The 241,656-nt window shown below is 43.3% G+C and overlaps 4 protein-coding genes, 1 long non-coding RNA gene and 2 pseudogenes across 19 annotated transcripts; 1 reads left to right on the top strand and 6 right to left on the bottom strand.

Moving 5' to 3' along the window:
- Positions 1-5,208: 5,208 nt before the first annotated feature.
- PDCD2L (programmed cell death 2 like) lies at positions 5,209-24,221 on the bottom strand. Of its 2 annotated transcripts, XM_086351785.1 has the most exons (7): positions 23,342-24,221; positions 23,061-23,227; positions 22,854-22,914; positions 21,620-21,993; positions 20,626-20,736; positions 14,634-14,782; positions 5,209-5,382 (listed from the first exon to the last, which is right to left on the bottom strand). In XM_086351785.1, exons 1-7 carry the CDS (start codon positions 23,447-23,449, stop codon positions 5,252-5,254), a joined length of 1,101 nt encoding a protein of 366 aa, XP_086207911.1. In that variant the 5' UTR covers positions 23,450-24,221; the 3' UTR covers positions 5,209-5,251. The 2 variants fall into 2 exon arrangements, 1 of the variants encoding a protein (XP_086207911.1); XR_015145760.1 differs by lacking the exon at positions 22,854-22,914.
- A 4,295-nt stretch (positions 24,222-28,516) lies between these two features.
- On the bottom strand, positions 28,517-56,823 carry GPI (glucose-6-phosphate isomerase). Its single transcript, XM_086351784.1, has 18 exons — positions 56,630-56,823; positions 55,550-55,640; positions 55,146-55,214; positions 53,597-53,716; positions 47,078-47,161; positions 46,806-46,952; positions 45,990-46,061; positions 45,484-45,528; positions 44,079-44,132; positions 33,667-33,727; positions 32,956-32,999; positions 32,689-32,841; positions 31,729-31,858; positions 31,499-31,575; positions 29,493-29,621; positions 29,202-29,277; positions 29,042-29,108; positions 28,517-28,925 (listed from the first exon to the last, which is right to left on the bottom strand). The coding sequence occupies exons 1-18, from the start codon at positions 56,749-56,751 to the stop codon at positions 28,793-28,795; spliced, it is 1,674 nt and encodes a 557-aa protein (XP_086207910.1). The 5' UTR covers positions 56,752-56,823; the 3' UTR covers positions 28,517-28,792.
- A 79-nt stretch (positions 56,824-56,902) lies between these two features.
- Positions 56,903-69,279, top strand: LOC147353608 (uncharacterized). 2 transcript variants are annotated; one of them, XR_015145761.1, is made up of 3 exons: positions 56,913-57,418; positions 60,259-60,427; positions 67,481-68,374. It is a non-coding gene; the product is annotated as an uncharacterized LOC147353608 (long non-coding RNA). The 2 variants fall into 2 exon arrangements; XR_015145762.1 differs by lacking the exon at positions 60,259-60,427 and having other exon boundaries at positions 56,903-57,418; positions 67,481-69,279.
- GARRE1 (granule associated Rac and RHOG effector 1) lies at positions 64,833-150,221 on the bottom strand. Of its 5 annotated transcripts, none has more exons than XM_086351777.1 (14): positions 149,820-150,221; positions 116,710-117,995; positions 91,806-92,015; positions 87,488-87,628; positions 87,176-87,271; positions 86,890-87,051; positions 84,106-84,264; positions 81,276-81,373; positions 77,476-77,601; positions 75,322-76,355; positions 71,235-71,400; positions 70,357-70,494; positions 67,900-67,978; positions 64,833-67,412 (listed from the first exon to the last, which is right to left on the bottom strand). In XM_086351777.1, the coding sequence occupies exons 2-14, from the start codon at positions 117,202-117,204 to the stop codon at positions 67,101-67,103; spliced, it is 3,216 nt and encodes a 1,071-aa protein (XP_086207903.1). In that variant the 5' UTR covers positions 117,205-117,995; positions 149,820-150,221; the 3' UTR covers positions 64,833-67,100. The 5 variants fall into 5 exon arrangements, with proteins under 5 accessions (XP_086207903.1, XP_086207904.1, XP_086207906.1 ...); XM_086351778.1 differs by lacking the exon at positions 149,820-150,221 and adding an exon at positions 142,104-142,191; XM_086351780.1 differs by lacking the exons at positions 116,710-117,995; positions 149,820-150,221 and adding an exon at positions 94,476-96,818.
- Positions 150,222-166,047: 15,826 nt separating this feature from the next.
- Positions 166,048-177,265, bottom strand: LOC147353606 (T-box transcription factor T pseudogene; annotated as a pseudogene). Its single transcript, XR_015144963.1, has 2 exons — positions 177,260-177,265; positions 166,048-168,977 (listed from the first exon to the last, which is right to left on the bottom strand). The product of XR_015144963.1 is annotated as a T-box transcription factor T pseudogene (transcript).
- A 2,353-nt stretch (positions 177,266-179,618) lies between these two features.
- On the bottom strand, positions 179,619-233,615 carry LSM14A (LSM14A mRNA processing body assembly factor). Of its 8 annotated transcripts, XR_015145757.1 has the most exons (12): positions 233,325-233,615; positions 209,094-209,257; positions 206,734-206,863; positions 197,820-197,942; positions 193,164-193,340; positions 192,822-192,887; positions 188,505-188,687; positions 188,224-188,395; positions 186,882-187,113; positions 182,728-182,764; positions 181,710-181,766; positions 179,619-180,710 (listed from the first exon to the last, which is right to left on the bottom strand). XR_015145757.1 is itself a non-coding variant. In XM_086351771.1 (11 exons), the coding sequence occupies exons 1-10, from the start codon at positions 233,443-233,445 to the stop codon at positions 182,738-182,740; spliced, it is 1,395 nt and encodes a 464-aa protein (XP_086207897.1). In that variant the 5' UTR covers positions 233,446-233,615; the 3' UTR covers positions 179,619-180,710; positions 182,728-182,737. The 8 variants fall into 8 exon arrangements, 6 of the variants coding, with proteins under 6 accessions (XP_086207897.1, XP_086207899.1, XP_086207898.1 ...); XR_015145758.1 differs by lacking the exon at positions 193,164-193,340; XM_086351771.1 differs by lacking the exon at positions 181,710-181,766.
- LOC147353605 (U6 spliceosomal RNA) lies at positions 191,291-191,386 on the bottom strand (annotated as a pseudogene).
- Positions 233,616-241,656: the final 8,041 nt, after the last annotated feature.

The raw sequence follows: 241,656 nt of genomic DNA, 5'->3' as shown, positions 1-241,656 counted from the left end.
TTTTCTTTTTTTGAAAAATACTTTGCAGCATATGTGTAATGAAGTAAAGGCCTCTTGTGCCCCAAGCAAAAAAAGCCAAACTCTGACAGTGTAAATTTGTAGACTAGCCACCCCACGCCCGAGGAGCGGAGGCTGGGCCGAGAGGAGCTACTCCACGTTCAAGGTCAGGAGGGGCCGCCATGAGGAGATACCCCTCGTCCAAGGTAAGGAGCAGCAGCTGTGCTTTTCTGGAGCAGCTGTGAAGAGATACCCCATGTCTAAGGTAAGAGAAACCCAAGTAAGACGGTAGGTGTTGCAAGAGGGCATCAGAGGGCAGATACACTGAAACCATAATCACAGAAAGCTAGTCAATCTGATCACACTGACCACAGCCTTGTCTAACTCAATGAGACTAAGCCATGCACAGTATGAAAAGGCAAAATGATAGGATACTGAAAGAGGAATTCCCCAGGTCGGTAGGTGCCCAATATGCTACTGGAGATCAGTGGAGAAATAACTCCAGAAAGAATGAAGGGATGGAGCCAAAAGAGGGGACGACAGAGGATGAGATGGCTGGATGGTATCACTGACTTGATGGACATGAGTGGGTAAACTCCAGGAGTTGGTGATGGACAGGGAGGCCTGGTGTGCTGTGATTCATGGGGTCGCAGAATCGGACACGACTGAGCGACTGAACTGAACTGAACTGAAAGACTTATTGCAGGGTGTCAAGCAAGGAAGTGGGAGGCAAGCCTCAGGTCCCTTCAACTTGGTCTTTGAGTTAGGGGATTTTTTTAAGGGGAAGAACAAAGAGGGATTAATCATCACCTTGTGACATTTTTAAATAGTAGTTTGGGGAGTTAGGATATGTCTGCTAAGTCACTTCAGTCGTTTCCGACTCTGTGTGACCCCATAGATGGCAGCCCACCAGCCTCCCCCGTCCCTGGGATTCTCCAGGCAAGAACACTGGAGTGGGTTGCCATTTCCTTCTCCAATGTATGAAAGTGAAAATTGAACGTGAAGTCGCTCAGTCGTGTCCGATTCTTAGCGACCCCATGGACTGCAGCCCACCAGGCTCCTCTGTCCATGGGATTTTCCAGGCAAGAGTATTGGAGTGGGGTGCCATTGCCTTCTCTGTAGGATATGTCTCTGGTTTACAATTCTCTGGCCACGTGGTCCATGCCTCAGGGATCTGTTAGCTCACCTTCCTCTGGAGAAACAACCTGAGTTTGTACCTTAACAATTGAGAGAGTTATTTCCTAGGCAGGTTGATAAGAAGTCTAGGGGTCCCCAAGGAGAGAGGGGTCTGGAATTCTCAAGGAGGAAGGAAGGACAAACTTTTTTTTCCTTCTCTACATTCCTTAGGATTATATAATAATAATGCATCCTGCCTGAGGACAGTCTCTGGATTAAACCTTCTGGCTAATTCTGTTATCTTAAAATGTAAATTATGGGAGTAGACCTGGTCTTCACAAGGATTATATAACAATAATGTATCCTGCCTGAGGACAGTCTCTGGATTAAAACTTCTGGCTAATTCTGTTATCTTAAAATGTAAATTATGGCAGTAGGTCTGGTGAGGTCTTTACAACCTCCAGACATTCTTTGGATTCACTGGAGTATATAACTTCATTGCTAACACTAGGGGGTACTCTTTCTGCCCCCTTCTGATGCCTATGTCAGAAGCTTTCTCTATCTCCTTTATACTTTAATAAAACTTTATTACACAAAAGCTCTGAGCAATCAAGCGTCGTCTCTGGCCCCAGATTGAATTCTTCTCCTCCAGGGGCCAAGAATCCCGGAGTCTTCACGTGATTCAACAACAACCTTTCACAATGACACCTATAATAGCAAGTTTACTACATTAATGAGGTTATCAACAACAGCAATTTTAGTCATCTGACTCTGGTTGATTAGTGTTCCGTTAGCATAGGACTGAGATCAGAGGAGGTTAAGAAAGGGAGTAAAGTTGTGGAGAGATTTATCATAAACTCAGTAAGGGAACTTGGTTTCAGGAGGCGGGGAGACTCGGTTTCAATTACAAGGTATGTCCTGGGAGAATACTGATGGGGGAAACACAACATAATGTTAAATGAAAGAGATATAAAGCCATGTAAGTGATTCAATTTTGTTAAAAAATTTTCTCAAATGGCAAGAAAATAACCATGGTTAGTATTTTTGTGTATTTATGTATGCTGGAATTGTGGACAATTTTTATTTCTTCTCTAAACTTTCCTGTATTTCCCAGATGCTCATGCTCCTCAAAGAAAATGTGAACTTTAAAATCAGAAAAAATTATTAAAAGAAAAAAGGAAAAGATGGTATAAAAGGAAAATCCAAATACAGTCATTATTGCTAAGAGAGCTCTCTAAAATGGAGCTGGAAGGCCACTGATAAAGTGTAACTTATGCAAGGCTTCCATAAGATCCCCTTATCTGTCTGTAGTGTCTATATCTTCTGGACTCCAAGGGCTTCCCTAGTGGCTCGGACAGTAAAGACTCCTTCTGCAATGTGGGAGACCGGGGCTCAATCCCTGGGTTGGGAAGATCCCCTGGAGAAGGAAATGGCAACCCACTCCAGTGTTCTTGCCTAGAGAATCCCCATGGACAGAGGAGCCTGGCAGGCTGTAGTCCATGGGGTCACAGACAATCAGACACCACTGAGTGACTAAGCACAGCATGGCAGTGAAGTCTGACCTTCTGACCACTCACTGTCCTAATGAAGGCATTCAAAACATCTGCCAGAAACTCAATGCTTATTACCCTTACCCAAATATAACTCATGACAGCCTATCTATCAGACCCTTACCCTAAAACAACTCGCGACCATCATCCCTAAAGGACAACTATTTCCTTTCTTGTGTCAGAATACAGCCTCATGGCATTTGTCTTCATAAGCTCCTGATTCTCTTCCCTGGAACACTCTTTCCATTATACTCAAATCTGTGTCTTCTGAACTGTAACTTCTTTAAGATTTATTTATTTATTTATTTTGGGGGGCTGCACTGGGTCTTTATTGCTGCACATGGGCTTTCTCTAGTTGCGGTGGGGTGAGTGGGAGCTACTCTTTGTTGTAATGCATGGGCTTCGCATTGTGGTGGCTTCTCTTGTGGGAGGGCATGGGCTCTAGGGTGTGTGTGGACTTCAGGAGTTGCAGAATGTGGGCTCAGTAGTTGTGGCACATGGGCGTCCTTGCTCTGAAACGTGTGGGATATTCTTGGTCCAGGGGTCAAACACGTGTCCCTTGTATTGCAAGGCAGATTCTTAACCACTGGACCATGACTAAAGCTCCAAATTGCAATTCTTATAATGCCAAATACACTCTTTTCTTCGTTTTGTTGGTTGACAATGGAAAACAGAAGAAAATTGCTTTTGACTTCTCTGCTCTTTTTCATCAGTGATTGGTTCACCAAGCACCCACCAAGCTTGGTCTGTGAGGAGCACTCAGGCTGTGGTTCTGAACCATAAGGTAAAGGAAGGGCCAGGGAACCCAACCATGGCTTGGGTTGGTCGAGGGGCCGGGGGCACACCCTTGCATAGTACACTGCTGACGTCCCTTCCCTACCATTGGCCTGCCTCTTGTAAACAGACATTCTGCACAGGATGTTCACCTTCCTTCTCCCTCAAGACACGCAGTGGATAGAGCCACCTTCCTTTGCTTCTCTCCTGCCCACAGAACTGCACAGCTAATCCTACTCCTCAGGGCCTTGCTGGTATTTCTATTTTCAGATCTAGATCTTTGACACAGCATTTAAGTGGGTTCACACTGGACTTGTTTTCTCATGTCTTGCTTCCTTAACAATTATGTTACAAACATTATTTCTATTGGATGATGGGGATGCCTCTGCGATCTGTACTCTATTTAGATAAGATCTGATACAAACATGTATAACTAGATTCAAGAATGCATTTGGTTGGAAGCACAAATTGTCTCCACCTAAAAGAAACATGACACCTAAGTCATATCTGAAAATGGCTGTATCAACTGTTTAAAGCAACAATTATACCCCATCGTCTCATCAAAGGAGGGTACTCTCTGGCCATTTAAATAAATCCAAAGTGATGTACCTGCAGTCTGATGTACCTGATATGAGCAGTCTGTATTCTGCTCCAGTTGGAGTGAGTGGTCTGAAGTCTGAGGGATTATCTGCCCACAACAGAAGTGCCACAAGGGAACTGGTGATGGTTTCTCCAACATGACAGAGAGGAAGAATCAAAACCTCTCTCTGCAGGGCTTCCCTGGTGGCTCAGTGGTAAAAAAACAAAAAACAAAAAACCCGCCTGCCATTGCAGGATACATGGGTTCAATCCCTGATCCGGCAAGATCCACATCTTAGTTGCCATGGAGCAACCAAGCCCATGCACCACAACTACTGAGCCTGTGCTCTAGAGCCCGGGAGATGCAACTCCTGAAGCCCACACGTGCCCCAGAGCCTGTGCTCTACAAGAAAAGCCAGCACAACGAGAAGCCCGTGCACCACAACCACAGAGCAGCCCCTGCTTGGTGCGACCAGAGACAGTCCTTGAAGCAATGAATCCAGCACAGCCATAAATAAATAAATAAAAACAAACAAAAAACCTCTCTCTGCAGGTCCACACCCAGCCTCAACCCTACAAACCCAGTGTTCCTGAAATATCTATAACCAACACCCTTGCTTTCTTCTACACGGCCAGCCACTTTCCCCACGTACCTCTCCCCACCTTGGGAAGCAGGGAGAGGGCAAGGAAGCAGTCAAAAACATAAAATGTAAATGGAGAAAGGGGAGATGAGTGGTGGATAGCTGGGTGGAGGGACAATGTCCAGAAGAGACAAAGGGGCAAGAGGTGGAAGTAGATGAGGATGGAAAGTGTGGTAGGCTTCAACAGTTCATGTCACAGGGCAGAAGCCTCAAGCAGCTGGAACAGTCCCAGCAGTATGCTCTGTCAGCATTCAGGGACAGCAAAAATGCAGAGGCTGCAGGGGTAATACATGGCTAGCTGCTGCTCACAGCGCTACAGCTGCCTCTCCCTCCAAGAACCCGTCAGGGTCTTCCATAAGATCACCTGCCCGTGGGCTACAGAGGAGCCACGTTCTGAGCTGCCTCTGTGGACGCAGGCCACTGACCCTGAAGGGCTAACCAGCCCATAAACGAGAGGTTCTAAATCCTGGCTCCAGACCCATCACAGGTGCCAAAAAGCAAACAGAAACAAGAGCTAATAAACTCTGAGTCAAAATGAGGTAAAAAGACAATTTAAACATTAAAGTTTAATTTATATAAATAAAAGGAAATGCACTACTTAAATAATAATTCATCTGGGTCCTCTTGGATAATACAAAACTCTTCCATGGGCGCCTGATCATTTTGAGGCCAGCAACTCTTCTCACATGTGTAAATTAGAATGGTTCCGAATTCCACAGAAAGATCTGAAAAATACAACATAATCAGGATTCCAATAAAGAAAAAGTGTTAGGAGATACACTCAATATTCAGTTTGCTTAGTGAATATAGCCCAGACACTGGAACAAGACTGCTTGGGTTCAAACCCAGCTCTACCACCTAGTGATTTCACCTCTATGATATTATTATGTATTTATCATGATGATAAGATTGCTGTGTGGAGTAAATAAGCTAGTACATACAAGATACTTGGAACAGAGCCTGGCACATCTTGAGTGTTATCTGTAAAGCAGAAAGGTTAAGCAGAAGACGCTAATAGGAAGGAGAAGGATTGCTCAATATCAGGATAACTGATGTTGCCACAGGCAGTGGTTTTACCTTACAAGCTGAAAAAATAATTACTTAAGGCAAAAACAGTGCTCATTAGCACTCAGTCACAATACAGTCACAGTATTCCTATAGAAAGTGACTGCTGATTAAAAAAAAAAAAAAAAAAAACAGATAAGCAAAATATACTTTAAAAATATGGTACTTCCCAGGTGGTCCAGTGGTTAAAACTCTGTGCTTCCACTGCAGGGGGCACAGGTTCAATCCCTGGTCGAGGAACTAAGATCTTGCATCCTGTGTGGTGTGGCCAAATCCAGACTATTTGACGTTGAAGATCATTTTAAAATGTCATACTAACAGAACACTACGTCCAAGAAAGGATACAGGCAAAAAGCAGAAAATAGATAAGAATTTATAGAAATGTATCAATGGATGGAGCCAGGAAAAATGGCATCAAGAGAACATGAGTAATAAGAAAGCCTGTTGATATCAGAATAGGAAAACAGGAGTCAACAGGATGAGTTGAGCAACTGGTTTGGAGCAGCAAAGGAAAAATGTAGGCAGGGCCTCCCTGGTGGCTCAGTGGTAACGAATCTGCCTGCCAATGCAGGGGACATGGGTTCAATCCCCAGGTCAGGAAGATCCCACATGCTGCAGAGCAACTAAGCTGGTGAGGCAACTAAGCCTGTGCTCTAGAGTGTGGGAGCCACAGCTACTGAAGCCCACGTGCTGCAGCTCCTGATGCCCAAGCACCCTAGAGCCCATGCTGCGCAACTGGAGAAGCCACTGCCAAAGAAGCCCTGTATACTGCAACTAGAGAGGAGCCCCCACTTGGCACAACTAGAGAAAAGCCCATGCAGTGACAAAGACCCAGCAAAGCCAAAAATAAATAAATAAAAATTAAAAAAAAAAATGTAGGCAGTTGGGCCTTCCCTGATGGTCCAGTGCTAAGACTCCATGCTCCCAGTGCAAAGGGCCTGGGTTCGATTTCTGGTTGGGGAACTAGATCCCACATGTTACAACTAAAGAGATAGCATGCTGCATACCACAACAAAGATAGAAGATTCTTCATGCTGCAACTAAGACCTGGAGCAGCCAAATAAATAAATACATAAATAAATATATATATATATTAAATGTAGGTGGTGATAATGGAAAGAAAGTCAAAGACAGTCCCAAAAAAGGGTAAAATAGAGCTGATTTTGAAGAAATAACCTGGTGAATTTGAGAAAATTCCCAACTAAAATGCATAACAGGCAGTTTGTAGAGGGCATGAGAAGGCTACAGCCTCAGTAATAGTAACCACCAGGAGAGGAAAGAAGGAGATGCAAAGAATCAGAATAAAATATGAAATAGCTGAGTATTATACATGAACCCAGAGACCTCCCACAGTGGGGACTGAAGGGTAGGGAGGAGAAAGAGGCATATGGAGATCAAAACAGTCCTGTTATACATGTAATGAAAAAACATCAGCAACCACAAGAAACAGAAAAGACAGGTGAAATCTAGTTACAGGTAGAAAGGAAAGGCTTCCAAGAAGTTCAATGAATGCAGAGGGAAAGAGAAAAGATGTTATCATGGAGTTGAGAAGAGAAAGGTGACCCAACCAACTGGTGTTGCTTCTACAGAAAAGCTACAAACTCAACAGAAAAGACATTCAGGGGAATTCTCTGGCAGGCTGGTGGTTAGAACTCCTCACTTTCACTGCCGAGGGTGTGGGTTCAACCCCTGGCTGGGGAACTGAGATCCTGCAAGCCGCACGGCATGGCCAACTTAAAAAGAAAGAAAGAAAACAAGAAAAACTAAATATGCAAGTCCGAAGACCCATCCGATCCCATGATAAACAAAACTGCAAGGGACTTCCCTCGTGGTTCAATGGCTAAGACTCTGCCCTCTCAACAGGAGGCCAGGGTTCAATCCCTGGTCAGGGAACTAGATCCCACATGCCTCAACTAAAAGTTCTCATGATGCAGCTAATGGTCCTGCATGCCACAACAAAAATCGAAGATCTCTCATGCCATACCTAAGACCTAGTGCAGCTAAAATAAGTAAATAAGAATTACAGAACAATGGGACTGTAAGACCTGTTAGTTCACTGACTGGACTTCATGGATAAAGAAAGTTCTATGGTGTCAGTGTTAGTTACAAAGGGTGGAGGGGCATCAGTCCACCCTTAGACTTCCACAAAGCAACATTCAATGCCAAAAGATATCTATATGATCGTGAAAGATCTCAGGGATTTTCAGAAAAATGTACTTCCAGTGAGGCCCAGCCATGGGAGATGACAGGAGGTACCAGATAAAAGGGCTGGTGGGGCCCTCACTATTAGAAGCTGACAGCATGGGGTTCACCAAGTTTTGAAGAAAGAAAGTGGGGCTTAATAACTTTACATATAAGTTGTCCTTCAACTAGAAAGGCAGACTAGTTAGGGCTCACACCTGCGAGCCCTCTTTGAGGCAATTACATGGTGGAATCCAACTAGGAGAGAACAGCATAAAGAATTCACAGGCTAAACAGCTATGAGAATTATGTTTCCAAAATACAGACTGATAACTTTAATAAAGCAAAACTGATACTAAAATATGTGGAGATGGAGTAGGGTAAACATTTCCTTACCTATTAAAGGGTCAAATACAAACTATTTAAAATGGAAATATGAAATGAATATAATTTTCTTAATTTCAGAAGATCTTTTAGAAACTAGGGCCTCTTTTAATAAAGAACCCATTACCTAAAAAGTCCAGCGGCTCCTTCACTTACACTTAATTTTTCTTATGTTAAATTTTCATGAATTTATTCTAGTACTTTAGTATTACTAAATCTTTTCCTTTTTAGAAAAAAAATTTCTAGTCATACATATATTTTAACTTTCTGTCTGCATTTATGTCAAGAATGATGACTGGAATGATCCTACACATGGGCAAATAATGGTGATTTCCAAGGTTTACCAGATATTTACAGAAAATCTTCAATAGAAAACTCAGGGATCAAAACAAGCAGAGAAAAAAAGGTAAACTGCAGGAAATAGAAAATGCAGGAAACAAGTAAAAATTTAAAAAATAGAACACATCCCAAAGATATGAAAGAAGATACTAAACTCATAAAAACAAACCAAAAAAGGGGACCTTATAAAAAGGTTTATATCCTATGAGTCAATGAGATTTATCCCAAGAATGAAAAGATGTTTAAACATACCAAAATCAGTGTAATATGCCACATTAATAGAATCAATAGAATTACATGATATCTCAACTGATGCAGAAAAAAGCATTTGATAAAATTCAAAACCCTGTAGTGATAAAAATCACTCAGTAAATGAGGAATAGAAGGTAAATTCCTCAAACTGAAAAAGGCCATATACATGAAAAACTCACAGTTAACATAATACTCAATGGTGAAAAACTAAAAGCTATTCCCCTAAGACCACGAACAAGACAAGGATCCCCACTTTTGCAACTTATATTCAATGAAGAAGTTCTATACAAAGCGATGGGACAAGAAAAAGAAATAAAAGGCATCCAAATCAGAAAGGAGGAAGTAAAATTATCTCTATTGATCTGATCTTTTTTCCAAGAATGCTTGTTTTTGTCTCTGTACTTACATTTCCACACTAACAGAACAAAATCAAATTATCTGCAACTCAAATATTCTTATTAGAATGATGATAACAGAATCTGACCACAAACATTCAGTTTTTCATCTTGATGTTTTCAAATAAGAATTGTTTAAAACATACGTAGAACTCATCAGTTCCTAGGATAGTTACTAGAAAGTGATGATTTTTCTTTTCTTTTTTTTTTGGTGGCACCTCACGACTAGTGGAACTTCCTTAACTAAGGACTGAACTTGCACTCCCTGCAATGGAAGTGGGGAGTTTTAACCAATGGACCAGGAGGGAAGCCCCTGAAAGTAACAAATTTAAAGAAACTGAAATAGTAGTCTCCCAAATTATTTTAGCTGTTGCTATATTTTGTCCTAGAAATAAGTTACCCCTTTGAAAAATTATACTAAGATCAAACCCTGAAATGCTTTTCAATGAAGTAAAACTTACATGTTATTATAATGTCCATATAGCTAGTGATGTAGATAAAGATAAACAGTGATCTCTTCCTGTGTGTTTTTAGGGCTTCCCTGGTAGCTCAGCTGGTAAAGAATCCGCCTGCAATGCAGGAGACCTGAGTTCAATTCCTGGGTTGAGAAGATCCCCTGGAGAAGGTAAGGGCTACCCACTCCAATGTTCTGACCTGGAGAATTTCAAGGACTGTATAGTCCCTGGGGTTGCAAAGAGTCGGACACGACTAAGCGACTTTCAGTTTCACTTTCTTATGGGTTTAATGCAATTCAAAGAATATGTAAAATGGTCCTGAGAAATCAGGTTAAATTGAAATATAAATTTAAGTTGGGAATATAAAAAGCAAACAATTTTCCTTGCTTTTGATGGTGTACAAGAAGTAGCCCATGTGACAGTGACGTCACATGACAAAGCGTGTTCGTGTTAAGAACACGTTCATCACCACAGAGGAAAGATTTACTGATTATATTGAAATAAAAGAAAAAATGTACATGATGCATCTTAGGTAATTATTGATAAACTGGAAAAAGATAATGTTGACATAAGAAAGCCCATCATCATGAGTGACTCACTCATTATACATGAGTGACTCACTCATTATACATGAGTGAGTCACTCATTATACATGAGTGACTATGGCAGCTGTGCAAAGAGGTAGAAGCCATTATTCCTCAACTGTGTATGATTTTGCCAAATGTGTGCCTTGGTTAGCTTATAATCTTAACAGAGAAAATTTCTGCTCCTAAAATCAAACCACAATAACTTTTAAAATACTGTACAATGGATAAACATGTTTTGTGAATTCAGTATTTTCATGTCTGTTCTAAAAAGTACTTTAAATACACATATGAATACTCAGTGGTTATAAAGATCAAATGTAATCAGTCCCTAGTCCATGTAAAATACTTATATTTAGCAAACAGCAATATGTATGTGTGTATATATATGTACATATATGTACATATATATATATATATATATATATGAAGCTCTAAGTCATCTCAGTGGTGTCCGACTCTTTGCAACTAAGCAAGGATACTGGAGTGGGTTGCCATGCCCTCCTCCAGGGGATCTTCTCAACCCAGGGACTGAACCCAAGTCTCTAGGTCTCCTGCATTGGCAGGTGGGTTCTTAACCATTAGCGCCACCTGGGAAGCCCCATAAAATATATATTAGGAAATACAGATGATCTGATATTATATGTAGAAAATCCTAACGAATCCACAGCAAAAAACTTGGTTCTGAACAGTTTTCTGTTGTTTTTATATTATCCTTAAAGGCTCTGCCCTAGCCTTTATTCTTTCCTTTCTTCTGTGAGTTTTGGTTGGTTGGTCTTCTTTTTCTAGTTCCTTAAGGTAAACAATTAGGTCACTGATTTGTCTTTGTTTTCCACATATGTGTTGACAGCTCTTAAGATGACATGGTTGGGGACTTCCCTGGTAGTCCAGTGGTCAGGATTCCATGTTTCCGCTGCAAGGGGCATAGGTTCCATCCCTGGGCGGGGAACTAAGATCCCACATGCTGCACAGTGCAGCCAAAAAAATAAAGAAATTAAGACCCAGGGATGCCATTCAGAGGATATACCCAAAAACACTAAAAACAGTGACTCAAATGTATCTGTATCCAATGTTACTAGCAGCATTACTCATAGTAGCCAAAAGATGGAAAGTCCCACCACCAAGTTAAAGAATTTAAAAAATCTGTATTATACAGTGAACTCTGTATATCATGAATGAACTATAAAAAGGAAAGAAATTTTGATACATGCTACAACATGAGCCCTGAAGATATTATGATAAATGAAATGAGCCAGACACAAAAGGACAAATATCATATGATTCCACTTATGTCAGGTGTCTAGAATAGGCAAATTCAAAGAGACAGAAATGGACAGAATAGAGGTTACCAGCAACTAGGGGAAGAGAAAATGAGCTGGGGTGGGGGGTGGGGCTCATTCTTTTACGGGAGGGGCAGAGTAGTTAATGAGTACAGACTGATTTTTTTGTTTGGGATAACAAAAAAGTTCTGGGAATAAAATAGTGGTGACAGTTACATAACACTGTGAATATATTTAATATCACTAAATTATACACTTAAAGAAATGGCTAAAATGGTCAATTTTTAAGTACGTGTATTTTATAATACATTTTTCAAAAAATCAGTTATATTTAAACATATTAATACTAGCAGCAAACATCAGAAACTGAAATTTTTTAAATGCCATTTATCATAGCATAAAAAAACATTTAACACATAGACACAAAACTGAAAAAAGATATGCAAGACTCTACACCGAAAAGTATAAGACTCTATTGCAAGAAATTAAAGAGAACCTAAATAAATGGAGAGATATACTAGTTACATGGACTGGAAGACTCAACATTGTTAAGATGTCAATTCTCCTCGATCTGATCCAGAGAACCAACGCAATACCAAACAAAATCCCAGAAAGTCTTTTACTTTTTTAAGAAGTTGAGGAAATAGCAACCCACTCCAGTATTCTTGGCTGCAGAATCCCAAGGACACAGGAGCCTGGCAGGCTGCAATCCATGGGGTCGCAAACAGTCAGACATGACTGAGTGACTGAGCATGCACATATAGAATGGCTAACTTATCGGACAGCTCAGTTAAAGAATTAAGAAATAAAATGCAATTTTTAAAAAACCCACAGAAATGCAAATGATCTGGAAGAGTCAAAATATTTTTGAAAAGGAAGAATAAAGCTGAAAGACTGATACAACCAAGTTACAAATCCAATATTTTGGCCACGTGATAAGAAAAAGTGACTCACTGGAAAAGACCCTGATGCTGGGAAAGACTGAAGGCAAAAGGAGAAGGGAGCGGCAGAGGATGAGATGGTTAGATAACATCATGGACTCAATGGACATGAATCTGAGCAAACTCTGGGAGACAGTGAAGGACATGGGAGCCTGTCATGCTGCAGTCCATGGGGTCGCAAAGGGTCAAACATGACGTAGTGACTAAACAACAACAACAAATCTTACAGAGCTACAGTGGTCAAGATAGTGTGGCACTGGTGTCAAAACAGAAAAACAGATTAATGGAACAGAATGCAGAATAAAGAGTACAGAAACAAATTAACACATATATGGACAACCAATATTCAACAAAGGTAAAAGATACTTGAGCAGAGAAGAAGAGTCTTATCAATAAGTGGTGCTGAAACAACTGGATATTCACATGGAAAAGAAGGAACTTGAACCATACCTTATACCATATATAAAATTTAACTCAAAATGGACATAAATCTAAATGTAAAACTAGAAACAAAACTTGTGTCCTTGGGCTAAGCAATCATTTCTTAGACAAGATATCACAAACATAATTCATATAAGAAAAGATTAATAAATTGTGCTTCAAAATTAAAAACTGTTTTTAAAAGGACAGTTTAGAGAATAAAAAGACAAGTCAGTACTTTATGGAAGGGGGAGAAAAAGGCACTGTTTTCAAGTGGACAAACCTAAAATACCAGCCAACATCAACAATCAATGTTTAAAGAGGCACCCTTGATAAGATGAGTGACAGGAAGAAAATGGCACTTTACCCCACACCCCATGATTTTCTTCTCAATAATCTGTAGTCTCATTCTAATTATGAGAAAAAAAATCAGATGAATCCAAAAGAGGGGCATCTTACAAAATAAGTGACCAGTACCCCCACAAATTGTCAAAGTCATCAAAAACGAGGCAGTCCTGGGATGTCTCTGGTGGTCCAGTGGCTAAGACTCCACACTCACAATGCAGGGGGTCAGGTCTGATCCCTGGTCAGGGAACTAGATCCCACATTCTACAGCTAAAAATCCCACATGCTGCAACAAAGACCTGGTGCAGCCAAATAAATAAATAAATATTTCTTTTAAAAAAATCTTGCTTAAGAAAAATGAGGAAGTCTGAATTTTCATCACAGGCAAGAGACACACTAAGTGATATCCTGGATGGGCTCTTGGATATTAGGTAAAAACTAAGGAAATCTAAATAAACTATGGACTTTAGTTAATAATGTATTAATATTGGCTCATTAATTATAATAAAAGTACTGTATTAGTATAAATTTATTTTAATAAAGGGGAAACGACGTGAGGTATATGGGAATTCTAGGTCCTTATTTCGCAATTTCTCTGTAAATTGAAAGCTTCTAAAGAATAAAGTCTACACTAAAAAAAAAAGAAAAAAAACCCAAAAATAAAAATTGGCAAGCTAGACTTACAGAAAATATTTGTACATTATATACCAGATGAAGGACTTGTATCCAGAATACATACAAAACTCTCAGAATTCAATAAGAAGACAAACTACCCAAATTTTAGAAAGAGAAAATGATTAGAACAGACACTTCACCAGAGAAAATATATAGTGATAAATCAGCACATGAAAATGATGCTCAAAATCATTAGTTATTAGAGAAACGCAAATGAAAACCATGCGATGTCGCTACACACTCATGAGACTGAAATGAACAAGACAGACCGTGTCGAGTATTGCCAAGGAGGTGCAACTCTCATGTACTGTCAGTTGTGATGTAAGTGGCACAGGCTCTTTAGAAAACAAGGTGGCAGTGTCTTAAAAAGTCAAACACACACCTACCACACGATTCAACTGCTTTTCTCCTAGATACTTAATCCAAAAGCCTATGTCCATACAAAGGCCTGTACACAAATGTTCAAAGCAACTTTATTTATACTAGCCCCGAACGGAAGCAACAAATATGTCTCCTAAAAATTATTCTAAGTTCCCAAATTTTCTGTAATGCTTATATTTTATAAGGAAACAAAGATGAAACACTAGGTTTTCATTTTAAAAACTAATCCCAAATTAGTGCCAGAAACCCACAAACTCAAATAAATAAAGGGCCCTTTACCTAAATTAGCACTTCTGAGCATGCTGACCAGTGCTGGCATAAGCTGAAACTCAAATATCCTTCGGGCTCCACAGTAGCTGCAGGCTGGGAGTTCAGTGACTTCTGATGTAGGGCAGGTCAAAAAAAGTGGTTCTCCACTCCAGGAGTACCTAGAATAAGGAGAAAAAGAACGCTGAATTAAGGCCACATACAAGTCACATGTTAACATCCAAGACTACACTTAATCGATTTTGTTTCTTTCTTGGAGAATATCCGGAGCAAAACCAGATAGCAAAGAAAATCAAAGGCCCAGAAAACTAGCTGCAAGGCTGGAAATGATAGCAAGACATCTGAATTCTTATCAATGCTTGATTTAAAGTCTAGATGAAGGCACTAAAGCTAATATTGAACTAAATTTAACTAAAACTGCAACAAAGCCCAGACTCTGCTCAATTGCAGATTGAGACTCAGCTCCCCACAGTTCTGGCCTTACAGAAGAAGGGGTGTGCACCCCTAAGGGATGAGTATCAACTTCAGTATCTATTTTCCTCCAACATACAGTTTCCAGTAAATATTTTTTTAAGTTACTAGATATGCAAAGAAGCAGAAAAAACTAACCCATAAAGAAAATAAATACATGGAGAGCCATAGCCAAAATGATGAACTTTTCAGACACACTTTATGCTTTTAAAAATTTCATTGAAGTATAGTTGATTTACAATGTGTGTTTAACTTCTGCTGTACAGCGAAGTGACTCTTTTTCTTTCTTTTCCATTATGGTTTATCACAGGATACTGATTACAGTTCCCTGTGCCATACAATAGGACCCTCATGGACAATATTTTTAAAACAACCACCAGATTAAATCTCTCACTTCTATCACTCTTGTCATCAATGTACTTTAATATCCGCAGATTTAGTTCTTATTTCATTTTGGAGAAAATATCCTATTTTATCTTTGAGTATTGTTTTGGATCCATTTGTTGAGTTCTCTTCTTTGGACACCTGTTATCTTTATAGCAATTATATTTATCCACCTTCCAAGATGCTGCTGCTGCTGCTAAGTCGCTTCAGTCGTGTCCGACTCTGTGCGACCCCATAGACAGCAGCCCACCAGGCTCCCCCGTCCCTGGGATTCTCCAGGCAAGAACACTGGAGTGGGTTGCCATTTCCTTCTCTAATGCATGAATGTGAAAAGTGAAAGTGAAGTCGCTCAGTTGTGTCCGACTCTCAGCAACCCCATGGACCTCGGCCCACCAGGGTCCTCCGTCCATGGGATTTTCCAGGCAAGAGTACTGGAGTAGGGTGCCATTGCCTTCTCCGACCTTCCAAGATAGCGCCTTCTAATTACTTTGTCTTTTTGTTCAGCATTCATGAGATTTTTGAAACTCTCTTCACATCAGTACTTTGATTTTCAGCCAAGTCGACTACTTCTAAATTTATTAGATACGCAATGTGTGGCTTGATTTCTTTAGCAATTCAACTTCCCTTGGCATCTTATTTTCTCAACTTTGAGCTCTTGGTTTTACTGAACACATTGTCTTACAAAGTTCATCTGTATCTTGAAAACTCTGCTGGGAATTATGTGTTCCTCAGATTATCTTTTCTTCCAGATATGGTTCTTGGCGCATTTTTGTATGCACTATTCACTTCTCTAATTTTACTACCAACAGTATGATTACATGGGTGGCCTGCCACTTTTCAGCTAGTTCAGGCCTCAAGAGGGCAACTCTGTTTAGACCACCAGTTTGCTCCAAAACGTGTGGGTTTTCTTACTGACTTCCTGCCAATCTCACATCAGAGGTCTGTTCTTTTCCCCTTCTCCAAACACATTTTTCATTTCTTGTACTCTTCTGTAGGTGAATCGGGGTGGGGGTAGAGTTCTGTAAGACTCAGTGCAATCTACTAGAACACCTGGGCTTCCTTTTTACTGAGATAGTGTAAAATGTCTTACATGTTGGGGGATTCCACTCTAATGGGCAAGAAATTGCCCTTGACTTCTTTATCATTTCTGTATCGTATCATGGAACCCAACTTTTGCTTCTGAGAGGCAGTTCCTAATTCCCTGTATCTTCACCCGCACCACACCCAGTTGTGTGGCCAAAAGCGCTACAGCAGAAGATACAGATTCTTCTCCTGTTTGCTTCTTTCCAGATTCAACATTATTACCACAATTCTCAGGATGCTGTGGACTTATCAGTGTATCTTCAAGAAGTGAGAGAAGAAGGTTGAATGGCTAGAACTCACACTGAAGGTACAGAAATGTACCTTCCTCTGTGAAAAGAAAGTTAACTATATAAATAAATACATGTGAGGCATCCAGAACTGTATTAGACTTTTAGTGATATCACATCCTGGATTGCCACTTTGAGTTTTATGGTATTAAGTTTCTTTCCTTATTTCAATGCAGATGGAAGGGATTTTCTTTTTAAAGTTTGTTTTTTTCTACTTTATTTTTGGTTGATTTTTACTTTTTATATTCACTGTAACCAGGTATTAGGATAGAGAGACCAAGTGATTTTACTCTGACCACTGTATCTAGACCCATTTTTCCACGTTTTCCCTGTGTTGTCATTTTTATATACTATAACCTGCTGGATATGTCATTTCCTCTGAGAGCCTCTGTGACATCCTATTTAGAATAGTTACGTTTTATTTTCCTCATTTATCACTTGTGGAAATCACACAATGTATCTTTTTATTTTTAAACTCTCTCACTAGAAGGTAAAATCTATAAAAACAAGGACTTTGTGTCATTTTCTGTTGTACCTGCAGCATCTATAACAGCACCTAACATCTGGCGTAGACTCTGTAAATATTAGCTGAATGAATGAACGTGCTCACTGAATCCTTCCAAACATCCTACAAAGTAGGCATTAGGCCCATTTTACAGAAGAGTAAATAGTCATCTGCCCCAAGGCCAAGTCTTCTAAGACCAAAACCAAGGTTCTTTTCATCCCTACCATGTTTGAAAATGTACCGGTATCACAAATACCTACTATATGTAGGTACTATGCTTTGCATGAGAATAACATACTGTCCTCACTGCCAAAGATCATGAATACATAAGTACACCAATACCATTAAGAGATCCTTATAGATCTCTGCTTCCCCAAAACAGCATAGTGGGTTTCAAACAACAGTCAGTATTTATGGATGTTGTACAGAGTATTTTCATCATCACCTCATTTAGTTCCCAGAGGGATCCTAAGAAATAGGTAGTTGTATTATCATCCTCATTTTGGAGACGAGGCACTGAGGATAAGAAAGGTTAAGTGAATTGCCCATGGACCTTCAACTAGAAATGGAAAACCCAGGCCCTGAACTTCCAAGACCTCTTATTCAATATCCTCTGGGCAGTTGTTACTTATTACAAAGTATTATGGCTTCGGTATAAGAAACTTGTAAAGTAGAATGTGCAAGGGAAATAAAACCAAAACTACTATAACAAAGATTTAGTTTCAAAGATGTAAATCAAACTGACAAAGACACACTCTGTAGTCTAAGAACAATCAAGACTCCACCCCCCAAATAACACCCTCCGAAATCCCCATCTCCAGCACTGCATCAACACTCATCCAATTTCACAAGCCAGAAGCTCAAAACCACTTTGTTGCCTTCCAATCTTTTACTCTCATATCCAAGGGTCACCAAGAACTGCCATTATACAAACATCTCCCAAACTCATTCCCTGTTTCCCACATCCTCTGCCTTGATCCAAAACCTTATACCATCTCTCACCTGGATTCCTTGAATCTCGAGTGATCATATCACTCCCCTGGCATCCACTGGCTACAGAATAAAATACAAATTCTTTAGTAAGAAATGGATTGAAAACATACCTAATCCATCCATCTAGACACCAAGTCTGGGGAGTACCCAGTCTGTCAAGGAGGACAACAAGGGTGTGTGTCCTAAAGGAGGTCAAGGTTTGGAGCTGTGGGAGGCAAGAACCAAGCTGTTCTCACTTCAGACACCATGGTGTCCAGCCCACTGGCTTGCCCCTATCCCGCCATGATGCACTTGGCTATCTTTTTCCTTCATCAGTTACTTCTGTGACACAAAGCATCCTTGGCCTTTATCCTACAGGGTATGGGCTAGGGGCTCCAAGTGTGTCTCCCGCATGGTGCCTTTCCTGATGAAACAGGCAAAGGCCCCTGGTCCCTCCTCTGGGTTGCTGGCACACTTGTTCACATCTCCGTTGGGCACCTATCATAGCATATAGTGTCCTGTCTCCTCTGACCAGACCAGGTACTTTTGTGGCCAGCACCAAGAGCGGTTGTTATTGGACCAACTCCAAGCCCAGCACACAATAACTCAGCCCTGGAGGAGGACAGGATCAGTGTGAGCATTGAGTCTCATCAGTGAAGAGGCCCCTCCCAAAGGGTGGTCTCCAACTAAGAATTACTGTCACTACTGAGGGGCTTGAAGGTTTCATAATTTGGGCATGTTTTCAACACAGCATCTCTAGTTGTCATGCCTAATTAAGGAGAAATAAAGTGAATTATCATCAATAAAATTAGGATGCCAAGAATCAAGAGTAAAGTCTGACTTTGTACTCTGGAGTAAAAACTACAGTCGAACAATATGTATCAAGAACCTTTAAACTTCAAAATTTCAATCCTCAATTTCGCTCCTAGAACTAGCTTAGACAGAAATCACTACGACATTCCAGGAGTTGTAAACAGGATGCATACTGCAGAACTAAACTATGCAAAACTGAAACAATCCAGATGGAAACAATCAAACACCCAACAATACTGCCACAAGCAAAGTCAAAAAACAAACAGGCCCAGAAAATAAATCATGATGATTTTAATCATATAAAATTAATCATCATAATCTCGCTAATATATAAAAAGTTCCTAAAAATCAAAAGGAACAAGAACTTATGGAAAAATGGGTAAAGGTTATGAATAGACAATAGGGAGGCCAAAAAGGTTTCTGTAAGATCTTACAGAAAAACCTGAACAAACTTTTGGCCCACCCAACAGAAGTAATTCCACAACACAGAAGAAGATATTCATAAGAAAAAAATCAGGTAATATTATACCAAGATGCCCTTTTTCACCGTGAATTGACAGAAATACAAAAGCATGAACCTCACCCTGCTGGCAAGGCCATCGGAAAACAGGCACTTATAGGTTGCCAGTAGGAATTAAAGATCATATATTGCCAGCAGGAATTAAAAGTCCAATGGGAGAAAACTGGGTGCTAGCAATTAAAACCACAATTGCATAAACCCTTCTGCTAAACTATGCCACTTCAGAAAATGCATCCTAGAGAAATACTTGCTCACTAAAAGTCCATCAACAAGTAAAATGGACATGGGACTACAGTAACTTTTTTTTTTTAATATAGTTCTTAATGTTCTGAAAAGATACAATAATAGATAATAGCACAGTTGAAAAAGCAGGAAACAGAATGTTTCTTGAATGCTTTCTTGTGATTAAAAAAAAAAAGGAAGGTAACATGTGACATTTGCTTTGACATGCATAAAGAAATTACATAAGCACACACAGGAACTACCAACAGTGATGACCTGATAGATATGAATAGTAGGAAAGGAATTATTCCGTTATATTTATACATATATGCACATGTACATACTTCTATGTTTTTGAGTCTTAAAAATGTGTTTTAAATTTAAATTTAAAACAGAAGAGGGGGGCGGGGAGGGAGGCAAAAAATAAAATAAAACAGAAGAAAATCACTTGGAAGAATTTTTAATACATAGGGAAACCCTCAATACCAATGAATGTTTATGAAAAGAGAATAGCTATATTCCATGACCCCAATTCACAACAATAAAAGAATACACACAATACCTACTTACACATATACATCCAGATACGTAAAAAATAACTAAACTTAATACACTAAAATCTTAGCTTCTTGGTTTGGGGAATATTGTAGATTTTGGTTTTCTTGTTCTGTTTTTCTGTGTTTTCCTAACTAACACACATTACTTTTGCATCACCAAGAAAAACAATAAAAGGAAATGTGCATTTACCTTAAAATCTGCTCCTGACAAGCAGCAATTCTCTTCATGAATTTGTAAAACATCTTATCTCCACTTTTAATTACAGTCTTCTCATATTTTTCATCACCATCACTAGACAGACTAAAAAGAAAAGCAGAAAACACTTTTGTATGTCTACATTCAGAGAATTACTGTATTTAGAAGAGTACACAGGGAATTTCCGGGTAATCCACTAGTTAGGACTCCACATTCTCACTGCTGAGGGCCCAGATTGAATCCCTGGTTGCAGAACTAAAATCCTACAAGCTGCTCTGGGCGGCCTAAATAAATAAATAAGTTTTTAAAAAAGAAACAGAGTACACAATTTTAAAAACTTTACCACAGTAAAATATACATACATAACTTAAAAATCATAAGTTTAACACTTTATAACGAATAACAGTAACCCCCTGCCCAACTTTCTCCCAAGCCCTGCTTCTTAGCCATTTTCAACACTGGATAATTATCTGCAATGTAAAAAGTCATCATGGGGCTTCCCTGGTGGTCCCGTGGTTAAGAATCCGCCCTGCAGTGCAGGGGATGCTGGTTCAATCCACGGTCCAGGAAGATTCCCCCATATCTCATGACAACTAAGCCCATGCACCACAACTACTGAGCCCAGACTCTAGAGTCCCAGCTCTGCAATAAGAGAAGCCACTGCAATGCGAAGCCTGCACGTTACAAATAGAGAGTAGCCCCGACTCGTCGCAACTAGAGAAAGCCTGTGCACAGCAACAAAGACTCAGGGCAGCCAAAAATAAAACAAATAAATAAACAAAATAAAAAGTCATATACCCACCGGCTCTTGTCATGTCTTTCTCCATTATGGAGTATTTTCAAACACCAACACGCCTGTAGGTGTGTCAGACCTGAAAAAGTTCTGCCTGAAAAAGTATCCCCAGTTTTGAGGATAAAACCAAAGAGTACCAACTCTGGAAGCCTCCTGATCAAACCACCTCTCAAACTCAACAGCACACACACTCACCTTTGGGAAAGCAGCTGTTCCATATCAACTCCTTCTCTCTGCTGATACTCCCTCAGAAGGCTCTGAGCATGGTCCAGACTGATGAAGTCCGTGTAGTCATCCTCATCGACGACACAGATGTAATAGGGCAGGAACTGCGGCACCGCAGGAGGCAAGGCCGGCCCTCCCCCAGGAGGTGCAGGAGGAGCAACACCTGGGACAGTATCCTGCAGGCGGAGGTCCTGGAGCTGGGAGGTCCAGTCTCTGTCCCTGGCATTGCTCGAATCATTTCCAAACTCCGAGACAGGCTGCAGTGGAGACGCTTCCTCACTGTCACTTCCCCAGTCATCTGCACCTTCACACCAATCCTCAGCTGTGAGGCCATTTTCCTGTTTCTGGAAATATACCCAGCGAATGAGGTTCAAGCACACTGTTCCCTTGGCTTCCTGAGCCACCTAATCCTTCACCTTCCTGAAGGAACCTTACATCTGCCCCTCCCACTCCAGCACCTCATGGTTTACTCAAAAGCATGTTGGAGGTGAGGAATGTTGTGTTTCCTTTTCAGGGGCACTGTGGCAGATATACTATGGTGGTTTCTTCAACACCGCTTTCAGTTGTGCTTCATATACTACAGAAGCTGGTAAGAAAGAACTACATTTCCCAGACTCCTAAGCAGCTAGGGTTCTAGATATGGTCAGGGGGTCCGCTCGTAAGGAACACTAGAGAGACAAACTTGACAGAATGAAGTAGAAAGAGTGACCATGAAGCAAAAGGCAGCTGGTATGTAGATGGAGACAGAGCAAGGCTCTGGAGTCAACAGTTCTGACAAGGGCAACTTCATCAGAATACATCTGGGCTTCCAGACTGCATGAGGGGTGTCATGGCAGCTCCCTGACAGGACAGTTCTGAGGTGTAGTTCTGCTGGTCACTCCTGGAGTAATTTCCTCCAGCCTATCTAGTAAGATAAGGAAAAACTTAACTTTAAATCAGTCTCAGCTATAAAAAGTCAAAACGCTTTTCTATTATCTGCAATTGAACCCCAAGAAATATAGGCAAACACCACCTTTTTATTCCTATTATTGCTAGCACAATGCTTCGCACACATTAAGAACTCAGTGAATATATAAAGCAACATTTATTGGGAAAGAAAAGCTGGATTTTGTTCTGCAGTCCTATCTTTGCAGGCAGTCCATGGGGTCGCAAAGAGACACGATTTAGCGACTAAACAACAATATGATAGTCACAACTGCGTTACCTGAGCGTCCTGAGTCTCTTTCTCTCTCATCTGCAGGCACTGGGAGCGGAACACCTTCCAACTTCATAGTAAAGAAAAACCGCGGTGAGGACTGCATCGCCAACTGCCGGAGGGCTGGCCAGTCCCCTCCCGGTGCAGCTGGCGCGGCCGCCGCTCCCGCCCACTCGACATAAATCCTGTGGGCAGCTCAGCTACTTCCCCGCCTACCTGCGCGCCCCGCCGCTACCGCACTCAGGGCGAGGGCAAGCGAACACGTGCAGGAGTCGATGAAAAGGAGAGCCTTCCAGCGGGCAGTACACCTGCACCACGAGGGCAAGCGGTTGCCGGCACAGTTCACACACCGGCCTCGGAGCTGCCACGGCGGGCAGGGCGTCCTGAGGACAAGGAAGGCGCTCAGACCCTGACTTTGTCCAGGGACCTCGCCCACTCCCTCACCCCGTAGCCCAACACCAGCTCCAGCCGACCCCGGCTCCCGCGCCCCACCTCACCGGAACGCCGCCCAGCTTGCTTGCGGTCCAGGCGCTCGGCCCCGTGGGACGGCCGTGCACTGCAGCATCTCGAAGCCCGAGCAGCACGGGTTTCCGAACAGCCGCCATGACGACCGGGAGAACAAGTGAAGAGGCGGGCTACGGCAGCCGAGAGGGTGCGCCTCTCTGCGCATGCGCTTCGCTGACGCCTGTGGGACAGCCCCGCCCCTCCTAGACCTTCTGGGAGATGTAATTTGGAGTTCTAATATGACCAACCTAGATAGCATATTCAAAAGTAGAGACATTATTCTGCCAACAAAGGTTCGTCTAGTCAAGGCTATGGTTTTTCCAGTGGTCATGTATGGATGTGAGAGTTGGACTGTGAGCGCCGAAGAATTGATGCTTTTGAACTGTGGTGCTGGAGAAGACTCTTTGAGAGTCCCTTGGACTGCAAGGAAATCGGTCCTGGGTGTTCTTTGGAAGGAATGATGCTAAAGCTGAAACTCCAATACTTTGGCACCTCATGCGAAGAGTTGACTCATTGGAAAAGACTGATACTGGGAGGAATTGGGGGCAGGAGGAGAAGGGGATGACAGAGGATGAGATGGCTGGATGGCATCACCGACTCGATGGACGTGAGTTTGAGTGAAGTCTGGGAGTTGGTGATGGACAGGGAGGCCTGGCGTGCTGTGATTCATGGGGCCGCAAAGAGTCGGATACGACTGAGCGACTGAACTGAAATTTAATATCCTGGATTCCAGATGTTTTTTTTTCCCCTGGTAATGCGCCGCGAAAGGAAGTAGGTACCATCTACTGTGAGGTATCTTGCCGAGAAGTTTTATCTAAAATCAGGGGGGACTTCCCTGGCGGTCCGGTGGCTCTGACTCCGAGCTTCCAATGTAGTGGGCGGGGTTCGATCCCTGGTAGATTCCACTTGCCCAAGGGGCAGCCCCCCCAAAAATTGGAGGGGAATAGCACTCTCCTAAACAACCCCCCACCCCACCCCACCCCCGGAAAAAATAAAAAAAGAGGGTCCTAAATTTTTAGAGAAAAAATGTATAAAGTATTAGTCGTTCAGTCGTGTCTCTTTGCGACCCATGAACTGTAGCCCACCAGGCTCCTCTGTCCATGGAACACTCCAGGCAAGAATATTGCAATGGGTTGCCATTTCCTTCTCCAGGGGATCTTCCTGACCCAGGGATCAAAGCCCGGTCTCCTGCATTGCAGGCAGATTCTTTATCATCTGAGCCACCAGAGAAGCCCACATTTTTTAGACACATTGAAATGCCTATACTGTAGATGAAATGATGTATCTGAGGGTTGGTAGTGATGGGAGGGGTCCGTAGATGAAATAAAATTGGCCCTGGATTGATAATTGTTCGAGTTTGGTGTGAGGCACAGGGTGGTCTGTTATGCTATTTGAATTTTATATGTTCGAGTTTTTCCGTAATAAAAATTTTAAGATGCCTGTAGCACACCCAGGGGAATTTTAAAAAGGTAGTGCTAAGTGAAAGAAGCTAGATACAAAAGGCCACATTCTGGAAAAGGTACCTTTGTAGTCAAATCGATGCTTGCCAGAGAGTCTGGGTTTAGGGGGCAGAGATTGACCACAAAAGGATGCCAGAACTTGAGGTGATGAAAATGCTATAGATCTCACTTGTGCTGGCTACATGACTGGATAGAATTGTCAGAACTGTACACCAAAGATGAATTTTACTATATGTAAATTACACCTCAATAAATTGGACTTAAAAAAAGCATGTTGCAGAAGTACTATTTCAGGCTTTGTACTGTGGTGTGTAAAAAAATAAAAAAGACACAGGTGCCTCCTTTTGTTTGACTCCAGCCCCAGCAAGGACTTGGAGCTGAAACCTGGTTTACTCCTGGTTTATTACTGCCAATCTGATGGCTTTACAGGTACTATGAAGTCCAATCTTGCTGTTCTCATCATGTCTATCCAAAATGGTTGGATGACTTGGTAGATACTTGTTATTTCAGCTAAATGTTTCCCAGGATACATTTCTAAATTACTGCAATAAGAAACAAACTTCAAAATTCTTCCTGGGGATTTCTGTGGTGGTCCAGTGTTTAAGACTCTGTGCTTCCACTGCAGGAGGCACGAGTCCAGTCCCTGGTCAGGGAACTAAGATCCATATGCCCCCCCCGCCAAAAAAAATTTTTTTAAGTCTTCTTATTCTTGCTAACATAGCAAGATCTCCTCCAGCAAAAGGCCACAGTCTGGAAAAGGTAAACTTTTGTCATCAAATTGATGGTTGCCAGTTACTGAGCTCTCTCCAATGTCATCTGATTATATCATAACACTACCTATTACAGCCTCTCCATCAACGTGTGATCACAGCATGAAGGCTTATTACTTAAGAGGAATTTTTAATATGTGAATTACTACTGCATTCCAGAATTCCAGAAGCAGTTTAAAAGCAATCTGACACTGGCATTATTGTGAAGTCCTTGGGAAGAGTCCTTGCATGTGTGAGACTTGGAAGTGTCTGACTTAATTCATGATTTTGTAGGGTTTGGGCCTCCTGACAAACTCACAGCAATCATCAAATGATGATACAGTTGGTATTTGAGGAAATACAGAATGAAGATGTTGAACACTGTTTCAGTCTCACCCAAAGAGCTGTTTGTGATGGTTAATTTTACATGTCAACTTAACCGGGCTAAAGAATGGCCAGATAGCTGGTAAAAACATATTTTCTCTGTCTGTGAGGGTGCTTCAGAAGAGAATAGCACTTGAATTGGTAGACTGAATAAAGATCTGCCCTCTATAATGTGAGTGGGCATTCTCCAGTCTACTGGGAGCTCAAAGAGAGCAAAACGAAGGAGAAAAGATGAATTTTCTCTCCTTCTTGAGCCAGGACAACCGTCTTCTTCTGCCCTTGCACATCAGAGCTCCTGGCTCTCAAGCCTTCAGACTCTGGACCTTAACATCAGTGGCCTCTTCGTTTTCATGCCTTCAGGGTCAAACTGAATTATGCCCCTGGCTTTCCTGAGTCTCCAGCTTGTAGACAGCATATTGTGGGATTTCTCAGCCTCCATAATCATGTAAGCCTCCTCCCATAAGAAATCTCCTTGTTCACCTATATAGAAATATACAGACACATCCTATTGGTTCTGCTCCTCTGGAGAACTCATATACTATTCAAGACTCGCAACAACTGGCAGCCACAGAGTGGACGCTGTAAGAGATTACAGTGGCAGTGATGAGCAAAACCAGGTAGGGCCAAGGGACATGTGGCCAACTGGTGTTTTCCAGGTCCTCTTCCTCCTGACACGAGACGGCAGCTGGCCTAGAACTCAGGGGTCTCACTGCTACAAGATCCTTTGTGTGAAACCAAGTCGGCCTGAGACAGTCTGCCACCAGAATTTTCCTCTCTGCAAGTTTTTTGTGTGTGCTTGCTCTTTTGTAACAGAGGAAGTGCCTTTGCTGGGACTGTAGCTCACTTTTCATCAGCTGTATTAAGAAAGGAGGTGGGTTAGCAGGGGTTTCAACAGAGCTTGAGTGTTGAAGAGCCTCTATCACTTCTGCAAAAGTGGGAAGAGAAGTGGACATTCACTCTGGGAATAAAAAAAGAATCTCATTTCACCAATAGGAAGATGAGAAGTGGTGACAATTTCTATTATTTTAGGTGGACATTTGCACCTACATGGTCACTCTACAATCAGGGTATTCCTTCCTTCCATGGGTGCAGTTTGTCCTGACTTCTCCCTATTTGGAGGAAGGAATATGACCAAGCCAGTTCAGTTCAGTCACTCAGTCGTGTCAGACTCTTTACGACCCCATGAATTGCAGCACGCCAGGCCTCCCTGTCCATCACCAACTCCCAGAGTTCACTCAAACTCACGTCCATCGAGTCGGTGATGTCATCCAGCCATCTCATCCTCTGTCATCCCCTTCTCCTCCTGCCCCCAATTCCTCCCAGCATCAGTCTTTTCCAATGAGTCAGCTCTTCACAGGACAACTCAAATCCAGGCAGCCCAGAAGATGGGGTCAAGGCCACCCTGATGACAGGGTCGAGGGCAGCAGGGCCTTATGAGGGGCAGTAGTTTTCCTGGTTGAGATCATTCTGTGTCATAGTCTAGGGTGTACATCTGGAAAGCTCAGCCTCTAGCCTGCCCATTGGTTCTGCTCATCATTTTTTTAAAAACCTTAACTTATTTTTGGCTAATTTATTTTGGGCTTCCCTTGTGGCTCAGCTGGTGAAGAATCTGCCTGCAATGCAGGCACCTGGGTTCAATCCCTGGGTTGGAAAGATCCCCTGGAGAAGGGAAAGGCTACTCACTCCAGTATTCTGGCCTGGAGAATTCCATGGACTGTATAGTCCATGGGGTCACAAAAAGTCGGACATGACTGAGCGACTTGCACTTTACTTCACTTCATTTTTGGCTCTGCTGGATCTTCGTTGCCACTCCAAGTCTTTCTCCAGTTGCAGTGAGCTGGGGCTACTCTTTAGTGATGCACGGGCTTCTTCTTGAGGTGGTTTCTGCTGTTGGGCACAGGCTCTAGGGCGCTCAGGCTCAGTAGTTGTGGCTCCTGGGCTCTAGAGTTTAGACTCAGTAGTTGTGGTGCATGGGCTTAGTTGCCCCGTGGCATGTGGAATCTTTCTGGACCAGGGACTGAACCCATGTCCCCTGCATTGGCAGGCAGATTTTTAACCACTGGACAACATGGAAAGTCCCATCAATTCTTTAAATGAAATTCCTTTTCAGCTAAGTTGGCCAGAAGTATTATTTAATCTTGAATAGAAGTACCTTAAATAGAAGATAAAAGAGCAGTTTGTTCAAAATTCCTTTTTTTTCAATGTCTACCTTATCAAAGGAAAGAATTACTTGAGCACCTGGCCAGGAGTTAGCAGTCACTCTTGATCTGGGCCAGGAATCCACCCAAAAGAGACAAAATCTCACTGTGGTTTTAAAAACCGTTCAGCAAATACTGTAAGCCTCACCCTGAGCAGTGTAAGAAGACAGAGGAGAGATCCAGCTGCAGAGGCCAAGCTGCCCTCGAGACATGGACAGTGCTCCGCTGCACCCACTCTCTTCTCAAGGGACCATCTTCCAGTGTGGATCTGCTCACCAATTACAGTCAAGCCTCAGTCAAGGCAACCACTCTTCCTACTGGGCACCTTGACTTCTGCAGAGAGCCCATCTCACGACAAAGAGGCTAAGCCCATGACCTCCCTTGTGACATCTTTATTTTTCTTCCTGGTACATGAACAATAAACATAGATGAGAAAAATCAGTTGCACTGAAACACTTCAGCCAACTGTAGAACAGAGAGGGTGTGGACACTGAGAGGGCAGGGGTGGCAATTCCAGACCAGCTTCCCTCAAAGGGCTCATGGTCCAAGCCCAAAACCAGAGGGTGCTCTGGGCAGGACCGTGCAGTGCAGACTCTGGGCAGGCAGACAAGAAGGACCAGTCACAACAGGGACTGCTGCTGGGCACGAGTTTATTAGCTTCTGGCCTCTCGCTCCTGCTTGATGAAGTTGATCAGCCCATTGGTGGAAGAATCGTGAGAAGTCACTGGGCTGCTCCCGTCAAGCTCAGGTTCAATTTTCTTAGCCAGCTGCTTTCCCAGCTCCACTCTGCAGGGAGAGGAGAAAGAAGGGTATGAGGAGGCTTCCAGCATTACTAGGGAAATCCACAAGCCAACTAACCTTTGGTAGGCATTCCCTACCCTCCTCTTGAGCCAGCAACTCACCCCCACTGGTCAAAGCTGTTGATGTCCCAGATGATGCCCTGAACGAAGATCTTGTGCTCATACATGGCTGTGGAAGGGGGTACATGTTGAGGGAAGCACGTTAGGGTTCCCCCAGCCCACTCAGACCTACCCCAAGCTGAGACCATCCCCGCTTACTCACCAATCAAGGCTCCAAGAATGAATGGCGTGAGTTTGGTGAACACTATAGAGTTGGTCGGGCGATTTCCTTCAAAGACCTTCAGAAAACACCCACGAATGTCCCCCAGTTAGTCATGGTCCCCAGCTCTTCAGAAGGGAAGCACACCCTGCCCAAGGCTGGGGTGGGCAGGTCCGTGAGGACAGCGCCCCCTACTGTGCAGGACAGGACAGTGCTCCCCGGCCACGGCCACACGACTTTATCCTTCCAACTCCAGGATGCCACCCCAAAGCCCACTCCAAGAGAAGCACTGACCTTGTGAGGCAACAGCTTCTCAAAGTCCTCTGGACTCCTTCCAGCAGCCTGTAGCTCCTTCCGGGCCTCCTCTGTCGACTTCCCCCTCATCAGGGCCTCAGTCTGGGCCAAGAAGTTGGCCAGGAGGATCTGATGAGACATCAAGTACCATCGTGATGAGAGAGACATCAAGTACCACCGTGAAGCACGTGTGAGCTTCAGGCAGACAGATGAGACTGCCTGGCACTGCCCAGTCAGGGTTAGTCTCAACAGTTGGGGTTAGCCCGACTGCCTCCGACTCTAGAGCTTATTTGGAACAAGCGGGGACAATAGAGCACATCCAAGGACACCAGAAACTAGCTAATGACAATAAGTACCCTTCAGGGACTATACTACTTGCTGAGGGCCCTTTTAAGAACTTTACCAATGTCTACCTTTTAAGACCATGACGGGCAGAGGCATCATCTCTCTTTTCTAGCTGAGCCTCAGTTTCTTCAAGTCAACAGCACTGAATCCCAGCCAGAGGGACAGAGGGGAAGAATCAGAATTCAAACCCAGGACACCGAATCCAAAGCTTGTGTCCACAGTAACCTGTGCTACTCTGCACACCCGAGATAAGGCAGGAGCAGTCCTCTTCAAGGACCCTTGTCTGGAGTGGGGTGGTTTTCCCCTTGCTGTCATGGCAGACAAGATCTTAAATCCCTGATCTTTGTCCCCTGCTGTTAATGCCTGTGTACACAGCATGGCAAAAGGGATTTGGTAGAGAGAGGGATTTGGAGCTAAGGTTACAGACCTTAAGATAAGGAGATTATCTGGGTGGGCCCAATGTAATCACATGGCCCTTAAAAATAACAGAAGGGGAAGGCAAGTGAGTCATCCTCTGACATGCAACTAAAGAGGCAGGACAGAACTGAAGCATCAGAGGGACTCAGCCCACCCCTGCTGGTTCTGAGACCAAGAGCCAAAAGGGTTTCTAGAAGTTGAGCATGGCTCCCAGCTGTCAACAAAGAAACCGGACCTTGGTCCTACAACCATAGGGAAATGGTAAAACTCAACATTCCAAAAACAAAGATCATGGCATCTGGTCCTGTCACTTCATGGCAAATAGATGGGGAAACCGTGGAAACAGTGAGAATTTTATTTTGGGGGGCTCCACAATCACTGCAGATGGTGACTGCAGCCATGAAATTAAAAGACGCTTGCTCCTTGGAAGAAAAGCTATGACCGACCTAGAGAGCATATTAAAAAGCAGAGACATTATTTTGTTGACAAAACTCCATCTAGTCAAAGCTATGGTTTTTCCAGTAGTCATGTATGGATGTGAGAGTTGGACTATAAAGAAAGCTGAGCACTGAAGAACTGATGCTTTTGAACTGTGGTGTTAGAGAAAACTCTTGAGAGTCCCTTGGACTGCAAGATCAAACCAGTCAATCTTAAAGGAAATAAATCCTGAATATTCATTGGAAGGACTGATGCTGAAGCTGAAACTCATACTTTGGTGACCTGATGCGAAGAACTGACTTCTTGGAAAAGACCCTGATGCTGGGAAAGACTGAACGCAGGAGAAGGGGATGACAGGATGAGATGGTTGGATGGCATTACCGACTTGATGGACTAGAGTTTGAGCAAGCTCCGGGAGTTGTTGAGGAACAGGGAAGCCTGGTGTGCTACAGTCCATGGAGGTCACAAAGAATCGGACACGACTCAGCGAATGAACTGATAGGGAAATGGATTCTGCCAACAATCTGAATGAATGATGAAAAGGCTGCCCCCGAGAGCCTCCAAAAAGGAACATAGTCCTGTGGACACCCTGACTTCAGCCTGAGACCCTGAGCAGAGACCCAGCAAGCGTGATGGACTGGGGCCCAAAGAAACCAAGACAATAAATGAGTGTTGTTTTTAAGCCACTAAGCTTGTGGTGACAGGAACAGAAAACTAGTCGCTGCTGACTAACGCAGCAGTCTTAAGAGGTCTGGGTGTGATGTGAATCTAAGACAGCTGAAAAGGGTCAGGAAGAGTGTTTTTACCTTGTGATGCAAACCGTTCCTTATGGGGTGCTGGCTCTGGACCGGGATGAGGAAGTCGCAGGGTATCATCTTGGTACCTGTGAAGGGTACGGCGCTCACTCAGGTACCTACCCCCGCCATGGGAGCCACCCATATGGTCTCCAGGGGAACCCTCATCTGATGGAGGGGGCTCTGCCGGCAGGCCCTCCCCATCCCCAGTAGCACTTCTGCGCAGGCCAGATGGGCCCTACCTTGGTGGATGAGCTGGTAGAAGGCGTGCTGGCCATTGGTCCCTGGCTCCCCCCACACAATGGGGCCCGTCTGGTAGTTCACGCGGGTGCCAGACTTGGTGATGTACTTCCCATTGGACTCCATGTCACCCTGGAACAGGGCCAGAAACCCAGCCCTCGATCTGCAAGTCTTGCTCTTCACACACCATCCCCAAAACCTGCCTGGGACACACCAGGCGTGCCTGCTCTGCCCCGTGAGATATCCACAGGCACGATCCTTTTACGTCCTCACCTGGGAGGGCAGAGGTCACAAGCATTTTGCCTCTGACCCATGACCAGGAGAAGGTAGGAATGGAGGTCCAGGGAGGACCCATGACCAGGGGAAGGCAGGTATGGCAGTACAGGGAGGACCTTCCTAAGAGCAGAAACTGGTCACAAAATCTTTAAGTGATTTCTTAAGGCAGGCTGGGGTCCAGGCTGTACTGCATTTGAGGGCCATCCCCCCAACCAGACTCTGGTCTTGGGGGGGCCTCAGCCCCTCCTCCAGTCACAGAATCTGCTGCTTCAAGGGGGCTGTGGAGATTCCAGGGGCAGAGGGCTGTGAGGGGCCCAAAGAGGCACCACAGACTGGGTGTAAACTTGCTTTTCTGGAGGGAGACAAAGGCAGTGCAAACTACGGGGGTCCCAGGCTATGGCCCCAGCCTAACAGGTGATGTCCAAGAAAGAAGTGACCCGGGTGAGGCATATGCCCTGAGTCACGCCAGAGCCTGACCAGCCACGACGCCATGACAGCCAGTCATGCCCCTCCCATGGTAGCCCAACTTGACTGACATGGATCCTGGTTACGGAGATTCACCATGAGAGGGGGAGCACAGGTGGGCCTTGGACATGCCTGAGGCTAACAGGGGGAAAGGCCCTAGGAGGAGAAGTAACCTGGGCTCAGGGGGCCCCTGACCCAAAGCCTGGCTTGGCAGCTGGTACCTGCTGGAAGTAGGCAGCAAAGCGGTGCAGGTACTGATCATAGGGCAGCATGGCGTGCGTCTCACACCCAAAGCAGTTGATGTACCATATGCCCAGCAGAGCCAGCAGCACCGGGGCGTTCTTCTCCAGGGGCGTTGTGCGGAAGTGCTGGTCCTGCAAGGAGACCAGGGTGGACAGGGGCTCAGCAGCTGCTGAGGGGGAGGGAGCTGCACCAACCAACATGTCTCTGGCCGGTGCCTGCTGGAGAACTCGGGCCTCAGCACTTACCATCCAGTGAGCTCCTGAGAGCAGCTGCTCGAAGTTGTCAAATCCTGCAACACAAAAGCCGCATCAATAGAAATGATCGTGCCCTGTGCCTCCACCTCATGCGAAGAGTTGACTCATTGGAAAGACTCTGATGCTGGGAGGGATTGGGGGCAGGAGGAGAAGGGGACGACAGAGGATGAGATGGCTGGATGGCATCACCGACTCGATGGACGTGAGTCTGAGTGAACTCCGGGAGTTGGTGTTGGACAGGGAGGCCTGGCGTGCTCTGATTCATGGGGTCACAAAGAGTCGGACACGACTGAGTGACTAAACTGAACTGAACTGAACTGTGCCTCCAGGCCATGGACACAGCTTCTTCTAGAACCAGGAGAAGGCTGGAGGGGGAGCCAGAAGCAACAGGATCTGGGAGGACGAAGGCCTGTGGAAAGCCTGTCTAATCAGAGTCAGTCCTGAGCTCAAAGGCAGCTGTAACTCCACCTGGCACGGGGAATGAGACAGACCACAGTTGTGAGGGGCAGGGAGAAAGGCCAACCTGCAAATACCAAGGGTCACTCGGCCTTTCCCATCTGACCTGGGAGAAAGGGTCCCATCAAGGGCAGAGAAGCCAGCAGCCTGAGGGAACAAGAGGGCATCTGGGGACATGAGCCCCCACCCCTACCTCAGACTGCAGCATCGTCTCCCAAGACAGAGACATAAAACACACACACTCACCCACGTGCAGGGCAATGGAGAGTCCGATGGCTGACCACAGCGAGTAGCGGCCTCCCACCCACTAGAAGAGACAGGAAAAGGCACTGAGGAGAGGTTAGCACACCCCGCCCCCCCTCCCTCCTGCCAGGAAACTTGTCCCCAGGAGCCATGCTCTTCTACAGGTGCAGTCCCAAGGGCCTGGCCCAACCCACCTCTGAGAAGCAAGACAGCAAGCCGGGTGCTGGCAGCTGTTGGGCTGACCAACAGCACTAACTACACATGGACTGGCCAGAGCCACAGACTCGACCCGAGACCTTACTGTGGCTGGTCCGGCCTCCCCCCAGACACTGCCAGACCCAGCCCTCATACCTGAGCAAGGTCTGCCCTCCCCAGACACCGACAGACCTGGGCCTCATACCTGAACCAGCTCCAGCCTCCTCAGACACCGACAGACCCGGGCCTCATACCTGCACAGGATCGGCCTCACCAAACAAACAGATCCAGGCCTCCATACCTGCACCAGGTCTGGGCTCACCAGACACTGACAGACCTGGGCCTCATACCTGCACAGGTCCGGCCTCCCCAGACACCAACAGACCCGGGCCTCATACCTGAACCAGCTCCAGCCTCCTCAGACACCGACAGACCCGGGCCTCATACCTGCACAGGATCGGCCTCACCAAACAAACAGATCCAGGCCTCCATACCTGCACCAGGTCTGGGCTCACCAGACACTGACAGACCTGGGCCTCATACCTGCACAGGTCCGGCCTCCCCAGACACCAACAGACCCGGGCCTCATACCTGAACCAGCTCCAGCCTCCTCAAGACACCGACAGACCCGGGCCTCATACCTGCACAGGATCGGCCTCACCAAACAAACAGATCCAGGCCTCCATACCTGCACCAGGTCTAGCCTCACCAGACACTGACAGACCCAGGCCTCATACCTACACAGGATCGGCTCCCCTAGACACCGACAGACCCAGGCCTCATACCTGCACAGGTCCAGCCTCCTCAGACACCGACAGACCCGGGCCTCATACCTGCACAGGATTGGCCTCCTCAGACACCGACAGACCCGGGCCTCATACCTGAACCAGCTCCAGCCTCCTCAGACACCGACAGATCTGGGCTTCATAGCTGCACCAGGTCCGGCCAGCCTCCCTAGACATAGACAGACCCAGGCCTCATACCTGCACAGGATCGGCCTCCCTAGACACTGAAAGACCCAGGCCTCATACCTGCACAGAATTGGCCTCCCTAGACACCGACAGACCCAGGCCTCATACCTGCACAGGTCTGGCCTCCTCAGACACCGACAGACCCGGGCCTCATACCTGAACCAGCTCCAGCCTCCTCAGATGCAACAGACCCAAGGCCTCATACCTGCACAGGTCCGCCTCCTCAGACACCGACAGACCCAGGGCCTCATACCTGCACAGGTCCGGCCTCCTCAGACACCGACAGACCCAGGGCCTCATACCTGCACAGGTCCAGCCTCCTCAGACACCAACAGACCCGGGCCTCATACCTGCACAGGTCCGGCCTCCTCAGACACCGACAGACCCAGGGCCTCATACCTGCACAGGTCTGGCCTCACCAGACACCGACAGACCCAGCGCCTCATAGTTGAGCCAGGTCTGGCCTCCTCAGATGCCAACAGACCCAGGGCCTCATACCTGCACAGGTCTGGCCTCACCAGACACCGACAGACCCAGGGCCTCATAGTTGAGCCAGGTCTGGCCTCCTCAGACACCAGCAGATCCAGTGCCGAGCCCACCTCCTTGGACACTGACAAATCAGAACCCCATACCTGTGTCTAGTCATGCCTCCTAGGACATCAACAGAACCAGTGACTCATACCTGTGTCCAGCCTCCGTAAACACTAACAGACCCAGCACCTTCTACCTGTGTCCACGCTTCCCTGAACAATGAAAAACCCAGCACCTCCTACCTGACTGTGGCCCTGCTCCTCAGGCCCAATGCCTCATACCTGGGTCTGGCCTTGACTCTTCTGACAGGAGATCCAGTGCCTTGTACCTGAGCCCATCCCCGACTCCCAGGCTGTACTGACAGACACAGCTCCTACCTGTGCCAGCCCTGGTTCCTGGGACACTGACAGGCCCAGCAGTTCATACCTGGGCTTGACTGATCTTCAGCCTCAGCCCAAGCCAGACCGAGACCTACCATCCACACTGTGTCCTCCCATGCCACACTGCAGATTCCACTTTGTATCATCGGAATCCTCAGAGCTCCAATCACATCTTCCTAACAACTATTTATGGAGTACCCACCAAGTTCCTAGCATAGGCAATGCCAACAATCCATGGGGGTGAAAGATATAAATGAAACAACCAATAATGAAATGCCAATAAATGTGAAAATGAGATAAAGTGCTTAGAAGACAGGAATACAGTACTGAAACCAATAATGAAAGGACTCTGAAGGTGCTTCAGCCTGGATGTGAAGAATGGGCAAGTACTACTCAGGGAAGCACAGAGGGAGGAGGATTCCGGGAGCAAGAACAGCAAATGCAAAGCTTCTGTGGCAAGAACAGCCTTTCTCAACAGTGAGAGAATTAAGCCCCACAGAAAATGCTTTGAATGACTTAGTTTCTCCATACTCCCAAGGTTGATCCAAGGCTAGCATCCTTCCAGATGCAAAAGAGAGGTGCTAATTCATTATATCCAATGGCTGCCCTGGGGCATTAGGATTTAATTAGGATTTAATTCTCTCCTGAAAGGCTGGGCAGGAAAACGGGCAGCACAATTTTGAAGATGAAGAAAGGAGTCATAAACTGGTGGGCAGAAACGGAGAGGCAAGGATGGAGAACCAAGAAGTCTGTAGGTGAGGTGAGAAGGGAAGCAGGAAACCACACGGGAGCCCCAGTGGTCGTCCAAAGAGTGACGTTTCCCTGGAAGGGGGTGGTGCGGATGCATAGCACTGATTCAGGATGTTAATTAAACAGGATGAATTGGCACAATGAGAGGATCAAGAGTGAGAGGATCAGACGTTTCAGCTTGGGTAATAAAGATGAGTATGACGGGGTTCTTTACTTAGAAAGGCTCTGGGTTTGGGGGAACCTGACCTGACAGTCACAGTCCCACAGACCACACTATGCCTGACGGAGGCTCTCAGATCTCACCCAATAGACTCAAACCCAGAAACTGGACTGAATAGACGGCCAGGGCTCAGACTGACAGATTCCAGGCTGCTGACCTTGGCTGAGGGCAGGATCTCAGACCTGAATTTTGTTTTGGGAAGAGCCCAGCAAAGCCAGTATCTGATTTGAGCCTCTGAAACGTCAAGCTGCAGACACAGATCGCTAGACCTCACCTTTACCTGCAGCGAGTGCAGAACACACCTTAAAGATGTAGCACCTCAGTCAGTTCTAAGTTCTGAGCCTCACAAGCCTCAGATCTCACTTTCTCCAACCAGGTATAATCCAATCTCTTTCCATACTTGGTTAGTTCAGACCCTGCCAACCAGACCCCAATGTGACAGACTACACCCCGGACTGGTTACAGATCCCCTGGCCTCCACAACACTGCCCATCACACTGGACCAGGGTGCTAAGGACAGGTGGCTGATGTGGCTCAGCATATTCTACCTCTCCTACCTGAACCCAAGGGCTCCACAGACCTCCCCAGGCAGACCTAGGTATACATACCTACGATCACTCTGGCTTTCCCTCGATGACAGTCCACACTACCCACTTAAGTGTCCTGATCGATCCTACCGTTGGGGGTCCCACCTGTGTCTGAGTCACCTTCTCAGGCCTTACCAATCACACCAATTATGTATTTCTGGGCTAGATCTTGCCCCATTCATTTCATCTAACAAGTCCAGGGATGCCAACTTGTACCTGAACCCTGGGGGCAAAAACCCACCTAAGATCATGTTTATATACCTCTGCCCATGTGACCCTGATCCTTAGGCCTTCTCAGGACTACACTTGGCAGACCAGCTTTGCCTTCCTGCCTCTGACCTGGGCTCCTGAGAACACACTTGCTGGGCCAGCTCTGCCTACCTGTACATGACCCTGGATCCTCTGATCATACCTAGTGGACCAGCTCTGCATACATGTACATGACCCTAGATCAGACCATACCTAGGGGACCAGCTCTGCCTGCATGTATGCGACCCTGGCTTCATGTGCAGTACCTAATGGACTAGCTCTGCCTACCTGTACGTTACCCTGGACCTTCAGACCCTACCTGGCAGACCAACTTTACCCACCTGTACCTGACCCTGGCTCCTCGTGCTGTGCCTTGTGAACCAGTTCTGCTTACCTGGGTTTAACTCGGAGTCCTCAGGTCATACCGACGACAATTCTGCCTACCTGAATGTGACCCTGTCTCCTCAGACCACACTTAGTAGACCACCTCCGCCTATACGAACTTTACCCTGGATCCAGTCTATACCTGGCCCATGAGCTCTGCCTACCTATACGTGACCCTGGGTCCTCAGATTGCACTTGGTAGACCAGTTCGGCTTACCTGTACTTGACCCTGGTTCATCAGACCACGTCTTATGGACCAGCTCTGCCTACCTGTACATAACCCTGAGTCCGCACCTGGTGGGCCACCTCTTCCTACCTGTACTTGACCCTGGCTCCTTTTGCCATACCTACCAACCAGATTTGCCTACCTGCCTCTGACCCAGGCCCCTCAGAACACACTTGCTGAGCCAGCTCTGCCTACCTGTACATGCCCCTGGACTGTCAGACCATGTCTAGGGAACCAGGTTTCATGTGCTATACCCAATGGACCAGTTCTGCCTACCTGGATACTACCTGGACCTTCAGATCACACCTGACAGCTCAGCTTTGCCTACCTGTGCTTGACCCTGGCTCCTCAGACCATACATTATGAACCAGTTGCACCCACCTGTACATGACCTTGGCTCCTTGTGCTACCAAGTGGACCAGCTCTGCTTACCTGGGCTTAACCCTGGATCCTCAGACCATACCTAGCAGACCAGTTCTACCCACCTGACCATGACCCTGGCTCCTCAGACCACATCTTATAAACCAGCTTTGCCTACCTGTACGTGACCCTGGGTTCTGAGGCTGTACCAAGCGGGCCAGCTCTATCTCCCTGTACTTGACCCTGGCTCCTTGTGCAAACCAGCTCAGCTTACCTGCGAGTGACTCCACCTCCTCAGATCTTACCTAGTGGATTAGCTCTGCCTACCTGTGCTTGATTCCGGGTCCTCAGACCATACCCAGCAGAACAGTTCTGCCTACCTGTCCGTGACACCAGCTTCTTATGCTGTACCCAGCAGACCAGCTTTGCCTACCTGCCTCTGGCCCAGGCTCCTCAGACCACATCTAACCAGATACCTCTGCCTACCTGTACACAACCCTGGGCAGACCATGCCTGACGGACCAGTTCTGCCTACCTGTACGTGACCCTGAGCCTTTGTGCTGTACCTAGCGGACCAGCTCTGCTCACCTGTGCACTTGACCCTGGCTCCTTGTGATACACCGTGTGGGCCTACCTGTGCTTGAGTCCTCAGGCCATATCTAGCAGACAGTTCTGCCTACCTGTACATGACCCTGGATCCTCAGACTGCACTTGGCGGACCAGCTCTGCTTACCTGTACACAATTCTGGACTCTCAGACCATACCTGGCAGACCAACTCTGCCTACCTGTGCTTGACCCTGGATCCTCAGACCATTCCAAACAGACCAGGCTCTGCCTACCTGTATGCCCCTGGTTCCTCAGGCTGCACCGTGTGGGCCACCTCTACCTACCTGTTCTCAACCCTGGCCCCTTGTGCTGTACCTGTGCTCTCACCTGTGCTTGACTCAATCCTTGGACTATACTTAGTGGACGAGTTCTACCTACCTGTGCTTGGCCCTGGATCACTGGACCATACCTACCCATACCCTACCTGCCTACTTGTTCACGACCCTGGACCTTCAGGCCACACCTAGACCACATCTACCTACCTGTTCTTGACCCTGGCTCCTTGTGCAAACCAGCGCTGCTTACCTGTGCACGACTCGATCTCCTCAGACCTTCTGCCTACCTGCGCTTGATTCCAGGTCCTGAGACCATGCCCAATGGGACAGTTCTGCCCACCTGTACCAGACCCTGGCTTCTTACAGTGTACCTAGCACAGGCTTTGCCTACCTGTGATTGACTTCAGTCCCCAAACCATACTGAGCAAATAGCTCTGCCTACCTGCACATGACCCTGGGTCCTCAAACTACACCTACCCAGCCAGCTCTTCCTACCTGCACATGACCCTGGGTCCTCAGACCATACATTACGGACCAGCTCCGCCTACCTGTAGTTGACCCTGAGTCCTCAGATCATACCCAATGAACCAGTTCCGCCCACCTGTACATGACCCTGGCTCCTTGTACTGTACCTAGCAGACCAGCTCTACTTACCTGTGCTCAACTCTGAGTCCTCAGACCATACCCAACAGAACAGTTCTGCCTACCTGTACACTCCCCTGGACCTTCAGTCCTTATCTGGCAGACTAGCTTGGCCGACCTGTATATGACCCGGATCCTCAGACCATGCCCAGCAGACCAATTCTGTCTACTTGTTAATGACTCTGGCACCTTACACACTGTACCTAGTGGACCAGCTCTGCTTATCTGTGCTTGACTCTGGTTCTTCTTGACGTGTGACCGTCAAGTTCACATGTCAAGTTCTACCGACCTGAGTCAGTTCTACCGACCTGAGATTGACCCTGGTTCCCGAGCCTGCAGCTGGACAACCTTGCCTCTACCTACCTGTGCATGACCTTGGGTCTTTCAGCTGCACATGGTGAGCCACCTCTGGCTACCTGTGCTTGTTCCTGGCTCCTGAGGCTGCTCCTGACAGGCTAGCTCTGCCCCAGTTCAGCTCGCCAGAGGTCATCTAAGACATTCGGTTCTTTCCCAGACTTACCTGTGACTTTTGAGATTTCACTGGACCGACCCAGTTTCCTAAACTTGTTCCACAGACTTTACCTGACAAACTCTATTCTACTCACCTGTGCTTAACTCACCCTGTGAGACCCAAGAATAAAACCTGTCCCCTATGCAGACTCCAGAGATCTTACCTGAGAAACTCAATTCCACATACCTGCATCCGGGCACAACTCATCATCATGAGACATCTGCCAAGAAGCAGTTCTGCCTACCTATCTTGACCTTACCTGGGAGATCCAGCTCTATTCATCTGGGCCCAATCCCAGCTCCTGAGATCTCACCTGAGACACCTCCCTCTATCCACCTGTCTTCACTGTATATCCTCAGAGATCATCTAAGAAATCCAGTTCTTTCTAGATAAGCCTAACTCTGGCTCCTCAGGCCTCACTTGACAGATCTACCTACTTGTTCCTGACCTCAACTATGGGACAGAATTTAATGAACCCAAACATGGCTTTTCAGCCTACTTCCAGCTTGCCTCTGGCTTACAGACTTAACCTGAAAAACTCAGTTCTATCTACCTGCACTGAACCTCAGCTCCTCAGATTCAGAGTACAAGCCAGGGACTAACCTCAACAGCTCAGACCTCACCTGTTCAGGAACCAGGAGTACAAGCCTGTCTCTCGCCTCAACTCCTTCAACCTTACCTGACATACCTGCTTTGCACCTGAGACAGACACAGAATTGCCGAACCTTCCAGATGGATGGATGCAGTGCTCCATCTCCTTGCCTGACTCCAGGTTTTCAATCTTTTCCCAGGGGCCCCTGGGCCATTGCCCTGAGTCACCAGAACTGCTCGGACAACAACTGAGGACACAGTTCTGACCTGGACCCAATCGTGGATTTCTAAGCCCACCTGTCAGACTCAGCTCTGTCTCTGACTATCTTTGGCTCCAGTGTCCTTATCTGACCAACCCACTTCTGCCCAGATATTGTCTAATCTCAGTTCCTCGGGTCTCCCCAAGATACCGAGTTATATACACCTCGTCTGATTCTAGCTTATGAGACCTCAAACAGATGTAGCTTTACAGATGACCCCTAGCAGACCCCTCTGTACAAACCTAACCTGAAGACTTTTCCCGGAGACCTGACAGATTCCTGGCTGCTTGCCGTGGCCCGAGGGAAGCCTGGTGAGAGTCCACTGGTGCCAAACAGGGTCTGAGTGACTTGTGCCTCTGACACTTCTAGAGACCTTTGTCTACCATTAGCCTCTCCCACCACATCTTAGTGACGCAGCTCCTCAGCAGTTCACTTGTCTTCACCTGTCCCAACTCTCCAGTCCTTACCTTTGATAACCAGGTACATTCCTACCATTCCCTCATCTGGGCACCTCAAACCCTACCCCAGCCAGACCCCAATGCCACTGACACGTCCTGGGCTGGTCATGCGACCCGAGAGGCCTCGACAACACCCTGAGCTCTGCCTGTCTCACTGGGTCAGGATGCTGAGAACCCAGAGGCTCACCTGGCTCAGGGGACTTTTCCATGTTTGTCTCGTCTGAGTTCTAACAGCCTCGCTTGAGTGATCAGCCATCCAGTACCTGAGGCTCACTCTTCAGAGCCAGTCAGAGAGATCCCACTATATACACCCATCCTGAGCTCACAGACCCAGGTCTAAGTACCCGTCCATAATTTTGGCTTCTCAGACGCCACTTGACAGAATAAACATCTGAATTCTTCCAGAATCTCCCCTGTACCTTTACCCATCCTGGGGCTGCCTCTTCAGACATCACGTGCACCTGTCCTGGCTCCTCTTCAGACAGCAACAGCCAAAATGAGCCCCCCAATATGTGCTGACTCTGGCTGAGCCCTGACAGTCCCCCCAGTTTACCACCTCACCTCTGCCTAAGCCCGACACTCAAGGATGCCCCATGGACCCTGGACCATGGCTGCACCCCCTGGACAGCTGAGCAGTCCTCACCACTTACGCCAGACTGAACTCTTCCGATCTTACCTCAGAGCCAGCACAATATCCCTGTATCTATTCTGATGATTCTCTCTCACCTGAGAGACCCTAGGTCCAGAAACTTCACCTGTCCCTGGCTCCTCAGGTGTCACCTTCTCAATTCAGCAATATACATGCAGGTCCCTCCAGCTATGTCTGGCCTGGCCCGAGGCCTCTACTGTGCCCACTCGAGGCACTTGGACCTCACTAGCCAGTCCTAGCTCCATGTTCCTGTGTTCTTGGGCCTTACCTGGGAGACCCAGGTCTCTGTTTAAGCCACACTTCAACTCATCTCTTCAGACTGGGTGGTTACAGGCAGTGAAAACCCAGGCTGGGACACAGCCCTGCTCTGCCGGACTCCTTGGCTCACGGGAGCCCCTGCACGGCCCTGACCACCACCTGCTCAGGCTCGAGATCCCAGGGAGGAGGAAGAGGATGGCGCCCCTTCCTGTCTCAGGCATGCATGCAGGAGGAAGGCGCCCCTTCCTGTTTCAGGCATGCATGCATTTGTTAGCAGCTGCACAGTCTCTCTCGACCGGGGCTCCTCATCTGAGCCATGAGACGCAGACAAGGATCTGAGTGACTCTTCTCAATTCTTCCAAGGATGGTACATAACTAGTCCCATTCTGGAAAGAAGTTAACTCATTACACACAAGAGACATCTTAGGGTACGAGGGCTAAATTCTCTCCCAGACTCCAAGGCCTTTATAGCTTTCAAAGGAGGTTACATCTTCGGATGCTGCCACTCAGCAGAGAGCTTGCGGTATAAGGGCTTGGAATCGGCCCCAGGGCGAAATCCCTAGATTAGAGGATGCTCTCTTAGGTACACCTGCCAAGGTCATGTGTTAGAGTCACACCCACTGCACCCACACCACTCCCTGCACTGCATCCCTGCATCCCAAGCCTGCCTGCATTCTGCCGCCAGAGCCTTTCCTACACCACGGCTGCACTCAGGCCAGCCGCAGAGACAATTCTGGCTCACTGCTTGGCACGCATGGTGGCTTCAGCAGAGATGAGCCTGTGGGACCACTCGTGGCTAGACTGGCCCACAGCTCTGCCCCCCAGCAGTGCTGGCTCTGCAAGCTGCCCAGCGGGGCCCCACCCAGCCCCAGGCCTGGCACCTCCTCTCTGCCACCTCCAGCTGCCCCTGCAGCTCCTTTCCAGGCCTGCCCAGTCATACTCCTGCCTTGCCCTGCCCCTTGGCCTTTACAGATTGCGGCTGTGGTTCAGAGAAAGGTCATCACTGAGAATAACTCACAACCTCAGCTCACCGAGGGGGATGGGGGTGGCTCCGGTTACCCCACTGTGGGTGCTACTGCAGGCACCCAGGGGGGTGTCACCCTGGCCCTGAAAGCCGCCCTCGGTGGGAGGGGGGCCATATCCTGACTGAGCGAAGCTGCTCCTGCTCCCTGAGGACTTCCTGGCCTGTCCCAAAGCCAGGCATACAGCAGGTGCTCAATAAACGTTGACCTGACTCCATGGGCCCCTCATCTGTGGCTTGACTTAGCAAAGGACATAATTCACCCACCACAGGCAAGTGCCATTACTTACATCCCAGAACTCGAACATGTTTTGAGGATCAATTCCAAACTCCTTCACTTTGGCCTAAAAAGGGGCAAAGGGAGAAAGAAAGAAGAAGCCGGGATTAGCTGCACGAGAACCTGCAGGCATGAGGAGTCATGCTGTCCAAACTTTAGGAGCAACACACCTTCCACAGAGCCCTCACTGGGGTGGGGCTGGAGCCACCTCTGAGCCCAGGGCAGCACCAGGAGACGCCCACCCCAGAATCAGATGTCCAGCCAGCTCACACCCAGCACATCGGTGGCCTGGTACTGGCCAAGCCCTCCTGCTGAAGGGGAGCTGCACACTCACTGCAAGGACCTGGCCCCCACACTGCTCTGCAAGAGCCACCGCCCAGACCCAATCCCCGGGACTTCTGGGAAACCAGGCCCCGGGCTGGAACCCGAGCACAGGCAGGGGCCACCTCCCAGGCCGGGGAACAGACAACCTGGACACCTGCCCAGCCCTTCCGATACTGGGATGGTGACCGAACCCCAGGAAGCCTTCAGGGGACGACCAATCTTATTCTATCCTCTACACAGACAGGGTCAGCAGCCCCCTCCCTAGACCCCACAGGAGACGCCCTACTGACCAGCTCTACCTGCAAGAGGCGGACAGCTGTGCTGTTTGGCCAGCCCTAAGATGTCCTTCAGTCTCCTCTCATAGGCAGGTCAGCACTGGAGGCATGGGTGGGGGTGGCACGGAAGGAGTGGGAGTCCAGAGAACCTGGGTGTGGTTCCAGTTCAGACCGCCCAACACAAGGCCCGCCACATAGCCAGTGTTCAACCAGGTTTGCCTTTCTTTTGATTCCGGGAGCGAAGCCCCAACTCCCACAGGCCTGCCCCCACCCCTACCTTGCACAACCTGGGGCCAGGAGGAGCTGGCACATGGGTAACCACGTTCTAATCCTTACATCACTGACTCATACAATCACTGGGCAAACTCGCATCCCTTCACTGGGCTTAACTAACATCCTTACATGAGAAATAAGCCTGGCATGCACAGTCCATGGGGTCGCAAGAGTTGGACATGACTTGGCGACTGAACAACCACCACCCGACCCGTACCTGGCACATCTCGTCTAGGGAGAGGCCAGTGTCAGAGGCCAAGGGAGGTCACACGTGTGGAATGTTGTGGTTATCAGTCAGGCCCCGGGGAACGGGTGGGGTTAATGTGATCCCACTGACTGCAAGCCCCTCATGGAGCAGCAGCAGTTCAAAGTGGCAAGTATGGCTTGCAATTCACATCCCCCATAGGCAAGCAATCCTTCTTGGCTGAGCCAAGATCCCTGACGCTGTCAGCACATGTCAGCTCATGTACTTGGAAAGGCCATGACCCTGACCTGGCCAGGGCCCCAACCCAGGGTGGTGGTACAGGAACCCCTGTGGGCACTTACAGTGTTGGTAGACAGGGCAACAAAGTGTTTCGCAACTGCAGAAGGCTGCAAGAGATAAGCCAAGTTAGACCATACTCACCCTGGGAACCACCCCCAGGGACAGTGACCCTCCTGCCTCCGGAGAAACCCAGGCCCTGGGTGGGGCCCACCGCCCCCAGTACTCGATTCTGAGGCTGCTGGAGGAGGCCCAAATCAAGGCAGAATAGGCAGAGGGGTCAGAGGCTGGCTGGCCCATCCTACCTCATGGGCACACGAGGCCCATGGTGCCTCCCCTGTAAACTTGGCAGGGCCAGGGGCAGAGAGGCTCCACAGGGCCAGTAGCCTTAAAGAAAGGGCCCTCAGAAGTTAGAGCAGGGTCTGCACCTTGGGCTTGTCTGGGCTGGCAAAGTCAAGTATCTTAACCAGAAAGGCTGCCTCCTGCTGCCAACTTCAGGGGAAACAGGACTACAGGGCTGGGCAGACCCACTCTGTCCTTCCCCGCCTGCCCACTGCCCATGAGCACTCACATCCTTGGCCGACAGGAGAAACCACTCCTTCGCTGTCTCTGCGTTCGTGATGGTCTCCTGGGTAGTGAAGGTCTGCAGAGAGTACAGCAGTTGGTCCCCAGCTGATACAGTCCTGAGCCAGAGCTCAGCAGCGGAGGCCACATGGATGCCCAGTTATCACACGGAGCAGTGCATGCGGGTCAGTGAGTTGCTCCACGTCACCTCCGCCCACATGTCCTCAAAGCCCCAATTAGTGTGTATCTGGGGCAGAGGCCTGGAAGCAGCAGCGTCATTCTGTGATTCCAGAACTTCACAGAGGAACCACAGGTCAAAGGTTAGAACATCCGCCAGGATAGCTGCTGTGGCCTGGGGCTCCTTCAGCCCAGACCTGGCTGTATCTCAAAACCCAGATGGAATTATCCATAATATTTAATGTGCATGGATATGAGTAAACAGGGTATAAATGACAAAAAAGCAAAATGCTTATGTTATCTGGGCCTGGCTCTGGGATGAGAAAGGAGCAGACGTTAGGGACAAATCTCTGAGAGGATAGGAATGGTCCTGGGCTGAGCCCAGATTCAGCCAAGTGAGTGGGCATGGCCTCAGATAGAGGCACACGTGGACCAGTGTGGGCTTTCATCGGGTGAACTGTGTTGGCCACCAGATAAGGAACGGTCTGAGGGCAGCTGTGCCCACCTGAGCCACAGAGCACAGCTCATTCAGAGCAGGCGGGAGGGTCCAGTGTGCAGGGCGGCAGCAAAGCACCCACTCCCCCCAACCTCTGCTCCCACCCCAGCGCAACAGGGCTGGGAGACAGGCCGGGGCTGAAGCCCATACCTTGGAGGCAATGATAAAGAGAGAGGACTCGGGGTTCAGGGTGGCCAGCGTTTTGGCAATGTGAGTCCCGTCAATGTTGGAGACAAACCAGACCCGGGGACCTTCTGAAGAGTAGGGCTTGAGGGCTTCAGTCACCATGAGGGGTCCCTGTGGGGAGATGGAGCATCAGAAAACAAGATGCCACAAGTGGTGAGAACAGCCAGGTCCCATCTCTGGGGGAACCAAGGCCGGATGAGACCCCCTCCTCTATCCCAAGGCAGCCCTCTTCTTACCAGGTCAGAGCCGCCAATGCCGATGTTGATGACGTCCGTGATGGCCTTGCCCGAGTACCCTTTCCATTCACCACTCCGGACACGCTGGCACAGAGCAGGGAGATGTCATCAGCCCAAACCCCGGAGTATAAACCGCTGTTCAAAAGCATCATTACTTCTGTATCCTTACACCTTAGTTCCAACTTCCAGGCCCTCAGAGAGGCCTACTGAGACCGTAGTGTCACATTCCTGCCACACTCAGGCAGGGACTAGACCCTCATCATCAACTAGACCCTCGTCCACCACGAGTAAGGGTAGGAGGGAGGGGCGATATCCCCATCTCATAACCAGCAACGTTATCAGAATTTGCAAAAGCAGCATGAACTTCCAGCAGAACCTAACATGACAGAGGCCAAGAGATGTGAAATGCCAAGTACTATGACCAGTCTGAGCCAGGGACAGAACGAGACACGCAGCCAGCCTCCACGTGCTCCTAGGGAGTCTTGCCCGGCAGCCACACACTCTAGAGGCGTGGGTGCAGAGTGAGCCCTACAGAGGTGTGGGTGTCGTGAGCCCCCTGTGCTGCATAGGGCTGTGAATGTGAAAAGTGAAAGTGAAGTCGCTCAGTCGTGTCCGACTCTCTGCGACCTCATGGACTGTAGCCTACCAGGTTCTACCATCCGTGGGATTTTCCAGGCAAGAGCACTGGAGTGGGGTGCCATTTCCTTCTCCAGTATAGGGCTGTGAACCCACCGGAATACTGCAAAAGTGATGGAGCAGGACTTCAGAAGCCAGGTCATGACAGACCGCGCAGCTTCTGCCTCGCTCTCTCAGATCACTCACTTTGGGGAAACCATGTACGACGTTACAAGAAGACATGGTTGTGTGAAGAAGCCACTGTGGTGAGGAATGGTGGCCTTCTTACAAAAGCCAGTGCCAACTCACCACCCATGAGTAGGAACCACCTTGCAAGAGAATCCTCCAGAACCCTTCAGATAACTACAGCCCTGGCCAACATCTTGAGTACAACCCTCAAGAGAGACCTCCCCGCTTCCCCCGAAAACCAAGACCAACCAGTTAAGCTTGAGTTTCTGACCCATAGACACTGTGTGTGCGTGTATGCGTGCTAAGTTACTTCAGTCATGTGAGACTCTTTGCGACCCTATGGACTGTAGCCCACCAGGCTCCTCTGCTCATGGGATTCTCTAGGCAAGAATACAGGAGTGGGTTGCCGTGCCCTCCTCCAGGGGATCTTCCCAACCTAGGGATCCAACCCATGGCTCTTACTTTCCTACCCTGGCAGGTGGGTTCTTTACCACTAGCGCCACCTGGGAAGTCTCCATAGAAAATTCAAGATGGTGAATATTTACTGCTATTTTAAATCAAGTTTTGATGCAATCTGTTATATAATGAATAACTAATACAGATTTTGACACTAGAAGTAGGGTATTACCATAAAAAAATTTAGAAATATGGGTAAAAGCTAAAAGAGCCTTCAGGAGAGTTAATAAAAGCCTGGAAGAGACTGTTAGCAGAGGTTTAAAAGTCCTCGAGGGGGTTGCTGATGTAGATTTAAAGAAACAGGAGGAAAACATTATTGGGAATTGCAAGAAAATCCTTGTTATATAGTGAAAGAAGATTTAATAACAGTGTTGACTGCATTAATCGGGGGAGGGTGAAGTAGGGCTTCTCTGGTAGTCCAGTCGTTAAGAATCTGCCTGCCAATGCAGGGGACACTGGGTTCAGTCCTTGGTCAGGGAGGATTCCACATGCCGTGGGGTAACTAAGCCTGCGTGCCACAACTACTAAGCCCAAGCACCTAGAGCCCGTGCTCCACAAGACAGCCTCCCCTCACTGCAACTAGAGAAAACTCACACGTAGTAATAAGGACCCAGTGCAGCCAAAAATAATTAAGTAAATAATTTTTTTAAGTGGGGAAAGTAAAAGATGTATCCTATTATGATCTGGATGACCTAGCTACAGAGTTTTCAGGCTGTTACAAATTGCCTGGCTTCTTAGTGCTGACAGTAAAATGCAAGCAGAGAGAAATAAACTTAATGTACAACTTTTAAACAAAAAGAAGCCAGCAACTGCAGGATTTGAAAACTCCCAGCCTCTCTAGGCAGTGATTCCAAAATTAAGAGATGGATGTGGCAAAGATCACGTCCAAGGTACTGTAACAAAAACTTCAAAAGGTAAAACAGATTATGTAGCTGTAAAGCTTTTGTTAAGACCTCAGCGAGAATTAAGGTGGTTACAGAGAATATTCTGGCTGAAGATAAGGGTTCCAAAGACTTTAAGAGTACTATCTTTGTGGTCTGAGAAGTAATGGTAGAAATTATCTTGAAGAAGTTTGTGAATGTAGCTTTTGTCTAATGAAGTGACCAACCCCTCTCCCCACCCCAGTAAGCTTCACAGGAGACCAACAAAGTTTTTAAGATAATTGAACTGTCAGAAATATTACCAGTTTGGACTGAAAGGGACAGAGATGGTATAAAAGGAAAAAAATCTTTAAAAATCCACATTTCAAGGAATTCTCTGGCTGTCCAGTGGTTAGGACTTGGTGTTTTCATTGCCAGGGCCTAGGCTCAATCCCTGGTCAGGGAACTAAGATCCCACAAGCTGTGTGGCACAGCTAATAATTTTTTAAAGCCCACATTTCTTTTAAACTTTTTTTTTTAGCCACATTGCATGGCATGTGGGGTCTTAGTTCCCCAACCAGGGATCGAACCTGTGCCCCTTGCAGTGGAAGTGTGGAGTCTTCACCACTGGACCGGCAAGGAAGTCCCCCTCAAAACCCACATTTCTATAGGCAGTAAGCAGACTGAAAAAACTAGGCAGTTACAAACACAAACTACCTTTCATGGAAAAAAGATAACAGAGAGCAAAGCCAAAAGCCTTGAGGAATGAAGCCTTGAGTCCTAACCAAGCGTCTGGTGAATTTCAGAACTGCTCTGGACCTGGTGCTCTGTGACAACCTGGAGGGATGGAGTTCAAGAGGGACACATGTATGCCTATGGCTGATGCATGTTGATGTATGGCAGAGGCCATCACAAAACTGTAAAGTAATTATTTCCCAATTAAAATAAATAAAAAAGAACTGCTTTGGATCAATGATTCCTGTGTGCCTCCCACTTTCCTCCCTTTCTGCAAAGGAATTATCCTATATAGGTATCCTGTGCCTATCTCACCTGTATGTTGAGTGTGTGAGGGGAAAATAACTTGTCTATTTAATTCACATATCTTCAGATCGAAAGGAATTACATTTGAGTTATGTTAAAGAAAATACAGATATATCTGAACCTAAATTAGATGATGAAGTTCTTGACTTCTAACTGACATTGTAATCTGATAATGGCATTAAGAGAAAGAGAATGGGGTATTTTATTTTGCATGTGGAAGGAACAGGATGAATTCCTGGGAACTAGAAGGCAGACTATGGTAACCAACATCCAAGATAGTTCCCAGAGATCCTCACCTCCTGGCACTGCATTCACGATCTTGTGTAGTCCCTTCCCACTTTGATCAGAGTCAGAAAAGAAAGAGTAACTTCTAATGCTAGCTCAAGATAATAAAAGGCCTTGAGGCACTCTGCCTTGCTTTCTGTTGGAGCAATTGCTCTGGGAAAAATCAGCTACCTTGTCATGTTGCTGTTGTATAGTCGCTAACTTTTCAGATGCCATTTTCTCCTCCAGGGGATCTTCTTGACCCAGGATCAAACCCATGTCTTCTGCACTGGCAGATGGATTCTTTACCACTGACCCAACAGGGAAGCCCAAACCTTACTTCATGCATTTTAACCTTACTTTCATACTTTCTTCCCAAAGCAGCTGCTTTCCATACATCCATGATGGGATAAAATGGAGCTTAAAGCTCCATGCTAAATATATAATCATCAAGAAACAACTGCATGGTGTGTGTAAGTAAAATACAGATACTTTTCAAGAATGCTTCTGGAGACAAGAACACTGATCAAAAGCCCCTAAGAGTATAAAACTATACTAACAAGCTTACGAAATAACACTGTGGAGTTATTTTTTTTCACTCATAGAACTTTCATGGTCTTTTTCCTTTTAAACTTTTTCTTTATTATAGCAAAACAATGTTAGATTTCAGAAGGGAATAGGAATACTTATGGGCCTGCTAATATCTATAAAAGATACTACTATATTCACCTTTCAGAGGTTTCTAAAAAGTATGAAAGCAGCCAGGGTGTAACCATGCAAATACTCAATATAATGAGGACACCCAAATAGACTGTGGAGAGGTTCACAAGGTGAGGAACTAAAGCCTCCCAGAAATCAGCAATAACTGCTGGTGAAACATCTTGGGAGAAGATCTTCCAGCCCCCATCAAGCCCTCAGATGAATGTGACCTTGGGCCAACACCTTGACTAAAACCTTGTAAGACCAGAACTAGAACCAATCAACCGCAATGTTGACTGTTGTTTTCAGCTGCTAAATTCTGGAGTAATCTGTTACTCAGTGATAGGAAACTGATACACACGGCTTTCCCCAAACCAGTAAGACCCTGTAACTTTATTTCTTTCAGATAATAATCAACTGCCATGAGCACTTTTCCATCAACACAGAAAGAAAAATAAATTACTCAGCTTTTCAACCCTCAATCTCATCATCAGTTCTGTTAAAATATGGCATCCAAGAACGGAACCTTTGTGTATCTTTACTAGAACCATACATACCCTTTATTTGACCAGATGGTGTCTAACGAAACCCACCAGTTCTGTAACTTCCCTTTTTGACTTCACAGTATATCCTCAACAGAAGAGCAGGTCAATGCAGCTGTAGTTCCCTAATTACTAATGGTGCCCAGGACTACAGTATATGAACACACACTGATTTTAAATAAATAAGGGCAGGCTGTTTTCAGGTTTTGCCGGGACAATCAAGGTCACAGTGAACATTCTCACCCAATCTTGGTGAACTTTTGCGAGCACAGCCCTGAGGAGTGTTCCTCACCAGGGAAATGCTGCTATTCAGCAGCTTTTTTGTACTATAAATACCCATCAGTCTGAGTCAGGTACTCCAGCAGCCAGCTGTAAGGGAGGGTTCTCCTGCAAACAGCTTCCCAGACAACCAGTGCCACACACTTTCCACCTGGCATGCCTTTGCACACCAAGGTTGACCAAACAGAGCACCAGGCTTCATACAGAGCACAGCAGTTCTTGCGCTCACACCTGATAGCTGGAAACACCCTTTGTTGTTGTTGTTCAGTCACTAAATTGTGTCCCATTCTGTGACCCCACAGACTGCAGCATGCCAGGCTCCTCTGTCCCCCACTGTCTCCTGGAGTTTGCTCAGATTCGTGTCCATTGAGTTGGTGATGCTATCTAGCCATCTCATCCTCTGCCGCCTCCTTCTCCTCTTGCCTTCTCTATGACCCGTCTGACTTGGGTGGCCCTGCATGGCATGGCTCATAGCTTCACTGAGTTACAAAAGCCTCTTGACCACGACAAGGCTGTGATCCATGAAGAGGGGAAATGCCCTCCCCTCCACCCAAAGCCCATCACCAGCACCAACCACTATGAAGGGACATTCTGGAATTCAGATTCCAATCAGGATCCCAAGCCTTCCTCACCACGTGAAGTCCTACTTGGCTGCCTTTGCCTCTAGGATGGATGCCCAGATCACCTCCCACTATTTCAGTCAGAAGATGGCTCTCACCCAAAGTGACCAGACTTTGACCAGCCACACATGGTGGACACTGCTCCCAGGGAAAAGCTGACCAAAGCTTAGATTATCACTCCGAGAGCACGCATCATCCACACACAGACATGCACAGGCCTGCCCAAACAGTCCAGCCCACAGATATCACCCTTGCTCTATAGGCTTGAGGACATCCACGAATTCTTGCAGAACCATTCCTGGCGTAGACACTGAGGCAATGGCAATATATATGGGGAACTCTCCAGAAGGACTCTGAGGCAACCCCAACACCCACAGAGGAAAAGGAGGCACAGTTCTGTGCATTAATGCTGAAGCAGGGACAAGCTGCATGTGTGTGTACATGTGTGGGTATGTGTGCTTCAAAGAAGAGATGACAGACAAGCTAGTGCACGCTCGGGAAACCTGTGCAAGATTTAACAGTAAATAAAGACTGCCTCCGGAAATCTGGCAGGGGTGTGGTCAAGAAAATCCTAAGTTTTAAATTTTATCTAGTTCTAGACCAGGAAATAAGGATCCATGACTTAAGAGGTTACAAAAAGCAAGTCTTTCCCCCTCCAGAGGCCTCACTTTTCTTTTCAGATCTCTGTCCTGGCCAGATTGTCACCGTGAGCCCGCAGGTGTTACAGTTCAAGGAGGCTGCTCCACGGCTGCTAGTAGTGGTTTCCCCGAGAACAGGGTTAGGGGAATCCGTGCCTTAGCAGAGACCCCCATGGCCAGCAATCACACACACTGCCCCCACCTCAGGTTATTGAGAGCTGGGGTCCTCTCCAAGGAGAGTGGAAGGGCAGCCCATCGGGACCCCTAGATTCCCAAATACAAGCACACACATGGCTAGTGGGAAGTCCACCCATACCTGGCAGAAAGACTTCATCTTCTCCAGGACTCTGTTGACCTCTGGCATCACATCCTTACCATCCACCAAAATGGGTGCGTTTGATCGGTTCCGAAGGGCCACGTGCAGCACAGCCCGATCCTGAGGGCGAGAGTCAGTGTGTGAAGGTCCTCGCCCCGGTGCAGCCACACACCCAGCTGCACCCAATGGACATCCAGGCGCTAAGGTCTGTTAAGTGTCTGGACTCATACAGAGAACCCACTGTGTGTTCACGGAAGTAGGGACCACCCCCAGGATCCGGGGGAGAGGAGAAGCAAGGCAAGTGCCCCTTGCTTTATGTGCTGCGGACAGTCACAAGGGGAGAGACCAGAATGGGCCTAGGACAGGCCCCGATGACCCCCGGATGTTCAGGGCATGAAAAGTCGAGGAAAGCTGAATGGAGTGAGCGAAGGCAGACTGGTGGCAACACAGGCCAGAGACAAGCAGTAAGTGGCTGCAGAGGACCAACGCTCACGAAGCCCAGTCTCATCTACCTGGTAAAAAGTTCATGGTGCTTGTTGGCACCTTTTGAAAAGTGTCCCAGCCACTTGAAAGTGGAGCAAAGCAAGCAACTCAACCTTCCCTCACCAAGTGTTCCATCACACCCACCACCGGAAACCAAAACAGATCCCAAGTCTGTGATAAGTGCCAGGCAGCTGGCCTTATCAAGTGAGAACAACAGTCCCATCGAGCTTCGGGCAGCAGAGGCCTTGAAACAAACACATCTGAGACTCTGGAGGGACAGGAAGGGATGATCTTAGGACTCCAACCCAGGGAGCGGATCGCTAAGGTGGAGGGCTTCATGCGACACCACCCTCACCCTGTCCAACCTCACTTCTGAGCCATGTTCTGTAGGCAATGAAATGACCCCTGCAGGAAGCCCTCCTTGATTGCAGCCTCCCTCAGACTGCCCAGCAGTGAAAGACAGAATGTTTGAATCCTGAATCTGCCACTTAGAGAATGACATTAGATAAGTGACTTGATCTCTGAGTTTCAGGTTCCCCGTGTGTAAAAGGAGACTAGTAACATTATGAGCTTGACGCTCTGCATGCTCAGTGATTCTTATGCCTCCAAGGCTTCCACAGCGATTCAGGAACAGGGTGGCCCAGACCTGGCCCTGCCATAGCTTCCTGTTGACTCCTACCACTGAGGAGATTGATTTTGACAAGAGTCTGCTTTTCACTAATTAAACCTGCAGCAAGAACAGATCAGAGTTAATTTCTCTGACCATGTCTTGAGATGCCCTCTCCCTGCAGGCTTGAGAGCTGCTGTCCCCAGGCAGACATAGACACTGGAAGCCATCCACACTTACCAGACCTAGACTGCAGGCTTGGGGAAGACACACCATGGGGTGTGTCTGGCCCTGCAACTTGCTTGAGGAAACAGACCTTCAGGTCCCTCGTTAAGCAAAAGCATTGCCTAAGAGAAGGAGTATGACACAAGGCGATGCTGCTAACAGTCAGACGCACCCCAAAGGGAACCAAGAGGCTGTGGAGGGTTTGCAGAGCCTGCTGTCCATTAGCCAGCTCACCTCAGTGAAGTTGATCTTCTCACCAGTAAACATGCGCTCCCGGGCGGCCTCCACACCCCTGGACTTAGCCTGAGAAGAGAAGACACTGAGACCTGGTCCCACCCACGACGGTCAAGAGTCCAAACCCCCAAGCAAAAGGCTTGGTGCAGATCCCCAGTGGGACTGAAGGATGGCTGCAGCCTGGCACCCTCCCCCACTGCCTGGGAAGGGTCTGCTCAGACATCTGGGCACTGGGTCCCCTGGGATGCCGGTCAGAACCTGAGCCGGGGCAGGGGCACAGAGGCAATGACTGAGATCCACTAAGAGAAGGAAGTAAAGATGCTCAGGAATCTGGGGGCGCCAGGAGCCCTGCTCGCCTGCCACATCATGGGTCACTGGTCAAGCCTTCCGAAGCAGAACATTACCACGTCCACCAGCATCTGCATCACAGTCTCCGTCACCAGGTTCTTGGAGTAGTCCACCAGAATATGCCCATGGTTGGTGTTGAGGTTCAAGCTGCAGAAAGATAGCAGAAGCTGCCCACCATCTGCTCCCTGACAAGATGCTTCCAGAAAAAACATCCTCCCCGTGCCAAATCCAAACAAGCTTCAGCTGGCCAGCACAGTGGTGTCTTCTGTCACCTGCCCGCCCACTCGGCTGACCTGCAGCAGGAGCAGCACAGTGCAAGCTGCAGACGCTGGGTGAGGGGCCCTTGCTCCCCTAAAACTGAGCTGGGGGATGGGAAGACAGAGTTGGGAGCGCTGCCACCGCCTTGGCCAGGGAGTGACCATTCTGGCCCAGGGCTCCTGAGACCCAACCTATTCAGGGAAGGCCCCGGAGAACAGGGCTGGCCATCAGGGACCTCAAATCTAGCGCCACAGATCTCCTCTGCCCAATACCTGCACCAACGGGTTGGCCATTCCCAACCCCCAAGATTTCCTCTTTTACCCCTGTTCACGGGTCTCCGGATCTAGCCTCCAGGGCAGGAATCACAGCCCCACCTCTCCAGCGTTTCACCACGACTCTCCGCAAATCCCACGGGCCTGTCCCACCCTGACCACACCCTGCGGATGGTCCATTCTAAGCCAGGATCGCATGAAGTGGGGAGCAGCCCTTCCGCGCCTGCTGCGTCAGCGAGGGCCCTTGCTCACAACCGCGGAAGGATGGGCTGCTTCAGCCGGCCGGGACTGCTGGGCGGGTAGGGGAGGAAAGAGAGATGTCCCCTGGAAGGGAAGCGGAGGAGGTGGGGAACTCTTCCAGACGAAGCTGCCGGGGCCCCGAGACCTCCAGCGAGCACCCGGAAACCTGCTTCAAGGAGGCGTCAAGGACGAAGTGCGGCCTGGGCCCAGGCCCGGATCCACGGCCGACCCCCCCCCCCCCACTCCCGCCGACTCAACCGGGGACCGCAGCCCCGCCCTCCGGGCCCTGGCCCTGTACCGCACGGCCCCGCGAGCCGCCTCCCGGTGCAGCACCTCCGCGCCCCCGTTCCCGTCCCGCGCACGCACCTGAAGCGGTTAAAGCGGTCCCTGTCTCCTTCGAAAAGGCGGCGCAAGTTGAGGTCAGAGCCGTGCTGCTCGTACCATGTCTTCAGTTTCTTGAACTGCGGGTTCTGGGTGAGCGCGGCCATGGCGTGAGTGGCTGGGAACACGGACCCGGGCGAGCGCCGATAAGGAAGCGTGGAGAGCAGCGCACGACAGGCGGAGAGACCCGGTGCGCAGCGAGCTTTATGGCGCAGGCGCCCGGCCCCGCCCCGCCCCTGGCCCCGCCCCGTCCCGCTCCTCCGTCAGCGCCTAGGGGCAACCAAGCCCACAGCCGAGGATCCGGGACCTCAGCTCTTCTCTCCTTGCTAACTGGCAGCCACTTGGACTGCTGCTACTCTGCCAGCCTTTGCCTGGAATTGATTGGGGAACAGAGGCCGAGCTCCTGCCTGCTTCATTAGTTCATTCGTTCATTCATTCATTCACTTAACACAACTCCCTCCAACACCTTCTGTGTTACAGGCAGCGTTCCAGGTGTTCGGGACGCTTAGGTGAAAAGTAAAATATATGGCTTATCAGATGCTGGTAAGTGCTACTGAGAAAAGGAAAACTGAAAAGGGTGCTGGAGATAGAAGATGCAATTCTGAATAGAATGGTCAAGGCAAAACTCACTAAGGAGGTGACATTTGAGCAAAAGCCTGAAGAAAGTGAGAAAGCAAGCCCCTTGGATATCTGGGGGAGAAGTGTTCAGGAAAAGGGAAGAGCAGCTGCAAAATTCCTGAGGAAAGCACGCTGATATTTTAGCAACAGCAAAAGGTGAGTGTGGCTAGAGCGGAGTGAATGAGGGGAGAGTGAAAGAGGAGGTCAGAGAGGGAAGGAAAGCAAGAAGTCATTGTGAGAACTTTGAGTTTTATTCCCACAGAGATGGGAAACCATTGAAAGGTTTAAACAAAGGGCGGGGGGGGGGGGCATCATCTGACATGTTTACCAAAGGATCAGACCAACAACTCAGTAGGCATGAAAGTAAGGACAACAGACAGGATGCTACGGTAAGAATGCAGACCAGGAATGAAGGTGTCAAGGTAGGAGGAGTTGGGCCTGGTGACCTATATATATTGAGTGAAGAATTAAGAGAAAGAAAAAGAACAGTCAATGATAACATCTGGTTTTTTACCCAAATTCCTGGAAAAATGGAATTGCCATTACATCTTGGAGAAATGCCAGTTTCAGGGGGAAGATCATTATCTTATTTTTGACAAGTTTTCAAAACCTATTAGAGATCTAAGTGGAGGTGTTTCGTTGGGTGTTCAAGTCTGGAGTACGAGGAGGGATGGTTTAGGCAAGAGGAAAAACTTGGGAGGCATGAGTGAATAGATAGCATTTGAAGTCATGAGCCTAGAGGAGAGTGTGGGTAAGACGAAGTAAATGTAGTCAGAGAGAAGAGGTCCAAGGACTGTGCACTCAAACTGAGCTTCTCCATCACCAAGTTCCCCCAGAAATGCCATCCATCCAGGAGTGTGCCCTGTCCTGCTGCAGTCCTAGGCTTAGATCTTCCTCTGACCTACCTCCCAGCACCATGCTGTCACTGCCACTTCTGGCCTTTCTCTCTCTGCCCAGAATTATTTGAGTTCCTAAAGATAAAGAAGGAAAAGAGAGGGGTCAGAAATTGAAGAGATCGTCACAGGACTTTGCAGGGAACAGCCCTGCCACATGGCCCTTATTTGTCCAGAGTTTTGGGTCATCTGTCAACTCTGAGGTTTAAATGGGCTTCCCATATCCAGCAGAACCCTGACAGTGCTGAACAGCATCTGTTCCACTTGTTTCTGAGAAACCCTCCAATCACAGAGTTCCCATCCAAGCAGCTATCTGCACAGAACAGCACTCTCAACCCTCAATCCTGTGTTTCAGAACAGAACTCCATCCAACAGGAAGGCCCGGTCTCAGTAGCTATTACCCATATCATCCACTTGCTCTATGATTCCTTTGACGACTCTCAACAGTAGGAGCCACTGCCTCCCTTTTTCTCAAGCAGGCTCTTTTCAGTGATCACAGCAGACGTCTGTTTATCTGTTGTCTTGATTCAAAGCCACTACCTCTCACCCTTGGGCTTCTTCCTCTGCCTCCTTGACTGAATCAGAGATGAACATATGACTTAAGCCAGAGATGAACACATGACCTAAGTAGTCAGAAGTGAAAGTTACTCAGTTGTGTCTGGCTGTCTGCAATTCTGTGTACTGTAGCCCGCCAGGCTCCTCTGTCCGTGGAATTCTCCAGGCAAGAATGCTGGAGTGGGTAGCCATTCCCTTCTCCAGGGGATCTTAACCCAGGGATTGAACCTGGGTCTCCCGCATTGCAGGCAGATTCTTTACCATCTGAGCCACCAGGGGAAGCCCAAGACAGCCAAACAGGGACCCAAAGCCAGTAGGAAAAACTCTAGTTTTTTTGTAGTGTTAGGCTGCCTGTCAGAAAGGACAGACCATGAAGAGAAGGACCTCCAGAGAGATGGCAGAGTGAACCGCTTCACCCAAGTTCCTGGGGCCAGGCCACCTCAGTATGCAGCTGCAGCACGAACCACTGATTTCCCCTCATCTTGACGTTGTTCTAAGCTAAGCTGTCATTTACAACTCCCAATCTTTCCAAAAATTTTATGGGTGTTCACCTGCCCCCTGCCACACTATCCTCCCCAATGTCCACTTCCATCCACCTGAAACCCACAGGAGCAGCTTAGGTCCTAAAGAGGAAGGAGGCAAGGCCTCCAATGATTACCTTTTAAAGGTTTCATCTTCTTTTTAATATTCTATAATGTACACCTCCAGCAGTTTGGCCTCTGTGATTCCCAGCAGCTTCAATTATTCCAGATTTCCCACCTATTCTCAGATCTCCCCGTAATATTTTAACATTGTACGTTGAAATTCCAGTTATGTGGATTTTCTATATTAGCAGGAAAGTATGGTTACTTTCCTACTCTGGCTAGTTTACTGCATGCAGAGCTCTGTGCTAAATTCTCTGCCACATAACTCTCATAGCACCCCATGAGGGATATCCCATTATCCTCTCCACGTAACAGACAAACTAAAAAAACTGAAAATAGCCATTCTGCTAAACTAAGAAGAGAATCAGTTCAAGGTTGCCCCAGTCTTGAACCCTGTTCTTAATCACAACCCTGCCCTGGCCCTGCCCTGGGCCACTTCCGGACTCTTCAGCCTTAGGAAAAGGGTACACGGAACAAGGAGAAGCAGGCAATTCTTTCAGGCCCTCTCCATCACGCCTCCCCCCGCCCCTTCTATTTGAACATCAATTAAGCCTGTAAATCTGATTGACAGGGTAGAATTTTACAAGTGGAAATGGCCAAGAATGACATTTCCAAAGGCAAGGACAGCAGCATAGGCAGAGGCAGAGAGGTAGAATACAACCACTGGATCAACACTGCTCCCCCTGGACTGGATCTGAGCATCTAAGTAAGGCAGTAGGGAGATTCTTACCAGGAAAGGTGCAGTGTGTGTGTGTGTGTGTGTGTGTGTGTTGGGGGGGGGGGGCGGGGGCAACGATCAGACACTGGGGTGTGGAGGTAGCCTCTCTAATCAAACCTTGGGGAGTGGAGTGAAGTCTGCAGTTTGGAAAAATATTAAGGTAATTTTATATTTATATTGATAAAGTGGCTTCCCTCATAACTCAGTCGGCAAAGAATCTGCCTGCAATGCAGGAGACCTGGGTTTGATTCCTGGGTCGGGAAGATCCCCCGGAGAAGGAAATGGCAACCCACTCCAGTATTCTTGCCTGCAGAATCCCATGGACGGAAAAGCCTGGTGGACTACAGCCCACGGGGTAAGAGTTGGACACGACTTAGTGACTAAACCATATATAGATAAAAGTTAAACCTGTTTTCTACCACCATCCCCACAATCGGCTCCACATGCTAAGCCAAGCCCTGTCTGCAAACCGCACAGTATCGGTGTTCAGAAGTGGCTCTCTCAGAGGGTTCTATGCATCCAGACCTGGGGCTGACAACCACCATCAAAAGAAAACCTGGCTCTCAAAGTTCAATAGACCGCTCCAGTGCCAGGCACTTTCAAGTGCCCTCGGCAAAATGTTATGAACCGAGAGAGAGGGGTGGATTGAAGGGTGGACCTAAGTCAGGCCTCAATTCAGGGCCGTTGGACAGGAGTCAGGCAGGGCATGGAGACCAGGACAAGGGCAAAGGGAGGTTCCGGGACAGGGTAGCAGCAGTTCTGGGGCTCGAGTGTGAAGGAGGTCGGGTGTGGGGCGATACACGCCGATGGATTTTCGCGAGCTGCTCCGAGGCGGCGTACCCACCGAGGATGCTGAGTCACGGTGACCGAGAAAGGGTGAGGAGTCGCAGTTCTCCAGAACTCCGCGAATCCCCCTGACACCCGCCACACCCTCCAGAGGGGCGGTGCGCACGCGTCTAAGCACGGGGAAGGCGGGACCAGCACAGGGAAGGCGGGACCACCGCAGGTAGTGAGCGGGCGGGGGTGCGCACGCGTCTGCGTGTGGGCTCGCACGTCCGAGGGAGCACGTGTGCGCATGTCTCCGCGCTCAGACAGCCGCCGGCCCCTGACCGGCGAACTTGCAGACGCCTCTGCCCGCACGTCTGGGATGGACATGTGCGCGAAAGTGCGCAGACTCCGGGTCGGGGCAGACTGCGCGTGCGCAGGCTAAGAGACACCCGGATGGCTGAATTAGTGCCCCCAGGAGGCTCGGGGCTCGTGTTCCGTGCACGCGGTGCTTGCCTGCTCAGCTGACTTCAGTCGCTTTGGGATGTCGCCAGATTTTCCTGGTGAATCCAGTTGTTTTTTAAAAAAATTTCCCCTCCGCACATGGCCGTGGGTTTTCACCCTAAGAGTAAACTCTGTACTTGGTAAAGAGCTAAACACCCCTTCCTTGCGGCTCTAGTACAAACCCTGGTCATTGCGTATTCTTTTAGCCCGATGTGAAAACCGATTCAAGTCTTAATTCTGTGTTTTGGTTTTGTATTAGAATTTGCCTCTGGCCTTAGCGGCACCTCATTTCATCTGTATTATCTGGAGTTGCTTCGCGGTGTTCTGCACTCTGCACTTGTGGCCATGAACAAGACTTACTCCTTGCTCTACTGAAGCTTTGATTCTGGCGAGAGGGACATGTGCAAAGACACGTTATAGCGGAGTACTAAACAAGGCCGGGTAGAGGCTGAGCTCTGGCCGCACAGAACTGATGGAAAGGCCCAGGCACGTGGGCACCGTCGGTAGGCTTCCTCGAGGTAGCAGGGGTGTCCAGGAGACCTTAGGCCTGAGAAGGAAAGGCAGGAGATGGGGAGGACCAGGTTGATGGCAGTGGAGATGTAAGAACTTTGTGGAATTGAAATATGCTTGCAGAAGCACTTGTGCTGTGCTGTGCTGTGCTGTGCTTTGTCGCTCAGTCGTGTCCGACTCTTTGTGACCCTACAGACTGTAGCCCTCCAGGCTCTTCTGTCCATGGGATTCTCCAGGCAAGAACACTGGAGTGGGTTGCCACGCCCTCCTCCAGGGGAATCTGCCCTATCCAGGAATTGAACCGGGGTCTCCTGCATTGCAGGCAGATTCTTTACTGTCTAAGCCACCAGGGAAGCCCGAGAATACTGGAGTGGATAGCATGTCCCTTTCCAGGGGAATTTCCTGACCCAGGAATCGAACTGGAGTCTCCTGCATTGCAGGCGAATTCTTTACCAGCTGAACTACCAGGGAAGACCACAGTAGCGCTTGTAGCACTTCCTAATTAAGTGAAAGAGGAGAGTAAAGAAGATCAAAAATGTCTTCTAGGATTTCTGCCTGAGCTTTGAGTGCTTGAATATGTATCTCTTACCGAGAACGGGAAAGAGGGAATTGTCTTCCCTCAAAGACTGAGTTTATGGACCGCTGCTGCTGCGAAGTCACTTCAGTCGTGTCCGACTCTGCAACCCCATAGACGGCAGCCCACCAGGCTCCCCAGTCCCTGGGATTCTCGAAGCAAGAACACTGGAATGGGTTGCCATTGCCTTCTCCAATGCATGAAAGTGAAGTGGCTTAGTCATGTCCGACTCTTACCGACCCCATGGACTGCAGCCTACCAGGCTCCCCCGCCCATGGGATTCTCCAGGCAAGTGTTCTGGAGTGGGGTGCCATTGCCTTCTCTGGAGTTTATAGGCAGAGACTTCATTTTCTATGCAGCCTGGCTCCTATCCTAGCAAGGAGCGTGACGATAGTAAATGTTGAAATGAACGTGACACTCGGGAAACAATCCTTCCTCCTCACCTAGGCCCACATACAGCCCCCCTCACAGACAAGCAGAGGCCTGGGCCCAGTCAGCCAGCCCCTGTGGATCCTAAGGCCATCTGTTTGTGTTACTTCCAAGAGCCTAGCCCCAGAGGTTCCTCAGACTCCCAGGCACATGTGGTTGAGACCCTTACAGTCACTTGTCCACACACGTCTTTTTGGGAATCAAGGAGCTGACCTTTGGCAGGATTTATTTCTTGGATCCGCATCAGGAAGCAGATCACGAGAGGGGTCGCACGGTGGGCCGTCCTTTCCCAGCAACATGGCTGGGATGCAGAGTTTCAGCTACATTCCCAGAGCTGGATGCCCACTCTCCCAGGAACCCCAGATGGAAAAGGAGGGTCACCAGACTCATAAGGACCTGCCTGTGTGTCCTCCTCCATTTCTCAGCTGAGCCAAAGCCCCCAGGGACCTTCTTGAGGCCCTGGTGAACATCTGTCTGCTTCCATCCCCACCCATTCAGGATGGAGCTGGGTTTACAGGACTCCTGTCTCCACCACTGTTGTCAATTAGAATTCAGTGAACAGGACCATGTGTGTGGGTGTGTGCTAAGTCACTTCAGTTGTGTCTGACTCTTTGCAACCCTCTGTAGACCTACAGGCTCCTCTGTCTATGGGATTCTCCAGGCAAGAATATGGGCTTCCCAGGTGGTGCTAGTGATGAAGAACCCACCTGCCAATGCAGCAGATGGAAGAGACTCGGATTCAATCCCTGGGTCAGGAAGATCCCCTGGAGGAGGGCACAGCAACCCCATTCCAATATTCTTGCCTGGAGAACAGCACTGGGTACTAATGTTAAATAGGAACACATATGAATAAAATGTGTTTACAATTTATAAAATGTTTACATTTTATGTTATAAATGTTTAACATTTATAAAATGTTCTGGCTAGCAATGGCACCCCACTCCAGTACTCTTGCCTGGAAAATCCCATGGACAGAGGAACCTGGCAGGCTGCAGTCCATGGGGTCGCTAGGAGTCAGACAGGATTCAGTGACTTCACTTGCACTTTTCACTTTCATGCATTGGAGAAGGAAATGGCAACCCACTCCAGTGTTCTTGCCTAGAGAATCCCAGGAACGGGGAGCCTGGTGGGCTGCCGTCTATGGGGTCGCACAGAGTCGGACATGACTGAAGCGACTTAGCAGCAGCATTTTAATAGGAACTTTCAGTGTCTTCCTTAGCAATATTCATACAACATGGCTGTTACTAAGTAACCTTGTCTTGAGGTGTATTTAATGTCCCCATGCTCAGCTTCTGGGAGTCTCAGCAGAAAGAAGCCAGAGTGGTACTTGTACTGGTAGGTTATATATTTATACTCATTCACTCCATTTTCTTGAGTGCATGGGAAAAGTTTCAATCAAATGCTGTCTTGCTGTAAGTGAAAATGAGTTGCAACTCCCCTGTAACTCCCCCTCCTTCTGTGGCTCCCACTGTACAATCTCTCCTTCTCCACAGCAGGATGGCACCATCCAGTGCACCTGGTCCTTCTTGTACCTATGAGGGAGGGTCTGCTACATGGCGGGTGTCTGGTGGAGTTAGGGGAGACCTCATCTGCCTCTTGGAAAGGCTGGCTGGGCAGCTCACAAGTGCCCACACTTGGTGGAATGTGTGTGTTGGCAGACCACAACCCAAGGAGAGTCTGCATTCTTCAGGTGGCATCCTTCACCACAATAGTGGCTCTGGCCACACACAGGCCCTTTCAGCTTTGGCCTCAGGGAAGCCAACAGAAGAGATGTGGTAGGTTGTCCCACTTTCTGTACGCCAGCACCCCCAACCCCAGCTTATCCTAATACCCCCAGAGGTATTACCCTTGCAAGGGCTCAGAATCAGAGGACAGGCTGACCTAAAAACCTATTCGTGTGCAGCTTTTCAAAGTAATGAATCAGACAGGGCTTCTGACATGATCATCTGCTGCAGTTCATTTTAGACAGAGATCCAAAAATTATTAAAGGTATATTTTAATAAAGCCAATAGTTATTTTACTTATAGGAGCTTTAAAAGTAAGATACAAAATGTAGAGTTCCAGTTTGGAAGCATTGTAACTAGTCACACGAGCAAGGCAGCCACGCCTGGCCACACAAAGGACACACATACTCACACACGCACACACATGTGTTTGGCGAGACCCCTCTGCCAAGCGCAGCACCTGGAATTACCAGTGTTCAAAGCAAGGCGGTGCTGAGAACACAGCACCCACAAGGAGACTACACAAACAGCTTCACACAGTCTCACAGCCCATGGAGACGCAATTACAAAATGCCTTCCTTAATCGAGAAAAACAGACTGGAAAGTGACAGTTAGCAATGTTGATGTCACCTGCACTGGAGCATAAAGGACTGACCTCTGTCCAGGGTGAGGTCTTTGGGGAGGCACTATTAAAACAAGGGTACTTCAGTATAATAGAACTCGAAACACGGGGTACTGGAGACACATCACTGAAGGAGAGAAGAAAACTATCTTACAAGGAAACAGCCACAGATAACAACAGACGTAGTGCACACACAGTGACAGCCAACACGGACAAGAGCCACCAGGGTCGGTGCAGAGCACGTGCCTGAAAAGTCTATGTACAAAACAGTTCTCTGTAAACATGGTGAGGTGAATGTTCAGAACCCACGGTGAGAGGATCATGACTACAGGCAGCATTGACATCCCCACTCAGCACAAAAGACAACACCCGAGGCCTGGAGACAGCCTGGCACCACAGTACTAAAGGTTCAGATGGCTGGGCTCAGACACCCTAAGGGTCCTCTATAATTAGTGTGTCTACATACATATATATATATATATTCTTTTTGGTATTTTTAAATATAAATTTACTTATATTCATAGAAAAATGAGAACATAACTGTGTTATTACAATCTCTGCTGGAAAAGCTTATATGGAGTTAGAAAGAATAAACCATTTATTAGTAGTTAACATATATTAAAATGGTTTAATGATTTAAGAAAATATAAAAAAAAATATTAATACTGTCAAACTTTCATACCAGAAAATATTATGGATTTTTCTCAATTAGATTTTTTCAAAGATGAAATATGAAAAATTTAAATAAGTTTTATATAAAGAACTTCTGTAACCTCAATTAATATACAGTGGGATAGGTCTAGTCTATATAGATATATTTATTATTTCTCAATTTAAGCACCATTCAATTCTTCTGGATCCATTCTGGCTGGAAAAATATCCCTAAATCCACAGGATGTTATCTATTTAACAGCACATGTTAACTGAAAATGAGGTGGTTTATTTTTTTCTTTAAAGAAAAACTTTTAAATTAATTCCTATCTACATCTTAATTGGTTTGTCTTGAGCCAGCTCACAATGTTACTGCAATTTCAAGTGTCTCTTTGCAGCCCCCCTGACCACAACCCCACGCTCGGAAACCTTATTGAAGCCTCTGGCCGTGTGTGGAAAGATATGAGGGCAGAAGGTGTAGCTTTATCCCGCACACGGACAGCAGCCAGCAGGCTCCTCTCCACGCACCATCAGGGCTATGATCCTGCTTTTGTAAATCCGGTAAAGGTCACACCCCTTGGGTGCTGCTGAGGGTGGCGAGGGGCTGTCCATCTACAGAAAACCCAGGTGACTGCTTCTCATCACAAATATGCTATCCTTTGCCCAGTTCATAGAAGCTTAAATATAGTGTTGAAAAACCTCCAGCCACTCTATTTGTTATCTTAAAATATTCAATGCATTTGAGGCAGGAGATACTTTAACTAAAAACCTATATGAAAAATAGCTATAAAATACAGTGATTGGTGTGGTCATCACTCAACGTGTTAAGGAGGGAAAGAGAAGGTTTCAGAAGAATGGTCAGTTTTGCTCTCAGCCTTCAGCCCCAACGCCTTCCCAACACACGCAGTGGGGTCTACAAACTTGAGAGCTGTGTTTCTCAAAGTGTGGCCAGTGGCCCACCTACATCAGAATCACCAGAGGTGCTTATTAAACTCGAACATCCCCCAGCATCTCCCTGAGGAGAGTCAGAAAACGCTATCTTCATCTGGCCCTCCAGGTGTCTGATGCCTCCAGAGTTTTGAGAAGCCAGGCCTTAAAGGCTTGGAGCTGCCAACCACCTCCATCCCCAGGGATCCCTGCCTGGGACAGGGGTGCACTGGTCCTCTGGGGGGCTGTTGCCAGCCAGTCAGCCCTGGGCTGGGGCCCCTGGCCCCAAAAGCTCTGGGCGGGTGGGCAGGCGGGCCTGGGGTCAGTACTGGGGCAAGTAGGCTGGTCTGCGCTCAGCCTTCCCAGGGAAGGCCTTGAAGCCCTTGGGGGCTGCCTTGTGTGCTGGTGGGGGCGGGGGCTGCGGCGGGGTCTGCACGTAGGCGAAGGAGGCGGCGGCACTGCAGTCACTGGTGGCAGCCCACACCGGGGACTGCAGCATCTGCATGGTGTCGCTCCACTGGCTGCCGGGGCTGGCGACTGCATAGAGTGGTGCGCTTGGGCCAGGCAGGGTGCTGGGCAGCGGGGAAGGGTGCTGCCAGGGGGCTTTGGGCGGCCACGTTTTGGTTTTGTTATCCTGAGAGACAGAAGAGGGCATTTTAGTGGCATTTCTGGCAACTGATCCTCCTTTCCCACCTCCCCCAGTCTCTAGTCCTTATTCCCACTGAGGAAACGGCGCGAGCCCCAGCCCTCCCCACAGTCCTGGAGCAGCACCGTCCAGCGGAGCGTGCGACCACAGATGTGCTCTGTCCATGCCACCCAGTACGGCAGCTGCTCACCACACATGGACGGTGCAACTAAGGAACTCAATCTTTACATTGAAGTAATTTCAACTTAAGTAGCCACATAGGCTAATGGCCATCATTCTGGACAGCACAGCCCCAGAACTTCCTCTGCACGTGGCTCGAGTCTGCTGAGATGGCTGATCATTTAGACAAAAACCATAGAAGAGAGTTGTTCACCACAAAGAATCCCCCACCCAACTCTTAAAACTTAAGGGTTTGGAACCTTGCCCATGGTATCCATGAAGCCAGCCCTCTGTGGCCAGAGCAGGGCCCACATACCTGGTTCACGTCCTCCACTGCGGTGAGAAGAGGTGGCGAGGGCAGCGCGCTGGTCTCCTGCTCACCACTGCTGTGCTTCCTGAAAGAACCCAGAACTCAGGCCGTGGCTGCCTGCCACCCGGCTTCCCTCCAGGGCACACCTAGCTGCTTGGTATGGGTGTCTCTAGGCACTGGTTCTGGGTGGGGAGGCCTTGGGCCCGCTGTGTGCAGGAGGCAAAGGTGGGTCACCATGGTGTGGTACCCTTCTGGAGGCCGTGACAGGGCTGGGCTGGGGGTGGGGGGCGGCGGGCATGAGGACTGGCATTGCTGCTTCAGCTGCTGAGTCCGCCAGCTCCAGCCTTTTGTTAAGTTAGTCAACAGATACAGACTGACTGTTTACCATGCACTGGAGACAGATGACTTTTAAAAAAAAAAAAAACAGCTGTTACTTTTACCACTAACGTGAAAAAAAATTAAATAGAAGGAAAAAAGCAGATGTAGCAGGCAGCCAGCCAGGTAAATCAGTCTACCAGCGTTCCAGTACGCAGCAGCGGCCTTTGCTGAGGTGGTGACTAGCTGGACCTCTAGTCAGCCTCTCTAATTTCCAGTCTGCATTTCTCAAGGCTCAGTCCCACTCCTGCAGTCCTCCACATCAGGGTCCATGACACCCACTGTTTCACACAGACGTTCAGGCCAAAACCCTGCATCTCACCCTTGATTCTTCTCTCTCCCACACCCCACTGCCACTTCCTCTATCATTTTGTTCAGCTTTCTGCTCATCAGAAGCCTCCCTGACTCTCATTTGGAACACAGGAAATCCACCTGTCCCCTGCATTCTCTGCCCTCATACCCTGCTTTATTTTTCTTTATAGAACCTAATCCAAACCAACATACTGGATTTTTGTATCAGCCTTTCTTCAGTAGAGTATCAGTTTCATGAAGAAGAGGACTTTGATTTGTTGCTGCTCTATCACCAGTGCCTGGTACATGACAGGAGCTACTGAATAAAGGAAGGTGTCCCTCCCCCACCCAAATTCATATGTGAAAGCCCCATCTCCCAGTACCTCAGAGTGTGACTGCATTTAGAGATAAGTTGTTTAAACAACTAAGTTAAAATGAAGTCATTAGGGTGGGTTCCAATCCAACAGGACTGCTGTCCTTATAAGAAAAGAAAATCAGGATAGAGAGGTACACAGAGAGAACCATGTAAGACACGGGAAAGAGGGCCAGCTGCAAGGCAAGGAGGCAGGCCTCAGAGGAGAGCAACCTTGCTGACACCTTGATCTCAGGCTTCTGGCCTCCAGAACTAGGAGAAAAATCCCTGCTGTTAAATACTTCTCTAGTCTGTTGTTCTTTGATATGATAGCCCTAGTAAACAAACACAGTGTTTGTGATAATTAAATGAGGAAATGTACGTGAATGCCAAGCCCAGGGCCGGGCATGAGAATGCGCCCCAGCCTGGATCAGCAATCACTGCCAACATCACAGTGGCTCCTCTGTGTATCCTAGTCTGCGTGACGCAGGTGCCCTTCCATCTTCATCTACCTGCTCCCCACTCTTATCCGACAGACCCTGGTCCTATCACACGTGGGCATGACTTCTGACGCCTAGGCGACACTATGTGCTTTCTATTCCTGCTCATGTCCTTTCGACCAGGCAGGCCTCTGCTTCCTCACACCCACAACAGTCTCTCCATTTCTTTCTAAACAAATTCTTCTTTCAGGGTCCGTTTTCATTTTTGTGACTACTTTTGAAAACATAATGCCTTTGGTGGCTCAGATGGTAGAGAATCTGCCTGCAATGCAGGAGAACTGGGTTTGATCCCTGGGGCAGGAAGATCCCCTGGAGAAGGGAATGTCAACCCACTCCAGTATTCTCGCCTGGAGAATTCCATGGACAGAGGAGCCTAAAGAGCTTCAGTCCATGGGAGTTGCAAAGAATTAGACACAACTGACCAACTAACACTTACACTTGAAAACTTTAGCTCCAAATATACTCTCTAACTTTTTTTCAACTTTGAAATACCATTGAGAGGTTATTTTTATCCAGTTCCACCTTTGATGAAGAAACTGAGGGTAAGAGAGGGCCAGGCCCATGTCTGGGGTTGCAAAGCCTGTTGGTGAGTTGATCAGAACTTGGCTGTCCTGGCCCTACTCCTCCCACGGAAAGGCCTGTCCCCTGTAAGATGCAGACCAGCCTCAGCAGACCCAGAGCAGCAGACCCTGCTCTCCGTAATACTCCCTAGCCTGTCATACGGGTGTTTTGGGCTACCATGAGTATGAGACTGTTCTCCCAGTAAAAACTCAGCCCAACTTTATATCACCACCCAAGCTTCAGCAAGACAGTACTGGAAAAGGTCCTCTCCCTCTCTCAATGTGGGTACCTGGAAACAATGGGGCTACTGAGCTTTGTAGAGGACTAAGCTGTGGATCACATCCATGCACCCCTCTGTTCTTTGGTTTAAATATTTCATCATACCTTCTCTGCTTGACAGCAGCAACAAGGTCAGGCCCTGAAAACATGGAGAACAAGCTGTCCCCGTTGGCAGAGGATGTCTCATCACTTGAGCTGGCTGAGTCTCCCTGAGCCCCCGCCCAGCCGCTGTGCAGGCCATCCCTGAAAGCCAAAGAGAGAAACTGGTCCCAGGCGTCAGGCACCAAGCCTGGACCCCAGCTAGACAGCCTGAGGTCAGGCCCACACCCACCCCCACCCCAGCCCTAAGGGAACAGTCTTTTCCCTGCTCTTATCTCACAACCCAATAGTGGTCCCTTGTCTCTCTCCTTCCTTTAAAAATGCCTCAGAAGCTGTGGTGTATATATGCAATTCATGTTTGAGCAAACAAAAAGCTGAGATGGTCTTTAGCTATGTGGAGTTATTAATCAGGGAGCAATAAGAGGTGTTAAAAGAAGAAAATTCACTCCCCCAAAGGTCTTTATGATGAAAATCCACAGTTCTCTCAATACATCAGAATCTGAACTGTACACCTTTGCTTTTTTTTTTTGTAGGCTATAAGGATCACATTCCATAAATGACACAGGTTTCATCACCACGCTCATTTCAGCTAAAGACTGTTGAACATGCAATTATGTCCCAAACACCACCAAATAAGATCTCTGTCCAGGGCAGAAGAGCCTGTCTCAGAAATCATCAATTCATACCAATGGTGTATGTACAGGGACACCACATGCCACTTGGCATCCTAGTCAGTCACGGAACTCTGACCCCTAAGATCTGACCATGTGCCATTCTCACGTGGGGGCCTAGAAATGAATGGCCTGTTAAGAGTATATACCAAGGTCCCCTGCAGAACACCCAGACCCCAAACTCAGCTTCCCGCCCACACACCCAGCACTCACCCTTCTGCAAAGAACTCTGGGAAAGGCCAGGTCCGATGGGCATCATCCATGGGTGGCCAGTGGCCTCGGGGGTTGCCTGGGCGGCGACCATGTTGGACTTGCCGTTTCTGCTGCATTGCTTGGCTCACTCCTGCCACATAGCGTGCAAACTCGGGATCTGAACCCACTGTGTTAAGACAGAGTAATAAACAGGGTTGGGGGCCAAACTGGCCTCTTGTTTCATTCCCTACCATCTGAGGGTGTCCTGTTGACAAACACAGTGATGAGTGGTGAGGGGCTGCCAGGCGTGCGGCCCAGAGTGGGCTGTAGAATTTGCTCAGAAGCCTACTGTGGTGAGATGGGGCTTTCAGCACACAGGTCTAAAGATGGGGAATGGTGTGTGCATAGGGACTGTGAGAAGGGGTTTGCCTAGAGCAGGGCAAGCTGAATGTGCACAAAGAGAATAAAAAGGTCTGCTTTAGCCAATATGAAAGACAAATAATGCTGCTGCTGCTGCTGCTGCTGCTGCTGCTGCTAAGTCGCTTCAGTCGTGTCCGACTCTGTGCGACCCCAGAGACGGCAGCCCACCAGGCTCCCCCGTCCCTGGGATTCTCCAGGCAAGAACACTGGAGTGGGTTGCCATTTCCTTCTCCAATGCATGAAAGTGAAAAGTGAAAGTGAAGTCGCTCAGTCGCGTCCGACTCCTAGCGATCCCATGGACTGCAGCCGACCAGGCTCCTCTATCCATGGGATTTTCCAGGCAAAAATACTGGGCAAATACTAGTTACTTTAAAAATTTCCAATGTCTGGAGCTACATACTTAACAACTAAGAGGATCAGATGATGACTTCAACTAAGAGATAACCTGCAAGTTATCAAAGCATTAGGGTCAGCCAGATAGAGAATACCCGGTCTTCCCCTTTGGGCTCAAGTCTGACCCAATATTCTCCTGGATACTGAAGGCAGACCTGCTAATTCAGCCTGAAGATCATAAGAGTGATAGTGAGTAAGGTGAAATTTAAGTATGAAGAAGTGGATGGAAACATATTGGACAGAACTGAGTAAGGATGTGCAGGCCAGTACCAGTGGAAGAAAAACAGCACAGGAGACATTTAGAGAAAGTCAAACAAAAAGACACAGTAGGAAAATGTCTGTAGGTCACAAACTGAATATGACTCATGAGTGAATACTTTCTAGCTTCAAGGTGGGAAAGATACCAGGGCTCAATCCTTAGAGTGCTCTCTCTGGGAGCCACCATGTGTGCACTGCACGAAGATGGCCACAAGAGGGCGCGCAGGGACTGCGTGCGCCTGTGCAGAGGTGGCACTCAGTTCTAGCTGACCCTGCCTGAAAGGGTGCCTTCTGGAATTCATCCTTCCAGAATGTCCTTATCTTGCAAAAACAGCCACGCAGACCTTATGCTGATGGGGTGGCATCTGCAGGAAGCTACATGAAGGACTTGAAGTTAAGAAAGGGATATACAGAAGGAAAAGCTAGTAGGATTCCTAGGTTAACGACATACAGGCTGTTTGGGCCCCAGTAGAGACTAAAGATGATGAAGTTATGCCAAACACCATTAATACTCTGGATTTAATTATAGGACTGTCAAAAAATGTACACACTGTTTCTCAGCGATTGAAAAAATGTACCACAGCAGCCCCCACTGGTGGTGGCCAGAGGAGCTTGCTCTTCCATAGCAGCATGGAACCATTAGACCTTCCCCAAGGTAGGGGCCCCACATCCACCCACACAAGGGGAGCAAGAACAAAAGAGCACACGCAGCAGTATGAAGAATTCCGAGAAGACATAAAAAAAAATTTCTTTCCTTTAATTTTAGATAATGCTGGGTTCACTTGGTCGGAAATCTCTTGTGGCAGTTATTTTTCACTTCCATTTGCTAAATTAGAGTAAAAAATAATCAATTTGTATATATTTATCTTGTATCTTGTATGCAGCATGTGGGGTCTAGCTCCCTGACCAGGGATCAAACCTGCAACCCTTGCATTGGGAGCTCAGAGTCTTAGCCACTGGATCACCAGGGAAGAAGTCCCAAGAGATGTGCTTTTTTAAACTCTTTTCTAACGCATATTATACCACTTATTTCCTTTGTTTTTGTCTTGCTACATTTGCCAGAAAGTTCAAGACAAAGTCACATGGTATTGGTAGTATCATTTGCCACACTGTTTGGGTCTTGATTTAACTGGAATGACTTTGTTTCACTGTACAAAGTGTTACTTGTTACTGGCTACTGGTAGATAATCTTTTCCATATTCAAGACATTTCCTTCTATTCATGTTTTGAGTTTACTTAAGAACTGCTGGTGTCTTTTACCAAATGTCTTGATGGCATCTTCTGCTGTATGAATTTTTCTCATTTACTGGGTGAAATAACAGATTATTGTACAGGAGCTGAGTTCCTTAGACTGAACTATCTTATACTACTGAAGTGAACCAGATATAACTCCTTTGATATACTGCTACATATTCTTGCATCTATCTACATTCATAAAAAGTTACATTTTTACAGTAAAATCATGTTGGCTTCATAACTCCCTTTCCAATCTCTTTTCCTGGAATAGACTGGGTAGGTTTTCCACTACTTGGTGCAATTCTGATCACATATGTTTTGTTAGAAAAGATTCTCTTTTCCATTCAGTTTTCTAGTATGGTGTCATCACATCATATGTGATAATGTCTTAAAGTAGTTTTTTTTTTTTTTAATGGTTTATTTATTTATTTGGTCTTTGTTGCCGTGCAGGTTTTTCTCTAGTTGTGACAAGTGAGGGCTACCCTCTAGCCGTGATGCACAGTTTCTCATTTCGGTGGCTTCTCTTGATGCAGAGCACGGGTTCTACAGTGCACAGGCTCAGTAGTTGAGGCTCCCAGGCTCTGGAGCACAGGCTCAGTAGTTGTGGCACACAGGCTTAGTTGCTCCGTGGCACATGGGATCTTCCCAGATCAGGGATTGAACCTGTGTCGCCTGCACTGGCAGGTGGATTCTTTACCACTGAACCACCAGGGAAACCCTTAAAGTTCTTTTAATCTCTCCTATGCTGCTGCTAAGTCACTTCAGTCGTGTCCGACTCTGTGCGACCCCATAGACAGCAGCCCACCAGGCTCCCCCATCCCTGGGATTCTCCAGGCAAGAACACTGGAGTGGGCTGCCATTTCCTTCTCCAATGCAGGAAAGTGAAAAGTGAAAGTGAAGTCGCTCAGTCGTGTCTGACTCCTAGCGACCCCAAGGACTGCAGCCTACCAGGCTCCTCCGTCCATGGGATTTACCAGGCAAGGGTACTGGAGTGGGGTGCTACTGCCTTCTCCGAATCTCTCCTCTATCTGTAGCTACCTTTCTCTTTCCTAATCTTGTTTTTCTTTGCTCTGCCTTAATCAGGATTACAATAAATTGGCTTCTCTATTTTACTGGTTTTCTAAAGACCCATCTTTTAGATTTATAAGGTTTACTATATTTTTCTTTCAAATTTATTTAGCTTTAGCTTTTATCCTTTTTTGAAATTGAAGTATAGCTAATTTACAATATCATTTTAGTTTCAGGTGTAGAACAACTTTTATATGTAACTCCTCCTCCTAGTTTATTTTTGTTTTGTTTCTAAATTCTTTTTCTAATTTCCTGAGATAACTCTGGGGAACTTTCACACTGTGTAGGCCAGGAAAAGCCAAATTCTATGAAGGTAGGAGGGTGCTTTACCACCTTTAATGGCTTCTAGACTTTAAGCAAAAGAGAATCACAGAACAGAATATGTAATTAGGAAAAAAGAAGCCCACGAAGGGCCATTTTGGCTGCCCTGAATGGGAGGGCTCAGATTGGAGCCCTCTTGACTAATGGGACTTTGAGTCATTCGGCTTCTCTTAGCCTCAATTCTGTCGTCTACAAAATAAGAAAATAGTTCCACTTACCTTCTCAGACTCATTCTAACTACTGCTTCCTCCCTTTGCTGGAGCTGCCCCATACTTGCCATCAGACAGTGAGAAAGGGTCTTTAAAGGGGATTAAGTCACTGCCTCCCACACGGAAGGCCATGACAGGCCCTATAAAGTCCTTGGTGATACTATTTAAGTTAAAACCCCAAGGTGGGGAGGGGGCTCACATACCTGCAGGATCAAAAGGCAGAATCTCTCCCAACATCCCAAAGACTCCATCGCTTTGGTCACGGTTTGGCCAGGTGTTATTTCTAGGTCCCTGTGCTTTTTGTCCCAAAACCTCCGACATCACATCATCCAAACAGCTGCTCACCAGACCCAAGCTGTACAAGTCAGAACTGAGATCAGATATGCCAGGCCACTGGCCAAGGGGAGACAGACCAGCTCCGACAGGTTGCGCTGGCTGCTGGGATGAGCCGGGTACCCATTTCCCAGGGGCCCGGGGCTGGGGCGGGGGCTGCTGTGGTCCGACAGGTTGCAGCAGGTGTTGGTAGTACTGGACCTGGGGCTGCTGTTGCTTTGGGGACTGCTGCTGAGGTGCCAGGCCCGGCTGGGGTGTCAGAGGTGTGTGCGCCCCAGCCTGGGGTGGCCGCGATGGTGGGGGCACTGGCAGTGACGGCTGCTGTGGCTGCATGGCTCCTGCCTTCTGCTCAGTCACCATGGCTGTGGCAGCAGAGTTACGCCGTGTCACCAGCGGGGAGCCCTGGTGTGACTGGCCCATGTTAAAGCCCGAGAGAAAATCGATCACCTCCTGCATTTCCTGATCGGTTGGCAAATTCATACCCTTCTCGTCCTTGCCATCATCCCCTTGCAGGAAGTTGTCACGCCTCTCCAGGAGAAAACCATTGGCCATGTGATTACTGGAATTCTGAGCTGACTGTGAAGGGTCTGCAGTCCTAGGGAAATTGCCAATGTTCAAAATGCTTTGTAGCCTTGAATCCATATTAGTGGGCATTTTGGCCTTCTCTTCTGAACACCCGGCTATGAAGATGTTTTTGGAAGGGGTATTTGGAATGGAATAACTCGTGTTGCTGCTCGAGCTGGGACACGAAGCTTTCTTGGTGAACCGGGAGGTCAGCTTGGAGAATGTCTTTTGCAGGCCACCTGAAGACTTGTTCCCATTCCCAGAAGGCAAGTCAGCCTGATTTCCAAAATCACAGATCTCCCTCTGAAGCTGGATCTGTATGCAGGGTAAAGCTTGTTCCCTATTGAAAGAGAAATTAAAAATAAAAAAAAAGAAAAGTATACAAATTGGACAATAAAATGGGATTGCTTTGGTGTTCAAGAAAGACTTTAAGAATAAAAAGACCTCTTTGTTTGGAATTGGGTTCATTTATTTCATAAACACCCAAAAGTTTTAAGAGTACGTAATTTAAGCACTATCTATATTTATTATAAAACATCTACCATATCCAACTGAGCAACTAACACTTTCACTTTCACCATGTCTAACACAGGGCCATGAAAACTACATTAGGATTCTGGCATGAGGATTTTTGAGTGAAATCCTCTGACTGCAACGCAGGAGAGCAAAGCACACCTCATCTAGCGTGGGAGATGCATTTGGCAGAGGTCGGCTGTGTGCCTGGATGACAGGGGAGCCTGGCAGATCCAGCAGAGGGTCAAGAGACTAATCCACACAGCAGAGAGGGGTGAGTGGGCAGGTCCCAGGGACACTAGGCAGCCCAGCTTGTCTCTGAAGGTAATTCACAGACAGTGCCAAGAACAGAGGGTTGTTACTTCCAAAGTTTCCTGCATACTTTTTTCCAGTACTGAAAGAAAGTCCTAGAGATGGAAAGGGCATGGGATGGGAGCTGGGCAGGTGATGGCTGCAGTGACCCTGGTTAAGTCACCTTGCTGTTCTGCGCCTCTGTGTGCTCAGGAATGAAGACATGCAGAGGGCCTGTGGCTAAATGTTCAAGGTCTCTACCAGTTCTAAAGTTTATTCACAAATAGATAATCTTGCAACTGTCAGTACTTTCAGATATAAATAAATTTCATGCAAGATGTAAGTAAATTTTCTAAACACCTTTCTGCTCTGAGTTCATAGGGAGAATGTGAGCTTGGTTAAAATGCTCTTGATGGACTTAACTCTGAAATGATACAACAAATGAAGGCAAAAGTGTTCACAAACTGGGGAGTCTGGGTAAATAAAGGGCAATTCTCTGTTCTCTTCCTGCAACTTTTATATAAGTTTGAAAGTATTCCCAAATAACAAGTTGCCCCAAAGTTCCCCTTCATGCCTTATTTACTCACATACTATGAGTGACATGAGCTCACATGACCCTGTAAGTGGTCACACTGCTCCTCGGCAGGGACACCCACCTCCCTGCCCTCCAGCGGGTGAGGTCCAGCACCGCAGTGTAGAGCACGTCCACCAGGCCCAGCGTCTTCTCGGGATCTAGGCTTCTCTGCAGCAGGGACATGGTAGCCGGGTCTTCTTTCAGGCACCTAGGCACCAAACAAGTTGCGTGAGTCTAGGCTGCCCTTCTCCACAACAGGGTTCCAATTTTCAAGCAGGCCTTATACAAAAGGTCACAACTTTTGGCACCAAAGAAAAATTTAGTAATCATAAGAATATTTAGAGGATGACAGGGCTAACACTGGGACTTGATGCTCTGCAATAGGAGGGGGAAGAAATACAACAGGGCCTGGCGTCTCGGCAGATTTCTAACTGTCTAGAATCTGTTTAGCAGGAAGAGAAGAGTTCAGTGCGGGGGCTGCCTTCCAGGTGTCCTAACGCCCTTTCACTGTCCCACACCAGCTTCAGCCCTGACTTTCCTCCACACAGCAAGAGAGTGAGCCTCCTCTAGCACAAATCTGAACACACCACTCCCCTGTGCAAAACCCTCCAGTGGCATCCTATTGTGGCTGAAATAAAATGCAAACCCCTCACCTCAGCCCTCCAGACTCTGTGACCTGGGCCTCCTGCCTCTCTGGACACAGTCCTCTTCACTGTTTCCTCTATTTACAGTGTCCCAACTACGAGGCTTCTCATACGCCCTGAGTATGTTGGATCTGCTCACATCTCAGGATCTCTCATGCTGTTGCCTTTGCCTCAACTGCTCCCCTTTGAGAGCTGCCTTCCCGCTGGCATTCAGGTCCCCACTGCCCACCCCGGGCACCTCCACCAAGAGGCGTTTTCTGAGAGGGAGAACCAGGAAGATGCTGTCTGTTACCGAGTGTTCCGGGGGCTAAATAGTAGGCTAAATAACACTTCAGCTAAATAACACTTGCCAAAGCCATCCTAAGGAGGCAGCAGCACTCCCCAATGTGACTTTGGCTTGAGAAGAAATATATGTGAGGGTGTGAGCTGGCCAGTTTCAGAAACCCTGGAGAAAGCAAGCAACAAGGCAAGCTCTGCCAGCACCCGACGAGACCCTGGGCTCCTAGGAGAGAATCCTGGCCAGTGGACCTGGCTGAGGTCCACGCACCAGATTCTCTCAGCCTGGAATCGCTGATCACCAGGACATACTTGCTCTATGTTCTCAAGCCAACTTCTGCTTGTGATCTGGCTGGTCACATGTCTGCCCACTAAGCGAGCATTTTCTGGTCATGCAGAAAGCAGTACTATGGTTTCTGGTGATACTAATAATTTCTTTCTAAAAATCAACAGAATGGTATTTTTATGTTATTCATCAGTCTTGAGAACTCATCAGTAAAATCCCCTGAAGAAACTAAACCTATTCTTTTTGACAAATTACCCTGATTGGCTTAAAACCTTCTACCTGTTCTTAGATAAAACCCTAGTCCCCCAGGGACCCTGCAAGTCCTGGCTTCCACGACTCCTGTCTTCACCCCCACCCAGCATACCTCCAGTCACACCAGTGCACTCCTCAGGTCTCTGCATTTGCTGTTCCTTCTGCCTGCGATGCTTTCCCCATCTGCTCTCTGCGTGGCAGGCTCCTCTCAAATGTCACATCCTTAAAGAGACCCTTCATGACTGACCTCCTCATCCAAAATAGCTTCCTCTTGCCATCTCTACCTGTTATTCTCTAACAGATGATGTCACTCTACTCTTATTCCCCTTGTACACTTGCCAGTGCTTGAACTTAACTCCTACACTTATTAACAGTCCCCTCCCCAACCCCCACGCCATTACAAAGCCAGCTCTGTTAAGGGCAGGGACCCTGTCTGTCTTGCTTCTGATTTAATTCCCAGAGCCTAGAATAGTGTCTGTCACATATTAGGTACTCAGTAAATATTTGATGAAAGAAAGAATGGGTAACAGCTTAAATATGACAATTTAAAAATCTAAGTAAGATACTACTTTTGGGGGGAAAAAAGAATCTAGATACTTCATTATGCTAAAAGCAAAGCAAATAATAAATTCTTGACTAGTTTTGCTAATAATTTCATTTTCTCTAAGTTGGAATAAAGCAATTACTTCTTTTTGAGTTCTTCTCAACAAGCACATATTTCGTAACTTGAAACAAAAACATGAAAACTGTGCCATTTTTACCAAAAGTAGCCAGCAGAGGGAGCAGTTTGTGAGGTCTTTCAAGGACGGGCAATGAATTACAAAGGAAATCAATCATAAAGGGAGAGTTCTGGAAGTAAACTGCAGTGTTAACCATTTTAGTACTAGCTGTTTATATCCACCCAATTATCCAAGAGTTGGAAATGTTTTCTTTAAAATGAGAATCCTAGTTAAGTTTAATATTTTTCAATAAGAACCTGAATTAGAAAACAATTTCAGGAACACAAAACTCTTACAAAAATGTGAGCTTTTAATCCTCTGCTTGGGGAATTCCTTGCCAGTTCAGTGGTTAGGACTCCACACTCTCACTACTGCGGGCCCAAGTTCAATCCCTGGTTAGGGAGCTACGATCCTGCAAGCTGAGTCCAGAAAAAAAAATCTACTGTTTGATATGAATGAAGACCTGAATATAAATTAACTAATAATCAAATTTAGAAATCTGTGGAGAAACTCACAAAGGGAGATTCTGGGACATGACGTAAATCACCAACCATTTAGATGGTGAAGAATCTGTCTGCGATGCAGGAGACCGGGTTTGATACCTGGGTCAGGAAGATCCCCTGGAGAAGGGAATGGCAACCCACTCCAATATTCTTGCCTGGAAAATTCTATGGACAGAGGAGCCTGCTGGGCTCCTGGGGTCACAAACAGTTGGAAATGACTGAGTGACTTAACACTTTTGCTTTCACACTTGATATATTAACAAATTCTAAAACTTTAAGCAGAATCTCCACTGGACCCCCTTCACATTTCAAGAAGAAATGGTTTAAATAGAATTCAAATGCATTACCCAAATACCACGTTAGTCCACACGGGCCCAAATAGTGTCACTATTCCTTACTATCTCTTCCTACCTAATTACTTCGAACATTTTCTATATAGTTAAATATTCATTCTGCCCATGATTTTAATAGCAAAAGTCTTCCAATATATGTTTAATTTTTCCTATTTACTAATAAAACTGTACTGAATCTGTAGGCACATCACAAGGATAAATCCCTAGATGTGGAACTGCTGAGGTCACAGCCCTTATTTTAGGCTTCTGACAAATGAAACTGCCCTCCAGAAAGGCTGTGTGATTTATTCAACAACATCTGTGCCGGTTTTTGTACAGTCTGGACCAAACCTAGTACTGTTATTCTAAAACAATTTAATAACATGATGGGCAAAATGACATTGTATTTTCCGCTTTGCCTTCCTTTCTTTGTTAGGTGAGGTTATACATGTTCTTCACCTCTTCGTTGACCATGTCTCCTCTGATTTACCTGTCTATGTGCTTTGCCCATTTCTTACTGATTTGTAGGGGCTTTTGTTAGAATAAATTAAGAATACTTCATTATAAGTTTATAAATATAAGCAAATAATTAAAAATGAAATAGCTCAGTCTGCCTTCTGATTTTCAATGACACTGGGTATGTATTGACATGACCTCTAGGTCAGCAGGGTTGTTGCTGGAACAAAGGAGAAGAAATTCTATGTTTTATACTCAGCTTCAGAGAAATGCTGGGTGACTTAGAGAAAATGATATACTCTGTTCAAAAGCTGTGGACTCAGTAACAAATTTGTCACAAGCAATGCAATCTTTTCAAAGATGTGCAAACATCAATCAAAGCTTAGGCCTGTGTTAGTGTAAGAGTTCTGTTACCATGTGGATGGGACTTGAACCACAATTCTGGAGCCTTCTAAACTGATTTGGGGGGCATAGGCTTCTTTATTTTCAATCTGTGCTGTGTCAACTACCACCTAAGAGAGAAACAAAAACAACAATCAGCTTTCAAAGAGAAAAATGGATCATAAACAAATCAAATGCATGAGCCTATCAATGCTGAGTGACTCTGGTAAGAACTATTCTGGTAAGACAGCAAACTATCTGGCAACACAGAAACACACAGGCCAGTCAGGATCCCATGGAGACAACAGCAAGTAATAAAGATGACTGAAAACAGTAATACTTCAAAAAAAGAGAAACTGCATTCTAGGTGCAGGATGTACTGAACTTCACAATCATTTTTAGTACTTCTTCCAAGCTGTAAATACATTAATTAGGAATTACTTTGTTTCCTTCATCTAAGTATTTTTTCACTTGATGCACTTGAAAGAAGTAAAAATGTCATTAAAAATCAAACCAATGCTTTTAGAGCAGCCTACGTGTAATGACCAAATATGAGCCAGAAGATGGTGAGGCTTTTTGTTAAGGCCATTTTATCCTCAACCATCAATAAGAACAGAATTACTTCAGGAAAAATGCAGAACCAGTCCTTTCTCAGTGATTTTCTCTCGTTTTGTTTTTGGTCACACTGTGCACTTGTGGGGCCTCAGTTCCCCAACCAGGGACTGAATCCGGGCCACAGCTACGAAAGCATGGAGTATTAACCACTAGACCACTAGGGAACTCCCTCGAAGAGAGTTGTGTCTTTCTTCAGCTTTTTGTTTTTCGTTTTTTTGGCTGTGCCATGCGGCATGTGGGATCTTAGTTTCCTGACCAGGGATTGAACCCGTGGCCCCTGGATTGGAAGTGCAGTTTCAACCACTGGACTACCAGGGAAGTCCTGAGGAGAGTCTTTAATATTACACAGATGATATAGTATCCTTTGTAATTCAAAGGGTGTAACAAAGTGATGAATATATTTTCAAATAACTAAAAGAAATTTAAGAAAATAATCATAAAACACTTTAAAAACAAATCTGTAATATTTTAGGAAGGGCAAAGCTGTGCAGAGTTGCTTAGTAGGATTCCAAATTCAGCATCTAATGGAGCCGATTTCCACAGCTGTAAGTTCCCACAGCTGGTCTGCAGCCTTCTTTAGGAAAGACTTCCTGTCCAAGTAATAGCCATTGTTGGAACAAGCAGGTGTTTCCTCTCTCCTCCCATCCCCAGAACAATAATCTGAAGTTTTTCATCAGTCACACACAAAGGTGCCCTGGGATCAAGGAGCAGAGAACTAGGAAGAAGTTTTTGCTCTCTGAATAACATAGAACATTTTTTTTTAACTGATGTTTTCTCAAAACCGCCTTTGGGTCTTCCTGCCTTATTTTACATTCTCCTTTCTAGAGAACTTATTGACATGGTTCCCCTGCTGCTGCTGCTGCTTAAAATGGTCTTTGGGAATATGGATCAATCTACTCAAAGCAGTGGGCTCCAGGGGTCTCCAGTTGACTCTTTTTCTCAGGAGTTCCTATACTATGGAACAGATTTTAAGGGAAATGTAACTCAACACTGTGGACAGGCCCCACCTGGCTCTCTACAAAGCAAGTACTACCCTGAGCTGGGCCACTGGAGCGCTCACCCACACCAAACAGAAGGACTGCATCCTCCCAACAGTTCCTTTTATGAATAAAGTAGGAATCAGAGTAGAAACAGTTCTTTAATTATCTTGATCTCTAATTAGCTTCCTTTAATCTCTAAAATGCTATGCATGTGTGCTAAGTTGCTTTAGTCGTGTCAGACTCTGTGTGACCTGCTGGGCTGTAGCCTGCCAGGCTCCTCTGTCCATGGGATTCTCCAGGCAAGATTACTGGAGTGGGTTGCCATGTCTTCCTCCAAGGGTCAGGAAGATCCCCTGGAGGAGGACCTATAACACTTCAGAAAGCAATCTTTCATGCTAGAACATAGGATGAATACATAAGGTTCACAGATCAAAGGCGCCTGACAACAACCTAGATGTTGTTACATCCCTGGTGGTCCAGTGGCTAAGACTCCACAATCCCAATACAGGGGGCCCGGGTCTGAGCTCTGGTCAGGGAACTAGATCCTACATGCAGCAACTAAAGATCCTGAGTGTCACAAAAGAGCCGGTGCAACCAAATAAATAGTGAAAAAAAAAACAAAAATTAAAGACACCTAGATGTTGATTTCCTAACCCACCCAAATGTGGCAAAAGTTATTCTTCTCACCAAAGGTGAAGAGATCAAACTTAGTTTGGAGTTGCTGTTGTTATTTTTATTGTATAAAAGGAGATATACAGAGAGCTGGGATACAAAGTGACTGGATGGGGCAATACTTATATCATCGGAGGAGGTGATGTTTGAGCTGATGTAAGGAAAATGAGAAAGAGAGTCACATGAAGATCTGAGAGGAGTATTCTCAGGGAAAAGGAACATCGAGGGCAAAACCTGAGACAGGAAGAAGGCTGCTGTGTTTGAGCAACAGAAAGACACCCACTGTAGCCCTGGAGAGTCAGGCCAGGTGAAAGGGCCTACCAAATCATCACTAATGTAATGGTTTCCTTAAAATCTGGAAAGCCTGAGACACCATTTTGCAACTAGGTCCCCTGCAAATACATAACATCAATCTAGTAAAGGACAAAAAAAGACCTTTTAATGATGCTCTTCCTTTCCCATCTTGTCTAAACTCTGCAGCAACCAAAGGGCTGTTTATATTATCCAATGTTTTCACACATGAGCCCACACCACATGCTCACGTGCTTAAAATGTCTTCCTCTACTCTCCCCTGTCCTTCACAAGTGTTCACTCACCAGTCCAGCTTGGCCAAACAGCAGCTGCACGGCAGTCTTGCAGGCACCCCGCCACGTGGATGGGCACACCTGGTTCAGGACTTCAGTCACAGGAAAGTCATCCCTGGGTGTCATTCCATTATAGCAGCCTGCCTCCTTGATCAGCTGTAACATCGTATGCTACAGATTGATAAAAAGAGAGTTCACACCTCAAAATAAAGCCATACAAGGTTCCAAAATTTACAGAAATGCATTTATAGGTACAAAATAGCCCTCAAGAGAAGAGAATTTTATTTTCTCCCAAGTCACTTCATTTTTGATTTCTTAAGTAATTCTCATCAATTACCTTCAAAGATTTTCTCAAACCTGTGACTGGCTAGATATGGATACATGTGCATTAATACACATGTGATTTCTATTCTAGCACAAAACACAGCATTATTTAGCAATCTACTGATGCAAATTGGCTAAGGAATTCTGAAGTTCTGAATCCCTCTGAATAAGGAAGGAAAGGAAATCATCTGATACAAGTAAATACCAGAAAACTTCATTCCTATTCTGGATGAAAAAGTGGTCAGCATAAGCTCCAATTCCAGTCTGCAACTTTCTAGCTGTGCAGCCTTGGGCTCCAGTTCCTCTGACAAGTGGGGAAAAGGGCTGTGCCTACCTCATGGGTGAGCATTAACTGAGAGGATACATGGGAAACATTTAACACATGCCTGGCACATAGGACGCTCCACAAACGGTCCTAATTACTTGAGTACTAGAGCAAGATTTCTCCTCTTATTTATTTCACTGAAACATTAACCATAAGAGCCTCCTAGGTTCTGATAGTAACACAGGACAAGGGGGCCTCAGCTAGAGGATTAAGTGATGTGACCCTTGAGAAGAGGACTTAAAGTAGAGAAAGACCTGACGAATAAGTGTGGGGGTGAGGCTGGGGCTGTGAGACAGCCAGGAAGTGAGAGCCCGTCCCAAGAGCATAACCATAAACAACATTTTTATAGTGTACTTTCAAAACCTTTTATTTTATACACTTTGAACAAAATCATAAATGAAATTAACTTGGCGAAAGTCTCTTTACAAAAGTTACCCTAGGAGCTTCTGGGCTGGAGAACACAGGGAGGTGCTGGGACTGTGCTGCCTGGAGAGAACAGGAAGCCACCAAGTCCCTTCCCCAGGCCTTGCCCCAGGCGCCTCTTCCATCTGGCTATTCCTGCGTTACATTCTCTCACAACAAACCGATGATCCAGAACTCTCCCAACAAGCTGGACTTCACAGCAACAGTGTACTCTGATCAAGGTACCATAAGGAGAGTCCACAGTGGCAGATACAGGACATGCCTGAAGAAGTTCATGTATGGCCCTGTGACTATAAAATAGTCACAGCCACTCTCTTAAATGCCAAAGTTTCCTTGAACCCCTTCCACACACTTCCTGGATTCCCCCAGCCTCTCTTCTGGCTCCAGAGACCATCTGTCTGTGAGGACCCAGGCCTGATCCCACTTCAGAGCTCTAGACCCATACATCCAATTGCCTGCTGGATGGCTCCACTTGGACATTCCAAAAGCAATCTTAAAATCATGTACAAAAATGTATTTTTGACAACTATCGCCAAGCCTTAATAAGCAGCACCAAAACTGCTGTCCAAGCCAGAAACTTGGGCCTCATCTCCCTTCCCCTCCCTCTCATAGCCAGTTAATCATGGAGTCCTGCTTATTACAACCTCTAGGTTGCTCCTGCGGAGAAGGCGATGGCATCCCACTCCAGTACTCTTGCCTGGAAAATCCCATGGATGGAGGAGCCTGGTAAGCTGCAGTCCATGGGGTCGCTAGGAGTCGGACACAACTGAGCACCTTCACTTTCACTTTTCACTTTCATGCGTTGGAGAAGAAAATGGCAACCCACTCCAGTGTTCTTGCCTAGAGAATTCCAGGGACGGGGAGCCTGGTGGGCTGCCGTCTCTAGGGTCGCACAGAGTCGGACATGACTGAAGCGACTTAGCAGCAGCAGCAGGTTGCTCCTGAATCCTTCCACTTGCCTCCCATCATCACCAGATGGGGCCATGGCCAAAAGCCTTCAGTGCTGCTCTCCCTCCAGCCAAAAGTCTATCCTGAGGCCAGGGAGATCTTTCAGAAATGCCAACCTAATCACGTGACCTACCAGGGTGGGGCACCAGCCTCAAATTGGGGGCTTTCCATCTTCCTGGGCTACTTCTCCAGCCTTGGTCAGTGCCATGTCTCCCCTTGTTCTAGACTCTCAGGTCTGACTACACGTTAGAATCACCTGGACAACTTTAACAAACTAGAAGAGCCCAGCCCTCATTTCAGGACAATTAAATCCAAATCCTACTAGGGACTGTACTGGATAGCCAGAGGACACCCCGCTTCAGCTCTAAGGAAGGCCTTCAGCTCTTGGAACGGCTCTCACTTCCTGGCTGTCTCACAGCCCCAGCCTCACTCCCACACTTATTCTTCAGGTCTTTCAGTAAGTCCTCTTCTCAAGGGTCACATCACTAATCCTCTAGCTGAGGCCCCCTCGTGCTGGGTTACTATCACAACCTAGGGGGCTGTCAAACCTCCTAGCCTGGTACTAACGGCTGCTCAATAAAGACCTATCAAATGTGTGTGTGGAGGAACGTCACTCTAGTCTGCTTTTAGACAACAGTTTACTGAGGAAGGTCAATGCCTCCTGTCTTCACTTCAGTTTTGCTTTTTAATCCAGATTCTTTACAAGCCGTTAGGTGTCCTTAAGAACTCTATTTTCAAGTTCACACCCGGGTTGGAGGAACCCCATGGGAAGCTACCGTCTTGAGTTTCAGGTTGTCGGCGGCTGACTCGTTGAAGGAGACCCCCTTCAGGAAGCTTGATCCTATCTGCACGGGCACAGTGGGGAGCTCACACTGCATGGGCTGCGGCGGGGTCTGCCTCCGCCCCGTCTGCTGCGCCTCTGCCTCGCTGCAGCAGCCCTGGAAAATGGTCGGAGAGGACAAGAGAGATGACCCACGGCTCAGCTCTTGAGACGACGGGCTCATGTGGACGGCGTGACTGCCACACCACAGCTCACCGGAGCCACCAGACAGAGTAACATACCTGCAAACTGGCTTCTATCGCCTTTGGATTCAGGTGGAAACCAGCTTTCATTGCGTATTCACAGTGACCTAAGCTTTCCAGAGCTATTTTATATGCCTGCAAAGAAAGTGTTTTTAGGAATCAAGATTACATAGTAGATTCTAAACTGACAAAGTCCAGTGAAAATAGAAATTGTAAATTTCTATAATTATTAAAAGACATGAGGCCAACTACTATCCTATTACTCTTTCCAACTGGTTCAACATCAAAACTTTAACTCCTGCCCTTGTTTTCATTCCTCAGATATTAATGTGCTAGTTTTGAAAAACATACTTGCAGAGCACTGTCAATTTTTATGTTCAGTTCTTTCAGCTGGTGCTCGGGAATTGCTGCACTTTGAGAACAGAAGAGCTGCTGAACTTCAATTCCTGCCAGGCGGCCATCACAGCCTCTTTCTCTCAGTCTAGATGTTGCCTGCAACAGAAATAATCACTGGTAGGTAAACGAAGATGTTTCAGATACTAGCAAAATTTAAAAAAAAAGAAACCATTAAAATAAAGCAAGAAACTATCTAAGCATTAGTCATTCTGGATTATCTCTATTATAAAGAGAGCAGCCAGAAATTCTGAAAGACTAAACCAAGCATTGATGAAAAAACAAACCTGACATAGCACTACCTTATTTAAGAAACCCCCTGGGAATTTCCTGGTGGTCCAGTGGTTAGGATTTGACACTGTCACTGCTGAGGGCCTGGGTTCAACCCCTGGTCTGGGAACAAAGATCCCACAAGCCTTACGGCACAATCAAAAAATAAAACCTGCGAAAAAGACTTACCTACCTGTTATATTAATCACATTTTAAGTTTCTCTATTTTAAAAAGATAGATATCATAGTATATTGGCCCTTGAAGTTTCCAAAATTAAAAAATATATCTATTTGGTTGAGTGGTCCTATACACCAAAGTAAAAAACCTCACCAGTAGGAAAAAAACTACATTGTAACATTAAAGGAAAAACAGAACTTTTGAAATCCTCACAGAAAAATGAAATACTTATTGTTTAGTCATTAAATATATGTTTATGAAGAGTACATTGAACCTCCCAGGTGGCTCAGTGGTAAAGAATCTGCCTACTAAGCAGGAGACACAGGCTCAGTTCCTGGGTTGGGAAGATCCCCTAGAGAAGGAAATGGCAATCCACTGCAGTATTCTTGACTGGGAAATTCCATGGACGGACAAGCCTGGTGGGCTACAGTCATGGAGTCACAAAGGGCTGGACATGACTTAGCAACTAAACAACAAGAATGAATATATAAGACAGACAAACAAGAAGACATAAGGACGTAAGACAGAAAAACAGGAAGACTCATCTGTGTCTTGTGATGAAATGCTAGTTATCTATACATATGGATCAGGACTAGAGAATATAGAAAAATATATATTCGATTTATTAGATGTAAGGAAGGATTCAGGATGAACTGTCTTTCAATTTTTTCAACATCTATTTTTATTGCAATAATACTTGTGCAACAAACAACATTTTTAAACAGTTAATTTTTGTTCTTCTAGGTTAATGGAGTTATAACATTTACCAACATTGCAAGACTAAAGGAAATTAAGCAGCTATAATGTCATAGATTTCCAAAGCTTCACAAATTCTATATGAAGACCAATCACTCCCTGCACCCTAATAGTCCCACAGTTTAAAACCATTTGACTCTCTTTCTAGAACTCTTCATTTAGTCAAAATATGTAAGACCTCATAAGGAGGTCTTACGTTACAGGAGTCACTGGATAGACAGTGGAGCATCAATCCTGGTCCCTATAATCTTGGAGCTGACAGCTTCGTAGGTTGAAAAGGCAAGCAAATAAAACATTTAAAAAATATAAAATGGAAAAACTCATCCCAAGGGAAATAAAGAACTGTGACAGGGAGCACCCAAGAAACTGAGAAATCATCATTTAGGCTGCATTTAAAGAGGAGGAGGCAGTCAACAGAAGTGCAGGGTCAGGGAGGGGGGCGGACAGGCAGAGATGTAGGCGCAGGAACTAGAACCCAGGGAGTGGGGAGAGTGGCCAGAGGCGGCTGGTGGGGAGGCAGGAGCCAGACTATGTGTGACTAGGCAGGTCATAGGACAGGTCTACCCCTTATCCTAAGGAAAGAGAGAGAGATGAGGGACAGCAAGACAGGAAAGGGAGAAGCAGGCCCAGCCTCTGAAGATGTCAGGGGAGAGTAATGATCCCCTGAAATAAGTCAGTGACGGTGGACACAGAATGAAGGGATAGGTCTACAATAGTATTCTGGAGGCAGGGTCTGCGGGGCTTTCGTGTGGACTGGATGCAGTTGTGACAGACAAACTGGAGGATAAATGTCAGGTTTCTTGCACAAGGGACCCAGTGTGAGAGGGCGCTACTTGCTAGCGCAGGGATGCTTTGAAGAGGAACAGGTGTATGTGGGAAGGCCAAGGGCTGAGCCATCTGAAGACCTGAGGAGGACAGCAGCTGAACACGGGGGCCTGAGACCACAGAGAAGGGCACTGGGCACACACACTCCATGGCCCCAGCACACAAGCAGTTTCTAAAGTTCCAAGACTAGATGGAGGCCCTTCAGGGAAAAGAACACGTAGACCTGAGCCTTGAGGAACTCACATTCATAAGTTATGTTGAAGAGAAGATAGCAAAGCGGTTGGACAGGCTATCCTAGGAGGTAAGAGGGTAACTAAGAGCAGTTGGTTCTTCATAAGGAGAGAGGATTTCCAGGGCCCAAGTCGCTGTGAGCCGCTAAATGGAGTCAATGGGATCCTTGGATTTCTGCCAACGTTTCTGGCAACACCGAAGGCACCAGTGACCTTGACAAGACAAGGCATGTTCTGGTGGAGGAGTGGAAGCCAGATTTTAGTGAGCTGAATGATGTCCGTTATATATAAAGCTTCATATTGTGCAAAACAATATACATATGGATACACACATACAGAATAAAACTATAAAAATATGCATAGGAGTCACACTCCAAAATCAAAAGAGGTTATCTCTAGAGAGAAAGGAATATGAATACGACAGTGGAGAAGTATAAAGGGAATTCAACTGCATTTTCTGTTAAAAATAAAAGGTATGAAGCAAATGTGGCAAAAAGTGAAGATTCACTTCACAAAGCTAAAAGGAAGATAGATGGTTATGTATGTGACATTTCCTATATGCTTGAAATATCTGATAATAGTAATTTTTTTTAGCGTGAATCAAAGGTGAGGCAAACAATTCTCCCAAGAAGCTGGCTATGAAAAGAGCAGAGAAACAGGGCAGAGCATGGAGGATTTTTATTTGTAAGCCTATTTGTGTACTGGTGGGAACATGCTGAGGAGGTGGGAGACAAAACCTAGGGTCCTAGTACAGAGGCCCTGAGGGCGGGGGCAGGGTGGAGAGAGGCAGACTGCACAGGCGGGGAGGGCGCCTCCTCTGCTGGAACCAAGAGCAAGGAACAGGAGAGGGTCTGAATGGGAGACGTGTGTCATCTGGGTGGAAATGGAGAAGAGGGGCTGCTGCTAGGTACATTCTGTTTTCTCAGTGTGTAGGGGGCAGGGTCACTGGTTGAAAGCAAAGGAAGGAAGGCAGAAAGCCAGGGCAGACAGAAGTGGGTGAAGGAAAAGGTCAAGGCCAGGAGGTCACAGGAGCACCAGAAGGCTGCTCACTTGGGCTGGGCTCTCAGCATGAATGATACCCACAGGCTGGGTAGAGAAGACCTTGAGTCAGGTACAAAGAGTGTAGAGTGTGAGCAGTGTGATCAAGAGACGGCAGCCAGGAGGGCACAGAGGGCTGTAAGGTGAGAAGACAAAGGTGTGGATCCCACTGCCTGGCCACCTGCAATGAAATCAGCAGGTACCACTCCTGCACTCAGCCCCCAATTAGCACTGCATGGCTGCTCCAATAAACACCAAGAAAGCAGAGGAGAAACTTTAAAATGAAAGGGACCAACACAGCAAAAAGAAATTGAGAAGAAATAACAATGCAACGGAACATCATAATACTGAACTAAGTAAACAACAGAACATATAATGTTAAAATGTTGAAAGATGTTTACAAATTTGATTAGAGATTTCTAAAACAAAATCAAAAATTTTGCCAATTTAATTGAGGTTATGAGTCAAACTAAATATTATAATATAAATTCTCTTTTACTCTGTGAAATGGAACAGTAAATCCTAGTTAAAATGTTGACTTGCAAGGCTTTTTTCTTCAAGCCTCAGAAACAAAGGAGTATTAAAATACCAACAAGAAGTGTCATTGCTGACGACATCCCCACCTAGCTACCTAGCTGACTGCTTACTCTCCTTGCCCTCCAGCCTCTTCGCTCTGGTCCCTTTCCTAGAAACTCTGCTGCACTTCTTGTCAAAGGCCTCTCCTCAACCCTGCTTTTGTAAAGCCCTTTCTCTTAGGAGGCTGTGAGTAGAGGCTGTCTTCCCAGTACCTGGTGCATGCCTGGTATGGAGTGAGCATTTACAAAGGCATTCACTGTTAAATGAATCAACAATCTAATGACAGCAGTTGAAAACTCACACTTCTAAATAAAAAGGCCCTTTTAAGAACCAAAAGGCAAAGGCCCTCTGGAACCTCTCCTATGTGAACGAAGGGCACTCATCTCCCGGGAGTCAGGATTACCTCAGCAGCCCCGCGCCAGGACCGCACGGCCTCCTCCAGTTCCGACGTGTGGCCCGCGCCAGATAAGCCGCCGCCACTGCTGCTGTTCTTTTTTTCTGGCACAACAACTTCAGCAAAGCACGAGTGAGCCACGGGCTGCACCTTCTGTAACGCCTGGGTCAAAAACTGGAAATGGACCTGCACCACTGTCAAGAAGCATCGTCCCAACACCTGTGAAGACAAGAGAGTCAGGGACTTTCAGGTTGTGGGTTGCTACTGCATTACTGCAATAACTTCTCAACTATGAATTTGAGTAGAGGTAACAATTAACTGGAATTCTGAAATCACATGGAAGTTACAAAGTCACCATGCTTTATTTAGAAGGATCTGCCTTTGTTCTCACATTTGGACCTGGGTGGCCCGGTGCCTAGAAGTCAAAACATTATAACCAAGTTACCAGCCTCAAGGTTTGAATGGACCTCCCCACTTCCCCCCTCGCCTCCCTCACTCCCGTCCTCCACTCTCTTCATCTGGATTCTTGTTCACAGAATCCTATGAGCTGTCTGTGAGCTTCAGTGGAATCACAGCAAGCCACAATTCCAGTTCTCTCCACACAGTATTCAGAAGACAGAAGAAAAGCCAGATGATTAGAAACCTGAAAGGTCAGTTTGACTATAAGAACATATTCCATTGGAAATGGAATCCAAAGATACAGGTTGTTTTAGTAACAGTGTTATTAACATAGTAATTACATAGTTATTACCATAGCTGTATGTCATATTTCCAGTCTTATGAAACAAAGCTGACAGACCTGTTTTCTCAGAGTTAACAAAACATACTGGTACATCCATGTGTCAGATCAGGAGAACACCACTTGCCTAATACATATTAGTACAGCTGACTGATTAATACAATAGTCCATTAAAGCAGAAAATTTACTTTATAAGCTACTAAATACATAATGCGATGTTAATGTATACTATTAATATATAATTATAAAAATATGTGTACTAAAAACATACAACATGCTGCTGCTGCTGCTAAGTCGCTTCAGTCGTGTCCAACTCTGTGCGACCCCATAGACAGCAGCCCACCAGGCTGTCCTGTCCCTGGGATTCTCCAGGCAAGAACACTGGAGTGGGTTGCCATTTCCTTCTCCAATGCATGAAAGTGAAAAGTGAAAGTAAAGTCGCTCAGTCGTGTCCGACTCCTAGCGACCCCATGGACCGCAGCCCACCAGGCTCCTCCGTCCATGGGATTTTCCAGGCAAGAGTACTGGAGTGGGGTGCCACTGCCTTCTCCTACAACATACCACCACCAAAAGATACAAATGTGCCTTTATCTGCCAACCTCTGGCACTGGCAAGAGCTATTCTCCGCGCTGTTTGTTGTTCTCTGTTTGCTTTCTTGTGTTAACTCCAGCTACAAGGTATTCTCTACAATTTCCTATTTCTTTTTTCTTTAAAGGAGATAAGAATTTGCTACTTGCAAAGCAACTTGAACAGACACTTTTCAGATTACTGACATCTTCCCTAATCTTTTACAGTTTTATCCATACCAAATTTGACAATAACAACAAAACTTTATTGTAACTTTTTTACATGCCTCATAACATTCAAAAAAACCCTATATATATATATATATATATAAATTGGCCATGCCATGTGGCATGTAGGATCTTAGTTTCCCAACCAGGGATTGAACCTATGACCCTTGCATTGGAAGCACAGAGTATTAAACCACAAGGCTGCCAGGGAAGTCCCGCAAAACATTTTTAATGGAAAGTATTTCATATTTCATTGGCCTATAGAGTGGTTTACTAACAAAAAATTACTTAACTGAGTTTGTAATTTATCCCACTGGAGGACAGCAAAGCAGGCCCACCAGTCGCCAGCATGGGGGCACTGCCTGGGGGCATGGTGACGGTTCCCACTGCAGTTACAGCAACTACCACTCAACCCCAGGGCCCACACCTTGGCCTGGTGAAGCAGGCAGAAAGAAGGCCCCTCCTTGGCGCTCTCACCTCCCAGCGCACAGTTCAGATGCTGCCCTTTCCTACCCGCACTAGGCAGAGTTCTTCCTCCTGGAGAAAGAGTCAGGCAAGTTCCCAGTGGTGACACTTACTCCCTCTGAATTATTTTCCCCTGTGGAAATCACCAGGACAAAACTAAAACAAACACAGACATCTCACATCATAGCATCCTCTGTCTACAGGGAACAATCAGAAAAACAGGCTGAATTCCCACCCAAACCTCCTGGGTTTCCACTTACTCCCTCAAAGCTCTTTCTCATAGAGATGCGCAGAGTGAGCCACACAGAGTAAACAGACCTAGCAACCTGAAACTTGTGACACAAACAGAAAAAACAGGATTTAATTAGCACTGTACGCAGTATCAGCCAGCTTGAACACTCAGCATGCACCTCACTTGCACTAAAGATTTCACATGGATTTTCTCATTCAATCCTAGGAACAACCATGTGAGGTCATTCCCATTTCACAAACAATAAGACTAAGGCACAGAAAGGTTATGAAACTTTGTCAAGGGGACACAAACTGAATTTGGCAGAGGGCTCACTTGACTCAAGTGTCTATGCCTTTAGTCAGCGTGCACCTTGCCCTCAACAAGATCTACACGCCTGGAGACAGCTGTGTGCTGGCAACACTGAAACTAGACCCATGGCAGACGCTCACCCTTAACCGGCTCAGGCCAGAATGACGCGGTGTTCTGAAGCTCCACACAGAGCAAACCCAGAGGAGGCCTGAAGCCGAGTCCCCAGGCACACAAACTCTTCCTCCTCCTTCTTCCTTGGCCTCTTGGCAGGCTGCAGCTGAGGGGGGAGGAGGGAGCAGTGACGTGCCCTGTGCCATCCGCTCTGGGCTCACATTCTTTCAGCTTCTGACAGATACAACTGAGTCATTCATTCTTTCAACAAATGTGTAATATGTGAGTGTGTGGTATGTACAAAGCACAAAAAAAGCTAGAGGATACTACAAGAAATACAGTGAACAAGTCACTGTCCTTCTGAGGGTTACCTTCTAATGGTGGGGGACAGTAAGTAGATGTGCAAAGGCAGGGGCTACTGGAGAAGGAACACTGAGGGGCAAGGTGGGAAGGAAAAGGCTCTCTGAGGACAAGAGCACGGGAACAGTGGGAGTACTCCGTCTGTCCCTTCTGAAGGGAAGTTCTAGGAACGGCCTCTGAGGGCCTGAGTGTCCTGGGCCCAGAAGAGGACACTCTGATAATGCTGCTGATGGCAAGCTGAGGGCTGGGGAGGGTCCTCTTGCTGTTGAGGGCAGAATGGTGGAAAGAGGATGTCGCTGCTGCAGGAATGAATGGGGAGAGATGGTGGTCAGTTTTAGAAGGGGGACATTTGGAGTGTTGCCACCACCACTTCTCACATGCTTGACCCTGGATGAGAGGTCTAACTTAAATTTCTTCCTTATGTATAAGAAGTGGCAAAAACAAGACCTCAGCATCTCCCTCCCCCTACTTATATGAGGTATGGAGCACAAATTATTGGTTGTAATAAAGTATTTGTGTTGTAAACAATTCACTAAAAAGCCAATCAAAACCATGGTTACCCTGGATCTTGGAAAAGCTACCTAAAGAATATGTATTCTACAAGTGTACCTAAGTAACAGAAGTGTATTCTCTGGAGGGAGGATGGAGCTCAACCTCCAGCCTGCCTCTGCCCACCTTTTCTCTACAATATCTCCTGTCTTAGCCCAGTTTCCTTCCTGTCACAGGCTCCATCCTCCCTGACCCAGGGATGTGCCAGTCCTTGGGGTCTTCCTGAGAAACCTGGAAAGCAATAGAGACTCTAAAGTTATGAATCTGAAAGCATGTGACCCAAGGGCCTAGGACAGTTACTTTCTCTTTAATTTTATTTTTAAAGTTGCATCTATTTACTTATATATTGGCAGAGCAGCATGTGAGAATTTAGTTCCCTGACCAGGAACTGAACCCATGGCCCCCGCATTGGAAGTGCGCAGTTTTAACCACCGGACCAGGAGGGTCTCAACTTTCTCTTCCACATGGAGACCATTTCCTGGATTATGGGATCCCATGAAGATGCAGAACATGTGTAGCAAGCTGAAGGACAAATGAGTGGTCAGTGAGATTAAAATGTCACTGGAGCTCCAGAAGTCCATGTCAATCAAGAGCTACCATTTACTGAGTGTTTAACCCATACCAAGTACTTTACATGCAGTGAAGCGAAGCTGTGGGGTGACAGCAATTCATCCATTTTACAGATAACTACACCAAGGCTTAGAGAGAGAAAGAACCTTGCTCCAATGTCAAGCAGGTAATAAGTGGTGCAGTAGAGATCTGACACTGAGTCTAACTCCAAAAACTGTTCTAACCACCAGACTGTGCTATTTTCATATGACAAGATCCAGGAGGTAGTCACAACAGTGGCTAAGGATATCACGAAGGGGAGGGGACCGCAGTGCAGGAACCCTGATGAACAAAGACTGAGAGGCATGGCTCAGTCTTCTCTGATAGTGGGAAAGAGACTGCAACAAATTTTACAAGTGCCTGTGGCCCTTTGGGGTGGCATGAGTCTTGAAGTTCATGATTTGCATAGCAGACAACAGCTAAGACTGGCTGCAAACAGCAATAAAATGGGAGAGGGCACATGGAGCTTGGGAAAAGGAACAACTTCTCTTACCTCTTAAGGAATTCCAAGCCCCAAAACATCTATTTGGGCCTTCAGCCCATCAGTCTCATTCAAGAATTATGAAGAAAGCAATCAGACTTAATCTTACCCTTGGCATCTGAATTAAAAAAACACACACACACACACACACATTCATCTCAAGGCATCCCAACTGGATGGAATTTGGGGCAATATAAGGCTATTATCAGAGTTGCATTAAGAGAAACATCTTGGGGACTTCCCTGGCAGTCTAGTGGTTGGGACTCTGTACTTCCACTGCAGGAAGTATGGGTTTGATCCCTGGTTGGGGAACTAAGATACCACATACCATGCAGTGGCACAGCTTTAAAAAAAGAAGGAAAAAAAAAGAGAGAGAGAGGAATATTTTGGTATGACTTAAATTCCTCATAAAAGCCCAACTCCTGAATATAGACAATAAGTGACCTTGCCACTACTGCTTCCAAATATCCATGAAGCATTCTGGATTGTAAACAGCCATTGAGCATCTACTGAAATAAAACCTTGTTTTCTGGGAATTGCTGATGACAGAAGAAAAAGGTACGTGTTCACTTTCCCATGTCTCTATAAATGGACCTATACAGGGGGTTATCTTTATGGATAAAACGAGGAAACCTTTTCTTTTCAGTGATCTTTCTATTTTATTAATTAAAACAGATTTTAGTTTAAGGTCACCCTGTTTTGAGCCCCAAAAGACCACCCCTTCTACACCACCAAAGTCAATTCTACCTTCCTAGAATATTTTCAAATTTTTAGTTACTCTTCTTCCAGGGCCATGGCCTTACTCAGCCCTTACTATATCCCCACATGTTGAAATTACAGACTGCCCAAGTCCACCCCATCTGTGACACACCTTGTGATCTTCACATTGATATACACAATGTCTAAATTCATTTTCTACTCAAACTCACTGAACAAATCGTCTTTCTCATATCCCTGCGAAGTGAAGAACAAGTAGAAATGTTGCATATGCCATAGTGTCAAACATTTGCGTTCTGGTATTTATTTCTGATCAGTTTAAAAGTCAAGAATGAATGAAATGAAGTCAATCCGGATTGGTGGCTTTTATTAGAAATTCCAAGGTCATTCAATCATTTCTTTCTCTTCAAAACTTACTTGTACCTTAAACATTACAATTGGTTCCAAGTGTTCTCAATCTTTTGTCCTTATGATAATTCCACAGTTATTACATAATGACCTAACCAACAGACCGGAATGTGATATAAGAACCTAAATGTGTCTCCAGAGAAATAGAGAATGCAGCAGACCACGCTTGGACTATGGAAAGTACTTTATGGAGATTAAATTACAGTAGGAAAATGTAAAAACCAAGCTCACTGAAACTAAGATGTATAGTCTGACCTAAAAGCTGATTAACAGTGAGTATTTAAACTTTTTGTTTTTTAAAGCAATTAACAAAACAATAATCTCTTTGCAGTTGGTATCAATCCAGAGCACAAAGAAGCTGCCATGCTATGTACAGGAGAAAGAACTAGGGAGGAGAGAAAGCTAACACATGCCCAAGGATGGATGAGCCAACAGCAAACGTTAATCATTCAGACAAGATTACATTCTGCCCCTGACACGCTGCTTTACTGCTGGTAACAATATCATCAGACACAGTTTCTAAACTGCTTCAAGCACTGTGATTCACAGAAACTTTTATACCAGTAATATATATTCACTGCAAATAAATTAAGAAGAAAAGACCAGCACAATAAAAAAACAGTGTCAGATATTACTAAATAGATATAATCACTGATTACACGTTTGCAAAACAGCCTACATTTGAAACTTTCTTTTTTTTCCAAAATTGGCTCATTTTATATGTTGTTTTGGGGTTTCCCTGATAGCTCAGTTGGTAAAGAATCTGCCTGCAATGCAGGAAACCCCAGTTCAATTCCTGGGATTGGGAAGATCTGCTGGAGAAGGGATAGGCTACCCATTCCAGTATTCTTGAGCTTTCCCGGTGGCTGAGCTGGTAAAGAATCCACCTGCAATGCGGGAGACCTGGGTTCAATCCCTGGGTTGGGAAGATCCCCAGAGAAGGGAAAGGCTACCCACTCCAGTATTCTGACCTGGAGAATTCCATGGACTATATATAGTCCATGGGGTCGCAAAGGGTCGGACACAACTGAGCAACTTTCACTTTCATATGCTGTTTTACAGTCTGCTTTCCAAAATAAAATATATCAAAATTTATTACCATGCAACACACATAGGAAGTTTTATATTTTAGCTACACTACTATACATCTTTATATAACTAATAAGTATAATTATAAACTATCATCCAGGACATGAAACAGTGAAAAGCCAGTGACAGGAACTAAGTCCACATCAATTATGGTAGACGAAGAAGGAGGGGCAGTTATTGCTCAGTGGGCAGAGATTCAGCTTGGGAAGATGAAGAAGTTTTGGAGGTGGACAGTGGTCGATGGCTACAAAAAATATTAATGTACTTAATGCCACTATATGCTTCAAAACTGTTAAGATGGCAACATTTATGCTATGTATAGTTTACCACACTAAAAAAGAGTAAACTGCTTCTAGTCACCCCCTCTGCTACCATTCTATTCCATGCTACAGTCATCTCTTGCTTGGATTACTGTAAAAGCCTCTTAACCGATCTTCCTGCTTCCTTTCAGTTAGGATTCATTTTATCTACACACAACAACAACAAATGCAGTGGCTTACATAAGATCCATATTTACTTCTTTCTATGATGAAAACCAGCAAGGAGATCAAACCAGGCAATCTTAAAGGAAATCAGCCCTGAATATTCATTGGAAGGACTGTTGCTGAAGCCAAAGCTCCAATACTTTGACCACCAGATGCGAAGAACAAACTCACTGGAAAAGACCCTGATGCTGGGCAAGACTGAGGGCAGGAGGAGAAGCGGGCAAAAGAGGATGAGATGGTTAAATAGCAACACCGACTCAATGGACATGAATTTGAGCAAAGTCCCGGAGATAGTGGAGGACAGAGAAGCCTGGTGTGCTGCACTCCACTGGGCTGCAAAGAGTCCAACACGACTTAGCCATGTGAACAACAAAGGTGAAAATAAGTCTAGGGTTTGGCAGTCCAGAGCTAGGATGAGGCTCCTGGGTATCACAGGGAGCCCAGTTCCCATCTTTCTGCTCTTCATCCTCCCACAAGACTTACATACTTACATAACCTCACAGTTCTAAATAATTAAATGACCTTCAGCCATTTTTCCTGCATTCTAGACAGTAAAAAATTGGGGGGAGCAAGGAAAAGGGAGCACCCTTTTTCCCTCTAAGGAAACTTCCTCATAGTCTCATCCAAAACCTCCAGTTACATCTTCATGAATCAGAACTTACTCAAGTGACCACTCCTAGCTGTAAGGGAGGTTGGGAAGTATAGTTCTATTTTCAAGAACGATATTCCTAAAAAAACAAAAGCAAATAAAAAACCCTCCAGAGTTGGTTATTTATTTTTTTGGCTGTACCATGCAAAATTCCACATTGTGGAACCTTAATTCCCCAACCACGGATCAAACCCAGGGCCCAGCAGTGAAAGCGCCAAGTCCTACCCACTGGACTTTTAGACAATGCCAAGTGTCCTTTGAAGGAGGCCCACTCTGACCCTATTTGCAAATGAACCACTATCGTACCTGGAGCGTCCTTCTATCTCTCAGACAGACATTGCTCAGTGTTCCATCCTCAGAGAGGTCTTTCTTCTTCATTCTTTTTCTTCATAGTGCCTCTCACTACCTGACATTATGTTTGTATGGGCCATTTATTTTTTGTCTGTTTCCCTACCTAGGAGTTAAGCTGAATGTGGACAGGGTCTTTTGTTTTGCTCCCAGTCACATTCTCAATGCCTGGCACACAGCAGACAATCTTTCTGTACATATTTGTTGAAAGAAGAAAAAAAGCAGTTACTACTCTCCACATAAAAACACCAATCTAGTCCAAGAGTAGCATGTTGACTGAAGAGCTGAGGGCAAGACATCATGGCAGCATCCATGTGCAAATGTTATTACCCCTGAACTCTTCCTGCTTTCATTCACTGGACAGCTCTTCTGCAGCCAGCCCATGGACACCAGCTGCAACCTCGAGCTTACTTTGAGGGTGATATCCCCAACAAGCCAGGGGGAGATAATGACTCTTCTGGAGAAAGAAAGGCTGTAAACCATGCAAGGCTTTCCTGTGAGTGACACACTTGCCCAGAATGAAGAATCAGGTATAACATGTCATGCCTTGGAATTGTAGGCTTATTCTTTCAAACCGAGAACCAATATTGTAACTAACAAGTATGCTATTGAGGGAATTAAGGGTATATATAAGGGCCTAGAAAGGTGTATTTTCCCTGTATGTTTGTGTATGTGTATCTACTTGTGGTTTTCTGCCCAGATACATGAAACAGTTAATAGTGGTTCTACCTGGGACTGGGATGGAGTTGGAAGAGAGAAGCATGACCTTTGGAAAAGTGAACTTATGGCATTCAGAAATGTTTGTATTTTTTGCCATAAGTATGCATCATATACAAAATAAAACTAATTTATTAAAACTAATAATCAATAGTAATACATCCAAAGAATTCTCATTAAAATGAGGACCAAAACAAAGATGCTCATTCTTAAAAAAAAAAAAAAGTGCTCATTCTTAAAGCTCATTGTTTTATATATTAAAATCTATGCTGATAGACAGAGAGTTCCCTGGTGGTCTGGTGGTTAGGATTTCTGGGCTTTCACTGCCACGTACTGGGTTCAGTCCCTGGTCAGAGAAGATTCCACAAGCCATGTGGTGTGGCCAAAAAGTAAAAGTAAAACCTATGTTCAATGCAACAAGATATATAACTACTGGAAGGGAGAAGATATATATAGATGACATGATCTATACCAAAAAACCCCAGATAAACCAAATGAAACATCAAAATTACTGAGTCCAGCCACAGAGCAGGAGATAAGACAAAAATAAACAAAAAAAATCAAGGGTGTTCCTATGTTACAGAAAAAAACTTTCAAATAAAATTTCATCCTGGGCTTCCCTGGTGGCTCAGTGGTAAAGAATCTGCCTGCCAATGCAGAATACACTGGTTCAATCCCTGGGTCCAGGAAGATCCCACATGCCCAAGCACCACTACAATCGAGCCCACGCACCCCAACTACTGAACTCGAGAACCCTAGAGCCCATACTCCATGGCAAGAGAAACCATTGCAACGAGAAGCCTGCATACCACAACTAGAGAGTAGCCCCCACTCACAACTAGAGAAAAGCCCGCACACTAACAAAGACCCAGCATAGCCAAAAATAAATAGGTAAGATTTCATTCACGGCAGCAACTAAAATAAAGATTAGTTAAGAATGTTAAAAATATACACAGCCACTAGAACGGAAATTATGAAATTTTACTAAGACACATAACTGAAAGCTTCATAGAAGACATAATAAACTGCTAAAATCCTGAAAACAAAACAATTCAGCAGGTGTTTCCAGGGTCATAAATATGCTCCCCATCACATCTTCTGACATGCTCCACCTGGAACCTGCAGCGTGGCCTCTCCAACATCTAGTCCCGTGGCTTTGGAAGCAGCCATCAGGGAACTGCTCCCCTTGTGCTCTCAGCCTGGAGGTACCCCAGCACCAAAAGTGGACACACAGTCAGGCCTGACCAGTCGGTGTGTTAGTTTAACCTTTTTGCCCACCAGGCCCAAGGACAGGCAAGTGACCCAAGTCACGCCAATCAGATTCAGTTCCAGAACTTTTGTCAGAACCCGGGAGAGAACAGAGGTGTTGGTAACTCTGGCATGGAGACAGTCTGGGTCTGTTTAGCACTGTGTGAGCCCCTGTATCCAGTCATGACCAGAGAGAGAGAGAGCTAACTTTCTTCAGTTCATGGGGTCAATCCATTGTTTTGCTGAGAGGCAGTACAGAGCTACAGTCAAGAATTAGTACTCTACAGAATCAGATTGTCTGTGTCTAAAGTCTGAATCTGCCATGAGACTTTTAAAAAGTTGTTTAACCACTCCACACCCATCTCATCAATAAAATGGGAACATGAATAGTACTCACTTTAGTTCAGTTCAAACACTCACCTCAGTTCAAACCAGGCCACCCTGTCCATCACAAACTGCCAGAATTTACTCAAACTCATGTCCATTGAGTCAGTGATGCCATCCAATCATCTCATCCTCTGTTGTCCCCTTCTCCTCCTGCCTTCAGTCTTTCCTAGCATCACGGACTTTTCAAATGAGTCAGTTCTTGGCATCAGGTGGCCAAGGTACTGGAGTTTCAGCTTCAGCATCAGCATCAGTCCTTCCAATGAATATTCAGGACTGATTTCCTTTAGGATGGACTGGTTGGATCTCCTTGCGGTCCAAGGGACTCTCAAGAGTCTTCTCCAACACCACAGTTCAAAAGCATCAATTCTTTGGTGCTCAGCTTTCTTTATAGTCCAACTCTCACATCCATACATGACCACTGGAAAACCCATAGCTTTGACTAGATGGACCTTTGTTGGCAAAGTAATGTCTCTGCTTTTTAATACGCTGTCTAGGTTGGTCAAAGCATTTCTTCCAAGGAGCAAGCATCTTTTAATGGCTGCAGTCACCATCCGCAGTGATTTTGGAGCCCCCCAAAATAAAGTCTGTCACTGTTTCCATTGTTTCCCCATCTATTTGCCATAAAGTGATGGGACCAGATGCCATGATCCTAGTTTTCTGAAGTTGAGTTTTAACCCAACTTTTTCACTCTCTTCTTTCACTTTCATCAAGAGGCTTTTTAGTTCCTCTTCACTTTCTGCCATAAGGGTGGTGTCATCTGCATATCTGAGGTTATTGATATTTCTCCCAGCAATCTTGATTCCACCTTGTGTTTCTTCCAGTCCAGCGTTTCTCATGATGTACTCTGCATATAAGTTAAATAAGCAGGGTGACAATATGCAGCCTTGACGTACTCCTTTTCCTATTTGGAACCAGTCTGTTGTTCCATGTCCAGTTCTAACTGTTGCTTCCTGACCTGCATACAAATTTTTCAAGAGGCAGATCAGGTGGTCTGGTATTCCCATCTCTTTCAGAATTTTCCACAGTTTGTTGTGATCCACACAGTCAAAGGCTTTGGCATAGTCAATAAAGCAGAAATAGATGTTTTTCTGGAACTCTCTTGCTTTTTCCATGATCCAGCGGATGTTGGCAATTTGATCTCTGGTTCCTCTGCCTTTTCTAAAACCAGCTTGAACATCAGGAAGTTCATGGTTCACATATTGCTGAAGCCTGGCTTGGAGAATTTTGAGCATTACTTTACTAGCGTGTGAGATGAGTGCAATTGTGCAGTAGTTTGAGCATTCTTTGGCATTGCCTTTCTTTGGGATTGGAATAAAAACTGACCTTTTCCAGTCCTGTGGCCACTGCTGAGTTTTCCAAATTTGCTGGCATATTGAGTACAGCAGTTTCACAGCATCATCTTTCAGGATTTGGAATAGCTCAACTGGAATTCCATCACCTCCACTAGCTTTGTTTGTAGTGATGCTTTCTAAGACCCACTTGACTTCACATGCCAGGATGTCTGGCTCTAGGTCAGTGATCACACCATTGTGATTATCTGGGTCATAAAGATCTTTTTTGTACAGTTCTTCTGTGTATTCTTGCCATCTCGTCTTAATATCTTCTGCTTCTGTTAGGTCCATACCATTTCTGTCCTTTATCGAGCTCATCTTTGCATGAAATGTTCCCTCGGTGTCTCTAATTTTCTTGAAGAGATCTCTAGTCTTTCCCATTCTGTTGTTTTCCTCTATTTCTTTGCATTGATTGCTGAAGAAGGCTTTCTTATCTCTTCTTGCTGTTCTTTGGAACTCTGCATTCAGATGCTTATATCTTTCCTTTGTTCCTTTGCTTTTCACTTCTCTTCTTTTCACAGCTATTTGTAAGGCCTCCCCAGACAGCCATTTTGCTTTTTTGCATTTCTTTTCCATGGGGATGGTCTTGATCCCTGTCTCCTGTACAATGTCACAAACCTCATTCCATAGTTCATCAGGCACTCCATCTATCAGACCTAGGCCCTTAAATCTATTTCTCTCTTCCACTGTATAAACATAAGGGATTTGATTTAGGTCATACCTGAATGGTCTAGTGGTTTTCCCTACTTTCTTCAATTTAAGTCTGAATTTGGCAATAAGAAGTTCATGATCTGAGCCACAGTCGGCTCCTGGTCTTGTTTTTGCTGACTGTATAGAGCTTCTCCATCTTTGGCTTCAAAGAATATAATCAATCTGATTTTGGTGTTGACCATCTGGTGATGTCCATGTGTAGAGTTCCTGGTCTGGTCTTGTTTCTACTGACTGTATAGAGCTTCTCCATCTTTGGCTGCAAAGAATATAATCAATCTGATTTCGATATTGACCATCTGGTGATGTTCAGGTGTAGAGTCTTCTCTTGTGTTGTGGGAAGAGGGTGTTTGCTACGACCAGTGCGTTCTCTTGGCAGAACTCTATTAGCCTTTGCCCTGCTTCATTCTGTATTCCAAGCCCAAATTTTGTTACTCCAGGTGTTTCTTGACTTCCTACTTTTGCATTCCAGTCCCCTATGATGAGAAGGACATCTTTTTTGGGTGTTAGTTCTAAAAGGTCTTGTAGGTCTTCATAGAACCGTTCAACTTCAGCTTTTTCGGCATTACTGGTTGGGGCATAGACTTGGATTACTGTGATATTGAATGGTTTGCCTTGGAAATGAACAGAGATCATTCTACCGTTTTTCAGATTGCATCCAAGTACTATATTTTCAACTCTTTTGTTGACTATGATGGCTACTCCATTTCTTCTAAGGGAGTCTTGCCCACAATAGTAGATATAAATAATGGTCATCTGAATTAAATTCACCCATTCCATCCCATTTTAGTTCACTGATTCCTAAAATGTCAATGTTCACTCTGCCATCTCCTGTTTGACCACTTCCAATTTGCCTTGATACATGGACCTAACATTCCAGGTTCCTATGCAGTATTGCTCTTTACAGCATTGGACTTTACTTCCATCACCCATCACATCCACAACTAGGTGTTGTTTTTACTTTGGCTCCATCTCTTCATTCCTTCTGGAGTTATTTCTCCATTCTTTCTCCAGTAGCATATTGGGCACCCACCAACCTGGTGAGTTCATCTTTCAATGTCATACCTTTTTGCCTTTTCATACTATTCATGGGGTTCTCAAGGCAAGAATACTGAAGTGGCTTGCCATTCTCTTCTCCAGTGGACCACGTTTTGTCAGAAATGTGACCTGTCCATGACCCGTCCATCTTGGATGGCCTTACATGGCATGGCTCAGTTACACTGAGTTAGACAAGGCTGTGGTCCACGTGATCAGTTTGTTTAGTTTTCTGTGATTGTGGTTTTCATTCTGTCTGCTCTCTGATGGATAAGGATAAGAGGCTTATGGAAGCTTCCTGATGGGAGAGACTGACTGAGGGGGAAACTGGGTCTTGTTCTGGTGGGCGGGGCCATGCTCAGTAAATCTTTAATCCAATTTTCTGTTGATGGGCAGGGCTATGTTCCCTCCCTGTTGCTTGACCTGAGGCCAAACTACAGTGGAGGTAATGAAGATAATGATGACCTTCAAAGGTCCCATCCATGCCCTGCTACACTCAGTGCCTCCGACCCAGCAGGTCACCACCAACCCACGCTTCCGCCGGAGATTCTTGGACACTCACGGGCATGTCTGGGTCAGTTTCTTGTGGGGTCACTGCTCCTTTCTCCTGGATCCTGGTGTGCACAAGGTTTTGTTTGTGCCCTCCAAGAGTCTATTTCCCCAGTCCTATGGAAGTTCTGGTGGTTCTATGGTGGGGTTAATGGCAACCTCCTCCAAGAGGGCTTACACCATTACCCAGGTCTGCTGCACCCAGAGCCCCTGTGGCAGGCCACTGCTCTTCCTGATGGGAGAGCAGCAAGAAGGGGCTGTGTTCCCTCCCTGTTGCTTGACCTGAGGCCAAACTATGGTGGAGGTAATGAAGATAATGATGACCTTCAAAAGGTACCTGTATCTCCACAGGAGACACTCAGACACAGTTCAGGCTCAGTCTCTGTGGGCTGGGCGTGTGTTTTGCGCCCTTCCCAGATCTAAGCAGCTCAGGTGACTAAGTGCTTGTCAAGCATACTGTCCCAGGTAAGTCATGCGTCTTAATCACCTCCCCAGTCCCAGCCACTTGGTTTCCTGGGTGCCCCGCATGTCTCTTCTAGAGAGCTGATCTCAGGCTGCGACCCTCCTGGCGGAAGATGTATCTCTGGGGTTGAGACTGTAGCAGCCCCTTGCTTTCCCGCTCTGGCTGTCCCAAGCCTGCCTCTCTGCCTCCAGGTGGGGAGGGGCCAGTACACAGCTAGCTCTCCTTTGGTATTCAATCCTTTGTTCTGTGAGCAGGCCAGGCCAGGTTAGGTTGTTAGGTTAGAGCCTTTCCAGGAAAGTTCTCTTTTCTGCAGTAGTGGTTAGACTTGTATTCTGTGGGTTTCTTTTTTTCCTTCTCCCAGTTACATTGCCTCCTGAGATTCCAAAACTCCCCACAGACCCGCCTGTGAGAGGGTTTCCTACTGTGTGGAAACTTCTCCTCCTTCACCATTCCCTCCCCAGGACAGGGCTTCATCCCTAACTCTTGTCTCTCTTTTTGTATTTTATATTTTGTCCTACCTCCTTTCGAAGAGAATGGGCTGCCTTTCTGGGTGTGTGGTGTCCTCCGCCAGTGTTCAGAAGTTGTTTTGTGGAAGTTGCTCTGCACTCAAATGATCTTTTGATGAATTTGTGGGGGAAAAAGTGGTCTCCCCTTCCTATTCCTCTGCCACCTTGTCTTTTTAGTAACTATGACTTTTTAGTAACTATGAAATATTAAATTATAGTCTCCTAAAAGAAAGCAACACTGCCATTTTAGTCACCAAAATTGCAAGCACAGCATTCTTTCCTCGACTACTCCTTGCTGCTGGGGTCCTGCCTTCAGAGGTATCTTTCCTCTATTCTCATCATTTTCTCCCTTGATTCACTTTTATTTCCTTCATTTTTTTCTGAAAAGCACTTACCTTTTTTCTCATCACTATACCTTACTCAATAATACTCTCTGTGATACTGTGATTAATAATAAATACGTATTTTGGTCTTTTCCCATGGTTCCTGGCACACAGCTCCTAAAACCCTTGGAATTTTCTAAGTGAATAAGAGAGAGAAAGTATCTTTTGTTATTCATAACAAACATCTTTCAACCATACCTGAGTCTGTGTTAACGAGGTGACTTTTGGAAAGTCCCTAAGGATAGGGGCTGGTTGCCAGGGGAACCAAGTTTGAAACTTTCAGCCCAACCCCTCTGGAGAAGGGAAAAGGCTGGAGAGAGAATCAATCACCAACAACCAAAACTGAATCAACCACACCTGTGAAATGAAGGTTCAGAAACGCCCAAAGGATGGGGTTCAGAAAGATTCTGGAATAAAGACCATGTGCAGGTGCTGAGAGGATAGCAGGCCTGGAAAGAGCATGGAAGCTCACACCACTTACCACAAACTTTGCCTTATGCATATCTTTCATCTGGCTGGTCCTAAGTTACATCCTTTTATAATTGAGTTTTTTTCTGAGATGAAAAAACATTTCTCAGAAATGTTTTTTTCTGAGTTCTGTGAGCTGTTCTAACAAATTAATCAAATCTGTGGAAGGGGTCATGGGAATCTTTTGATTTATAGCCAGTTGTTAAGAAACACAGGTAACTCCCTGGACTTGTAACTGGTATCTAAGTGAGGGGGTAGGGGGAATCTTGTGGGACTGAGCCATTAACTGTGGGATCTGATGCTAACTCCAGGAAAAAGTGTTAGAACTGGGGCTTCCCTGGTGGTTTGGTGGCTAAAACTTTGTGTTTCCAATGCAAAGGTCCCAGGTTTTATTCCTGGTCAGGGAACTAGATCCCACATGCCTGCAACTAAGAGTTTGCATGCTGCAACTAAAAAAGATTCCACATGCTGCAGTGAAGATCAAAGATTCCAAATGTGGCAACTAAGACCCAGTGCAGCCAAATGAATAAAAAAAGAAAGAGATATATATTTAAACATATAAATGTGTGTGTGTGTGTGTGTGTATATATATATATAAACGTGTTAGAACTGATCCCAAATTGCTTTGTATAGGAAAACCCCCCAACAACAAACTTAGGACCAGAGTGCCAGAGGAGTATTCTGTGAGTAGACAGAATACAGGAGTTTTCCTAAATACTTCCGTTCCTGTTAGAAGACCACTTCGTATGAACAAATCACTCCATGAAATGCAATTATTTATTGGGTGTTCCTGACACATTACGCCTGTCATGTGGTCATAAGTTTCTCTCTCCCTTTTTTTTAAACTTGGAAAATGTCTACTGCTAAGTCCCTTCAGTCGTGTCCGACTCTGTGCAACCCCATAGACGGCAGCCCACCAGGCTCCCCCATCCCTGGGATTCTCCAGACACACAAAAACAGAGTATAACAACCCCTCACCCCATGTACCCATCAAAAAGCTTCAACAACTAAAAACATTTTGCTGTGTTTTTTTCATCCTTCTCCCCAACTCTACCTTATTCTGTTGGAATGTTTTGGAGCAAATCCCAATCAACCAGGACCCAATACATGTTCAAAGTTCCCAACTTATTTTTAAAAATGTCTTTTTAGGGGGAATTCCCTGGTGGTCCAGTCCTTAGGACTCCATGCTTTCACTGCTGAGGACCCGGGGTCGAGGAACTAAAATCCCATCAGCTATGTGGTATAGCCAAAAAAAATCTTTTTTATTTTTTGGTTTGAATTTCAACTCCAAAAAGCTCATTTTATTTGGTTGTTTTATCTCAATTCTCTTTTAATTTGTATCTCTTAACTCTCTACTGAATTTTTCTTCATGCTACTAGACTTGCTGAACAAATCAGGTCAACTGCCTATAGAATATGCCACTTTCTGGATTTGTCTGATTGTGATTGCTCCCTTGTGGTGTTATATAACTTGTGCCACCACACCCCACATTTCCTGTAGAGTGGTAATTCCTTCTAGAGGCTTGATTAGATTATTTCAGGGTCCTTCCCACCCCAGGATATGGCAGAAAGATGAATAAGTACAAGACTGCATTATGGGAGTGCTGTATAGTTCTTATTAGGAGACACAATCACATGGCTGCCTCTGATTCAGTGATGCTGAGGTTGACCAATGGATTTGGCTGAGAAAAGCCTGATTCCTCTCTAGCAGCCTTTTATCAAATGATTTTATCTTACATTGTTGACCACCACCTGAGTCAATTAATTCATTATGGTCTGCAAAATGGTGAGTTTTCTAATCGTATCATCTTTTCTACACAGGAGAGTACTCAGAATCTTCTAAATAGAAGAAAACTTCCCTCATCCACTAGGGCTACATTTGGTTACCCTGAAAAATGTCTGTAGTGGATAAGCAGAAAATTTGCTTAATCCTCATTTTTCTCCTTTTAATTAGCAATATTCAGAATAATGAGTGGGCTGCACTTCTTTTTTTTTTTTTTTTTTTTCATCTTTTTCTATCCTTTTATTTATTCTTGTTGGCACTGAGTTTTCTTTTTTTTTTTTTTAATTGAAGGCTAATTACTTAACAATATTGTGGTGGTTTTTGCCATACATTCACATGAATCCACCATGGGTGTATATGTGTTCCCCATCCTGAACCCCCCTCCCACCTCTCCCCATCCCATCCCTCAGGGTCATCCCAGTGCACCAGCCCTGAGCACCCCGTCTCATGCATCGAACCTGGACTGACGATCTGTTTCACATATGTTAATATACATGTTTCAAAGCTATTCTCTCAAATCATCCCACTCTCACCTTCTCCCACATGGTCCAAAAGTCTGTTCTTTACATCTGTGTCTCTTTTGTGCACAGCACTTCTTAATAAATCAAAGGATCCAGTCCCTCCAGAGTAGATGATATCCTCTGGCCCCAGGGGCTTCTACCCATAAAAGATGGGCTGGGAAGGCAGGAAATCTTATTTGTTGTTCACAGTGAAATTTTGCACAATCACCCAAATTTCAACTGCCTAATTAATTACAGCTTCTCCTAATAGTTAAAATCTGAAGACAATTTAGATAACAGATTCAGTTGGTTAAAAGAACAGCCAAGAAGAGTGACAGAAATTAACAGCCTGAAAACTGGATTTATATACTTTTTTTATAAAATGAATTTGAGTTTCTGATTAATACCAGCAATTTGAATTTTCATTTGGCATATATAGTTAGGAAACATTTACTCCATAATCTGTTATGGAAGGTCAACTAGATGAAACAAGAAAGAAGTAACATTGAATTTTACCTTTAGGCAAAAAAAAAAGAAAAAAAAAACACTATGCAAATTTAATTCCATTAGGGTTAATGAAAATCACATTTTGAAACCAGCTTCTAATATTTTCCATTACCATTGCTCTGCAGCATTTCTGGCATACATCTATCCAAAATAAATGTTAAAATGCTTGAATAAAGGTCCTTAAGAGTCAGTCAGTGATCACAAATAAATTATTTCAAACAGATTCATAGGTACACAGTATAGAAAAGATATCTGTCAATGCACAGAACTGAAAGCCAAGGTGCAATTACATAAAGACTTGATTTAAAGTCTATTTATAATATGGTGATACAGGGGGTTCTCTGATTTGCAAGGTCCACGTGTGCAGATTCAACCAACTACAGGTCAAAAATATTCAGGGGAAAATACTCCAGAAAGTTCCAAAAAGCAAAACTTGAATCTACCATGCAGGCAACTATTAGATAGCATTTACACTGAATTTAACAACTATTAACACTGCATTTAAACTGTATTAAGTTTTATAAATAATCTAGAGATTATTTAAATTACACATGGGAATGTGTGTAGGTTCTATATAAATATTATGCCATTTCATATAAGGGACTTGAGAATCTTCAGATTTCTGTACAGGGGGTTCTAGAACCAATCTCCTGCAGGTGCTGAGGGATACTGTACTTGGAAAGTCATTAAAAATGCTGGAAGATATAAAATACATCCCTTTAAAGGCATACAACTCTTGGGAACCCCGTATCAATACTGAGGCCCCATTGTGAAACCAGAGCCCCAGAGCTCCCAAGTGGTGAAGAAAGCAAGGCGAGAGGTGTCATCACTTCGTCTTGCTGCCCTCCTCTCATCCTCCCTGCAGAGGATGACCTCTTTACCTGTCTGACCTCACCCCTCGTGTCCGTTTCACTCACTGTTTCAGCCACGACAGACCCTCACTGCTCTTCGCACACTCAGGTTTGCTCCTGCCTCAGGAGCTTTGTTCCCTCTCCCCAGAACCCTCTTTTCCTGGTTATCATCAAGGCCTGCTTCTTCATCTCCCCCAGTTTCTTTCTCAAATATCACATTCTCACTGATGCCTTTTCTAACCAAGTGTCTAAGATCACAGTCCTCATCTATCTGCATGAAAGGAGGCACTTCTGTCTTGTTTGCCGCTGCTTCCTCTGTGCCTGGCACAAAGAAAGTGTGCAATATAAATACCTGTGTAATGAACACATGAACTACAAGTCAGTTTCCTTCTTTCACTTATATATTTGCACTGAAAAAGTAATTTTATTTAAAACGAGTGACAGATGTTTGTAAAAAGAAGTTAACATTTGTGACTTTCTAATAAATAGAAAACCTAGTTAGGGGATTGCCTATACTTCTTTAATATGAACTACATGTTTTGCTTGCAAATGAGTCTAAGGCTCAGTATCAGTTAGGATACCAGATTTTTAGGACAAATAAAACTGAGGTAGACAAAACCAAAGAGAACTCACAGCCACAACTCATGTAGCCTGGCCTTTAACAGGAACATTGAAATTAACACACCAATGGAAATGTCCCTAGACTCGAAAAGATAAAGACAGCAGGACTCATATGGTCTACCTGTAAAAAATGCTGTGGGATGTCAAAGCTTTATATGATGAACAAATCCAATGTGGGAAACCATATTTTTCCTGAATTCATTTTGGCTGGACTGATAGTTCAAGACTTACACAAAGGAATCCCCATGGAGCACTTGATTAAGATCATATTTCTCATTTTAGACAACATTCCAGTTCATACACAAAGTAAACTCTACATTTTCTATAAATCCAGAGGGGTGAAAATCCCACCTGAACTGTCAACTGGCTTGTTCAAAAATTCCTAGCTACTGCAAGTGTCCCACATCCCTCTCCATTCCCTTCCCTGAGTGTCCCCATTCTATGCATGCTCAGTTGCTCAGTCATGTCTGACTCTTTTGCAACCCCATGGACTGTAACCCAACAGGCTCCTCTGTCCATGGAATTTTCCAGGCAAGAATACTGGAGTGGCTAGCCCTTTCCTACTCCAGGGGATCTTCCCAACCCAGGGATCGAATCTGCATCTCTTGCGTCTCCTGCACTGGCAAAGTGGGTTCTTTACCACTGCGCCATCTGGGAATTCTAGTTACAAGGTAATAGAGCAGTGACTACTGGTAGAAGAGGTCCCTAGGGGCTTTTATGCTGAAAAGATCCTAACAGTTTTTACATCAAGCAAGGTAATACTATTGCCATCTTATAACTCCCAAAGAGACAATAAGGCAGAAGGGAAAGGGAGGTGGCCTGCCTAAGGAACCAGGAAAGAAACAAGTAAAGCAAATGTCCTAGGAGTGGCAACTTTTTCCACCTAAAAGCGTCCTGGTGAGAAGAACAACCTGCTGTACATTCCTCTCTGATGCTGGCTCTGTACATAATTGTGCTCTGTACTTCAGAGAAGGGCTAATAGCACCTTTCAGGCCATGCTGGAAGCAATAACCACATGGGATGACAACCAACTGGGTACAGTATTTCACACACTGACTGCTTCTGATCTTCACAAGAACTCTTGTGAAGGTGGGTGATAATTCCATCTTACAGATGGGCAAACTGAGGCTTACAGATGTTAGAGATTTGCTTGACATCACACAGATAATAAGAAGCAGAGTCATTTTCTAAACCCACATTTTCTGATTCTATGCCCCATAATAAGCAGTGTCAAGAGCACTAGTTAATACTCACAACTTACTTCTCTAACAGTGAGATTATGAGGGTGAACCACCTGAAGTAAGGGGCAGAGTCACTAATGAATACAGACAGGACAGGACTCATGTACACCCTGCCTGCCCCAGAGCACAGTCAGCAACTGCAGTTCCTAGACACAGGCAGCAGGGTCTGTCAATCAGTGAGCATATCCCAAACCTGACTTTAACTCAGGGAGCGTCAGAAGCATGTTTTCGCCCCCTCAAGGGGTGGGACAGTGGAACTAGTACTCTATCTCAAGTTTGAAACAGTCAAGCGTTTGAGCACTGAATTCAGGGCTTTCTTCAACCACAGTCCTAGGCTCAGCTGCCAAGCACAGGTCCTTGCCTAGTCAGTCAAGTTCATCGATGTTAGACCACAGATTCTTTCCCCAAGGACAAATGCTAAAGAGTGTCTCTGGGCCTTGCTGATAAAATCTTTAAAAGCCAACACAGGGGAAAAAATGCCTAACTATTCCATTTGAATTGGTGAATATCCTGAGAGAGAGGGACCACGGCAGTACATAAATTCCAGAAACAACAAATACTGTTCTGTGGAAAGAGCAAAATGTTAAGTCTGCAGGCCTACATTTGGCAATCACATTTTAGGATTTACTTTTATGTCAGCAGTTTGAAACCCAGAATACAACATAGATTCTAAAACCTATCAACAGCACTTAGTTTCCAGTTTAGACTCTGAAAGCCTGTTTAGCCCATTATACACAAAAACATGGTAGTGTTCCAGCTATCCTAATCACATTTCAATGGGGAAAGTCAAGCCAAAATTCCAAACCACATCAAGAAATATTTCCCCTTCTCAGCTCAGATGGTCCACACTGGTCCCAGAAAAGCAGAAGGGACCAGCTAAGTGCCACTGCACCCAGTGGATTACTGAACTCCAAGTCCTCAGGGTTAGTTCATCCTTCTCTAGTTGTCCTGTCCTGGGGAACAAGGGCACTGGCCCATTGGGTCAGAGGGGAAGTGGCCCTGGAGGCCTAGCTCTGTCTCCTCCAGCACTTGGAGGCACAGTCTGAAGAAGAGCTCAGTAATGTTCAGGTTAAAATAAGAGGCTTTGGCTTCATTTTTCAAACCACTCTTGCCTGAAATTCTAAATAAAGCTAATGATGGTTGTGCCATTATAGGATGATAGCTGTAACAGTCTGGGCCTGTTCAACTGTTTCAGACAAGGCAGAGTCTCTAAGTGCTCTCTTGCCACATCTCTGCCCAGCAGCAATCAAGCACACAGGGAGTTGAACTTGGTTCTTCACATAAAACAAACAAAAGTCACAGCTGTGTATCTGTGCATGTACACACAGTAGTCTGGAATGGCACACACCAACCCAGTTAACAGTGGTCTCTTCCGGGAAAAGGAATGAGATGGGAAAGTCGAGCAGTAGTGTTAAATTTTACTGCTTGAGTTTCTCTTGAGAAGTACAATTTTTTTCAAAATATGCTTTATATATGATTTACATGTATAATATTAAAAAATACTTTAAACTTTGCCAAGCCACTTTTAAAAACACTTCAAAATCATGCTTTCTCTGAATATATGCCATGACCATAGGAAAAAAATCAGAAAATAAAAATATATTTGGATAGGTTCAAAACAGAATGACCCAAGGAAGATATTACACACGTATACATTTATACCAGCAGATTCAGCAATAGGCCAAATCGAGTCCAATAGACAAGTCTACAAGGGAAAACTGGTTATCACATTTTTAAAGGGTTATTTTTAAAAAACCCAAAAAACAAAGAATTTGTGACAGAGACAAATGTGGCCCACGCAGCCTAAACTTTACTATTTGCCCTCTACAGAAAAAATGTGAAGATGCCTAATGCCTGATTTAAACCAAGACTATTATTTCTTCTCAAAAATAATTTTAAATTCCTCTTGGAAGATTTTCCCAGTGGTTCAGTGGTTAAGCATCCACAATGCAGGAGACATGCGTTCGATCTCCAGGTCCAAAAAGATCTCACATGCCGTGGAGTAACTAAGTCCATGTGCCACAACTACTGAGCCCACACGCCTAGAGCCCACGCTCCACAACAAGAGAAGACACTGCAATGAGAAGTCGGCGCACTGCAACTAGAGAGCAGCCCCCACTCGCCACAGCTGGAGAAAACCTGTGCAGCAATGAAGACCCAGCACAGCCAAAAATAAAACAAAACAATTCCTCTTGGAAATGCTTTCCAAATCACAATATGCCTTTTAAACACAATAAAAGTGAGTCATAACACTTAATAGCTTAGCTTTTGTTCCCCCCAAACCCACAACATTATAAATTAGCTTATTCAGCCACTGCAATCATCAGATTTGGTTCAGAAGACTGGTGATTTCCGAAAATCAAATACAACCCCGGGATGCTGAAAAAACATTCTCCCTCCTAGCATCCAGAAACCTAACCTCTGATGTGTTGCTAAAATGTACAAGGACACACGGAAAAATCAAACTCAGAAGAACTCTCTGAGCAACTAAAAATAATTTTAAAAATCTAGCAGTGAAGCGAATTTACCAGATGACAGTTTAACAATTATTTTCTAAATGAAGGAAGGAAAAACATCACCTTTATTCTGAATGAAATTCATATTCCAATTTTATAATCTAAAGCCCTGAAAAGGGGGGAATATTTCATTTTGACTATCAAAGACCTAAGAAATGTCCTGAATAAGAATCAAATGTATCCTAATATGAACAACTGTAAATTCAGAACTGGAAAAATACCTTTATCCTGTAAACATGTGTAGAACTTGCTACATTAAACCAACGGGTCTATATAATGACAATTCACAAATAAATCTTTACAATCACATTTAGAATTCTCAGTCCCTACTGTGTACTTTATCCCCTGGAGAAGGAAATGGCAACCCACTCCAGTATCCTTGCCTGGGAGATCCCATGGACAGAGGAGCCTGGCGGTCTACAATCCATGGGGTCGCAAGAGTCGGACACGACCGAATGACTATCACATCACATCACATCACTGTAACAGCATGTTACTTGGAAATTAAGTTCCAAGTTGAAAATTTAAAGAAAATCTAGGCTGATTCATTTAATAATCTTTTATCCTACTTAATTTTAAATGAAAGCAATTAAAAACCTGGCATGCAAAAAAAATTTTTTTTCACAAGAACACAGTATCAATGGAAAGAGGACGAAGACCATCATTTCAGTGATTTGAGAAAAAACAAAAACAACATTCTCACTTACCTCTGGAATACACTTTCCAACCCAAGTATGACAGAGAAGATACTCTACCTCAATGTCCTGGAGACTGAATTCCTTCTGATCTGTCAAGTTCGCAGCCCCAGCACTAAGTTCCATCAGCATCTTGGCAATCTCGGGCTTGATGGCTGAAGTCAGCCGACTGGCTGCTTCCATGACGTGCTCCTGCACATCTTTGAGCTGCATGGCTGCCTTGGAGTAGTGAGAGTTCCTGAACACAGTGCTGAAGAGATCTGTGAGGAAAGTACTGGCACGGCAGAAGACGTTGAGGGCGTCCAGGTACTTGGAGATGCCCTGCTGGATGTCGGCAATGGGAGTGGAGTGGGGCATGGCGTGGTGGCAGCTGCCTGCAGCGGTCAGACTGCCCAGGGGGGTGGTGGTGGCCGTAGATGCCAGGGGAGCACTCAGTGCTCGGCCCAGCTCGGGCATTGGGTACTGCTGGTGCTGCTGCACCTTCTGCTTGGACCCGCCAAGCAGGAAGCGCCGCTTGTAGTCCATTTTACTGTCCTGGGCACTGCAGCAATACATGCGGGAAGGGGACTGTCCCAGTGACCGGGAGAGGGTCAGGGTTCCAATTCCTTTTTCTTTCTTCCTAAAACCGTGGCTAGGTATAAAAATAGTGGAGTTCTGCAAATCTAAGTTTTAAAAAAGGCATTTCCATGAGGCAGGTGACCATGTGATCCAATGTCGACGTGAAAAGGACAAGAAGTTTATATAGTTAATATTTTCAGTGGAAGCAGGACCTCTGACAAAAAATAAGTGTGTCCAAAATGCTATATAAGAACTGTTAGCATTCTACCCTCTTAATAAAAAGATATGGTTGCTGAGAAAAATGTTTACTGAGAACTGCTTTGCAAGAATATTTTGATACTTGTATTTACAATGGCAGAAAAATAACTTAACTTTAAAAAATGTAATATAATGTATCTTCAATATACCAGAAAAGTTAGAACCCAAAAACCCACAAGCTGATCAACAGCAATTTAAAAAGCAGTACAGAATCACTTCACACTAAGTCCTTAGGAAGGAAGATCAAATCTGCAGAATTCTGACAGAGCCTGCCTGCCAAATCCATTTACCTGTAAAGCTTCTTCTAAATGCGAAAAATTTCCAAATTTCCTTTAATATTTTCTGAAAAGTTTTTTTTTCTTCAAAAAAATGGCATTTGTTATTATAAGTCTTCTTCTTTCCTTTTGTTTGCTGAGGTAGCGGTTTCCTTGTAACATTAATAAGAGGTGCTTCCAGACTGGGTTGGCCCTCAATTGTAAAGTCTGAAGCAAGAATGCACAGATGTACTTGTAAGGCTTCTAAGTCATTTCCTGTGAGGGGGGAAAATAAGATAGAATTAGGAGAGTTATAGGACAGTGAGTAATTCTAGAACATTAACTCCTGAAACGCTATCATCCACAAAGATGGGCTCCAAATGAATAAGAAACGTTATAAAAGAGTAGAACTACGATATGATGATGGTTAGAAAATTCCTCAAGTTGTAGTACAAAAATAACACAACAAAAAGTTTGATTCCACACAAACCGCTTCAAAGTTCATGCTGACAAGTGACACATCGCGCGGGGCCTGGACTAATGTTTGTGTTTGGCATTCCCTTGTTTTTTCCTCAAAGAGCTCACAAATCCACAAGAGGATTAGGAGAGTACCCGACTGGGACTGTTGACAAGTACAGCACTCACAAAACCTTAAGGGGGATTGGGAAATGGAGCGATGAGCAAAAGACTGAGAAATCAAGGTTGTTATGAGGAAAATGTTACTCTACCTTAAGGAGATAGGCCATGATTGTACGCCAGGTTTTGATAAGTGCAAGAGTGATGGCCAGGGCTCATCAGGTGAAAGGACTACCACAGCAAAGACCCTGAAGCAGGATGACTTTAGGTCTGTTCAGGATACCCAGGTCGGCCGAAGTGCAGCATCAGAAAGACAGAGTCTGGAGAAGTGAGTGGCTGGCAGGTTTGCTTCTCATCCTCATCCAGTACCAATTTCCCCTCTAGATGATCGAAGGAAAGTCTAGGAGGCTGTGCTAGTTCCTACACCCTGGGGAGGCTTCTACACAACCCCTGGCTCTGGATAGGTGCAAAAAGCAAGGTCTAAATATCTCTGGTTGTCATTTCTGAACCTACAATAGTGAAGCAGTGTGATTCTCCCTCCACAGCTCATTAGATTTACACTTGCCTTAACGATCTGCTCTCTCAAACAAAAATAGTTCAAATATATTTTATTGAATGACATATGTAGTCTACATGATGTCTGTATATAGCTTGGTATGTCAAGGCTGTATATTGTCACCCTGCTTATTTAACTTATATGCAGAGTACATCATGAGAAATGCTGGGCTGGAAGAAACACAAGCTGGAATCAAGATTGCTGGGAGAAATATCAATAACCTCAGATATGCAGATGACACCACCCTTATGGCAGAAAGTGAAGAGGAACTAAAAAGCCTCTTGATGAAAGTGAAAGAGGAAAGTAAAAAAGTTGGCTTAAAGCTCAACATTCAGAAAATGAAGATCATGGCATCTGGTCCCATCACTTCATGGGAAACAGATGGGGAAACAGTGGAAACAGTGTCAGACTTTATTTTGGGGGGCTCCAAAATCACTGCAGATGGTGACTGCAGCCATGAAATTAAAAGACCCTTACTCCTTGGAAGAAAAGTTACGACCAACCTAGATAGCATATTGAAAAGCAGGGACATTACTTTGCCAACAAAGGTCCATCTAGTCAAGGCTATGGTTTTTCCAGTGGTCATGTATGGATGTGAGAGTTGGACTGTAAAGAAAGCTGAGCGCCAAAGAATTGACGCTTTTGAACTGTGGTGTTCTCTTGAAGTCCATTCTGAAGGAGATCAGCCCTGGGATTTCTTTGGAGGGAATGATGCTAAAGCTGAAACTCCAGTACTTTGGCCACCTCATGCGAAGAGTTGACTCATTAGAAAAGACTCTGATGCTGGGAGGGATTGGGGGCAGGAGGAGAAGGGGACGACAGAGGATGAGATGGCTGGATGGCATCACTGACTTGATGGACGTGAGTCTGAGTGAACTCCGGGAGTTGGTGATGGACAGGGAGGCCTGGCGTGCTGCAATTCATGGGGTTGCAAAGAGTCAGACACGACTGAGCGACTGAACTGAACTACTTATTGATAACTAGATTTTCTTTCTTTCCACTTTGCTTTTTTGGTAGATAAAAATAAATATGTCATACCATGACATCACCGATTCAATGCACATGAGTTTGAACAAATTTCAGGAGACAGTGGAGGACACGGAAGCCTGGTGTGCTGCAGTTCATGGGGTCACAGAATCAGACATGATTGAGTGACTAAATAACAACCATCTTTTCATTCATTATATAGCCAATTACCATGCCTTCTTTATGATTCTACAATTTCATTAGGAACCCAGGAAGGTAGACAGGTTGTAAGAGCAAGAGATGAGAAAAGTGTTGTGAATACAAACACATACTCTAAAAGTACAAGCCTAACCCGGCTAGCATATAAATCCAAATAAACTAGCACCGTTTGTAGCTCTGTGTTCAAGAGAATTTTGACTCTTAAAAACTCTCATAAACTTTTCAAGAAATGAGATATCAAACAGCTATATGTAAGAAATATGTTCCCAAATGTTCATTTTTCAAATTAATTACATACAATAAGGCAATCACATCTATCCCTACTCAAGTGTTCCACTGTTACCAGTGTGGCTGTACAAATTCAGCAGGACAAGAGAAACACTCAGCAGGAGTGCTGAAGGATGGAAGGCTGCTCACATAGAAACTGTGTGCTCTGTGAAGGAAAACTATCACCTTGAACTGGCCACAGTGAGTCTTGAAAAGCCCTAAGGAACACGCTTCTTTGTTGTGTGTTGCACACTGGTGCTCCTGGCTCTGAGAGTCCACCCCCATTCCTCTGCCAGATGATTCAAGAAGGTCAAGTAAGGCCCACACACTCACTTAATTTTTTAATAAACATCATAAACATTAAACTTTTTCCCCTTTACATGCTTTCAAAGTTTATGTAGATGAAACTAGTAATGCTTAAATATACTACTTCACCAAATTCATCTGCAAATTCAATGCAGTCTCTATCAAAATTTGAACCTTTTCCACAGAGATAGGCAAGTTGATCCTAAAATGCATATGGAAGTGCAAGAGACCCAAGACCTACCAAGTACTGAAACCAAGACGTCAGAGGACTCACACTTCCTAATTTGGAAACCTAGGTGTAAAGCTACAGTAATAAAGGCAGCAGAGCTCTAGGATAAGGAAAGACATATATATAAATGGAATGCGATTGAGAGTTTGGAATAAACCTAGACACCTATGCTCAGCTAATTTTAGACAAGGGCGCAAAACCATTCAGTTGAGAAAGAACAGTCTTTTCAATAAATGATGATGGGACAACTAGATATCCTCATGCAAAAAAAAAAAAAAATATGAATAAGAACCCCTCTCTTATATTATAAACAAAAAGTAACTCAAAATGGGTCAAAGACCTCAATGTTAGAACTAAAAATTTTAAAGCTCTTAAAAGAAAATATAGGTGCAAATTTTTGTGATCTTAGATTAGGCAATGGTTTCTTGGACATGACATCTTAAAACACAAACAATAAAAGAAAAAATAGATAAGCTGGACTTCATCAAAACTAAAAATATTTGTGCATCAAAGGTTACTACCAAGGTGAAAAGACAACCCACAGCATGGGCAAAAATAATGGAAAATCATGTATCTGTTAAGGGTCTAGTATCCAGAATATAAAAAGAACTTTAAAAAAATTTTTTAAAAGACAAATAACCTAGTAAAATGTGGGCAAATTATATGAACAGATGCTTCTTGAAAGACATACAACTAGCCAATAAGCAAATCAAATGATGCCCAACATGGATAGTCACTAGGGAAAAACAAATAAATCACAGTAAGATATCACTTCACACATGCTAGCATGACTACAGTAAAAACAAGCAAAAAACAAAACAGAAAATAAGTGTGGGTGAGAATGTGGAGAAACCGGAACCCTCCTAAGTTGCTGGTAAGAATGTGAAATGATGCTGCAACTGTGAAAAACAGTTTGGCAGTGCCTCAAAACGTTAAACAGAGAGTTGCCATTGAGACCAGGCAATTCCACTCTTAAGCATATACCCAAGAAAACTGAAAAACATCAGTTCATTAAAAAAAAAAAAAATTACACATGAATGTCCATAGCATCATTATTCACAATAGCCCAAAAGTGGAACAACCCAAGTCTATCAACTGAAGAATGAATAAACAAAATGTGTTACAGCCATACAATGGATATTATTCAACCATAAAAAATGAATGAAACATTGATAAATGCTTGGAGAAGGAAATGGCAACCCACTCCAGTATTCTTGCCTGGAAAATTCCATGGACAGAGGGCCCTGGCAGGCTACAGTTCATGGGGTCGCAAAGAGTTGGCCACAACTCAGTGACTGAGCACACTGATAAACGCTACAGTGTGACTCAACCTCGAAGACATTATGGTAAGAGAAAGAAGCCAGAGACAGAAGGCCAGATAATGTGAGATTCCACTAACACGAAACAGTCATATAAATCAAATGCAGAGAGACAGAAAAAAGTAGATCAGTAGTTGCCAGGACCGAAGGAGAGGAAGGAAATGGGGAGTGGTTATCAATTAATACAGCTTTTTTTTTTTTTTTTTTGAGATGATAAAGACATTCTAGAATTAGATGGTGGTGATGGTTGCACAACTATACCTCAAGTTTAAAAAAATCATTAAAAAGGAAAAAAGAATTAAAGAAAAATATGAGAATGATGTCTCAGCAAATTCAGAATACTAATAAAAGCTACTAAAAAAAAAACAGAACCAAACAAATTCTGGAGTTGAAAAATATAATAACTGATATAAAAAAATTAAGGGCTTAACAGCAGATATAAACAGGAATCAGTGAAATTAAAGATTAACCAATTGAGATTATCTAGACTGAGAAACAGGAAGATAAAACTCTCAGTGACTGTGGGACACCACCAAGAATACCAGCATCACAGAAGAAGAGAGGGAGAAAGGCACAAAAAAAGTATTTGAAGAAATCAGTTCAGTTCAGGCGCTCAGCCGTGTCTGACTCTCTGCGACCCTGTGGACTGCAGGCTTCCCTGTCCATCACCAACTCCCAGAGCTTGCTCAAACTCATGTCCATCAAGTCGGTGATGCCATCCCACCATCTCATCCTCTGTCATGCCCTTCTCCTCCTGCCTTCAATCTTTCCCTGCATCAGGGTCTTTTCCAATAAGTTCTTCGCATCAGGTGGCCAAAATATTGGCGTTTCAGCTTCAGCATCAGTCCTTCCAACGAATATTCAGGACTGATTTCCTTTAGGATTGACTGATTTGATCTCCTTGCAGTCCAAGGGACTCTCAAGAGTCTTCTCCAACATCACAGTTCAAAAGTATCAATTCTTCGGTGCTCAGCTTTCTTTATAGTCCAACTCTCACATCCAGACAGGACTACAGGAAAAACCATAGTTTTGACTAGATAGACCTTTGTTGGCAAAGTAATGGCTCTGCTTTTCAATATGCTGTCTAGGTTGGTCATAGCTTTTCTTCCAAGGAGCAAGCATCTTTTAATTTCATGGTTGCAGTCACTGTCTGAAGTGATTTTGGAGCCCCCAAAATAAAATCTCTCACTGTTTCCATGTTTTCCCCATCTATTTGCCACAAAGTGATGGGAGCGGATGCCATGATCTTAGTTTTCTGAATGTTGAGTTTTAAGCCAGCTTCTTCACTCTCCTCTTTCACTTTGATCAAGAGGCTCTTTAGTTCTTCTTCACTTTCTGCCATAAGGGTGGTGTCATCTGCATGTATGAGGTTATTGAAATTTTTCCTGGGAATCTTGATTCCAGCTTGTGCTTCATCCAGCCCAGTGTTTCTCATGATGTACTCTGCATATAAGTTAAATAAGCAGGGTGACAATATATAGTCTTGATGTACTCCTTTCCCAATTTGGAACCAGTCCGTTGTTCCATGTCCAGTTAGTTCTAACTGTTACTTCTTGACCTGCATACACAGATTTCTCAGGAAAGAGGTAAGGTGGTCATGTATTCCCATCTCTTTCAGAATGTTCCACAGTTTGTTGTGATCCACACAGTCAAAGGCTTTGGCGTAGTCAATAAAGCAGATGTTTTGCTGGAACTCTCTTGCTTTTTCTATGACCTAATGGATGTTGACAATGTGATCTCTGGTTCCTCTGCCTTTTCTAAATCCGGCTTGAACATCTGGAAGTTGACAGTTCACATACTGTTGAAGCTTGGCTTGGAGAATTTTGAGCATTACTTTGCTAGCGTGTGAGATGAGTGCAATTGTGCGGTAGTTTGAGCATTCTTTGGCATTGCCTTTCTTTGGGATTGTAATGAAAACTCACCTTTTCCAGTCTTGTGGCTACTGATGAGTTTTCCAAATTTGCTGGCATATTGAGTGCGGCACTTTCATAGCATCATCTTTTAGGATTTGAAATAGCTCAACTGGAGTTCCATCACCTCCACTGGCTTTCTTTGTAGTGATGCTTCCTAAGACCCACTTGACTTCCCATTCCAGGATGTCTGGCTCTAGGTGGGTGATCACACCATTGTGATTATCTGGGTCATGAAGATCTTTTTTATATACTTCTTCTGTGTATTCTTGCCACCTCTTCTTACTATCTTCTGCTTCTGTTAGGTCCATACCATTTCTGTCGTTTATTGTTCCCATTTTTGCATGAAATATTCCCTTGGTGTCTCTAATTTTCTTGAAGAGATCTCTAGTCTTTCCCATTCTATTGTTTTCCTCTATTTCTTTGCATTGATCACTGAGGAAGGCTTTCTTATCTCTCCTTGCTATTCTTTGGAACTCTAAATTCAAATGGGTATATCTTTCCTTTCCTCCTTTACCTTTAGCTTCTCTTCTTTTTTCAGCTATTTGTAAGGCCTCCTCAGACAACTGTTTTGCATTTATTTTTCTTGGGGATGGTCTTGATCACTGCCTCCTGTACAATGTCACAAACCTATGTCCATAGTTCTTCAGGCACTCTGTCTATCAGATCTAATCCCTTGAATCTATTTGTCACTTCCACAGTATAATTATAAGGAATTTGATTTAGACCATACCTGAATGGTCTAATGGTTTTTCCCTACTTTCTTCTATTTAAGTCTGAATTTGAAGAAATAAAGTTCCCAAATTTCTCAAATTTGATGAAAAGCACATGAATCTATACATTTATGAAGCTCAACAAACTCCAAGTAGGATAAACTAAAAAAAGAATTCAGTGTAGACACATTATAATGCAATGTCGAAAGCTAAAGAGAGACTCTTGAAAGCAACAAGAGAAAAACAACTCATTACATAAGTTGACTCTGTAGTTATGTAAGGTTGCTATGAACACTGAATTGGCAAATATTAAATCAGTACTCTTAGAAGACATACATGCAAAGTTAAGATCCCATAAATGTCTGGTGAAAACATTGTCACCAACCAATTAACATATAACCTTGTCTTATGTTTCTATTTACAGATACCTTAGTTAACATATATTGTTGATTCATTAACACTGAACTCACAGGCAATAGCAATATAACTCATACCTAATCAAGCTCATCAAACACATGGATTTTCTCTGTTAGGTACATCACAGCCTTCCTGGACTTAGGAACACTAAAGAGCACTTCAGCAATATACTTAGGGGCCATTTTAAACAGTGAAACTGCCAACAAAAAGTATAAAAATGCAAAAAACGTGGCACTTAAGAGACTATGAAAAGAATACTTGCTTATAGTCTGAGAGCTGAAATGAGAAGGCAGACCGTCACCCTGTTCAACCCCAGCTGGGGGTGTGCATGTTGGGCAATTCAAATTTTTTGCCACTTTGCACATGTCTACAACTGACCACAAGAGCTCTGCAAGTATTTATTTTATGTTGCAAATAAATTGTAGCCACTAAGCTAATCTGCAAACACAGGATCTGAGATTTGTGAGCATCTATGTGAGGATCAACTATGTACATAATACTACTTCAAACACTTGTATTCCCAACATAATGGGGTACTCCTCTTCTTAAAAATAAACAAAAACATCAATCTATGAAACAAATAATCAGAGGGTTACTGACCATCTTAAAAGATACATAGAAGCTCCTTTAAGTAGTGAACTCCAGGATATATTTAATGTAAACAATTCAACTACTTCATTTTGGACAACCTTTCAGGATTTCATTGTGATTTTAAAAGGCTCAAGCTTATTTATTTAAGGTGTAATCTATCTGACAAATTAGAAGTACATAATTTATAGAGACAAATTTATGCTTTAAGAGAACAAGTATAGACTTGCCTGGTGGTGCAGTGGGTAAAAATCCATTTGCCAGTGCAGGGGACACAAGTTCGATCCCTGGTCCAGGAAAATTCCCATGCTGCAGAGCAACTAAGCCCATGCACCACAAATATTGAATCCATGCTCTAGGGCCCATGAGCTGCAAATACTGAGTCTGTGTGCCACAACTGCTTAAGCCCACGTGCCTAGAGCCTGTGCTCCACAAGAGAAGCCACCACAATGAGAAGCCCGAGCATCACAACTAGAGAGATCCCCGACTTGCCACAAATAGAGAAAATCCAAGAAAAGCAACGGAGACCCAGCAGAGCCAAGAAATAAATTAATTTTTTAAAAAGAGAGACAACAATTACATTTGGAGAATCATCTACTCCCTTTTTCCCTCTTCTAGAATCCATTATTTTAAAAATAAAATCTGTAAACACTAAACAAGCAGAGAAATTGTTATTGTTCATTACACTTTTTATTTTAGTGCTAAGCTCATGGTGAATATTTTTATAAAAATGCCAGTAGATATTACAACTGCTTAAAGAACAACTTAACAAGTTAAAATAACACATTAATATCTCACTGACTGGTTTGCATATAGCTGCTTCATCAAAGATGATTACTTTAATCAAAAAGACACACAATAACAAGTGTTGGTGAGAATGTAGAGAAACTGGAACCCTCATACATTCCTGGTAGGATTGTAAAAAGTATAGCACTTTGGGAAACAGTTTGGCAGCTCCTCAAAATAACTACTGTGTTACCACATGACCCAGCAATTCCACTCCAATGTATATATTCAAGAGAGGAAAAATATAAATTCACACAAAAACCTACACATTGATGTTCACAGCAGAATTATTCAAAATAATCAAAAAAAAAAAATAAGAACACAAATCTCTTATCAACTGATTCATGAATAAATAAAATGTGGCATATACAATGGAACATTAAATATGTATTATGCACATATAAAGGAATGAAGTACTGATACATGCTATTATAAAACATGGACAGATTTTGAAAACACTGTACTAAGTGCAAGAGAAGCCAGACACAAAAAGCTACGTATTATATACCCTGACTGATACGTAATGCCCAGAATAGGAAGATCCATAGAAACAAGTAGATTTATGCAATGGAGAGTCACTGCTAATGAGTACAGGGTTTCTTTTCAGGGTAATAACAAGGTTTTGAAGTTAGATAGTGTGACTGTTGAACAACTCTGAATATACTATAACACATATGGTATGTGAATTATATCTCAACAAGGCTGTTATTTTCCCTATGTAACTTCTCATTTAACAGCAAAAGGTACATAATAAAAAATAAGTTTGGGGGACTGCCCTTGCAGTCCAGTGATTAAGACTCCAAGCTCAGGACTTCCCTGGTGGCTGTGATAAAGAATCCACATGCCAATGCAGGAGACATGGGTTTGATCCTTGATCCAGGAAGATCCCACACACCTTGGAGCAACAAAGCCTCTGCACCACAACTACTGAGCATGCGCTCTAGAGCCCAGGAGCCACAACTGCTAAGCCCATGTGCCCTACAGCCTGTGCTCCTCAACAAGAGAAGCCACTGCCATGAGAAGCCTGTGTATCACAGCTGGAGAGCAGCTCCCACTCTCCACAACTAGAGAAAAGCCCGTGCAGCAACAAAGTCTCAGTACAACCAAAAATAAATAAATAAATAAATAATTTTTTAAAGTGACAAAATCTACATTAAAAAAAAAGATTCCAAGCTCCCAATGCAGGGAGCATGGGTTCAATCCCTGGTCGGGGAACTAAGATCCTGCATGCCACAACAACAACAAAAAAAAGTTTTCCAGGGATACCTTTCAATTCAGATGAAGGAAAAAGATCTCAAGGTACTAAATGTCCTACACTAGACTGCATAGTACCTACATCTTTACTGCCAGAACTCTAAATGCATATGGAAGTGTTCTATTCAGCACTATCCTTGTTAAGCTATGCTACAGGAACAAATCCTGAAAGGAGTGGCCTAACCTAAGATGATTTATTTCTTGCTCACATAACATTCAGTGAGGGTCTGGCAGCCCTTCAGCTTGTAGGGACATCACTGGAACTTGTACTTTCCACAGTCACCTTAGCACAAGAAAAGAAACCCATATCCACTCTTCACTGCCTCCCAGTGTAAGTGACACACATCACTTCCCAATATAAGTGACACACATCACTTCCCAACATAAGTGGCACACATCACTTCCTTTTGGTCAGAATTAGTCACATGTGCTAATGTAACTGCAAGATAAACTGGGAAATGTAGGGGGACACATGGAATATTAGTTAAGCAATACAGCTGGCCACAGTTGGCCACCCAGCACAGCTGTGGCTTGCAGTTTTTACCAGATGATGAAGAGCAATTCTGATTCCACAGAGTAGAGACTGTTTTACAATTTGGTGTCCCTACAACTGCTGTCTAGAGGCCAGGTGACTCTCACATAGGCTGCTCTAGGACACGGCTCTCTGTTGTGTGTATGTATGCAGAGTTGGGAAGTAGAAGGAGGTGGGGAGGGAAAGGTCACAGATTCCTTTTAGAAACTGATGACAAAACACTCCATAGTCAAACATGTATCCAAAACACCAGAGTTTTCCTTCAGTTTTGGATTTGGAGTCCCAGGTGAAGAACCACCGGCCGTTCACACTCTCCGTGCTTCCCTTCCCTTCCCAACAGAAGAAGGCTACATAGAGCTGGAGGCAGCAGGTGACATCATCAAAACTGCATCTAGGGTTGGTCCAGCAGATACCAAACAGGGGAGGACAAAGGCTCAAGTTAACACATTCCAGGGAACCAGAGAGAAATACATACTGGACCCTTAGTGATTTTTTATTTTTGCTTACTTTTTAATTTGTTTGTTGGTTGTTCGTTGGCCATGCCATTTGGCTTGTGGGATCTTAGTTCCCCGACCAAGGATTGAACCTGTGCCCCCTACAGGGGAAGCACTGGGTTCCTAATCACTGAAGCACCAGGGAATCTCCATATTGGATCCTCTGAATCCATATCACAGCCTGTGCACCTATATTCTGAAGGTGTGGTCCTCAGGTCATGAGCATCATAATTGAATTGTTAAAGACCAAAGGTGCAGGACTTACCTAGTAGTCCAGAGGTTAAGACTCCACATGCCAAGGCAGGGAACACGGGTTCGATCCCTGGTTCAGGAAGATCCCACATGCCGAGGAGCAACTAAGCCCATGCACCGAAACTACTGAAGCCATGCGCCCTAGAGCCCCTGCTCCCCAACAAGAGAAACCACCGCAACGAGAAAAGCCTGCTCACCACAACTAGAGAAAGCCCATGTGCAGCAGCAAAGCCCCAGCCCAGCCAAGAGAAAAAAAAGACCAAAGATGCATCTGTATTAGCATAAGGCTGTCTATATGTCACATCAGTGTTCAAGGAGTGGTTATAATGCCCACTGAACATGTTATTAAGAATGGCGAAAAAAAAAAAAAGAATGGAAAATTTTAAGCAATTTTTGATAAGATCCCATATTAACATTAACCTCGCTGGACTAGGTTGAAAGGAAAAAGCCAACCATAGCTTAAGGACTTCCTTCTCTGACATTAGAATTAGAATATCCCTCTTAATGGAATGACTGTTAAAATGCTGATTCCTGGGGTACAATCCAAATCTAAAGAATCTATCTTTGGGATTAGGAGCAGAAAAAAATATGCATTTTTTACAAGATTCTCAAGTGGTTCTAGACATATATTATAATTTGAGAACAAAACTGGTCAGCTGAAAACCTGCTGAAAGTCACAAGGATGAGGACATCTGAAGATGCAGACTATATAAACACTACTTATGGCAACTTGTGTATTTCATCAACATTCCTATTCATTCAAAAACCCAGAAAGGGACTTCCACCTCCATGTGATAAATGATTCTATATATTAGAATCAAGGGGCTGGCTGGACAATTCAATGAAAATGTCTGCTTATATCATAATTGCTTCTAACAAAACCATTTTAGTCACAGTTAAGGTTGGGGTTCTTCACGAGACAGAACAAACAAGACCCTTAAGAAAATAAAAATTGGCTTCTACTTATTCTTAATAGATCTTGTGTTCCTGTGCTGATCTTTGCTATAATCAAAACTAGACAGTGTTGAATTCAAGGAAGTATCATGGAATTGAAATACCATTCAAGTCCTATCATTTTCAAATGGGACTTTGCCAGAAGCAATATGCAAAGAAGGTGGTGACACGCATCTCAGGAGTCATCATCATGGCAGTCATCATAAGAGCCCTTCACAAAATGTTGCTGGAAGCTCGGTGATAGGCACGCATGAGGTTCATTGTGTTATCTGTTCTACTGTTGCACAAGATCATACATTTCTGTAAATTAAAAAGGGACTTCCCTGTTGACACAGTGAATAAGAATCCAACTGCCAATGCAACGGACATAGGTTCGATCCCTACCTAGTCCAGGAAGATTTCACATGCCATGGAGCAACTAAGCTCGTGTGCCACAACTACTAAAGCCTGAGAGCCTAGAGCCTGTGCTCCACAACAAGAGAAGCCACTGCAATGAAAAACCCATGTACAGTATCAAAGAGTAGCCCCTGTACATCACAAATAGAGAAAGCCCACGTGCAGCAACAAAGACCCAGTAAAGCCAAAAGAAGTTTAAAATGCACACAAACATGTATGTAAGCATGGGGATACATCCCTTCCTTTTTTAAAGTATTCTCAGTGCTTGTCTTGCTGGTTTTTGAAAGCTTTCCCCCTCTATTTATCTCCCTGAAGGGCTAAAATATGTTCAATCCATTTAAGGACATTTCTGCTCCGTATTTTCTTGAAAAGAATTTTCACTGGGAAAATATTCACCATTTATGAATCCACTATTCATGCTACATGGAAATAAATATGCATTGTGAAAGACCTCAGAAGTTAGCTGCAGCCAAGACTTGTAAGATTTGTGTTGTAGTCATAAGTTTTAATGCTGCCTAAGATTCTCAAACACATAGTAGGAAAGGACATTTTAGTATATGTCACATCTTTTCAACACTACAATAATCTGCAAAAACTCTCAATAAATTAAAATTGAACTCAGACCTAACTACATCTTTTAAAACATTCCTTTCTGTAATCAAAGTCAGCAGCAATTTGTAATTCAACCAATAACACAGAACAGGCTGAAACTAGACAAAAGCTAAGTATAAAAGGGTTTTCCTTATGGCAGAAACCAAAACAATATTGTACAGCAATAATCCTCCAATTAAAAATAAACAAATTTTTTTTAAAAGGGTTTTCTTATACCCATAACTGATAACATTAAAAAAAAGTGGTCATCCTGAGAAAACTTGAAGAGCTTTCCTTCAGAGAATGTAGTGGAAAACAGTGGCCTTGGGGCAGACTAACTGGGTGGGATCCTGGCTCTGCCACTAACCAGCTATGTGACCTTGGGCAAGTTCCTTAACTTCTCCGTGCCTCAGTTTCATCGTCTGTAAAATAGGGATAATAACCATAACTACTGTTATTGAGTTAAATGAGTTTATACATAGAAAGCATGTAGAATAATGTCTGACACCTATTAACCACTAAATGTTTGATGATCCTATTATCATCATTCCAATAAGTGAAAATAAGTAGGCCTTATTATTCTGCTTGTCTGAGAAAAAGTTACTGACAAGAAAGGTCTTATAAAGTCATCCAATCCCTTAACTGAGTGGAAATCTCTGTATTCTAGGGTGGCTGGCGTCACGTTTCAATGATGTGAGAGTTATTATCTGTGAACACAGAGAACAATTTAAAATCCATTTCAGTCATTAAGCCATTAAGAGAAAAAGAGAGTGAAAAACAGTCCTACTGTCAGAAATGGGGCTTCCCAGGTGGCACTTGTGATAAAGAACCCTCCTGCCAGTGCAGGAGACGAAAGAGACTCAGGTTCGATATCCGGGTTGGAAAGATCCCCTGGAGGAGGGCATGGCATTCCACTCCAGTATTCTTGCCTGGAGAATCTCATGGACAGAGAAACCTGGCAGGCTACAGTCCATAGGGTCACACAGAGTCGGACACCACTGAAGTGACTTAGCACGCATGCAGCACTCAGCACGCATTGTCAGAAACAGTATGGCACAAAGTAGCTTCATTTCAAGATGGCAGGCTAAATAAAACAGGCACATGTACTTACCTGCCCACATTGCTCAAATCCCAAAGACATAACAGTAAAGATATTCACAAGGGAATCAACATAACAGTGATAAGAACAGCTGAGGGATACAGTCTATTTAAGTGCTGATCACTTTCTAGAAGACACAGAGGAAGGCAGAGGAAATTGTACGACAAGATAAACCAGAGCAGAGCTAGACATTTCACAGAACACGTAAAGCCAAAGGCAGGTGGAGAAGCAGAGCCCTCCTCCAGGAAGATGTGGATAAATGTCCAGCTTTGAATCAGCAGGAACAGTCAGGAGTGGGAAATAGCTTCATCTACCTGGTCTCCTCCTTATTTCTCACTCCTGGCCACTGAATCAGCCAACTCCTATTAGTGGTACAGAGAAGGGTTATTTCAAATTAAAACAGGATCTTGACTGTATCTCTCTGGTCAACAAAGGAGAAGAGAGACAAATATAAAATCAACGAAATAAAAGTCTTTTAATCCTTCTATTAAATTTGAATCATGATTTATCTTTTTCTTTCTAAAAAGTACACATTTACTTTACTGAAAAGACCCAAATTCATATCCCAGTTGCAATTATCTCCCTTAATACCATTTCCTCCCACGACTAGAATGAGAACTCCTTATAGAAACGGCTGATTCTTGGGACTTCCTGGTGGTACAGTGGATGCCAACGCAGGGGACACAGGTTGGATCCCTGGTCCGGGAAGATTTCACATGCCATGGGGCACCCAGGCCCGTGGGCCGCAACTACTGAAGCCCATGTGCCTAGAGCCTGTGCACCACAAGAGAAGCCATTGCATGAGAAGCCCGTGCACTCCGATGAAGAGCAGCCCCCACTGGCCCGCAACTAGAGAAAAGCCCATGCACAGCAATGAAGACCTAATGCAACCAGAGATAAGTAATAAATGATTTTTTTTTTAAAGAAAGGAATCGCTGATTCTAGATCTAGGGTCAAAAACTAAAAGATAAGCCCAGGAATTCTTATCTGGCCAGAAATTAGGGAACCCATTTAATACTACCAGCCCATGTCCTAGGATTCAGAGTCAACCTGAAAATTAAGCCCTATTAATGGCCAAAAGTGGTAGAATCTAAGAATTGAAAGAAAAACTCTTTTGGAGTAAAATTCCCTAAATATATAAAAACCAATGAGTTTGGACTTGGCAATGATTTCTTGCATATGACATCAAAAGCACAGGCAACAAAAGAAAAACTAGACTAATTTTACTTCATCAAAATTAAAACTTCTATACATCAAAGGACACAACTGGCAGAGATAACTTTGGGTAAAAAGATAATCCAAAGAACGCGAGAAAATATCTGTAAACCATATATCTGAAAAGGAAGTAAAACCCAGAATATAAAAAGAACTCATACAACTCAAAAACATACACGCAAACAATTGTCAAATGGGCAAAGGACGTGAATAGACACTTGTCAAAGAAATAAACAAATGATCAATAAACACATGAACGAATACTCAACATCACCAATCATTAGGGAAATGCAAAGCAAAACCAAAATGAATACCAGTTCATATGCATTAGAAAGACTATTATAAAAAGAAAAAATAACACAGAAAACAACATGTTGGCAAGGATATAGAAGCTGAAGCCCTATTCATTGCTGGTAGAAATGTAAAATGGTATAGTCACTTTGGAAAACAGGATGGCAGTTCCTCAAAAAATTAAACGTACATTAATAACTAATTACCATATGATCCAACAATTCTACTCCTGGGTATATACAGAAAAAAACTGAAAGCAGGGACTCAAACAGATATTTGTATACCAATGTTCATAGCAGAATTATGCATAATAGCAAAAAGGCTGAAACAAGCCAAATGTCCATCAATGGATGAATGGATAAACAAAATGTGGTATAATCATATAATGGAATATTATTCAACTTAAGAAGGAAGCAAATTCTGATACACACTTCAATACAGACCAAACTATTAATCCATGTGGCAACCTCTCTACTTGTCAGACTATAGATCTACAGAAACTTGGCAGTGGTTGCAACACCTGTAGTCTTAAGACAAAGTGATGTGCGGAAGGTAGAGACCATGGTAGAGGCTTTACTTTGGAAGTAAAGTCACAGCTAAATAACAGGATCATCAAGCACCCTGTTTCTCAAGCTCATGCCTGAGATGGGTAAAGAGTGCTAGTTATTTCTCTGGGAAGCCCGTCCTTCATCTTTTTCTGTTTATAGCATCTTTTACCACACACATACACACGCATGCTTTTCCCTCATTTCTCTACATGTTCATCTGTTCTTTTACAGTATCAGGTTTTACAACTTCATCTACCTTGTCCAAACTGATGATCAAAAATAGATGAACCCTTTGAAGAAGATATACAAATTACCAACAAGCAATGGAAAGATGGTTAACATCATTAGCTATCAGGGAAATGCAAATCAAAGCCATGAGATATCACTTTACAACTAGGATGACTATGATAAAAATACAATCAAAACAAGTGTTGGCAAGGATGTGAAGAAACTAGAATCTGTGGGAATATAAAATGGTGCAGACACTTTGGAAAACAGTCTGGCAGTACCTCAAAAGGTTAAACATAGAATTACCATAAGACCAAATAATTCCACAACTATGTATATACCCAAGAAAAATGAAAGACATATGTCTACACAAAAACCTGTACATGAAGGTCCAGAGCAGTATTATTCATAATAGTGCAAAAGCAGAAACAACCCAAATGTGTAACGACTTAGTGGCATATAGCCATACAAAGGAATAATAATATTCTTCAGGCAAGAAAGGAGCGAAGCATGAGAATTCCCTGGTGGTCCAGCAGTTAGGGTTTTGGTGCTTTCACTGCTGGGGCCTGGTTTTCAACCCCTGGTTGGGGAACTAAGATCCCACCAGCCATGCCAAGCAGCCGAAAAAAAAAAAAAACCAGAAATGAAGTACTGATACATAAAACAGCATGGATGAGTCTTAAAAACATTACACTAAGTGAAAGAAGCCAGAAACAAAGTTCACAAATTGCATGATCCCATTAATATGCAGTGTCCAGAACAGGCAAATCCATTGAAACACAAAGTTTGATTAATGGTTGCCTAGGGCTAGGGTGACTGGGAAAAACAAAGAATGACTGCTAATGAGCACAGGGTTTCTTTTTTTTTTCCAGCCTTTTTGGAGTGATGAAAACATTCTGAAATTGTGGTGGTAGTTGTAATAACTATGAATATACTAAAAATCATTGAATGATACACTTTAAGTGAGTGAACTGATGGTGTGTAACTTACACTTTAATAAAGCTGTTATTTAAAATAAAGATGATGACTCCAAAAACAACTCCTTCAGAGAAAACAGACAGAAAAATCTCTGTCCTCTCCAGTCCACAACAATGTAAATCTAAATACCCACTCTTGATAATGTGGGGACACTCACAGGAAATTAGGGAGGTAAGTGAAGTTATTGTCCATGAAGTTCAAAGTCCAACCATTTCCATGGTGATTTTTTTTTTTTTTTTGGTCAGTCAGAATGACACAAGCCATATTTAGAAATGCATTCCAGAAAAATGCTTTGAAGAATTTTATTCCCAACATTCACAAATTTAAAGTATCTATTCAGACAAGAGAAAATGTCCAGAAGACCCAGTTCTTAGGTCTCTCTCGCTCTCTCCTTAGGACTCTTCTTTTTTTGGCTCACCTTCTGCTGTCACATTAAAATGAGTGATAGACAAAGATGCTAGTTCTCTGTGCTCTCCTCCTGCCCCTCTGGCCATTCTCAGTCACCTCTCTGAGTCACTGACAGAGCTGAAATGCTGTGGTTCCATAGAGCTCTGTTATGCCCTGTCTGTTTCTAAGATCAACAAATTCTCACTGGGAGGATCCCCAAATCCATCTCTCGAGCCCCAGTCTTTCTCTTGTGCTCCATATTCCAAATATTCAACGGCCTAGTGCACAGGTCTTTGAATCAAATGTCCAGAACCAACTCTCCCCAGTCTTTCCATATTCCTTCCCTGTCTTGGTGAATGGCATCACTATTAACTTACATGAACAAGCCAGAAACCTGGACTTACATTCAATTAATCATTTAGTCAAGTTCGTTCTGTTCTCTTAACATTTTACAAGTCTTTTCTATTTTCACTGCCAATCCAAAGTTCTAACTATCTTTATCTCCTGCCTGAATTATAGAGGAGCCTCGTGAGTGATCTTCCAAATGCCTGGACTGCTCCTCTCTGGTTGCTGTGTGATTAATCACGCCACTCTCCTGCTTAAAACTGATTACGGCTCTCCATTACCTTCCCATCTTTCTCCCACCTCCCCCACCCCATTTCTGCCTAGTTCGCGCCTGTGCCATTTTTCCTCTCACCATCTACCCACTGAGCTCCTTCTGCATGGAAAGCTCTCCCGGCTTACTTTTACTCCTCCTGAATGTCTGACACGTCATTTGGGGAAGAGACCTTGACAAAGCCTGAGGTAGGAGCAAATGCATGTGCAACCATAACATCCTGTTTTCAGCCCTGTCTTAGCATCATCTTTGCTGCAGAGTGATGTACTGCATCACAACTGCCAGCTTCCCCTGTGCTTCTCTGCCACCTCCAACAAAGATCACTGAGGGCATTCAAGACATTCCAGGGTGCTAAGCACCTTATAAACATTCAACAGCTATTTGCTGAATAATTAGTTCATCCTCAGTATTTATTTAATGGCTATTTCTATACAGCATTCATATGTTCAGCCTTGCTAGCCACAAAGGCAGTAAGCTAAGTGCTAAATAAGAGAGTCCAATTGAAAAAGAAAAAAAAAAAAGCTGACAAAATGGCATGTTTACCCAAGTTCTCCTCAATAAAACTGATCATTAAGTGACTACAATGTGTCAAGCATTACACCCAGAGCTTTGGATACATAATTTCATTTAGATTCACTAGAACTGTAAAAGAAAAACAACTGACCTTAACTGAATGGACACTAAGTAGCAGGCGCTGTGCTACACACTTCACACTTGTTAGCTAATTACCCTGTGAGGTAACACAAGAAGCTGAGTGAGTTCTTTGGGGTCCTGCTACACTGGTGAGGTAAATAGTCCCCAAAGAGCTGGTTTGTGCCTGGGGGGCCTGCCACTAGCAGCAGGGTTCTCCATCACTACATTACTCTACCTCTGTCAATTATCTAGACTGAGACATTGTTTATTATCCTTAGGAGATGGTTTCATGCTATAGGATTCTTGACAGGAACTGGCAGGAAGTTGAGCCGAGAGATGAAAAAAGAGAAAAGTTGTTTCTCTTTAGGAGATCATATCCATTGCTGATGATCCAAATTCAAGGCTCTGGGGACTAGACTCACAAGAGATCCTAGTCATCCTTCCATCCCTTGGTCTCCCTCCTGTATATTTACTGCCTTGATATCAACCCTACATGTGTTAGCCTAGGTGGTCCCTATCCTGTTCCCTTTCCTTACAGTCTCTTACAGCATTCATCCTGCCAATTGTGCTCACCACAGTTCACAGTTCAATCCTGGTCACCTGGTCTGCACAAGCACTGCATAAATGTTGGCTACTGTTTCTGTTACATCCTAAATGCCTCTTGCTCTCTCCCTTACACTGTTCAGCTTCCAAAGAACTAGTCTTTAGGAGCAAGCATTTAAGGCCAAGAAAGAGTATCTTCTATGAGGACTAGAAGCCAAGCCTCCAGATGCTCAGGCCCCAAGACCTTTTATTGAAAGCACAATAGATAGACAATAGCAAAATCTAAGTAGCAAGCTAAAAATGCATGAGAATATCAGATACTGGAATAAAACTAATAGCTCCAATCCCAAGGGACCAAACATTCTATTTTATCCCATTTCACAAAATTTAGTAAGTCAGCACTCAATCTTTAACATAGTGGCTCTCAACAAGTGAAGACAAGGCTATACATACAAACATACAAACACACTCTCACTCACTCACACACACAGACATCCACCCAGGGGACATTCTGCAATGTCTGGAAACATTGTTTGGTTGTTACAACTGAGAAAGTGCTAGTGGGTAAGGCCAGGAATGCTGCTAAACATCCTGCAATGCCCAGGACAGCCCCCTGTCCACCTAAAGACAAAGAATAATCCACCCAAAAGGTCAACAGTACTGCTACTGAGCAACTCTGCTAAACAAAGTCCTTCCATGTTCAGGTACCTAATGTATAAGTTATTTCTTTCTGGGAAGATGATACAAACTTCCCCCAGAAGTTAAGCCACAGTAGATACATTTAAGGTATCACTGGAAGAGAGGCAGGTAAATGCTAAATACCTGGTTGAGAAATCAAATGCTGGGACTTGGGAGGAAGGAGAGCACTGTAGAGGCTGAGGCCTTGTCAAAGATCCCAGAGCATATGGGACTCCTCACTTCACTGCAAGCCTGCCAATCGAGGCCCCCTGCCCCCAATCCAGAATCACCCCCTCCAGCCGCACTTGCAACAGGTCCCTTCCACTCACCCTTGGCTCCTGCCACACTGTCCACCCACAACAGCTGCTTCTCCACAGGGCTACTATGTCCCAGTGTTACTACTGGAAAAAACCCTCAACCACTTCCCAAAAGTTCTGCCCTCCAGTTGAGGAATACCCAGTTTTCCCCAACCCCAGGCTGAGGAGGACATGTCGTCATCTCAACCCAATCACCCAATCATAAGAGTGTGTTTCTATGATTCCTGCGGACAAAGGTGGAACATGCTTTAAGGGACTTCTCTGGCGATCTAGTGGTCAAGACTCTGCACTTCCACTGCAGGGGATGCAGGTTAGATCCCTGGTCTGGGAACTAAGATTCCGCATGCCTCAAGATTCGGCCAAAAAACAAGCTTAAAAAAATAAAGAAAATGCTTTCTTTTTTTTTTTTTTTAAAGCCCTAAAGCCTTGGACTTCCCTGATGGTCCAGGGGTTAAGACTCCGTGCTTCCACTGCAGGGAACACAGTTTCAACTCCTGGTCAGGGAAGTTCCACATGCCATGTGGTATGGTCAAAGAATAAGCATAAATAAATATAAATAAATTAACTAATTTTTTTTTTTTTAAAGCCCTAAAGCCTTGCTCTCTGCCACCTAAAATCAGGACTTAGCAGCTGCCAGCCAGGAGACGCCTCACTTCCTGTAGTTGCTCAGTAAAAATAGGAAGTGGGGGAGGAAATTCACAAAGCAGAAACAAAAGTAATCACTGCCTAGCTTCCTGAACACAAATCACTGAGCAGGGAGGGTATCATTAAAACATGGAAACGGAAAGGGAGACATGGAGAGCCAACACCAGGGGAAAGGAAGTGACACTTAGGGGTCCACCAAGTCCAGACTACTTCTGTGCCCGGGAGACTGCTCCCAAAGAAAATTACATGCAAAACTGGGCTCTAGTTTATACAGAAAGTTTCCAAGGAATATAACCCATGGTAGTTTAAAGAATTGTGCGACAACTCCTGAAACATTACAGTTATATCAGAGTTTTAAAAAAAAGTCAATGAAAAAATTTTTAAGGATGCCAAGATTAAACTATATTTTTCCTGGTCAAGAAGTGGCTACTAAAACTGCTATTAAGACAGGGACTTCCTTGGTGGCCCAGTGGTTAAGGCTCTGTGCTTCTACTGCAGGGAGCACTGGTTCTAGATCCTTGGTTGGGGCACTAAGATACTGCATGCCCAGTGGTGAAACCAAAACAAAATAAAACAAAAAGTTACTAAATAACTGACTGGTTGACAAAATCTAAAGCCCATGCTTTCCTGTATGAAAACTCAAGTAAACAGGAAAAAAAACCTACTAAATATACAGCTTTGTACAGCCAAAACAAAACAAAAAGTTACGAAATAACTGACTTGTTGACAAAATCTGCAGTCCAAGCTTTCCTATACTGAGGTATGAAAACGCTAGTAGACAGGAAAAAACCCTACTAAATATGCAGCTTGGAGCAGCCAAAACAAAAAAATATTAAAATCATATTGAGGTATGAAAACTCAAGCAGACAGAAAAAACTTTATTAAATAAAAATTCTATTCATAGAATTCTAAAAATTTCTAATCATAGCTAGAATCTGTCGTAGTTAAAGATACTTCTACACCTGTGTCCTCTAGCACGGCTCAACCCTATAAGTTGTGCCTGAATACTCTAGGCACCTAGGATGCACAGGTTAACAGTGCTGGTGTCAAGGGGATTCTGGTCTAATGGCGTAACACTGCTTCCACGGGCTGACACCTGACTGCCCCTTGTGCTGACACCTGCTCTAAAACAATTTATCATCACAAAATACGACATTCCTCCATAATAACAAAGCAAGTTAGCATTAGCAGATTGTCAAAAAGCTTTTATACTCAGGAATCTACAAATAACTGATAATTTCAGTTACAGCAGAAAAAACAAATTTTCTAACCACAAAGGCAACAGAGTTGAAATTTAGCTTCAGAATAACACAGGTTAAAAACAAAACAGGCCAGGACCCTGGCGGTCCAGCAGTGAGGACTCTGCTGCCACTGCCCATGGTGCGGGTCCCTGTGAGCCGCGAGGTAGGACCAAAGAAACAAACAAATATTAGAACTTTTGAATTGTATTAGAGAAATGCTCTGAGTCAAAAAAAAAAAAAAAATCTCTGTTGAACAGAAATCTCCAAAAGAAAAGGAAATGGGGCGGGGGGTGGTGCGCAAGGGGAAGTCAGAGTCTTGCTAAGAGGCTTATCTGTAAAAAACTACCCCACATTTCCAAAAGGTGAACAAAGTTGGCTCCTAAACATCTGAAAAAGTTTACTCAGGGAAACAAAGTTTTTAATCTACAAACTGAAATGGTCTTGAACCAATTAAAATGCACCCAAGCACTATGAAGACATTCATTACAACAAACTACCCTGCTGATGGAAATTCGAGCATAAATCAAGGAGAGACGATAACTTTAAAGCAAATCATTAAATTAAAAGTTACAAAATACTGATGTAATTTTTCAAATCCGATTTGTTAAAAAATATATTTTTTTAACCTAGACCTATTAAAAACCTTCAGTTTTTGTTTCAGTGTGTTAGAACACGAAAAGGCTTTGATCTACTCAGCTCTGGTTAAGTCTAGTCCAAAGTTTCCAAATTTATGTATCCATTAGAAAGTCATTTAAGAAAACTTAAAGTTCTATAGCGCTACTCATTCTTAACAACTTGCACTGTGGAACCTACCCAAAATTAACCTCCAATGGGGAAAAACAAGTATTTATCAAGAAGCTTACGTACAAATGTGTAAATCAAACTGTAATATGGAAACTATTTCTCTTACTACAGAGTGGAACTATATAAATTTTAGATAAATACACTTCAGATTCAGGATAATTTCTGAAAATTTAAGGTATCCATGAAAAATTTTATCGATGGATATAATAGAAGTTCCATCCTTTGGACTGGGAACAAAGCCTCCAGTTTTTACACCCAGCAAGCCTTCCCGTCTCTCAAAAAATCCCAGTAAATCAGAGTTATAGCTCAGGATCTCATTCTTCTCCACAAACATTCCAGCAAGTCAAATATTTAGCAGTGAGGACATTCAAGGAGCCTCCTCCTCATCTCACCCCCACTTCTTTCCCAAGCAGGCAAGACAGCCCTAGGAAAAGGACTGCTGTGGCTCATATTCTTAATTTGCGGGGTAAGATGCTCCAACTTGAGAGATTTCATGGAAACAGTTATGGCTTTGGGAGACAGATTGACCTAGATATGAAATCCTGCTCTTAGTAACTATCAGCTGAATAAATGATATTTACTAACCCAAGATCTTATGCGAATTACTGAACTCCTGTGCCTCAGTTTCTTCAGGACTTCAGTGAGGATTAAGTCCATAAAGGACAGCACTCAATAAATGGAAGCTACTGCTTTGAAACAGGCCACAGACCAGTCAGAGGGCAGCATTTTATCTTTTTTTAAAAATTCTTCTTTCTGGCCTGCTATCATTAAAAATACAAACTCCCCTTCACCCCCACCCCCACATAGTTATAATAACTTTCAAAAATATTTTTTACCTTCTTGCAGCTCTGGCCTCAACTCCCAAAGTCCTGGCAAGAAACTGAAAGCGGTGCTGCCCTGTGTTCTCCAGAGGGGAAGGAAACCAGGCCCTCCCACTTCCCTGCTGACCACTCCCTCCTCTTTCAGCCCCAAACTAGAGAAAGAACAGGGGCAGTGCTAAGGAACGAATCACCTTGCATTATAAAGTACATCACAAAGCAACTTAAGCACAGGTGCCTTCTCTCCTACCTTGAGATGGGGAACAAGATAGGTCCTTGAGGACTTCCCTGGTGGCGCAGTGGACAGAAGTCCGCCTGTCAGTGTTGGGACAAAGGTTCAATTCCTAGTCCGGGAAGATTGCACATGCTGTGGAACAATGAAGCCTGAGCACCAATTACTGAACCTGTGCTCTAGGGCCCACAAGCCACAACTACTAGAGCCCCTGAGCCTCGAGCCCATGCTCCGTAACAAGAGAAGGCACCACAACGAGAAGCCCTCATCACACCTCAACAGAGAGTAGCCCCAGTTCGCCTCAGCTGGAGAAGGCTGCACACAGCAACAAAGACCCCGTGCAGCCAAAAATACAGACAAATGAAAAAAAAGACGACAGATCCTTGTCCCTGGTCAGAGAAGCCACTTTCCCCTCTCCCTGCCTAGGTTACCAGACTGCAGCTCTCAAGGCTGGGAGCCAAGCCAGCTTCCTCTACCTGTTCTCAGGCACACACATCCCCCTCTGGGATCTGGGAGTTGGGCAGTGGAAGACTCAGGTATTTCTAGGTTCGCCAGTCATAATGACCATCTCACTGGCACCTAATCCCCAAATCATTTTCAATTAAGAAAATCTGAATTTTTTTCAGTAATACCTACCTAGCTTTAATTGCACACTCAAAATCAATCTTTCACATTATGATTCTTTGCAACTACCAATTTGAAAAAGCATGTATCTGATGGTGGCCTAAACACAAGGAACTCAGTCAAAATAGTTTAAAAAAAAAAATCAACATCATCTAGGAATGAATCCTAGAAACAGACTCAGGAAATGTAGAGGCCTGTATCCAGGATGCCCACTGGCAGCACTGACTACAAGCACCAACCTGGAACAAACCCACATGTACTGCATTAAGGGGTTCATTAAAAAAAATTACACAAGAACACCCCACAATCATGTGAAAGATCAAGGTAGAGCTACCACATTTCATCAAGCTTAAACTGTCATTATCATAAATCATATCATTATTTTATATATATTAAGAACAGTGACTGGCCATGGCATTAATATACCCGAATTTCAGGCTCCCTCAAAGCTCTTTCCTGCCTCATTTCTCTGCCTCAGTCCACCTCAGACACATATCACCCCCAGAACAAGCCACTTTGCGTCCTTGTCTCTCCTTTCACTTTTTCTAGAAGTTACCAATATTTAAGATCCACTGTTTCGATGAAACCATCTCCAGCCCCTTTAGTTCCCACGGAGCCTTTGCAGATGAATTGTGGACACACAGAGACAGACTGGACAGATCTTCACAGTCACTTTGGTGCACAACACAGGGCCACACCACGACCACCACCACCAGAAACCCACTGTTCTAAGGACTTCACAAATAACAACTCCTTTAAGCCTCACTATAACACCAGGAGGTAGGCACTATTACTTTCCCCCTTTTCAGACAGGGTACATTGAGGTAAAGAGAGGCTTAGGGGTTAGTGACTAATTAAGTAGTAGAGGCAGGATGCAAACTCAAGCAGTCTGGATACAGTCCTTGCCCTTAACCTCTACGCTACATTCCCTCTCTAAATGACTGCTGCGTACAACGGACATTTAGCTTTTTTTTTTTTTTTTTTTTTCGGACATTTAGCTTTTAATTCCTTTTTCTTTTCTTTTGGCTGTGCCATGCAGCCTGTAGGATCTTAGTTCTTGGACCAAGGATAGAACCTGTGCCCTCTACGTTGGAAGCGTGTGTGCATGCTCAGTCACTCAGCTGTGTCCAATTCTTTGCAGCCCCATGGACTGCAGCCTGCCAGGCTCCTCTGTCCATGGAATTTTTCAGGCAAGAATACTGGGAATAGGTTGCCATTTCCTACTCCAGGGACTCTTCTCGACCTAGGCATCAAACCCGCATCTCTTGTGTCTCCTGCACTGGCAGTCGGGTTCTCTACCACTAAGCCACCTGGGAAGCCTTACAGTGGAAATACAAAATCTTAACCAATGGACTGCCAGGGAAGTCCCCCCATTAACTTTTAATTGATAATACAAGTACATCATTGAAAAAATCATATTGTACAAAAGAGTATGCAAGAAAAAGCGAGGTCAGTCTACCAACCTCAATTTCTGGAGCCTCATTCCAATGGCAATCACTGTTCCTCTTCTATCATCCGAGAACTGTCTTCCTGCTCTTAGAAATCTGTTTCATGAATACCCTCTCTCTCTTTTTTTTACACAAATGGGCACATATACACATTGTCTTGCATCTTGCCTTTTTCACTGAGATGATATTTCTCTATGCTTGATGCACTCTGCACCTATGCTGTTTTGATTCAATACTAAGACATATATATTTTCACACTTTAACCCAAGATGTTTTTATGAAGTCAGAAAATCTTGTGACCTTGGACTTTATTAGGAAACAGGAGCCACAAAAGGCTTTTAAGTGCATAGCAGATATCAAGGGTTAGCCTTATAGCAACATGCAGGCTGAATTGAGGGGCAGAGATCCTGTAGGTGATATCTGACATGTCATTTCTCTTTAACAGTAAATACCTACATCACAGGATGATTATGAGGAGCAAACAAGGTAATATATGCAAAGCACTTCACAAGACATCTGGCTGGCACAGTGAGGCTAAGGGATAGACACAACGCCGGATGCAAAAGCTAGAGACTGTTATGAACTATATCTTCAAAAAGCTGGCCCCACTTGCCAGTCTCATTTCCCTCTACTCCCCTATTCAGGTCTATCCACCCTTCACCCTAAATCTCCTTCAAATCACATACCTCAAGGTTGCTCAGCTCTACACCTCTGTAGCTGTCATGATCCTGCCTAAAAGCCCGCTCCCCTTCTGGTGGAGATGAACTCACTACTTCCCACAGTATTCAGCTCAAGACCAGCCTTCCCCTGGAAGTCTTCCTTGACAACTGTGGCTGAATTCTTTGAATAAGCAGTTTGGGAAGAGCACATCTGTCATGACTTCCCACCTTCTGGCTCTCAGCTTTGTCAGTGCACTAAGGAACAAGTAGGTTCAGGGGGACTGATTCGGGCTATCTAAGCTCAAAGATGACTGATGTATTAACCACAGAAGTGAAAGTCAAAGTTGCTCAGTCACATCCAATTCTTTGTGACTCCACAGACTATACAGTCCATGGAATTCTCCAGGCCAGAATGCTGGAGTGGGTAGCCTTTCCCTTCTCCAGGGATCTTTCCAATCCAGGGATCGAACCCAGGTCTTCCACACTGCAGGCAGATTCTTTACCAGCTGAGTCACAAGGGAAGTCCAAGAATACTGGAGTGGGTAGCCTATCCCATCTGCACCAGATCTTCCCGACCAGGAATCGAACCAGGGTCTCCTGCATTGCAGGCAGATTCTTTACCAAATGAGCTATCAGGGAAGCCCTGAAGGCCAGTTACAAACTCTATAAATACTGACAAGAGCTAATACTGAGCACTTACTGGGGGCCAAAGAGGAAGGTGTTATTATTACCCCATTTCTCGGATGGGGAAACAAACCAGAATCTGACCAAACAGTCAGGATGAAGAACACTCTCAACAGGCAATCTCCATGTAAAGTCATGTTCTAATCAAAGGGTTTTTGGATCATGGCAGCAAAGGAAAGATTCTTCCCACTAGAGTCCACTAGAGGTATCAACAGAGATGCATCCATCTGTTTGGAAGTGCAAAGGCCCAGTGGAGGACTGCACACAGCTCCTGCAACCAGGGTCCCCCGACGGTACTACAAACACGTAAGTCGATTCTTCTCTTGGACCCACCAACCCAATTTCCAAAGGTATCTTCCGAAACTTCTCCTTCCAGAGTCCCAGTCTTTTTTCTGAGGATACAACATTAAGTTTAAGCATTTGGCCACAAACACATTCCAATCATGCCTTCTAAGGGTTATAGCTGGGTCATTCTCGTTGAACTTGAAAGTTTTCCCTGAAATTCTCAAACCTACATTTACAAACTTTTCTTGCCTTATATTTTTTCTATAGATAATTGATGTAACATTCATTCTGATTTCAATCTCAGATGATCATTGATTCAATCAACAAATAATCCCTCCGGAAACACTGTGCTTCAGGCTGTGGAGATAGCAGCAGTGAACATGACAGACAAGATCTCTAAAACCTGTCTCCTGCTTCTAGGCACTTGCGATACTTGATGAAATTGCTTATCTGGTTTTCTTACCTAGGCCATGCCTTCCAGCTCTCTATTCCAATCTTCCAGTACAGTAACTGGCCTACACTGTGAAGTGAAGCGAAGTCGCGAAGTCGTATCTGACTCTTTGCGACCCCATGGACTGTAGCTTATCAGGCTCCTCTGTCCACGGGATTTTCCAGGCAAGAGTGCTGGAGTGGATTGCCATTTCCTTCTCCAGGGGATCTTCCTGAGCCAGGAATCGAACCTGGGTCTCCTGCATTGCAGGCAGACGCTTTACCGTCTGAGCCACCAGGGAAGCCTACGCTGTAAATACTCAGTAAATGTAAGCTAACTAAATTCATGACTAAATTCACTGGGTCTCGCTTTTCTAATTCAGAGTAGGATCATATTATGTCTGAAGTCCCTTAGAGCAAAGGTACAAGTTTCCATCAAACTGTAAGGAATAGAAAGCAAATGGCAAATACAACCCAAATCAAGAAAGAAGAGTTGTAATAAGTCAACTGGTAAGGACTTGAGAGTCACAAAGGACAAGCCACCTTGGGAAGCAGTGAAGGGCTCCCTCACCTGAAGAAAGTATGGCCTCGGGAACATGTGCAGGGGTCAGTTAGAGTGAGAGAAAGAAATTACTTGCAGCAAAGTCTGAGTTGGGGTCACCAAGTGGAAACAGGGTGAAGGGATGAAATGGGTCTCTACCTAGAAGTCACATACTGGATGAGTGAGAATGAGCGTGCGCTAAGGGACAGAGGTAGAGGTATTAAGCTAGGCCTTAGAAAATGCCTAGGCCCTGATGCTGGGAAAGACTGAAGGCAAAAGCAGAAGGGGGCAGTAGAGGATGAGATGATTAAATAGCATCACTGACTCAATGGACAAGAATTTGAGCAAACTCTGGGAGACCGTGAAGGACAGAGAAGCCTGGTGTGCTACGGTCCATGGGGTCACAAAGAGTCAGACACAACTTAGTGACTGAACAACAACAAAAATACAAAATGCTCCCAGGCAGATGTGGGAAGAAGAGAAGCAAAGACAAATGAGAAAGCACAGTCACAAAGTTAAGATAGCATCAAGAAGGCCAACTAAGAGGAGGTTCACAACAGCAAGAAAGTGTGGCTCACCATGCCACATACTTATGGTCAAGGGAAATGAGATAGCAGCAGCCACTGTGTCTATCCATTAAGGGACCATCAGGAGGATGGACTCAGTATAAAGAAAGACATTTGAAGCACAACCCCTGATACATCCAGGCTTTCAGTGAACTTATACTAAGAGAAAATGGGATCTCACTTTTTCTGTAACTCCAAAAAAGCAATTCCTTATTCAAACCAACATTCTCTGTCCACCTTGGAAGGTCATCATTTTCCACTAAGCAGAAAGTCACTGGAGGGAAGAGAGTGGACACTCAACTCATGTGATGTCCCAGTCCACTAACTCTCAGAAACAGTAATTTTCCTATAGATTTGTTAGATTTCCGTGACAAAAAGCTCCTGGTATATTAGGCTTCAGATTAGCAACGGAATAAACATTTAGCAAAATTTTCAGCTGAATCATGTGCAACTTGTTTAAAAATTTTTAAAGAGGATGCTTAAAACACGCTGTCTTCCAAAAATCCAGGGATAATTTTAGATAGAAAAATCTAGGCTTGCCAAGGGAATCTGAGAACTTTTCTATCTTGGTCTCCAATGCTAACCTACGTATTCGTGTGCAAAAATAGAGGAAGATTAGAATCTCAAATGCCAGACGGAAAAGTTGCCACAACAAACCTGAACTCTTCATATGGAGTTTGTTATCTTGTCAGTAAGAAAGCAAATGAAACAGTAGTAACTAAACTTTGTCAAAAAATTAAAATTAAAAAAAAAATTCAAACATAAAATACTCCCAGGACTTTTAAGGAAAAATAATTTTTACAAAAGATACTGTGAATGGAATTTTGAAAAAGCATACACAAAATCTAAATATCAAGTCTGTAAGGAGTCCTTTACAAACACATACTTAGAACTTTCGGTGTAAAACATGATACAATGGCAATCACAGCTTATTCAATAAAATTGGGAAGGTATTTGGGAAATTTTTCATATCTTAAACCAAAACTCTATTTTAAGTAAATTAAATAGCTAAAAGAAAAACAAAATAAAACCATGAAATGAGAAGCAAAGATGGCTGTATGTTATAAATACTGGAATGGAGAATAATTTTGCAAGAGTCAACAAAAGAAAAATAATACTATGTATTTTTAAAATGAATGTTACCTTTGACCTTATTTGTTAACTTATCCTATAAGAACCATCAGACAAATCCTGTGGCAGAATCATCTATCCCATGACGAATTGGAAGCACCTTACATGTTCATTAGTAGGACTTGGTTAAATTGTGATATACAAAGGTATAATGAAGTCCATAAAAGTGATAATACATGTATTTATTGGTATCAACAAAATCTTAGCAATGGCTATCACTGAGTGGTAGGTTACATGATGACTGTCACTTTAAAAAGTACTGTCACAACACTTTGTGTAGTCTTGAGCGAGAAGAAAGGAGAATGAATTGCTTTTATAATGGGAGTGAGGGGCGGAATTTGAAAGCTGTTTTCAAATTAGGGCCTCTCCCCTCAAAGCTAAGTATTCCATCTGGCAAAATTTGTGAGGAGAATAAATAAAATTCTTATCATGCCAACCAGGCAAGCTTCTTTCCTCGCACCGAGCAGAGGAGGAAGACACACCCCTGACCCTACGCTCGCCCCTCGGGCTTGGATCCTTCATCCTCATCCCCGGCCCTCTCGGGGTCCCCGCGCAACCTCCCCGGGCCCGACTGCGCCAACGGGCTCAGCGGGGCCGGAAAATCGTGTTCCTCGGGGCCCGGCCCGGCCCGGCCCCGGCGGGGAAGGTGAGCTCAGCCGACCGGCAGCCGCAGGGCGGCGTGAGGGCCGCGTCCCTAGGCAGTCCCCGCGGACCCCGAGACCCATAGGCCGAGGTTCCTCCGCGTACTCCTCGAAGGGGTTTCCGGGAGCGGGTAAAGGGGCCAGCTCGACCTCCCCGGCCCCGGTCGCCCAAGAGAGAGCTCCCGGCCCCTCATGTCCCGTATCCGCGGGGTCCCTGCCGCGCCCCCAGTCCCAAGCACGAGCCGCGAGGCCTCTCCGGGCTTCCGTCCGCCCAGCCAGCTCCCCCTGAGCCCGGCGTCCTCCACAGCGGACAGGCAAGGGGCGGGAGCCGACGGCCCTGAACACTGAGGCCCCGAGCGGGAGCGACGCCCCGCGAGCTCATCCAGTCGCCAGCCCCGGCAGCGGCCCACCGCCCTCCCGCCCCGCAGTGGGTGAGCCAGCCCGCCCGCCCGCCAGCCAGAACCAGGCAGCGCCTGCTCGTGCCCGCTCCTCACCTGCGACGCGCCCCGGCCCCCTGCGCACCGCCCGGACCGGCTGTGTACACCGGAAGTGACGTCTCCGGGCCGGCCCCGCCCCCGCCCCGGGCGGACGCCGGGTGGCTGAGGACCCAGAGGCTGGGCGCCGACCCCCTCCTTTCGCAACTCGCCGCGCGAGCTGGGGACGCGAGCGGCCCTGCACCTCCGTCCCGACCTCCAAGTGGGAGAGCCAGGGTGGGCTCGAGGACCGGCGGCCAGAGCCACCCAGTTTCTCTACTGTGACTTGGCCTCCGGGCGGGAGGGGTCAGCTGAGTCCACACAGATTTATTGTTAAAATTAATTACTGAGAAATTGAGCGTGTATTAGCTGCCTGGCCTTGGCAGGCGCTGTAGGAACTGGATAGTGCCCTCTCCCTCATATGTTTATTCTCCAGCGATGGAAACATAATAATTGTTATAAATGCGCTTGATGATACAGTGCCAGATGAGACAAGGGCTAGGAGGGGAAAGTTGATGAGGGAAGGAGAGAGTCCCCAGACCTAGTGAAGGAGAGTGACCAGAGGATTCTTCCCTCAGGACAAGAGCAGGAGTTAAGGTCCTCAGGTGGGGAGGGTTGAAGAAGCAGGGAGGAAAGGGTATTATTGCAGAAGTAACGGCAGGTGTTTTCAGTGGCTTTGTGTTCAAGAAACCAAGATGATGAGAAAATTTTACTTGAGAGCAAGGGGTGATTTGGCCATACTTGTGGGTTTAAAAGGATTACTTGGGCTATATTGTGGAGAAGGACTAGAGAGGAGAGGCAAGAGTGGACATAAATTTGTATGCCCATGTTAATAGCAACATTATTCATAAAAGTCAAAAAGCTGGAAGCAACCCACTGTCTGTCAATGCATGAACTGGATAAACAAAATGAGGTATATCCATTCAATGGACTATTATTTAGCCTTTAAAAGGAAGGGAATTCTGACACATGCTGCCAAAGGATAAACTGAAGACATTATGCTAAGTGAAAGAAGCCAATCACAAAAGGACAAATATTCTATAATTCCAATTAAATGAGGTACTAGAATAGTCAAGTTCATAGAGACAGAGAGTAGAATGGTAGTTGACAGGGACTGGGAGGAGGGGAGCATTCAAGCATTCGGAGTTTGTAATTAATGGGTACAGAGAGGGACTTCCCTAAATGATCCAGTTAGGGTTGACTCCATGCTTCCAATGCAGGGGTGCGGGTTCATTCCCTATTTGGATAACAAGATCCCACATGCTGGATGATGCAGCCAATAAATAAATAGATACAGAATTGTGGGTTGGGAAGACGAGAAAGTTCTGCAGATGAATGTGGTGGTGATTGCACAACAGTGTGAATGTACTTAATGCCGCAAAGCGGTCACTTAAACGTGATTAAAATGGTGCATTTTATGTATATTTTACCAAGCTAGTTGGATGGATGTGGAGATCAGTAAAAAGTCTATTTCCTTTTTTTTTTTTTTTTTTTTTGTTTTGCAAAAGGTGATCCTCGTTTAGACCAGGACCTGCACATTTTTTTGTTCTTGAAAACATTTGAATATCATGCAGCTTTATTTACTTAAAACTTATATAGATGTAATACACTACTAATATGCTGCTTATGTTATGAAACATACATAAAAAGTTTTGAAAGAGAAGTCTTAAGTTCTGATATTTTCTTCCTTTACTCCAATAGATCGCCTTCTTACTTTAGTGAGTGTGTGACTCTCACTTTGAAAGTCATTCACATACTATGGGAGAGTCAACGGGGAATACAGTCAGTGGTGAACTGGACATGGAGGATCAGAAAGAGGAGGGAATCCTAAAGCTCTCCTGGGTCTCTGGGATGAGCCATGGGAGTGGTAACAGTGCAGGGAAGCTCCTGAAGACCATATTTGGAAGTGAGGAAGAGAGTAAAAAGGTCATGAGTGCCCTTGTGAGCATGATATCATGTGAAAGAGGACACACCAAGTAGGCAGTTGAGGTGGAACTCTGGAGCTTAGGTGAGAGCTGGACATGTCACTGGGGCTTAGGGGGCTAATGCAGCTAAAAGTGAGTGTAGATTGAGGAAATTATTTATTTATGGCTGTGCTGGGTCTTCATCACTGCATGTAGCTTTCTCTTGTGGTGGTGAGCTGGGGCTACTCTCTAGTTGTGATATATGGGTTTCTCATTGTGGTGGCTTCTCTTGCAAAGCACAGGCTCTAGGGTGCGTGGGCTTTAGTAGTTGAGGAACACGGGCTTAGCTGCCCCATGGCATATGGAATGTTCCCGGACCAGGGATCGAACCTGTGTCCCCTGCATTGGCAGATGGATTCTTTACCACTGGACCACCAAGGAAGTCCATGGTTTGTTTTTTAAGGTGGAGAAACTTAAACATGTATCAGTGTCAGAGAGAAAAGTCTGGTTGACAGAAAGAGGCTGAGTATACAGTAGAAAGATGATGTGATTCATCTTGTGAGGTTCTGAAAAGGCTGGAGGAATTCTAAAATGCTTGGCCATGGGCTTACCTCAGTCTGCAGTAAAGCGTGAGGGGAGCCTGGGGACAGAGGTATGAGGAGAGTGAAAAAGGTCTGAAAGCAGAAAGGAAAAAGGTGGTAGAATTTCTAAATTGTACTGAGGGTCTATTTCAGGTGGACAGAGCCTTCTTTCCTATTTAAGTGACTTGTCCCAGCGGTTTTCAGGTAAAAGTGAAGAAGACGAACAAGGATCCACCTGCGTCTTGAGTAACAGAGAGAGGAGCCAGTGTTACTGACATAATGGGCTGTGGAACTCAAGCTACAGGAGAGGGGATGTGATGTAGGACAGCAAAGTTGGAGGAAGTGTCCCTGGGTGCTGGTGTCACCACACCTATGTAGGCTGGAAAAGGAGTCAGAGATGACGGTGGCTGCAGTGGAAGCAAGCGATCTTAACCACTGGACCACCAGGGAAGTCCCACTGGTGCCTGGCTTCTGAGTGAGCCAAATGTGGCCCCTGCAGTCTCAGGATAAGCCTATTTCTTGCTTGAACGTTCTCCTAGCTCCCATTTTCCTCCTAACTTCTATTACAGACCCCCAAAGCCTCCAGTGGTTATGCCTAAAGGCACCTGGTAAATACTGGATGGGGCTTCAAAGGGGCTCCTCTGGTAAGCTCTGACCCACACACCCAACCACTGTTTCTCACTTCACTCGCGGTCCCAGAGTAATAGCCTGGAAACCACTCATGCCTGGCACCATCTGGGCCTTTCTCTAGACTTCAGTCCTGGGCCAGGAATTTCCAGAGACCCATTCAGCCATGCCTACATTTCTTATTGGTATTTAGTATGGACACTACCAATCGTGGGGATCCTTTGGTGGCCTCTGGGGTGCTCTGAGCATCAGACTATCTTGGATCTCCCAGGCTTACCTGAAGACATTTTGTATTGTGGAAATATCAAGTCTGCTTTGTGAGCACACCTATCTATCATACATACCTCCTAGAGGGTATGATACTTACTTTCATTCGTCCAACACACACAGATATAGAGAGAAAGGGAAAAAAAACCCATGGATCCACCACACAGGTTTGAGACATTTATCACTTCATTCATGGACCCACCACACAGGTTTGAGACATTTATCACTTCATTGTTGTTATCGTTCAGTTACTATGTCCCACTTTTTGTGACCTTGTGGACTGCAACATGCCAGGCTCATCTGTCCTTCACTGTCTTCTGGAGTTTGCTCAAATTCATGTCCTTTGAGTCAGTAATGCTATAGTATCTAACCACCTCATCCTCTGCCACCCCCTTCTCGTTTTGCCTTCAACCTTTCCCAGCATCCAGGTTTTTTCCAGTGAGTCGTCTTTCACTTCAGGTGGCCAAAGTACTGGAGCTTCAGCTTCAGCATCCATCCTTCCAATGAACATTCAGGGTCAATTTCCTTTAGGATTGACAGGTTTGATCTCCTTGCTATCCGAGGGAATCTCAAGAGTCGCTTCATGTCACCTCTTTATTCCCAAGCTCCGTTGCAGCAGAGTGCCAAGAAAGGAGGATGGAGCCCACAAGTCTAGAGGTGGAGGCTAGACCCTCCTGGAGCCCCCACATCCTTGGGGACCAAAGGTGTGATCCTCCAGCTCTGCAGAGAGGTCTGTGGTTAGAGCCTCAGCGTGCACAGGGGGATGGGTACCTCAGAGACCACCAGACAAACACTGGAGTTTGCCACTCAGGAAGTCAAAAAGGCCCAGGCCAGGAAACAAGACCTCTCCCTGAATCCACTCGCCCTCCTGTGTATTGATTTAGAGGTAGAGTTGGAGCCAGACCCCGTGGAAGGGAAGAGAGCTTCAGAAGTTGTTCTCTGGGAGGAGTGAGCAGAACAGGATGTCAGGAGCCCCTCAAGTGGCTGAAGAGCACTGCGTCAGTGAGATGGGCCAGAGATGCGCCTTGGCCTTGACCTGAGATGCCTCCTCTTGTTGAGAAAAACAAAGCTGATTTGCTCAGTCTAGCTTTCCTGAGGGTTCCACATTCCTAACATCAGAAGAGCTGCAGAATAGGAGCATCCCACAGAAAGGGGCTCAGAAGGGATTAGAGAACTGATTTTCTTAAGCAGTCAAAGTTATTACTGTTGGTTTGTGTGCTCTTTTTGCAGTCGAAGCCAGAGCTTCCAGGCTGGGCTCTTACATGTTGGCTTTAGTGGGCATGTCTGAAAGAAGATCCTGCAAGGAAGGAGTTTTCATAGCCAAGTGTTCTTGGTGGCAGTGGTTGGGTAGGGGAGAGGGGCACAGTGGGCAGGGGCTATGGGGAGAGCCCCTGAGTTTGGAGAGTAATTTTCCTCCTTCACCTTGTTGGTCTCCCTTGGGCAGAATATGAAAGTTACAAGATGGGCTGTGAGCCCTAGGAATGGTATTGGCATCCAAGAATCCATGGGATTTGGGAGCCAGTCTGAAGAGGGTTGGCCAGACGTTCTGGGCACAGAGCAACTGGCTGACTACTGGGCACATAGAGAGAGGCTGGGGCGAGGCCAGCCCCAGTCTGTTGGGTGGTGTGGACCAGGCAGAAAAGGGGCTGAGGGCTCCATGGGTCATGTGCCAAAAGGGAAACTTCTCCCCCAGTCTCCAGATTGTGTCCCTGAGGAAGTCACTTCGCACGCCTCCCTTTCCCCTGTAATCATTTGAACATCCTGCTGTTCTTTCTCCATCCCCCCTGCCCCCAGCCCCTGCTGGCTGGAAATGACTGGGCTGTGGCCAAGAGGCCCTTGCCAGGTTGAGCCATCTTGTCTCACCCCATCTCTCAGATCCAAGGTTGCCTTTGATGATTCTGAGGGTCTGGGGCTGGCCGGGAGCCTAGGAGATCCCTGATGGGTGGGCTGGACTCCAGGAGTCCAGTCCCTTCCCCCTGTAGCGAGGAGAGAATGCCTGGTACTACATAGGCAGGAGGAGCTGCTGGGGGACTCCTTGAGGGCTCTCCTGGGCTTGGTGAAGCAGAGGGGGCTGGATGTGCATGGGGTGAGGGACGGGTAGCTGCTGAATGCCCTAGGGGCCACCCTAGAGGCTATACCCACCACAGTCATCAGCGGTGAAGGTCTGCACAATGGCAATGGATATTTTCCAGAACTCATAGACTGCCAGGGGTCCAAGGACTTAGGACCAGGAAAGGAAGAAAAGATGTGCTGAAGAGGGAACCAGGCAAGATGCTGGTGGAGACAGAAGGTCTTCACAGCCTTGAGGTCAAGTTATCCTGAAAACTAGGGGCAGTTCCAGTCCATTCGATGCTGACAGCCAAGGTCTGTCTCTCCTCAGGTTCTGGTATGTGGACCTGCCGATGGGCACCACCCTAGCTCAGAAGATCCACGATATGGTCTTGATCCAGAAAGATGTGCTCTCAGTAGCATGGAAGCATATACACTACCATATGTGAAACAGAGAGCCAATAGAAATTTGCTGTAAGACTCAGGGAACTCAAACCGGGGCTCTGTAACAACCTAGAGGGGTGGGAAAGGGTGGGAGGTGGGAGGGAGGTTCAAGTGGGAGGGGACATACGTACACCTATAGCTCATTCATGTTGATGTATGGCAAAAATTAAACCAATATTGTAAAGCAATCATCAATCAATTAACAATAAATATAATAATAAACAAGAAAGATGTGCTCTCAAGAACTGCAGGAGGGTCGTTTGCAGAGTTGATTCTGTGGCCTTGTGATGAGTTCAAACTTGAAAACTTGGGAGTTCTGAACAATTATATGTATGAGAATTCCCTCATACATGTGGTTTGTAAATCTACAAGGGGGCCAAGATTGAGGGTCCTGAGTCCCCCAGATGTTGAAGTTGTGGTTGAAGAAACCAGAACTCTGTCCCCTGTCCTGAGTATGGGTGGACTCTCCTTTTTATCAAGATGTAATAACCACAGCTCATTGTCACTGAAACAAGAGGGGATTTATTAGTCAAAACAAAAAAAGCTCTGTGACCACTAGAATGGCTGTCCTTGGCAACGGTCCTGATGCTTGGGAGTAACTTACAGCCTCCCACCCTGCAACTTGTCTGCTCCCTCTGGGCTCAGTGTGAAGGAGCACCTCAGGGTGCTCAAGGAGGTTGTTTCCTCTATTTCTTTCTTTCTTTATTCAATATTTATTTTTATTTATTTATCTATTTGGCTTTGCCGGCTCTTAGTTGCAGCACGCAGGATCTTTAGTTGCGGCATGCAAACTCTTGGTCATGGCATGTGGGATCTAGTTCCCTGCTGCTGCTGCTGCTGCTGCTAAGTTGCTTCAGTCGTGTCCGACTCTGTGCGACCCCAGAGACGGCAGCCCACCAGACTCCCCTGTCTCTGGGATTCTCCAGGCAAGAACACTGGAGTGGGTTGCCATTTCCTTCTCCAATGCATGAAAGTGAAAAGTCAAAGTGAAGTCGCTCAGTTGTGTCCAACTCTTAGTGACCCCATGGACTGCAGCCCACCAGGCTCCTCCGTCCATGGGATTTTCCAGGCAAGAGTACTGGAGTGGGGTGCCATTGCCTAGTTCCCTGACCAGGAATCAAACCCAGGCCCCTATGTTGGGAGTGTGGAGACTTAGCCATTAGACCACCAGGGAAGTCCCCTCATTTCTTCAACATGTAATGCCAAAGTCTTCCAACCCAACAACTCTGAACTTGTTTAGGTCTCCATTCAGATTTTTTTTACATGTGGACGCCCTCTAGTTGCAGCTTCCCAGGTGGCGCCAGTGGTAAAGAACACGCCTGTCAATGCAGTAGACATAAGACACGCAGGTTCGATCCCTAAGTCAGGAAGATCCTCTGGAGGAGGGCATGGCAACCCACTCAGTATTCCTGCCTGGAGAATCTCATGGACAGAGGAGACTGGCTGGCTACAGTCCATGGGGTCACAAAGAGTTGGACACGACTGAATCAGCTTAGTGTAACAGAGGTGTAACACACACCTTCTAGTTATTTCATTTAGGGCATGTCAATTGGGTCTTCAATTTCTAGCAAGCAGGGACAGTAAAGCTGCCACTGGCTGAGTTTCTGGTGTCAATGGTGACTTGAACAACCTTGGGCACTGGTCACAGAGCCTGGGTCCCACCCAAGAGATGGACTCAAGTTTGATGTAGGTGCTGGATGGTAGGACCGCACACACCAGATTCCCATGATCAGACAGCTGGATGCCTCCCGTGTGGAATGTGGGGCACCAGGTATTCAGCTAGGTCAGGGAGCAGCGTGTGTGAGCGCTGAACAGCCAAAGGGCTTTTCCCCAACTCACTCCACAGGGAGATGGGCTGAGGGCCCAGAGCTCCAGTTTTCTTGGTTTTCTCACTGCTCGGCAGTGTTGTGCCTAACCTTAACCTTAACCCACACAGCTGCCAAATATTCATGCTTTCCATTTAGGGGCAAAACTGGGCAGAACCAAATACCACTTTGAAGCCAAGTTACTAGAAATATTTGAGAAAAGGCTGAGTTTGTAAACTAAAATTTGGCTCTTAACCTACAGTGATTTCACTACCATGAAACATTGCTGTTACAGTGCAAAATAATGAACTATGCTCACTCTACATTGCAACAAATGAGTCTGGGAAGCTCTATCCAGTTCTGAGATTACAATGAGGCTCTCAGAAGAAGCTGATGAAACTAAAAGCCACCTTTGACTTACAAGAATCATTGAGGGAATTCCCTGATGGTTAGGGACTTGGCTGTTTCACTGCTGGGGCCAGGGTTTGATTCCTGGTTGGGGAACTTAGATTCCATAAACTGAACCATGCAGCCTTCCTACCCATCCAGAAAAAGAGATTGGACTTATTGAAAAGGAGCCAGTTCACCTTAAACATATATGGAGAAACCCTGAAAGTAAAACTTTATCTCACATAAAGCGTATTAGATCAGTAAGAAGAAATGGGATTACTTCTCAAAAATTCTGTGATCTCATCAAATGAACAATGTTGAGCGGTTTCCACTTTTGCACAGGCACGTGCGTACTTGCTAGGTTGCTTCAGTCGTGTCCAGCTCTGTGCGACACCATGGACTGTCGTCCACCAGGTTCCTCTGTCCATGGGATTTTCCAGGCATGAATAGTGGAGTGGGTTGCTATGCCCTCCTCCAGGGGGTCTTTCTGACCCAGGGATAGAACCTGCATCTGTTACAACTAACCTGCATTGGCAGGCAGCTTCTTTACCACTAGCACCACCTGGGGAGCCTAGGTATAGGCAGATCCAAGACAACCATGTGTCCAGAATCTGTCACAAGCTTGGTCCCCTCCCAGAACAGGCCGCTAGTTGTGGGGCTCTTTAAGTTGTTTGAAAGCATGACCTCAAGGAAGCCTCTAGGAAGCCTTCTCTGAAATCCAAAGCTCTCTGTTTTCCCAGTCATAGTATTTACCTCCCAAAGCAGTTATGTTTTGCCCCTCCTGAACTCTGAGCTTGGGTGATATTCATCTCATATTCAACTGTAGCTGCAGCACTTGGCACTGCATACAGCAAACGGCGGGCATTCGTGAGGTAACTTGCTCCTTTATTCAACAAGTTTCTAAGCACCTACCACAGGCCAGGCACAGTGCCAGGTACTGGGGATGGAGTGGCAAATAAGACAAAAGCAATCCTTCCCCACAAGCAAAAATGATGAAGATGAAGATAAAAATAAACCTTCAAGCACAGTGAGGACACATTGTGGTGAAGAAAAGTAGTCAAGGAGACCTTAACACATTCTGGAAGGATGTGGAAGGCATCCCTGAAAACGTAATATTTAAACTGACATTTGAAGAATGAGACACAATTAGTTGGGAAAGAGACCTCCAGGTGAAAGGAACTGCAAAGGCCTTTGGAATTTGACTCATTTTGGAATCTGGCACTAAGGGAAAGCTAAGGGTAGTTCTCCAGGGACTAGAGCGTGTAAGACAGCCTGGGAAGGATGGAACACTTTCCTAAGAGAAACAGGAAGTCACTGGAGAGTTGTAAAAATTCGTGTTTCCATAGCACTGGGGCAGTGAGGGCAGAGGCAGAGGGAGTCAGCAAGGCACTCAGGGGTCTGATTTGACCTCAGAGGGCAGAGCAATAGAGAGAATCTAAGGTCCCCTTCCATATAGCATTTTAAACAATTATTTGTTTGCTGTGCTGAGTCTTAGTTGTGACATGTGGGATCTATTTCTCTGATCAGGGATTGAACCCAGGTATCCTGCATTGGGAGCGCAGAGTCTTAGCCACTGGACCACTAGGGGAGTTTAGTGTTTATAATGATATTTAATTTATATAAAGTATACAAATCTTAAGAGCGCAGTTCAAATTTTCACTTATGTTCTGTACCCATCACTCCAGCCAAGATATAAATACATTAGCAAGCCCTACCTCCTCCAAATGTAACTACTAAACTCCATCATCATAAGTTAGTTTTGCTTTTTTATGAGTTTTATATAGATGTATGTAACTATACAGTATATACTCTTCTGTATTTGGTTTCTTTCACTCATATCATCTGTGAGATTTATGTTGCATAAAGCAAGTTCTTATTTTTTTCACTGTATTCTATTGTATACCATTATTTGTTCATTCTACTGTTGCTAGACATTTATTTCCAGGTTTTGGCTATTATGACTTATACTATGACATTCTAACATGTCTTTTGGTGGACATAAGCCAATCATTTCTACGGGGAATATACCCAACAGTGAAACTGCTGGTCATAAATATACAAATATATCTTTTTATTTTTTCGTATTTAGTTTTAACAGATCCTGCTCCTTTGTTTTTCAAAATGGTTGTACTGATTTACCCTTCTACCATTAAAGTGTGAAAGTCCCAGTTTCTCCATGTCCTCACCAACACTTGACATGACATCTTTTAAAGAAAGTTTATGTCAGACTGCCTTGGTGATAGAGTGGATAAGAATCTGCCTGTCAATGCAGGGGACACAGGTTCGATCTCTGGTCTGGGAAGGTTCCATATGCTGTAGAGCAACTAAGCCCATGCACTGCAATTATTGAGCCCTTGAATCGCAACTACAGAGGCCTCGTGCCTAGAGCCTGTGCTCCACAGCAAGAGAAGCCACCACAGTGAGCTTATGCGCCGCAACAAAAGGTAGCCCCAGCTCACTGAAACTAGAGAAAGCCCTAGCAGCCATGAAGCAGCAATGGAGACCCAGTACAACCAAAAATAAATTAAATATATATATATTTATATATATATAAATTGGAGAAGGCAATGGTAACCCACTCCAGTACTCTTGCCTGGAAAATCCCATGGACGGAGGAGCCTGGTGGGCTGCAGTCCATGGGGTTGCTAAGAGTTGGACACGACTGAGTGACTTCACTTTGACTTTTCACTTTCATGCATTGGAGAAGGAAATGGCAACCCACTCCAGTGTTCTTGCCTGGAGAGTCCCAGGGACGGGGGAGCCTGGTGGGCTGCCGTCTCTGGGGTCGCACAGAGTCGGACACGACTGACGCGACTCAGCAGCAGCATATGTATAAATGTTTAACTCACTCTTGTGGTGGTTTGAATGGCATCTCATTGTGCACTTATTTTTATTTTGACTGGCCGTACAGCTTCCAAGATCTTAGTTCCTCAACCAGGGATTAAACCCAGGCCCCAGCAGTCAAAGTGCTAAGTCCTAACTACTGGACCACCAGGCAAGTCCCTCATTGTGGGTTTTTTTTTTTTTCCCCAAATTTTATTTTTTTGGGCTATGCTGGGTCTTCATTGCTGCTCATTCTTTTCTGTAGTTAGTGGGGGCTGCTTCCTGGTTGTGGTGTGAGGGCTTCTCATGCTCGTGGCTTCTCTTGCTGAGCACAGACTCTAGGGCACTGTGGGCTCAGTAGTTGTGGCTCTCGGGCTCTGGAGCACAGTCTCGGTAGCTGTGGTATACCTGCTTAGTTGCTCCACAGCATGTGGGATCTTCCTGGACCAGGGATCGAATCTGTGTCTCCTGCATTGGCAGGTGGACTAATATTACATAAAGCAAGTATCTTCTCCTGGGCTGTGGCTTTCATTTTCACTCTCTTGACATCTTTTGATAAAACATGTTTTTAGTTTTGATGAAGTCCAGTTTCTCTTTCATGGTTATCACTTTTTATGTCCTCTTCACCCACTCCAAGGTTCTGAAAACATGCCCTTATTTTTTCTCAGAAATGTTTTGTAGTTTCCTGTGTAGAGGTATTGCACATCTTTCATTAGAATGCTAGACATTTGGTTCTTTAGTACTATTATAAATGATAATATTTTAAATTTTCATTTTCCAATTACATAGAAACAAGTGATTTTTGCAGATGCTGATAATTCACTTATGGGAGCAGTTTGTAGATAGGTTTGGATTTTATACATATCTCACTGCGTCATGTTAAAAATAATTATTTTCTCTTTCCCCCAATCTTTATATGAATACCTTTCTTCTTCATTCTAGCTAGAACAGCCAATGCAATGCTGAATATAAGTGATGGTAATGGATACCAATCACAGGAGGAGTGTTCAGCGTTTCACTATTATATGTAATGCTGGTGTACATTAAAAAAATACATTTATATTTTATTTGGTTGCTCTGAGTTGCAGCACGAAGAATCTTTGATCTCCACTGCAGTGTGTGGAATCTTGTTGCAGCATGCAGGATCTAGTTCCCTGAGCAGGGACTGAATGCAGGGCCCCTGCACTGGGAGCTTGGAGTCTTAGCCACTAGACCACCAAGGAAATCCCCGCTGGTGTACATTTTTTGTATCTTTTATTAAACTAAGAAGTTCCCAACTATTTCCAATTTTTTGAGTTTTAAAAATTTCCTCTTCCGTTTTGAAAAGCAGAAGACTGTGTGCACAGCCCATTTGTTCACAGGGGTAGAGAGAGGGTAACTTGTGAAAAGATGTCAGCCTGTTCATTAGGTAAACGGGGGCTCATGCCAGCAGTTTGGGGATACTGCCAGCCTTTCCACCAATGGTGTCTGTGGGCTCAGCTTTGCCAAGTCATCTGTGGCTGGCTGTTACAGACATTACTTGCACTCACTAACACTTGATTCTATACTTCCCGGCCTCTTAATGTGAACAAGGTAAGTTTTAATTGGAATAATGCAAAAATGAGCGTGTCTGACAGCTCCTTTCTATTTCTGGGAAAAGAAAAAGCAGCTAGGAATAGACACCAGGATAGTGGTCTATCTCAGCTCAGTGGAAGTCTGAAGACTCCAGGATTTCCAGATTTAAACCAAGGAGCAGCTGGAAGGAAAAAGTAAGCTGGCCCAGACATGAGGTATGTTTTGAGTGTTAAGCCACAACCTGGGATGATGAAAGCTGCAGAGCAAACCCATTGACTGTCTGGGATGGGACTTTCCTGGTAGGCCAGTGGTTAAGAATCCATGCTTTCACTGCAGGAGGCAAGGGTTTGATCCCCTTAGGCATGGGGAACTAAGATCCTGCATACTGCACAGTACAGCCAAAAAAAACGAAAACAACAACAACAACAACAAAAAAAAGACAGTCCTGGAAATCAGACATTGAGAGGCATCTGACCGAGGAATATACCCAGGAGTGGTTATAGTAAATACGGACAAGGTTGGCATTTCTTGCTTTGTCAAGAAGCCCTTTAGATACTTGCAGAGGACAGCCCTGAGATTCTGATCATACACAGCTACAGATAAACCCAGTGCCAGGTTTTGAGCAGCTCCAACGCCTAGTCCTTCCCAGAGTCGAGCCAGATCTCCAGGCTGTCTGGAGCAGTAGCAGTGCTGGATGTGGACTCACTCCTGCCAAACACCAGCTAGCCACAGAAGCAGAGGTGTGCTCCTGCCCTGCTAGCTCTCAGCCCCGAAACTTATTTTTAGATCTGTGACTCAGAGGTCTAGACCAGGACTGAGACCTTGGGGAGACAGAAGCCCTGCTCATTTGTTGGCTCTTGCGAGTAGCATGGGTCTGGCTGTTTGACACCATGAACACATCCATTAGAGACCTCGGCTGCAGTGATATGATTTCCAGTAGGACAGTCTCTTGAGGCCTCCATATTAGATGCCTTCTCTAAGACATGTGATATAATCTGGCAATCCGACTTGTATTCCCAAAAGCTCATCCTGCTTACTGCATAGAAAATGAATGGCAGGGGTACAGTATGGATGGAGGGTGGCCAACGAAGAGCTTATTAAAGTTGTACAGGCAAGAGTTGACAGTGTTTCACACTAGAGTAGAGGCAGACAGAATTATCAACTGCAAACGTTTACCTTCTTTTTCCTTTAAGACTACAATTGATGCTTTCGAATTGTGGTGCTGGAGAAGACTCTCAAGAGTCCCTTTGACAGCAAGGACATCAAACCAGTCTATGCTAACGGAAACCAACTCTGCATATTCATTGGAAAGACTGATGCTGAAGCTGAAGCTCCAATGCTTTGGCCACCTGCTGCAAAGAACTGACTCATTGGAAAAGACTGATGCTGGGAAAGATTGAGGGCAGGAGGAGAAGCGGGCAACAGAGGATGAGGTAGTTGGATGGCATCACCAACTCAATGGACATGAGTTTGAACAGACTCCAGGAGATGGTGAAGGACAGGGAAGCCTGGTGTGTTGTAGTCCATGGGGTCACAAAGAGTTGGATATGACTTATCGACTGAACAATAGCAACCTTTAAGACTACACTAAATATGAAACGAGTTGCCGGTCCAGGTTCAATGCACGATACTGGATGCTTGGGGCTAGTGCACTGGGACGACCCAGAGGGATGGTATGGGGAGGGAGGAGGGAGGAGGGTTCAGGATGGGGAACACATGTATACCTGTGGCAGATTCATTTTGATATTTGGCAAAACTAATACAATTTTGTAAAGTTTAAAAATAAAATAAAATTGTAGTTGGAAAAAAAAAAGACTACACTAAATAGTAAATGACTAAAATAATATTTAGAATATAAATACAATGGGGCAGGGAGGATTCTGTGAGGTATGTTTCAACAAATTTCTGGACTGATTAGAACAGATGGACGAAGTACGGTGACCCAGGGAGGAACAAAAGAATGCGGACACGATACTCTAGGGTTGCTGTTGTGCAGGAGGAGCTGCTTGCCTGAAACTCTGAAATGCTTCAGACTCTGAAGCAGCAGGTAAGACAGAGGGCAAGCATGAGAAGGGGGTTTGAAAACAGGAAAACTAACCTAGGGTGTGTCTGCACAACAAGCAGTGAACAATTTTGTTTCTTAATGCTTTTAAAGTGACCTACAATTAGACAACACACTCCTAGGAAAAACAAACAATGAAAGGAAGATTCTTTTCTGCAGGTACAGAGTATTTGTGGATCTGAAATCACTGGCACCGCTGAATGAAGCCCTTGGGAATTCAGAGACCTCAACAATAAAGATACACCTGAAAGTATTTGTTGTTGTTCATTGTTGTTCAGCTGCTCAGTTGTGTCCATGGACTACAGCACACCAGCCTTCCCTGTCCTCCACTGTCTCCTGGAATTTGCTCAAACTCATGTCCATTGAATCAACGATGCCATCCAACCATCTCATCCTCTATTGCCCCCTTCTCCTCCTGCCTTCAATCTTTTCCAGAATCAGGGTCTTTTCCAATGAGTTGGTTCTTCACGTCCAAAGTATTGGGGCTTCAGCTTCAGCATCAGACCTTCCAATGAATATTCAGGGTTGATTTCCTTTAGGATTGACTGGTTTGATGTCCCTACTGTCCAAGGGACTCTCAAGAGTCTTCTCCAGAAGGAAATGGCAATCCACTCCAGCACTCTTGCCTGGAAAATCCCATGGATGGAGGAACCTGATAGGCTATAGTCCATGGGGTCGCAAAGAGTCAGACACGACTGAGCAACTTCACTTCACTTGTGTGTTTTCATTCACTTCCCCTACCAAGCATTAATAAAGACATTCAATTAAAAAAAAAAAAAGAGTCTTCTCCAGCACCACAGTTCAAAAGCATCAATTCTACAGTGCTCAGCCTTCTTTATGATCTAACTCTCATGATAAAGATACACCTTAGAGCATTTGTCAGATGACAAATCCTGGTGACACCCAGAGCTCCAAGGCAACTCTTCTGCTTCCTTCCAGTGAGAGGTAAGAAAGAATTCTCAGATATTTGGATAAAGTCTACTACAGGAAGTGTACTACCAAGATTAACAATCCTGGTAAAAATACCTAAGAAACACAAAAGTTTGACTTGACAGCTTTTACATTTGAGTAAGAGGGAGATTTAGTGAAAGAACAGAGTGGATGGCATCAAAGATATTATCTAAGAAGTAGAAAGAGAAAGAGCTAAAGGAAAGATACAAATCTTTAAGTAAAAAGGGTCTACATGGGAATTCCCTGGTGGTCTAGTGGTTAGGATTCAGTGCTTTCACTTCTGTGACCTGGATTCAATCTCTGGTTGGGGTACCCCCACAAATTGTGCCCTGCACCACCCCCCCCAACCCCCAAAGAGGAAAAAACACATCACCTATCATGGAAAAAAAAATTAAATTGGCATCAGACTTAGCACCGCTGCATGTTAGATGAACAGTCAGCAATTGAGCTGAGAATGATTTTTATATTTTTATATTTTATTTTTATATTTTAAAAATAATAAGTAAATAATAATAAGTAAATATATTTAAAAAAATAAGTAAAAAAAGAGGAAGTTGTGACAGAGATCTTACAGTAAGAATTCTAGCAAACAAGAAAATGGAAAACATGACATCCTAGAATCTGTGACTTTAACCCAGGAGAGCAATGAAGAGGAATCCTAGGATCCTAACTTTCCTGAAGATCTCGAAAGCAACATGTTGGAATTTTAGCAGGATGGCAAAAGATTATAGGATGATGGGCTTTAGGGAAAAAAAGGAGCCTTCGTAAGCTAAATCAAATGATAGTTCAAGGTTAAAGGTTTGGGAAAACTTTATTATGTGATAAAGGCAACAAATACAAGCCAAATAGAACATTCAGAAACTCCAGGAAAACAAAAACCTATAGGATAAATAATGATTCAAGGAAACAATGGTCTAAATGAGATTTAAAAATTGGTGAGCTCAAAAAAAAATGGAATAAATTCCAAGTAACAGAGAATATATACCAATTGTGCAAGAGCCATTCAGAAATTCTATGGAAAAATACTGTAAACAAAACCAAAACTATGATAAAATACAAATTTCAGGATAGTGATTTCTTTTTGGTTGAGGCAGAAGTGAATGGAAGAGCTTTCCTGGTGGTTCAGATGGTAAAGAATCTGCCTTCAGTGTAGGGACCAGGTCCCATCCCTAGGTTGGGAAGATCTCCTGGAGAGGGATTGGCAGCCCACTCAGTATTCTTGCCTGGAGAATTCCATGGACAGAGGAGTTTGGCAGGCTACAATCCATGAGTTGCAAAGACTCAGACTAGAGTGAATGACTAACACACACACACAGAAATGGAGTAGGGGAGTGGTAATATATACATGCAGGTTGTTGGTAATGCTCTAATTTTGGGGTTAAGTGACAGGTTCATTTATTCATGTTACAGGTCACATATCCTTCTGTATATATTAAATGTGAAAAAGGTAAAGGAAAAACAATCCAGAAGTTGAAAAAAGGCAAGGTCCAGTCAGGAAGCAAATTAAAATGGAGATGATTTGGGCTTCCCTGGTGGCTCAGTGGTAAAGAATCTGCCTGCCAATGCAGGAGACGTGGGTGATCCCTGATCCAGGAAGATCCCACATGCCATGGAGCAACTTAGTCCATGCACCACAGCTACTGAGCCACTGGGAAGTCTCAACTACTGAGCCTACGTGTTGCAACTACTGAAGCCTGTGCACCCTCCAGCCTGTGCTCTGCAACAAGAGAAGCCCATGCAGTGCAGTGAAGACTACCCTGCTCTCTGAAACTCGAGAGAAGCCTGCACAGGAACCAGGACCCAGCACAGCCAAAAATAAAAATAAATAAAATTAAAAAAATAATATAGTATAGATGATCCTAAGAAACTGATGGAAATTCAGAAAAAAGATAATCCATTTAATCTTTTTTTTTTTTTTTTACATTGGTTTTATTTTACAGAAGATGCTTTCTGCTGATTGGCTAGTTTGGCAAAAGAAAAATATGAACAGTTGTAGGTTTAGCAATACGAAAAATTAGCTACATATGGTCAAATTCAACACATTCTAGTGGACAGAGCTGGACACTGTCCTTTCAACTACAATCTGCTGTCCCCAACTATGATTTGATTCTCTCACAGCTGAACTCTGACTGTGATCCCTGCCACAAAAGGAGTCTGAAAACTACTTGAAAGCCACAGGGAGGAGAATTAAAAGTGTGTTTTTTTTATCTCATTGGAGTATGACAGGGGAGTTTACAAATTCTGATATGCCACAGTCATCTATGAGTTGTAGGCAAAACAGAGCTTCTGGCTGCTAGCAAGTCACTGCTACTGTGAATCCTGGTGAGTGAGGCCACCTGCATGGCTTTCACACCCGGATTCACCTGCAGCACATAAAGGACCCAGGACAGCACTGCAGCCTCGGAGGATGAAATAAGGTAACTAGCAGAAGATGTATCTTCCTCTTATTTAAAGAGAGGGTTAACAGGCCTCATTTCCTTCCCTCGCCCCTGGAGACTGCCAATCAAATGAACACTTGCTGCCACAGCAGAGTCATTGTGTCCTTAAAGACACAGGCTCTGGTTAACATCAACGGAGGCAACACGGGCATCCACAAGGCCAGGAGGTGGGCTGGGGCATCCTACTGGCTGTCGGCAATGTCTCTGGCTGTGGCAGCTCCTTTGTACAGCGGGAACCCCGAGGAGGAGGGTGCCAAGACCACGTGGGTGAGGGAGGCAGAGTGAGCAGAGAAGCCTAGAAAAGAACTGGGCTCTCAGCCCGCTGGGTACACCTGGGCACCCAGGGTGACCGTGCCACTGTTCACAGACCACAGGCTGGCATACTGGCTGGAGCCCATAGGAGGACCAGCATTGGGAGCCATGGGGAGCATGCTGGTGTGGGCAGGCATTCCAAGGCTGGACAGTTGTCATGGGTTGGAGCATGCAGATGAATTGTCAGAAAGGGTTCGAGAATTGTTCTGTTGCGTAAGGGCTGGGGTAGGGGTCTCCTGGATGGTGGTTCCTCAGGGCCAGGTACCTTTCACAGCTGTGCGTGGAAGGCTGTGAGGGCAGGGCGCTGAACTGAGGGTGGGGGGTGGCAGGTGACACAGGGTGCTGGTTCCAGGAATCAGCCAGCACTCAGATGGCCGGCTGGCTCCAGGTTTTTCCATCATATCTTTGTGATCACTTCTTTCCTTTGCATCAAGGAAAGCTTTTGCAAATGGACTGTATTAAATTTTAAGAGCTGCTAGCTCCTCATTTTGGTAAGTGCTCACTGCCATGAACTGGGTCTCCTGGGAAGCAGTGTTTAACACGATCTGGTCCCCTCCATTGAGCTTGTTGGTGAGCTTGACTTTGCTGAAGGAGACAGGCACCTTCAACCAGTGTACCCTGAAGTTGGGCAAGTCAGGGTGGATGTAGACGCAGTTGGGCATCTGTGGCTCAGGCTTGCCCCGTGGTACCCGCTCTTGGTTCAGGTACTTCAAGCGATTGGAAGTCCAGTAGGAAGGAGTACATGGCATTGGGGTCCAGGCCGGACACGTTCACCTTCAGTACTGGGAACACCCTCCTGCCACTCATGGTCACCATCATCTCGTTGGTGAGGTCCTTGAAGCGCAGTCCCAGCTAGCTCTCCTCTAGGCCCAGGCGCAGCTCGAGCTCCCTGGGGCCGCCTTCTCACTGCCTGCCTGCTACTCGCTGTCTACAGCTCAGCAGATGGTCCACGGGGTACTGCAGGCTCTTCCCCTGCTCTCGTTGTTGGCGAGCTCATCCTCTTACCTGCCCCCTCCCCACTGCCCCCCAAGCCCTGACTTGGCTACTCGAGAGAAGAGCCACCTTCACCTCAGTAGGCGGCCACTCTTTCAACAAGAGGGGCCTCCCGGGTCCCAGACCCGGGTGGATGGCGAGGAGAGATATCTGGATGGGGGTGGGGGGCTGCGGGTGGGTGGAGGGATGCGGTGGCGAGGGAAGGGGTGGGGGAGAAGGTTATTTCACTTGAATTGCCGACAGTGAAAGTGAAAGTGGCTCAGTTGCATCCGTCTTTTTGCAACCCCATGAACTATACAGTCCATGGAATTCTCCAGGCCAGAATTCTGGAGTGGGTAGCCTTTCCCTTCTCCAGGGGATCTTCCCAACCCAGGGATCGAACCCAGGTCTCCCACATTGCAGGCGGATTCTTTACCAGCTGAGCCACAAAGGAAGCCCATTAAAGGTAATACACATCCTGAAAAAACAGCTGAATGTAATTGCTATAATCTCTATCAAAAAGGACACGGGAATATTAGAATTATGAAGTCATGTCTCCTATTATCCAGAATCTCGGTTATTAATCTTACAGATACATTCACCTATTTGTTAAATGACTCATTCCAACACTGCTTGGACTAGCAAAACTTGGAAACAACCTGGTTGCATGTGAAGAGGGCAACTTGAAGGTCTGAGTGACACTGAGAAAAAGGAAGCAGATTGCAATTGAAAATTCTATTTAAGTTATTTTTGAACTGTTTGAATGCATACATTAAAGCCTCAGCCGGGGCCTTTCCTGGTGGTCCATGGGTTAAGACTTCACCTTCCAATGCAGGGGGTGTGGGTTTGATCCCTGGTTGGGGAGCTAAAAGATGCCACATAACTCTCTGCCAAAAAAACCATAACATAAAAAAAAGAAGCGATATTGTGAAGCCTCCACCAGAGGAACAGTCCACTGAGGAGACCAAACAGGTCCCCAAACTACAGATCTCTGCCACTGGAAGTCTAGGCCGCATGTTCCAACTGTCAGAGGGCAGGGAGACCCACTCTGGGTTACTGTGCTGGTTTCCTACCTGGCCTTCCTACTAATTTATTCTCAACACAGTTTTTATTATTTATTTATTTAAAATCCAAAGACATACACATGGACGAGATTCACTGACCATTGTAGTAGAAGTGCTTTTTTTTTTTGGCCACACCACATGGCTTGCGGGATCTTAGTTCCCCAAGGAACCCAGGCCCCAGCACCGAAAGTGCTGACTCCTAACTGCTGGACCACCAGGGAATTTCCCAATTCTTTTTAAATGTAAGTCAGATTGTCACTCTTCTTTCTATTCAAAACCCTACAATTGCTCCCCATCTGGGAACAAATGTCAATGATTAGAGCGGACTCCACTATTCCTTCCCTATCAAGACTCCACTGACTCTAACCTCATATCCCACAAGCCTCTCCTCCCTTACTCTGTGCTTCGATGTGTGTGGTCACTCAATCGTGTCCAACTCTTTTCGACCCCATGGACTGTAGCCCGCCAGGCTCCTCTGTCCATGGGGATTCTCCAGGCAAGAATACTGGAGTGGGTTGCCATGCCCTCCTCCAGGGGATCTTCCCAACCCAGGGATCAAACCTAGGCCTCCTGCATTGCAGGAGGATTCTTTACCATCTGAGCCACTAGGGAAGCCCATTAATACTGGAGTGTGTAACCTATTCCCTCTCCAGGGGATCTTCCCGACCCAGGAATTGAACCCGGATCTCCTGCAATACAGGAGGATTCTTTACCAGCTGAGCTACCAGGGAAGCCCCTCCCTCACTACTCCAGCCATAATAGGTTCACTCCTGCTTCAGGGTCTTTGCAGCTAACATCTCCTCTGCTTGAACAGCCAATCAGCTTCTTGAGTCATTTATCAAATGTCAGCTTCCCTATTTTAAATTGAAGCAGCAATCCACCCCCCCGCCCCCCCCCGCCCCCACACACACACCTATACACCCTATCTTGTCCTCCCTTCATAGTTTTTTCTCCATAGAGTTTCAGCATCTTTTTGGTCATGCCATTTGGTTTTCAGGATTCCAGGTCATTGACCAAGGATTGAAGTTGGGCCCCTGAAGTGAAAGTGCGCTGAGTCCTAACCACTAGACCGCCAGGGAATTTTCCCTTAAGCATCTTCTTAACAGACTACAAATTTAATTATATGTCTCCTCCCAGAACACAAGCTCCAAGAAGGGCTTGTTTTATTTTGTTCACTGTTGCTTACCCTGCCAATGAACTATACCCCTTGCATATAAAGGCTTGGTAAAGATTTGTTGAATAGCTTTCCGTTTTCCACAGAAAATCAGTAAAACTAAAACCAAAAGCCTACGTAGGAAGGGGTAACAGTATGACTGAGGGCTTTCATTATAAGCCCTCTGAGGCATTTAAATTAAAACACATGTCTACACATATCTCTTATCAACATAAAACATTTTAAAAATAAGAGACATTAGATGTATTTAGAAAGTAGAATTGATAGAACTTGCTAACAGGCATGAAGCTGGTATAAAACTGTAGGAAATGGAGTGTCAAAGGTGACTTTCACATTTGCAGCACAGCTGGGTTAGTAGATGGTGTTGCTACATACTAGACCAAGAACACTGGAAGAAAAGCAGAGGGAATGGGAATTCCCTGGTGGTCAAGACTCAGTGCTGTCAATGCTGAAGGCTCAGGGAACTACTACCCCAAAAGCTGAGTGGCCAGCCAAAAAGGAAAAAAATCCATCACTTTAGTTTTGGGAACGTTACATTTGAGAGGCTACTATAAGACCTTTAATGACAAAATCAGGAAGTGAGACTCAGGGATGTCCCTGGTGGTCCAGTGGTTAGGACTCAGTACTTTTACTGTGGTGAGCCTGGTTGGGGAACTAAGATTCTGCAAGTGGAGCAGCCAACCAAAAAAAAGAAAAAAAGGGTCAGATCCAGACTTAGAAAAGATCAGTGCTAGATAAGTGAATATGAGAATAACTCCATATAGATAAGCACCCCCTCCCTTCCCACCCACCCCCCCTCCTCCCCCCCACCCCGCCCTCCCCCCCACCCCCCCCACCCCAACCAAAAAACAAGTGACCTTAGCTAGCAGGATCACAAAGGTGGTTTTCCCAGGGTGAGGCTTTTCTGGATGTGCTACCCCTGTGATTTCCCCAAATGTGGGAAACTCCACTAAATAATTTGTGGTAGTGTGTGTGTGTGTGTGTGTGTGTTGGGGGGAGGACAGGGAGCGGCAGGGAGAATAGAAAAAAAGCTAAAGTCGAACCCTGAGGAACACTATTATTTCAAAATAGGGTGACTGTAGAATCAGAATTAGGCAGACTGAAGAGCAGCAGCTAGAGGGGTGGAAAGAAAACCAGGTGAGTATGGCAGCCAGGAAGACAAGAGTATTTTCAGAAGGAAGAGGTGGACGGTATGGAATGGTTCTGCAAAGCAAGTAAGAAAGGAAAACTTCGAAAGGCTCACTGGGGATCATTAGTGACCTTACCAAGAACTGTTTTAGTGGTGCACCGGAGTGGAACAAGGCGGGTTAAGAAGTGAAAGGGAGATGAGGCGTCAGACAGTTAAGAGCTCTAAGTAGGAACTGGTAGGATGTAGGATTCAAGGATAATTTTCTTAACAAAGAAGCTTGTAACATAATAAATGCTACATAGTTACTATATGTATACTTTGTTTATTGTTTTGCAGATACTGCCTTTTCTACAAATTGAAAGTTCTGTGGCAACCCTGCACCTAGAAAATCTATCAGGGCCATTTTTCCAACAGTACTATTTTAAACATAAAGGTAATGTACATTGTTTTTTAGGCACAATGCTATCACTACACATTTAATAGACAAAAGTACAGTGTAAATCTAACTTTATATATACTAGGAAAGAAAAAATATTTGTCTCACTTTATTGTAATATTTGCTTTACTGGGGTGTGGCTCTGAACCCACAATATCTCCATTATGCCTGTATATATAAATATATGAATATTAACATATGAATATGCCATAGGACTTCCCTGTTGGCTCAGACGGTAAAGTGTCTATCTACAATGTGGGAGACCCGGGTTTGATCCCTGGGTCCGATCCCTGGGTCGGGAAGATCCCCTAGAGAAGGAAATGGCAATCCACTCCAGTACTATTGCCTGGAAAATCCCATGGACAGAGGAGCCTGGTAGGCTACCGTCCATGGGGTCACAAAGAGTCGGACACAACTGAATGACTTCACTTACTTATGCCATAGAATATGCTGGCATAATTAAATGTGAATGGGAAGGATCCTTAAGGAAGTTGAATACAGGCAGAGAGGTAACTCAATAATGTTAAGTCTGGGAATGGGAATGGTGGGAGTTAGGGAGACAGAACACAAGCAGTTTTTTGATCCGTGATCTTTTCTGTTTTTAGAGGACAACCAGGATAAGGCTCGGTGCACACGAGCTTAGCGTAGAGTATGGTTTAAGTGCCTGAGGCAGTTTCCATCCAGTGCCTTCTAGTTTTTTGAAATGCATTTAACAGGACCATTTGCTGACTAGAGAGGTAATTGCAGAGTAGTAGTATGTTTTACTGGAGAAGGCAATGGCACCCCACTCCAGTACTTTTGCCTAGAAAATCCCATGGACGGAAGAGCCTGGTAGGCTGCAGTCCATGGGGTCGTGAGTCGGACACGACTGAGCGACTTCACTTTCACTTTTTACTTTCATGCATTGGAGAAGGAAATGGCAACCCACTCGTGTTCTTGCCTGGAGAATCCCAGGGATGGGGGAGCCTGGTGGGCTGCCGTCTATGGGGTCGCATAGAGTCGGACATGACTGAAGCGACTTAGCAGCAGCAGCACCATGTTTTACTGGCAGTGTTGAGGGCCCAGGAGAGAGCAGTCAGGTTTATAGTGGTACTAACACATTCACCGGTGATTCTCTTCCACAGGACACAACCCTCTCAGTGAATACTGACCACATGGGCGGGTGGCTGTTTTTGGGCTTGAAGTTTCTCTAGGCAAGAACACAGAAAGTTCAGAAGAGCACAGGAGTTTAAGGTTTGTAAGAGAATGATGGTTCAAGGAGTCTAGGCTAGTTGAAAATGGGAAACGGGAAAGCAAAAGATGGAAGCTAATGAATCCAACCGAGGTAGGAAGACTCCTGACCTGGAGGTCTGCACCAACCAAGCTGAAAGCAGTTACTGAGCAAAGGAGTGGTTAGGTCACTCTGTGTGTAATTATTAATTCTTGAGCAAGTCAGTTGGAAGAGCCAAGTGTGAGGTGTGTAAACCCATGATTCAGAGATGACACAGTTGAGACTGATGGACAAGGTCCAGGTGTGTGTACAGGTTTGGATGGGAGGAGATGAGAAGAAAAGGTCTCGGGATAAGGAATAGGAACTAGGGTGTGGGGTGGCTCCACAAGAGTTAACACAGCAAGGCTGACTACTGTCCTTTATAAAGACGGCTTATAAGTTCGGCCCTGGCTGACACCTGGAAACTAGGATTTGAGGAGGGTTTCCATCGTTCCCAACACAGATAAGAGTGGCTCAAGATGCCTAACTGTTTGCACAATCAATGTGGTTTACTTATGCTTTCGAGTCTTGGATTTTAGTATGTGCCACACGGAAGGTGCCTACATAACAAGGCCCCAATCAAAACCCTGGGCCCTCAGTTGCTGAGGGGGGTTCCTTGATAAAAAAAACATTCCATACAGGTTGGAACAATTTGTTGCTTGGGGAATCAAGTATTGATACATCCTTTGTGACACCCTCTGAAAGTCTGAGCCTGGTTTGCTTCAGACTCTGCCCACATACCTTTTCCTTAATTTTGCGTTGCACCTTTTTAATTTTGCCTTTTCTTTAATTTTGCCCTAAGAATGACAGTCCTTGAGTATGATGATCCTGGGGACTCCCAACATAGATGGGTAAACCACACAGATGAATTCACTTGGAAGGATGCAAGTGTAGAGGAAGACAGGAATAATTTTTTTTTAAGATGGTAGTTATCAGGTAACCAGGAGAGTGAGAAGATCACATAAGCCTCAACAGAGTAAGTAGGGGTTTTACCAGGAAGGGAGGGAGGAAGGACACGGAGCCCACATCCTGAACGTGGTTTGCAGGGCAAGGAATACTCTGGTGCTGCCACTGGGAAGGGTGGTGGGTACAGCAGTGTCCTTGGGGAACAAAGGCTAGGCCCGCAGAGGAGGAGTAACCCTGCATCTGCTCTAATGGACACACCTATGTCTACATCTACAGCACACCAGGGTTTCTAGTACTTTATTCTTAAGTTACAAATTCCTTGCAGGAGTGCACTTGTGGAGTGGCACCATAGCTGGGCACTACTATCCTTCACAGCAGTCCAAGTCCTTAAGTGGTGTAAGTCAGGGTTCCTCTCCCCCACTCCAACTTCAGCTTCTCTTGAGGAGGAAAAAAACAGTGCCAGCATTATTTTAACAGCCAAAAGCTAGAAATGACCCAAATATGCTATCAACAGTAGAATGGATAAAACCACTGTTTCGTAACACAATGGAATATTACATTGCAACGAAAGTGCAGAGTGACAGCCAAACACCACAAAATGGATGAATCTCACAAACACAATGTTGAGCTAAGAACAAAAGAGTATACACGGTATAATTCCATTTTTATAAGTAACAGGCACAAGCAAAAGCAATCTACATTGTTAAAATTTAGGTTAGTGGTTACCCTTGAGGGGGTGGGAGCTACTGGAAGGAGTTGTAATGGGCTTCTGGGTAGTGTTTACATAGGTAATTATGATACGTGTACTTGCCTGTGTACATACCATACTTTAAAACAAAGCAGTGCTACTCAATACACTACGTCAAAAAAAAACAAGTTTCACAATAGTATGAATACTATCAATCTATTTTTGCCGAAAAGCACACGCCTGTACAGAACAATGCCGCCTGGAATATACAGCCAAATAGTGTTATCAATGGTCAGCACTGAATGGTGGAACTGTACATTTTCTTTCTTATCTTTTTATAAACCATCTTCCATATGGCTCATATCCTTTTTACAATGTATTACTTTTACAAAAATGAAACTACACCTCCTTCCTTTGTAGACCACAATCTGCAAAGCTCCATTTGGGGACAAAGAAATGCTATTAACTTAAACACTGGGGAATGGATAAGGGATAACTGCCACCCAACTAACCCATTAAAAAAAAATTTACAAAACAATTTCAGCACAAGCAAAATCCTGGACTGCAATGCAGGGATTTGCATTCTCATCAACAATCCTGTGTAGGGCTAGCTCCGGAGGATTATCAGGATTAAATGAGAACCAGGATTACAGAAGCACACTCCAGACATCCAGTAAACATGTTCCTGTCCTCTGTCCTGCAACGACTGTAAATCATTCATTGGAATTCATTTCAGTCTCGCCTGGACCCAGGCTTCTCCCACCTCCTCAAGCTGGAATTCTCTCCTCTCTGCCCTTCCACTCCCAAACTGCTCTTCAAGTCTGGAGGCGAACACAAGACTTTCTGGGTCATGAGCTCCTTGCTGGCCACTCTCAGTTGTTTCTGTGCACCTAGACTATGAGTCACTCTAAGAAAGCCTTATTACTGAACTGAAATGTGCTTTGGCCTCACAGGGCTTCTTTCTTTACAAACCACAATATGGACACCAGTGTGTTCAGGTTGATTTTGATATGTTTATGAGCTAAACCTGAAAACGCTTTCATCAGTCAGCCAAGTCTGTTAAATATGAACCAAGCTGGAATTTAAAAAACACCCATATCACTGGCTCATAGCTCAGCACCATCATGGAGAACAGAAACCACATTAGATTCAAAGTCTCACTACGTGCTCTTGGGGTCAGATTTATGAATTTTTGTCTCAAAAACCACAAACTTGCTTTTACCAACCCTGGCCCTGAAAAACAGGATATAAACCTCTGCATCATTCCTCCTCAGGAGGCTGGGAAGCCCCAAGAGCAGGGCCTGGGTCCTCCAACTGTAGCTTCCCAGTGTACACAGGAGCTGACCGACTGGTGGCTGCTGGTCTCTGAGACTGCCGCTCAGAGGTACACTCTCCTTTGGGTCCCTTGCCTGACTAGCTCCTAGGCCAAGAAGTTGTCCCAGTGTCTATCCTGGGAGAAGCTAGGGCAGCCTGCTCTGTGCAAAGCCCCATTAGCACATCCAGATTCAGAGATTAATGGTGCTACTTCCCTAAGTTGGATTCCCATTGTACTAATACCTGTCATCTTCTAAAATCAGTCAAAACAGGTAAATTAAGCAAATTGGTGACATTTGAGCTCCTCTAAAAGTTCACTCACCTTCATTATACTGTGACACTCTCCCCACTGTCACGGTTTAAACCAGCTTACAGTCTCTGAACTAACAGGGCAGGGAGATCCTGCAACACTGAATCCAGACACGATTAGATAGATGTGAGCTACAACCACAGGGTTGTACGCAAAGAACAGCTTTTCTTTCAGGTGGACAACCCATGGAGACAGGGACGAAAGCCACGTAAAACTGACACACAGAAACACCACCACACACTCATTTCCTACATGCTGGGAACTGAGCCTCAGTACTCAAAGCAGCTGAACACTGGAGGAAACAAGTCTCCATCTTTCAGTTTCCCTCTAGATTCTGCCCTGCAGACACACACCCCCTCTACCGCTTAGTTCTTTCCCACTCTTCATGATGGAGCCACAATTTAGATATACTGAATCTGGAACGATAGAGAAATGATTAAAAAAAATAGTTCTATGTGGAAACCTCACCAAGACCCCTAACACAGAGGGGGCTAGATTAGATGAGCCAGCTGCGATGTTTTAAAATTGGCTTTCTAAACCTGGCTCATCAGAAGTACCATGGGATTTAAGGTTGCCAGTTTTCACAGTAGAACTTTACAATCAGACACGCCAAGTGTGGGGCATGGGAATTTGTACTTTAAAAAAATGCTCCTCAGCTGATTCTGGTAGGCGATTTATGAACAACTGATGGAGAAGAGGATGAATTGGTAACTCCTATGTGATAATCAGTTTCCAACATGCCAACAGTATTCCTGGAAGTAAGGTTCTTCTCCTTTCACATACCATATAGATTCTTTAGTGAAGTTTTTTTTTTAAATCTGGGGACAGGGGGATTCCCCACTCATTGCCCTTCCATGCAGAGGGACTTTAGTATTTCTCTAGATACAAGGGACACCGCTGCACTCTGGACTGGATAACTGATAAAGGGGCACCGTCCAGCAGAGCACAGGACATTCACCATCCTGGCCCTTACTCTTTCAATGTCAGTGGTGTCTCAAATCATTCATTGTGATAACCAGAACATCTGCTTTCACATTTCTAAATGCTCCCCAATGTCAGGTCACCCCTGATTAAGAGCCAGTGAGCTGAATGAACATTCCTGACCTCTCTTGCTAGCCCTCACATCCAGTTGTGCTTTTGGAGGGAGAAATGGTCTCTCCAAAGACAAGTTCGGAGGAATCAGCCCTCCCCTTTTCCCTCTTTTGCACCTGCCTGCCTGTAGAGCATGCATTCTAGCCTGAGGTTGCCAGTTTGGCCTGTATCTGGCTGGCTTAATCTCCTCATGTCATGGATTGTAACTAAGGAGCTGGCTGCATGCTAAGAGGGGGAGAGAAGGCTTCTAGCTTTACCTAAACACCTACGACAATATATAAATCCCAGGAAAATAGAAATTAATTTTGCTAATTTTAAGGAATATAAACCCTTACATGTTAAAGATGCCTTATACTGTATTTCTTTCTATTGTAAGGATAATGTTAGTGTTTAAAGAGAAAGAACTTTGACGAACATTTTTTATTGAATAATTTTATTCTGTCTCAGAATAAAAATCTGCTTTAATATTGTAAGGTGCACTGCAGGTATGCCATGCTGCCAGTTATTATTGGGGTACCAAACGCCCTAGTCAATGACCCAGAGGGCTTGGCAAAATGCATGAATTCATATTTTCAGAGCATGTAGAATTGGTATTTACAGTTTTTCTTTTTTCTTCAAAGTAGCCCAGGATATCTCCGACAGTCTACACAGGTATTGTCATAGCACTTGCTTTGATGTTCCGAATGTCTCGGAAATGTGTTCAATATCATGATTGGTGGGTCCTCCAAAAGACTTTGTTGTTAACATGCAAGCAAACAGTATTAAATGATATCATCTAAACTATGGCTGCCGAGAGCTGGACCTCGATACTGAAACTGAATCACAAAACATTTTCTTGTAGAGCCTTACAAAAGATATAAAATTAAAATTAAAAATATCAACTACCTTTAAATATTTCAATTCTCCTACAGTGCAGTTTTTTGTATCTTTACCACTACTGACTATTTTAAGGAGAAAGTTAACAAAAATCAAAATTGATAAAAATATTTAAATCTTTGGATCCCTTTATTCCATGGCCTTCATAAAACACAAAAGTGGCCAGATTCCCCCCCACCCCTGCCCGCAACTATAGCTTAAAATAGAAAAAAGATTTACTAATAATTTATCATTAGCAATGAACTCTATACTGAGTCACATCTGTGGGTCACAGGCCGAAGGACCAGTGTTATGGTATCTCGTAGGTTGCCAAAATAATTTCTAACACTCTGAATCCTCTTGAAATATAATGGAATAAGTCAAGGTATCACAACAAAATTCCAGGCATATCAGGAAGAACAGGTTAATTGACACCTAGTTTTATTGTCTTAAAAAAGGGGGGATACTTATTTGAAAATACAGCTAATACATTCTTATCTATGATTATTTACATTTGTATACTGAAAATATCTATTATTTGGATAAATCCTGTGATATGCCATTTGCTACAAAATAAACTTCTTACAACAAGCATGAGTAATTTATCCTTTTTAGATAATGAATGTATCAAATCTTCATTTATGTTCCAAACATTAAAAAAAAAAAATCAAACCAACAATCTTAAGCCTGAAAAGCTATGAAAAAAAGACCCACCCACAGTTCTGCTCCTCAGCACATCAACTTCTGCAAGGACACAGTATGTTTGCTGACTTTAAAATGTTTATTCTTTAAAAAATTAGTTGCTTTTTATACAGCTATACAAAGTTCTTAATGTTTCTTTGGCAATGGAATATAATGGAATTTTACAACTATATAAAAAGTTACCTTTGCCTAAGAAACAGTATTTACTGTGTGTACATAGTTGACTGACAAAATTCTCTACCATCCAGCACCCTAATTAATTGACGAAATAAGCTACCTCAAAAGGGATATTACAGGATCTCCAAAAAAGAAAGAAAGAAAAAAAAAGAAAAAAGCAAAGAAAAGATACAGACAGACAGACACACACACACACACACACACACACACCCCCTTCTGTGGCTCAAAACACAGTATCACGGCCCTATCTGCAGGTAACTTGCAGGAATCGCCAAATACAATTTAGTGATAAAGAAGATCCTTTCAGTGATGAAAAAATACCTGTAAGTTTCACTGGAGTACTGCTTTAGTTTAACTATACATAAGAAATTACTTAACCTTCTGCTATTCCAAATATAATTAATGCTCATTTTTTAAGATGAGCCTTCCCCCCACCCCCAAAAGTAACTGCATTGTATCTCTGAAATTAAGCAGAAAAACAAACAAACAAAAACCCAGTGCTGGTGACAAATATACAGCAAATTCACGTCTTCATTCTTCTCAAAGACTGAAACCAATTCTCAGGACCACGAAGAACTAGAAATCCATCTATTTCCAAAGACTTGTTTGTAGACTATGCAGCAACTTTGTTGTCCTTCTAAAAAGGAAAAAAAAAAAAAATTAGCTCATGTTTCAAACTACTGGGGTTTATTAATAAGTATTTCTCTCTAATTTGCTTAAGTATATTTTTCATTACCTTTAAATTCACCCTCCTCTTAACTTTCACATATAAATTTGTTTCACTGATTTCCAGGAAACACTTTTGACACCTTACACACTCCGCAGTAGCTCATTACTGCTAACTGTATTTTCCAGTTAATAGAGGTTAAAGCAGTGGTGCTGTCCGAGCAAGAAGGCTCCCCGGTTAAAACAGAGGTATGCCCTACTACCTTTGGTGCTGTCCTAATAATTTCAAAAAATAATTAAGCCTTGAACATAGTAGTCAAACTCATCAAATACAACTGACAACATATACTGGAAGAAGATTAATAAAATCCCTAAGTCTCTGATATCTTTACTAAGCAATAAAATATCAGGTGGCAAAATAACATTTCTCTTCGAAGTTTCATGCCGGGAGAAAGCCAATGATTTGAAAAATACATTTTAAAAGGACAACTTTTATGAAAATATGAAATAAATATGACATGTTAAATATGATTAAATAAATCTTAAATATTATTATTTTAAATATGAAATCAAGTTCTGAAAACCAGAGCAGTGTTTGTGAATTTGTTTTTTTTTTTAAAAACTAACCAGGGAGAAGAAAGCAATAAAATTCTCAAGGAGCCTCTAGTTTTCCAGTGAGATTAATTCTAAACCAAAGGCCTGTACACAGAGCCAAGGGAAGGGCTTCTCTTTTCCTCAGGAATAGCTGCTAGCACGTGCCTGATTTTTACTGCCGATTCTTACCCTGTTAGAAACACACACTTTATGAAAAACTTTATCTGCATATACAAAAACCATTTGTACAATGTTATTAAGTTAGAATACAAACAGCATGGGATTAGTTGATGCAGAAAGCAAGCTGCTGAAGACGGTCCTGTTGTCCCCACCAAGGCCATATTTCACATGCCCCTATTTTTAATTTTTTTTTTACCTTTCAGAAAGCTGTATGATCAATCCAGACCTTTTAGGGTTGAAATGCTGTGGTTTTCTGAAAGGTGAAAAAAAAAAAAGAAAGCAAGAAAGAGAAGAAAAGAGGGAGGGAGGACGCAGAAGGAGGGGGAGACAGAGAGGTAGCAGGAAGGAAAGGAGAAAATAAAAGGGGCAAGGGAGAGAGAAAGTACTATGCTGAGTCATTTCAGATACTTGCCTCTGGACCCTCTGTGAAGAACATAAGACTCAAGTGGAAGGCAACCTATCTCACCCACCATGGTGGCTCAACCTCCCTAGCAGCAGCATATAAAATAATAGTGGGCTACTCTCTTATTATGCCCAGCCTCATCTTCCACTCCCAAAAAATAAAGAAAAGAAAAAGCACTACAGGACCAAACTCACCATAAGTTTATGTTTCTAACACTATCCTTAAGGAAAACTCAGAAGTCAAGGAGTGAATTTTGGCTTGATTAGCTTGTATCTAGATCAAGGAAGTTAACTCCTCTGGGTTCCTGGCTTCCTAACTATTTACTGGGAGGAGGGTGGGAGAGAGGTTCTAGTTTGACTGGTATTTCTGAGGAATCCTTAAAAAACAAAAAACCTATGATTCCATCTTTACCCACGTTTGCATTAAACAACCAGACCTACTTATATTGTTTATGTCAGTGAAGCATAAAGAAAAAAGCTAACCCATTACATGAAGGCTGCTGCAAATGTCATTGCACTTCATCTCTGAGAAATACTAGACGTTTCAGAACATGTTTAATCCTTTGAAGATAAATCTCCTTTATGTAATACTGGTCTCTCACTATTTCCACTTTTAAAGGTGCCAGACGGTATGATTTGGAACGAATACGCTGCTGAGAAGGTCTAGGATCTAGTGGTAGACAGAAGAAGGATCATTTAACTTTGGAATAAACAATCAATGGGTACCCACACTGATGGACCTTCAGCCTCACTGAAGGCTGATGTAACTTATTCCTAATCAAGGAATCACGCTAATCAGGCTAAGTACTTACTTCAAGCTCACTATGGCTCCACGCTGGCAAAGGCGTTCTGGTGGAAAGAAAAGTAAAATACATATTCACTAATGCCAAGAGGTCCCATCTAGTTGGTGATGCAGAACAAAATAAAACACCTGAAACAGGGAATACGGGTATATGTAAAATGTGTGGTGACGGAAGCAGATGCCATGGGAGGTCAGAAAAGAAAGAAATCAGGCAGTGACTCTGGCCGCAGATGGAGAGGCCCGACTCGCTGTGGACTGTCGAGAGTGGTTGCCAGGCCCTGCGCCCCGACCCGGGCAGCCTCCAAAAATTTAAAAAAAAAAAAAAAAAAAAAAAAGAAAAGAAAGAAATCAGAGGTGGAAGGAAGAGAAGCTTTTAAGGACACAGCAAACCTTGGGCAAGACCGAAAGGAAACCCCTGACTTTTAGCTCTGTCTGTCTTTCCACGGGAATCTAATATCAAGGCTCCAAGTGTTTTGTTACCACCAATGTCTAGCACAGAGCTTGGCATATCCTAGAAATTCAATATATTTGGTCAATGAATGAAGTTTAGTTGTAATCAAGCAACCGTTTAAGAGATGATCAAGAGTTAACCTATTTGAATTAGACAGTTTAAAGGGTAATAAGAAATGGGGCTGGATATAGCAAGTGGGACTCTCGTAGGGTAAAAACAGCAAGCAGTGCAATGTCATGTTAGAACCTTCTAATCATCAGCCTAAGGTCCACTCAGGTTTCACTCCTTGAAACACCCAAGCAGAGGTTGAACTATCCGTCAGGGATATCCCAGTATGGATAAAGACAAATGCAGGACTTCCCTGGTGGTCCAGTGGTTAAGAATATGTCTGCCAATGCAGAGGACAAGGGTCCAGTCCCTGTCTGGGAAGACCCCACATGCTGTGGGACAGCTAAGCCTGTGAGCTGCAACTACTGAAGTCCGTGTGCTCTATAGTCTGGGTTCTGCAACAAGAGAAACCACGGCAATGAGAAACCTGCACATCACAGCACCACAACTAGGGAGCAGCCCCCTGCTTGCCACAACTGGAGAAGGCCCATGTGCAGCAACCAAGACCCAGCAGAGCCAAAAAAAAAAAGACTGATGCAGACACCCCCTAAATGCATTCTAATTCTGCAATATATATGACAGAAGTTTTAACTAAAAGCTCAAGAGAGCTGAACAGTGAGACTCGACCTTAAAAAGAAGGCTGGCATTAGTAAACGGATATACCATGCACACAGTGTGTTGTTACTGTTCAGATAAAGGGAAGTAATGGTCCAGTCTTAAAGATAACATGACAGCTATTTTTTTTTCAAATATATGAAAAATCATCATGAAGAAGAGTATATATTCTGTGTGAAGAGTTAAACTAATAGGTTGACGATAGAGGGAAAAAGATTTTCATTCAAATTCCATGTGTCTGTGAAATTCTAATAATTAAGAGCACCCTTGTGGTGGAATGGATGCTCTTAGAAACAGTAGTAAGTTCCCAGTCCCTACAGGGGTACCAACAGAAGAGGCGTTTGGGTTGGCCAGGAGGTCACATCTTTCAGATGTTTCCCAACTCTTGAGACTTCAATGGTCTTTAAAAAGTGTATCTGAAATAAATCTGTTCAACTCTCTACCCACAAATGTCAAAACCGAGGGCCTGATAGGTTTAACAACTTAAATCGATGCCATACTGGCAAAGATTACAAAAATTCTCATCAGGATCACGGTCTGATTTAAATGTATTTTTTCTCAAACCATGGACCTCCCTGGTGGCTCAGACGGTAAAGCACCTTGCTTACAATGCGAGATACCTGGGTTCGATCCCTGGGTCGGGAAGATCCTCTGGAGAAGGAAATGGCAACCCACTCCAGTACTCTTGCCTGGAAAATCCCTTGGACAGAGGAACATGGTGGGCTACAGTCCACTGGGTCGCAGAGTTGGACACAACTGAGCGACTTCACTTTCACTTTTCTCAAACCAAGCTGACTCAATGTGGTCTTCAACAAGGAGCTGCCATAGGTTCTTCAACAGGTAGCTGATACGCTTCAAGTGAGGTAAAGACAGACTGAAGGTCTGAAGAGCCATCAGTGGGTTACTATGGTAATTGGCAGAAATATCTCAAAGGAATGAATGCGATGACGTGGACATGGATACTCCACCACCAGGGTGACCAAAAGAACACCAAACTGATATGATGGGAAAGTGAGAAGATGATGAGGTCATTCTGAGGAAGGTTAAGTTTAAGCTGATCACAGGACACAATGCAAGTAAATAGAGAAATATGTAGGTCAAGGTCCAAGTTGAAAAACTGATTAGAAGCTATGAATAGATCAGCTCAGAGAAGGGAGGGGGAAATCTCTGCAGGAGAGGAGAGAGGGAGGAAGACAGAGAGATCAAGCCTACACAAGAGTACAAACGTGAGCTCGATAGAGCAAACTGAACACTGCAGGCAGAAGGAATGGGTAAAAAGGTGAGACAGGAATAAGCTTGGCATTAAACAAGAACAAGGTCTGTATATCTGTGGTGGAATGGATGACAGAAACAGCTTGCAGTCCCACCAGCAACAAGATATAGAGTAAGTACTAGACTTGTGACCTGGAGAAGCAAGCAGATCATGAAGTACCTTATAGGCTGTGGTGAGGAACATACTTAATTTTTATAATGAGAAAAATATCAAAAGTATTTATGGGAAAAAAAATACCCAAGAAGATTCCAGGTTGGGTGGTAGTTATCAGTGTCAAATATTGCAGAGTTATGAAGGGCAAATATTTGTGAAAAAGCTATTGAATTCGGTAAACAAAAGCTCACTGGCAACCTCAAGAGGAGTAATAGTGGCAAGTAAGAAGCATTCCATGGTTCCTAAGACAGTCTCCAAGTTGGAATGGCTATTTTGGAAGTCAAAAGTCCTGCAGATACATCAGGCTGCGTCTACCATGGCTGGATGTCCTGACCTAATGATCTGAGGCTAATTTTCAGCAGTCTTGGCTGTGATGATACAGTATCAAAGGCATTAAAAATAACAGAACAGATCCAAAAGCCACAATTAATGATCCTTCAAGAGGGAGCTCAACAATGACCAGTTTTAAATATAGAAGAGTGAAATTCCTGATAGTGGGTCTTTAAGTTTCTAGCTGCTTTCTGTAATTCCTAATAGACTTCTTTATGATGGGATTTTCATCCTTTCTTTCATTATATACTTTCCTCTCCACTATCCCTAAAGTCAATAACTAGGATAGTAACATTGACTTAAAGACTCCTTTAAATACATTATACATATATTTTTTTATACAAGGTCCTACTGTATAGCACAGAAAACTACATTCAATATCCTATAATAAACCATAATGGAAAAGAATATGAAAAAGACTGTGTATATGTGTGTGTGTGTGTATGTAACTGAATGACTTTGCTATACACCAGAAACTAACATTGTAAATTAGAAATTGCAAGCAGCAGTTTCCATATACCAATATGATATTTTTAAGACCATGGTAAAATAAAAAACCAGGGAAAATGTAGTTGAGTTTTCCACAAAACTAATTAAGATCATGGACTGAGGAACCAATGTACTAGGTTCAAGATCCAGCATCATCACTTATTAGCTAACCTTGGGCAAGTTATTTAATATCTCTTTACCCATTTCCTCATTTGTACACACAAAATACTACGTTAGCTATATTAAATGCACAGGTTTGCCTTCCATTCTGGAATATGTTCTTCCTAGATTCTTTTGGTATTAAAGCATACTTTGTAACATGAAATAAAAGTGATATAATATGGTCTTTTTTTGTATTGTGTAATATCTTTTAGCGATCCCCTGTGCCTTCAACAACAAAACTTTTTAAGAAAAAGAAATTAAGTCAGTCTCTAATAGTTTTTTGGAAGAAATTTTACCAGTCCATGAAATCTGAAACAATGGTTCTGTAACAGAAGATAAAAATATATTTCTCTCACTTCCTCCAATTGAAAAGAAAATAGTTTAAAAAATTAGATCCATTAGCCAAGAAGTTACTTCTCCTTAAAATTATATAAATATCATAATCAAGTATATCCTCCACTGAAAAGTCAAATGGAAGTTACACAGATGTCCTAGAAATACTCACTCCCAATAGATAAAAATTTAAAACATTTTGAGTTTCATCCAACTGCAAGCCAACCCCAAAGCATGTAATAACACTTACCCTATACTCAAAATCTGCAAACTCCCTGCCCCCACGACCTCCTCTGAATCCACCACGAAATCCTCGAGGAGTGGTGAAGGCACCGCCTCGGCCACTGCCACGCCCTCGGCCACCACGGAAACCAAGACCCCCTCTGCCTCTGTACCCTCCACGGCCACGGTTTGGACGAAGCGGGATTCCAAATGTTTCTGCATTTAATCTTCTCTCTTCAGCCCAGGTTGGTCTCCGTTCTCTATTAGGAGGACAAATAATCTTTAGTATATCAAGTTGTTTTTTTTTTGTAGTGTATCAACTTTTAAAGAACATTTGCCAGCAAGACTATGTAGCACTTAATTTCCAAATTGAGGCTAAATAATTTCTAAGCATCAAAAAAATCATAAAAAACAACAAAAAACCCCAAAAAAGTACCTAATCTAAGTCATCACAAGCTGTCCATGGCAATATGTTCCTATTATATTCTGTTACACTTCATGTGAAAGTATGACTGGTATTGTTTATTGCAAATGCAGCTGATGATACAAAGAAACTGAATAGCCTCAATAAATGGACTGGCAGTTGACTCTACCCTCCAATCAGCCTCAAAGGAAGAAAGGGAAAGGAAACCCTGCCTCAGGATGGGAGGAGATAAAGGGTTGATTCCCAAGATCCTACTAGGCTACTGGTCCAACCTCTGGACCTGATGCCTAAAGTTTCTGAATCACTGCTGCTGGCCTACAGCCCAATCAGATTCAGCACCATCGCCATCCATGTTTAAACTGAAGCAGACAACCACCACTGGGTGGCACCAAAATGCAGCAGAAGGACGGCCTGAGCCAGGCAGCAGAAACTCTGCAACTTTTGTTATGCTGAGTCCTCTAATCAACCAGTTTTCTGGATTCATATTTACTGCAATAGAGCAGAGTTTTACTACATCAGCAAACTTCAACTGAACTACACTGTAGAGGGGTAGAGTAAAAGGTGTTTAGATGTTAGATGAATGCTTCTATTTTAATTACTAATTTTCGAATGTGAACGCATCCCCAAACAAAAATATATGATTATTTCTTCTTTTCCAAAAGTAGTATCATTTAAAATTTTAGTATAAGTTATTTTCTTTTATCAAAACATTAAAAAATTGTAGTCATTAGATTTTTTGGGGGGGTTGCACCACACAGCAAGTGGGATCTTAGTTCTCCAACGAGGGATCAAATCTGTGCCCACTGGGAAGCATGGATCCTTAACCACTGGACCATCAGGGAAGTCCTTAGGGACTTTTAAATATTCATGACACTTTGTGAATTTATCAGGAATCACTTCACACTTCAACCTCCTAATTGCGTAAGAGCAGCTTAAAAGACTGTACCTATTATCATCACAAGAAATATTATCAAAGAAGGATTTAGTTTTGTCATAATAGCAATTAGGTCCAAGTGGATCTTCTTCATCTGCATTTCCTTCACTGTTTTGAGTATCAACTCCTGAGTCTCCTTTATCTTCACCATTGACAGGCTTCTCCTGTTTCTCAAGTTTATCTTCTAATGGAAAAAAAAAAGTACATACCATATTAGTCAAGATTTGGCCTAAATATCCATAATTCACATGGTCAGAAAAGAGTACTCTCTGAGGAGAAAAATAAAAACTCACCTTTCAGTTTAAGTTTATTATGAAACTCTCTGTCAATTTCCTCCTTGTTAAATTGTGCATTTGCACTTTCAAAGTCAAAATCTTTCTCAAATTTCATTGGACCATCTCGTCGAATACCAAATCTTCCTCTGCCACCTCGATGACCCCCACGCCCTCTCCTTGGAGCTGAAGGAGCACCTGTAACTATATTAATAAAGAATAAGCTGGTTTAAAGCAGAAGCTATTATTATGGTCGTTACGGTCAACAACAGAAATGCTTATGTCTCTATATACCTGACTATATTTGTATTTTTTTACTATAAAAAAGAGATGAAGTTTCACAAATATTTAATACATAGTAGACTGAGAAGAAAGTGAAAGAAAGTGAAAGTCACTCAGTCACAGCCAACTCTGTGGACTATACCATCATGGAATTCTCCAGGCCAGAATAATGGAGTGGGTAGTTGTTCCCTTCTCCAGGGGATCTTCCCAACCCAAGGATGGAACACAGGTCTCCCACACTGCAGGCAAATTCTTTACCAGCTGAGCTACCTGGGAAGCCCAAGAATGCTGGACTGGGAAGCCTATCCCTTCTCCAGTGGATTTTCCCGACCCAGGAATTGAACTGGGGTCTCCTTCACTGCTGGAGGATTCTTTACCAGCTGAGCTACCAGGGAAGCCTCCCTAGACTGAGAAGAGTGCACATAAAATTTATAAATATGAAATTTATAAATGTCCTTAATGAAATTTATTCCTATGGGGTCTGTACTCAAACATGCTGCAGATACAGTATGGTAGTAGTGGTTTAGTTGCTAAGTCGTGTCCGGCTCTTGCGACCCCATAAACTATAGTCCGCTAGGCTCCTCTGTCCATGGGGTTCTCCAGGCAAGAATACTGGAGTGGGTTGCCATTTACTTCTTGAGGGGATCTTCCCGACCCAGTGATTAAACCTGGGTCTCCCACATTACAGGTAGATTCTCCACCAATTAAGTTAGGGCTGATACAGTATACAATCAAACAATTTGGGAGATTTCTGCACTACATTACTTTGTTCTGCTTATATCCCTAATACCTATTAAGTGTCAAATGTATACTGGGTTCTCAAAACTTATGAAGCCTTTTATGGAAAGGATAATAGAAACCAAGATTTACAGGGAGAAAAATAAATGAGCACATTAGCACAAACTGCAAGAGAACTCAAAAGACAAGAAGCACCAGATCTCAATCCCTCCAGCCACTTCCTGCTTCACCTTCACTGTCTCTCTCTAAATAGATCCATATTAGTCAAGTCTTCCTGTATCTATCCTTTCTCTACAATTCAATACAATAACAAGATTTATGAGGCATGGTAAAGCAATACCAAAGTAGCATAAATTACAGTGAAAACTTGAGAATCCAAATAAGAGGAACAGTTAAAAAAAATTATAAGAGAAACATGGAATAGTATTTGATGAGTTAACAGAAAAATATGGGCTCCCCTAGTGGCTTAGAAGGTAAAGACTCTGCCTGCAGTGTAGAAAACCTGGGTTTGATCCCTGGGTTGGGAAGATCCCCTGGAGAAGGGAACGACTACCCATTTCAGTATTCTTGCCTGGAAAATACCAAGGACAGAGGAGTCTGGTGGGCTATAGTCCACGGGGTCACATAGAGTTGGACATGGCTGAGTGACTTTCACTTTTTTCACTTTCAACAGAAAAATACAGAGCACAAAGCAGGATGAATTCAATGATTATAATTATGTGAAATGTTTAACACATAATGACTACACAGTAATAGACATCTCTGTGCTCAGTTCAGTTCAGTCGCTCAGTTGTGTCCGACTCTTTGCGACCCCATGAATCGCAGCACACCAGGTCTCCCTGTCCATCACCAACTCCCGGAGTTCACTCAGACTCACGTCCATCGAATCAGTGATGCCATCCAGCCATCTCATCCTCTGTCGTCCCCTTCTCCTCCTGCCCCCAATCCCTCCCAGCATCAGAGTCTTTTCCAATGAGTCAACTCTTCCCATGAGGTGGCCAAAGTACTGGAGTTTCAGCTTTAGCATCATTCCTTCCGAAGAAATCCCAGGGCTGATCTCCTTCAGAATGGACTGGTTGGATCTCCTTGCAGTCCAAGGGACTCTCAAGAGTCTTCTCCAACATCACAGTTCAAAAGCATCAATTCTTCGGCACTCAGCTTTCTTCGCAGTCCAACTCTCACATCCATACATGACCACAGGAAAAACCATAGCCTTGACTAGACGGACCTTTGTTGGCAAAGTAATGTCTCTGCTTTTCAATATGCTATCTAGGTTGGTCATAACTTTTCTTCCAAGGAGTAAGCATCTTTTAATTTCATGGCTGCAGTCACCATCTGTGCTCACTAGTCTCTAAATAAAACTTTGCAATTGTCCAAGTTTGAGAAAACAAACCACAAAAACCCGTAGCAGTATAGCCAGACACTTAAATCTGGACAGGCAGGATGTTTAAATATTCAGCTTTACTACTGAAAATGTCTTGGCTACGAGCCAGCAAGTACAGCATGATATGTTTTAAATTTTGAAAGGTAGCTAAAGATACTTATATTTATTGTTTGACATGATTTATTTATTTGCTTGCTTATTTGGCTGTGCTACATGGCTTGTGGGACCAGTTCCCTGAACAGGGATTGAACTTGGGTCTCTGGCAGTCAGAGTGCAGAGTCCTAACCATTGGACTGCCATTCCCTATTTATTTTAGTAACTGAAGTATACTTGATTCACAATGTTGTATTAGTTTCTGGTATATAGCAAAGTGATTCAGATAGACACACACATTCCTTTTATATTAAAATATGAAATCTTCATGAATTTGCATGTTATCCTTGTGCAGAAGCCATGCTAATTGTTCCAATATTAGTGTATGTGTTGCCAAAGTGAACACTACTTTACATGATTTTTGAATGATGGAAGCATAGCAATTATTTTATCTTGAGAAGAGAGGAGTTCTTTCATTTTTGCAAATTAAAAAAAAAAAAGTGAAACAGTAAAACCAAACCCCAACCTCTGTTAATTCTATGGCACACAGCATAAATAAAAACACATATGAAAATGTACAGAAGAAATACAGTGTTTTCTAGCTTGCTAAACTTAAAGATCATCTCCCAATTATTATGTAATTAAGTTGATCACACACTGCCTTTCTTTTTTAACTTGGAAGAGTTTTAAATCATAATTTATTCTCTGCTAATGAATATGAAAATAAAAAAATAGATGGATTTGGGGTATGTTACAGATTACCAAAAAGATCAAGTTTACAAGTATTAAGTCGATAATTATGAAAGAAAGTTAAACTTCTTGAATAATTCAAAAAAAAAAAAGGAGGACTTAATTTTAATGAGAAAACTCAAATTTTTAAGGTATAGATAATTTCATTATTTTTTTAAAAATTTATTTTATTGAAGTATAGTTGATTTACAATGCTATGTTCATTTCTGCTAGTGATTCATATACATATATATATTATAGTCTTTTTCATATTCTTTTCCATTATGGTTTATCACAGGATATTGAACATAGTTTCCAATGATTCCATTCTTTTTTCTTTTCTTTTTGGCTGCGCCATGTGGCTTGTAGGATTTTAGTCCCCAGAAGAGGGACTGAATCCAGGCCATGGCAGTGAAAGCACCAAGTCCTGACCCATGGACCACCAGTGAATTCCCGATTCCATTTTTAAAAGCATAAAAAACAAAGAAAGCAATTTTATAATGCTAACATGAAACTGATACAAAAACATAAAAAAATACAAAAGACAGTACAAAAGGGACAGCCATTAAACAATATAAAATATAAAAATAAAAGTATACAAATCTCACTAGCAGATATTTAAGAATATATTAAAAGACAATTGCTTACCAACAAGTAGGTTTTATTCCACGTAATGATGATTTAAAAAAAAAATCTTTTTAAATAATTAGATTAAAAAATGGAAAAAGTAGTACAGAGTGCCCATCACCCAGCTTCCCCTCCAACAGTAACATCTTGATTATCTATTGTACATTATCAAAAACTGGGAAAAACGAGGACACTGGCACAATATAATTAACTACACTAAGATCTCATAGTCAGATCTCAATAGTTTTGCATGTACTCATTTTTTGGTATGTCTTTACATACAGTTTTATGACCTCTTGCTACATACACAGATCCACAGCACCAGCACCATAATCGAGGTAACACAATCAAACTCTCCTGTGCTACTCCTGTATAGCTACCAAACCTTGCTGTTCTTTTTTAAAAATAGTAATTACACATCATACATTTCAAATGTTTAATTGAAAAGCAGAGGATTAGACTTTCAGATCCATGTAACAACTTACCTATTTGTCTCTTGCTATCATTTCTGAGTTGCTCATTTTCTGGTCTTGAGACTTTATGTACTTCAGCTATAGAATATACAGAAAGTGACACATGATTATGGGACACATAATCAAAAACTTCTGGAAAGTCAGAAATGGAAAAACAAACAAACCCAAAAATCCATATAACCCCACCACCATCACTACTTTGAGTAGAATTTGAAAGACTGAACGAACATTCTCTCAAGTTCAGTTTACACCTTCTAGGATCATTTCACATAAAGTAAATCTTTTTAATAAAAATAAGTTGAATGGAAGATGCTGACCGGTCAATCAAGAAATAGTAAACAGCTAAAGTTCTACCTCGCCTGTGCTCTTGATTCTCTATTGGTTTTTGGCTGGTAGATGGTAAAGGCCTGGTTGATACAGGGCTCCTTCTCCCAACAGGTGCTGGAGCAGGTAAGTGAGCCGAGGCGGTCTGTACTGCTTGTTCCATGGTTGGGCTTTTTCTCAAAGGGTCTAACTGAGGGCTTGAACGACCTAAAACGTAACCAAAAGATAAGAAACTACCCTAACCTTTGGGGGTTTCAAAATAATCTAGACCCTAAAAATACATCTAGAGCTTTATTTCCACCAATTCAAATCCTTTGAATAATTTGAATCCATCTACTTATTAGACCAGAACTTAAAATTATCTTTAGTGGGCTGTTCACTTAACTACTGTAAAAAAAAAAAAAGAAGAAGAAAAAAAAGTAAAAATAAATCCCACCCAAACAAACAAAAAACTGTGAAAACTGAATCTGTATTTCTAAGTATGAATGAATATTATCAAATGAATATTATCAAAGAGCATTTAGGCAGATCAGATGTAGGCTTTCCCCAACAACCACAATCACAAGATTATACTGACACTTTAGTCATTATTTTCAGAGGCTTTAACTTTTTTAGTGTTTTCTGAAGATATATCTAAAGTGATACACTTATATCTGTAAGTATTATAAAGGAAGTAAAGAATTAGAAAGTACAATGAAGTTCTTCAATACCTTAGGGGCTTGGGTAATTAATACTAAAAGACCAGCAACAAATAAAACCTTCAGATAATTACATAATAACTATACTCAATCTTTGCTATTTGAATGATCTCTAGGCAAGTTTTTGCTTAATATGGTTTGGTACTTACAAATTCCATTTTTCCTTTTATGAAGTCAGAGCCTGGTCACAGTATGAACAGAAGAGTGTAACACTGGGTGCTCCCATCATGCTTTTGTCCCCTATGTTTGCTGTAAATCTCTGCTCAACGTGCTCTCACATCCCATGATATTGTAGCAAAATAGGTTTTGCTTTAAAAAATAATGCTCACTTTTATGTAAAAGAAAAAAAAATCCCAAATATGCTGCAAATGTTCCTATCTACCTGTGCTATTATGCACAGGCTCCAAACTGGTGACCTGGCCGAGTGCTGATAGCACACTGGCTGTTGTGCACCAGGTGCTTCAGGGATTATTTATCAGTATCCTCCCCTGGTTCATGGTTATCTAAAGTATGGAACAACAAATGTGTGTCACTATTTCTAGCATTACATTAATGTCACAGTTCAGTCTGCCAACAACAGAAACACTGTAATTTTCCCATTAATTATAATGGGAAATCATGGTGCAAGTTTATGTAAGTTTGGACCTAAGAGAAAAATTTCTGTAATTATTTATCACCTTACAGAAGTATTTATTTGTTAAAATAAAGGTGATTTATTTACTGAACAAGTGTTATGTTTTTTGAAAAGCTTGTTATTTAGGTAATTCTATCTTTAATCTCTGTTTATTTAGTCACATCAGGTCTTAGCTGAGGCATGCAGGATCTTCAACATGTCATGTGGGACCTTGTGGCACAGACTCTTGTAGCTCAAGGGCTTAGCTGCTCCACAGCATGTAGGATCCTAGTTTCCTGACCAGGGATTGAACCTGTGTGCCCTGCAATGTTATATGGATGCTTAACCACTGGACCACCAGGGAAGTCCCTGTTTATAGGTAATTTTATGATAGTCCATTAAATGATCTTATTTATATAGGGGCTTCTCAGGTGGTGCTAGTGATAAAGAATCCGCCTGCCAATGCAGGAGATTTAAGAGACATGGGGTTCAATCCCTAGGTTGGGAAGATCCCCTAGAGAAGGGCATGGCAATCTACTCTAGTATTCTTATCTGGAGAATCCCATAGACAGAGGAGCCTGGTAGGCTATATACAGTCCATAGGGTCACAGAGTCAGATACAACTGAAGCAACTTAGCATACATGCAAACATAAAACTCAAAAGCTCTTATTATAAACACACTCCCTCAAGTTACCTTCATTCTTATCTTCCCAGTTGCAAGAAAATTCTAGGCGTTAAAATTTGATAAATTTCAGAAATTTAGTTGGTGAAATTAAAATGCAGAACCCCAGGCCTCCTCTCTGTTTCTTGTAAATTTTTTTTAAAAAAACATTTTAATTTATTTAAAACTTAGTCTGAAGTATGAGGGAAGAATTCTGGAGTTAACTTCCCAAATGATCAGACAGTTATCTGTTAACATCATTTACTGGACAACAAGTCTTTCTCCACTAATTTAAAAACAGCATCCTTATCATATATTAATTACGTATTTATACTTGGATGTATTTCTGACTTTTGCTCCATTCATCTCTAAATTTATTCCTGCATTGTTTATTTTATGTATACTTTATTAAGAGGTAAGCCCTATCTCATTACTTTTATTTTTAAAACATGTCTAGGTATCAGATCAGATCAGTCGCTCAGTCGTCTCCGACTCTTTGCGACCCCATGAATCGCAGCACTCCAGGCCTCCCTGTCCATCACCAACTCCTGGAGTTCACTCAGACTCAAGTCCATCGAGTCAGTGATGCCATCCAGCCATCTCATCCTCTGTCGTATCTGCATGCTTTTAAGACAGTCTGTGTATGTATTTTATTAGGTTCTCTTACAAAGTACAGTAAAGTTATTATGAGAAGTAAAGTCTTCCTAAAACTAAATCTTTGTATTTAGAGATAAGATATGCTTTTCTGATTATAGGTAACTTCTTTTATGTCCCTCTATTATACTTTCTTTCATCAGAGGCTGGTCATATTTATTATATATTTTCTATATAATTTCTATTTCTCATTATTGTGAACATTTTCTTTTATCCCCATTAATAATCAGTGGGTTAGGTTTTAGGACATCTATTGATTTTTGTACTTATTCTCTACATTTTACCTCTAATTGAAGTCCCTTATTAGTTTTAGGTTTTTCAGTGAATTCTCAATTCCAAGAAGAATGTTACCATCGACAAATAATACTAATTCTAGTATTCATATTTCTTTCTTTTTCCTGACATAGCTAAAAATTCCAGAACAATGCTGAGCAGCAATGAGATCCAGAGTTATTATGATTTTAATAAGAATCTTTCTGGTGCTTCAATATTAAGGTTAATGCTAGTTATTAATTAAGACCGCTAACATCTACTGAGCATGTTCCCTGTCAGGTACTATGCGGAGGGCACTACACACATTTTAAAAAAATTAACCCTTACAATAAGTCTGTTAGTTTATCAGTAAGTCCTATTTTATAGTACAGAAAATTAATGCTTAAAAAGAGTAAGTATTTTCTCTCAGAAGGAAATCTTATGTTAAAATCTGCAAATAAATATGTTATTTCTGGGCAGTGAAATCAAGTATTTTTATTTTCTTCCTATGCTGAGTGTAATTCTTTCTTTAAAGATGTATTTTATTGAAGTACTCACAAAGTTGTGTAATTTCTACTGTAAAGCAAAATGATTCCGTTATATACATACACACACGCACATTCTTTTTTCATGCTTTTTTTCTATTATGGTTTACCACAGGATATTAAATATAGTTCCCTGTGCTATACAGTACACTTAGTCTATTTCTAATTTATTAATACTTATAAGAAATCTTCAGAATGTTAACAAATTAAAAATTAAGTTAATATGAATAAGAGTAACTACAACTATTTCAAAATATCTAAAGTGAGATACACAGGATTATGTTTAGCACTGGCTTGATTTTACCCTGAAGAGTTTTTGAAAATATTGTCCTGATTACAGCATATTTCTGAAATGACTTTACATTGTTTTATTTGAGAGTAAATATCCATATAAAGCTATGGGCCAGTATCATCTACTTTAGCAGCAGATAAAGACAAGGAATCTTAGAATCACTGAAGGTTATGAGACTGGCTGGTAGAAAAACAAAATTAAAAACAAATGAAACAGGATCCTTTAAGAAGTTTATTAAAATGCAGATCTCCAAGCTCCCAGGATTCTTATGTATCAGTTCTCAGGATCTACATTTTAAAGCATTCCAGATTAGATTTGGTTCTAGGTGGCGGCCACACTGAGAGCCACTGCTCTAGATTATGAGGATGCTAGGAAAGATGCAACAGCATAAGGAACAGCTTGTTTCCTCAGCTACTATTTCAAATTCAGAGAATTCATCCTCAGTAGTGAGTCTGAGTATAATATTTTAAGTATTGTATACAAGTACATATTATATATGGCTTCCCTGGTTGCTCAGCCAGTAAAGAATCTGCCTGCTATGCAGGAGACTCGGGTTAGATCCCTGGGTCAGGAAGATCCCACAGAGAAGGAAATGGCAACTCACTCCAGTATTCTTGCCTGGAAAATGCCATGGATGGAGAAGCCTGGTGGGTTTCAGTCCATGGGATCACAAGAGTCAGACATGACTTAGTGACTCAACCACCATATACAAGTAATATAATCGCTTTGTTAGAAAAAAAAAAAAAAATTCAAACAGTGTTCACCGTTTTCATTTTATGATCTAAGAATTGTGAAAAGTCTAAACAGTGGAAGTCATTCAATAATGTACTTATTTGGATGACAATTTAAAAAGAGCTAAATAGAAATTATATACGTGATTCACAATCTGCAAAAGCTCTTCCATTCAAAGAAAGACAAAAACCACCACAGAAATTTAGAATGGAAATTTTTGAAGGAAAAAACAGCTTACCTTGAGATAGCTGTGTTTTTAGAGCTCTTGAATCCTGTGTAAAGGCAGAACCAACCGCACTACTTTGGGAGAGGGCACTGCTGCTTGATGCTTCTGTTCCAAAGGATGTCAAGGAGCTTCCGGCTTTAAAAAAAAAAAATTTTAATGAAAATAAAAAAAATTTTTTTTTAACCTTTCTATTATATAAAGTAATATACCATGTTAGTGATGATAACTGTCCTTCCCCATAACACCTGAGCAAGTTAGTAATACTAGAAATTAATGAAACTGAATCAAAAAATAATTTTGAGAAAATTTTGGCAGTATATACATATAAAAGCAAGCCCATATGTACTCCAGCTTCTTTGGAAACGATTTTTGTAACATATGCAATACTGTCCTGAGCAGTTATACAGGTAGGACAGCAGAATGCACATCAGATAGAGAAGTAGCAGAAATGGTATATTCAACACTAACATGAAGGTTCAATTATTTTAAAACCAAATATCTGTATAAATAGCCAAATCAGCAGACAGGTCTACAAAGAGCTTTTCCAGCATTTCCAATGGACAATGTACTCCAGTCCATTTTAATGCTTCTCCTCAGGACAGTATTGTGGGGCTATGTTCTGCCTAAAGCAACCACAAAAAGCTCAGATAATATGAAGAAGAAAAAAATCCCTCAAAAGGACTCAATTCTTTGCTATATTAGGTTATGTCAATCTTCTCTACATTTCTTCAGAATTTATGAATCAATCACTTTCCACATGCTGTGATCTCTTAATATTTAATCTACATAGGTTTTCAACAGTCTTCCTTACCCACCTCTATCTGCTTTAGTTTATAAGCAATCGCCTCCGCCCCCCGCCAATCTGCCTACCCCTCCCCTCATTATTTTCATGTCTACTCCACAACAGAAGTTTAATTACCTGCTTTTAAATTACTTGAACATTATGGACATGTCCCTCACATCTTATTTTCAAGCTAAGCAACTCTAGTTCCTTCAACCATTACTTACCTTCACATATTCTTTAAGCCTTGCCTCTGACTTCCCCCTAATTAATGGGGCAGCAGAACTTATCACAGCACCTCAGACAGTAAGAATGAATGGGATTCCTTAAGAGTTGTAATCCATTCAGTCTGTGGCCTCAGTCAGCTAAGGAGAGGCCTAACATAATCTCCCACAACATGCCCAGAAATGTTGAGACTAGTGCTCTCAATAGTTCTGTAGAATGCTGAGTCCCTCATCCCTAGCATTTCTAGGTAATGACCAAGATATAGACTACTCTGATGATGCGTAGGCAACCCCCACCCTGCTCTGTTTTCTCACCTGACTCAACCTCCTACTCCTTGCCCTCTGGTTAGAAAACTCTTCTATATTCTCCATCTCTTTTCTGAGCTCTTGGTCATACAACACCCACCTCCTTCATGCCAATTCTGCTACTGATTTATCTCAAATTACCTTTTATGCATAGGGTTAGGGAGGGATCAATGTTAATTTTTTCCAAATAGATACCCAGCTGCTGCAACATTATCTGTTGGAAAGATTTCCTCCTTTCCACTGAACTGCACTGGCATCTTTGTCTTAAGTCAGCACTTAAATAGGTCTATTTCTAAACCCTCTATTCTCTACCTGTGTTTGTCTATTGTTGTACTGATCATTCCCTGTCTTGAATCTTGAAACAGCATATACTTCAAACTTCCTCTTTCTTCCAGAGTATATTGGTTATTATAGTTTGTATTTTCATACAAATATTAGGATCAATGTGTTAATTTCTATTTTTTAAAGTGTGATGGGATTTTTACTAAGATTGTGTTCAACCTGTAAATTTGTAATTTGGAGGAAAAGTGTCACCATAAAAATACTGAATCTTTTAACCCCTAAGCATGGATTTATGTAGATTTGTAATCTCTCTCAGCAACGTTTTGTCATTTTCATTGAACAGCAGTTTTCCAAGCATCAGCACTACTGACACGGTGCGCCAGACAATCCTTTGTTTTGAGGGCTGTCCCATGCATGATAGGATGTTAAGCAGCAACCCTGGCCTCTGTCCACTGGATAGTAGTAGCACCCAAGTTGTGACAGCCAAAAATGTCATCCAACATTATCACATGTCCCCTGAGGGAGGGGGATGAAACAAACTTCCCTCTACTGAGAACCACTAGTACAGAGGCTTTTAAATATCTTTTTTTATATTCATTCCTGGGTATCTGATGTTACTGATGCTATTATAAGCTGCATTGGATTTTGTATTTCATTTACCAATAATCTGTTCTAGATCAGCAAATTTTATAATTTGTCAAATGGTAAATAAAATATTCTAGGCTTTTCAGGCCACATGATCTATTACAACTATATAACTCTGCACCTGTAGTGTAAAAGTAGCCACACATGCAAATAAATGGGTATGGCTGTATTCTAATAAAACCGGAGGCTGGCAAGATTTGGTCCACAGGCCATAGTTTGTCAACCTGCCTATTCCGAATATAAAAATCGGGTTGATTTTTGTGTGCTTACCATGTATCCCTTACCATGTTAAATTCACTTATTCATTCTAGTGGTTTTAATATTTCTTTGCATTTTCTATACACAGAATCATGTCACCTTCTGATAATGACATTTTTAGTTCTGCCTTTCCAATCTCTGAATCTTTTATTTTTTCTTGCCTTGTTGGACTGACTAGGAACCTCTAGAAGAACACTACATGAAATAAGATACAATTCTGCTTTCACTTTATTCCTTACCTTAAGGGAACAGCCTTCATTATCCCACATTATGTATGCAAGCTTTTCATTATCCCACTATTATGTATGCAAGCTTTTCATTTCACTGATCAAATGAGGAAATTCCCTCCTATTCCTTAGTTGTTGATAAATGATATCAAATTTTATTGAACACTTCCTCTATATCTTTTGGGACTGCAGCTTTTCTGCTTCATTTTGTTAATGTGGTAAATTACCAATGATTTTCAAATGTTATAACATCTTTGCATTCCTGAGATAAACTTTGTCATTATGTACTAACCTTCTTATGAATTGCTGACTTCCACTGATAAGACTACGTTGAGGATTTTTATGTGTATGTTCATGGAAATTAGCTGTAATTTTATTTTCTTGTAATTTCACTTACATTTTGGTATCTTATCTTGCCTTCATTACCTGGTTAGGAAGTGTTCTTCTCCTTTACTCTCTCAAAGAGTTTGAAAGATTGGTAAAATTATTTCTTCCCTAAATGGTAGAATTTACCAGTAAAGCAAACAGTCTAGAATTTTCTTTATTTTAAATTACAGTTTCAACTTCTTTAACAGAGTGCTAGTGAGATTATACTTTCTCTTGTATTGGTTTAGGAAACCTGTAGTTTCAAGAAATTTGGCAATTTCATCTAAAATGACAAGTATGTTGACATAAAGTTGTTCACAGTATCTTCACATTATCCTTTTAGGATCTACAGTGATGTCTACTCTTTCGTTCTTGATATCAGTATTTGAGTTTCTCCCCCTTGTTTAGTTTTGTTAGAAGATTATTAATTTTATGAAATTTCTTTAAAAGCCAATTTCTGGCTTTATTGATATTATATATATACATACTTTTTTTTATTAGTTTCTATTTCCTGTTTTAATTTTTTTCTTCTTTCTAGTACTTTTGGGCTAATTTTCTTTCCTTTTTTTGTTTTACCCTTCTTAATAAACTGGTAGCTTAGAGCACTGATTTTAAAATATTTTTGTTTTCTTATATATGTGTTTAAGGTATGAGCTAAGCAATGCTTAAGCTCCACTCAAAAATTTTGATATGTTGTGGTTTATGATCATTATATTTTAAAATATCTTCTAATTTCTCCTGTGATTTCTTCTTTAATTCATTAATGATTTTATGTTTGTTCAACTTCTAATTACTTGTCTATTTTTTCAAGTTATCTTTATTATTAACTCCAAACTTAACTTCTTTGTGGTTTGAGAAAATACCGTGCTTTCAATCTTTCTGAATTTAATGTAACTTCTTTTATAGACCAAGATTTGATCTATCCCAATGATTGATCCACACTTACTTAAAAAGAATCTGCTGCTGCTGCTAAGTCACTTCAGTCATGTCCAAATCTGCGATCCCATAGACAGCAGCCCACCAGGCTCCTCTGTCCCTGGGATTCTCCAGGCAAGAATACTGGAGTGGGTTGCCATTTCCTTCTCTAACGCATGCATGCATGCTAAGTCGCTTCAGTCACGTCCAACTCTGTGTGACTCCATGGACGGCAGCCCACCAGGCTCCTCTGTCCATGGGATTATCTAGGCAAGAATACTAGAGTGGGTTGCCATTGCCTTCTCCATGAAAAGAATCTATATTCTGCAATTGTTGGTGTTGGTGTATTATTTTATAAAAGTCACATACACATTTAGGATTATTACAGCTTTCTGATGAACTGCCCACTGTACTGTTATAAAGAATCCTTCTGTATCTTTGGCAGTACTTCTGATCTTTAAGCAGTTCTGTCTGACGTTAATTTTTCTAACATACTTTTCTTATCATATAACAGGGTCTTTTTAAAAAATTTATTTTAATTGGAGGCTAATTACTTTACAATATTGTGGTGGTTTTTGCCATACATTCACATGAATCAGCTATGGGTGTACATGTATTCCCTATCCTGACCCTCCCTCCCCATCCCATCCCTCAGGGTCATCCCAGTGCACTAGCCCTGAGCACCCTGTTTCATGCATTGAACCTGACTGGCGATCTATTTCACATATGATAATATACATATTTCAATCCTATTCTCTCAAATCATCCCACCCTTGCCTTCTCCCAGAGTCCAAAACTCTGTTCTTTACATCTGTGTCTCTTTCGCTGTCTTGCATACAGGGTCATCGTTACTATCTTTCTAAATTCCATATATATGCATTAATATACTCTATTGGTGTTTTTCTTTCTGACTTACTTTGCTCTGTATAATAGGCTCCAGTTTCATCTGCCTCATTAGAACCTAACAGGGTCTTTTTTAAAAAATTCAGTTTGATGATCTCTGCCTTTTAACCGGAATGTTCAATTCCTTTACACATTACTGAAGTAGGTCTTTTATTTATTTTTGGCCACATCACATGTCATGTGGGATCTTAGTTTACCCCAACCATGGGTCCCCTGCAGTGGAAACACAAAGTCCTAACTACTGGACTGCCAGGGAATTCCAAAGTAGATCTTTAATAATCCTTAGTCTGTCATTCTTAATGCAGGAAACACTCTCCTGGTTTATACTAACTTTATAAAGTTCATAAGCAAGTTAAGTGTTCATTAAACTCAGTGATTAAAAATTAATCTGTACAAAACACTAGAGACCTAAGAGAATCACTGTCCAGTATGATTTGATTATTTAAGCAGCTAAAATGTATTCATTTGCCTGACTGTTCAGGCAATATACCTCCTCTTGCGCACAAGAGTAGTATGAGAGAAAGCACGCCATGGCTGTTTGCTGCTTCAGTTTATTGAGATAATTAATTTTTCCTAAAGGCCTATGAATTAAAGGCAGTAGTGACCTAATCTTTGCACATAAGAACAATCTGAGTGTCAGCTTAAAAAAATAACGTTGTAATTCTACGCACTGCATCATTTCTTTCAAAGTATGAGAGTATCTGTTTCCTCATAATCATGACAAAACAGAATATATTCAAACTTCTGGGTTTCTGTCAAATTGATAATGAGAAATGGTGTTGTGGTGCTGATTTAATTATCTCACCATAAGCAAGATTTAAGCATCTTTCCATGTTTAAGGGCCATCTGTATTTTTTTCTGAAAAAGGCAAAGTTAGTTCCTAATCTTTATCTATTTTTCTGCTGGGTTGTAGATCTTTATTTTCAGAAGCTCTTTAGATATTACAGATACTAATCCTTCATGATATAAACTGCAAATAAAACTATAAAAAGATGATAACATATGAAAATTAAAATGGAAAAAATTCCCCCAAACAGCAGTAGAGTAATCCCAATTTATTTAAACGTTCTCTTTACATCAGAATACTAGGCACAGAAAATGAAAACAAGAGGCTTAGATTAAAATCTGGCTTAATTTGTATCAACACAAACTGTATCTGAGTTAATTCTGTTTCTAAAGAACATCTGCCACCTTAATCAATGCTACAGTTTTCCTCCTCCTCATTTAACTATTTCTAAATACTATATATAGTTCTTTAATTAGCCACTCCACAAATTATTCTACCAGTATGGAAATCAAACAATCAAAAATAATTTGCTACTGCAAAAGCTAGTCTACTCATATGGAAAACACAAGTAAAACCTATGTTTTGACATTCAAAGAACAATTAGATAAAAGTATTTATAAGGAATATATTAATGTATTTCACCACCACAAAATACTCTGATCAGAGGAGCAGGATGTGAGGAATAGCAAAAGCAGCATTTACTATGCAGACATTTTGTGTTAGACCCTGTTTCAAATACTTTTATAAATACTGTCATGCAACTTCACAGTAATGTAGAAGGCAAGTACAACAATACAGACGTTAGCTAACTATTCAACTTAGTGAAAGGAATCTCAAAAGGATAAAATAATTTGCAACTGTCCCTTATTTTGAATCCTCAGAATAGGATTCTAATAACATAGGGTATACCTTGATTTAACATGGATAAGTTAACATTGATCTTTCCTTGAGTAGGATTAGGAGGTACATGGACCAAAGTTATTCCACCTATCCAAGAAGTAATTAAATATTTAAATTCTGATTAGAGATGAAAGAACTACCACCCCCAACAAAAATATATAAACTTGAAAAATGTCAAACTTGTGTCAAAAAAAGGGAGTACACTGAATATCAATATATTCCTCACCTAGCTCACCAACTACTAACTTCTCACCACGCCTATCCCATTTTTTTCATTTTTTCATATTGCGATATACAGACTTCTCTTTTCACCTACATATGCCATAATCAATCTGACTCTTCACCCTTCAGTACTAAAGTCATCTCGCTAAAACATATTCTCCTATATGGTTAACCACAATACCATTACCATCTAAGAAAATGAACATCATCCTACATTTAGTCCTCACTCAAAGTTCCTCACTAGTCCCTAAAACATTCTTTATTATCAGCTTTTCCTGAAACTTGGGATCTGACCATATATTACATTTGGATGCTATGTTTCTTCAGTCTTCCCAAGTCTAAAACAGCCCTGCTCCCTCTCTTCTTCACAACACTGAATCCTTTGAAAAACCTGACCTTCTGAAAATGTATGTCAGTTTCTTCAAGGTTAGAGTCTGCAGTTTTAGCAAGAATGCCCAGAAGTAAAGGTGTTTACACCTCTCCCATGTATCATCACACCAGAAGACATATAATCAATAATTATGGCAATACCAAACTTGACAAATTAATTAAGATGGTGACTGACCATCAGATTTCTCCATTATAAAGGTACATCTTCTCCCTTTGTAATTAACAAGTAAACTGTGTGATGATACTTTAAGATTATTTTAATATCCTGTTTCAATCTCATTCACCCAATGATTTTAGCATCCACTGCTAATCCCTGCTAATTATTTCACTAGAGATTAACAATGGTGATTTTCTATGTCCACCATTCCTTATATTTCTTAGCTAGTGCTATTTTACTAAAAAAAGAGTTTCCTTTTTCTTGTTTTTAAAAGGGGCCTAGATTCCGTTTAGTGGGGAAAAGTATTTAGAAAGCAAGAACTGGGTCTACACATGTCCTTTGCTACTGGGTATCATTGCTTCTAGGCCTTTTCTATGAACAGAATCAGGAAATAATCATTTTTAAAACTTTTTTTAAAAAAAAAAAAGTTTTTTAAAACTCAGTTTTAAAAAAATGAGTTCACACCTATACCTCCAATTCACATTCACTACCACAACACTGTTCTTTACCTTTCCCCATTCAATATGTGTATCTCCCTTCTCCAAGGTAAAAATACCGTTTATCAACATCAATATATTATTCATATGCCTTATCCTATTATACATACAAAAAGTAGTTTCAAAATGAACACCACCAATACCACTACCAATTATAAACCCTAAGTCACGTTTTCTAAGAGTTGTATTTCTTCTTTTAAGAGTGTAAAATATCAGTGTAGAAGTTTACTTAATTAATAAAATCTACTAATATACTAATGAGTTTCAAGATAAACTTGAAAACTGGATTTGTGATTCAGTGAAATAAACTGATAAGTGATTATTTCAATGAAATCAATAAAGGTATACTTAAAAGGTAAAATGCACAGCTACAAAAACACAAAAAAGTTCATCTCATTATATCTAGTTGTACATGAGAGCCTTTGTCTTCTAGTCACAAGTAGGACTGTTACTAGCCTAGCCTGTCTATATTTTCTATAGTGTTGTGTATATTAGTTGCTCAGTTCTGTTCAACCCTATGCAAAGGACTGTAGCACGCCAGGCTCTTCTGTCCATGAAATTCCTCTAGGCAAGAATACTGGAGTGGATAGCCATTCCCTTCTCCAGGGGATCTTCCCAGTCCAGGGATTGAACCCATGTCTCCTGCATTGCAGGCAGACTCTTTTATGACTAAGACACCAGGGAAGCCCGTTCTGTTGTTTACTATTCCTTAACAACAGGATTATCTCCATTTCCCTTTTTGAAAACCCATCCTATTGGAAAAAAATGTTTATTTTAAATGGCTAAAAAAAAATTTTTTTTAAAAAATAAATGGCTATATCTTGTGTAAATTTAAAATAATATTCAATAAAATTTGGTAATTGGATATACCTAGATTTTTAAAAGTTACTATTCTAAGAGATGGCCTTTATAGAACCACTAATCATTAAGGACCAAAGTCTTCAAAATAACAGGTTATAAAAGGAAGATCAAACAATGTCTGAAAACTTGTGGACGGTTTTATACATCTTTATGATAAAGACAGGAAAATTACAAAAAAGAAAGAAAGGAAAAAAGCACAACATACCAACACCAACAGCCCCAAACTGCTGTCCAACTAATGAACTTGGACTGAACTGACTGTACGTTGGCATCCTGCCAAAAGGTCCATAGGAGCCCACTGACTGGAATGAAGAAGTAGATGAACCTAGTGAAGACTGAAGAAAAGATTATGGGTTAATTTATCAGGCTCTAAACAATATGTACATAATGGAAATAAATTTGCATATTTACAGTTTAAAGAAAACTATTAAATTACAATTACTAGACACAGAAGCAATTATAACAACTTGCAACATGCACTTAATGTTATAACAGTTGAATAATCTGACTGCAATATTTGATTTTATTTGTCAATTATACTTAATGTGATTTATAAATACTTTTTTCTACAATGAACTCCTCTTTTAGGTTTCATTTTAGAGCAGATTTAGGAAAGAACCAAAGAAAAGTTACCTGAGTAAGTAAATGAACTTTGTTTAAAGAAAGAATACGAGAAAAATCAAATTTGGTTATATCAACAGTACTAAGTTTCAGTCTTGTAAGATATTTCACTTTTGATTTTACTCTTCTTTTCAATCGTTAGAGGTATACTATTACATTTACAGGAAAGAGACTATCCCATACAAAATCATTTACTATTTATACTTTAAATATAGTTATTATTATGCTGGGGCTTCCCTGGTGGCTCAGACAGTAAAGAACCGGCCTGCAACGCAGGAGACCCAGACTTGATCCCTGAGTTGGAACAGCGCCTGGAGAAGATTCCTTGTTCAGTGCAGGCAACTATTTACACGAGAACATGCCTTTTCTCCCTGCATTAAAGAAGTTTGCATTTTCTCAGGGATCTTCAGTTGTGGCATGTAGGATCTTCATTGCGGTTTGTAGGATCTAGATCCCTGACCAGGGATCGAACTCAAGCCCCCTGACCTGGGAGTGTGAAGTCTCAGCCACTGGACCACCATGGAAGTCCCAGCCATTTCTTAATAAAAAGCTTATCTTGTATTCAGAAAAAACAGTAAATAAATGTTAAAAGGTACTTTTTCTCTCCCCCCCTCCCATTTTAATTTTACACAGCACTTAATATTTTCTTTAGGAGCGTTCATTAGGTATTTCCTTTTAAAAGCTGGAAAGTACATTCTCTGCAAGATAATGCATATACATTTTGTGTGTTTTTAACAATCAGTTTTGTGAAAAACTAAGATTTTTATCACTCTCAGCATAAAAGAGTAAGTTAAAAAAGCCAACAAGCATAATTTAGTGCAAATTACCAAAGGCTTCTGATAGAAAAAAAGTTGGAAAGAAAATGGATTCAGAAGGAAAGTCACATGGGGGCAACAAAGCTTTCAATCAGTTATGCCCACAACTAAAAATACTCTTATGTTAACCTGTCTCCTGTGCTGCTGCTATAGTAGAAATCCAGAGTTTCTATGTATTTCCAATTAACATATAAACAGGTACTATAATGAACATCCTCTTTAACTCATAATTTGCAATCTATTAGACATCACATGTTTCTGTTTTTAATAAAATACACAAATTTTGAAATTTCTCTTAATGAGAAGCCTTAGGATCTTCTTTTTAATACTTTATTACAGAATCGAATAATATATCTGTATATGTTAAAATCCTTTTGTGTTTGTGCTGACTATATAACACTCCATGTACACTATACAAACATATAACGTGATTCAGCATTTTTCTCATTAAACCTAGTAACATACCTAAGAGTAGCCACTATCACCCTGGTTTGTAAAATGAACCACGTATGAATAATATAATATATAATAATAGAATATATGTGAATAATATAGTGGAATGGATCCTGGATTCTGGAGCCAGAATGCCTGGGTCTGTTCAAATTATGACTCTAATTCAATTTCCTCACTTATAAAAAAAGAGAATAACTATAGTACCAAGCTCAGAGAGTGTTGTGAGGTTTGCTTTATTATATGTGCAGTGCTTTTAACAGTGCTTCTCATAAACTCAGAACTCAATAAACATTAGCTACTTTGTTGCTGCAATCAGAGAATTCTTATGATAAAAATTAATTCCTGGGTTTCTCTGGTGATCCAGCGGTAAAGATTCCAGGCTTCCACATGGGAACTAAGATTCCACATGCTGTGTGGCCCAGCCCAAGAAAAAGAAAAAAAAAAGAAAAATCCCTCAGCTATTTCTTACTCTATTTAGTTCCGATTTATCATCTAAAGAGAGAAACCTGGATGAGAACATTACCCAGGTATTCTGGGTACCTAGGTAACTAGAAAATGGTAATAAGCTACATGAATGTTCAATAGAGAAAATTTAAAAGACTAAAACGAGGTAAAATCCAAGGCTAGTTATGTGTATGAAATTTATTTGTACTCCAAGACAGATTTACAATGTTACCTGAACAATAGCTGGGTCCTGAGGCAAAGAACATTGTGGTTTTGGCGGCTCACAAACAGTAAGGTCTTTAATATCACTCCCACGGAATATTATGTATTCAAAGACTTCATCTCGAGGTGGTATTGGACGATCTGTTGGTCTGTCTTCTGTACCAAAGGAGCGAACTGGTAAGAAAACAGAGGATATGAGATAGGTGTCTACTCACTGTATTCAGGTAGCGCCTCTTACAGTGCACTGTTTCCAGTACTAAGGAGCAGTCCTTAAACGCCTTCCATGAGAAAGTATTCATTAATTTGTTGCTAAAGTAAATTCTTTTTAAAAGTGGAAAAGAAAGTGGGTTTTGCATAGAGTTACATGTATTCAATTTAAAAGACTATCAGTATTATGAATTGTATTAGAAAGTATTGTGTTCTTTCTACATTGTCACTTACTTATATCTTTGGTGGTTGTGGTAAGAGGTGCTAAAAAAAGCCCTTTCATTGTTGATTTATTTTTAATGTCCCCATTCAGCAAAATAAAAAAACTGGCAACTTGTGTGTTGTGTGTGTGTGTGTGTGTGTGTGTATAGTCAATCTTCACTGAGTGAAGATTTTCCCAATCTACAAAAATCCCAAAGTCTGGGAAACTGAGCTTCAGGTTTAAGATAAGACAATGAAAAGAATATCTTCCTTGGTTAGTAGTACGTCCTCTAGAAACCAAGTAAAGCCTCTGTCAGCTACTCGGCTCCATGGGACAGCCTGAAATGCCCTAGTTACCTAAAATATCTACCTCGTAATTAAATCTGACTATTCTAACACTCAGGGTGGCATTATTCAAAGTTGAACTGTGACCAGCTGTTTCAGGGTAAACTAGCTAAAAAAAAAGATTCTGGAATCCACTGACTCAGATTTTCTGTGAAGAGGATACAGAAATCTATATCTATATTTTAAATCAATTCCTCAAAAGTTTCTTATCAATACTACAGTTTCAGGTTCACTATCTGAGGAGACTTCTGAAAATGTTGACATCCCCACAGAAGCTCCAAATAAGAAAGTTTGCCATATCAGATATTATTCATTTAAAGAGTATCCTAGAGGAAGCAAATCCCTTAACACTGTGCAAAGTTTTATATTTCTCTGCAGAACTTATCCATAGCTAGACTGAAGATACATATTTCTGCTTAAATGCCTTTTTTTAATCCTAAAAATTTTTTGAGGTACTCATGAGACTTTCAGGAAAAGATGATGGCATCTGTAGGTTTGCAAATGACTATTCTGCCCTATAACTAAAGAAAATTAAAAAGTTAAAATACCCCTAAACCAAGAAAATACCTCAAACCTATGCCAGAAAACTTTATTAAAAAGTATCATGCAGATATTTTTTGAGTTAGTCCACTCTGGAAGGCCAAATCCAGTATCCATATATAGCATGCTGAGAAATTTTCCCAGGCATACTCCAACTTGATGGATGGGGACACAGATGTGATAAAGGAAAAGATGTAGAATGTCAGAGCTGAAGCTCCCCTCCCTCTCTGGTGGCCAAACAATACTGTATCAGGGCAGAAGTAACAGACATGGTTTTACGTTTTGTCCTTTAACCAAAAAGAAAGCTAGGAAAATTACAAGCGGATCAATCTCACTCCTAAACTCAGCACCAGCACTATTACCACCATACAAAGTTTTATAAAGTCCCAGACCTCCAAGGTAACAAATTAGCTCATCCTGAAGCTGCGGGCAGGTGGGGTGGGGTTAAAGGTCTTCCATCTATAAAACCAAAGAGAAGCTCTATTAGGCTATCCAAGGCTTAACAAAACCATTCAAATGATATCCATATATCCAAAAGAAAGATGAAACAAGAAAATTTCAGAAAGAACTGCTTTATATTCTTAAGAAAAATAAAACTCACATACTGAAAACACATAGAGTTAAAGAAAGAAAAAAGAGGTAAGACAAATATAGCTGCAGAATAAACCTAACAAGAACAGTCTATGAGAAAGACAACAGAACAAGTAAGACAAAATGCAACTAAAGATAACAAATTTCCTGACATAAGGACCTAAATATGATGAGAAGGTTTCACTGTATTTCCAGAAAAAAAAAAAAAAGAACTTTAGTGCACTATAAGCCATACAGACTTATCCTTTGCTACATCAAAATAAAGAACTCACAGAGACAATGGCATTAAAAAATAAAGAGATGGACAATAAAATCATTTAAACATATTAATGTATGTGACAATTTACCAAGGTGCTAGTGTGCATGCACGTTCAGTCACTCGGTCATGTCCAACGCTTTGCGACCCCATGCCTGCCAGGTTCCTTTGTCCATATAATTTTCCAAGAAAGAATATCGGAGTGGTTGCCATTTCCTACTCCATTCCCCACTCAGGGATAGAACCCATGACTCCTGCATTGGCAGGCGGATTCTTTACCACTGAAGGTGCTAGGATAGAATGTAAATTTAATAGTTCTGAAAAACATTACAAAGTTACAAAGTGTTAGAAAAGTTAAGTGATGTTGCTCAGTCCTGTCTGACTCTTTGCCACCCTGATGGACTGTAGCCGACCAGGCTTCTTCGTCCATGGGCTGTTAAGATGGTATCTATTTCACACTCTATTCTCACAAAAATTGGGAGATGAAAATAAGAAGCAAAGGAAACATGAAAGGAAATTCATAAATGAATACTCTCAACTTTTACAGTAAGGAGTTACCTAATAAAAGATTGGGGGAAGTTGATAAATTCACATACATTGGCTTAAAAATTTGTTATCTGCACTCCTAAAGATAACCCACAATAGAGCTGAAAATTAAAAGCATACTTTCCAAAATACGGTATGAAGACAATCTCTATCATACAGCAGGAGAGTCAAAGCAAAAAATTATGGCAACAGACACCATGAAGAATGATTTGCACACACTAAGAGTTTGAGAAACAGGTTCTAATGATAGAGACTATCTGATCAGATTTAATGTTTTCAAGACAGTTCTTGTAGTATTATAAAGAATAACTTAATTAGAACAGCAATCAGAAGGGTATACATGTCTGGAAGATAACAGAACAAATGAGAGGTAGTGAAGGCTGTAACCTGGATGCTAAGAGCAGAAAGAGAAAGCAGGACAAGAACAGAAAAAGTAGAAAATTACCAGTAGTATTCTGCTACAAATAATTTTAATACATGAATTAGCTCATGTGCAACTGGCTAATAAGGGAATTACGTCAGTACAGTCAGAAATCACATTGTTTCATTCCTAATTTATTATAACGTGCTATTTTATTTTGTTTTATTTATTGTATTTTAGGGAGCAGTGGCTAAACATAGAAAACCACATAGGAACAGTATATGATTCCCACTCACCCCAAGTTTCCTCCTGGCTCAGTAACCAGTCCTTTCTGTGTGGTTCTTCCTGATCCTGAGGCACTCTTTCCTTGCCTCCAAGTAGCAGACTCAGCTCTTTGTTATACTTTCTTCCATCGTGCTACCTTACTTTTTTTCCCTTTCAAACTGGCAGACAACTCCATTGTTAGGTATACTTCACCAGCAATTTTGTTAATGTTATCTATTAATTCAATTCTTTTTCTTTTTGGTCGCATCACCGGGCTTGCAGCATCTTAGTTCTCTAAGCAGTGATTGGACCCAGGCCTCAGCATTGAAAGCGCCGGGTCCTAACCACTGGACTACCAGAGAATTCCCGATTTTTCTTAATCGCATTGTTGTTTAGTTGCTAAGTCATGTCCAACTCTTTTGCAACCCCATGGACTCTAGCCCATCAGATTCACTGTGGTAAGAATACACCACATGAGATCTACCCTCTTAACAAAATTTTAAATGTACATCACAGTATTGTTAATTACAAACAAAATTACAGCAGAGCTCTACAACTTTATCACCTTGCTTAAAAACTTTTTGCCCATTGAACCACAATGCATCTTTTTCCCCTACCCCTAGCAACCACCATTCTCCAGTATTTTTCCTTCTGTGACTTGGAAGATAAAATGAAAAAGGAAGCACAAGGTCAGTTTGGAAGTTATTGGGCAAGTGATGGTGAAAAGGTACTTAAGGTCAAAATATAACATGATTTATTAAATGTAATTTCTTACTCAGAATCTACAACTCTGTCCACATTTTTTTTTCCAAAATAGACTGCTATATTATTTGTAACATCAAAAAGTTAGGTAAACATACAACAACATTAAACATGCTATTCATGAGGCAGATTATAAAACTATTAATTTCAAAAGATTACAACTATTTAAAATAAATACATAGGCGTGAGGGGCATCATGCAAGATGGTGGAGTAAGAAGATCCAGGAATGGTCCCTCTACCCAAATAACTACTGGGCTGGCAAACGATCTGAACAAACCATTTTGGAATTATGGAGTCTAACCAGATGCCTGTAAAATCCAAGTGAGCATCTAATGAAGAAAGAGGTCGCTAACTTTTGGTGAATTCTGGCATTTTGCAGAGTGGCTAGCTATTACCATTCATCATCTCCCATCTCTGTAAAAGGCAGCTATGGGGACAGTCGCCCATGTTCCTGGCTAGCTTGCTGGTGCCATGTGGGGAACAGGGATATTGTCCTCCAAAAATTTAGGGTTGTATGCTATGATCTACCTAAAAATTCACTGAGAAGCCAGCCAGAGAGGCTGACCATTTTTTTAACCCTCAAGGGCAGGGCAAAACTGACTTCCTCAGTAACACCGGAGAAGGCATTTAAAAGATTTAGAATATCTTTTCTCCCCCTCAACAACAGCAGAATGCACATTACTTTACATTGCACATAGAACATTCTTCACAACAGACCAAATTTTAGGCCAAACCAACTCTCAATAAATGAAAAGGATCGAATTTTATCAAGTATCCTCTCTGACTAAAATGGAAATAAGGCTAGAAAGTAGTAATAGAAGAGAAATTAGAAAATCACAAGTATTTGGAAATTAAACAACTGACTCATAAAGAACCAATAAGACAAAAAAGATACCATTAAGGAAACTAAGAAAAAATTTGTATGGCTGATTCATGTTGAGGTTTGACAAAAAACAACAAAATTCTGTAAAGCAATCAACCTTCAATTAAAAAATAAAGAAAAAACTTGAAGACAAATGAAAAAGAAAACACCACCTGCCAATATTAGGGGATATAAAGAATGCCATACTCAAGAAAGAAATTTATAATTATAAATGCTATATTTTAAAAATCTCAAATCATCTATTAAGAAACTAGAGGAATTTGCCTGTGGTCCAGTGGCTAAGACTCTGTGCCCTCAATGCAGGGGGCCCAGGTTTGATCCCTGGTCAGGGAACTAGAACCTACAGGCCACAACTAAGAGTTTGCATGCTGCAACTAAAGATGGAAGAAACCGAGTGTTGCAACTAAAACCCAGTGCACTCAAAGAAAGGAGAACAAAAAGAAGAAAGAAATCAGAAAAAGAGCAAACTAAGCCCAAATCCAGCAGACAGAAGGAAATAATAATACTGAATTCAACCCAAGATAAACAACACAGCAAACAGAGACACAGAATCATTAAAACCAAAAGTTGGTTCTTTGAAAAGATCAACAAAATAGACAAAACTTTAGCTAGTCTGCTGCTGCTAAGTTGCTTCAGTCGTGTCCGATTCTGTGTGACCCCATAGACGGCAGCCCACCAGGCTCCCCCGTCCCTGGGATTCTAGTCTAGACTAAGGAAAAAGATGGGGAAATGTAAATAACTAAAGTCAAATGAAAGCAAGAACATTACTACCAATCTTACACAGACTAAAAACTTATAGGAGAATACTATGAACAATTGTATGCCAACAAAATAGATAATCTAGACAAAAAAGAAAAATTTCCAGAAATATACAAATAACCAAAACTGACTCAAGAAGAAACAGAAAATCTCAACAGATCTTTAACAAGTCCAACAAGAGACTGGGCTGGTAGTCAAAACCCTCCAAAGAACCAGGACCATACTTCACTGGCGATACCAAATTTCACTGGTGAATTTTACTGAACATTTTAAGAATTAACATCAATCCTATTCAAACTCCTCCAAAAAACAGAAGAAAAAGGAATATTTCCTGACACATTCTATGAGGCCAGCATTATCTTGATACCAAGGTTAGACAAAGTTTCCGTAAGAAAACTACATGAAAATCTCTTAAGAATACAGACACAAAAATCCTCAACAAAATACTGGCAGACTGAATCAAACAGTACATCAAAGGGACTATACTTCATGACAGTATAGTCCCTCTGACTAACTGTGCTGGCTAGGCCTTCTAATACATTGCTGTGTAACAGTGGTGGAAGTGGACAACCTTGTCCTGTTTCTGTTCCTAGGGGAATGTTTTCTCTTTCACCACTGAACATGATGATGCTGGCTATCATGGAGTAGACTCCTGAAAGTCCCTTGGACTGCAAGGAGATCAAACCTCTATCCATGGAATTCTCCAGGCAAGAATAGTGGAGTGGGTAGCCATTCTCTTCTCCAGGGGACCTTCCCAAGCCAGGGACTGAAGCTGGGTCTCCTGCACTGCAGGCAGATTTTTAACCATCTAAGCCACCAGAGTGAAAGTGAAAGTGAAGTCACTCAGTCGTGTCCCACTCTTAGTGACTCCATGGACTGTAGCCTACCAGGCTCCTCTGTCCATGGGGTTTTCCAGGCAAGACTACTGGAGTGGGCTGCCATTTCTTTCTCCAGGGGATCTTCCCAACCCAGGGATCAAACCCGGGTCTCCCACATTGCAGACAGGCGCTTTACCATCTGAGCCACCAAGGAAGCCCATATAAATAGGTTCTCATCTCTAGCTTCTGACCAGAGCTCCAAAATTTCTGTTTTTTCTTAAAAGATAAATGTACTAAGGGCATCTTATGTTCTAATGTTTGGTCTTTGACCCTGGTTTCTGACACAGAGCTCCTAAATCTCTTGGAATTTCCTGAGTGATATCAGAGCATCACCCAGGAATTATGGATGGAGGTTTGTCACACAGTGGGAGAAGGCAATGGCAACCCACTCCAGTACTCTTGCCTGGAAAATCCATGGATGGAGGAGCCTGGTAGGCTGCAGTCCATGGGGTCGCTACAAGTCAGACACGACTGAGCGACTTCACTTTCACTTTTCACTTTCATGCATTGGAGAAGGAAATGGCAACCCACTCCAGTGTTCTTGCCTGGAGAATCCCAGGGACGGGGAAGCCTGGTGGGCTGCAGTCTATGGGGTCGCACAGAGTTGGACACGACTGAAGCGACTTAGCAGTAGCAGCAGCAACAGGAGGCGGTGACCAAAACTATCCCCACAAAGAAGAAATGCAAAAAAGCAAAATGGTTGTCTGAAGAGGCCTTACAAATAGCTTAGAAAAGAGAAGCGAAAGGCAAAGGAGAAAAGGAAAGATATAACCATCTGAATACAGATTTCAAAAGAACAGCAAGGAGAGATAAGAAAGGCTTCCTCAGCAATCAGTGCAAAGAAATAGAGGAAAACACTAGAGATCTCTTCAAGAAAATAAGAGATAACAAGGCAACATTTAATGCAAAGATGGGCACAATAAAGGACAGAAATGGTATGGATCTAACAGGAACAGAGATATTAAGAAGAAGTGGCAAGAATACACAAAGTGTGTTAGTCGCTCAGTCGTGTCCAACACTTTGTGACCCCATGGACTGTAGACCACCAGGCTCCTCTGTCTATGGAGTTCTCCAGGCAAGAATACTGGAGTGGGTGCCATTTCCTTCTCCAGGGGACCTACCTGACCCAGGGGTTGAACCCAGCTCTCCTGCATTGCAGGCACATTCTATACTATCTGAGCAACCAGGGAAGCCCCCAATGTATCTGGTATAATGGAAGACTATTTAGCCATAAAAAGGAATTAAATTCTGAAATACAATACAATATGATGAATCTTAAAAACACACTAAGTAAAAGAAGTCCATCACCAAAGATCTCATATTACGATTCCATTTATCTGGAGTCAGAAAATCCACTGAAATTGAAAGCACATTAGTGGCCACCAGGGGCTGGGGAAAGGGAAATGAGAAATTAAAGTAAGTGTCCTTCAAACTGTGGGCAGAACACAGAAGAACTATACAAAAAAAGATCTTCATGACCCAGATAACCAAGATGGAGTGATCACTCACCTAGAGCCAGACATCCTGGAATGTGAAATTAAGTGGGTCTTAGGAAGCATTCCTATGAACAAAGCTAGTGGGAGTGATGGAATTCCAACTGAGCTATTTCAAATCCTAAAAGATGATGTTGTGAAAGTGCTGCACTCAATATGCCAGCAAATTTGGAAAACTCAGCAGTGGCCACAGGACTGGAAAAGGTCAGTTTTCATTCCAATCCCAAAGAAAGGCAATGTCAAAGAGTGCTCAAACTACAGTATAATTGCACTCATCTCCCATGTTAGCAAAGTAATGCTCAAAATTCTCCAAGCAAGTCTTCAACAGTATGTGAACCATGAACTTTCAGATGTCCAAGATGGATTTAGAAAAGGCAGAGAAAAAGGCCAACATCCGTTGATCATAGAAAAAGCAAGAGAATTCCAGAAAAATATCTACTTCTGCTTTATTGACTATGCCAAAGCCTTTGACTGTGTGGATCACAACAAACTGTGGAAAATTCTGAAAGAGATGGGAATACCAGACCACCTGACCTGCCTCCTGAGAAATCTGTATGCAGGTCAAGAAGCAACAGTTAGAACTGGACATGAAAAAATGGACCAGTTCCAAATTAGGAAAGGAGTATGTTAAGGTTGTATACTGTTACCTTGTTTATTTAACTTATATGCAGAGTACATCATGAGAAACGCTGGACTGGATGAAGCACAAGCTGGAATCAAGACTGTAGGGAAAAATATCAATAACCTCAGATACACAGATTACACCACCCTTACAGCAGAAAGTGAAGAGGAACTAAAGAGCCTCTTAAGGAAAGTAAAAGAGGAAAGTGAAAAAGCTAGCTTAAAACTCAACATTCAAAAAATGAAGATCATGGAATCCGGTCCCATCACTTCATGGCAAATAGATGGGGAAACAGTGACAGACTTTATTTTCTCGGGCTCCAAAATCACCGCAGATGGTGACTGCAGCCATGCAATTAAAAGATGCTTGCTCCTGGGAAGAAAAGCTATGACCAACCTAGTCAGCATACTAAAAAGCAGAGACATTACTTTGCCAACAAAGGTCCATCTAGTCAAAGGTATTATTTCTCCAGTAGTCATGTATGGATGTGAGAGTTGGACCACAAAGAAAGCTGAACACCGAAGAATTGATGCTTTTGAACTATGGGGATGGAGAAGACTCCTGAGAGTCCCCTGGACAGCAAGGAGATCAAACTATTCAATCCTAAAGGAAATCGGCCCTGAATATTCTTTGGAAGAACTGATGTTGAAGCTCCAATACTTTGGCCACCTGATGAGAAGAGCTGACTTGTCTTCTGGAAAAGACCCTGATGCTGGGAAAGATTGAAGGCAGGAAGAGAAGGGGACGACAGAGGATGAGATGGTTGGATTGCATCACTAACTCAATAGACATGAATTTGAGTAAACCCTGGGAGTTGGCAATGGACAGGGAGGCCTGGTGTGCTGCAGTCCATTGGGTCTCAAAGAGTTGGACAACTGAGTGACTAAACTGAACTGATGGCTACACAACACTGTGACTGGATTAAATCATACATTTTATGATGGTTAATTTTATGTTATTTGAATTTTACTTCAATAACACACATAGTGACTTCCCTGGCAGTCCTGCACTTCCACTGCAGGGGTATAGGTTCCATTCCAGGTCTCCCAGGAACTAAGGTCCCACATGCCTTGAGGTGAGGCAAAAAACAAAAACGAAACACACACACACACCCCCCTACAAATATAGCAGTAAGAGAAAACACAAAATGACAGTAAATAGTTGGAATAGAATGCTGAAACTAGGAGTAGTTGTCCTCTATACTCTTAACTTCACATTGTTACATTGCTTTAGTAAGTATTCTAGTTTTTCTTATTTCCCAAAATAGAAAAGTCCACATTTTAGGCTACCTTTCAAAAGACTGGGAAGTAGGGAAAGTATTTTTTCCTGCATTAGTCTTAAAAGAATATAATCAATTCCCTACTTCTGGCTACAAATAGCAAAGATTTATTAATAGAAATGCATCCCATGATACTATTTTTTAATAAAAAAAGAAATAAGGTCAAAGTTCTGGCAAAATCATTTATCTAAAATATCTCTATCTCTGAAGCTGAAGTGAATTTGCTCAGTCGTGTCTTTGCGACCCCCCGGACTGTAGCCTACCAGGCTCCTCCATCCGTGGGTTTTCCAGGAATAGGTAGCCATTTCCTTCTCCAGGGGATCTTCCTGACCCAGGGATGGAACCCAAGTCTCCCGTGTTGTAGGCAGACTCTTTACCATCTGAGCCACTCTATCTTTAGATCATGGCAAACTCAAACATACACTAATGTTAAACTTGGTTCACAGTGTATTAATTACCCACGTATGTGCATACTCAGTCGCTGAACTGTGTCCCCATGGACTGCAGCCGGCCAGGCTCCTCTGTCCACGGGATTTCCTAGGCAAGAATTCTAGAATGGGATGCCATTTTCCTTTTCCAGGGGATCTTCCCGACGCAAAGTTAGAACTCACTTCTCCTGCATTAGTAGGCAGGTTCTTTACCTCTTGGCCACCAGGGGAAGACCCTTAATACCCACACATATAGTCAAAGTACACAACAAGAGGGAAGAGCTGTAGTGACCAAATTCCCAATACAGTATCTCCATTATAAAATACCAAAGCTTTGTTAAGTTTAAATATGATAAATATACCCATAGTTAAATGTAGTTGGCACCATCAAAATAACACTAATATTTCCCAAAAGCCTTAAGTTTTGGACACAAACTAAAAATTATAAATTAGGCTCTGATACTGATTGATAAATAAGAAAAACAAGTCTCCTGAATACTAAAATGTGAGAGCAATAAATAAAAGGCTGATTATTCAAGAAATGTCCAAAAGTAAGTTGGGAAACTAAGTTCAAGTGGAAATCCATAATAACATTTATGAAGTAGTCTTAAAAGTAAAACTCCTCTCAAGTATCAATTACAAGACCTGGTCCCAATCACTTATCTGAATGTGAGTTCAAACCAAGCTCATCATTCTCCATATACAGACCAAGTTTTCTGTCCTCCACCAAAGTGCCTCTCCACACGTGACCTATCCTAAATTTCAGCTTAGATACTACTTATATTCATCATAGTTCTGCAGAGAAACAGAACCAACAGAATGCACATATATAGACACAGAGAGATTTAAGAAATTGGCTCCCATGAAAATCCAAAATGTGCAGATTAGGCCAGCAGGCTGGAGACCTGGAGAAGAGTTGCAGTTTGAGTCCAAAGGTGGTTTGCTGGTAGAATTCTTTCCTCCTGGCTCAGAGGAGGTCAGTCTTTGTTCTATTAGGACCTTCAACCTGACTGGATGAGGCCCACCCACATCCCACATCATGGGGGAGCAAAGATGCTTTACTTAAAGTACAATAATTTAAATATTAATCTGGTTAAAAAAAAAAAAAACCTTCAGAAACATCCAGAATATATGACTAAATATCTGGGCACTGTGGCCTGGCTACGAGTGGGCTTCCCTTATGGGTCAGAGGGTAAAGAATCCATCCACAATGCAGGAGACCTGGGTTCGATCCCTGGGTTGGGAAGATTCCCTGGAGGAGAGCATGGCAACCCACTCTAGTATTCTTGCCTGGAGAATCCTCATGGACAGAGGAGCCTGGCGGGCTACAGTCCATGGGGTCGCAAAAAGTCAGAATGCCTGCACAACTAAGCTCACAGTGGCCCAGGCAAAGTGACCTAACACTAGCCATCACACAACTCCACCAGTAATTCCCAGGTGTTGGTAACATATTCTTCCTTTAAAAATCATACAGCATTCTACCACTGTATATAGTGACCTCTTTTAAAATCGAAAGATCTTCAGGACAAAGATTTGTATCCTTGCAATTAACACAAGTAGCTAACACAGTGCCTTAAATAGTGCTGACATCTGAATATTTCTTGAATAAATTTCAGAGTGGAAAAAGCTATTAAGTAAGCTATTTCCAAAATTACTAAGCACTGTTTAATACCAAAGGAACTGAATTAAACCACACAATAAACCTACTTAGAATAAAATGGGAAAATGACTATTTACAGCAAAAAGAAATAACAGCTGGACATCAACAGGATGGGAAAACAGAAAGCATAGCACATGGATTAAAAAAAAAACCCCAGCATATAAGCATCAAATGGGGTTGGGGGGAAGTGCTGAAAAGCTACATTTGGGGGCTTCCCTGGTGGTCCAGTGGTTATGAATCTGCCTTACATTGCAAGGGACACCAGTTCAATCCCTGATCCGGGAAGATGCCACATGCCATGGAGCAACTAAGCCCATATGCTCAGAGTCCATGCTCCACAAGAGAATAGCCTCTGCTCATCGCAACTAGAGAAAGTCCATGTGTAACAACAAGGACCCATCACAACAGCTAAGGTAAAATAAATAAATTTAAAAACAAACAAACAAAAAGCTCCACTTGGTATTTCTATTTTCCTTACATTTATCTTTAAGTACAGTTCTTAGTGCATATCCAGTATGCTATACAAACTCTTGCTGAAACTATTTGAGACACTACATATTTGGAATAAGCTGTTATATAAGGGTTTAACACAAGGTTTAATTAAATATTAAAAGATCTTCATTTATCAAACTATCTCTTCTACAACACAGTACCCACAGACCCTGAGAGCAGGATAGTGGTAAGTGGGCTCCGGGTTTTTTTTTTTTTAACTTGGGTGGGGAGATTTATTTATTTTTTTTTTTATTTTTTTTGGGGGGGGGAGATTTAAAATATAAGATTTCACAGGGCTGCTCTTTGAAATCACGTCACAGCTTGTAACTGCAAACCTCCACTTTTGGCACATCTTGTACTCTCTGCTTTGGTCCATTCTTCACCCGTATCCACACTACTTTCTGTTAGGGTCTAATACTGCGCTAAATAAAACCATCTGTCTCCAGCCTCTGTAATCCTTTCTTGTACGTACTTCAGACCTGTCCTCCCCAACAGTGACTTTACTATTGACCTCTCTGCAGTATTCTCAATCTCCTGGCATGGGTCACATGCCAGTCACTGGTGACTCTAAGATAACAGACTTCATGGCCCAGATAACTTTCCTCTTACCTTTTCAAACATATTCTTAAAACCAACTCCTTTATCACTTAATTCTAAAAGTGAAAGTAAACTCCTCTTTGACTAAAATGACTCCAAATAATCTCGTCCTTTTCATTAATACATTTCATATCTTCACTCATTTTCTCCCCTCTTCCTCATAGTTTTGGGGGAAGAAAGACTTCTACATTTCTTTCAGTCCAATGTCACCTTCCATGATTATAGATTTGAGACCCTGCAACTTCACTTGCTTCCTCCCAGTGGATTATTAATATGTGCAGATTTACTCAAGACATACCTTTTTTTGTTCAACCATTAGCATTTCAGATTGAGTACAAGAAAATAATGACTAGCCTAAGAATTTAGAAAGAGTGCCAAGAAGAAAGAATTATAAAACCAAAAGGCACTTTGATAATTTAGATGGTGATACAAAACAGCAGCAGCGGTAATGCAAAACACAAAAATAGGACTTTTTTGAAATGGCAACAGGAGAGATCCTGAAACAGTTCTGTAAAGCATAGGACAGCAAAAGTAAATACTTATTGTTAATACTTATTATTACTTATTAATACTAATCTGAGAGAATAAAATGTCAATACATACCATCTTCATTTATCATAGTGTCCTTTCCTATAAAACGTCAAGTTCAACCACACATTTTCTGACGAAGGAGACTTCAGAAATAATAATCCTTCATATTATCAACAGTTAATTTGTTAAGCACAAAGGACATAAGGAGGGAAAGATGTTGAAAAATAGTCTATAGTGAAAAATAAGAAAAGTTTGCTAAGCACAAAAAGAAAACAGAAGATAAACTGCAAACACAGAAGATGCAATATAGTTTCTGACTAGGGTAACTGGGGAAGGCTTTGAAGGGGTGAGGATGCTCAAGTAGCATCTAGAAGGATAAATGTGATTCCCTCTTGTTCCTTTCCTAATTTTGGTGGATAGGAATCATTATAGGTACTGTCATTCAATACTGTCAGCTCAAATTGTCCCTCACTCACAATTTTTGCACAATGCTGTCAGCATAAACATCCTACAGCTGGACTCTGACAAATCACTTCATTGGCTAAAAACTTTCCAGGGATCCTTACAATCCACCTGATAGCTCAGTTGGTAAAGAATCCACCTGCTATGTAGGAGACATGGGTTTGATCCCTGGGTTGGGAAGATTCCCTGGAGGAGGGAACAGCTACTCACTCCAGTATTCTGGCCTGGAGAATTCCATGGACTGCAGAGTCCATGGGGTCACAGAGAGTTGGACACGCCTGAGCGACTTTCACTTTCACTTTACAACCCACCAAGAAAACTCAGACTTGTTATTGTGCTATTCAAATGACAAACTGAATAAACTAAGATAAATGTAGCAGGGGAAGAAAAATAAAAGGGGAGGGAGGGGCTGGAGTCTGTTATTTGACACATTTTCACTGGGACCTTCCAGAGCTGTTGGTTCTCTTTCCTTTGTGACTTTGGTTCACTTTCCCAACAGACTGCAAAACTCCCCATGACCTAGGACTGGAGACTTTTTCCTAGACATCCTCTTCCTGTGGCTAACTGTGACTATCTGTCAGGCCCTACCTTAGCTGCTGGGTCCTCAAGAACCCTGTCTCTGGCTCTTTGGTTTCCTAGCATATAGCACAGTGTTTAACATGTAGTCGTAAAAGGTACTCAGCAATTCTCCTGAATGGATGTAATAAGCCCCAGGCATGTGCAAGCTTCCCTTATGCTCCCTGTGCTCCATGATGTCTTTGGTGTGGTAGGTACCTCTGCTCCTAAATGTGCTGAGGTTTCTCCAGAATCTCTAGTTTAACCTCACCAGAGTACCAGGATCGAAGAAAAGTAGCTATTCATCCAGATGTGGGAAATGCAAAAGAGGCTTTGGAAATCTGACCACTGTTGAAACAAATTTCAAGTTAATCTTCCAGTTCTGACCTCTATCTTCACCCAATTACTATAGTCCTTGTTTTCACTGCATATGATGATGTCAATTCCTGAGACTTTTAGGAGTTTGGGTTCACTTCTTGGCTTTACCCACTGCCTCCTTAGTCTATAGCTAAATTCTGCTAAGACATTTAAACTCAAAAGACAAAAACTTTTTTTTCACCCTTCAAAATTTTGTTGCTGTTGTCCCCTTTCCAATTCTACTTTCTCTTTTATGGGTTTATGTGTTTTAAAAAAATGCCTTCTCATGTAGTTTGAGTTAAGACTTATAAACAGGAAGAAAAAGGAAAAGCATGTCCAATTTGCAGTCTAAATTTAGCCTCAACCCTCTAAGCTGCTTTGTTGGGTATTCTTCCTTATGGTTGGTTTTGTATTTTACTCTCCCAAAGATATAACCAACAGAGATATAAAAATATCTTTAAAAGCAAATTAATTAATTAAAAATAACTTTATCCAATAGGAGTTAAAAAATAAAACAAAAAACAGAGGAGTGAAAGAGAAACTAATCTGAGAGTTGGACAAATTTACTAGGTTAAAGAAACTTGAGTCTTCAGATTTACAAGGCCCAGTGAAACCACTCAGGAAAAACACACTCCAGTGTGGCAACATTTCGAAACTCCAAGAACTTCCAGAGAGAAAAGTGAGAATCAAATTGGTATCAGCAACACCAGAATGTTAGAATACAATAATCCAATAATTTAAAATGTCCATATGAAAAAACAATCTGAATTCATAATATAGCCAGTCATCAAGCAATCAAGAACAACATAGATTCACTAAGAAAATTTGCCACCCACACATCCCACCTTTTTTTTTAATGACAAAGATGCACTTATGCAAAACTGAGGGGAAAAGAACCAACTAAGAAGTCAACATGGTAAACAAGAAACAGGAACCCCTGAATGTCTCTGAATAGACTGGACAGAGATAATGCAAAGTAGTAAAGTAGCAGAGGTGGTAAGAAGTAAAATTCTGCATGTATCTTGGAATTAGTTGACAAGATCAGAATCACAGTACGTGAGAGAAATTTAAGGATAACTCAAAGATCTTTTTATCTTAACCAACTAAAACAATAAATTGTCGTTCAATTAGAAGGAAAGGACTAGATGAAGAAACAGGTTTGGGACATATTGAATGGGAGGTGCCTAGCAGACATCCTTCCAGGTGGAAATATTAAGGAAGCCGATGGATACACAAATTAGGAGTCTGCAGGAGGGGTGCAGGATGGAGACAATAATCTACAGACAGCATCTGAAGTCATGAAATTCAGAATGAAATCAAGAGAAGAGTGCACATGATAAAACAAGGAAATAATCTGTAAACAACACAAAAGAAAAAAGAGAAAGAGAATAAGAGAGTGAAGATGTGAACTAAGCCCTGGCACCCTCCAACAATGGGAGGATTAGGAGTTGAAGAATCACAAAGGAGACAGTGAGGTCTAAGAGAAAACTAGGATCACATCAAGTGAAAAAACGGTTAGAAGCAGACGAGATTGACTGAGCAGTATATTGCTGATCAGTCAAGTAGACTGAGGATAAGGACCAGCCACTGAATTTGGCAACATGGAAATCTCTGGCAACCTCGATATAGACAACTTCTTCAAGGAGTTTTGGTGTAAAGGGAAGGAGAGAGAGGGGGCAGTAGATAGAAAAGAGTAACTGCGTTAAGAATAGCAGTGTTTTTGTTGTTGCTGCTGCTGCTGTTTTTAAGATGGGTGAAATAACAGCGTATCTGTGAGTAGACAGGAAAGGTCTGGTAGAGAAGGAGAAACTAAATATGCAGGAGAGGCTGTTGGAGCAATGTCCTTGAATCATGAAGAGGGGATGAAACCTACTGCACAAATGCATGGGTGACCTTAGGAGAGAACAGTTTATCTAAACAAAGAAAAGGAGAGGTTTGGGACAGATGCAGGTTACTGGGCACATGTGGGATGAGTTGAGCAAAATTCTCTTGTTTGCTATTCTCTTCTCAAATAAAGAAGAAGCAAGGTTCACAGGCTGAAAGTGAAGATGGGGGAAGAGATGATAGAAGTCTGAGGAAAACAAGGAATGGAATGGTCATGTACAAAACCGGAATGAATGGACTAAGGACATACAATATATGGGAAGTAACCATGACTTCTGGGCTCAGTGAACATAAATGTACAGTGAAACTGGCCAGCATGTCTGTGCTGATATAATTAGGGCTGTGAGGTTTGTACAGAAAGTGGGAGGGGGAAGAGGGTTGACAGTATAAGCTCTGTTCTGACTGTAACAACTCCTCATGGAATTAAAACAGGGGGTAAAGTTATAAGGAGAGTGTGGGTCAATGAAAGGTAGTAAGATCAAGAGACTGTAGGCTACAGTAGATCTGAATGACTGATGGAGATAGGTTGCTGCTGCTACTGCTGCTGCTGCTAAGTCGCTTCAGTCGTGTCCAACTCTGTGCGACCCCAGACGGCAGCCCACGAGGCTCCCCCGTCCCTGGGATTCCCCAGGCAAGAACACAGGAGTGGGTTGCCATTTCCTTCTCCAATGCATGAAAGTGAAAAGTGAAAGTGAAGTCGCTCAGGCGTGTCCAACTCCTAGCGACCCCATGGACTGCAGCCCACCAGGCTCCTCCGTCCATGGGATTTTCCAGGCAAGAGTACTGGAGTGGGTTGCCATTGCCTTCTCCGGGAGATGGGTTACCTAGACAAAGATGGAGATAGTGGTTGGAAATAACAATGAGAAAGCTACTCTAGTAAGCACTGTAACAAACTAGTTATTATAATACTTCTGGTATTATCTCATTTAATTCTGAGAATGACTCTGAAAGATGCACGTTACTATCCTTACTTAAAATATGAAGTTAAAGCTGAGATTAAATTACTTGTCCAAGGACACTACTAAGTTTTCCAACTGGCCTTTTAGGTCACATTTGCTTCCAAAAACAAACACTCCACAACACTAGAATAAATCTTTGTGAGTAAAATACTTCACAGACTACCTCACACTTGATCAATTTTACTTCATTGATATCCAGTTTTTAAAATAGCTAACTGAAGTACTACTTTAAAGTATCACAGAGAAAATAAAAGGTAAATTGCTCCTATAGGGAGCACCTTCTATCATGGAGTAATAAATTCAAGCTAAACCATCTACAGTTACTGCTATTACTACTTTGGCACTGAGTTAAATACAAAACTCTTGCTATGTGTCACACAGGTAAGACCCCTTTACTCTTACTATTTCTCTTCTTCTACTATTATTTTCCTCAGGCTTTATATTGTTTTCTTTACTTCCAATTCAGATAGTCATGTCTTGGGACATTCCTGATGGTCCACTGGTTTCCCTGAGCGCCCAAGGCAGGGGGCCTGGGTTTGACTCCTGGTTAGGGAACTAGATCCCACATGCCACAACTAAAGACCCCACAGACTGCAAAGAAGACTGAAGATCCTGGTGCAACCAAACAAAAGAAATAAATATAAAAAAAAGAAAGAAAGAAAGAAAAAGAAAGCCATGGCTTTTCTTACTCTACTGGAAAATGTACAGTTAGTTTCTGGCACCTGACCTGAGACTCTCAGAATTACCAAGAACTTCTGAGGACTATGCAACAACAACAAACTGTTTCCAAGGCTCCAAGTTCTGGCAATCTCACTAAATAGGGCAACCAAAAGAAACTGCAGCATTAAGTTTCACTAGACCTTTGCTGTTCCTAAGTAGTGATTTTGTGAATTGCTAGATTCAGATCCCCAAATCAGAGAGAAGGCAAGAAATCAATAAAGCACTTCACAGGCATTTCATCCAACACAAGCTCTCCCACTCTCTCTGGAGTTTATGACTATGTGGATAATTAACAATCAAGAGGTGAGTAAGCTACGCCAATGGGCAATATAATCCATTACCCACTTACCCACCAACTTACCCACTTTTATATTCCTCCACCAATCACTTGATTCTTTAAGAACAAACTGTTTGTTTTAAAAGCAGCTGGCTTATATAATCATTCTTCCTTACAAAGTCTCTTTTCCTAATTCAATGGCAACATGATTTTCATTTTAAGGGTTTATTAACCAGGTACAGTTAACTAAATGCATGTTAGATAAGAATTTTACTCACTTTTGTCTATTTAGTCTATTTTGGCCACCTGATGCAAAGAACTGACTCACTAGAAAAGACCCTTACTCTGGGAAAGATTGAAGGCAGGAGAAGGGGACGACAGAGGATGAGACAGTTGGATGGCATCACCAACTTAATGGACATTAGTCTGAGCAAGCACCAGGAGCTGGTGATGGACAGGTAACTGGCATACTGCAGTCCATGGGGTCGCAGAGTCATGAATGAGTGACTGAACTGAAATGAGTCTATTTTACTTAAATACTTTTAAAATCCACATATATAATGCTTATAGGATATGTAAGTTTTCTCCAACTTTGAGATTCCCACAATGAGAAACCTTCAAAAGCTATGTTTCCTTTCATTTATTCAAATATTACCAAGGGTCTGCTCTGTGCCTGGCACTATTCCAGCTGCTGAGGACAGAGCAATGAATGAGACAGAACCCTTGCCTTTACAAAGTTTCCATTCTGTGGGGAATCTCTTGGTATCCAGGATCTATTATGTGTTTGGGTGTCATATTCACAAATACAAGTACATATACAATTGGAAGTATCCTACAAACTACTGATGCACATCATCACTTTGCAGCTCCCTCAAACATTCTGAATTGATTCTTCTTTAAATTTTAAATGAAAATTATAATTAAGCTTGAGCCATAAGGTGAAAAACTCTGTATGCCCAACAATGTCATTTATATCATGCATGTCTTAAGATTTTATCCTGGACTTCTCTGGTGGTACGGTGGATAAGAATCTGCCTGGTTTGGGAAGATTCTACATGTCACAGAGCAACCAAGCCCATATGCCACAACTACTGAGCCTGTGCTCTGGAGCCTGTGAGCTGCACCTACTGAAGCCCATGCACCTAGAGCCTGTTGTCTGAAACAAGAGAAGCTACTGCAATGAGAAGCCCATGCAGTACTGTTCACAGCAACTAGAGAAAGCCTGTGCACAGAAAGACCCAGCACAGCCAAAAAAAAAAATTTTATTCTCTTATATTCCCATTCTCCAAAATTTCTTACTGTTGGTGGAGGGAACATACTTTATATATTTTAATTTTAAAGCGATACAACTGCAAACACTTAGAGATATCCCCAAGAGACTTCTATAAGATTAATAAACTAAAATGCTAAATAATTTTCATTTATTCATTCATTTAATAAATATCTGTTCATCCCAGGGGCTTAGACAATAAATACATGCAAATAAACAAAGATGATTACATGTAGGTCATGATCAGTACTAGAAGAAAAAAAACTCAGACCATGATAAAGACCTCAAGAAACAAACAACAATCCAGATTATCTATTAACATACTTATACTGACATTAAATTCTTCCTTACTTGCCCTTAAAACTTCCTGACATTGATTTAGAAGATTTCAATGTATCAAAGTTCATCAAACTTATCTCAATTTCACTTTTATAGAACTAAAGCTAGTCTGTGAAATCTCTAGCAGAAAATAAAAGATAACACCTATTTGACAGTATCTCTGGCATTGGGCTTTTGACTACATACAGTGGGACCATACAATTTATTATCCAAACTGCAAGATTTTCAAGAGAGAAAAAGGATGTTTTAACAATTTCGCCAAAATAACAGGCACAAACAAGGACTTTCCACCAGGGCAAAACAGGCCATATGGTCATCCTAATTATATACTACATCAAACAGAGCTAGCCCAAAATATCAAGAGTATTTTATAACTGCAGATGGATTTAAATTGTAAGTAATATCCAAGTAAAGAAACCAAATTATAATCTGGACCATATAAGCCAAGTGACTTCCTTACTAAATGTAAAGATTTAAATACCTCACAACATACACAAAATCAATTACAGGGGCATCATAGGCCTAAATGTGAAAAGGCAAAACAGAAAAGTTTTGATAAGATAATCAAAGTAAGTCCATGATCCTTGGGTAGGGAAAAGCTCCTTTGAAAGAAAAAAAAAAAAAAGGACAAGAAACATTAGTCACAATGGAAAAGAGTGGTAACATATTTACAATAGAAGGAAGAACTTCTATACATCAAAAGAAACCATTAAATGAGAAAAGATACTTGCAACAGATATATCCAGCAAAGGATTCATATTCTGATACTGAACTCAAGAAAAACAACAACAGCAGCACGCATTTCAACAGGAAAATGGGCAAAAAATTTCTAAGGCACTTCATGGAAGATGAAATCCAAATGACCAAGATATGAAAAGGTGTTTACCTCACTAGTAATCAGGAAGGTTAAAACCACATACAAATACATACCCACCAGACTGGACAGAACTAAAACACCTGATGAAAGTGGCAGTTACAAGTATTACTGTTGGTGAGAGATGTGGAACAACTATAACTCTCATATGCTTTACTAATAACTGAAATAAAAATTAGTAAACAACTACTTTGGAAAGCAGTTTTTCATGATCTAATAAAGACATACTCCCCAGGATCCTGCAATTCAAAGTACAGAGCATAAAGAAATTTACATAAACATGTATCAGTAAACTCAAACACAAAGTTACTGTTCATAATTGCCCAAAACCGTAAACAAGTTGAATAGCTTCAGAATATCCAAAGCAACTGGAGAAATAAACAAGTTACATGCATGACGGAATCCTTTGTCACAACAAAAGTCAAAATAAATATATGCAACATGATTCCATTTATATAAAGTTCAAACAGGGACAAAACTCTTATCATTCAGAGATGTAACTTAAGTGATAAAACGATCAATGACAGAATAACATTTATATCTAGCTTAAGAAGGCAGCAGTTGTTGATGGGAAGATGCAGGAGTGGGAGGCTTGTGGGATGTTGGCAAAGCCAGTCTTTCCCTGGGTGGTAGTTACAAGAACCTTTGTTTAAAAATATTTCATTTTTATCCACATATCTTTACAACATGTGTGGTTATATTTCACACTGAGGGGAAAAAAAAAACACCTCTCTCTAAAGGGGAAAAGGATTAACGTCCTAAATAGAATTCTAAGAATGTTAGAGATAACTCAATTCATAGTTTAAAAAGAGTTAGCAAGGATCTCTAAATCCAAATACATACTGTATTCTAGACACACTGTAGTCTAAAATCCATGAATATACTTTTGGTTTCGTTGGGTAGACTGCCACTCTTCATCCAAATTTTGAAAAAGGTGGAATTTCAGATATCAGATTACTCAGCAAATCACATAAATTCTAAAATCTTAACACCAAACATCCCACTTCTAATTCTGAAACCTGAAATAAGTGCCTGGTTGTTGACTGCACAGTTACAAAGCAGTTTTAGATTAGAAACTGCCAAGTAGAATAATATCCACATTTGGTAACTCCAATTTTTGCAAACACAATTCCCAAGCCTCTGTTATATCAACAACTCAAATTTCTTTAGAAAAAAAGAATATATTACGTACGTGGGATTACATATCAAAGCCATGAGAACAGACATAAATTAAATCAATGATTAAAAAAACCTTTTCATTGCTATATAGATGTTTTTAGGTTCTTGCACAAAAGAATGTATTTATAGGTTTTTGTTTTTAAAAAGACAAATACATTAGAAATCTTAAAAATGCTTAGGTTATTTTCTTTGTAAGAAGTAAAGGTACCACAGTCAACTCACTGATAAGTCACTAACCTGGCAAGAAATCTTAAAAGTCAGATTGGGCCAAACAATGCTTTAAAAAAAAAAAAAAAACTATTAAATCACTTTAATGAGAAATACTATTTTCAGCTTATATGTGGCTCTCATCAAAAACTTTAGAGGGCCCTTTTCACAATTCCACAAAACCATAAAAATTATACAGCTAAATATGCATGCGGGTGGGTGGAGGGACGGGTGGGAGAGGAAAGAAAAGAAAATTAAGAGAAAATAATTTAAAGACTCCCTACCTAGATAGAAAATTTGTCCCAACAAGAGTGTTTTAAAAAGGATGTACCAGGTAATCCAAAAAGTATCTTTAAATACTTGCGTGATACCGCGAAATGACTCTCCTATCGGTCAAAGACTAATCTTTTTCTTAAAAATAGATTTAGAAAATTTTCTTCCTATCGCCGGACTTCTCTCCTTACCATGCTATTCTTTCTATAACTCTCCCAGATGTGCTGCGAAAATGACCTTAGTTATCTTGCTTCCCTCTCCTATATGTTCCCAAAACTTGTGAGGTTTAAGATCAGGAGCTAAAGTTTATTTTCTTCCTGGTTTCCTGGCGGAACAAAAACCCAGACTTGTGAACGGAAACAAAACCCACAAGACTGGGCGATGGTACGTACTTTGGGGTGGACACCTTCCTCCCCGACCCCAGAACTCTCGGACCCAGAGTGCCTCCACCGGGGTCGGTCAGCGCCCACTGACCACTTAGATCTGCCCTGGGAACAAGGGACCCGGAAAAAGCTGGCACCCTTCTTCCCACCGGATTTCCAAAAACAAGGCCGAAAGGAGAGCAGCAAACATTTGAAAGAGATAGTTGCACAACAGGTTTGGTGAAGGATTCCGGTTTAACAGGTAAATACCACACAGGAGACAAGTGGGATGTGATCTGCTCCAGGTACCAATGGCATTTCGAGGCCGTCTGCGTCGCAGGAGAAACCCAAACTTTGGGCACATTACTTAAAGTTCACCTGAGGAATATGCAACGAATTGAAATTAAAAACGCGAGAAAATGGGTGCTGGAAAATCAGCAAATCAGCGCTTTAAACTCAGGCTGGGCGGAAAAATTCTTTGAATACTCAGGCTTTGTTTGGTGGTTAAGAAGACAGAACCACCGAATTTCGGAGTTGGAAGACGCGTATCTCCGTGTTCTTCGGCCCGTTCTCGGACTTCAGGGCTGCCCCGCCCGGCCCGGCCGGGGTCCTTAGTCACCGGATCGAAGGCGGAACCCTGAGAGCCCCGGGGAGGCCGCGGCTCGGCCCGGCCCGGCCCGCGACGCCGGAGCCCGGACGGAGGGAGGGGAGCGGCACCCCAAGGAGGACGGTGGAGCGGGGAGGGAGCGAGGAGGTCGCGAGCCGAGAGCTCGGCGCAGCCCCGAACGCTCGGCCCGGCTTCGACCCCGAGGCCCGCCCCGGCATACCTTTGGCGAGAGCTACGGTAGAGTTCTCGGTGTCGATAGTGTAGAGGATGCCCTCGTAGCGGATCTCCGCCTTGGAGATAAGGCTGATCTTGCTGCCGATGTAAGGGGTGCCCCCGCTCATGGCGCCGCCGCCGCCGCCGCTCCCGGCCGCTCGCAGAGAGGCAGATCCCACGCCGCTGTGGCCGTTCTGCTCGCCCACTTGCTCCGTCGGCGCCTACAGCAGCCGCCTCAGACCCAACATGGCGGCAGCGCCGGCTCCGCTACCCTCCCCCAGCCTCCCGCCCTCAAGCCGCGGCGCGGCGGCGGCGGCGGCTGCAGCGGCGGCGGCGCGGGGCATGCTGGACGGGGAGGCCGAGGTCTCGCGAGATTCGCCTGGCGGCCGGTGGCTCAGGGTTCCTTCGCTCCCTCGGCAGTCCTAGCAGCGCCGCTTGGCCTGGTCTGTCGCTGTCGTTCCCCCAGGCCTGAGAGGAGATCCAGGGAGAGGCCAGGGCCTCGGAATGTAAGGATACTGTGGGCTGGCGTGGCGCCGCTCGCGGTCCTCTTGATCTCCGCTGTGGCCCACACCATTTCCAGACCCTTTGTAACCTGTCCTGAGTCCGGTTTCATTGCAAAAGCGGATCCTTCTAGCTAGAAAGTTCCAACGTGCCTCGAAGCTCTTGGTGAGCACCTCTGAGACCTGGTCATTTTCCTCTGGAAGCTACTGCGCCCCTCATGGAGCCATCATTACAGCGTCTGTCACCCGGCGAGTCTCCCTTCTACTCCCCTTCGCTGCTTCTAGACGTGGGATTCTGTCCAGAGCTTTCAAATGGTTCTCATTGCTTTCAGTGCCATTGCACACAGACCAAACCCTACTGTCTGCAGTTTTGTTCAGTTCTGTGAACTCTGGATTCATTTAAGCCATAGCATTGTTAGCTTTAAAAAAAAAAAAAAAGCTCAACCTAAGCGTGAGAATTGTGCTTTCTTCCGGGGAGGTTTGGTGAGGACTTAAATCTGGAGATAGCTTCTCAGCTCTGAGGGACTGCTCGGAAGAAGTAAGGGAGAAGCCAGGATATATAGGAGTTTTTGAAAAATAGCAAAAACAACAAACGCAGGTAGTTTAACATCAAAACATTACTCTTAAAGAAAAACCATACATCTCAAGTTAATGAATTCAACACTTTTCTGTGTATGGGAAGAAGTTAGAGTCTGGGCTCATTGAAATCTTTTCCTTAACTATCTAACGTTAGTAAACCTTTTCTCCATCCTGAATCCCCTCAGGGTTCACAGTTGGGGCTGACTGCAGTGGCTGATGGCTTAATAGCTGCCAAATCGTTTGTTTACTTATGTGTCAGGGGACATCCACAGCCTTTTCAGCATCTTTAGTTGAATTCCTAATTGGCAAGTTTGTGTGTCTGAAGATTTCCGCTCTAAACCTAATCTTGGCACTCAACAGTTCATCCTTATAATAGTGAGACTTCTCACTCAGGCCTTTATCTGTTCTGACTACAAAATTCTGTCCTTTTCAAGTATAGACTGTATCCTGAATCTGATCATTTCTCACCATCTCCACCCCTGCCCTACAACAAACCACCCAGAATTATTGAAACATCCTCCTAGAAGACCCTTCTACCTCTGCTTTTGTCCCCCTAATTCTCAACACAGCAGCCAAAGGGATCTTGCTAAGATCGAAGTTAGATTGTATCCCGCCTCTACTCAATACTCCTTTCCCCAGTGAACTCATATCACACAGAATGAGAGCTAGCTAGACTCCTTACTTTGCCCTATAGAGACATATATGATTTAGTCCCTTGTTTCCTTGCTTCACCATTCTGTTCTAGCCATCCCCTTTTCACCTCAAACTTGCCTGCTTCATTCAGATCTCTACTCAAATATTGCTTCTGCAGATGACTCTTTATTGTCCTGTTTATAATGATAGCACCTGAATCACTCTACATACCCTTGCTCTGCTTTCTTTTTATTCATAGAGTTTATCTTCCTCTAATTGTTTAGTCACTCAGTGTGTCCGATCTTTTGTGTCCCTGTGAACTATAGCTCACCAGGCTCCTCTGTCCATGAAATTTCCCAGGCAAGAATAATGGAGTCAGTTGCCATTTTCTTCTTCAGAGGATCTTTCTGACCCAGGGATTGAACCCATGTCTCCTGCACTGCAGGTGGGTTCTTTACTGCTGAGCCACCAGGGAAGTCCCATCTCTCTCTAGTATGTTTAATTGGGTCTCTCTAGCCCCTTCTCTAGAATCTAAACATTTTGAGATAGGGATGTTACTCTGGTTACTACTATATGATCAGAACCTAGAACAGAGCCTGGAACAGAGCAGCTTTTCAGTAAGTTGGATGAAGCTGAAGGCAGAGCGTAGGTAGGATGTCTGGTGAGCTGAGTGAACAAATGATGAGAAGCCTGGCAAGAAACAGAGAGGGAAGCAGTACAGAAGACTAACAGCTGTGTTGGGTCTGGTTCACAGTAGCTTCAAAGGAAGACTGAAATACCTGTTTCAGTACAAGATTCCTGCCAAGGAGCTGAACTCTTACTTCCTCGCGCTTCCAGGCCTGGGACCTAGATTATCTTCCGTGCTTCCTGAGTGATCTCATCCTTTTTCATATATTAACTAATTCCCAAATTTACATCTTCATTCCAGATCTCTTGACTCTCAGGGTCACACTGCTGCTGCTAAGTCACCTCAGTCATGTCCGACTCCGTGCGACCCCACAGACAGCAGCCCACCAGGCTCCCCCATCCCTGGGATTCTCCAGGCAAGAACACTGGAGTGGGTTGCCATTTCCTTCTCCAGTGCATGAGAGTGAAAAGTGACAGTGAAGTCGCTCAGTCGTGTCTGACTCTTCGCAACCCCATGGACTGCAGCCTACCAGGCTCCTCCATCCATGGGATTTTCCAAGCAAGAGTACTGGAGTGGGGTGCCATCAGGGTCACACTAGTACCTACTTACTAGATACAGTTGCTTGGGTGTCCCTCAGGCACTTCCAACTCAACATGTTCAAAAATATATGCATCTACTCCATTCCCCCAAATAAACCTGCCCTTTATCCATGCTCTCTGTCCTTATCACTGGCCCCAGGACTCACTCAGGTGTCCAGTCTAGAAATCAGAATCCTTATCTGGCTGTACCCAGTCAATCACCAATCTTGCTGATTCTATTTTATGTTTGCAGTTCATGGCTTCCTGCACCCTAGGGCACCAGGAACTATGCGTAAGTGCAGCTGATCAGTGTGATAGCCCATAGTGTATTATGCATGTGAATCTCTAACTTAGGTACTAGAAAAAGACTGAGAAAGTGGCACCTTTCACTACCATTGTTTCTGAAAACCCAAGTCCCATGTTGCTCCCCTGCTTAAGAGCCATCAAGTATGTCTGCTGGCCTACAGAAAAAAAAACCAACCAAACAAACAAAAAAACCCTCTCCATTGAATGTTTCCAACAATAGAAAGTCTAGAATTTCTACATTAGAGAGGCAGTCAGGTTGGAAGAAGAGATGAAAAACATGGGAGACTTGTCCAAAGTTACGTTTCTAGCTGGCACACTGTTTTTTTTTTAACTTATATTTGTGTTTGCTTCGTGACGCTGGGGATTGGGTAATGGAGAATATGGGAGAAACAAGGTTCCTGCACCTCACTGGCTTTTGGTGTGCCCACGGTTATTCGTTGCAACTCCCAACATATTCTCTGCATGCCTTAGGCTCTGGCCATGCTGAATTCATTGCTTCTCAGAACATACATGTCACTCTCCCACCTCTAACCATTCCTTTGTCTCCTGTTTGATATGAAAAGCTCTTTATTCCATCTCCATTTGACAAGATTCAAAATCACTTTCACAGTATAGATAAAAATTAGAATAAATCAAAGACCTTAACGTAAGAGCTAAAACTATAAAATTCTTAGAAAAGGGGTCCCCAACCTCTGGGTTGTGGACGGGTACATCCTGTCAGATCAGTGGCATCATTAGATTGGAAATAAGAGCACAATAAATGTAATGCACTTGAACCATCCCCAAACCATCTCTTCCCCAACCCTAGTCTATGAAAAGTTGTCTTCCAGAAACTGACCCATGGTGCCAAAAAGGTTGAAGACGACTGTCATAGAAGAAAACATTGGGGTAAATCTTCTTGACCTGGATTAGGCAGTGATTTCTTGGCTATGCCACAAAAAGCTCAAACAATCAAAGAAAAATAGGTATATTAGATTTCATAAAAATTAATTTTTGTGCTTCAAAGGACATCAAGAAAGTGAAGAGACAGTTCACAGAATGGGAGAGACTATTTGCAAATCATAGATCTGATAAGAGATTCAGGATATATAAAGAATATGTAAACAACTCTTACAACTAAAAGAAATTATAACACATTCAATTGAAAAACAAATTTCCGGATTAAAATTTGTAAACTATCATGGAACACAATATTAAAAAAGAATGTATATGTATGTATGTATCACTTCGTTATACAGCTGAAATTAGCACAACATTGTAAATCAACTATACGTCAATAAAAAGTAAATGTTAAAAAATGTGTAAAGGATTTGTATAGACATTTCTCCAAAGAAGATATACAAATGGCCAAAAAAAGGGACAGAAAAAGATGTTTAACATCATTGATCTTTAGGGAAATGCAAATCAAAGCCACAGTGAGATGCCAATTCATACCTTCTAGGATGGCTAGTAATTATAAAGGTGGACAAGAACAAATGTTAGTAAGGTTGTGGAAAAATTGGACCCCTCATACAGTGCTGGTGGGAATGTTAAGTAGTGCATCCTGTTCAGCAAAGTTTGACAGTTCCTTGAAAAGTTGAACATAGTTACCATATGATGCCACTGTTCCAATCCTGGGTCTATAACCATGATAACTGAAAATACGTATCCCACAAAAAACTTATATGTGGATGTTTATAGCAGTGTTATTTACAATAGAGTGGAAACAACCTAAATGTCTATTAACTAATAAATTGGTAGACAAAATACATATACCCATTCAATAGGATATTAGAGCCATAGAAAGGAATGAAGTACTGGTACATGCTACAACATGGGTGAACCTTAAAACTGTTATGCTAAGTGAAAGAAATCAGACACAACAGCCACATATCATATGATTCCATTAATATGAAATGTTCAGAGTAGGAAAACCCATAGAGACATAAAATAGATTAATGAATTAGTGGTTGCCAGGGGCTAGGGGTTATGGCTGGGGTCTAGGAAAGGGGAGTGACTGCTAATAGTTTCTCTTTGGGGTGATGAAAATGTCTGGAATTATTAGTGGTGGTAGTTACACTACATTATGAAAATTCTAACTTATACACTTGAAAAAGTGAATTTTATGGTATGTGAATTGTATCATAATAAAAAGTATGTCTCCTCATTTTATGACTCTTTAAAGTTACATGGCAAATGGGCACAGGTGTATAAGAGAATATATATATATATATATACACATAAAAAATTCCGTATAGTTGATTTGCAAAACTAACCTGCTAGTTTCAGGTATACAGTAAAGTGAATCAGTTACACATAAGAGAATATTTAAGATAAAAAGCTAGATACAAACTTACATGAGTATGAAGACTTCTTTAAAAGAAAAAAACCAGACAGCATGTTAAAGCAAGAGAGTAATAATTTCCAAATGCTACTGTATCAAGGTATTACATATAAGATTTTATGGTACTTTTTTCCCCTCTATTAGTTACGCAATTTGGAGAAAGCAATAGCACCCCACTCCAGTACTCTTGCCTGGAAAATCCCATGGACAGAGGAGCCTGGTAGGCTGCAGTCCATGGGGTTGCAAAGAGTTGGACACAACTGAGCGACTTCACTTTCACTTTTCACTTTCATGCATTGGAGAAGGAAACGGCAACCCACTCCAGTGTTCTTGCCTGGAGAATCCCAAAGATGGCGGAGCCTGGTGGGCTGCCGTGTCTGGGGTTGCAGAGAGTCGGACATGACTGAAGCGACAGCAGCAGCAGCAGTTAGGAGATGTGCTCTGGCTATCTATTGCTGTATAACAAACCATTCTAAAATTCAGTAATTTCAAACAATTACCTTTTGTTCTGTTTCACAATTTTTTGGAAGAGGCATGACTAAGTAATTCTGTTTCATGTAGCATCATCTAGGATCATTGAGTGGCCACTTGCCTGGTCTAGCCGGTCCAAGATTGTTTCAATTGTTTCACTTGACTGGGAGGAATGCCTAGAAGGCTGGGACTTTCATGACACTGTGGAGCCACCTTACCAACTTGGCCTGTCAACTATCTTACTTGTGTCAGAGTTATTTTAAGTCTCTCTTAACTAGCAGTCAAATGCATTTCCTGAATGATGCAAAAAGAAAGACAAATGCCTGGGTCAGTCATTTTACATACTTTGGAGGAGCCGCATCTTAGGAATTCTAAACTCAGAATATGTGTCAGTTCGTCCTTCTCAGAAATAGATATTGAGACAGGAGCGAAAGAGGTTTATTGGAGGTAATGCCTGTGAAAGGTGAAAGGGAGTGGAAGCAGGATGGAGCAAGCAGAATTTGCAGATCTGACCAAGTCTCAAGTCAACTTAACAGGAGGCCTGGAGCAAAGATTACTTTTTAGAATAGCCCCATATCAGACAGAAACTGTCAGGCCTTAGGCCTGCTGTACCCTGTCACTGGCCTTGGTTACCCAGGAAAAGCAGGGACTTATGAGCATGGACTTGGATTGAAAGCTGTCCACTAAACACACTCCTTGCAGCAGCCTTGCAAATCCTTTCTTTCTTTCCTTTTAAAATTTTTGTTGGATTACAGTTGTTTTACAATGTTATGTTAGTTTCTGCTGTACAGCAAAGTGAATCAGCTATATGTATATGTATATCCCCTCTTTTTTGGATTTTCTTCCTATTTAAGCCATCACAGAGCACTGAGTTGGGAGAAGGCAATGGCAACCCACTCCAGTACTCTTGCCTGGAAAATTCCATGGACAGGGGAGCCTGGTAGGCTGCAGTCCATGGGGTCACGAAGAGGGGGACACGACTGAGCGACTTCACTTTCACTTTTCATTTTCATGCATTGGAGTAGGAAATGGCAACTCACTCCAGTGTTCTTGCCTGGAGAATCCCAGGGACAGGGGAGCCTGGTGGGCTGCCATCTATGGGGTCGCACAGAGTCTGACACGACTGAAGCGACTTAGCAGCAGCAGCAGCAACAGCAAAGCATTGAGTAGAGTTCCCTGTGCTATACTGTAGGTTCTCATACGTTGTTGTTCAGTCACCAAGTCAGGTCCAACTCTTTGCAACCCCATGGACTGTAGTATGCCAGGCTTCCCTGTTCTTCACTATCTCCTGAAGTTTGCTCAAATTCATGTCCACGGAGTTGGTGATGCTATCTAACCATCTCATCCTCTGCTGCCCTCACCTCCTTTTGCCTTCAATGTTTCCCAGCATCAGGGTCTTTTCTAATGAGTCAGCTCTTTGCATCAGGTGGCCAAAGTATTTGAGCTTCAGTTTCAGTATCAGTCCTTCCAATGAATAATCAGGGTTGATTTCCTTTAGGATTGACTGGTTTGATCTTGCCATCAAAGCAACTGTCCAGAGTCCTCTCCAGCACCACAGTTCAAAAGCATCATCACATCTTTGGTGCTCAGCCTTCTTTATGGTCCAACTCTTACATACATACATGACTACTGGAGAAACCGTAGCTTTGACTATATGAATCTTTGTCGGCAAAATGATGCCTCTGCTTTTTAATACACTGTCTAGGTTTGTCATAGCTTTCCTTCCAAGGAGCAAGCGTCTTTTAATTTCATGGCCACAGTCGCCATCCCACAGTGATTTTGGAGCCCAAGAAAATAAAATCTGTCACTGCTTCTACTTTTCCCTTTCTATTTGCCATGAAATGATGGCACCAGGTACCCTGGTCTTAGTTTTTTGGATGTTGAGTTTTAAGCCAGCATTTTTTCTTTCCTCATTCATCCTCATCAAGAAGCTCTTTTTTAGTTCCTCTTCACTTTCTGCCTTTAAAGTGGTATCATCTACATATCTGAGACTGTTGATACTTCTCCTGGCAATCTTGATTCCAGCTTGGGGTTTATTCAGTCTGGCATTTCGTGTGATATACTCTGCATATAAGTCAAACCAGCAGGATGACAATATACAGCCTTGTTGTACTCCTTTCAAAATTTTGAGCTAGTCAGTTGTTCCACGTAAGGTTCTAACTGTTGCTTCTTGACCTGTGTTCAGATTTCTCAGGAGGCAGGTCAGGTGGTCTGGTATTCCCATCTGTTTAAGAATTCTCCACAGTTTGTTGTGATCCACACAGTCAAAGGCTTTGGCATAATCAGTGAAGAGAAGTAGATGTTTTTCTGGAATTCCCTTG

This window comes from Bos grunniens, chromosome 18 (assembly GCF_055505025.1).
Source record: "Bos grunniens cultivar Pamir isolate PY7600 chromosome 18, Bosgru_T2T1.0, whole genome shotgun sequence".
In the NCBI taxonomy this organism is placed as follows: Eukaryota; Metazoa; Chordata; class Mammalia; order Artiodactyla; family Bovidae; genus Bos; species Bos grunniens.
The sequence above is the reverse complement of the archived record's forward strand: the minus strand, read 5'-3'. Positions and strand labels throughout refer to the sequence as shown.

Excerpts from the sequence above, each read along its gene's own strand:
- PDCD2L (XM_086351785.1), bottom strand. The coding sequence starts at position 23,449 with ATGGCGGCTGTTCGGAAACCCGTGCTGCTCGGGCTTCGAGATGCTGCA. Across the intron at positions 22,915-23,060 it reads GGTAGCGGCGGGGCGCGCAG|TTGGAAGGTGTTCCGCTCCC; the intron begins GTAGGCGGGGAA and ends TTTACTATGAAG. Across the intron at positions 21,994-22,853 it reads AAGAGACTCAGGACGCTCAG|AAACAGGAAAATGGCCTCAC; the intron begins GTAACGCAGTTG and ends GTATATTTCCAG.
- GPI (XM_086351784.1), bottom strand. The coding sequence starts at position 56,751 with ATGGCCGCGCTCACCCAGAACCCGCAGTTCAAGAAACTGAAGACATGG. Across the intron at positions 45,529-45,989 it reads TTCTCCTGTCGGCCAAGGAT|CCTTCTGCAGTTGCGAAACA; the intron begins GTGAGTGCTCAT and ends TATCTCTTGCAG. Across the intron at positions 32,842-32,955 it reads TCTCAGGAGCTCACTGGATG|GACCAGCACTTCCGCACAAC; the intron begins GTAAGTGCTGAG and ends GTCTCCTTGCAG.
- GARRE1 (XM_086351777.1), bottom strand. The coding sequence starts at position 117,204 with ATGTATTGCTGCAGTGCCCAGGACAGTAAAATGGACTACAAGCGGCGC. Across the intron at positions 70,495-71,234 it reads CCAGAGTTCTTTGCAGAAGG|GGATGGCCTGCACAGCGGCT; the intron begins GTGAGTGCTGGG and ends TTTGGCTTTCAG. Across the intron at positions 67,979-70,356 it reads GCTGCTGTCAAGCAGAGAAG|GAAGCACAGCAGTGGTGAGC; the intron begins GTATGATGAAAT and ends GGGTTCTTTCAG.
- LSM14A (XM_086351771.1), bottom strand. The coding sequence starts at position 233,445 with ATGAGCGGGGGCACCCCTTACATCGGCAGCAAGATCAGCCTTATCTCC. Across the intron at positions 197,943-206,733 it reads GTTTGGGGCTGTTGGTGTTG|CCGGAAGCTCCTTGACATCC; the intron begins GTATGTTGTGCT and ends TTTTTTTTAAAG. Across the intron at positions 182,765-186,881 it reads TTGCAGATTTTGAGTATAGG|AACGCCTTTGCCAGCGTGGA; the intron begins GTAAGTGTTATT and ends TCTTTCCACCAG.